Source organism: Tubulanus polymorphus, chromosome 12 (assembly GCF_964204645.1).
Source record: "Tubulanus polymorphus chromosome 12, tnTubPoly1.2, whole genome shotgun sequence".
NCBI lineage: Eukaryota > Metazoa > Nemertea > Palaeonemertea > Tubulaniformes > Tubulanidae > Tubulanus > Tubulanus polymorphus.
This window is the reverse complement of record NC_134036.1, coordinates 3,216,630-3,503,379: the sequence shown is the minus strand read 5'-3', so window position 1 is coordinate 3,503,379 and position 286,750 is coordinate 3,216,630. Positions and strand designations below refer to the sequence as shown.

Below are 286,750 nucleotides of genomic sequence, written 5' to 3'. Positions count from 1 at the left end.
TGAACGCGAACTTCTCGACGAAATCGTTTTCGATGATGAGAACGATGATGGCGACGATGATGATGGCAATTTCTTCTTCTATAATGCATCAATAGACGTATGATGACTTATATGACTTATTTCTGTTTTTCCGTCGGTATTTTCTGGTTTTTAATGGTACATTTCGTTTATGAAATACGCGTAATGCAAGGATGGTATTTTCTGTATGTATACGCGCCCGGCAGCTATAGACAAAACCTGATTTGAAGAATATGCGCTAAATCTGAAGCCGGAACCCTAGTTTGGTCATTCCCGAAAGCAGGGGCTCGTCCACTATGCATTACAATGCTAGTGTAGGGATAGGTACCATTGCAGAGTCTCTCGGTGCCATCAGGTACGAATCCCTGTGAAAGAAGAAGGTGGCAGAGTCTTGCGATGTCATCAGGTACAATTCCTGCGATGGAGGAACATGGCAGAGTCTCATGATGCCATCAGGTAAAATTCCTGCGATGGAGGAACATGGCAGAGTCTCACGATGCCATCAGGTACAATTCCTGCGATGGAGGAACATGGCAGAGTCTGGCGATGCCATCAAGTTCAATTCCTGCGAGGGAGGAACATGGCAGAGTCTCACGATGCCATCAGGTACAATTCCTGCGATGGAGGAACATGGCAGAGTCTGGCGATGCCATCAGGTACAATTCCTGCGAGGGAGGAACGTGGCAGAGTCTCACGATGTCATCAGCTTCAAATCCCTGCAAGAGACGCCACTTAGTCCATCAATCCTTCTCAGAATGAGCGATATTTCTATAATATATTTAAGTGTTCGTTAGATGTTTTGTCGAGTACGTGATGAACTCAGAACATCCCGAAGCAATTCTTAAACGTAATTGACTTGATCAGCGAGAAAGTTCGTTTTCTCAGTTCGTCGCTGAACTGACCGCGGACGAAAAACTTAAATCGCGAATCGGCCGCGAAAAACGTCGGCGCGCGCGATATTGAGCCAATCGCGTTAGACGCGGAGAATTCGTCGTCACGGCGATAGCAGCGGACAGCTCAACAATGCGCGTCTGTCATCGCGCGCGGCCGTCGTCGACAACGGCGACGTGTGAACGGACGGACGGCGGATGGATGACGATTTATACGGAAATTGCGGCACTTATCGAATTACTGGATGAGGGGGAAATTATCTCGGCACGCTCGTCGTCGACGTCGACGACGTCTCGTTCTGTCAACTCATCGTCCGTCTAATAGTCAACACGACGACGCCGGAGACAACATTCTGGCGATCGGTTTCGAGGTGAAGTTAATTACGTAAACACCCGATTATCACCGGCTTCCAATGAGTACCAGTGAGTCTAACATGGGTTACTCAACAGTACCACCAGTAGATTAACGGTTACGAAATGTTATCAGAAAACCGATTAACGGTTAACTGAGATGAACAGTACCGATTTAGGAGGAGTCTACTGTCATAGGGATATGAATGCGGACGCTTCCTAGAAATTTGCAATTTTCTCCTTTGAAAACTCCTAAGGAATGACTGATCTGTAGGCACCCTGCAGGAGGACCTTAGTGGGTTAACAATGGTATCGGGAAACCAGTTCCAATGAGTGCCATTGATTACCACAATTTACCCTTGAGTAGCAGGGGTTACCTAACGGTACTAGTGAGGAGTACTACCAATACTTATGAGTAGTTACTGCTGAGTACTTAACGGTACCACCAGTGACTACTAGTCGAGCGCGAATGAGCAATCGTGGTTACAAGATCCAATAACAGCAGTTTACACGATAACAAATAAGTAAAATGTGCAGGGACGGGATCCAGAGGCCAATTTCGAAGGACTCGTTCAAATCTTTCCAAAGCACTTTGATGTAAAAAAAAGGCGATATTCAGCGTACTCTGGCGCACTGAAATGCATATGTTATCTTTGTTGAAAATATGAAGAACCAAGGGCACTCAAAAATTAGATGGACTCGCAAAAGTCTCTTAAGTGCCTCCAGATCCGCCCCTGATGCGGGTACCAGTAGTAAGCATAAGGAGGCACTACCACTAAACAGTGCCAGCCAGCGATATCTGCCGTAATCTCATAGTTTCATCAAGTTGTTACTTCGCATTCGATATTTTTAACATCGATTTTAATGAATAATGGATGCGACGATCAATTCTCACACGTGTGTCTATAGTAAAGAGATACTCTGATTCGTCGTTACGCAACTCAAATCGAAATTGTTAAAACGTGATCGTCGTAAGATGTTGATAAGGTCGGGCGAAGACGTTAATGGAACATTGATCTCGGTGAAATCGAGGCACGGGGGCGCCTCGCGGCTGGTATGTTTGATAAAAGATACCGGCGTCGTTATCTAACGGCTCGCGTATTCCCCGCTCGTACCAACCCGTCGTCGCTGCGGTCGTCGTACTGCCCGGTAATTAATAGTCGAATTAAGAAGGGTTCGTAGGTGTCGGTAATTAATCGCTAGCTTTTGAGCGTGAGTGTGTGTGTGATCTTGTCACATTGTGTAGCGAGCCTCGAGGCTTCGTCATCGACCACCGCGACTAGAATTGACCCCTTTCATTCTCGGTGCGCGCGTGTGTGTGTTATCTCGGAACCGTCCGAGCTGATCCCCTCCGGCGCGTGTGAGGGCGATCATCGGTCTGGTCGAGATTGCGTGGGACGAATGATAGATTCCTGGGTTACTAACATCTCAAGACGACCGGCTTTTCACTGTTTACTCAATGAGTAGAATCTTTAAGTGATATTTTGAAACCGATCGAAATGTCTTTTCGATATCCGTGTGGTTACAGACCAGTGAAATTTAGTTGAAGATTCCTGATTCATTTTTCGCGAGGGGAAATTAGGGAATTTAGGTTTTTTTTATGTCGAGTAGTTCATGCTGACGAGGGTGGCGCGAGTAACCTCTTGATAAAAAACGGCCTTCATTGCGGATATCTTCTGATATAGTCAGGGAAAATTGGTCGAGGGTCTGGAGAATTTTAGGTAGCTTGATCCTTAGGAACCGCGACATGGACCGGGCTATAAAAGCTTGAAGGAGATATCCAACAAGTGACCGGACTTGCAGCGCTGATCTACTAATAAGAGTTTTAGTATTGAGTGGTAGCAGGCAGTGTCGGTGTCGATGGTTGAAACGTTTCTTCACAGATTAAATCATGCCTCCACCACCGCCGCGGAATGAGGGCAAACATCTGCTGTGTTACCATGGTAACCGGAGCAGCTGCGTAGTGTTTTGCAGCGATAACACACACGGTATCGTCCTCGTCGTCGTCGGCGAGAGGACTGCAAGGATGATGATGATGATGTTGTCTTTCCCGCAGCAGCAGCAGCAGCAGCAGCAGCAGTTCTCGATATCTCCCATCGTTTTTTTTCTCTAATGCATCTGTCGCGATACCTGTGGGTAAAGAGCCAGCTGTATCAACTGGCGTCGATGCGTTCAGTGCGGCTCGGCGAGGCCTGGTTCGCAGGTGTGTGTGATCAGAGTCGTTAGTCACAGCTGTACGATAGTTTATACACGGTGTTTAATATTAATAAATCTGGTTTTTGTACTTCTCGGAACCGGCTGCCGCAATGGGTAATCGGGGATCCCACTTGTGCTGCTGTCGTCGATTCACCAGGTGGCGCTACTAGTTTCCTGGTCTTCCTTCGACTTCTTCTAAATTAGGTTATAAATGTTTATGAATTTGGAACGTTCAATCCTACTGTGCGGCAATCAAGGATTCCGCTCATGGCTATCGAGGATTTTTCACCAGGTGGCGCCATCTGTTTCCGCGGTTTTCCACGCTTCGATTCATTCTTATGCCATTAGTATGAAACGTATGTTCATGAATTTGGAACCTTCAATCCTACTGCGCGCTATCAAAGACTAAACTTGTGGCTGGCTAGTATTTCGGCAAACAAAAATGGCCACCAGTCAGCCATCTTAATTCTGATCGAGCCGATTTTTTGGACAACAGGTGTGAGTTTATGGTTATACTACCAATTATACTACCAATATCAAGGCAATGGATTTTAGCATTTTGATAAATGATGTATTAAAACCTAAAAGAAATGAAAAAGTGCTTATTTTGGCAAACATAAATGGCCACCGTTGATGCTTTCTAAAGCCAATGTTGCAGTTTTCCCCATAACCTTAATTCACCTTTCCCTCACCTTCCCGCGACCACTTCGAGCGAGCGTACAGTTTTTGAAGTGACTTATTCCCCCAGTTAAACTTCGACTCTAATCCGCGTTTGCCTCTACGTCGCGGTAAGTGCTTAACGTTGCTCGGCAACAAATCTCCGGAAATCCCGGTTAATCCGGGCAGCATTTACGCGCGTACTTTTTAGCCGTGTAGGGTTTCGAAAGATGTCCGACTGGATTTAAGTCGCGCTCGTTTAGTTGAAATCTGGTTCGCTATGTCGACTGGCACTGTCGGGATTATAGTACTCAGTTCATGTTGCGCTGTTTAAATGATTTAATGTTGAACCTGTACGAGACGCGAACTTCTTCCACGTCGCTTTGATCCCGACGGATCCGGGGCCATTCATTGGTTAATCCCTACAAATCGTGGCCACTGATAGGTTGATCCGTTCAAATTCCGGCCTTTCATTGGCCGATTACTACGGATTGCAGCCTTTCGTAGACTACGCAGGCTACGATCTGAATGACATCGATGTGGCCTTGTCTCAACGTAGTCATACTTCAGTAGATAGTTCCTAGAAAAAGAAACCACGGACTACGGCCATGGTTTAGATAAAAGACCAGTCTGAGACCATCTAAAGCCCCATCTTAGTCCTCGGGACAATCTAACAAGTTAAGACCTGTCATACAATTTAGGACCACTTGTGAAATCAGTCATTACCGGGGACCTGAGCTAGTTTCCCCAGCCACGGCTTAGATTTAAGACCAGTCTAAGACCATCTATGTTTTAGAGCTGATCTAACGACGAAGCACTGATATGCAGATTTCTTTTGATCTTAATTCGTGACTTTGTATAACTTGGCCCTGATTAGTAGGGCACAGTAGGTTGGTTCCATGCTCGGGGGCCCGGACTGTAGGCTACGCCACCCGTATTAAGAACTCTGCCAGTACGAGAAGGTGTGTGTGTTGTAAACGTGAAACTCTTGATTCGTTACAAATGAATCACTTTGTCTGCGGCTAGCGCGGAGTGAAGCGGCGATGAATTACACACACCGGTTTAAAACTATAGCCAGCTCCTCCGGTAATCAGCGGTAATCTTCCGTTTAGATATTTTACTCGGAGCGGACACCATCGTCTACGTACTCGCTCCATCTCGGAGTAGAGGAGCGATTTCTCTGCGGAGCCGGCGAGCAGAGCGAACGTAGTCGCGATGTCTAGCTAGCCGAACCGTTGTGTTTGCATTCGGAGAAAATTAGAAATGTGAACTCGATGCACAAGTCCAGAAACCGGGGTTGGGTATTAGCTCAACGGGAGGGAGTCAGTCTGATATTACGAGTGAGTTGTGGTGTGGATTATAATTACGGTTGCTGAGATTGAAATTTGAAAAATGGTGCAACAAAAGTTGCGCTTTTAATCCCTAGAATCACTGCAGTCCAACAGGGGTCTGGTTTAGGGAGCGGTGCACCTCCCACAAAATAGGGGCATATTATGAAATTACAAGGGCACTCTGAAAGAAAGCTGATCGGAAAATGTTTACTCGATTTTTGAAAGAACACAGAGGACAAGCTTAAATGAATTTAAACTTCTAGGTACCTTTTATTAGGTATCAGTTTGATATCGGTCATTTCCCCGTAAAGTTTCAGGGCAGCTTGACATTTTTAGGAGGGGGGAACCCGGTACCCTTCTTTTCGCTATCCATAAGAGTCGGAATTAGCTGATCTCTTAGAAACACCGTAATTCAGGGTTGCTGGTCAGAAACGTTTGATCCGATGGGCGAGATTTAATGTCGAAAAAACTGAGGATCTGAGTATAAAAATCCCGTTCGATCTCCCGTGAGGTTAAAGGGTTAGGAAGGAGTAAAGGTGGTGTAATTTAATTGAATACTTGTGGTTTGCCGTTGGATCGGTTTACCGGGGGGGGGGGGGGGTTGGATTAGTCTCATCAGATCTCAGCGAGGGATTCACCGTGTCGACCTCTCTCCTGCTCTTCCCGTATGCCGCTGGTTGCCGACTCGGTGCCGATATATATATATATATACCTGGCTTAAAAAGTTTTTCACCTTCTATAATGAGTCATCGTCGCTCAAACTGCGCGCATAGATCTGCAACCCCTGCCTGCAGTCTGGTATCCTATAGTTTCATGAATTGAAAGAATTCGTCTCGATAACTTCACTGATTCCGTAGATATTGTAAGTTACTAATGATGACCTTCTCACTCTCGATAACTTCAATGATTCAGTAAAATTATGATTAGTCACTAATGACGATCTTCTCATTCTCGATAACTTCAACGATTCAGTAAAATTATGATTAGTTACTAATGACGACCTTCTCATTCTCGATAACTTCAACATTTCAGTAAAATTATGATTAGTTACTAATGACGATCTTCTCATTCTCGATAACTTCAACGATTCAGTAAAATTATGATTAGTTACTAATGACGACCTTCTCATTCTCGATAACTTCAACAATTCAGTAAAATTATGATTAGTTACTAATGACGACCTTCTCATTCTCAACAACTTCAACATTTCAGTAAAATTATGATTAGTTACTCATGACGACCTACTCATTCTCGATAACTTCAACAATGATTCTGTAAAATTATGATTAGTTAGTTATGACGATCTTCTAATTCTCGATAACTTCAAGGATTCAGTAAAATTATGATTAGTTACTAATGACGACCTTCTCATTCTCGATAACTTCAACAATGATTCGGTAAATGATTAAAACTGGGTGGTCGGGATGGTGTCACCTCCATTCATATTCGACTATACTTCGTATAATCATCCGGTTTGTATAATTACGGTTAGTTGACACTGAACAGACCGGCGACGATTACCGGCAGCGCCCCCGGAGACCGATACGCCGTTCTACGCGCAGCGCCGCCGCAGCCGTACGAAACTCGATTAATAAAATTAACGCTCTCGTTAACGACGAACGACGGGCCTCGATTATTGTTTTATTAAATTACTGGTTAATCGGGCAAATCGAATCGTAACGATCATCTCGTCGTCGTCGTCGGTAGAGACTGGGAGAGAAAGTGACATATACCAGACCTGAGTCGTGTACGATTGGAAAATTGAAATAATAAAATGTTTAGTGAACACGCGAGACGTAAATTTATCAAGAGAATTATTACAGTCGGTTCCGATGACATCAAGGCTGACGTACGTTCGATTTGCTCTTTACAAGTTTACGACGAAGAAAGGCTGCTATTTGATGAACCGCAGTTTGAAAATGAACGCGCTCTCGAGTCAAGAAGTCCCGCTATAGAATTTTATATGATGAAATTTATTAAGATGGAACCACAACTTTTCGGCCTGTTTTATCCGCGGGAGGGGGGGGCGTCGGGGGTTACCTCTACCTTCCCAGGGTTACCTTTACCTTCCTGGTGTTACCTATACTTTCCCAGCATTACCTATACCTTCCTGGTATTACCTATACCTTACCAGGGTTACCTTAACCTTCCCAGCATTACCTATACCTATCCTGGGTTACCTATAACTTCCCAGCATTACCTATACCTTACCAGGGTTACCTTAACCTTCCCAGCATTACCTATACCTTCCCTGGGTTACCTATACCTTCCCAGCATTACCTATACCTTACCAGGGTTACCTTAACCTTCCCAGCATTACCTATACCTTCCCTGGGTTACCTATACCTTCCCAGCATTACCTATACCTTACCAGGGTTACCTTAACCTTCCCAGCATTACCTATACCTATCCTGGGTTACCTATAACTTCCTGGTATAACCTATACCTTACCAGGGTTACCTAAACCTTCCCAGCATTACCTATGTCTTCCCAGGGCCTATACCTTTCTGGTACCTATACCTTACCAGGGTTACCTTAACCTTCCCAGCATTACCTATACCATCCCAGGGTTACCTATTCCTTCCCAGGGTTACCTATTCCTTCCCAGGGTTACCTTACCTTCCTGGTATTACCTATACCTTACCAGGGTTACCTTAACCATCCCAGCATTACCTATACCTTTTCAGGGGTTACCTATACCTTTCTGGGGTTATCTAAACCTTCCCAGCATTGCCTATACCTCTTCGGGGTTACCTATATCTCCCTTGGGTTACCTATACCTTCCTGGGGTTACCTATACCTTCGTGTTGGTTGCAGATATACCTCGCTGGTGTTTAAATCGACCTTATAGTACTACGATACTTGTTTGCGCATTCGAGGCGATTATTTTTAATCTCTCTCGCAGTTTAGCCATCCATTTGTCTGCTCTCTAGCAGGCCGTAAAATATAGTGAACTTTTCCGCTCTCTCTCTCTCTCTCTCTCTCTCATACCAGCTATGCTTACCATACACCGCCGAGATAAGCCATACTCTATAGCGCTGCTAGATGATAAACCTGCGGCTATTCGAGGTAAACATAGCTATGACGTGTCTCACGCTCGCTCGGTCTGTACGCTGTGAAGATTTTAAAATTGATGAAGCAAAAAAAAAAAATATTTCGACGCAAATCATTGTAGGAGAATGAATGTATTTATGTATGTATGTATGCATATGAATGTCGAGTTGCAGCTGGTGCGCCGTACTGTACTGTCGTTATAGAATTGAAAATATCATATTTTTCATGAATTAAATGAATAAATTGCCGACAGAATTGAAAATTTGTTTTGGTAGAATTCGCGCGCGTCCTTGGATTCTTCTTGTATATTCCGCGTACTTTTAATTTACCTAAGCTTTTCACTTTTTTGGTGCGAATTTGACTTCACGGAAAAATAAAGCTTGATGTTACCGAGGGTCTTGTTGTTGATTACTGATTAATTTGAACAGAAATATGAAAGATGTTACCGAGGGTCTTGTTTTTGATTACTGATTAATTTGAACAGAAATATGAAAGATGTTACTGAGGGTCTTACTGTTGATTACTGATTAATTTCAACAGAAATAAATATGAAAGATGTTACTGAGGGTCTTACTGTTGATTACTGATTAATCTGAACAGAAATATGAAAGATGTTAGTGAGGGTCTTACTGTTGTTGATTACTGATTCATTTGAACATTTTCTATGAAATGTTACTGAAAAACATTCAGTTAGTTACTGATAGCAGTTTTCGAAGGTTGGCAGCCCTTGTAATGCATAGGGTTGAAAAGAGTGAAAGGGCGATGGACAGAAGAGCAGGGACACTATTAAGAGAGAGAGATATATATATATATATACAGAAGGGAATTGAAAGTGTGGGAGGGAGATTGAGGGGAGAGGAGTTTTGGCAGCCGTTGCACTGACAGTTTGATACCAGTAGTAAAACGGAATGGAGAGAGTTTACTACGTAACACCTGGTCACTATCTGAACATAGTACACACAGACTGCTACTATATAATCCTGAACACTTCAAACGCGCGCACACGCACACATGTTCAACAAGTCTTACTCCACTTGTGGCAGAAGCTGTTTAATAAAAAAAAAAAACCCCAACCTAAACTAAACCTAAGAGCTACTGTTATAAGTGATAAGAAGCAGGTGGTTTAGTGGTAAGCGCATGCCTGGTGAACACACGCCAAGGGCAGCTTGGCGCACAGGTGGTTCATCGATTAGGGTAAGTAGGTTAGTAGGCTGGGCAGGTGGTTGGCAGCAGGTGTATCAGTTCCGCGGCCCGTATGATGGTGTTTTGATTAAACTGGTTCGGATTGTTGCCAACAGATGGCAGCCCTACAGTACCAGCAGATACACTGCTGCTGGCGGTTGATAGCCTACTACTGAACTCAGTCTTTGTACGGGTTCCACGAAATATGTCGCCACTTACTGAATATGATAGTTATTTGCGATGATTTAACAGATCAGGGAAGTTCAGGAAACTTTTCTCTTAAACTCAGGGAATTTGATTTTTTGGTGTCTGGTTGTTGTAGCTAATGACATTAAAAAATCATTTAATAAGAGACAGCCCCCAAGGAGGATTATCTCCTGCATATTCGCGCATTGATATGTCGGCATTGAAAGGGTTAAACGACGGGTGAATTGCTCGCATGGCGGCGCCCCCTGTGAGCGAGCGATGGCGATATCGACGATCCTGTAACTGACACACACACGCACGCGCGCTCGTACCGCTGTATTTACCGAAACAATTACCGACAACATCCGCCGCGGACGTCCGTCCTTCAAAACATCGTTTAAACAATGAACGTCGACGTCGTCGCCGCCGGGGGAGTTCTATTGTCCCTCGCGAACAACAGACACTCGAGAGACTCGCTCGTGAGGAGCAGCAGTAGCGAGGAGCAACGCGGCCCTCGCCAGATAAAACCGTCAATTCAACCGACAATAGGCTAATCTACGGGACGTCGCTAATCGCTTCGCGATCGGAATGTAATTGAAATCATCGGGTTGGAGACGAAATGCACAGAGTTCAACGGTTATTTCAGATCAACGTGAAAATCGAGCAAATGGGGACAATTTTGAGAAATCTGTACAAAACTATGTTGAAAATTTGGAGAAAAATTTTATTCTAAGTTATTCCTAAGTTTTTGTGCACCTGAAAAGAATATGAAAAGTCCTTGGTTTTTTTTTTTCTGGATGTGAATAAGCCAAAAAGCACGAAAAGATTAATTTCAGGTTTCTTCATGGAGGCAGCCATCTTTATGGTAAATGAGCGTATATCTCCTCGGCCATCTCGATCTATAGACGATGATGTCATCTTTTCTAAGAAGGGTCTATAGATCGTTAACGCTAGAGACTATCCTGTTTTACGACGATGCGCCTGATGCTGATTTAATGGTTTCCTGCGTGTGAAGCCTTCTATAGATTAAATCATCGTACAGATATTAGCAGATTATTCTTAATGATAAAGGTTTCTATTTTAAGTTGTGGTCGGTGCGACCTTTGATTTCCCCGACACTCGACCATTCAATTCCCTGTCAAACACAGATATAAGGTGTGGACACAAACTCTCAGTGTCTGTCTATTTGTGTAGTGTGTAGTGTGTGTGGGTGTAGCGTTCGTTCGTAATTCAAGCCATTGTTTCATCATAAATTCAACCCTTTGAAATGCGAGCTCAGTTCGCGCTTCGAATTTCTAGTAATTAATCAAATCGCTCTCGACAAAAAATTGTAGCGTATAATAAATATGTCGCGTTTGCCTATGTTTGAGGTAACCCTAGATTTCGGAGGTATTTATGCATGCTTTTTGAGGTGCTCGAAATTTCTTTAATTATCGAGTGAAATGTCAGTAAATCCTTTTTAAACTACTCCAAGTTTAAGATATAGGCAATTAGAAATGTTTGTAGTTGTAGAGTAGACTACGCCTAAGTACAGTTGGAACCAGGATTTGTTTGAACCCCGATTAGGCGAGTTAAGTCCTGTAAGGGATAAAAATATGCTTACATTACTGACATAAACACTGCCTATTTAGGAGGGGTCTATAGTTATTAGAATAAGAAAGTGATGCAGGCACCTTCTCTCGAAAATTTGAATTATATCCTTGTAAACTCCTTATATCCAGGGATGACTGGTCTGTAGGGAGCCTCTGCAGTGCCACGGGACATAAAATTCGATTTTTGTCTGACAGGACAGTATGTTCCGCTCGCAGGGTAGTTCTATAGCCGGGAGAGGTTCTTTCTAGGGGGTACGGACGTTGATAATGACTGTACTCCGCCGCCGAGATGACTATACTACCGCTTGAGTGCTAGATGAATGCTAGGTTCTCCCCGAGGGTACTTTAACCGCGAGGGGGTCTTTCTCAAGGGCGTCGAAAAGAAGACCCCCCCCCGTGCGAGGGCAGTATACTACCAGCTCGATTCGTAGATGAATCTGATGATAGTTGCGTGCTGTGGCGGCTCGGGGCTTCGGTGAGGAATGATGGTATATATCTGGTTGCTGAAATCTAATAACAATGTTTATATCGGACGCTACTGAGATTCCAGTCGGTTGTTTATAGTGAATGGGAATAACATAGTTTACAGGTTTTACTACACAGGTATAAACATACTGCGCATACGTGTACACGTACATACTACCGGCGATACTTTTACTCAGGGGGCAAAAACTTTTAGTCTCGAAATTCCGGAATTTCTTCCGCTCCCGAAAATATGAAAACTATTGCGTTATTTGAATACCGATCCCCCGACGTCGCGAGTATTTAGTGTGTTCTTAAAGAAAGGGATACAACTTCTGGTCGTACTACGCTGAATAACTGCGTTAGGCGTCATTAGGGGAGAGGTGAGGGGTCAGTGCAATTGCGTACTGTAATGCTCAATGTATTTGAAAGAATGGCCGATTTTTGCTTACGGAGGGGGAGGGGGGTTGGAAAATTCAAATTCTATGCGTACGTAATAAATGAATGATCTCTTAGGGTCCTCTGAGGACTCTGAGATCTGTGCCTAGTAGGAGACCTCTTCAGGAGGGTCCTCTGAGGACTGAGATCTGTGCCTAGTAGGAGACCTCTTCAGGAGGGTCCTCTGAGGACTGAGAACTGTGCCTAGTAGGAGACCTCTACAGGAGGGTCCTCTGAGGACTGAGATCTGTGCCTAGTGGGAGACCTCTTCAGGAGGGTCCTCTAACGACTGAGGTCTGTAGGAGACCGAGGAGACGTGACAAATCGGGGTCAAGGGCGTGTTCGTACGCATCAAAGCATGACCAGTAGAGACTGATATTAATCTCGGGTCAACGAGTAAAACCCACAGTTGATGATTTAACAGTTTGTTTTCTGGCAGTATCTTCGAAGTTTTCACTAAACTTCATCATTAACAGATCATAGCTTAAAAGTGTGGGCTAAATGGAGCCATGGTCCAAGGGGAATGATTGAATCATTATGTTCTGTATGAGGGTTTGGGCTGAAGGGACCCGGGGGCTGGTTCTATATATTGGGTAATCGAAAATCGAGTTGATTCGAGTTAATGATAAAACCGGGCCCCTTAGCTCTCGGTGGTTGTACGAAATCTCGAAATATAAGAATGCGTCACCGATTGCGGGAATTTTTCAATTGCCGATTTTGAATTTTGAATTATTCGTAAACCCTAGCACGTCGCTATTGGTACATCGACTCATGACGCTCCCATTTCGTTTTCGTGAAGCTTGTGTTGTTAGATATTTGCCTAATTTTAGGTCAATTGATTCGCGTTAATGGTACTTCATACTATAACAAATACTTTCCTTTTAGTAGTGTGCGAGACTGCTCTTTTTGCCGTTTTGAGTCTTCTACTTTTTTTCTCTTTCAAATTGGACGTGCCCGCAATCGGCGGTGCATATTCGCACGCTAGTAACTCAACTCGGTTGATCGTTTCATAATCTGATGATATTCAAATTTCGTTTAACGTAGATTTGTCGAGATTGCTAGATCGCTCGCAAAATCGAGCAGTTTCCGTCCATGTCTTGGCTATTTAACTGCGTTAATTGATCGGATTCTTAGCAGATCAAGTCAGGGAAAACAATGTCAGGGAATAGTCAGGGGGAAAAGTGAGTTTCCCTGAGAAACGTCCATCATAGAAATAATTCTCTGATGTCGGAGGCGGGGGCGTAAATACCATATTCTTGCCGTTTTTGAAATTTTAGGGAGTAGTGAGTATATCGTATGAATTTTGACTGACTATGTTAGCGCTCGTAAAGCCCTCTTTAAAAGTCTATTTATCGAATATCGCGGTCAATTCCGTTTCGAGTGTTCGCAAAACCCTTTTGTGACGTGCGCGCGCATTCGCATTTTTCGTATTTCATTTTTTTAAATCATCTCCAAACACAGAAAGAAAGAGGGAGAGAGAGACTGCTCTTTTCAGTGCTATGATTTGTATTATACGGTCACGTATATATATATACGGTGAACTCTATATCGCCTGTTTTCGAGGGCGCTTTAAAACGAGATATGTATTTGTGACAGATTTTTTTTTCCCCTGGTTCGGATCGATTGTCGAACCGTCCTTCGCATGAAATATTTCGAGTCTTTTGTTGTGTTGGCATTGATATTATTATCTGCGTTTTCGATTTCCTGGTAACATTCTAATAATACGTATATATCGTTTAAAAATGCCCGGTTATCAATTGTTTCTTTTTTCGCGTTCGTCGATAAATCTGCGTTTTTGATAAAGGTCGCATGATCGTTAAAAGCATCTGTTCGGTTTTAGCCGCGATTTAGTGAAACTAAAGCCGCGTTCGTGCGAAGGTGGCGCGGGCCCTGGCCGAATTGGCACATTCCAGGCCCGTGCCTAATAAGGTAGTGCGTTCTCACATAAACCACTCGCTCGATACTAGACGGCGCTTTTTCGTAGGACCAAATTCGGCACGGATCCATTTTTTGTTGATAATTCTTCTTTTTTCGAAGAATCGTCACTATCATGATTATATTGTCGATGTAAGGAAGCGACTGTATAGAATTAGTGGTCGTTACCTCGCGAGACGACGGCGACAGAATTGATGTTTCCTTAAACATCGTCGTCTGCTAATCAATTCGCCACGCCGAGTTTACATCCGATGAACAGGTGGCGCTTTCTCACGATCTCGCTCGGTAGCGGCTTGCCTGGCGACGTCGCTTTCCCACCGAGTATTATAGCTTACTTGGTTTGAACGCATTTCCAATCAGTCAGAAATTACACTTTTAAACTTAAGAGGCCTAGGCTTTTTTCGCCATAAACATGTAAGAGTCTGAATTTTACTTATTTCTCGGATAGTCCATTGTCTTGTCATCCCCATTTTACGTTAAGCAGCAGAACACTGTTGCTTGGCTTTATAACCTAAGCACTTCCACCTGAAAAATGAAGCTTACATCGAGAAAAAGCCATGCATTATCAATTTAAACAACACCGTTACAAAATTCTTTTTCGAATAAACTCTGAAGATGGATGGAAAGATTCCACTCGACAAATATAAGAATCCACCGGATGAAATGTAAGAAAAAAGCGAAAAACAGTTTGTTTAAATCGATATTGTGGGTTTCCCCGATGATATTCATCAAAATATATCGAATATTCTCGACTGTTTGCAAGTTGAGTTAAGTTCGTTATGCGTTAAAACTGTTGAATCTACCGTATGAATTCGGTACGGAATGTTTCAGCGGATGATAAACGGACCCCTCGATTCTAGAATTCGACGATTAACTCGCCGACGATTAACGACGAATTAATGAATTGTTAATTATTTCTATCTCTCTCGTTGCAGGAGTCGATAATAATTGGAATACAAACAATGACGCCAACTCGAATTACGACCGAGGGGTAAGTAATAGATAAACTGAACGCGAGCTGAATCGCCGTTCACGTTCAGGTACATACGAGCTCATCCGTTTAAATTCGGACAGACCTTCGATGTTACCAGGGGCCAGTTGCACAGTCGTGACTTGAGTCCAAAAGTGGCCTTTAATCTTAAGACTGGTCTTAAGTTGTTAGATTAGCTATAGAACTAAGTTGGTCTTAGACTGGTCTTAGGTCTAAGCCATGACTATGCAACCGGCCCCAGGGGCAGATCTAGGGGGGATGTCAGTGTGTCCGGACCCCCTCCCCCCCTCAAATTTGAAGTGCCCTCAAAAATGTCACCCCAAAATTTTTTGGACCAAAGTTTCCACCTATGATAATTTTGTCAACGCATGAAATGACAAAATGCACCCCCTAGAATGGTGTAGAAGTATCTGAAGTACCTGGGCTCGGTTTCATAGATGTGGAAGAAAAATAGTCCCTGGGAATATTTTGAAATTCGTCAATTGTAACCATGGTTTCTCATTGTTACTACAGTGGTTGTTACCGAAATTGAGGATTTACCCCTAGGGATAACTTTGATACTGAGTCTATGAAACCGGGCCCTGGTGTTTCGTAAAAAGTGCCTTTTTTTCTCGCTAGCAATCTTTAACCAGCTTTTGACCAACTGGTTCCTGATCGTCCGCACCTTCAACTGAAACGATGAATGTCTGATGGGATCGTTGCGCGCTATAGATACTCCGGCACAAACCATGGCCGACGCATCAGCTCGGTCCGAGTTTGAATATTCTATAAAGCGTCCGTAGCTCATGTGGTCGCGCTGTGTTCTAATTGCCACAGCCGTCCCTAAATTAATGGTAATGTCTGCGATTGTATCGATGACGCTTTGATGAAATCCGGGCGTAATTGTCGGAAGCCGCGCGGCTCGTAGGGGGTTAATTACGTTATTTAACCATTAATCGCCGCGTAATCCAGTTTAAACGTAGCAGGTAGATTATTGGATTAAGAGATTATTGGATTAATAGGTTATATTGGATTAGGCGATTATTGATCTGCTGTCTGGTTGGTGTTGTTGCGCATGCATACCAGTTATCCTCGCCGTTCAAGACCCGGTTCCCCCCCCTCCTCAGGGGAATGATTTTCTCAAATTTCCTATATTTCAGATGTACAATGGCGTCAGCGGCCCACCTCCTCCCAACAGCGGATATCCGGTCAGCGATAACCTGCATCCGTTCGTCACGAACGATATGCCGAATTTAATAAGTAAGTTTTCGAAAAAATGCTTCGTAATTTCTAAATGATGAGGTATGGCGAAATTGAGTAATTCCAAGCAACAAAAAGTAAAAGTTAAAAAAGGGTAGAATTTGTCTAAGATTTTAGATAGATAATTGTTTCAATTGTTTTTTCTTCATAGGTAAAAGTTCCGATCCATTTTCGCGGTCATATCCACATTCGAGAGACGCTCCCATTAATTCACAGGTTAGTTGTTGGTTACAAGTATTACCAGCGAGATACGGTCGTACACAGGCCTTTATCCAGGGGATCTTGCAAGACTTGAACAACAAGTCCGTCAAATTTTTTTTGAGTGCCCTTTTTTGTAGATAATAGGCACACATTTCATTGCCCAGGTAGTGCCCCTAATATTGGCCTTGTAAACATCAAAGTGTCCTTAAGCGATGTGAAAAGTTCTTCAAGTTCGGCCTCTGGATCCGTCTCTGCTTAAAAGTAAGAAGTGTTAACTGTGAAGAGAACTAACAGTTGAATTCCGTGTCCTGGATATCGGGGGGGTATGTTCATCCGTAAAAACGAGAAGCGAGTTTAAAAACGTGTCGTCTTATTGTCGTTTTCCCCCGTCGACCTCGACGTCTCCCGTCTCTTCGTCGTGTGATGTCACGGGGGCCACATCTGCGCGTGAAAATCATCGCCAATTAAAATCGCTCGGTCGTTTTAGCTGCGTTTCGTCGTCGTCGGCTCGAGGCGGTTATAGGGGGCGACGAGTACGCCGGGGTAAATAATTGCTGCTCGCGCGTTAATTAACGTTTTGTTCGTTAAAAGTTTTCCGTCAAAATCGAGAATTTCGGCATCGCGGGGAAAAGTCGCTGCAGATCGAATTCGTTGTACACGGAAGTTATGCGTCTACTGAACTGGTCCTTTCTGAAACTAAGAAAATGAGATGGCTCATTTGGAGAGCATGACGCGGGTTTGAATGCTTCTTTTGGCATCTTTCTCTCGAATTTACCAAATTGTTTCCCTGTTAACCCTTTCAGTTCATCTACACCGCAATGTGGTGTATAAATCAGTAATTACTTATTATCTGTATTGAAAGATGGCAGCACCTGTGAAACATAGTGAAATATTAGTAGCTAACGATACGCCGCACCGCGGTGCGGGCGCATGAATGCGGATTCACATCTCCACCACTTACGAGTATTAATTAGTCAGTACTGAAAGGGTAAAATATGAAATACGATGCAAATATTTTGTCACATCTCACATCGAGTCGAGAGGAGACGGAGTCAGTTGGAACTATGTATCGTATTAGGTTGATATTGAACCCGAGGTGATTTCCACGTGTTTCTGTCTTGGCTCGGATGAAAATAATTTGTACTAATGCATCGACACCAGCTGGGTCCCCTCGCGCGCTCTCTCTCTTCTCTTCTCTCCTCGCTCTCTCCTCGTATTTCACAATCTCTCCGCGAAGTTGTCTTCTCGTCGTCGTCGTCGTCGCCGTCGACTACGATTAAAAACGTCGCAACAATCGGCGTCTCGCCCGGAGCCGTTAACGACGTCGCGTTGATTAATTAATCGTTCCCGCGAGGTTGACGTGGCCGGTGATGTTTACGGTTTTTGGCGACGGACTCGTCTGGACGTGTTGTGCGTGTTCGTCCTCCTGCGTTCACCTGTGCGGTTAAAATGTCAAGGTCTCTGACGGCAGAGGGCTTGCTCCCTTGCTCGAGGATGTTTCTGCTTATCACTATAGGGATTTGGAAATTATGGCGTCGCTAGACTGCCAGGGTATGAACGCATGTCATTTTAGACATATCCTCCCTCGCAAGGATTCGAACCTGATGGCACCAATAGACTCCGTCACGTTCCTCCATCTTTTGGACTCGAACTTGATATCATTGTGAAACTCTGCCACATTCCTACCTCAAAGGGATTTGAACCTGATGGCATAGCGAGACTCTGCCAAGTTCCTCCTTTGAAACTGATGGCATCCCTTGATTCTACCACATTCCTCCATGCTGGAATAAGAACCTGATGGGTTCATGAGACTCTGCCACGTTCCTTCCTCTCAGGGATTGGAACCTGATGGCACCGAAAGACTGCCTCGGTACTAACCTATGCACTATAGTAGACCCATCCTCCCTTATAGAGATTAAGGCAACCTGAAGTTATCAAGAGACATTATAGTTTCAGTTTTTCTGTCAATATTGTCGATAAATCTATTTATTCAAATTATCTCTCTCCTATTTTTCAGCCGCAGAATCTAATAGGAAGCAGCGTGCCGATGTCGCCGGACAGCTTATCACCTGCCGGTAAACCCGGTTCACCGTATTATCATTCATCTTATCCTAACAAACGGCCGGGCGATGAATCGACGCGAGGTAAGTATCATTCACAAATTCGGGCCGGTCGTCAAACGCCACCCTCTAAGGTTTGAATATGTGTGATCATCATAGACTCAGTCCTTGTCAACCTGTTGATCGAACTCCAGGTCCTGGTTGTGAAATGTAAAATCTCACAATAAGAAAGAAAGTTTCCTTGAGCTGATGTTATATTTGACGTTTCGACTAAATCCTATAAGTCATCTTCGGGAAAACTGTTGTTATGCAATGCTTCAGTATTTCTCAGGATGGCTGTAACAGGGCGGCCGCCAACTCGGAAAACCTGGGTAAACTCTCTAGAAGAAATCAGGGAAAACTCTGGGAAGTTGTCAAATTATGGCAAAAAAACCTAGAAAATTCCAGGGCCCGGTTTCATAGAGTGAGTATCAAAGTTATCCCTAGGGGTAAATCTTCAATTTGGGTGACAACCACCATAGTAACTATGAGAAACCATGGTTATTAGTGTTATCACATCGAAAAAATCAGGGAAACTCTGGTTAATAGGCGGAAACTGGCAGGCCTGTTTTAAGATCTAGTCGAAATGTCGAATGAAATACCAGTTCGAGGAAACTGCTTGTCTTTATTATCGTCCGATTTTATATCGATCTCCTCAAGTTGTTGTACCGGCTGTACAACCAGTTAGGTCGACCAGAGAGACTTCCGTCTTCAATCGCACATTCCTCTTCGTTTGCGAAAATATCATTTTATCACAATTGCTTCAATTGTGGGAATATCGTTCAATAGCTGCCTATCACTATACACCCGACTACCAGCCGAACACCGTAACGCGTAGAGCCGCTGCTTCAAATTCATCATCATAGGTCATCTCTATTTCGATGATTCTCCCGATGAATATAGCTATAACTCGCTCTCTGCGCGCTCACTCACTCGTCGGTATAATAGCTTTTCTACCCGCCAGACAAAAACATACCTTCCATCTACCTCCTCCTCGCCGTCATCGTCGTTCTCCTCGTCGTCGTCGTCGTGCCCTGAAGGCATCGAGACGGCTATTTATTTCAATATGAATGATCGTCTCGATCGGTTGCGACGATTGTTCGTGGTTATTTTCGATTTCCGGTTGTTTTCGAAAATAGCGACGAATCGTAGCCTTTACAAATCAGAAGCCTTTTCCGTCGGCGTCGGCGTTGACCTTTCGCAGCGGTCAGCGCTTATACGGGTCAAATCGCGACCGGATGGACAAATGGACCTCGCCTAACCGGGCCAATCGCCCGACCTATTCGACTTCAAGTCAGGGGTCGCATTCATATCCTGACCCAGATTCACGAAAAATGCTATTCACAATTTTTGCCGAGGCGTTGAAGTTATCGAGAATGCGAAGGTCATTATTTGTGACTAATCATAGTTTTACTGAGTCATTATCTGATAATGATTTTATCGAATTGTTGATGTCATTAAGAATGAGAAGGGCGTCATTTGTAACTAGAGGCTCCCTACGATTCCTTGATTCCTTAAAAACTTCAAAACTGAAGCCTGAAACTCCTTCAATTTGAACAAAATGCCCAAAACTCATCTTAAAACTTCAATTTTTAGAAATAGGCAAGTAGAACTTTTTGTGTAGTTTGTAGTTGTACAGACTACGCCTTAATCGACACAGTTGGGACCAGGATTTGTTTTTACCCAATTAGGCGGTACACCGAATTAGAAACCAAGTTTAGGTAGTGTATAGGATAAAAATTTACTTTCAAAATCACTGAATTTAATGGTTTACCAAGATAAACAGTACGGATTTAGGAGGAGTCCACTGTAATTGGGATATGAAAGTGATCTCCAAATTTAAAATTTTCTCCTTGAAAACACTTATATCGAGGAATATCTGTAGGGACTGTGAACTAATAATGATTGAAAATTAACAAAATTTTTTCGAATTTCCAGGTCGCGGAGGAAAATATCAAAGTAGTGCTCCCAAACGGCGGAAAGGCAGTGGTTCGGTAAGACACGGGATAAAAACTACATTTTCTACACATATTGCGATAATGGTGGTGGTGTTGATGTTGTTGCAGTCATCTCTTATAGTTTGTAACTTTACCTTAAAAACTATTAATTCTTAGCTTCGCCGCCAGATGGCGACACTCCGTAGATGAGATGAACAGTTCGTCGTAGTTCCAATCTCTACCGGTAGGTGGCTCTGTCGTCGAGAATTCTGCTGCCACTATGAATACCGACGACGACTTCAAACCTTATCGCTGGGATAAGACCGAATAAGCGTCGATAATCGGCGGCTTACCTGCGAGATTCACGTGGACATTGTTTTCGTTTTCGGATTTTTTTTTCCCTGTTTTACCTTTTTCGCGAGCTGTCTGAAGATTTCGCGTTGAGAGTTTTTTCAGATGGTATTATATAAATACGCGGGCTGTTGTTGGTTTGCGCTCGCGTGAGGCGTTTAGATTTGAGTATGATTTCAGCTGAGTCAATATTATCATTTTAGAGTTGTTTTATACATTCGAGGCTACGGTCGAAAAAAAAAAAGAAGAAAACCGAGAACATTTGAAATAAGAAAAAGCCACGGTTTGACGATCAAAGTTCTGCTCTCCCTCCTCTCCTGTCTCTGTGCTGCTAGTTTCCGAGAAGTACATGACGACCTGTTGATTTTTATACACGCATAATATGATCCAGGGTTTAGGTTTTCCGCTGCTGACTACGTTCGATTTTTGAATACTTGACTTGGTTGGATACGGCAAAATGTTTTTTTTTTCCTTTTTTTTTTAAACTTGATTTCTAAGGGTACGTACTTTCCACATACAGTTCTTATAGTTCGTTTCAACTGATTTTGCTTCAGGTACCAGTTCAACAGTTACAGTGGATTTTTTTCGACAGCTTTGGTGGATTTTTCATCAACCCAGTTCCGCTGTGGCCTGTACTAATTGTATGTGGAGCTTTTTCTAAAGTTTTACTGGATCAGTTTCACGGTTATGTCGATTTAGTTTGACTCTAAACTCCATTCAACAGTTTTGTGGGCCTAATTCGACTCTGAACTCAGTTCCACGGTTGTGTGGGTTTGATTTGACTCCGGACCCAGTTCCACAGTTATGTGGATTCAATTTGATTCTGGTTCCAGTTCGACAGTTGTGTGGGTTTTATGTGGACCCATTTCCACGGGTTTAATTCGACTCTGGACCAAGTTCCGCGGTGAATGTTTATTTGAATTTTACTTTGGTCTAATCTTCTAAACAAGTCGGAAATCTAATTATGGGAATGGAGTTCATATACATTTGGGAATACGTTTTCTCATTGGATCCTGTAAATATACCACTCCATCGATCAGTTCTAACTGGTTTGATCCGTACATTAAGCCGCCGTTGCGAGAGCTGGTAATCGAAAACTCTGCGCTGTATCAAATATTTGAAGTGTTTAGCGAATTTCAAGTGAGTTCAGTCGGTAGAAACGATATCGTATCAAATTTAATAAAGTATCCCCTATCCCTCTCTTGCGCGCTCGCTGGTACGGTTTTACTATTCTCGAGTCAACGCGTAAACATAAGCCTGAAATAATATTCATCGTTTTCGTAAAAATGTTTTCGATATCAATATTTTCGATCGAATTTCTATTTGTTTTTTTTTTTCTAATGAAAATTTTCGTGTTTTTTATATTACGTCATTCCGGGGTGTATTTGTTCATTCGCGAATTCGATCGATAGAATTTGTTCGACGGCGTTTTCTAGAATTCCTTTCTCGTCCCGAGGCCCAGTTCTGCCCTGGCGAACGCGAACTGGTTGAAAGCCACTAAAAACGGTAAATCTCGAAGTACGTAATTGGCAGTGTCGGTTCCCGTTCGTTCAAATCATCTTCTAACCATCCTGAATCGGCAAGTGACTGATTTCCCAATTCTAGCGAAGGGACAGACATTCTGAAAATGTAAACTTTTCGATAATTTTTCCCCGAAGGTAATTCTCGAAATGCGAATGTCAGAATTCTTCATAAGTCGGTGAAATCGAAACCGGGAAATTTTGAGATTTAAAATTCAGACAATCGGCTTACTCGGAAGAGTGTTTCGAAATAAACGGCTCTACCTATAGCTCGGTCGCCATGACGACCGTAGTCGTATAGCTCCGCATTGGTATATATAGAAACAGCTGTCGCCAGTCACTGGGGATGACTGTCGAAGTCATTTGCATAAAATCATCATCGCGCACACGTAGCGTCATAGCTGGCTGCGGTCCCAGTTCGATGGCGTATATACGTCACATACGAGTGTTTTAGGCCGAGCCGAAGTATTTAATCAGGTGTACATAGATTTTAGGAAAAATTATAAATTCAATACAACGTTTAACTGGGTGGCCATTTGGGAAATATCTCTCGTTCGAAAAAAATCAGGGAACAGTCGGGGAATTTTGTTTTTAAAAAAAGCTGAAGATCAGAGAAATGTGTTGAGATCGCGCATAAAATCAAATAGTTTCTGTCTATGTCTTAAGTATTTGACTGCGCGTTAATTGATCGGATTCTGAGCTGATGAAGTCAGGGAAAACGACGTGTGCATACGAGGGAATTGTCAGGGAAATAGCTAGTCAAATAAAAGTGGCCCGTAAGAACCCTGGCATGAACTCTTATAATCTAGATGAGTTTACCGGGCCAGTCCAAGATTTCAGTTGACAAATTCTTTCATTTTCCCGCTAAATGAGTGCTTGCAGTTTTGGTTAAGCGGTATTTTCATAATCTTTACATTTACTCATAAACAGTATTGAAATCATTAGTTTCATCAAGCACTTTATAACTAGAGTTTCAAATATGGCTATTCAATATAGTTTCATAAAGTTCCTTAGTATGATACTTTTAGATAGTGTGAAATGTCCAATGCCATAAAGGCTTTCGATGCAGTGATCCATATAATTTTAAGATTATTTAATATCAAAGAATTAATGTTAGTCCATTCATGCCAGTAGTCATTGTTTTATTTACATTGTTCGAAGATTAGCCCTACAGGCGATATCTGCATTGCTCAATTAAGTTGGTGTCATGTTGTGTGATTTGGGTGGAGTCCCCCAGGGGGTGCATAATGACCTACTGCATTCAGAGGGACTCCCATTCAAAACGGAATCATTGTTTGCTTTGTAGATAATGATTTTAACTGACTGATGAGTCAATATTGTATCAGTTGACTTTCTATTGTTTCTGCTATTAGGAAAAGGAGTGCGCTGAGTGAACAGGCATATCTGCCTGCGGAAGTTGTGCCTCGGAAGACCTGACTTGAGGTTCTAACCAATTTAACTGATCAATCATTTTTCCTAAATCATTTAATTCATCGATAAAAAGAAGGTCCCCATCAAAATAACAAATTATAATTTTACTGAATCTTTGAGGTTATCGAGAATGAGAAGGTCGTCGGGTCTCAATAATAATTTATTGACACCCTGAGCTAATTTTAGCGAGTATGTTTTTCGGTTTTAGCCACGCGCACGCGACGACAACGCGAGTCGAGCTCTCCGCCCGTCCTCAATTAAACAGCTAATATTTATCGAGCAAATAAATTCATCATCGTTTGCGAGAGAAATACACGAAAATTGATCTGAACGTTCGAGTGGAATATCAGCAGTGTGAGAACATATACAGCTGAGAGAGCCATTCAACATAGTCATCGTCGACAAGACAGAACTGTCCTTCTAGCTTCACAGACTCTCTCCCCTCTCTTCTCTCACTCATCTCCCTCTCTACCCCTTCATTCCTTCATTTCCACTTTCCGCCTATTTTCTCTACCTCACTTGTCTTCCTATCGCCCTTATCCGCTTCTTGTACCCTTTGTTTCCCAACGTAAGATTCTTAACGCCGCAACCTTTTTGGATTTCCTAACTTATCTTTCCTATCGTTAACTGGGACTTCGGACTAATTTTGCCACCGGTCCCAGTTAGTCCGTAGTTAATCAAGGCTTACCGTATAAGACAACATAAGCTGATGCTCGGACTATAAGGTCATGCTAATCACACCCATATGACACCGACAATGCAGACTTGAGTGCTGAGATTAAAGACTTCGCGCTATTCTTTAGAAGTTGGATGAAAGTGTTATTTTGTATCATCAGGGAATTCAGGTGCTTTCAGTGAAATCATGAACATTTCTTTTTTACTGGGTCGGTTTTGAGGTCGTATCATCTTTTGACGTCCTTCAAACGATTAATTACTCGCGACTTGTTGATCGAAGTTAACGAAGTCTCTCGTGTGGGGTAAACGCGTAAGGGTGCTGTTTGTGAGGCGTGTGCTCGGCGTAGGGCGCACACAATGCGCACGCCCGATGACAATGCACACTTGTTATATATGTTTGCCTAGCTGTCCAGCTGGTGCACTACGCTATTGTAACGACGGGGCACGTGTCGTGATGACCACCTATCCTCCCTCCCGACGCGTTCGTCGAAGCGATTGGACCGGCCCGCATGTGTTGCACATGCTGCCCGCCCCTGCATCGCGACGAATAGGACTGTCCCCGGCGTTGCGAGTATTGTCGGGGCCTCTATCACTCACGCGCGCGAAGGGCTTATTGTTTATTTGATCGGGACGTTTACGTAGTATAGACTTTTAATCATCTGAATTTTCGTCACGCGAGGGAAGAAGTCTAGATAGATCGCCTTCGAAACGCGAGGAATTTAAATTTCGCACATCCCGAGTTCGAGGACGCGCACGCCGAGCGTTCGTGTTACGAGTATGATTTTACCGTGGGTACGTAAAACCGTTAAAACACTGTTCGCGATAACATGCACCCCTGTTTAACTAGCCGATTACTAGAAGTTGTCGTTGACCAATACTTTTTCGTCGGGTTTTATCATTCGCATCGTCATCAGCAGGTGTTTAAATCATGTTTGATAACAGGTGTTTCTGTTAATCTGAATCGGAAACAACATGTAGCAAATTCGATAATAGGCGTTTAATTGTTCGACAGTTGATTATTGCTCATTTCGTTAGCGTTTTGATATTTTGCTTTCATAGCTTTTGTTCTTTGATTCGGGGATTCGATTTTTTGGTGATGATTTCGTGGTAGTATTCTGTTGGCTCCATTACCGCAGGCCACGGTTATGATGAAGAGTCGGAATATCGAAAATAGCCTCGATTCTAGTCGTACGCAAAATCTAGAACTGTTAAAAACTAGGTTTATATACGGAGCTCTAGGTCCAGGTTTGCTAAAGGGATTAGGCTTAACGTTCCCTGAACTATATCATACCTGTGTACGTATGGGATCTTTCTAGGATTTCTCGGTTTTGGGATGAATTGAGCATGAGTTCATTATCGAGATCGCAAAGCGTTACTGATAGGGTTAGGATTTGTGGACGCAGCGCAGTTGAAACCGGAATCGTTTTCTAAATGGGATTTTTCTGCCTATAACTAACGCACGTTTTAAAACGATTATTTCGCGCGATAAATCATCGGGAAACATTTCCGAAAATCCATGTTAGATTTGTAAAACGAGAGAATCGAATATAGGGGCTGTGTATGCCACGATGATGATGATAAAATCGATGTTGAATATTTTATCAGAATCGTAGTTTGTTAGTGTGTGTTTAATCGGGTCAGATCTAGCGCGGAGTCACGTGTTGTATGTGTATATGTTAGTAGTACTCTAATGTCGATGATTATATCGGACTAAGTAATTCAAAACTGTCGGACTAAGTAATTCAAAACTGTCGAACAGAGATAAAAGAGACAATGAACATTTAAAGGACACTTCATTCGTGAATGTGCCCCTATCTGTTAATTCGGGGCCTTGCTATAATCGCTAAGTGGAAATATTTTAGGGCGGCTGCATATACTATAATGTTGCTTTTATCTCTATTCGGGATGATAGATTTAGATTAAGCAAAGGGTTGGGGTTCATCGAGGATTTTGGAAGAGATTTTGGGTGGTTTTTGGGCGGGATTGGCCGGGTTTAAGGTATCATGAGGGCTGCTACGACTCCTTGATTCCTTAAAAACTCCTTCCTAACGTAAAATGCTTTTCAAGGTGCATGAAACTCTTTTAATTTAAGCGAAATGCTTGAAACTCCTTAAAAACTCCTTTAATTTCGAGAAAGTTTGTCTAGTTTATAGATGTACAGTAGACTAGGCCAAAATCGGTACGGTTAGGAAGGGGATTTTGTTTTTCCCCGATTATGCAGTTTTTTCCTAGAAAACTCCTTATATCCTGGAATAACTGATACGTAGATATCCTGTTACGACAGGGTAGAGGTAGAATAGGATAAAGGGTAAGAATAAAAGAAGTCAAGTTTATTTCATTACGATGAGTCATATTTTATCTGATACGACGATAAATTCTCCTCGATCGTGATTATGTTTTTTTCGTGAGTATATTTGAAATGATATCGCACGGCGGCGTTGCGTGGGACGGACGCTACGGCGTTATTGTAGAATAACTATATTATTATTGATTAATTTATGCGTTCGTTCGTCGTATGCCGTCATATCCAACGACGACGACGCCGCGGCGGACAGCGCTAGATTTTCATTTTCGCGAAATATTACGTTTCGCGGTCGCGATACTGACGACGCGGCGCGGCGCGGAGTCATTTCACTCACTGGTCCGTCGTTATGAAGACTTAGTGTGGTTTTATTGTCAGGACGTAACGTATCAGCGACTGACTGTCAGGTAAATTGTAGATCAGGGATCACTTACTGGAAATCGGGGAATTTTGTAGAAAAGGTTCAAAATCGGGGAAAAGTCTGGGAAATAAGTTGAGATTGCTAGATCGCGGGTATTGTCAAACAGTGCGCGTCTATGTCTTACGTTATTTGACTGTGTTAATCGATCGGATTCTTAGCAGTTCAAGTCAGGGAAAACAAGGTGCATGTCAGGGAATATAGTCAGAGGATAAGCTAGTCTAAAGTGGTCACTCCAATAGATGTAACGTGTTTGTAAATAGCGATACAGTACGTTTTGTGGTTGAAACTTGAGTGTAAACGGTAACTAGTTACATTTGTATTATTCAAACCTGGGTGTAAACAGTTGTTAGGTACAAACCAAAGCTCATGATAGTCGGGGTTAGTTGATATTTTGAGTCAATAGGTATTGGTCAATACTACACTTCAATATAGGCCTGAATCACCTTCATTTAAGAGTAAGAAAAACATTTATCAAATGCTTTCATTTTGTGCGTCATAACTGTATTAGGTAATCAGAGACCTATTTTTATCTATTAGTTTTTTTTTCCCAAAATTTTGTTCACAATCGGAAAATTTGTCTTTTGGACTTTCTAGAAATAAAGGCGACCAAAAAAAAGACGCCGCGCTACTATAGACTTTCTACGTTCGTAGTTGTTGCTATGACGACGCAATTAGTCATCGTCGTCGCGTGAGTCGCGATCGATAACGATCGAAAAATTATATCGAAAATCGACGAGAATATCGGATCAACTATCGATCGCAGCGCCCTCGATCGACCAGTTTGATTCGGACGTTTACCAACGAGTTTCATAAACGGCAATTGTTTTGAGTAAACTCCACCTAGCGGACATATTACGAACTAAAAGTCGATCGTTTCGACTGAAGTCGGAGTGAAACTCCACCTAGCGGACTCGACGCGAACTAATTATGTGCGAAACGCTACACGCTCTGCAGCCGATTGCCATGGCGATGAGATTATCCGAGCCGACCGATAACGACGGCGTGGAGATGGACTACGCCGAACTGAAACCGTTACAGGTAACTACCGGGTCACGTGACGCATAGGCGGGTATTCGATTGGTGGAGGAAATTTTAGCTTTAGTTGGTGGTGGTAGTGTCGGTGATGGTTACGTACCCGGTCCATAGATGGCGTTCTTATTCGAAAAGGTGGCTGCTTCAGTCAGTCAATGAGAGACTCAAGTAATGACTCTTTAGAGAAGTCCTCATCTTTTTCAGTCAAACTGATGACTCCTTCTGTAGTTTCTTAATCTTTTTCTCAGTCAAAGCGATCGCTCTTTCTATAGAGAAGTCTCCGTCTTCCTCGGTTAAAGTAATGACTCTATAGCGAAGTCTACATCTTTCTAAGTCAAGCCGATGACTCTTTATACTGATGACTCTTGCCATAGAGGACTCTTGCCATAGAGAAGTCTTCATCTTCCACAGTCTAAGTGATGACTCTCTCTTAATAGAGAAGTCTTCATCTATCTAGGTTTCATCTACACCTTTCTCTGTATATGACACAGGAACCTCCTGAAATGCTGCAATTTAATGCGGTTTTACCAGTCATTCCAATACTGACATTACAGAGCACCTGTTACTGGTATTCGATATCCGCGTTTTCCTCTAGGGCAAGGACCTCTCAACATGCTCCGGTTTAATGCCTCTATAAGGCCGTTGCTCCTCTGTCAAACAGCCTGGGATCTCGTCGCAAATAGCAAACACCATAAACTGTCTTAAATCAACAAGTACTGAGACAATTTACTGCGTTTATCTCCTCATCCTCCCGGGCACGAACCCTTATAACCCTCGGTTGTTTTTCCGATAGCGAGCGGGAGACTGACTGAGCCTGAAATAGATATTCGGAACGTTAGGGTTTTTTTTCTATAACTCGAAGGACGCTCGACTGCTCTTTTCGCGGGAACCGGAGAGACTGAGACTCATTACCTAATAATAACACGCCGGTGTTTACGTACGTTGATTCGTACCTATTGAGACAGGTGTGTTTCATACGTTTTACCTGTTCGGGTTTCTTCGTTGCCCGTTTCGTGTTTTTCGTTTGCTCTGGCGCGCGTGCGCGTGCGCCCGGGTTTGCGTTACGCCTCGTCGAGTGTCTCGGCGCCCTCGGCGCGGGTGTTTGTTTTGTGAATATCGCGATATTTCTTATGATAACATCTCTTCTTGCGAGAGATCGCGGCGCGCTCGCGAACGAGGGAAGATCCGCTTGAATTAATGTTTTCGTTACGTATAAAACGCGGTGGGCAGACGGAGACGGAAAGGTGGGTTGATTGACAGGTAGGCGGGGTTGTTTTTGTTTTTTTCATCTCTTTGGAATCCTAAGTACCGTATATGAATCTTTATATCATAAACTCTTTCCCGCCCTTCAGATAACTTTGCGTAGATCCTCTTTAGCTTTATTAGAGGGCGAGATATTGTACTGTAGCATCCTCGAGTTAGGACGAGTCTTATTTTGTGCATAGTTTTCTAGCGAGTGCGAATGTGTAAAATGTCATTTGGTTCAAACCCTCATCGAGGTTGTCACTGACCATAAAAGCGAGGAAAACTCAGGAATTCGGAAAAAATCTAGGGAAAAAAAATCAGGGTAATCTCAATTTGATAGATTTTATCATGTACCATCGAAGCATTATCTAAATTCCTTAGACAAAAGCCATCTATGGACCCCAGGACACAGAGGTTAGCGTAACCAATGTGTCAATGCTTTGCTTGTTTGTAGAGATGTAAATTGAACTCGCGGCTTGAAATTTAATTCTTTCATATTCAACAGTTATACTTAACAATGATATTGGCGCACGCGGGAGAGTTTGAGTTGTTCAATACACGTGCGATAAAAGAGAGGGTCGGATATTTGAGACAACTCGCGGTCTGACAACAGGACCGACTGAACGGCTGCCTTGACGGCAAACATCACCCATTCAACGCACACATGTCGCATTCAAAACGATCGCAAATAGTCTAATTTTCGATATAAAAGTTCGGTAAATATCGAAGCTGATTAAACGTCTCTTGTCGTTGACTGAAGCGCCAGGATGATGATGTTATGAGCTCGGAACAAGATCTCGACTTTCTAAAAACGATGCAACTCGGCGCATGTCCGTGGTTTGTTGATTTGGCCCCAATAGTCGGAGCTGCCAACCGTTCCTGATTTTCTCCTGGAAATTATGAGTAAGACGTGATTTGTTTGATGCGTACAGAAATATCAAAGATGTTACTGAGGGTCTTACTGTTGATTACTGATTAATTTGAGCAGAAATATGAAAGATGTCACTGAGGGTCTTACTGTTGATTACTGATTAATTTGAACAGAAATATTAAAGATGTTGCTGAGGGTCTTACTGTTGATTACTGATTAATTTGAACAGAAATATGAAAGATGTTACCGAGGGTCTTACTGTTGATTACTGATTAATTTGAACAGAAATATCAAAGATGTTGCTGAGGGTCTTACTGTTGATTACTGATTAATTTGAACAGAAATATCAAAGACGTTACTAAGGGTATTACTGTTGATTACTGATTAATTTGAACAGAAATATCAAAGATGTTACTGCTGAGGGTCTTACTGTTGATTACTGATTAATTTGAACACTTTCTTTCATATTTCAATGAAATGTTTCTGAAAAAAAATTCAACTTGTTTCTGATATAGTGCTTGAGAATAGTGCTTGAGATTGACTGAAGCATCGGACGATTTTCTGAGAACTCGAATCTAAGAACACCAAAATCGTGTTCCATGTCTGCTTTATGCTTTGAGAAAGTCCATTCATGTGCGGAATTCGATATAGGTTTAGACTAGGCGTAATACGGTTAGCTGCTGCTCAGAAAGACGGGTATGAGACAAGTGTTTAGCAGATTATCGGCCTACAAAAAATTTGATAACGTTATCCTTCGCGATGATCGAGATATCCGGGGTGGAGCACATGTACGACCCACTAACACTGATTACCGATAGATCAAAGTTTAGATGTTGGATTTCATGTTTTTGGACGGTCGAAAATAGATGAAGAAAATATTTTATGCGAATTCCTCCCTTTGCTTCAGGCAAAGATGGCGATTCTGTCAAAATTAATATTATTTTCCTACTGATATCCATTGAAAAATGGGTAAAGTGGTCCGATTGCTGAGGCAACATCCTCACAGGGAAATGGGTTTCGTCAGAAAATTGATAAGGACTCTGAATTGATGACGCTTAAGTGTTTAAAGATTGGCCAGTGTAAACGAGTTGCGCTTGCTTAACCTCGTAAAGCTCGGTAAATTCTGATGCCATTGCCATTTGCTTAAAAGCTTCAATGAATAGACATAGGGTCAATTAATACCAAAATATTACCACGGTATTCGTTCTTGGTTAACTAGAACAATATTTCGCGTGACTCTATCGGATTTTATCCGGTACTGTTTGAATATGCTGGTTGAAATCCGGATTGACATCTGTACCTTCCGGAGATGCTAAGTTGCGAGCGGGTGTGTGCGCGTAATAATTTTTTTCCCCTGCCGGTAAAACGGAACACATGCCATTTCACTATAGACATCTGCGAAGACCCCGAGCAGCGAACAACAGTTACAGGGCCACCACCTGTGCACATGCTCGTGTGTGCTCAAGTTCTCACGGCTAATTAGGCGGATAAATTCGACACCGTTTTTGTCGATTTCCAGGAACTCGTCGAGATACAATTTCTGGGATCATTTCCGGGATTTCGACGCTGGCGAAATTTAAATTCATCGAAATTTGTCTCAAGTTTCGGGAGGATCTTCTCGTTTGGGATACAAGTGTATATTTGCGGATAGATTCATTAGATTCATGGCCGTCTGACCACGAAACTAGTAACAAGTGGAAGAAGACTTTGAGTAAATTCATCTGGATTGTCTGAAAAGTCGGAGAAAAAAAAATTCGATAAATTCACTATTTTGTATGTTAATCATTCGAGTAATTAACTCTGATCCATTGACCATCATCACTAGTAGTCGCGGTAAACGCGGTTTTCACAGCTCGTGAGTTTTGAACAATAGACTACCCGAGCGGGAACATCTGTCCACACGCGCTGGTCGTCACGCTTCCGAAAGCTTCCACAATTGTTCTAAGTACGCACTGGCCGCTGAGGATTAATTATCCTAGCTGTAATTCTATAGAATTGAGTGATACTCTTACATAGGCTATTATAGTTGAGTGTGTAGGCCCCTGTAGAGTAGTCACCGGCATTCCCCGCAGGGCACTCGAGATTTCACTGCAGGTGAATTGAATTGAAGAATTCATCTTTGGGAAAATTTTAGACTTCACAAGTTTACGATCGCCAGAAAATTTGTTATCGCCGTAGAAAGGATTTTTAGGAACTTTTCGAGAGAATTTCGCCGACGAACTTCGAGAATTCTGCTTTCCGCAATCAGGGGAATTAGTGTGGATGCAAAAACTGAAATTTCTGTTGTAAATAAAACTCTGCCATGTTTTATTTCTCGAGACCTCCGCAGTTACAGGTAAACGCGCGACGAATTTTCTAATTCTTTCTAACTGGGCAAAAAAGTCTCTAGATTCTGGTTTACTTTTTTTAAGTCTATTGACTGAATAGGTAAATACTGACCAGGCCATTATCGGATTTTTTCATTCGAGTCTTTCCCACAAATCTGGGGATCTGGTATTGACTTCGAACACCTCAAATTCGCAGTTGACCTCTCGGACTGAATTGTTTTTAATTTTTTCTACTTTGCCCGCTTTGTATAAAATGTACATATTAAAATTATCACTATCAACCGTATGCTTTAAAGACTGAATTGGTATTAACGAGGAATTATGATTTCGTCGCGAATTTGAATATATTTACATAGTTAAAACGACGCAAACAACGGCGACTACTTTCTATAAAAAAATTATGATCCTATTCCAAACCGCCCGACGAGGCGGTAACAGCTTGCCCACTCGCGCCCGTATATACTTCGACGACGGGAATTTCATCTGAAATTTTATTGCCCGCGTCATAAATTCCTCGTAAATATCGCATAAAATGGTAGTATTTTTTTTTTCGTGGAGTTGTGTTTTTCGAATATAGATTTTTTTTTTTTCTTGCGATGTATGACGTGGTGTGTATGTTGTGTGTATCTATTGAAGGGGTACTCTTGTCGTGAACATCCTACTATCACCTGTACCAAGTCAAGTACCTCTTTTTCCCCCATTCATCAACGACCAGATGTTTCCTTTTCAGTTTTCCATATTTTCTGTATATGTGTGTATATATATATATAAATTCACGGAATTTGACAAATTTTACCACAAATCCCTGTATTTCTATTTCTTAATCGATACATTGCCTTGTTGTAAATTGGGAAAGCCGTAAGAGCCCAGGTTATGCGTTTGTTATCATAGTAAAGATATACGTTACACCGGGCACGCATCCTTCAAGAGAGAGACAGGGTTTTTTTACTACGGGGTTCGGGCGTGTTGGTTTAGATCAGCCAACTCGCTACTTAGTCTATTTTCGATCTTTTGAAGTTCTTTAATAACAAATTCAAATGTTTTCCCATCTGCGGCCGATATGGTTTCGTTTCGTCGGTTTCGAGGGCCTACAATAATAATTTATAGGTATGAAAACATCTCGGCTCCGTGGCGGCGCGCACGTGGCCGCGGTATTATCGAAATAAAACGGGTTCCTTCAAAAAACTGGATTAAGATCAGAATGGTGGCCTGTTTAGGTATATCGGTCTTGCGAGTTCTTGTTTTATTGACGCAGGGTCCCGGTGGTAGCAGTCAGTCAGTCAGTCTTTCACTGGTCTCTCATCAATCCAGGGTTCATGCGTTTGGCTCCTGGTGGTAGCAGTCAGTCAGTCAGCCTTTCAGTCTTTCACTGGTTTCTCATTAATCCAAGGTTCATGCGTTTGGCTCCTAGTGGTCAGTCAGTCTTTGGGATCCTGCTTGGCGCCCAGTTCAACAGGCAATGCTTCAGATCAAGTGAGAATCTAGATCTCTCTCAAGCCACAGCAGGGTTCGCGGTGTACACAGCTGATCTCCCGCGCGCACCGGAGGCTCCCGTTGACACTGGCAGCTGAGTAAAAACAGGTGTCGAAATACTCGTAATACAGGTGGTCAAATCAGCCGGGGAATCCCCCCATCGTTCGGGCCATATGTGCCGGCGAAAAACTGGAGGACTTGAACCAGCTGACTAACGAGCGAGATTCTCAGCTGGCAAACCTGCGCGACGAGTTCTCATCTGATTACAGCTGATGTTTTTATTTTTTTTATAGATTTCAATCAAAGTCACAATTTCAGTTCGTAAATAGAATCATTGCCGGTTACGATTTACAAAGCTGGATCCAGTTCCTGGGTCGTGAGTTAGAATCAGTTCGTTTTGAATGAGTGAATTGTCTATACCTGAAGCAGAGCTGCCAACACCGTTCCTGACTTTCACTTTTTGTTACTATTTTTGACGAAAAGTACTGATTCATACAGCAATATGAAAGATGTTTTTACTGAGGGTCTTACTGTTGATTACTGATTAATTTGAAAATTTTAGTTCGTCATATTTCGTTGAAACGGTACTGAAAAAAATTCAACTAGTCACTGACAGCACATTTCAAAGGTTGGCAGCCCGGTAAAAATTTGTGTAGCGACGAGCAGAATATGCCCATCCCAAATATGTTAAATTCGACATATTCAAAATCAGCATTTCTTTCTATAACAAATCGCCACGATGCGCTAAATATAAAATGGCCGACCGCCGATACGTGTTCGAGGCGTCGAGTATAAATGATTTTTCGCTGGCACGGCCGTCGATGTCGACAGAGAACGGGAGAGAGGAGAGAGAGAGAGAGGGGAGGGGAACAAGTTCAGATGATCGATTTTGTTCAATACGTGTGTGTGATATGTATATATATAGAAGAGAGCTTTTCAGTAACAGCTGTTGTATTGTGCATTGTATTGTGCGTCGTTGTATATTGTATTGTGTATTTTACCATAGCATTTTATGTATACCCGCAGTATATATCTATATACTCAGGTTTAAAAACTTGTTGTCGACATCTTTCCGTCGCGAATTGGCAACTTTCGAATCGATGAGAATATTGTATCTAATTTTCAAAGATTCAAAGATGATAGCGGAACGAACTTTAATGAACTCGCATATATGAATTTTAAGGCTAGAAATCCATCCTTTTTTTCTCCTAAAAATAAATTAGTTCCTAAAAATAATTTTCTCCTGCGATAAAATTCAAAATCAGTTCAGTTCAATGGCTGCCCGACCTGTTATGGTTAGCTTAATCGTGAATTTATGTAAAAAAGTTACGTACAGGGTAGATAGGCGTCCGGTCGGGTCAACTTCGACCTCATCATGAAGCAATTTTTTAAGCCTAAGTATAGATTTTCTATCGAAGATGTTCCCTTCAGTTTAGATTTGAACTTAGACGCTTTCAAAAATGATAGCTGACTCTGAAATTGCCCTATGACTTCACTGGATACTGTACCATTGATTTGATATGATAAAAGGAAAATTGAAGCGGAAAGATGTTAATGCTAGAAGGCGATTCGATGATATTGTAAGGGGATTTAAGGGGTAGCCATCATTTATTGAAGGGTCCATCCATCCATCCATGTAGACTGAGGTAAATTCGCTTACATTCCATTCAAATGCAAATCAATCCCGAGCTCCGTCAGAGAGAGAGAGAGCGCGCGCGAGAGCCAAGCCATTGTGCTGTATTAATTTCACTGTATATCGCCTCAACAAAAGGTACGACGTAATTTGCATATTATAATTAGCCGTCTAATAAGTCGAACACTCCCTGGATGTATTTTCGATTTTACGTCGTTTGGAAAATTTTTACGCGACGAAATTTTATTCATCCGATAATGATTTATCTACGAAATGATTTCATGAAGTAGCGATATTGTTATGATCGCTGGGTGTAAAATACGGATTAGTCGATTTGTCTAAAGACTCGAGCGTTGAGGATAAATTAGACAGCCCAGGTGGCTACCCGCTGACAAAAATATATATCGGCAATATTCGATATATTAATGATATTTCGACGCGCGATTACTGCGATATTTCGAAGGATTATCAGTCGTTCGCCCGCGGCCACCTGCCTGTCATAAGAGATACTTCATAACGAATGCGTTGGGATGAAATTGGTTCAGCGTGAGAGCGATGAAGGGGCATGGAATGAATAGGACTCTGATAATGAATGAGGCTGACTATATTCCGTAGGCGTGTAGTGTAGGGTTTCGAAATCATTGCTTCGCCCTGATGGCGGGTTTCTCCAAGGCGACGATATCGCCCCTATCATGTTTTGTAATGTAGAAAAAGTGGTGTTGTTTTTTTCCCTGATGACCTATACGCGCGCGTTTCTTTCCCGCATCCTGGAAATGGCACCTGTGGTGATGCGCTCGGCGCTCGGCTGTGCGTAAATTCCTGGCATTCGAGTCGAGTCACAGGTGCCCCGATCTCGAGGAACAGGTGCCCTTAAACCGGGACTGCTAGGAAACGGTCACAGGTGCCCCGGAGAGGGCGAGAAAAACAGGTGCCCTTTAGAACCCGGTAACGAGTATTCAACAGGTGTCTCTCCTCCCTCTGTTTAGGTTTCTCCTTAATAAAACCAAGCTGTTCTACTTCGCTGCTCTCCTCCCCTCTGGGTCGTGAGAGGAAGATCTTCCGATTGGTGCATACCTCCTCGAAAATCTTCACCCAAATGAATTAAGGATAACTGGGGAGGGAGGACCTTCTTCTGACCAAATTGGAAGGAAGACCTTCGCCCAATGGAAGATTTTCGCCTGGACCAAATTGAGAGTTTGAAAGATCCTGAACAGAATTGAGGAATTCCGACTGATTTGAAGATCTTAGGCGATTCTTCTGACCAAATTGAGGATCAGTCCAGGAAGACATTCACCCAATGGTATTGAGGATTCCTGGGGAAGGTCTTCACCAAATTGAGAGTTTCGACTATCCAGAACAGAATCGAGGAATTCCTGGGAATTCCTAACCGACTGATTTGAAAATCCTAGCCGAAGATCTTCATTCACGAACGCGGACCTCGGTAATAGTTTTTTCGCCGAGCGTTTCATAATCTTCCCCATTCATTACACGACTAATAACCAGCGGAATATTATCGTTAAGAGAGATTACGCTTTTCATCCAGGACATTTATTTCCTTGCGACGTTCCGACCGCGCGATATTAAAACCCCCCTCCTCCCCGCCCTGGATAACGTTAGCGAAGTCGGTGTCGTCGATATATTTAATATTCGACGACCGCGGTTATTATTAAACAAATAATCGCCCGTCGTTAAGTTGCTTTCACCGCGCACACACTCGTCGGTCGTCGAAGACATAATCTTCGTTTATTGAGAGATGTATACGAGCGTTTAATCCGGTCTATACCGGTTGATTGATCGTTGCGTAGGGCGTGGGACGCTCTCTCTTTCTCTCCGTCGAATGATTATTAAATCTCTAATTTCGTCGTCTGTCGGGTAGCTCGTCGGGCGACGACAGAGCAGGAAAAAAAAGAATTCTTTTTCCGCTCAGTTTTGATAGCCGTCATATTTTATTCATATCGTAGAGAACTGTATCATAACCGGGATAGAATGTTTCTACTTTCGACCGCCGTACGAGAGGAGGACGGTGCTGCCATCTGTTGTTTACAGTCGGCACTACGTCGCTCGCAGATGCCTGACATAGGCAGCTGTTCCATCATCCGCACGTTGTAAAGATGATATTATGATTTTATCCGGCTGTGCGAAAATACTCGAGCAGCTGGTCTCAGATCCTCGAAACCCGGCACTGGATTGATAAGAAAAAAATTCGGATTTCCAATCTGTTGATATTATTCAAAAGGGAAAGCTGTCATCTTTCGGCTTCATTAGGCGCTAACCTATTACTGTGTACCCCAGATGCCACGAAACTGGGTCAGAAATTCCACTTGTCCCGATATGTACAAGATGGTTGTCTATTTTTTCAATCAGCTGTGTTAATCAGTAATCAGATCGGTATTGTTGAAGGCATCTGTTAGTTTGTTTGTCGGGCAGCTGTGACTTGCGCGGCGTAATTCCTAGCAGCCCTGATGTTCCCCCTGCAGCAGCAGGGATTTAAAGGCACCTGCTTCGGAATAAAGGCACCTGTGACCGACAAATTCCTGAACTACTAAACCCGGTCGAGAGTACCGCCAGAGGCGACCACCTGCGTTAGTGGCGTGGGGACGTCTGAATCTAGGTCCGGTACATAGCGCGGTATTCTTAATCTTATAACCAGTTTGCCCTTTGGTTTCGATTCACTGGGCTCCGCAGTATCTGAGTAGCATCAGTCTTAGGCATAGCCGGTACTTTTCTAATCAATCCACAAGGTCCTGGAAGTGGCAGTGAGTTTCTTGGTCTTCCTTGACCTCTTCTCCGTCAATTGGCATCCTCCAACCCGGAATGCCCAGAATGGATTATCCAATCTGGAATCCCCAGAGTGGTGCTTGAAACATAATCAATTATCAAAATTCTGTAGACCGGCCCTTGTGTGCCCATGTACCTATTCTACCCCGACAGCATTGCAGCTCTGGTATATTTGCGTGGCATCGGCTGGCACGCGTATATGTAGCACCTTGCAAAACAATCAATTCATAAACTTAATGGCGATATTATTAATAAGTGCCTCGTGCGCCGGGTTTTAGTAGTCAGCTGTACGGCCGATTTAATTACAAATGAAATCGCAATTATTCAAACTATCCACAGCTGGGTTTCATTGATAAATGGGGAAAAAACTACACTGATAACCAGCACACCCAAGCCGCGCGCGCGCGACACATCGGATCAGGACCAGCTGAGGCCTGTGGTGTATATCCTAGAAATACTCGTTGTAGTGTTATCTTTAGCGGCAGCTGGGCCCGGTGGCGGTGGCGGCGGCGGCGGAGGCACGCGCGGAGGAGAATCTTTGACCAGCTGTAGTTGTGTTGTCCGGGTGTCAGTATAGTAGTAGGGGGCAGATGCTATCCTCCGGGGGGGGGGGGGGAAAAAATGAGATCCTAGAAATGCAGCAGGCTGGCGGAGTAGTAGTAGTACTTTTAGCAGTCTTCTGCCATCTGGTTCATGTATTTGAGGACAGGTGACTGCGATGATAATAATCTGACGCTGATCTCTGCGAATAAGTCCGTAATAACCCATATTTGTTATCTATCATCAGTGTAAATAGATAAATACATCGGCATGAAGAAAAAAACATTCCCTATTTTCTTTATTCGTCCTTTAGTATTTGCGGAAGAGCTTGGTAGAGGTCACTTTGGCCTTACTAGAGTACATGCATACCTACTGTTACACATGTGTGTGTCCTGCACTGAGAGTATTAGCTTTTTATCATCTTGCTACATCTTGCAACTTGTCCTGTAGCATGTATGAAGGTTGTACAAGTCTCTTCACTATGCAAGAAGGTGATGTAATAAACAGTTATGGAGATTCTACAAAAGCTGAAATAGGTCACTTTGTCCCCTATAGACATGCACATATCCTTGCTATTTCAAAGGTAAATCTGAGTGTTTAAAAAGCTGATTTCTAGAACTGTTTTTAAGAAACCCGTGCTCACAGACAGTCAGTCACACCATCGGTAACTTCTATTGATGTGATTATTGACTTAGCAAGTTTTGAGGATTCTCCGTGAAGTTTGATTGATCGTGGCAGCTGTAGTAGCGCTGGGTCGATGATCTGTTCAACATACAGTAGCCATAGAAACCTTTCCCCTCACTCTTCCACCCGTAACTTCTTAGTGTAAATAAACAATCTTTCCTAACATTCATTTTCACCCGGCATTTTATGATGAAGAACCGGCTTTGATGACCCGTCTGGTAGGTAATGAGCGCTATTATTACGAAGGAAGTTGTTCTTGATTATTTCATTGCTTGGATTAAGATGGCTGCCTCCATTGATATCCTATTTAGAAGATTATAAAGGCTCTGCAGTGGAAAAAAAATGGCTGCTTCCGTAACTCTCCCAATGACATCATCCAGATTTATACAGGGCATTCCAGAAAAGATGGCTGTCTCGATCGATCGGAATGTCTAATCGATTGGCTATTTTCTAGGGGCAGGACATTTTTTTTTGTGCTCTAGAAATGCGTCTAAAAGCCTCATAAATCACCACGCGTAGCTGCAGCGGCAGCAGCAGCAGCAGCGTGGCTGGAGTTAATTCATAGCAGACGACTTCAACAGTCATTAAACACTAAACACAACAACAACGCATGTTAAATATATTACCGAATCTTTCGATACTAAATAGTTTATAGTTTGCGAACTTCTTTGTGCTTTTTTAATCAAACTCCAGAATATATAGCGATTTTGATAAAGTTTCTTTTCATTGTTGTCAGATATCTATTTTCTATTCTTCACTCTGATCGTTTTAGGTGATGGGTAAATTTTTTTCTTTTCTTTGACTGCAACAGCAACAACAACATCATCATCATCATCATCATCATCATTGTTAATATGTTCTACTTCGCTAAACTTCATTGCGCGTTGTTTTCGTGACGTTTGAATTTAATTCGTCTTATTCGTGATATTTTCAGGTTTATTCACCGAGTCCCGATGAATTCGGACAAGATTCGCCGGGGCGTTACACGTCACCGAAACCTGGTTTATACGGAGAAGCTGCACAATATTTCATGGGTACGTCTAACTACAAATAGAAATCCTGAATTTGAGAGTTCCGGCTCTTGAGAAATGTCTGCCATATCGGAAATGATATTCATCGATATTTTCGTTATGTTCGGTTTTCTAGATGGATCACACGGCGGCCAAGATCCGTGGTCCAGTCAACAAAATGGCGTTCCATCCAATCCACATTATCATCCCCAATCATCGTTCACTAGTTTACATCATTCACAACATGAAATGGTAAGTACTCCACCCGACCTTCAATTCATGAAATCACAGTGACCGTACTGTAGAAGGTATCCTCAGAGCCAAGCGATGCCTTTGGGTTCAAATCCCTGCATTGGAGGATGGGTATACTAGGGTGGTAATCTGAATATTCTCGGAAAACACCTTTATCGACCAGTCGCCACTAAAACTATGATGGTATGTTCTCTTTAGCGAAGACACTATTTGGACAATTGAAAAATCAGCCATGAAATACTTAGCATATTTTGAATTTATCTAATTCTGGGAACTATGTATGAAGTTATTACCTACTCTGGAAAAGTTGGGTGCATTCATCTACTAGTGCAAGGGTTTTAATGAAAGCATTCTACTGCGTTTCGTTCCAAAATGTTTAAACTCATGAAAAGACTTGAAATAATGAATTTTCTTTTTCCATTTTTCTAAATCTAGGGCTACCACTCGACAGTATCCCCCAGTCACGATCCCTCCCTAATGCAGACATCCGGTCTTCCACCTATGAGTTCTTTCCGCGGCCAGCAGATGGTGCCATCGTCTCAGCCGTACCAAACGTCGTCGCCGTCGGTGGTGAACGGCGCCGACATGATCAGTCGGCAGCCGGCACCCCCTGGTGGCGGCGGCGGCGGTGGCGGCACGTCGAATCAGCAGACGGGCGACGCTTTAGGCAAAGCACTCGCGTCTGTAAGTATTTCACAGGTTGAATTATTTCATGTCTTTCAGGTCAATATTCAGGGACAGATCTCAGATTGCTTCAAAGGGCGGGGCTCAAAAAAAGTGCAAGTATCCTTCATGTTCGGCGTTGGTCCGGTGCCCTCCCCCAGAAAATTTAGACTTATTTTTGTGAATTTTCAGGGCATCCGATCTCATTATCTACGTTATAGTAGCCCTTATGAAACAATACATGTATTTGTATTTATAGAAATGAGTATTTAAGAAATTGGGCCAGAAACTGAGGGCACTCGACAAATTGCCCCCTTTGATTTTTCCATATCAAGATGAGGAAATTTTCTTGAAAAAAGAACAGAAATCTTTCGCAGGAATCTTTTTTTGTTTGTCTTATCTCGAAAAATATCATCCGCGATTTTCTTGTTTTTGAATGATCGGTGAGCCGCGCGCCGCGTCAACGAGGAAAAACTGACGAAACTTTACCGCTCGATAACGAACGAAACGACGATGATGATCAGATGGACTGGTTCCCACGCGGTCTCGTCAGATGGACCGGTTCCCATGACTTACACGGCGGCGTCGACGCGAACGCGCGGGATTTCGTCGATCGATCGATCGCGTTTTAATCCGGACTCGCATCCGGAGTTTCTCGAATCCGCTAATTAGCAATTACCTGTATACATTCGCGAGCAGCTGACCAGTTTCCGCGGGATTTGCACGAATTGAAAATGAAAAAAAAAGTTCAAAAATGTTCTTCGCCACCCCGATTTAGGGACAGGAAACGCTTCTGGTTGTAACCGCTTAAAATAAAGGATGCTTCCTCCGAGGACAACATTGATTTAATTTATTAGTATTTTCGGAGATGAAAATTATCAATCTTATAGGATTAATTAGATCAATTAACTAATTATTATTTCAATTAACTCATTTCAGATATACCCTACAGAACATAGTAATAGTTATGGATCAAATCCATCCACGCCTGTTTCATCACCTCCTCCCATGTCAGGTTAGTAATGAATACCTCCCGGTCGTACCTCTTCAGCCTCCTTCCGATTTTTTTCCGAATTCGAAATGTTTTTCTGTCTTTCAGTCGGAGGTCCGATTACTAGTCAATGGTCCCGCCCAAACGTATCATCTCAAACAACTACCTCTTCACAGTTCGAAAGTCATTTACATTCGCTGGTACGTAATTTTCGTCGATTTATGTGTCATGATATTCAAATTATTTCTAGAAAAAATGTCCGAAAACGAGGACGATTCTCTGCCTGTTATATATATATATCATATCTTGCTACATGTCGTGACTGTAATTTTCGCTGGTTTTCTTTTTTCGTTTTTCGTTTTTATTTCGTTGACATTTTTCTGTTTCGATTTTTTCTTGTAGAACATAATGGGGCCATCAAAAGTAAGTTCATTCTCTATCTGTATCTCTCTCAATCACCCGTTGCTAGTGTTAAAAATTTCAATTGTTTTGTTTTTTTTTTTCACTTTTTTTGCTGATCGAAAAAGCTCTTCTTTTTCGTCACTTTTTCTCACAAACTAAAAACCGATCGCCTAGATTTTATTACCCTCACCCTACCTTGAGAATTTTTTTGCAAAATCAGTTTTCTTTTTCCTTTTTATTGCATTGCTTTCAATATTTTTTCATAATTCGCTAATTCTTGTTACAAACTAAATTATTGATAAATTCATGGAGCGTGGACGATTTGAATTTCCTAACATTTCGAGCCTCAGAAAATTAATTTCTATTTATCTCAGGATTTTGCGAGACCCCTAATAGATTTTTGCTATGCAACATGTCTTTTTTTAGAAATATTTTTTACTTAGTCGCATTTTCTTTCTTTACACGCACACAAGTTTTTTTTTCGTTTTTATTTTTTCTTCAATTTGTCCTCGTCAACTTTTTCCCGTATATTCAGTTGTTATTGGACGACGTGGCATGTTTACTTCCGGACGCCGCTCAGGTATTTTAGATTTTAACCGTCCGTACTAAACACCTCCCCCCTACCATACCCCGGGCGATTTTCAGTTTGATAATTTGAAAAAATTCTGGAGGTTTTTCGCTTAATCAAAACCTGGTTTTTCCCGAGGTTCCTGTTAGTGATTTTCAGGCTTCTAAAATCAATTTCCCATATTTATCAACTTTTCAACAAGTTCAATCAATTAATTGAATAATTATTATAATTATGATAATTATTATCATTATCAACAATGTATAAAGCCTGTCATCTGATTCATACTTTCTGCTACCTTGCTGAAAGTGTCCCGAGAAGAAAGGTTTAGAAGCAATGCTTTGCGTAAATAAATATATGTGTTCGAATGAAATATTACGCCATAAAACTATCATACATCAAAGCAGCCTGTCCTTCAGTACCCCGTCGCTCTGAAACCCAGCCGGAAAATGTCAGAGGGAAAGTTCCAAAAATATGTTCATTATGAATTGATTCATAAGTAATTTCACGCGGTGTATAAATTTAGTTTCAATCTAGCGTAACCAATGATCCTCGGTTTGCGGACGCTTTACAAACCGGGTCCCTACTACTCCTTCGTTCCTTAAGAAACTCCTAAACGGGAAATGCTTTCAAAGGTGCTCGAAACTCCTTTGATTTGAGCAAAATGCCAGAAACTCCTTTAAAACTCCTTCAATTTTGAGAAATAGGCAATTAGAAATGTTTGCACGTGTAGTCGTACAGTAGACTACGCCTAAATCGATACAGATGGTACGAGGAATTGTTGCCCAATTAGGCGGTTACCAAAAATTAGAAAGTATTGGAATTCGCTTATAAAACCACTGAGATAAACGGTCCCGACTAAAGAGGAGTCCTAGTAATGGGAAAAATGTCTAGTAAATGCAGACAATTTGAAATCTTTAAAACTCGTTAAATCCAGGAATGACTGCTCCGTAGGGACCCCAGGGACATGGAAATGTTTTAAAAATGGCGGTTATCATTGAATTCGTCGACGTCGTCTCTTTGCAGCAAAGTCGAATGGAAGAAAGACTGGACGACGCGATACACGTATTACGCAACCACGCAGAAGGACAGTTACCCGGTTTACCCGGTCACCTGCAAGGTCTACTACCACCACATTCCAACGGTCTGATGTCATATCCCTCGCATATGGTAAGTTCTTCCGATCAATACGTTCCTATCAATCACTTTTCAGGGTTCGTGCAGGTTTCTGAAAGTTCCGGAAAATGGGAATATTCTTTTCCAGGCCTTGGAAAAGCTATGGAAGTTTTGGTTAATTCTGGTTTCTCTTCTTATCTATAGCTATAGAAAGATGGAAAATCAGAAAATGGTCCCAAAATAAAATGTTCCTTCTATTTTGGATGTTAGGCTATTATGCGTAATTGTCTTACTTACAATTGGCAGTTGTCACTTTTTTGGGCGATTTGTAACTTAGGGCTATCGAAAATTTATAATCTGGGTATAGAAAAGGTATGAAAAAAGAAACCCTGAGTTTATCATTCTGACTTTAGCATTCTTCTAGCAACTTGATTGTCCTGGCTTCAAATGTATTCAGAACTTCACCTGAGACATATCAGAGCTCACTTTCATAAACTGATCATCTACGCTATAATGAATGCGTAAAGGGGCGGTCCCAGGCTGCACGAGATTGATAGCTGTATTTCACGTATAACCACAAAATACCTGCCTCAGTTTGTGTATATTTCGGCGAGGGGAAATTCCTGTCGCAGTGTGGTTTTAAACTCGCGGCTCACCAGGGGGCGGTAGTTAATAAGCATTCACAGCGCTGATGTTCAAATCCTGAACATCTTTGGCGGTTAGAGGAAAATCGTCGCTATTTGCTGGACATATTTTAGTCCAAAGAAAAAAAAAATTTTAAGGAAAAAATTTAGCCGGGTTGGAATGAATTGATGAATAGTTTGCCAGGAATCGGGAATTATCGATATTTGGCAGAATTAAAAATTTGCCGGAAATTGGCGAACTACCGAAATTAAGCGATCAGCGAAAATTAGCTTTGATTAATAGTTCAATGATGATCGGGAGCGACGAAATTAACGGATCGACGAAAATAAAAGTCGTAAACGCAGTTATAAGCAATTTACCAGTAGCGGTAGTAATAGGAAACAGATGTAACTGCAGTTACCGGCGGCAACCTATAACTGTCAGTTACAATTATACCCTCTATTCCTTTCTCTTTTCGGTTTACCCCCTCTCGGAGTGAGTCGGTGAAAACCTTTTGACTGTAGCCGGCGTGTGAGGGGCTCCTCCACTCAATCTTACTCATTGTCGCCATCAGAATCCCTGGTCTAACGATTCACATCATTTGCGATTCATTTGGTTTGTGAGATTGATGAAGATGTATTTAGTTCAAAATCCAAATTTCGGATCGTCCAGATTGTGGATTTTTCGCATGCACATTCAGAGCTTCAACACCGTTATTGTTTTCAGTATTTGTTATTACTTTATAAAGAAAAATACTGATAAATTTTAACAGAAATATGAAAGATGTTACTTAGGGTCTTACTGTTACTGTTGATTACTGATAAATTCTAAAATTTTCTTTCATAATGAAATGTTAGTTAAAAAGTTCAATTAGTTACTGATGGCAACTTTTCAGATGTTGACACAGCCCTGCATATTATCACTTAATACTTATGTAATTGGTCAAATTCACACTTCCTGAACTAGTTTGATATCGCAGGTTTTTCATATCGATAGACCGAATTTCTAGATGGTTGGGATCCAGAAATTACACTGTATATCATCAGTCTTCTTCGGAATGGAATTTTAGTTTTTACGCGCGCGTATTATTTTTTGCGATAATATTTTCAAAAAAAGTTTTCATAGTAAATTTTTGATGGAGATTAAAAAGAAACATCCGAACGCAAGCCGGTTTTTGTCAATGCGCGGGGAGTTTAACTTTTTCCCTGAATGTCCCTTTGTCAATAAAAGCGTCTGTAAGCTAAACCCAAGCCGCAAGCCCCGAAGTACTTGACCCATCTTTACCGGAGGAGTCTGTAGTGTATTCTGTAGTGTATTCGATAGCGATTATAAGTGGCCCTCGGGGCGAAATATTTATGAAAGCTGAAAACCGAAGCCTGTGGCTCTTTGAAAATGAATCACTTCTCCTTGAACGTAGTAGAGAGATTCTCTCTCTCTCTGGGAATAGAAAGAAAATATAGAGAGGAAATATACATATTATTTTTCATTGTCAAAATTAGAGATATTATTTTCGGTTTCGTTATTGTTGAATTGGAAAAGTCGGGTAAAATAAAGCCTCGAAATATTTGAAAGGTTGGAAAATCGAATTGGAGTCAGAAAATGTATGAAAAAGATTCGAGATCAAATTTATCTCTTAATTTTGAGGCCACCGCGGTTCCAATCAAATTTATCTCTTAATTTTGCGGCCACCACGGTTCCTATCAAATTTATCTCTTAATTTTGAGGCCACCGCGGTTCCAATCAAATTTATCTCTTAATTTTGCGGCCACCACGGTTCCTATCAAATTTATCTCTTAATTTTGAGGCCACCGCGGTTCCAATCAAATTTATCGCTTAATTTTGAGGCCACCGCGGTTCCAATCAAATTTATCGCTTAATTTTGAGGCCACCGCGGTTCCAATCAAATTTATCTCTTAATTTTGAAGCCACCACGGTCCCAATATCTTAGCCATTTTCATGCTGAATTTCAAAATGAAATTTGACATGACAGTGTGGGAATTTGCTTCTCCTGAGATCAAGAGAACATTATTCAAACAGTGTATAGATTCTGTTCAATAATTTCGAAAGACCCCCTCGTTCTCTCTCCCTGCCTCTTTCTTTCTGCGTCGGTGTGAAGTGCGCTCTTCAGGGCCCTCGCTCGGCGCACAAAAACCAGGAAGTTCTGTTACAAGTTTTGGATTTTAGAGAGGCACTTGAGAGTCTGGCAGATAAACAAAACGAGCCAATCAGAACGCGCGGTCGGTGTAACTGCACTGCATCTGGCTGTCACATGGTCGAATGATACCTCTCTATCTCTGTACAGTGTATGAGCGAGTGAGTGAAGCTTTCTCTATAGACTCGATAGACTTGAACACAACTGGAAGAGAGTGAGGGAATCTCTTTGACTCATCTACAGATTAGATTAGATAGAACACAACGTGGCGGAAGACAGACAGACGAATTCGGAATTTGTTCAGTTTGAAAAAGTAGTTTTGGATATTGGCGACTGGAATTAATTTCAAAATGTGGCTCGTTGGATAAGTTTTCGGCTAGTCAGGATATAGGGCTAGGCTATATTCGAGCTGAGAGTGTAGATTCATTAGATCGCTGGTTTCGATTTCGGGACACATCATCAGAAATTCTATCGACCGGTTTTTTTTTTGATGCGCGAATTTCGACCGAACGTTGTAAAGGTATTCTGTTCTCTCTAAAGTGAAGTTATTAACCTGGGACGTGGCTTATAAAACTTAGAAAACATTGATCTCTCGTGGATATTTTAACTACAATCGAAATTTCTTTGGAACTGTTGCTGCTGCTGTTGTTGTGCTGTCTATTGTGTTGAATATATCGGTGATGTTCTAATAATCAGTGTGTTCCTGGCAGACATGTGTTAGCCACATATTACACCACACGTTCCTGCACTTAACACATCTGCTGTGCGTATACACCGAAATATATATACATTTTTAACAACGGCGTTTTTTGAAAAGGTCACATATAAATCTCTTAATCAGGAATCAAGCGATATAAACCAGTTCAAACGCGGAGCGAATCGGAGATTTTCACCAAACTGAGAGGTCGCGAAAGTCTCTGAAATATCGGATTTATCTTCGGGAATACTGACTTTTCAAACACGTAGCAAAATTAGAGAAAGATTCTAGTGAATTTAGAAGACACGGAAGAAGACAATTATTTTAGTTTCGAGAATCAGTTTCGTCCGATTCGCCGCGAATCGAATCGTTGAGAATCGCTACGATGTGGTGTACGCAGTGGGGATACAATAACGCCGGTTACCCGATGCAGGACGTCGGAGGTCTGCAGGGTTATAACTACATGATGCCACCAGGTGGCGCCGGCGTCATGGACGCGCCGTATAACCTGTCGACACATTCCAACAACAACAACAATAACGGGCCCGCGTCGTTGTCGCCGTCGACGACGCCCAATCTAACGAACGGTTACACGAATTTAACGAACGGTAACGCGTTCACGTATCAGCATCTGAACGGTCATCCTCACCATCCTCATCAGCAGCAGCATCATCATCATCATCCGGTCAGTTCGCCGGCGGCTTACTACACAACCGGACAGCTTTACGGATCGAACGCCTCGTGGTATTCTTCGCCCTCGGTATGTGTTACGATTACGTGAAAAGTGTGCGTAGATTCTCTCCGGGAATTCTCGATTCGGTCGGTTGGGTAGAGATCTTGTCGGGGAATCCTCATCTGGTTGGGTAAAGGTCTTCCCCGGGAATCCTCAAATCATTTGGACAAGGTCCGACCCACAGGATTCCTCATTCAGTCCTGTGAAGATCTTCCCCGCTGGAATCCTCCATGTGGCCAGGTGAAGATCTCATAATATCCTCGATTCTGCCAGGTGAATGTCTTTCACGGGGATCCTCAATTCGGTCAGCTTAGGATCTCCCCCACAGGATTCCTCGTCCGGCCCCGGGTGAAGATTAGCCCTGTTCTTTAGCAGGGCCTATAAATCAGGTTGAGAATGTAACAGACAGTACTAGCGATGATGTTGAAGGCCCTGCTATAGTGTATTGTAGATGAGAAGGAGCAGAGCGAATTAGAACCTCTGTATTTGTACAAGTGTTATTAGTTAAAGAGTTCACGAGCGGTAGTGATGATATATTACTATAAAAACAATACACCGTTTAGAATGCGCGGCCGCGGGTATCCTTCAGTTTTAAAACTGTAAATTTGGGAGCTAGTTTCAAAACATTGTTGAAAGTTTTTATTGTAAATGTCGGATGCCAGTTTAGTGGAACGGATAGGTATCATGCTTTTGAACTTGTAAGGGTTTAAGAAAAAATTATTAGTTATCAATTCAATGACTGATGTTCTTGCCAATGTATGATAGACTGTCTACCCAGCTTTAGACATAGATATTCAACATGTTAGTAGTAGCCAGCCTTCATTAGGCGAGGGGGTTACCGGTCAGGGAGTTATAGGATTGTTTACTCATCAGAGTTTTCCTGGAAGCCCACGGGTTCTCCTCCTACTGGAAGCCTCTCAGAGGATTATGTCAGTTTTACCTTTGAATGCTGATGATGATGATAAGTCACTGGTGATAAGCAGTAACACATGTGTTTCGATTTAGTAGTCTTACCCTCAACTCTGAACGTGAGTGTGTGTGCATGTTCTATTTAGGGTTCTTACACACACACAGTGTAGTAGGAACTAGTTATCAATTCAATAACCGATGTTCTCGCCTATTGCCTATATGTTATTGTCTAATGAAATCAGCGATTAACCTATAATCAAAACTGCAGTAGACTCAGCTCAAGTCAGATGTATTGAAACTGTAGAAATGTGTCCGATTTGAGTGATATCGGAGTTTGATGTTTTGTATTCAATAAATAGTATTCCAAAAAATATCCCAACAAACATGAGTTGAGTTGAACAGTTGAGTCTACTGTATATTTGCTTTTTCTAAAGCGACATGTATGTGTTCATAGACAGTTCTTTTAAACATGGTTTCAATTCCGATGATGATATGCTGAGCAAAAGAATGTCCCTGAAAATAATCTTCCATCCTCTCCACATGAAAAGGGAGGCCAGAAAATCTTCTTCCTTGTAACTGAAGTAACTTTCTAGTTGTCTATCATCACTCGATTCCTCTGCGTTTATGTTTTTGTTTTTTTCGAAATTTTAACCGCTCGTTTTGATAATCGTTTTCTATTTTCGTTGTCGTTTCAGCCGAATAGTGCTCATCACCTTCCCCCTGACGAGCGGGCGCGGGCGTCAGGAGCCGGTCTAGACCACGTCGATGGCGGGTACATGCCGCCGTCGAGTACGGCCGATAAACATACCGAACAAACCACTGATGGTAGCATTAAGGTACATGTACGTATTTCATACCAGTCGAGAGAAGTCGATCCCGAGTAGAAAACCTTAGCTAACGTGTGATGAGTTTTAACTATGCCCAGGGTCTCGGTGTTCTCAACAACGGGCCACTCCTTTCAATTTTACATCGACACCTCTGAAAATCATCCACCCCTTATAGAATATCTGCTGCTCTTACCAGAAATAGATTTCACCAAAATGGGGCTTTAATTTTCCGTACTTTTTCGGGTATTGAAGGCCTTGCTACTTCAGCAGCCTAGATGTCATACTCCATGATTCCAGCCCCTTTAGAATACCAGCAAAAAATGCATTTGGGTTATAACTGAGTTCACCATTGTTCGATTACGATATATTTTTGATAGTTCCGATTATCTTACGTTCCCCGTTTCATTTGCAGGTCGAAAAAATAGAAAATCATCGCGACGACAACAAGTCGGAAAAAGATGAGAAACCACTTCCAAAAACTCCTTCAACTCCTTCCAATGGTTCGAAACGACCGAGGTTTGTATCAATTCGTAATACGTCTTCGTTCGTTTCATTTGACTCAATCGGAACGTGTTTTCATTGTCTACGCGCGTTTCTTACTTTGCAGGAAAAAGTTTCAAAACACTGAGAACTCCAGCTCAAAGTTTGACGAGGTTTGCCCGACGTCACTAGGAGAAAATTTGCAGCAGATGTTCAGGTAGTTATTTGACAGTTGTGTGGGTCTGATTTGACTGCCCCAGTTGCACAGTTGGGTGGGCTTAATTTGACTCGGGATCCAGTTCCACAGTTGTGTGGGTTTAATTTGACTCTGGATCCAGTTCCTGAGTTGTGGGTATAATTTGACTCTGGATCCAGTTCCTAAGTTGTGTGGGTTTAATTTGACTCTGGATCCAGTTCATAAGTTGTGCGGGTTTAATTTGTCTCTGGATCCAGTTCCACTGTCTTGTCAGTTTTGTTTGAGAAATCTCTGTTGCAGTTTATCGTGAAAATGTATTGAATTAATTTTTTCGTATCATTTCAGGGACGCGGACTCGCTATCAAACCATTCTAGGTCTGTAACCCTAGCAACTCTAAGTCGCGCGTGCAGGTCTGCAATTAACACTATGTGCTCTTCGGAGCCAATGTCGGATAACGAAAATCCTGATGGGTAACTAGACCAAAAAACAAATGAATAAGATACAAAATCATGTTACTGTGATGTGGCACAACGAGAATGCATTTCAGACATTCAAAGAATGTTTCATAATTCGGGGGACCTAAAATGTTTTCGTTTAACTTGAGGGGCAATTAGACCCGGAATTAACTTCGCGTAGAACTTGATTGGTAATCCATCTATTTCGAGATCTCCGAAAAATGGGTTTACTTAACAATTTATTTCGAAGGGTTTGGATGAATTTTACGTAATTTTAGAAACTAAGATTGAAAACAAAAAATATACTTAGGGGTTAACGATATTAGATTGTGTAAAAAGAAATTCTAACAAATTTCATTTTGGGTTTACAATCTCCGGGTCTGAATTAGGGGTGGCTTTCGAAGTTGAACTTGTTCGGGCATGTTTGGTGTACGAGATATTCAAAATTCGGGGAAATAACTAAAAAGATGTCTTTGTTTGATTTGCACCATTGTGAAGCTGACACAAATTGTTACTGAAAAAAAATGCCGTAATCGTTGATGATTAAATGAATGTTGTGAATGTAAATTTAAACTATAGCAATGATTAATGCGTCAATTCTGGATATATTTAGATGATTTTGAGAATATTCTCTGATTCTTCGTGATTCAGGCGAATTGGCCTATGCTGTATACCGAGCGAATAAGACTGAATCCAGGGAATCGGAAATAAAACCTGAAAAAAAAATTTAATTAATACCTGCCTTCTTTTCCAAGCCACAATCCCTGATTTTAGCGCGTTAGTGTTGATTTCGATAAGGGGACTTACTCCTTAGTTGATTACGAAAGGGGAGAGAAAAAATGAAAATTGCAGACTTGCGAGAGTGACTTTTTTGAAAGCAACTTGATTTATTACTCGGTATTTGTTTTGACTGGTGAATGAGAATCTAATCACAGCTAATTAATCTTAAACATCGATCCTAGAAATCATATGAACACCAAACTTTGCGCTCTACAGAGTAGAGCGTAGTAGACTTGAAATTCAGAAACATGTCCACCCTGTTTATTGGACAGAAATATCGATATATTGAGATGCAACTTGAAATTAAGAACTACAACGGATCGATGTTTGGATAGCGAAATTACTAAAGTAGATTTTTGTAGTGGTGGGAATCGGAAACAACTCTGCATGAATATAGAATTCTATAAATGAAACCTCTTCGATCTTTAGCCCCCGTTCTCTCCCTCCCTCCCTGCCTCTCTCTTATACATTTCTATTAAACTTTTCTCCTCTCTGGGTTGTAGTTTTTGCTTTATTCATTGCCTCCGCGCGTCTGCGGAGGTGGGATTTCTTTTTACGGCGGTGTACAGCGATATTTCAAAAAATCCCTTCACCATTAATCGAGGCGAAAGGTCTAAATTGTGGTTTTGAACTAACTTTATAAAAATATCCAGGACGCGAATGGTTTCACAAAAAAGCTGTCAAAAAAGATTTTCCTCTGCGGAAATCCTACTAATTTTTTTTTTTTAATTTCAATATTTTTGTATCCGGTTTTATATCTGGTTTTATAGATTTTGATATTTTGCAAACGCTGAAAATTTGATAAGCATGAACTTAATTTATAAATTGAAGAAGATATTTTTCGAAAGGTTTTTTGTGAAACTGGTAGTGGAACTGGCACAACTTGTTTGTCATTATAAATCGAATACGAATCTATCTATTGTATATCAGCAGTTGATAAAGTGCGTCGATGAAATGTTGTTTGCGTTTGAGCGACGATGAATTCATGTTTTCGTCTTTTCGATTATTTATTCAGAACGGAACCCGACGAGGACGAATCTCCCGAAACGAAGGCCGAACGCGAGAGATTACGACGCCAGGCGAATAACGCCCGTGAAAGGTAAGCACTCGCGCCCACTCTCTCTCTCGTCGTACCTTTCATCCCGAATTCACGATCTTCCCGCCAGCTCTATCCACGCGTAGCACATTCGCGCGCAAAAATTTTATTTCTCGTAAAATCACAATCGATCACAAATTCTATCGAAATTCGTCCTTTTCAAACGATGTTTTGTTTATGTCACGACTTTCTCTGCTCTTCATTCGTGGTTTGTGTCTTTTCCGTTTTTGATTCTCGGCGAAATTTCTAAATCTCAAAATCATTAAGTGAAAAAAAATCTAATCGAATCAAATCCTACGCAAAATAACTCGCCTTATTTCTTGTCGGTCCATTTCGTTACATCGGGGGTCATAGAATACGTTATCTGGTTTAAATTTGTAAATTCTATTTTTTTCTGGATAATCAGTCTTAACTCAATGAGGTTCTTTTATTCGTAATGTTGTGGCTAGAGGTAATTTTTGGGCGTAATGAGTATCAAATTGATTAGTATGCGCAAACACAGTCAGAAACTTGTTTTTCTGCTCAGCATACAACGGGCTGTAGATGCAGTTTTCACTGACACACACTTGAACAATTCAAAAATGAAAAAATGAAACAGGCGCTTCACAAATCTACTGATTAACATGCAAGTTATGCCTGGTTACATGCTAATTTGATAATTAAGGGATGAGGGGTAATAATCTGGGGGTTTGATTTTGAAGGGTTTTTAACCGGGTGGGGGCCGGGACCGGGACCCCGTAGGTTGACAATAATTGGGGAGCACAACGATATTAATTAAACATCATGAATACGTTTTATACACTGCAGAATTCGCGGTCGTGACATAAACAACGCATTAAAGGAACTAGGTCAAATGATAGCCTTACATACGCCCGGCGGGGCCGTCGCCATAGCAACATCGTCGCCGCGGCAACAACCGCATCAGCAACAGGCGCAGCCGTTGACGAAACTGCAAATACTGCAGCAGGCGGTCGCCGTGATTACGCAACTCGAGAATCAAGTTCGAGGTACGTATCTACGACGACTGCTGCGGAGGACGTCTGCGCGCGTCGGGTGTTGCTAGGCGACGAGAACCACCGCTCATATCGGCTACGAATAGTTGAGAAAAAAAAAACCGGGGAAAAACGAAATTTCGCACGGTTTTCGATCGACGGAACGGTATTTTCAAATATTCCTCAATCCTGACGCGTGGATAGAGCCGGGCAGCAACACTCGATCAGCGACGGCGTCTAACCGTTTATGTGTTTTTCGATGTTTGTATCGTTTTCAGGATTCGCGTGCGCGATATTAACGAGTCGTTCAAAGAACTCGGGCACATGGTGACGATTCACACGGGCAGCACGCAGCCGCTGACTAAACTAATGATACTGCAACAAGCCGTCAATATTATCACTCAATTAGAGCAACAAGTGAGAGGTATGTTCCGGTCGGATAAGGTCGGCAACGACGAGACGTGTGGAGAGCGTCCGTAGACGAGTGACTGTCTATTCGATTCGAGTGTGAAGAAAACTGGCTCTTGGAACTGAGCCAAAACATCAATCCTCCTATGTTCTCTACCTATTTGTAAAAGTTGTTCAGGGCGGCCACTGACCTGCAAAACCTGGAAAACGCAGTCAGAAAAATCAGGGAAAGCTCAGGGAACTATGATTATAGTACCTCGTCAATTCGGGGTTCATAGGTTACAATTTGTTTGTCAGTGGTAATGGCTCACTTTTTGGCTTCTTTCTGGGTTTCCCTTTTGAAAGTTGGTTTCAGAGCTAGCGTCATCCTCCCAGCCATGTAGTAACATTGTCGAGAAACGTGAATTAACGATTTTCGATCTTCTTTTTTCTGCAGAGCGAAATCTAAACCCGAAAGCAGCTTGTTTAAAACGTCGGGAGGAAGAGAAGTCAGAAGAATTGCCGGGACGACAGCCGCAGTCGATGAACCCGGATGAATTAGCTCAACACGCTGCCATGGCCGGTATGTTATAGAACAGAGCGATAAATAACTTTCCTAAAAACGAGAGCAACGCTGACGACCGAGTCAGAATTCTCTTGCATGCCGGACTAAGCTACGCAGTGCTGTTTTCGACTCTTAACCCTTTCAATGCATCTACAGGGTTAAAGAGTTTTTGGAAGTTAAGCGAAAATGAATCTATCTCTAATTCTTGGTGAGTTGAATCTCGCAGAACTGTGTAGTTGTGTCCTCCCAGAGTGGAATTGGTCGACGCATAGCATTTATGAGCGACAGGTGAACGAAATTTAGAGAAGTCGTTTGCATGAAATAATAATTCATTAGGAAGTCACAAGAGGGCGCAGTCCTTCAACCCGATAACGGTTTTAGTCGCACCATTTGAATGTCAGATTTGCTCTAGGGATGTGATAGAGGCACGAGAGTTTGATGTAGCTGTAATGTGTAGTTATTTAGTTGCATGTCGAGTTTAACACTAATCGCCTGTTTTTTTCTGCTATTGATCTCTCCGTAGGTTACGATCGGCATTTATTGCATCCTGAATACGATCACCCAGATGTCTATCACGAGAGGTAGGTTAACTATCGTGCGACTTAGGTCGTTGATGGCTTCGGTAGACTCAGCCACTTACCTCCCTCGTCGGGGCTTTGACCCTGATTATATCACTAGACTCGGCCACATTCCTCCCTACCAGAGATCTGAACCTGATGCGTCGCGAGACTCTGCCACGTTCCTCGCAGGGATTAAAACCTGATGGCATCGTGAGATTACACCACGTTCCTCCCTTGCAGAGATCTGAACCTGGTGGCATCACAAGGCTTAGCCACATTCCTCCCTCGCCGGGAATTGAATCTGATGGGCCTATGCCACCACATGTCTTAATTCGTATAGCTAGACTGTAGAGAGAAATGAATGAACTAATGCATCAGTTTTGAATTTAGTTTGTTTTTAACCGCATGGTTTCGCACGTTACTTACCTTCATCAGACGAATTCATTGATTTTTAATGTCATCGCGATCTTCACACGTTTTCTCTCCGTTACTCTTTACAGCCAGTAACAGACGACTCGGAGGCGTAACGCGTCAGATGATGTCTCAATCGATCGACTATCTTCCGGCGGCTGGAATGCCGATGGACATGAGCTCGACCGAGATGCATCCCGGCAATAACGGCGGCGGCCAGACGCCCGGTGGTGGAGACCACCAGTTACCCGTCCACCATCATCACCACCACGCCGATCAGATGTCGATGCACCATACGCAGCACCACCATCACCATCAACCGCCTCATCACCACGCCGAACACTTATCGATGCTCGGTTTGGCGCCGGTTCCACAGCAGCAGCAGCACGGCGCTGGTGACGTAAACGCCAGTGGTATGATGGTGCAGCAGCAGCAGCAGCAGCAGTTAACGAACTCCCCGGGAAGCATCGCCGTCGAACAGACTAATCAGTGATGAAAATAAACTGCGTTCGCGTGAGTCGCATTTTTGGGGGCGAAAAATGTCGGTCGGTAGTTCCGGGATTCGACGATAAATGCCGCGTTTTGAGCTGCATTTTCTGCGGCGTTCAATGGCGTTGGCACGTCGTATTGCGATGGCGGCACCGTTGTACGGGATATTCTACGCGCGTTCAGAGAAAGAGACTCGAGAAACTCCGAGATGACGACCACAATGTGCGCTACACGGCATCGTTGGTCGCCGCGCGTTATCGTCGCATCGGAAGAATTGTGTAAATATATACATATATATATAAATATATATAAATACGAACAGAACCAAAGACTAAAACCGCGGGAAGTCGGACCTCGGCTCGATGACACCTGTGACTCAAAAACGTTTTTAATTTCAAGAATTCTCATTTGTACAAAAAAGATATAGAAAGAAAATGGTTTTAAGCATATAAATATATAAATATATCTATATAGATATATATATATATATATATAGATATAAGACGGGCGTATGGGAAACACGTACATTTTTACTACTAAGAAAACCTCCTGTATTTTTCTCCTCTCCCCCGAGAATCATATCATCATCGTTCGCTCATATCGAGCGCGCTTCATTCTGTGTCATCGAGAAAAATGCAGACGAATATCATATTTTTGTGTTGTATTTTGTTTTTTCCTGAATATATTTCGGGGGCACACGTTTGCACCGGTTCAGTCCGGATCTGTTTAGTTCATTCGGCGCATATCATTCATTCATTCTCATTAATCGGTGAACGCTGGTTGACGATCCAAGATTTTTTGTTTTCGTCTCGTTCGGTCAACGCTCGCGAGATACGAGATAGCTTAAGCCAGTTGCCAAGCGATGTGCCAGTTGCCTGTGCGAGATATCTCGCTAGTTCCAGTGCCACGCCAGTTGCCGCTACGAGATGTTTCGTACATCTCGCGCGGTCGTCACTAGTAAATCTAAGAACTTCTTTAAAAAACGAAATGCTCAATAATATCATGATCCTCTTCGTAGTTGGCAGAGAGCAACACTTTTCACTCGATGGAAAACTGATTATTTTTCGTGCCGACCCAGTTGACAACCTATTACTGTTTACTCTTTTTTTTTTGTAGAAAGCACTTCTTTTATTGCATTTAATGATATATAGATTATAGATTGATAATGAATGGAAATTTTTTTGCTAAGAAAGATAATTAGTTAATGTATATTGTATTAATTTATTTATTTATATTCATGTCGATATTATGTCAGGGGGTTGGGTAGGGGGAGCCACTTGTTTATCTTATCACCCGCAGCTAGGTTTTGGGTTGGAAATCGGCGCGAACTTTCGAGAATTTTTTCGCAAATTTGAAATGTTGGTCTCTAGCGAAAGTAATGAAAACTTGAAATTAAGCCTAACTATTGAAATATCGGATAGTGTACTAAAGTTGCGGGTGATAGGTGTGAAATTGAAGTGGTTCCCCCGTACGAAAAAAAAACGCTTTCATTGTTGTTCTTCCATATTTGATATACTATACAAGAAGTGCTGAGTATAAGTGTTAAAGACCGATCTGTTATATTGTGTTATGGCCAAAAAAGATGATGATGATGATGATGACTTTGATGGTTTATTCTTAGAGAGAGGTACAAGAGATAGCGCTTGTATACAGTGGATGTATGTTTTACAGTCGAAAGGGTTGAAAACAGCGCGTGGGGCAATCTCGTGGAATCACTAGAGGAATATCCTGTTACCGCAGGCATATGAACTGTTAACCTATTTTGTTTCATCCAGTAAGACCATATCCGCAGTTCCTTAGAACCTGGGGGCCAGTAACATAGTTGCGATTTAAGTGCGAAAGCGTTCTTGAATCTTCCAAACTGGTTTGAAGTTGCTCGGTCGGTTTTAGAACTAAGATGGTCTAAGACCGAGTCTCAAATCGAAGCCATTCAGCGACTGGCACCTTGTCTATCGAACTAAATTCATTGATTCGAGACCAGTCCTATATATGAGATTTTACGGTCAGTTTTGGTTGCTGTTGTAGCACGTGGACAAGGTGTTCAAATAAGATGCGCGTCGCTTTCTGAATTTCGACTGTAACGCACCATCCCACTGCGTCTGCTGTTGCTGTATTCGAATTTTGTGGGTTATAAGCGCGCGTGTGCTCGTATGTGCACTATATGAGTTCGTTAGTATTAATTTGTTAGTTCAATGTCTTCCACTGATTTTCGTATGCGGAAAAGAACCTCGTTGAAATCAACTCTCGGGTAGGGGGTAGGGCGGGGAAGCGCGAATATAGATCTGTTTATCAGTCGCTACGCTCATTAGCATATCATTTGCATATATCGCTATAATATTATCATTATTATTATTATGAGCCCCATCATTGTTTCACACACACACACACATATCTGTGCATAATATATCTACATGATAACGCGATAAAGTTATCGTATAAGAAATTATCATTGATGGTGATCGGCCAGTCGACACCGCGTTAAGAGGTCGGACGGATATTTATTTTTTCAAAATAGTAGACTATCATTGGTCGATTTAAACGCTTCGTTTGCATATCACATCAACTCCGGCGGTCGCGATATCGAAGCCAGAATTTTTCGTGTTCGCCTACTCGACGGTGTGGACGCTCGTTTTGTAGGTTTCTACGCGAGGAGAAAAGTTGTCGTATTTTCATTGGGAGGGGGGACTTTATTTTGCGCGCGATTACGAAATAGTTGTTCATAGATTTTATCAAAACGCGGACTGTAAATTTTTCACACTACACACGTGCATGCGAAGAAAAAAAATACCTATAGATTTATAAAATATTATTATTATTAATTATTGATGATTATGATTATTATTATTATTATTATTCGCGTTATCATTATTGACAAACGAATAATGGGATGAAAGTGGATTTTTTTTTGTAATTGTATAGAATTTTTTTGAACGCGCGGCGCACGATGCCCTTCCCTCGGTCACTCTCGTCACGTTTACATATCGTTTTTATTTGATCGATTAAGAGAGAGAGAGAGAGGGAGCATTTTTCGCGTCAGGCGTTTACTACTGTTATTAGCATCATAAGTCGCGCGCGGCAAACGTGCTGCCACCTATCGGTATGGTGGAGGAATTTATTACTATTGACTGTACTAAAGACGATGTGAAAATAATATATATTTTTCAGCTGCCCGAATTACTCGATTCAAACTGATGAAATAAATATGATATAAACGACCGATTCGGTCACAATATCGCCGTCATACGAAGATCGTTCGTATTACGGCCACTAGGGGGCGTCATATTTCATCATCAGGGTAGTTTCAATGTTAAGTTTGTTATGATTTTTTTTTTCTTGTCAAATGAAACTCAATTTAGCGATGAAAATTGGCAATATTTTCGAATATGTCACTGTATTAAATAATGATAATGATTTTGTTCAGCAGTACAAGTATATTGATGATTGAAATCATTATCATTTGAAATTTGAAATCTCATTTTTCGCCGACGTATTGAAAATTTTTGTTAATTTTTTTTCTCACATTTGAAACACCAGTCGGCTGGATTGTAAAGATCTGATACGACGGTTTCTCCCCACGTTGTTATTTTACGTGGTGTACTGTTTAAGGCCCGTATCGCTGCACTGCCCACCCAAAATCTTCAACCATGTTTCTTTCGAGGGCTCGGGTTTTCGCATTAGTTTTGAGTTAACTCGCAAGGTGGAACCCCGTTTATTACGATGATTTCCAGAATGTCCCAACTAAGATATTTACACATGTTTCAATCAAGATTTGGATAATACGAAACCCTTTTAATATGACAAGTTCAGCTACGTCTACGTATTAACGAGGTTCCTCAGTGTATTACTGAAGCTGGTGTTGTAATGTGGTTCCCGTAGTATTGATAGTATTAACACGTGTTCGAAAATCTTTTTATTCGTACCAAAATTTAAATATTGTCAAAGAATTTGCCAAAAGCATTGTCGAATATATGCCGATAGAGTTGGTGCATGCGGTACGGGGCTGACCTCATTAAACTGCCAACCCCTCTACTGAGACCAACAACAACAACAGTAATATTTTTGCACTCATATTTCCTCCTCCTAATCATTGATTGTGTCTGTTGTTTTTTTTCCTTTTGTAAATAGAAACCTGGCATTTATTATTCTGTCATTGTGTAATGTACAGTACATTGTACGTGCCATTCTTAAGATAAATAAACAACAATCATCCATTATACATCGACGGTTTTATTTGTTCATTTTTGTTCTATATTCGAGTGATCTTTCGGACGTATTTGTATATGACGTTCTGGATGGACATCTTGCTTGCCGCAGGAACCCTGTCGGTCGTGATGACGTGCTATATTCGTTGATCGTTCGGTCGTCTTTTCGCGAAGGTATAGATTTTCTTGGTATAAGGTTTTAGAAAAAGAGTTTGTGTGTCTAGACATTACTTTCGAAAATACATACATGGTAACCCCCACATTTCGTAAGCGTATGGTGCTACCTGCATTGAGGATTATCACAAAATGGTCCAATGCACTCGGTACGTCCAAGTGCATTAGACTCTAATACCAATCGAATTCGCGTCTGTGAGGATAGGTCATCGTTCTGGGATTATCGATAGAAATAGATGACCTGTCGGCCCCACACATTCCAACGACACGAGCGGCTTCCTTTGGTCTAATAATTCTATATAGACCGGTATGAATCAATACGAAAATGTAACCCAAATTCAAAGGTGAAATAGGAATATTCAATAGAAGATCGATTTTATATCTAATGCTTACTAGAAGTAGTGGTCATTTCATACATGGAAAGACAGTCCATCAGCAGAGGACATACTCAGCGCGGAGCCGGGCTTCTTCAGCGGGCCAAGGATAAGACTCGCGTCACACACGGACCAAGGATATGGAGAGACTCACCTCACATGGATAAAAGATCACGAGGACATAGTTTTTTAGCATCAAGTAAGTGATACATGTATACTGTATATTTTGTGTAGCAGACTCAGTATGCTTGGAAAAATAGGTGTCTGATTGAGATGATAATGTTTAAGAGAGACGTTTACAACTCTTCGTAATCCATGTACAGTTTAGTTATAAGTCCTTCATTATCATGCCAGCGCTGGGACCCGTTTAAAAACATAGATAACAAAATGATTGGATTTGGGATATATTTTGACAAATATATATTTCCGTGACCAAAACTGATCGCTGCTATTAAAAAAATGACGTTAGATCGGACTTCTAGAATATATGTTTTAACAACTTTTGCCAAATTTGTTGCAACGCCATATTTTTCATGGTCTCAATAGAGGCATTACAAATGACTTTGCTGTGTATAACAAATCGTCACCAGATTATGTTATTAGGGGGATTTGTGTTGTGGCCTAGCCCTGCGGCATGTCTTCCTAGGGTAGATTTGATGCTATAAATAGGGAATTCATTCGGACAGTCGTGTCTTGAAAGTATTACTCGACGTTATAGGCGCCATTCATTACGTAATCTATGGGAATATATTTTTGAAGCCACAGCCACTTTTTCCAGCAGATGGCATGCTAAGCGTTGATCACCTCCTGCGGTTTCTAGCGCGTATCGGCAATTTATCCATCATCTTCCCTGGATCGGCATCGACTAGCGTGAACTGAGAGTGAGTTGCATGCAGCGGTAACAGCAGTAACAGCAGCAGCAGCAGCAGCAGTACAATAACTCACACACACACAACATAGCGGACAAGATGGGATAGAGTACGCACACTGCTCGGGTAGAACAATAGAAGATGATGAAGGATCTAGGATTTTATAAATCAGGGCTATGGAGAATTCTAAAATCCAGCTTCACCCCGGTTTCACTAGCTGAGGAACTTCTTCAATTCGTGCATCTATACGGGAACGATATTAAAAACAAACGATGATTTCCTCATTCGTTTCCTTCTTGGTCTCATCATCCTCGTCGTCGGAACCTAATGGTGCTCATGCCGCTGTTGTTGTTGTTGTTGTTACGGTAGAATGTTGTTACTGGTAGGACAATGTTGACGATTTCGCAGGCGGCATTTTTACGAGGTCGGACCTGCTGTCGATATGCCGTCGCGTTTCAGATCATCATCATTTACACGTTCGGATATTCGTCGTTGTTCGTGAAATCAGGTAAGCATCGTCAAAAATGATAATGAATCGTGAATATTGGCGAGTCTTTGAAGAATTTTAGTCTGTCGGGTATGTAAACGATGGGTCCCAATTACGTTTGGTACGTATGGTCAGAAATGCAAGCAGTGCACATGACCTGTTTGTGTCCTTCGTGTAGGTATCAATGTGCTGCAACCTGGAATCACCTACTTCCTAAAGATAGGTAAAAGACCTTGTGACGATCTGAATCTATTCCCACAGTTCTGACTAAGAAGGTTAACTCTACCTCACAGAGTGGAACTGGATCCAGACAATTTGGTGATCAAAACTCTAAATGTCCGTTGTGGGGTGCATATGGTCCAGGCTGCATAGTGTCTCTCGAGACATTCACTATGGAAATGGTAACCTGCTGAAATGATATCTGTCCTATGCTTTTAAACGCAGTATGATAAAACTTCGTTCAGTGAAAGTTCCGTTGTAACGCCGTCCTTCTCCAAATCCATAGCTCACTTAAATCACAAAATTTTTCGGAGATCTTATTTGCCCGATTGAACTCAAATTTAATGGAATTACCATTCTCAAATTCCAACGGTCCGACAGTGGCATTATAACAGACTTTTACTGTGGGTTTTTTAATGTCGGAGCGAGATTTAATATTTTCTGTCTGTTGTGGTTATTTCCGAAGCGAAACCAACTGCCACAAAGATGTTTGTAACAAGACTATAGTATTTACATATTTTTTAATGTTTTCTATATACGAGTTGTATCAGGTGGGAATTTGTTTGTCTTTCGTTAAGTTAACTCGGGGAAGAGCTCATAAACATCCTTGATATATGCTACAGCGTTCGACGCTTACTTCTTTCTTTACAATCGAATGGTGGTTGCCTCCTTGACTCCTTTAATGGTATTATGAGCGTGTATATTGCTTGTGATTTTCGATACATAACGACGTATCCGATTTCTTACGAAGGCGACACGGATCTGGGGCCTTCTCTGCTCGATCGTCCAGGCTCCGCGTATGTTCCAGACTCCATCGGAGATATCAAACTACAAACACTAGAAATTAAAGTCATTTCGTAATCAGCACACTTTGAAAAAGAATGATCTCTCAATCTTAACGTGTTCATGCGCCTCTTTTTCGGATGGGTGCGAAATTACATAAGGCGAAGCTTATTATTTGACGGCAAAGCCGGCAAAAGCGAGACCCGTAGGTGCGAAGAAAATTGGGATCCCAACGCACCTCCTCCCTCTCTGGGTACGGACCTGGCAGAACTTCACCGAGACATTTATAATCAGCTACAAATACCAGATATTAGACCAGCACGCTTTCAAAAAGTCATCTTAAACAAAGTGTCACACTAAAAGAGAAAATGTCATGAGGTGTTGGTTCCAGGCTACGGATTTTGAGAATGAAATTGCAACAAAGCGTTTGACAGAAGAGATTGCATGAAGAATTAACAACTATACTAAATATGTATCAAGTTGATTCGCTCCACCTACGCGAGGTATTTTACCGATTTCCACAGTTTCGTGCACAATTACATTTAACCCGTGGCATTTCAACTATTTTACGGTCGTCATCGTCGTTCACCGAAAATAAATTTTCGAATTTCGATTTTCGACTCCGGCGACATATGAACGAGAGGCTAGGAATAGTATTGAAGATGATATATACTGTTGGAATCGCTGCCAGCCACGAGTAATGTCAAACGGCGTTCATTTTGTAACGTAAAAAGCTTTTTGATTTTCAAGATCGTATATCGCATGGCATTTTAGGAAATTTAATCGTTTTGACATTTTTCGTAGATGAGGATGGGATTCCCCAAGTCTGTAGAGATGTCGCATCAAGTTCGAGTGCCTTCTAATTCTATGCCTATGAGCTTCTTGCACCATCAGGTTCGAATCTCAGCATGTCACGCCCAATCTTCCTGTTAGTACCATCGGATTCGAGTCCTTTGTCCTTGCAGCTGTACCATCAGAGGTTCTATTACTACGTATATTAATCGGCTTCGAATTCCTGCTTGTCCTCGTATCAATCAGGTATACGCTAGCTCGTATACTCTCTTCCCATCAGGTTCGAATCCCCGTGAGGCAGATGGCTAAGAAAACTAACTATCCGATGTTCGAGCATTTATCGACGGTTTATCGTTAATAATAAGACTTGAGATGCGACTGGTACCTGCATCGACGACGCTTATCTCCTCGTATTGTTACCACGGTTACTGAGCGCATTCTCGACGCGGGTAAAAGGCTGTATTATCGGTGGGGCACGCGCCGCGCGTCTCCGACCGTTACAGTAATAATTGATTGGCTCAGAAAGACCGAGCGATATAGAAGCAACGAAGAGGGAGAGGGAAATTTGAGGAAAGGGGCCAAAAAGAGGGGGAACTTGGATGAAAATGGGGATGGATGGAGGGATAGAAAGAGTGAGGAGAGTGTGGAACAGGGATGGAGTTTAAATCGGTGAATTTTACGAACGTATTTCTATAAGGACAATTAGGTTAATATTCCACTGTCTTAAGGTGGAGTCTACTGTAAACGTGTATTCACTGTCAGTATTGTCGATTACTTTTATCTCCGTGTATGTAACACCCGAAGAATAGCGAAAGGGTGGCATTAGCCTTCAGCTATTAACGAATCGCATGTATTTATCCTTTGAAATAAAGCGTAATTCAGCGGAAAATGTTATAAGCGCCAGCGGTAGATCGTTATTTCGAGTTTAGAAGAGTCATCCTCTGCCAAACTGAGGTGATTATGGCGATGGAATAGTAAGGATTAGAGGAGCTGCTTAGAAGATATTTGATAACAATCTTGATATGATATTAATCACCATAAATCGTTGGTATTTTCCAATTCATGTAATATTCATTCAAGATTGATAAAATGATGTATATATTTCAAACTATGGTATAATGAAGGAATCTCGAGCCTAAATGCTATGCAGAAGATGTGAATGAGAATCTATGATTGATAATGGAGAAATGATGATTGTCCAATGAAAACTATACCGTAGATATCCGAGTAGGAAAATAAACTTATATATGTATGGTGGGATAGCTGGTGATGCGGTTCCCCATTGGTCAACTACAGCATTTCATGTTGATATTGGCAGTCGTCATCAGGTGGACAAAAACTAGGTGTTCATTTCCAGACAGTAAGCCAAGTGATGCGAAGAAACCGCAACACTTAATCCAGGCGATTCGATGAAATAATGAATCTCTTGCGAGTTGAGTCGAGGTGAGGGTACATCTCTTTCCTCTCTCGAATCCGTAATCGTTGCTTTGTTTCCCAGTGTTCACTCGTAAATCAACCCCGATTAAATCTCGGTGCATGGTTTACCTCGATGCAGCCCGATTGCCGACGGTTTTAATCGTTGCCATAAATCGCGAGCGATGCTGCTGATATTGTTGAGGTGTTCGCGGTAAATAAATAAACCGAGGCGCGCGTACTGTCGGGCGCTTGTTGAGTCGGGCGGCAATTAAGTGAAATCTGAATTAAAATACGATCTTGATATTACAGCCTACGAATGCTGAAACTAAACTAATGGGAAATAGTGCAGAGCTCAGCTTTGAGTTTGATAGGGTTTTATTGAAGCCAAACCCAGGGTCTATTGAACGGTCGTATCGAATCGGATTTCAAGAATTTCTGAGATATCTACACAGTCATCTATGTATATTTAGATATAATATGAAAGGCGACCGAGAATATAACCTTGAAGAACCCCGATAGTGATGCCCTCCGATGAATGAATATCGTTAAAACAAAATAGTTTGGGCACGATCAGTCATGTAACTTACGAACCATTTGAGAGGTAAACACCGAATACCATAGTGATCTAATTGATCGAATAAAATCGCGTGGTTAACCGTGTCGAAAGCTTTCTCAAAATCCAGGAAAATGCCTATGCTTGCATATTCTTAGTCAAGGTATAATGTAAGAGGTGTCTGTAACTTTGACAAGAGCCAATGCTGTAATATGATTAGATTGAAAAAACCGAACTGATTTGAAGAAAATGCATTATGTTTATTGAAAAACTAAGGTAGACAATCGGTAAAAGACCAGTTTTTCAAAAATCTACATGACAGTTAAACGGAACGAAACCTGTATAAAAGCTGCAATCAATTAGGGGCATTCATATTGTAGAGGTATACTGATGCCGCCCAACCTTGCACTTTTTTCGGATAGAAATTCCTAACTGCAGATTCAATTTCACAATGATTAGTAGGAAACATAGAAACGTTTTTGCATGATCTTAGTAAAATTCAATCCTAGATATCATTCAAGCAACATGTTTAACAGGTTACCTAAATAGTAGATTAATAGCTCTAGAAGGTTTTAGTTAAAAGTGGCCTACAGAGCATATCAACTTAGTGTTAGACGTCATCCTTATGATAAATACTGGTGTAGCCTATTAACTGTCTACACTTCACATGTTCGTGATCAAATATTCCGTATGCAGATGACTTAGTCATCATCAGGCACTGTCTTGTCTCTTAAGTAAAAACCGAATCCTCAAGCATCTTCGCCATCATCCTTGAAAATCTTCTTAACACGTCGCATACAAATTAAATTACTAGATTCGTGGAGAGAGGCGTGCACTCGTTCTCTGAGTTAAAAGCATCCGAAATCGATTCGGAAAAACAGCAAAACAAAAGGAATACGACCTGCTAGAAGATGTAAACGTATAGCATGTTAAAGTCTTTAATGGCGATGTTGTGGTTGATACACGATTTTCTCGTTCTCAGAAAAGCCTGATCGCTTTAGGGCTAACTATACCTCTCTCTCTCTCTCTCTCTTCCCACTGTCTTCGAATCAATTTATAAGTTCTTCACGGATCATGTTTTCTGTGCAGTTATATCCTTCGTCGTCGTCTGATACTTATCGATTTTCGTAGAAATATCTGATTTCTGATATTTTACTCTCTTTCCCTGTAACCCAACGCGCAAATAATCTAGCATAACTGTGTGTTTGGGTTGGTATGAAATCCAGGATCTGTCTAAGCCTGGACAACGAACGACTAAATGGGTTAGTTGGTAAACATTCCAGCAGTAAGGAGTAAATAAAGATACAGTATCAGGGCTTCAGCGGAAAGTTGGATAAAAGTTTTAAATGTCAAGCAGCTTTAAATAAACCCTTTGTGGTCCTACATTGAAACTTTATGTATCAATTTTTCATGTTTTCCAATTTCTTTCGTTTTCCAACTTTCCTCGCCCATGATTTCCAATATTTGTCCAATAACTCGAACACTTTTGGCCGGAGCCGACTTTCGTCGCAATTTGGTTATCTTTTCTTCCAAGGTATCTTTCATTTTTTGTTCCAAGTCAATACCTTTTTGTACAGGATTGATTTCAGCCACCCTTTTTCCCAAATCGCCAACCTTTTTCTTCCAAGTTCTTTTGTCCATGACCCCAAACTTCTTCAGTGCAGGTCAAGCGTCCATTGGTCAACTTCCTTGAGTCATCGCCACCAACTCGCTGCTCTCCTACCACATCTACGAGTGGATGAAGATCACCAATAGAGTGACTATTCAATGCCCAACTTCCCATCAGTAAGGTCCTACACCAAGGTACCTATGGGTTGCCGAAATGCGTTCTTCGGATTGAAATGACGAGAATGCAGTTCAGCTACTGGAGCTTTGTCGATGCTAATTGTTTTCTAAATATGATTGCTTTTCATCGCGAAGATAACTATAACTTCCTAGACGTGTAGCGACATATATTTAATTGGCAATTACAACGCTCGCATGTCACGCGATTAGTGCCTTAACGTCTCTACTTACAGCTCACTCGCAACACAATATCAGTTTATATATATATATATATATATATATATATATATATATATATATATATATATATATATATATATATATATATATATATATATATATATATATATATATATATATATATATATATATATATATATATATATATATATATATAGACATGTAATAAAAAATAGAAGCAGTCACCGTGGTAACGTCAGGCTCGCGGGGGTGCTGTATTAAAATTATTGTTGTAATTATCGTTAAAAGCGTTTATCGTCGGTTGATTTCGCGCGCGCAACAGTATTTCCTAGTTGAGCGATCAACCGTGTCGCTATTTGCCTCTTCATTAATGGCTTCTGGCTGGTCGTGTCTGTTTCGGTGCCCACGCGCAGTTATTAGCTAGGCCGTGTTGTGTTCTGCGCCCACGTCGTGTATCGATAATTTGCGCCGCACGTCATTGTCTTTTCCTCCCTGTTACGTCACTGCTTCTCTGCGCTCGCTGATTCATTTTAAAAAGATATGACTTATATGCGATATGACATAATGTTTATTTTCAATATATTAAAATTTACAAGTGTTATAATGTAATGTAGGTAATGTGATAATGCTGTGCACAAGAGCCTGGGAGATGATAGGATGATGGCGATGGTTTAGGATAAAGTACATTAAAAACGTTTTAGATTTCTTCCGTTTAATCGGTAAAGCCTTTTAAACTTTTATGCCAGACTCGTCCTGCTCTTTTTATAAGCCTATTTGTCATTCTTAGGCTAAGATAATGTCTATTTTCATTGCTTTCAATTATCGTGCGTGTGTTGTTTTGATATTCTGTTTCTAGTTTGTCTTATCCTCGTCCTATCCTCTACAAGACGTGGTCTCATACAACCTTGTACATGTCCCTTCCTTAATGTAACCTCTAACGCCCACTTCGAGTCTGCTCTCTCCTTATGTAACCCCACCTCCGGTTTGTTATGGCGTGCCCACACGCCGCATGTGTCACGTTCGCGTGATGCCTTGAACAGTTTGTTCCTACTGGGAATTGTCAAATGGTCATCAATACTTTCCTCGTCATCATGTCAGAACCACACGAAGACTTCAAACAGCTGATCGTGACTCTGTTTATAAGCGCTTGTAGTGATAATGCCGCTGATGCTGACTAGCTAGCGCGCGCTAACTCGGTGTAACCGGGGGTGATAGCAATATCAATCAATACGACAATAACCGACGTCAAAGCGAAGGTAGATACTTTAATGGTTTTAATAATATCCGCAACGACAGCGCTAACCATTACCAGGAACTCGAACACGTGTGGGTTTCAATAAATCGACCTGGAAGTTTTCGTAGAAACATATCATCTCGTTTGCCTTGACCTCAACTAACATCTTCGGAGTTTTTTTTCCCCTAGATCGAAACGTGCGGAGGATTCGTGCGGGGGTCTTTAGTCGGAATCGAATTCCGTTCCCCGTAGCGTCGTGAAATCGGGTTTGTAGACGCTCGCCGTCAAAAGCGGAGGAGAAACGACGAACGCGATCGAGTAACTTTCCAAATTAAAAAACTTACGACATAGACGCTTATCGTTTTTGCCAACAGCGATGAATTGGTATTACACAGTTCAAATGGCATTCGCATTTGCGTCATCGTCGCTTTTGCTCATAGCAGAAAAGATCACTGAGCTTATCTTCTTAAATCCCTATAACATCATGAAGTCGTCGATGTAGTTATCTAAGCTATCCGCGCCCATGCCTCTTTAAAGCCTATGAAAATCCATGACATCATGACACAATGTCATGATACTAAGCCCTTCGGGAAAACCCTATAAGTACCTCTATGATGTGATGATGATAATGTTGTGACGATGTATAAGACATTCCGGAAAAGATAGCTGCTTCCGTAAAATCCCGTTTGACGTGAATATCAAATTACCTTCGTGGCCTCTCATTGATTTCAATTATTGGACACGGAAAGATTTTATAGTATCTTGGACTTTTTAGTAAGATTGAAATGAGGTTGAAAACGGCCTGAAACCAGATAATAGCAGGAATGAGGTAGAAAATCAAAATCACGCGAAGACGATTTTGCCATGCTTGTTGCAATTCACTCGCAATAATTTGACCCGTGCTAAAATTTGGCTCGGGCCTGGTCCGGCGTGCTAAGTCGTGCTAAACAGGCACGGGGCCCGTCTGGCACCCGTATGAACGGTTGCTCGTGTGATCGTGGCTGATCACTTACAACGGTAGTCGTAAATGTATCTAATTTAACTTATATGCCCTTTCCCTTTTGTTCGTTTTTTCAGCTCGGCCGCTGAACCACCATGTCCGCCATTACGCCACGCTCGACTACGATCTCACCAACATGCAACGCCAACATCACATAGCAAAACGGTCCACCCAAAAACTCGTCAAACTCGATATAACCGCCCATGGCAAGTGAGTATACCCTAATCAACTTCCGTCATATCACTCTTCGGTGGTTATGTAAAATCATGAGCCAGTTACTAATGACGACCTTCTCATTCTGACTGACTTCAAGAATTTAAATAATTAGCTCCGGGCAATGTGGGGTAAAAGTCGTGACCCGCTGTCCTTAAAATCAGCGCCACGGGCAAATCATGATTAAATGAATCATCTACAAACGAAACCAGAATATCAGCAACTGCGTGTGTATATTAATAAGACGTATCTGACCCCGGGTTAAAATCATGTACAGTTGAAGTCTATTCATACAAACCAGACAATATTTCTAATCTGAAAGTGAATGAATTCTTGATACAATTTGCTAAATTGTATCAGTAAATCATCAGTGTGGGCCGTGTGAGTTTTAGGTAGAGATTGAAAGGCTAGGTCTACTAGAGACTTCGTCAAGTTCCATTTCATGGTAGCATTTTACCATTCAAAACTTCGCCATAACCAAAACTCTTTCATACACTTCATTTGACCATCACACCGCTACAGATCCACTTCAAATTTTATCTTTTTTTGCAGAAAATTTAAGATTCGTTTACGACGTGACGCGCAAATCTTCTCTCCGGATCTGGTAGTGGAAACATCGGACGGACAAATTCACAACTACGACAACAGTCGAGCTTATGTCGGGAATTTGGAAGGTAAGTTGCCGACAATGCTGGAAAATTGCTGACAATAACACCTAAAGATGAAGTGTTACCGACGCCCAAACATGACCTTAACCAAATAATTCTAGAAGGTTTTAGCCACGATTCCCAGTTCCAGACTCAGTCTTCAATCCCCAAAAACATAAAAGAATAATAGCATTACGCAATTTTATTCACAATTTTATTTACAAAGCAACGTTCGTAGCCTATGATAAATCATTTTATTGGAATAGCAAACTTATTAAGACAAATAGTACTTAAAGCTTAATTTCATCTTATTAAAACTTTCGAACTGTCGCTACTAGTACATAGTCGCTTGTTCATATGGTAAATGACTATTTACCTGATGAAGTTACTATGCACACGTAAAATCAGGTTAATATAAGTACTATTTTGTCTTCACGTTTTCTGATTCGACACCACCTCGGGTCCTCCACAACACCGCGTTTTAGCCACGGACTCTCGTTTTCGTGGTTTATCATCACAATTTACAATCAGGTCACGCTCCGCGTTGCTGTGATGTAATGTTCCCTTACAGTTCGGATTTCATAAATATAAACGCTGACAACTAACAACTGACTGCGTTTCCTCGCTCGATCGGTCCCGTCGGATTGCCGCATAACGGCTAAAACATGTAAATGGACTGCCGTTACGTACACGCACGCTGCAACTAATATAATACCAAAACGTCTTACGATGCATATCAATAAACTACGGCGGCATCTGGCGCGAGATCTGGGCGACGGAGACGGTGACACTCGTCAATTAAGTTTCCTCCCATTTTCCCGACAACGACGGCTTGAACGTATAAAATAAGCATCGCGCCCTATTAGCGTCGGCCGTGTAGTCGAACGAGGAGGAACGAGCACTTGTTGCGCAATCGACACCCCGAGTGGTGAGCCAGGCGTTAATGGCGGGGAAAATAACTCAATGCGCTCATTTGTAAGCATTAGATGAGACAAGGTTATTCCGGCGTGCACGACTTGCCATGAATAATGCACCTTTAGACATCAAACAACTCCAATTCCGGCGGCGCAGTTAGCGAGCATGTAATGGCCGAAAGCTCGGTTTACGTTTTAACCGCCGAAGTTTATGGATTCTGGAGAACTGAGATAAATTGGTTACTTATGACAACCTTCTCGTTATCAATGGCTTCGACGATTCAGTAGAAATGATAAGTTAAACGAATGATGACCTTCTCATTCTTATTACCGACGATTCGTTAAAATAATGATTAGTTACTAATGACTACCTTATTCATTACCATATTCTCAATAACTTCAACAACGATGCATTCAGTAAAATTATGATAAGTTACTAATTACGACTTTCTCATTCGCAATTACTTCAACGATGAGTAAAGTAATGATTAGTTAATGTAATGACTACCTTCATATCAACAATGATGCATTCAGTAAAATAATGATTAGTTACTAATGACGACTTTCGCCATTCTCGATAACTTCGACGATTCAGTAAAATATTCCGGCAGTTCCCGTTTTCGTGGACTTCTATTTCTCGGAATTTTCCGTTTCGCTGTAAAACGCAGCTTGAATATTTAAACGGTGTTAATTCAATCATCTTCCATCTTCTCCCGACGGGCTTAAAAACTAAGCGACAAATTGTTTATAAGCCCCCGGGGGTTGGGGGTGATTAGAACCGTGTGGTGGCCTCGTCTGCGCTAATTCGATTTCATGCGGCGTGAAAAATTTGCTCGACAAATTACAGGCGCCGTGAACCGCGTTCAAACAAGTGGTCGATTACGTGCCTTTCGAACTTTGTCGTTTGGAATTCGGTCGGCTGAATAAAAAGCAGAAAGTAACTTTGAAAGTAACGTTGATTTCTTGTACTTTTCTGGCTCAGATCTGTGAAATGAACGTTTTGAACGTTTCATCAGCGATGCTGTCGAAGTCTTGAAGCGTCATCACGAAGTTCAAAGGATTCTTCATCTTCGGAGCTCTATGGCGAGTTTGTGCCACCATCAATTACGAGCATGTTTGCATCGATATAAGGATAGTGTCAGGCCTTCTCCCCAGCTATGTGGGAGGAGAACTCTTTAGATACGTGATTACGCTTCAAGACTTCGACAGCATCACTGATAAAAAAAAGTTCAAAACTTTATTTCCCAGATCGCCGAGGCAGAAAATTGGAAAAATCAACCACGCGACACAAGCCGGTCCAACTGTTACACTGGCAAAGTAAAGAAAACCTCTGCCTTCCTTGTCTAAATATTATACATCTTCTAATTATTACGAATACCAAACGAAACTAACTCAGTTTGTCCTCTGTGATCTGAGTAACCTTATCGTACTGCTCGACCGTGTGCGATGACGATTCGACGATGAAAAGGGAACTCGCGATAGATCGTCGCCTAAACATGTTGATCTACCACTTGTAGTCGCAACTTTCTCTTTGCCGCCAGAACATCGCGTAGTACGGAACTTCATAAGAGTACACTCGCAAAAATGCTCCATCCGTAGATCTTACAAAAAAGCGCAACAGCTAATAATAACCTTCTAAAAGAGAAGCCCGTACAAACACTGTCCAATATTTCAATCAAACGATTCTTAATCTTTGTGATGGTGTTAGTAACGCGGAGGCGGATGTTTGTTTGGGTAAGACGCACATGTTAGGACTATATCGCGATGAAGGTTTTTCCTGCCCTTAATGACTTCCTTTTTTTTCCAATCTGTATCGTTCTGGTAGAACCATTCGATGATGGGTTCGGCTGCGAACGTGAATCATATTCGTTTCAATGCTTAACGTCTGCGCATCGTCAATAATGATGATGATATGATAATTGTTTTTTCCTTCTGCCTGCAAAAATATTCACAACGTTGTCTTTCCGACTTACATAGAATTGCATGTTACGTAAAACTAAACTTGAATAAAAAAACGTTTTCAAAAAACCGATTTATCAAGAACCAAAATCAAAATTTTTTTTAGACGCATTGGAATCTTTCTAGCCGATGGCCTCTAGAGAGATTCCGAAACGTTGCATCTTATTTTCGTTGTTTTAATCTTTTGAATTAGTTATAGCGAATTGTGATATTATTCTTCGCGTCTGAGTGTTCGGTCATTTCTACTCTGACATAACCGCCAGTATTTTCATTGTTATCACCCTTCTGTATTTACGAATTGGAAAATTACAGTCGTCGTCCGTCAGTATAATATCTTCGTCATCAATCATGGTGATCATCTTCGTGTTTCAAGGTTCATGTTTTTTTGTTTCATGTTTAAAAGGGCCACGAAGCGCCGGCGTCGTCGACGGTTGAAAATCAGTTCGCGTCTAGTTTCGCCCCCCCGGGCACTTTATCCAGGATTTGTGCATATCCGCACATATGTCAAGTTACCAGGCAACCAAGCGAAAGCGTGTTCGCGCCGCGGCGTACCTCATATTATCATCTCGCGTTATTTATTAATTTTCCATGTATTTCTGTTTATACGTTTGAATATTTCAATATATACATTATATGTAATGTTTAACATACATATTATCAATACTTAATCAATATGTATTATGTTTAAAAACATACCAACTCTCGATACTCGATATTATATCTAGATACTATAATCAGCGATTCATAAACTCAAGTCGCCTTCACATTGTGCGTTAGATTATTTTGAAACGTTCGGAATTCTGTCCGTTCCGATTAAGAATGGACCAAGCGTTCGTACTAGCGAAATGTTCTTTCTGAATCGGTTTGCTTCTTAGAGAATGGACCGATTTAGGCCTACCAAAAACCGACCCAAGTGGGTTCTAAATTCTAGGACGGACCATTAATTTCCGGTTTATCGCAGTGTTGCGCCTTACCTGGACCAGATAACAGCTTATCTCCGTAAAAACGCGTATGGACGCATTTGTTGATAGTCAGTTCTAAACTGGTCAGTTATCGGTACTGGCCATATGAGAACGGACTTATCGGCTATGGTGTGAATACAGCATTATTGCTAATATGTCCCATATTATTCGGAATGGTGGTTGAGAAATCGTCGAAAAATTGGCATCGTTTATACGGATTCAAAACTGTTACAAAAACAGTTTTAAATGTCAAAACAGCACTTAACTTACATACGCGCCTGGCGTGTAGCCTTGGTGAATATAACATCGAATCGATTCGCGTTTTAAAAATACGATGCGTCAAAAGTGTACTCGTGATATTTAAATTCGATTCGATTTGTGAATGAGCCGCTTAAAAACGAATAGCTGACGTAAATCGCTTTGCTATTGCTTTGATTGTTCAGACGTTTGAGCTTTGAATATTAGAGTGCTATCGAACGAGTCAACGACAAGTCAACGACAAAAAATCTAAGTAATGGAACTTAACAAATCCAATATCGTAGTAATGTCGTGATCGTAGTATTATGAAATACAGATTGGTAAACAAAATGATGTGAGCAAATTTTTATAGTATGGGGATCTCCTAGCACTGCATTGTAAAGTAGGGATTATCATGTAGAGTAGCAGCAATGCTGTCATTTGCATTTGTGAATTTTAGTTATCACAGGGACGTACGTATGTAGAGACTACGTATTCAACACTGCATTGTAAAATGTAGATACGTTTAACAACAATAATTCGACTATTTCAGGGGCGGATCCAAAGAGGGGCTAATTTTGAAGAACTTATCACATCCCAAAAGGGTACATTGATGTCCAAAAAGGCTATATTAGCACTGAGGGGGCTAATGAAACCATTCACCCCAGTCATCTATGACGAAAATGTCACTTACAATAAAACCTAGACGTAGATTTCAAGATGTTTGAACAGGACCTGAACGTGCCAAACTCCAAAAAGACGCTTGGATGTCCAAACAGACAGTATTAAGCGCACTCCCGCGCTGGAATACACCAATTTTTGTTGGCTGACAAAATGAAAAAGGGCATTCCAATGGTGTGATGATGGACTTAGACAAGTCTCAAAAGCCTCCGTGAATCCGTCTCTGTATATTTGAGAGATTAACAAATTCAATACAACAGCAGTGCTTTTAGTTGTATTTGTAAATTCTAATTATCACTGGGGATAGAAGAATAACACTCACTGCTGCGTAACATACACTGGAGAATAACAATGATTTTATTCGTAAAATTCTACAACACGTACAAAATGTATTCATTATTCAAATTTCTTCGTATCCAAACGACATGCAAATTTCCCCATTGAGTGTAGTTTAAACTCGAAACATTGTAAATTAGGTCACCTTGTTTATCCCAGCGTCAAACATACCCAATCGCCTGCGCATTAGTCGATGCATTGACGTCGATGTCCTCGTATCATATACTGACGAAGATTTATTACCGGGGATCACTCGTGGATTAGGCTGGATTAAGTGAATGATCCGGCAATTAATCTTTATGATCTTGAAGGACGATCTACGACACGACGAATGGGGAGACGTCGATGGTTGGTTCGATACGCGGCTGGCAAAGTTTCAAACATCTGCATTTCACATGCGTTTGAACTTAGATCTACATGTAGATTAAATTCATAAATTATACTGGTATGTTTAAATGCGTTGCAAAGGATATTTCCTAAAGTTTAGGACAAAACGTTCCAGTAGAATAGCAATCGTCACTAAGGTCCGCACGCATGGTATGGGCTTTCCCTTCCTCTATGCTATGTCTATAGCAAGGGTTTTTATGATATGGCGCAGATCTTTGCGACAACCACAAAATGAAGACGATTTCAAGGACGTAGAAGAATTCCTTTCTAATCTCTTAGAATTTGATATCCAGCAGTTATTAGAAGCAATGCGATATTCTTTTCGAAATACACGCGCCACGGGATTTCCACGTAGCCGCATAAAACCGCTGAACCAAGCGAGGATAGCAATATGACTCTTATTTCAACTCTACCGAGATCAAAGAGTCGAACGTTTATCGACAGCCGTCAGGTCGTCTTAAAACGAAAGTGATGGAACTGATAGAAGTAGACTTAGTCTATTTATCTATCTATTTGAGGGCGTCTTGTGGTGTAATGATAGCTGAAATAGCTGGTTAGTCAGTTAGTTCGTGGTCTCATCGCGTAGTACCACTTTCCGGTGTCATTGACACTAATGACGACGCTACTGTGAACGCTGTAAGACACATCGCTTTGATTAACATTGTATTTACTGACTCTAGATCCAGCTTTTCTTACGACCGACGACATTTCGTGTCATCAAGACGAAGACACGAAGATATAGATGGTTTAGATAGTGTTTTACGAGAAATAAATCGAGTGATGTTTGTAGCGACGCCGGTACTGAAAGTTTATGATCATCTGGCTCATCACGACTTACTCGGATTATGGGGCAGCGATCTTTCGATTGTTAATCACCTTATCAATTTGGTGATGTCATACTGGATTCATGTCGGTCCCTAGTATCGCATCATTTTTAGGATGTCATAGGGGGATTGATGGAGGCATTCCACCTTTCCTGGATGGGTTTTGTAGAGGCTTCTAGAAGCGTCTATATAGATTATCGACTTAGAGAACACTTGAGTCTTGTTTGTCCTTCACGAGACTCCGGATAATTACCTTCACAAGTATTGATTCGTAGTATGTATTATGTATGTATGCGTACTGTGTTCCTCCAGACACGAGCCCGTATTCTCTTCGCTAATGACATCAGCGGTATTATCATTATTCAGTTCACCATGAGTAAATGCCAACCTGTTCCGCATTTGAAAGCTAGTTTGACCTATGGTGATGTTGTCGATGGAGTTACGAGTTGTCCTTTCATCTAAGGAATGATATGAGTTCAAAGGTTGCATCCACTCTCTGTGGGTCACAATGTAGCTTGTAATATCTGGTGCCATAATATTGTTGTTCTTACACAATTAGGATTTTGGGTCGCTCTTCTGTACGAATTGCTCCAGTGCATCCATCTATTCGTCCTATGATGGGACCATTCTTTTTTTGTAATGTAATACCGTGCACGTTACAAGATGCACATATTTCAACTGGTGTTCATTGATTTCTACTTCCTCCATACCCAGATGCCCCGGCTCGAAATAGTTTGTCTATGCCAACGGGACGTCCCAGGCTAAGAAGAAGAATCAGCTGAGCTCCTTGAGCTCATACCAATCTAAGAAATCAAAACAACTGTCTTTGGATTCGGGAGCACAAGGAGAACGTGCTCCCGTCGCAATTCTCTTGTGCTCTTTTGAAAATACGATTCCGATTTTTTTCAGGGCACTTTTCCCACCCACAACAGCAGTCCGCAGCACAAGATTTAGTTAAAATGTCCCTCAAGTGCCTGGAAATAGTATGAAAATGCACTGAAATTTCAAAATTTTCCAGACCCCGGTTTTGGCTTGGCGCTGGCTCTGTGTGTGCCCTTTTCAGTTCTTAGTGCTCTTGTAAAAGTCCCTCGATTCGCGCCTGGGATTAAAGAATGAAATTGAGTTGGATTGTAAGGGGTTAAACGATTATACACGATCAGACCATGTTTAGGGGCTCTGATCATCGCGTTGTTGGTGAGAAACAATTACCTCGCGGGGGTCACGCGAGGTCGTCGGAAAGCCAGGCTGACGACAATAGAAATCTCGCTGCTGTCAGGATGACAGCTGACAGCAACCTGTAGAGAGACCGCGCAACGAAAGCGAGTAAAACATACGATTCGGTTACTATAGCAACGCAAATTGGACTGGTTCGTCGGCGGCGAAGATGTGACTATTTTACGGAGTGAAGAACGAGTGGGTGATTGCAAAACTGTTCGGCGAGTGCGCGCACGTACCAATCATTTGTAACAACGCGTCCCCAGTGCGCGGGTAACCGGCCTCATCGCGGGGGTCAGCCGTGAAGATTAACGCCTAATGTTTCTCTAGCTATATCTACATATGGCTGTCGAATTACATGTAGCAGAATTAACAGTTTATCTGGTCCACATGTACGTTGGTATCCAAATACACTGGCTTATATTGGATAACCTTTCAGTGCTCCCTTCCATGGTTAACATCATACAACCCACCCATGGTTAAAATTACAAACGTTTTCCGACCACGCGACCGCCGATCACACAAAAACTATATCTGTACTACAATTTCCGACTTCAAAATCAAACCCCCTGCTTCGCGCTCCTGGCAGGTGTGGTGGGTTTGTAAGGGAGGCACCGAATCGAAAAAAAAATCAAACGAAATCTATACCAATCAAATAAGATACGAAGAAGGAAATTACTAAAATCTTTGTATTGATATTTCATCTTTTTCTAAACCTTTCAGTAACTGGTCCCTGAATCGTTGTATACAATCGGCTAATTTTGACAAAAGTTCATAAACAAATACTTTTCTCGTTGCAGATGACCACGAGGTGCGAGTGCACGGAACGTTGAGCAAAGAAGGACACTTCGAAGGTAAAATAATGGGTCGTGGTGAGGTGTACAGCATAGAGAGGGCGCTGCATCATTTCCCCGCTGATGCGGACGAAGATGCGGACGAAAACGGCGGCGGCGGTCGCGCTTATCACAGTGTCATCTACCGGCAGTCCGACGTCGACTTCGATTTGCAGAAAAGTCGCTGTAAGTCGGACGATTTTCACAGACGAATGTTCGAACTACAAAAAACGCAGCCTTTCATTAAAAACGGCAGCTTTTATCGTAAACAGACATTTCCGTCGACGACCGAGTCGACATTGAGCGAAGCCGACATCGACAAAATCTCGGAACTATTTCTGTCGGTGATCGACGACGATACTAGTCCGTTTGTCAGTAGGTCTGACTCGCACCACCGGCGTAAGGATACGGACAATGATGGCGGCGATGAGGTTGAAAAGTTCCTGAACTCAATGACGGCGAGCGGGGATGGCGATTCGACGATAGGTGGCGACACTATAAAAGATTCGAATCCCACGCCTGAACAAAATCGAGATAACAATCCGTCTTTGGAAAAAAATGTAAATAAGATAGATAAAACGCATAATATTAGTAGTGTAAAGGAAATTAACGAAATTGAAGGTGCTTCAAACGTAGATACTTTCCCACCGAATTCCGAATCCGAGTCCGGTGACGGCGCTGACCGGCAGGACGATGATCCGACTATTAGTGTCGATGTTGGACGAGCGGACTCTGAAGGGTATTATAAAAATGATAATCGTACATGGATCTCAAAATCGCCGTCGAAAAATGGCGGCGATAGTGATAACAAAAGAAGTAAAATTTCATCGTCGAAAAGTCAAGACGGTCGACCAAATTTGGTCGGAACAAAATTCGAACGAACTCGAAAAAGTGATAGGATCTTGCACGAGCTGAGGTCGTCGTCGAAAGGTCGGCTACATAGGGGACGCCATCGTCGCCTTTTTCATAATCATCACCAGCGTCGACGGACGTCCCCTGGTGGACGTTATAACAACTATTTCGCAGATTTGTTATTGAAAAAACGCGGTAAATTCAATCTGGATTCTGGGTATTTTTTGCGTAATGGCGGCGGTGGTGCAAGTGGCGCCCCCAACGTCGGGTTGAAGAAGGAGAATAGCAAAATTCGCAATACTGCAGATGGCGATAAAAGTAATGGCGGACGCGATCGCATCTGGTCGCCTAGCGACGATCTTAATATCAAAATAAAAAATCCGAACGAAAAAACGAAAAATTCCGAGAGTGGCGAAAACGAAGCGAAGGGTAAAGGGAAAAAGAAAATGAGCGAAAAGGAACGTCTGGAAGAAGAAAAGCGAAAATATTTCAAACGGGCGAAACGCGAAATCGACCCGACGAAAACGACCTGTTTACTGTACGTCCAAGCCGACCATCTGTTTTACAAAAAGTTTCGCAGCAACGTTGAACTGGTCATCGAGCAATTGACGCAACACGTCCAAGGCGTCAACGCCATCTACCGGATCATAGGTAAGTTAGATGGCCCATTGAGCCATCACTTAGGGTATACCAATGCATTAGCATCAGGTGTAATAGTCTTCTTCTACTGTCCTTTGAACACATAAAATCAAGCACCATATTTTGCCAACGTGTTTACATACTCCAATCAAAATATCTGAATTATTTATCATTTGCTTTTATGGCTGCCACAGTACTAATGGTATGAGGCGGTCCAAACGCAGTATTAAACAGTAGAATGTATGCCTATGCCCGATTTCCATATATGCGCGCTTTGTCCGTCCGCGCACTAGCCGATGCCAAATGACTTTGCCTCTCGAGGGCCAGGTCGATAAACATAATTCAATGAACGGCAAACTCACTTCTTCCACGAATCCAATCTCGAACCGCGCGCAGTCGGGAAATGAGAGATAATCAGCTGACCACCAATCAACCGTTTAATTAATCAGGTACGCGGTCCAGCGGCGCTCGCCGATACCGAGTCCCCTCGACCCCCCCGCGCTATCGCGGCAAATTAATCGGCCATGATTTATCTCTCAGCATCGATCTCGTTGTAGATTTCGACCAGGACGATTTACCGGATACGATTAACTTCATCATCAAGCGAATTAAAGTGCACACGAACCCGGACGTACCCGGCTATAAATTCAAGGGTAATTACGGCGTGGAGAAGTATCTGGAGTTGTTCTCCGAGGAGAACTACGACGATTTCTGTCTGGCGTACATGTTCACCTACCGCGACTTCGAAGGCGGAACGTTAGGCCTGGCGTGGACCGGTGACTTGCAGAACGCAGGCGGGGTTTGTGAGAAAAACGGTGTAAGTAAAATTTTGTAACCAGTGTTTTGGAGAATTCTTAGAATAAATCTTGTTGGAGTTTTAAATCTTCCGGTTTTCTCATTGTGGGTTTGAAACTCTAGTCTTTATTTGCGACATATTGTGTAAATTTCTACCCCTTTGCTGATTTTCAGTTTTTCCGCGGCAGCATGAAAAGTCTCAACTCGGGTATCGTCACTATCCTCAACTACGGCAAAGACGTTCCGTCGACCGTGTCGCACGTCACCCTCGCCCACGAGATCGGGCACAACATGGGCTCGCAGCACGACCCGGAAACGAAAAACTGCGCCCCCGGCGGCGATCTCGGCAACTACATTATGTTCGCTCGTGCCACGTCGGGCGATAAACCGAACAACAACAAATTCTCTCGATGCAGCAAGACGAGCATGGCGCAGGTGATGGCGACAAAAGCTCGCAGTCAAAATGGATGCTTTATGGGTAGGTACGCTGGCAAATCGAAAATGAATGCTTCGATATGGCCAAAAGGCGGCGAAGCAATTTAAGAAACAGGCGGTTACTTTAACTGAAATGCCATGAGTTGTCATTGGGGTAAAGCTTTCCACACGATGGGTGCAAATTTCCCAAATTTACGTCCGCCAAGGCCTTAGTCGATACGATCTAATTGAGAACAGGATATGTGACTTTTGAGCGGAGCGTTCAGAGACTGGTCATGGACTCTAAAATGAATAGAGTCCATGGACTGCTCTTTAAAGGCTAAAGTGTTGAAGGTAACATTGATGATGATGTTCAAGTGGGTCTCGTGTTCTGTTTATAGTTTATACGGGAAGTATCTGCGGTAACGAGATCAAAGAAGATGGAGAGGAATGCGACTGCGGCTGGGAGGGAGATTGCAAAGAAGATTGCTGTTATCCTCAAAAGTCGAATCCGGCGCCGTCGGAAACGCCATGCACGAGAAAGCCGTGGGCAAACTGCAGGTATATACCGTGCATCTGCTGGTAATATTGATGCAAGCTATTGAGATTGAGTTTGTTAACGCATCAGCGAATAAACACAATTTTTGAATCTTGCCCCTTAGGTGGCGTATAGATTTTCGGGTCTATACCGTAAAGCATGTTACGAATTATGGATTGAAAGATGAAAATCTTTTTTTTCAGCCCGAGTGAAGGACCGTGTTGTCGTAAAGACTGTACTCTGGTCGATTTCTGGGAGCGTAAAACCTGCCGCGCTGTAACTAGCTGTACAGATGCCTCATACTGCGAATATCCTTTTTAAAAACCTAGGCATACACGCGCCATCCTCGCACTAACCGTAATAAACTCTAACGTTTACGGGCATTTGTTGGGACTTTAGATCTTTGACTGTATAGCGAAAGACTGATAGGTTACAAAAACCACACGATTATTATGGAAATGTTAGAATGCTTTATGTATATCACGATGATCGCTTTCCCAGTAAATATTTAGGCGATCATTTATCCTTAACCCTCGGCGTTCGTTTACTGGGTACAATGCAGCCTGTCCGGACTCGAGACATAAACCGAACAAAACGAAATGCGAAGACGACTATGTCTGTTACCAAGGTGTAAGTATCCAAGCTAGTGTGCAAGTAAGCCCTTGGTGGTGTACTTATCAGAGGTGGAACTCATGGAGGAACTTTTGCAATGGCGCGACTAGGTGCTCTGTTCGCGTGAGGGGGAGGTTCACCAAAAATTACTAGTTACCAGACATACTAAATGTGCAAGTTCAAATGAGTTAGGCAAATATTTTTGTTTTGAAGGAATGTACGGGCTCAATTTGTCTGGTTTACGGATTGGAATCGTGTCAATGCGAACCAGCCATCGAAGGCGACTGGAAAGACGAACGATTATGTCACCTGTGCTGCAAGGCACCCGGAGAACGAAAACCTTGCAAGTGAGTTGCAATTTGACAAAGTGAATAAAACAAAAGATCGTTTCATTCCTATTTCTTTCGAACATTGTATTAGAACGAGGTGGTAATCCGAAAGATAAGAAGATGCATGACATGGTACACTGAAAGACGATATATCATTGCAGGTCTTCCTCGAGATGGAGACACCCTCCTTATGATGTGCCCAATATGATGGCAAAGCCGGGAATGCCTTGCAATAATTACATGGGATACTGTGACCTCTTCCATAAATGCAGAGAGGTAAAATAGTCCTTTATTGGCATCTCAAAAAACATCGGCTTTCAAAATGCATATGGATAAACTTTAGCGATCAATTTCTATATAAAACAGTCATCCACTTAAGAACATCGTTCCTGTTGCTAAAAGATAAGCGTCGACTTTATTTTGCAGGTCGACCCGACCGGTCCGCTGAGTACGTTACGAAGATATTTCTTCTCCGAAGCTGGAATGGAAGATATGAAGAAATGGGTCTCTAGACACTGGTATATCGTAGCCGGAGTTGCAGCCGGTATCACAGTATTTATGGCAAGTTTAGGGAAACTACTTAGTTATATTCACTTATTACAGGCGCTGCATCTTGCGCATTAGTTCTCCGTGGGAACCTTAATAGCACCAGAGATAAATCGCTAATGCTATGACCCCGGCTTGGTGAGCTCTGCTGAGTGTCGCGAACCAGCCACTTCAGGACTGGGTGAAACGCATTAACGGTGCTAAGGAGGTTCCCGCGTACAAATATATATTAGCATCATAGCATCCTTGACATCGATGACACCTATATGACACATGCACCCCCATGCATATGGCGAATATGGACCCTAACCATGGCTTATGGCATTGCATAAGTCTTCTTAGGATGTCAGGATTGAGTTCCACAATTCCGAGTTAAATTCGTAGTTTCTTTTATTAGGACAATTGCATGCATGTGAATTAGAATATGCAAATCTATGCAAATTTTATCAAGATAATACGTTGCTGTTTTCCAGGTTATGTTTGTTAAGCTGTGCAGCAAGTCGCCGAACCGCGCCGCCGTCCGTCGTCAGCAGCAGGAGTTTCCCGACCCGTTCGCCGACGAGTACTACGATACACCGCCGCCACCGCCCCCTGTCGCGCCTCAACCGGCGCCGTACCGCAACCGAAAACGATGCGCCAAAATGGCTCGCAAACACCACCATCAACAACAACTACAACAACAACAACAACAACAACAACATCGCCCTCATCACGACAGCGGTTGGGTATAACACTACCGGAACGCGTAGTTTCATGAGCCTTTTAGTGAATATAAACGTACAAATAGTTAATGACGTACAGACGAAGCTGGATTGCGTATATTTTTTGTCGAAATGCGTGTCACTCCATGTGCTAACTATTCGAGTATATACGCGCCATCGACAGCGAATTGCATCATAGCACAAACGTCGATGCAAACGCACAATTATCAACTATTCAATGGGTAGATTTTATTCATTTCAACGTTAACGACTTACCCAGTAGATCATGGACTACAGAGTCAAGTTAACTTGTTATGAAACAGATAAAGAGGATGAATATGTGTACTGCGTTACACAAGATTAATGGACGTATGCTTTCAAAATCATGTCGTCATCGATTAAGAATATTTTCCAAACTCAAAAATCTATGGGCGTTATTTTGATCATTCTCATTGGCGTCATTTTAATCAACGTTCTTGGTTATTGATTTGACTGTCGAGTCATCTGCTTGCGCGCGAATCATCTTTTTTACGTATGTGGATATTTTGTCAGGCAACGCACGTATTTTGTAAAAGCCATAGTTCGTATAAGATGGATACGGAATGAAGAAAACGTGCTAGGTTATTAAGTACATCTATGTGCCTATATTTATATATATATATATATATATAACATCATCACTACAAATCACAATTTTGAACATCGATGATTTGTTTATTTTTTGAGATTATCGCGAACGATTGCTGTTGCTGTTGTTGTTAGAGACGTTTTTTAACCATTTTAAACTTCATCCCGTGAAGTCTTATCACTTGAGTTGAGAATTTGTCAACTTTGAACACTTGTTAACGTAATTCATTGCATGGAGTTTTTATCTATATATGTATCATAGCAGGTATCATTTTGCAGCCCTGAACCAGCAGCCTTCAGACAGTCAACATAGTTTGAAGTGTGGATGATCATTGTTTGAAAGTTGGCTGATACAATGTCTAATGTCTGGTGTTTGTAGTTCATTTTCAATAAGATTTGTGAGATCAGGTGTCATCCGGGACACAATCGAAGTCCGGATGATCAAAAATTGGTAGAATAGGGATAACATGCTGGATCCAGGCTGCATATTGATGAATGATATTTTCAAGTGTCAGTGTACCACTGATGTCCACTGATGCTGTCATATTCTTTTGAACAAGTCAACGGGTTTTGTTAAGGTTGGCGCTTTTCTAGAATGGATGGTGTCCTTTGTGAAACTCCTACACTAAAAAAATCATCGACCCGCAAGTGTATGATGTTGCCATAGAAGTTGATTTACGGTGGCAATGGCAGCCATCTTTTCTAGAAAGGTGCCTAGATGTGTTAAGATTTATAGGACTTTTGTTATTGTTTTATTTTCATTTCTCTGTTAGCGTTTATTTGTTTTGCCAGATTTTTTTTTACATATACATGTATAATGTATATACATGTTTGATATATTATTCGATTATGCCTTCATTAAACAATATCGATATCGTATTTACGATAGTTTGTATATATTATTTCTAACGATTAGGTATAATGTGCTAATCATAAATCAAAGATCGAAGAGAAATATATTCCGTAAGTAATAAGAAATGGCGTGAACAGAGAAAATTCTATCAGTGCGTGAACATCATAATTTCCTTAATTTGCATAATCGATCGTAGTAATTTACGATGACTGCGTTTTACTCACTAGATAGAGATGTTTATAATTGAAATAATCGATCAACTGATTAACTTAATTAATTGTTTTATCATTTATCGTCGATAACGATTACGTACACTTATGCATTCCTACGTACTGATAACTTACAAGTATTGAGTATCGTATTTAACCATATTTACTTAACTTTAAGTTGTGATATTTTTATTGTGTTATGAAATTTTTTATCCATCTGATGGAAATTACCTGTATTTGTATCATATCGAAATTCTGGGTAGTGTTAGACCTGTGAAGTTCTGCGTATAATGTATGTTTTACCATGTAGATTTGAGTGCTAAACCGATGATGTATTTCAACGTAGGCCCCGTTATTGCATAGCATCAGCCATGTGATGTATGTAGGTGGCCGCTGAATGATAGCAAACAACATTTCAGTGACTGACCCCCTGTACCTCGGTTTCAAACACTGGTTAACATTAAGCAACCTTTCTCGGTAACTGACCCCTGTACCGCGGTATTTAAACTATCAAACAAACCTCCAACCACTTCTGTAGTTCGTAGACACCAGTATCAAGAGAATGGTCCGATGGTGCAAAATATCATGTTTGTTGAACTAGTTTTAATTATTTTGTTATGTACAGTGAAATACATCTAAGAATTTTATCGATGCCGCTGCGTGCGTTCATCACTGTTTCCTTTGTTTTTGTAAATTTTTTCTAAGACGGAAAACGAACTGCGAGTCTACTAGTTGAAGAGACTCACGCGAATCTGCCGAAGTAAGTTCGGACCGAATTCTGTGCATATGATGATAATGAAACATACATTAACTATATTTAAATAAAAAAATGGATGCTAATGATATTTGTATATTTAATAAATGTGTGAAAATACATCTAAAACACTTATGATCTTTGTTTTCTTCAGTTGAATGGGACCCGATGCTTAATTTCTAAAACGAAGTTCTATTTTTGGTTGATGTAGATATACATTTAAAAAGTTATGCTTTCGGTTAATGTGAATATAACATAATTAGTCCAAACTGTCCCGAAAGTGAGAGAACGGGTTAGAAAGATCCGTTTGTTTAACACGTTAGGTGTCCGGGCCATCGTCAGCGTCCGATCCACGTGTCCGCACGTATTAATAAGAGCGAAATTCTCAAGGTCATTGCGCCACAGTAAAAAAATTGAGAACAAATACGCCGTTTTTGGTGCATTTTGGCGTAAAAGCAACGATGACAACCGTTCTGAAATCTATCTGGTTGAAGAATGAGACGATGGTCATTTGGAGAAACACAATGAAGAGATTTTCAATGACGGCAGATGACGAATTAGCGCGGTTACTGTTGATAAGGTTGGTGGCGCTTTTCATTTCGGCCTCCTCAACTGAAATCCTTGGCTTCGGTTTTCTGTTTAGCCCTCTTAAGCGTACGTACTAACTAGGAAAAGGGAACTTCGGGTAGTGTCGAAAGCATCCTCAATACAGAATTAATACTGGAAAAACAGGTTAAAAAGGTTATGGCAGCTGCTTTCCTTCAGTGGCTCATTCTGGTTAGAACGCTTTCTCATGCTAGTGTGTTGCGAATACAAATTTGCAGTTCACGTAAGTCCAGCGCATATGCATTGGGTCAATTTATGGATGATTTCAATATTACCCAACTTGCGAAAAAGGTTTGGGCGAGCTAAGACTAGGTCATGTTTAGAGTAAGGACGGACCCTGGGTAAGGAAGGTCTATGGTGCATAGATGGTATTGAGCACGTTTGATAAAATGAGGCAAATTATTTTCAGAATTCACAACAAGACGTCCTTCGAAGAATTGGACTTTCTCGTGGCCGCTGTTAAAGATGATACAGCCTTTTCGGAGCTACCTTGCTCTAAAGCATCATCCCATAAATTTTTAGTACCGAACATTCTAGATGAGGGCGCTGTCGACCAGGATGGAAGCGAACAATCTACTACGCCGCCACTTGCAGGCGGAAATGAAAGTACAGATGGCGATGTCGATAAAACGATGGCGGACATTCAACGAAAAATCGTTCATTTAGTGCGAATGAAGAAAACGGAAGATAATGACGACCAGGATGTCCTGGCGAATGATGATGATAACATAACGGGCGAAGAGAATAACGATGATAATAGCGTCGAGAGACAGAGGAAAATCTACCATTGCGACATTTGCGGTAAATTCTCGACTACGCGACGCCGGCGCCTGTCGGAGCACGTCAACGACGAACACGGCGGCGTCACCAAGCGACCGTTCAAGTGCGTCGTCTGCTGGAAGTTGTTCAAGCGTCGCTATCATTTGAATCGACATGTGAAAATACACGAGAAAAACAAACGGCTTTACGACGCGGAGATGAAGCTGAACGCCACGGCGGGACACACGCAGCAACAAGACGCTATAGAAGAAACTGTTATCGGTGAAAAGAATGGCGAATTCTCTGAAGCGGCTTCAGACACAGGTAATATAATTTGATCTTCAGTCCTAGCTTAACACCCTTACATTGCCGACTCATTGATACCTGAAAGTGCTGGAGATAATTTGAAAATTTCTGAAAAGATGAAATTAATCACCTCATAATGTTCTTCCTTGAGGTAATCATTGAATCATTTATTGATTATTGTAAGGTAAATCATACAAGGACGATCCAGATGGGAGCACAAGGAGCCTGTGCTCGCAAATCTGTGTGCCCTTTTGAAAAAAACTATGGGATTATTTTTTGGGGCGCTAATATGCCCTTTTCATTTCTTTGTCAGAGTCGGCCCCTGGATCCGCCCCTGTCATAAATGCAGCTGGGGCCTTAGCCCATTACATTTCATCAGCAAACATTTTTGAAATGAAATGTCATATTATTCTAGTTTTTTCTGATCATCCAATTTCTTGGCTTTGTGAATTACCACATTTATTAGATCCATTAGCAATTGAATTGGATTCTTCATTTTTATTTCAGAAAAAGCATCGGCTACAAACGAATGCGGTGGACTCGATTCGACCTCAGTCGCAGATCATCCTTCCATCGATGTTAAATCATCGGAACGCGTAGCTATTCGACCGTACGTGTGCTGGTTGTGCCGCGAATCGTTTTTCAGCCAAAGCGACTTGTCTCGACATCGAAAATCTGACCACAGCGGCATCAAAGCGTTCCGGTGTGAACTGTGTCAACGGGCGTTCGCTCGTCGTTATCATCTACAACGCCATCTATTGACGCATCAACGTAACAGTTGCCGGCGCGTGCGCCGTCGGTCGAAGCGCAAAGCGTACGATACGTGTGCCTCCGATGAAGAGGGTGATGAAAATGACGGCTCTCCAGGAGGAAAATCGAATCGCTTATCGCAGGATGGTCCGCATACGGTCCATCAGTCGGATGAACCGATGCGTGCAAATCAGCGGGGGGAGGAGCTCGTGATGGAATACCCAACCGAGTTACAACTGAACCCGCATCAGGACCAGTACATCGCAGAACAACCGTTGGATGGTGGATCGATGCAGCACGAGAACCAAAACCGGGCCAAACACCGACCATTGGATGGAGAATCGACACATCCTAGCCCAGACCGGGACACATCGGTAACACCTGCCGATGACTCGGTGTATCGGTGCTATTCGTGCGGTAAAGGTTTCAAATCAACAACGTCGATGCAGAAACACTTGAAACTGCACACGAGTATGGGAACGTTCCTGTGTGATTATTGCGGCAAACCGTTCTTCCAGAAAGGCAACATGTTGAAACACATCACTAAAATACACAACAGGTAATTAATGTATGGTCAAACTGGCTTGAGTAGTCATCGGAAAGTCGTTGCATCACTTAGGTCATTGCCATTTTAAGATCTCGAGATTTGTATTTCTAATCCGATTGACTAAATTGTTGTAAGTCATCATTTGTATACATAATTCAACATATCTATAATGATCATCCCAATTACAATAACTTAGCGAGTTTGATTGAACATGTTTAACTCATCAGTAGGTTTATCTTTTTTCAAACGAACTCAGGGGTTTGCTATGGTTTTGTTAAACAATGTTTAAAAACTGGAAATTTACCTGTGTTTGTATTTTTCAGGTGATGGCTCCATCGGTGCATGTCCTAATCAGGTCAATACATGGCCATGGGATTGAAAAGAGCTGTTTGGGTTAGAACAGACATCAGTTTGTGATCGATCGGATTTGGGCTTCAAAGATGAATATGGAAAAAGCGTGAACCCCCTTTGCCCGTGCGAGTAAGGAGAAGACGTGCGTGGATAGTATTATAGGGTGAGTTGAAAATTTCTTCCCAACCAATTTTCTTTCGACCCACAAGTAGGCAAAAACAACATTGCCTTTTTGGAAAAACCCCTTAGTGGGGAGGAGGTTACGTGATATCTTTATAACCATTAATTCTTTCATTATTTTACAGCACTTGTGAGCACTTGTTGCAGTTTAAAAGAACATTTTCACTGATCTCGAGTTTATTTTTCTTAATCATTCATTTGCATGGTGTGTTTTATAACTCTTAACAATCATCATCACATTTAATAGATGCGATAATATATTGTATTGCTCTTGATTAAATTGTAAAAGAAGGCACGTTTATTTATTGTAAAAACCATTATGATTAACATTCAAATGCACTAATGAAATAAACACTGGTGTTGTTATTTATTTAATTTTGTTTAGGCCATCTAATTTTAATTTTTGACTAATCCATTCTTTTGAACGGCTTCGCAGCGTCAATAATTCAGCGTTGCTCAAGGTCACCCGGATTAGGAATCGTTGATCGAATCGGGGTTCGTTCGCATGAGTTAACTCACCAACTAACCAGGAGAGCCTCCCGTATATAGAACAGTATATACCACCGCCATATTATTACTGGAACTTGGGAGATTTTAGGATTTTGTTTAAAATACATAATAACGACAGTTTTAAAGGAGACAATGACACCAAAATTTGGAACCGGAAACTCCAGTGTCTGAAAGTAAACTGGTTGGTCCAGGCAGGCATGCTGGATTGAAAATGAATTTAAAAGGACCTGTAAAATCGGTGGAGAAGATACCAATATTTGAAAACAATATAGTTCGTCTCGAAGGCAGGAGGACACAGGACACGTCTTGAGACATTAGGAAAACGACTGTAACAAAGGTAAGCTTCCATGATTTCATTTAAGAAGTGCGCCATCGATTGTAGTTAAATTGCTTTCATCATCACTGTCGGTGCAAAAATTGTTTCTTCTGTTATTTGGAATTCGTATAAAGCATACTACAACCTACCTATTTCAAAAAGGCTTTCCAAAAGCCTTGATAAAACCTAGTTTCGTTTTCTGGTTTAGCATCTATCATCTACATCTACTTGGAGGTTATTTTCAATACGTATTTAGAATGAATCATTGGTTGTTAATATATATAACTCTCTGTAATGATAGGTTTGATTTAAAGTTCTCATCGATAGATGTCTGAAACGGCGTACCCAGGGTTCACAGTATCACCAGTCGGCAAAACAGATTGCATCGATTGTGTTAGCTTCATCGTTAAGGCTGAATTTCTTTTTTGAAAGGACATCTAGAATTTAGAATCGAATGGGATGGATTTATTTCCACTGTAACCATTTTATGGTAATATGGAGTAGTTATTCAATTATTAAAAACAGAAAATTGGATATAAAATGCAACCAAACGTTATTTACATGTACACTATTGGAGTGATTGATATACGTAGCGATTTTGGATTTTTTGGCCCGTTTTGTGGCGCCCCTTATCGGAATTATAGTGAACTAATTCGATTTAAAGGAATATTGTTCATCATTCGTTACTATTTTGCAGTTCATATTTTTACGTTCATTTTTTCACCGACTTGAAATTTATTTGATTTATTTTCAACACCACTACAGTGTTTCAGATATAGTACTTCAACTTTTCGCTAAGTTTTCAAACGCCGCATTCAATAGGAAAACGTTTAATCAGTTGATCAGCGCCACTGACGGAATTTCCGTGAACTATCAACATCGAGATTTTTAGTTCACGGGAATTCCGCTAGAGACGATTTTTTACTGAAACTAATGTTTTGACAACATCTAACCACGCGCAAATGTAGCGAAATGTTAGAACACGATTAATTAAGTAACGTGATGCTATTTAAAAGTGTTCATAATGAATTTATAAGGGTAACAAATCTAACATAAGTTATCTACCCGTTCACTACAGAAACGACTGTATGAAATATTCCATTGTACAGGACAGTGGTCACTAGTTGAATGCGTTAGTTTCGTAGTAGATTAAAAAATTAATTTTTCCGCTTATCAACAATAAACACTAGTCGTTAAATGACTTGTACTGCTCATTTATAATACGACTGTATGCAATATGTAATTTATTTTCTCGGCAAACTGTAAAAGCGTTATCGGTTATGATGATAATTTATGCTAGGGGAATTTCTTAGTCGTAAATTTGCCGAGATTTACCAAACTGCATAAAACCACTTCGCCTGTTGGAGAAATGGGACTCGAACCCAAATTCAACGTGTTGCTGGCTTGCGTGTGTTGTCGTTGCCGATTTAAATGGATCCATTCATACCTAAAGAGTTCTATCCATTTACGTCTCAGTTATGGTTCGTTGGTTTGGTATATTCAACTCGTTAATCGCGTTTAGATTATCATTCTATTCAGTTTGCCCGATGCTCTTATTAAATATCTTTTTTTGAAATATATTTCAGATACTTGTTATGATGGACATAGGTATGGCTCTACTATGCTCACGGGGATAGTGGAACTTTTGACTTTGTAACTATGCTCAAGCTTAGTCGCGAAGGAGTGGGACTGATTGAGCAGCTAGCAGGTACTTAGACCACATTTTGTTGTGTACCTGTTGGGTGAATATATGTTTTTTCTTTCCAAATTGTCTTGGCAGGTTACTCACTAACCAGTTGAATGGTCACAGTAATTGGATTCGAAAGGAGAGCGTCATATTAATCTGAGTTTGATTGCTGTGGTCATTGCTGCTCCTAAGATGTGTTTGTCTGAAGGCACGTATGTGATTGCTTGGAAAGGATGCCATAAGTAAGTACAGTAATCTGTTCACAAACCTATCAAATCTGTGCACTTAGACTAGTTTCATCTTATAGGTACTTGAATTACAACTGTTCATCTGGGTCCAGCCTCTTACGAGTTTCATTGGCAATGGCACTGCTTAATTCAATCTTAACTTTTATATTTTTGTGATTGATTACAGAATCTTGGAGACATCGCGAAGAACATCTTAGATATCTTGGACATTTCATGGATGTCGCCTGTACATAGAACTTTGAACTCTAAGTGTGTGTTTACCACCATGACTTGACATACAGGGAATATTCATTGAAGGAAGGGACATACCAAAAAGCCGTCGGTAGGATTCACCTTCTAACAATATGGACCTACGTTATGCTGCGCGATGCTGATAACGAATTAAATCTAAAACGTGTTTCAACTATGAACCCATATGAAGATTTCAGCACTTTTCATTCGAATTCGGTCAAGCAGTCAGGTGAATATAAACTCCTTCCTATTATAGCGTAGTATGTTAACATTGGACCTTCATCATAGTTATATCATAGTTGGCGTCAAAACACCAGTTGCCAGATACTAGATTTTATGCAGTTTTGGTCCTGCAGCCAAAATTCAAATATGACTAAATTGATTTGAACATAAGATGCTGCACTATGTGTTCAGAAATATGATGGAGGTTTCATTGTACATCATAAGCTATTATTATGTATACTTGATTGAACTGGTTATTACTGGATCAGCGTCATACTGATCACAAACATCGAATTCTGTTTCTCAGACTTCGAATCAGAAACAATTAAAGAGATATTGCAGATAGACTCGGTGTAAGTAAATATGATTTCCAAACACTTTCGGTCTATTCGACAAAACATTAGAACAATTCTAAAGAGTACTTTGAGTCAGAAAGGCGTCGATATAATTGCAGATTGCAGATTCAACTCAAATACTGAAATCTAAGTTTGACTGATAACCAGTGGTGTTATAAATTGTGTGCGCTGATACTGTAAAACCTACTTGTATGCAGACAGCAGAACGATTGAACTGACAGATTTTGATTGATATTCTTATCTAAGATAATTTACTCTTTCTGTTGTCTTCGGGGGCTTTGTATCCAAAAACCAACTCCATATTCGTGATCAGCACCCCAAAAAACATGTCAGTACTAAATTTTGATAAAATAGGGCCTAAAATTTTTTTGACTTTGTACCCCATTTTTGGGGTGCATATTTTGGCCGTTAAAACCCTAAATTGGTCATGAAGATGAATTCCGATTCAAAATCTGATTGCAGATCCGGAATCTACACCTCAGAATACATCTTCCTACTAAGTTTCGAAGGAATCGGAGAAAAAAAATTTTTCGCCGAAAAAAAACTCCTGGACTTACACCTTAGATTTTTGCCATTTTTGGCCAAAAAATCGAATCTCTTCGATTTGGTTAAAATTTTAGTCCTTACTATTTTCAGGGGTGCTAATTCCAAATCTGCTATCAGATTTTGAATATCTCGAAAATTCTGGGGTCCAAGGCCTTTCGAAAATTTAGGGGTCCCCCAAAAATTCTAATTTCTCATTTTTGGGGCCCTGGATCCTAAAAATTCTTTCAGATCTGTGATCAGCACCCCAGAATACATGTCTATACTAAACTTCATCGAAATCGGAGACAAAAAATATTTGACCCCTGACCCTCATTTTGGGGGTACCTTAGATACACCGGTAACTAGACTTAACTATAACTCTTGTTTGGTGGCCTCAAATCTATTAAGTTTCATTTATATTTTTTAGGATGTTTGTCATCAATATGGTGGAACTATTGACGTTTGTGTTTGATGATCAGGACCACATCAGATGAACTGGATAAATAAATACGTGTGGGCAGTGTTCGAACTCAGCGAAAGGATAAACAAACAAACGAACAAATATTGGGAGAACTTGACTTCAGTTATAGTGAACTTTATGTCCTAGAGGACCTACTATGTGATGACGTTGCTGCTGATGGGATAAATATGTGTTTGTACTTAAAACTAACTGCTGACAGCATCCTAGATAGAAAACAAGGAAGTTCAGGTGATATGCCATCCTATCCTCTCTCTAAATCTTTCTATCTTCTCTCATCTCTCACTCTCATCTCTCACTCTCATCTCTCATTCTCATCTCTCATTCTCATCTCCTCATCTCTCACTCTCTCCTCTCATTCTCTTCTCATCTCTCCTACCATCTACCGGGTTGAGATAGGAACTAAAGTTCCCGTCTCGCCCGGTAGATGGCATTATTTTTTTAAATGAAATTTGCTTAAGCAATGGATAAATAGGAGTTCCTCTGTGTGCTGTCAGTACGTCCCTATAGCGTAGTTGGTAGGGTGCTGGACTGCTAGTCGAAGGGTTGGTGGTTCAAATCCCATAATTTTATTTTGTTAAATTTACTGGTTGAATTTTATTTTTGATGTTTCAATAAAATGTTGAATTTTACTTTTGCAAACAAACTGTAAGAAATTCCTACTTTGAATTTGGAATAAATGCTTTGATTTGTACTTTGCGTTTCTCCTTTCCTTTTTGACTTTGTCCTTTCCTTGAACGTGAGAAGTTGTAAGCGGAAGAGTCCTTTCCGGGGCAAAGTGCCCGAGACAGAGATTTTAAGTAAAGACGAATAATTTATATATAGACGTTTATTTATTTACACGTTTCTTTATAACATGCGGCAAAACGAAATAAAGACGGAGTGGAGATGGTGCCGTCGTCGGAGTAGAGTCTGCGTCTCGAGGTTTGAAGATGGTGCCGTCGTCGGAGTAGAGTCTGCGTCTCGAGGTTTGAAGATGGTGCCGTAGTCGGAGTAGAGTCTGCGTCTCGAGGTTTGAAGATGGTGCTGTAGTCGGAGTAGAGTCTGCGTCTCGAGGTTTGAAGATGGTGCCGTAGTCGGAGTAGAGTCTGCGTCTCGAGGTTTGAAGATGGTGCCGTCGTCGGAGTAGAGTCTGCGTCTCGAGGTTTGAAGATGGTGCCGTAGTCGGAGTAGAGTCTGCGTCTCGAGGTTTGTTGTAACTCAAATATTGCCGGCTGAAAAAGAAATCGGATGAACTGGAAAACGATTCCGGATGGGTGCAGTTTAATATAATTACCTTATCTTAGTGTAAAGATACCGAAACATGTGGGTTGATGCGGTTCCCAATGCAGCATTAGCAGCATCAAACTATTTCAGAACGTTGCGACAAACAAGTCGTGTACATGTAGTTGTCAGTAGTAGCGAACTGGTTTCGGTTTAACCCTAAAAAGACAATATTCATAATGTATAAAATTGCGACTAATATAATCCAGAGGAAAGCGATTTGAAATATTTCGATTCAAATTAAGCCGAATTAGGTTCAACAATCAAAACGCAATAATTTTCGCAAGATTTGATTCAGAGTTTTGAATTCTATATGAAATTTCTAACCTGATCAAAATGTGTGTAATTTGAAATAGAACATCGGAAATCGGCAACAACAGCAACTCGTCCTCATAAGCAACTGAGTATCCGACATCAACAGCAGCAGCAGCCGTAGCATCAGCAGCAGCAGCAGATCGGGAACTCCTCCGCAATCATCAGCACCAACAGCCGTCAGTCTCATATTGCGTTCTCAATCGCTAGGCGTCACAAATTCCTTCATGTTCCAGTCTCTCCTAACATCATCAGCCGCTAATTAGTAAGTTGTTCGCTTGGAGCCACACGTTCTTCACGCCTTGTTGCAGAGCTCTTATAGATTGACCTTCATCACTGGACATCGGTTCTCGGACTGGCATCGGGAGGCTCGAACCGCGCTTCTAATACCTACGTCGACCAATCAGCGACGGTGCATCATCGATGCGACCGGATTGGATCAATCAGAAAGCTCGATCGCGCATTCCTGTGACAGACCCGAGTACGTGACGCTAATCCTCGAGAACCATTCAATTCGTGCCAAACATTTTCAATGAGGCTTACAGGTCATCGAGTTTAATTCGACTATTCATAGAGACACATATTGTTAAAGATAGAAATATCGAATGCTACGATTTTAGCCTAAAATTGTACGCTGAAATTTTATCTAAACTATCAAACAAACTTTAGTGTAGATTTCCCTTCTATTTACGTCTGGTTTTGAACTATAGTACCGGCTGAATTTTACTATTTTCGAGTTTTGCTTTAGGATATTGAAGTTTGCTTAAGGGTTTGTGCAGTCACGCGGCACTATTGTGTAGTAGAGCGTATGTCAGGTCTCCAGTGAGTTATTCTCTATTTGATAGAGTCGTTTTGAAGCCGATTTTATACAGACGTTCACCAGACATTGCCGCGTGAACATCTACTCTGACTGGAATTTGGTGACGTTTAAAAATCATCGAAATTTTGTCATCAGTTGAGTGATTGATCACCGTCCGCGTTGCATGCAGATACCACCGAATTCTCGCTTGGATTTCTTCAGTTCGAGGAATTAAATAAATATAAAAATTTCCCAAACCCTCACCACTAAACTTAAAATAACAAACTAATATTGTAAAAAAGTCGAAGGTCCCTGGGGGAATTACTCCGCAACCTGGACCGGCATTGTGGGATAAATAAATAATTCAGCCAGAAACGACTGAATTAAACATAATTTACCCCACGCCAGATATTCTGTAGGACTCACGCATTAGCAACCTCATTCCAGGGAGGACAGTACTCTCGACTCGCCCGCTTACCGGAGATCAATTGCCACATCCTGACCCGCCTCCTCCGAGACTCGAACCTGGGCCACAGCGGTGACACGCTAGTCGCCGACCGACTAAGCCATCCGGTCCGCCCGATTGTGACCGGTAAACATTCGAACATATTCGCCGACTATTCGCATTCTCGTAATGACGTCACAATGGTCAATGGCCGATCAACTGAAAAATTCGTCTGTTATTCCCGTTCGATATACGAAAATCTAGAACAAGATATTCAATAATCCAGTGAAACGGATCATTGTTTCAAAGATTCACATTCGGACAAAATACTATGACGTCACGTGTAAACATGAAATTTGAAATTTTTCATTTGATCTCATAAATGAAATGATTAGTTATAACAAGTAAAAACTACCTTCTCATTCTCAATAACTTCGACGATTCAGTAAAATTATGATCAGTTACTAATGACGACCTTCTCATTCCCAATAACTTCAACGCCTAACCCGGCCTCTTTTTGTTCTAAATATTGACAGTATTTTTGTTATCCAAAATGATTATGTATGTGATGATAACGTTTCTACACCCCAGATGCTTCGAGGTTCAATAGCAATGAGGCGGAGTGTTATCCAGAAAATTATTGATTAACATCTCTATCCCCGATTGACGTTCATAGAGTTTCAAAAACTCTATGATGCTAGTGTTACTCAAACATTTATCTATCAATCTTTCTACCGCGCATAGAATTCCGTATAGATGCTTTAACCCTTGCAGTGCAGCTCACATTCGCCATCGCAGTGTGAAATCGACACTTTTTAGTTTCAAGTTTGCTGATAGAAATGTCTAAAATATCTTATGTTTTGAAGTTCATTTTCAATTGATTGTCCTTCAAAATTGTGTGGACGATCCGTTTTTTGTTCACTGGTGAAATGTCTAATTCCGAGGGGTGGTTTTGCAGACTGGTATTACCTTCAACTTAGGGCCTAAATTAATTCATTTTTTCAATTTAGTTTACCCCGGGGTCACAGGTTATACCGGTCTATAAAACAGGGCCCTAGCGCAACACGATAATTTTTACTTTAGAGATATCTTTACTGAAGCAGATGAACATATATGAGGTAGGATATCCCAGTTCTTGTTTATTGGCCAAGTACTGATTTCCTTCGCGTCGTGAGGCCAGTCCTCGAAAGAACAAAGACCTACTTGATATATTGAAAAAGAGAACAGTCAGCGCTGCCTCCTCGCTTAAATGCTTGCCCAACATGGACGATTGTGCAAATATGTATAGATTTCCATAGGTAAAATAAAACGGTGATCAAGCAAAACCATTCTAAGATGTGCGCGTAAAACGTTGCCTATCGAAGCGGTCGTCGTCGAGAAGCTAACGTTTCTGCTTGTGTAGGAAATCGTTAAACCGCGATCGCGTATTAACAGGAACATGCCTAGAACACGGATAATTACTCACAGGTTATTTACATTAGTGCGTGAACGTTTCTAATAGATGGCGTCCTAGTCGCAATTCATACGATCCCGGTAGTGTATCGTAAATGGTATATATCATACATGACTGTAAATAACCTTATTGTGTTATTAAAAATGTCTCAATTTTTATTTCTCGTTCGTAAATATTCATAAACAAAAGATATTTTACCTCCACGCAAGCCATGAAAAAAATGGAAGGAGAATATACCATTCAACCGTCAGGCGGCCGTAAAACCGGTCTCAAATTGTACCTACAACTTGTACCTTGGCAGACGGGTCTGGTCCCTCGGGAATGTTGTAGTCCTGTCATTCATTTCGGGGCCATCTCCATTTTTCTCCATCATCATTGAATCTATTGAAATAAAAAGAAAGCGATTTTCATTTGTTAAAATAAAAAACGATAAAAAACAATATTTCATAAATCCGCTCAAAGTGAAATCATTTGGACCGAATAAATAAGAAATCATCTTTTTCGTAACCCAAGCCATTTCATTGCGTTTACTAAATCAACAAAGAAATCGGGTATTCAGGATTGCGGGGAATAAACTTTAGTGTATATTAACAGATTATGTTAATAAACTATAGATCCGATACCAAACAAACGAGAATTTAATTGCGGGATTGTTTCACGGGATCCTCGGTATTTGATGAAGAAATTGATTATTGAAATTCAAAAGAAAGAAATTTAATAACTGAATTGGATTACACAGGGTTATCTGCTTTTTCTAATAAGTAAGCCGTAGACTACTGAAAATTGAATCGACAATAATGACTAATAGCCTTACACAAGATTATCCGCTGTCTTATAGTATAACTTAACCTCGATAGACCTCGATTACTTAACAGACCAGCGCTAAAGGAATCTATAATTAAACAGCCATTTAAGGCGAAATTCCGTCGAAGCGGGCACCCGAATGGTGCACGGTTAAATACCCCCGAATCGAATCTACACGTACAGAGTGGGGGCGGGTGGCTCAATTCTTTTAAGAAACATACACCATTTGTATATACCTGATATAAAGAAGACTATACATTACTGCAGGCACGGGTTGTAAACCGGGTATGTACACGTTTAAATGACTAAAGCTAGCTAATGACTATAATAGAGAGTATATACATATGGATATTTATTTAGATCTATAAAACGAATGTGAAAATTCGACCCGCAAACCAAACCCGTAAATACGCGCAGAGACGCCAGATACAGAGATAGAGGTGGAATGATATCCGGCGCGGTATAGCGGACTAGCACCCTAAGGTCGGATTGGAGCGAAGAGAGTGAAGGATGCGGAATATGAAATATCGGAGTATATGAAATAAAATCGAGAGAGGCGGAACTGTCGTTGCGCTAATTGGAGAGGAGAAAGTTTAGGGCGGAGAGGGAATCTATTTCGTTCATACCGGAATACAGTTTTACATACATCGCAAAGGGAAAAATTCCGTACAGAAATATTGCACCGATCGCAACAAAAAGTCGGAAAGAAATAGCCGACAGAAGAAGTACGGACGCGAATGATCGTTATCACTGATAGCGGACATGAAGAAAATGGAAAAAGCTTGAAAAATCGAAGATTGAATTCGAACGCTACTTGCGGAGGTATGAAGCAATTTTCCTAACTCTAGAATCGATGTTCTATTAAAACAAATCAGTATTTTTCGCGTCGAATTTCAACTCGAAATATAATCAGCTGAAATTCTACGAACACCCTTTTCAAACTCTACCATTTTCCCCTGTTATTCTATAAGTACTTTAGATTTTTCTGAAGAATTTTGCAAAAGCACGATTTCCAAAAAGATGATCGCTCGAAAATCTTATGAATTCGGGGAAATTTCGATTTTACTATCAACACATTATTATACATTTTACTGCGTGCGTCGATTATATGTTAAAAAAAGTGTTTTCATCATTGAGGTACATACACACATACATCTGTAATACTTTATTATACAAATATTAAATATGTTTGTTATTCAATACTCGAGATATTTGTGTCAAGTGCTGGGATAAAAACCGCATGTTAACAATTCCTATAGAATAGAAATATTGAATGACAAATTCCTGATTGGAATCAATATTTCTATCGCGATTCAACTTAGCTTCCTCCCTGCTCATAGAATTCCACCTGAGTTTGAACGAAAGATTTGTCGTCTCTCGACACAGTTTGGAGCCATTGATAAGAGTGTATCAGTAAACTCTGTCTCTTGCTAGGTAAAGTTGAGATTGGTAAAATTCTACCCCGAATTTGAGTCAAATACTGAGTAAGAGTTTGTGAAATACAGTAGACTCTGTATCTTACTGCCGTAAAGCTGAGACTGGTAAAATTCTACCCCGAGTTGGTGTCAAATACTGAGTAATAGTTTGTGAAATACAGTAGACTCTGTATCTTACTGCCGTAAAGCTGAGACTGGTAAAATTCTACCCCGAGTTGGTGTCAAATACTGAGTAAGAGTTTGTGAAATACAGTAGACTCTGTATCTTACTGCCGTAAAGCTGAGACTGGTAAAATTCTACCCCGAGTTGGTGTCAAATACTGAGTAATAGTTTGTGAAATACAGTAGACTCTGTATCTAACTGCCGTAAAGCTGAGACTTGTCAAATTCTACCCAGAGTTGGTGTCAAATACTGAGTAATAGTTTGTGAAATACAGTAGACTCTGTATCTTACTGCCGTAAAGCTGAGACTGGTAAAATTCTACCCAGAGTTGGTGTCAAATACTGAGTAATAGTTCGAGAAAAACAATGATCTCCGTCTCTGTACTAAACATCAAATGCGGAGTTGAAGATTTCGAGTAGACTCCATATTTTACGCGCAGTAAAATATTTTTAGTTCAGAAGATTTCAGCAGGAAACTAATCACTTTCTATTAACAAAGAGAATTGGCCGCAACTAGGATCAGACTAAGTCCTTCAGTTTGGGTGCTGCAGGCCAAATCCAAATGAGAAATATAATAGTAACATCCACAAAATCAAACCGTTTTGAGTCCAATAATTCTACAATCGTCTAAATATTCATCTTCCACAGAGCGCTGCGGCGATAAGTTCCGAATCTTCCAGTAGCCGGACACTGTAGACGGAAGAATCACCCGGATGTTCGTCGGCCGATCCGGGGACGAGTCGGAAAATGACGGCCGAGGTTTGGAGACAATACCAACCGCGTAAGAACAACCCTCCGCTGTTCAATAACCCGGGGAAATTTTATGAGACCGCCTCGCCCGAGGAGAACCCCGAGGCTTGCGTAGGTAAGCGGTGTTAATCAATTATTTCAGTACCTGTGCCTACCGGAATGGACCCAGTTGCCGAAAAGCTATTTAGAGTTAACTGGCAGACAAATTCTATGATAGCAATGTAATTTTGACTACCAGGAACCAGTTCCACAGTTTTAAGTTAGAGTAGATCAGTTCATTTTCAATGTTTCGAGTTTCAAGTCAAATTTTCACTCAGAACTGTAGAATTGGGTTCAGTATGCCAACTATCCGCTGGTTAATTCAAACTTTTGAGAACTGGCCATCGCGTCCTCCTGACAATAATTTCCCGATTCTTTATTGAAGACATCTTGGCCACTAGAGGGCGTTGGTCGTTGGCGGCGGACGCGTTGATACCGGACTGCGTGACGCCCGAAGAGCTCGAGAATCTCCCGCTTGACAATATCGACGCCTGTTTCGATTCGTACCCGTCGACGAACCAATCGGACCATGAGTCCATCAAAAAGGTGAGAGAAATCAACCACGGTTCCCTACAGCAGCACTATGTTTCAAATCAGGATAGCGCTATGTTTAATCTATACATTAGATTTGTTTATGCATTTGATAATTTTGTCCTTCATTTTTCGATACACTTTGTAATAAATAATGAAATAAAGAACTTCATACTAACAGCGAGGGGACAGTTGCTCAAAAGTTGGTTAGGGTAAACCAGTGAATAGCTGACATAGTGACAATCAAAAGTTTTTATCCGCCGGTTATCTTTAACCAACTTTTGAGCAACTGTAGCCCCTAATAACCTAAAACAGGGATTGGATGCTTCGGTCTCTATGCTCCCTAGCCCACAAAATGGACTGACATCGAAATCTTCAAACGATCATAGCATCTCATGTAGAAAGACATACAATCTGCGGATGTTTCAGTCCCTATGCTCCCACCGAAAGATTCAATATCATCAACGGTTCCTAGAGAGCATCATGTCGAAAGACTGATACGCAACGTGGATCCAAACGGTTCCCAGAGTACCTCGTGAAGACCTTGCAAAAATTACGAATTTTTCATCTACTTTTATCATTCACTTTCAGAGTAAACGATGGAAGAACAAACGTAAAGGTAAAGACGCCGTCGAGGTCGACGATTTCTTCAACATCGCCCTCTCGAACTTACTGGGAACCGATCAGCAGCAGCAACAACAACAACAACAACAGCAACAACATCCTCACCAGCAGGTTTCAGATTTCCTGTCTCGAAGCGCTTCGACGAAAAGCTCTTCCGCGCGTACGAACAGCTTCCGAAGCAGCAGCAATAACCGCGGCACTAGCGGCAACAACACCCGTAGCACTGCCGGGGGTGGAAGCTGTCCGGAGCCGTCAACATCGCAATCCCCGACCGCCGACCCACAATACGAGGTCTGCGAAAGGCGCGTCGAGTTTTCCGACGTTCGTTACGTATCAACTCATATTTATAAACGTAAATCCACAGGAGCAGGAGGAGGAGGGAGCAAACAGCAGGAACGACGCACCAGTCCCGCTAATAGTACCAACACAGGTGCGGCGCCAGCTGCCGCTGCTGGTACAGCACCGAGGCGTTTCCGCACCGCCAGTTCGTTGAACAGGAAAATCAGGAATCGGTTCAAAAAGCCAAAAATGTGTAAAATCAAACTACCGTCGTCATTGAAGATGTGCCCGCGTCGCGCGGTGACCCGTCGCGCCGTCGTCGACAATAACATTCTCTATCAGACGCAGCCGGTATTCGACGCCGCGCCGCAGCATCAACGCCACAACGGAATGGCGGCCGATAATGACGATTTCGATCACGTGTCGATGGTGTCGACCGAACCAATGGGGCTCGCCCGTACACCGGCAACGAGGAGCACACGCTCGCACGCGTCGTCCGCGCAACGGGCTTCCACGAATGCGACCGCGCAAAACTCCGATATGTCGGCTTCCGATTTGGATTTCGATTTGTTCATAGGCACTTCCAGTTACCTGGACAACTTCCCGATGCCGGAAACGAGCAAAGAACAAGAGAACTTCCGGCAAAAACTGAAAACGCTGGCGTACGATCCGAAATTGAACGTGTCGGCCGATTCGTCAACGGATAGCAACGCAACGTTCCGAGGCGTCCAAACCAGGGATAGTAACAACAGGAAAGCTGGCGCCACTAGAGCGACGGTTAAGAAACCCCCGCCGCGACAGACTCTGCCGCAACCGGCGCCGAAAATGATACCGAAAGATATGGTTTTCGACTTCAAAGGAAAACCCGAAGCAGCCGATAACGAATACGAGAATTTCAACAACGGCAACGTTTTAGATTCAACCCCGGAGATCACGTACGCCGATCTATCGTGGAGCCACCGCAACGGCGGAAACGCTGCCCAACAAGCGCTTATACGCGAACTGAAGTTAAATCCTCTAACCAGCAGTAGCGTTGTGTCGTCATCAGCGGCTATCGGTGCGGTCGCGGAAGGCGATGAGATATCGGCTTCCCACGAATTGGCGGCGGTGGCGGCAGGTCGTAAACCGGCGGACGAACTAGATGCCGCGAAAGATACTGTAGATTGGGTCGATGTGTGTCTGGATATAGCTAAAGATATGGCTACGGCGGAACATATCGGGAAAAGGTGAGATAACTGATTTACACATGGCTACAAACACGAAACACCTAATGACGTCACCTAATGCATCTGGTCTTTAATCAGAATATAGCGTCAATAGATTAAAGTGAAATTATACATAATATCGAATAAAAAGACCTTCTTTGAAAGGGCCACATCACCATCTTTTCGGGTATTCCACACCACTTTACACGTACGAATTTGTTTTTTTGATGAAAGTGTACTGTTCTGATTACATACCACTGATGCAAAACAAAAATTGTTTCTCATCTTATCTAAAAATTCAAAGGTCATATCCGTAATTGGTATTCAGTGTATACCATGAGCAAGGGTGGGATGGGGCGTACAAGAACTGGTACTTCGTATTGTTCCAGCATTATCTGTTATCTTATATTCAGGTATAAGAGTATGGTAGGTGACTTACAGACGCTGCTAGATCGTTGTATAACGTTCTCGGAGATGTTGATGTTACCGATGAAAGCGGATCTGTTCGAAATACTGCAGCACCTAAAACAGTCGAACAGCAATACGGCTAGTAATGCAGAAGGGTGAGTGAGTGAGCGGTGGTCAAGTTAAACCGAAATATTTTACGTATAAACTTGAGATATCTCCACCTTTGTAATGCTATACACTTATTTTACTTTCTCCCTTCCATCTCTTAACACCTAGCCTACATCATAATAGTCTTCCTTCCGTCCAACCATCTCTCCAGACATACCTATATCCTAGCTACTATTTCCTGCATAACTTTGTCCACAGCATCGCCCAATATATACCATATCATCCAGTCCCTCTAATCGAGTGGGAGCGCCAAATGGGGGTGGCATAGATAAACAAACTCATGCACCGCTTCTTCTTCGTCGAGAATTGTACCGTTCGTTCCAACCATACTGCTCAAGGCGAATAACTCCACAATTGAATCTACAATTGAATAATTGGAAATTTTGAATCTAGGAAAACTAGATTTTGGTGGTTATGCAAACAAATAAAGGAAAATCGCGTAAATTGGTTGTTCCCAAACAATGTCTAGCTTTTGAACTGACTTTTCAAAATCTGATGTATTGGTATTTTTGCCAAGTTTCGAAATAAAACGTTTTTTCCTTTGCAGGTCGACAAACGAGGAAACGCTTGCGGCCGCCATGAGAAAACTGGAAGCGTTACTCACCTGCCTCAGCTCGGAAACGGCCGAAGGTGAAATCTCCGCCATCAAATTGTCGGCCGGCAAGATGCGCGCCTACCCCGAACCGAGTCTGCTTCCTATAAGCGAACAACAACAGACAGCCGTTAAAAAACTCAGGTAATTATAGTAATGATAATATAAATGATGATATTTGAAGACAGCAGCATGTTCGTGCTCATGATTATAATGATTATGTTAATGATATCATTGATATACTATGTTATGGTAGACTTTGGTGCTATACTAATTGTTATCAAAGATGTTATTGGTTTAAGCATCGATGCTCTTTATCTTGCGCTAGCAGTTTATCTTCTCCATCCTCAATTCTACGGAAACTATTCCCTGATCCCACCTGTCTTTAGTCTCATGCCCGTATCCAGCATGCTATATTTTCTTGGCATATCTCTCTTCAACCGAAGTAAATATGCCTTTCTAATTTTTCTCTCTTTACCATTCCAAGATCAACCTGACTCTCTTCCTGTGATATCCCCGCATCTCTTCCAGCATCAAATTCGTCTCTTTCTTCAACTTCATAAATTTCAACGCATCTTCATCCTCCTCCTTTGCTTCTAAAAATTTCCTTTTTATTGAATGGCAAAATCTCAAACTGCCTTCTTTTCTTCTTCAGGGAATCGTTGCACATCAAAGCGAAACTAGGTCAGCACGTATCGGTGACCTTGCCGCCGTCATTAGAGGACAGATCGGTGCAGACGATTTCACCGATGACGCAATCGATCGCCATCGGGACAGACGTCGACGACTCGCAGACGTCGAAACAAGAACGAGAAACACGAACACCGTCCGCGTTTCGGGAGATGAAACCGGGCGCTTCAGACTCCGTATCGCGCTACAAACGTGACGTTTACTCCACTGCGCAGGTGCTCTGCGCACTACCCGAATCAGTCGCTGGCGCATCGGTATCCGCCGTGCCGATACGCCAAGCTAAATCGGAGAGTAGTACATTGGTCGACGAGGAGCAAGATGCTGCCAGCGGCTGGCAAATAAAAGTCATTTCGAACAATCATAAAGACGTTAGTAAAATGACCGATTCGACGACGACAGTGACGCCATCATCGTCGTCATCGAGAACTAAAAAGCGATCGACGAAATCGGACAGCGGTTTGGAAACTGGCAATCGGGTTTACAACGGGCAGGAGGTAGCTAACAACAGCGCCGATACACAATCAATTAAGAGTAGTGATGAGGTTTTCTTGGCTGCGGATGAATACACGTTACCGTCCGATATCGATAAGAGTAACGAGAAAATGTTCAGGCGCCGTCTAGCGACGGATACGCAAACAACGCCAGCGACTGCTACATCGGACGCGAACGTCGACGCGCGAATGGGTAAAATTCTCGAGAAAGTGAACACTAAATGGAAAGAGATCGAGGTAAAGTACGGAGCCGCGGCCGCTACCGGGAGCACAAGGTCGGATGAGGACTCGTCCGGGTCGCGGGCCGATCAGATATTGTCACCGATACAAGAAGAAGCAGTGAGTCGCGACGCTACTCCGCAGGTACGCGCTTATAGTGGAGCAGGAAAACATGCTGCGAATGACGATGACGGTGATGATGATGATGATGATGATGATGATGATGATGATGATGATGATGATGATGATGATGATGATGATGATGATGATGATGATGATGATGATGATGATGATGATGATGATGATGATGATGATGATGATGATGATGATGATGATGATGATGATGATGATAACAGAAATGAGGTATTTTTCGAAGATGATGACGACGATGAAGGTGAGAGTGAAGATGAAGTGTACGACCTGGATGAAATGAGCTGGGACCACCAGGCGAGAACGAACGCCATTCCTAACGCGTATTATCTGTCCAGCGTTAACGATGACCTGGACAGCGAGGACGACAGCGATATCGAGCGAACCGGTAGAATACCCAACCAGCAGCATCAGAGTCTGAGGAGCTACGCCGAGGATCTCCGTCGCGGTAACATCAACCTCCAACAGGCGATTAACGCGAAAATATCCTCGCGGTCCGGTCCCGGGTCCGCGAACAGCTCTCGTCGTCAGAGCGCCGCGTCGGACACGGCATCAATTAGACATTCGCGTACTGCTTCCGATGCACCGTCTATGAGAGAGTATACGAACTACGAATCGGACAATTCGCAACTCCGATCGACGCGGTTGGGATTCCTGATCATGGAACAGTCCGATCCGGTGCCCGAATTGCGCCCGCGTCCGCGCAATTCCGATAATTCGTCGGAGCCGACCGACGAGTCGAACACCTCGTCGGCGTACATGGTCGACTCCGGTGAACTAGCCGCTCAGGTTAACAATGCCAAGAAGCGTAAAGTTAACCGAAAATATTACATTTCGTCGAACAGCGAAACTAGATCGGCACCACCTTCGATCGTAGCAGCGCGCGAATTCGACCAGGAATCGGCGAGAACCGAAGCCGCAACAACGAAACAGGCGTCATCAGCGCGGAAATATACGCACGTGCGACCAGCAGCAGCAGCGGCCGTCGCTGTCAGTGGTTACAGTTCGGCGACTGTGTCGAGCGGTTACAGTAGCACGTTACCTCCAGCAACCAGACAACAACTCGTCCACCGGCGATCGTTACCCAAGTCGTACGACGTCGGCGCCACCGTCGACGCCTACGACTTCCGTTTGTCGCCGCGGTGTCGAATCGACCCGATGGACGCCGTAGCTACGAAACAGCGTAATAACGCCGGCGGTAGCGTCGTTAACGTCACAGCTGCTATTGCTGCTGGTGTTGGTGGAGCGCAGGATCTATCGAACGCGACCGATAAATCGCCGAAAATGACGTACGGCGTGCCGGGTAATAGTATGGTGACATTCTTCTAGTTGTCGTGAAAGGGATGAAGCCATGGACAAAATGGAATTGAAGATGACACCTTTTCTAATGACCATCCTGCTTGAACATTAATGAATGATAAGCCTACAAATACAAGATAGTTTGGTTAGGATGCATCATTGAAGTAATTGCCATTAACACCTTTGTCGAAAAACGTTGATATAAGCGTAGTACGCGCTTGGTCAAATATACAATGGGTCGCAGGTGACCTCAATTAAATGTGTATCTATGGCGGGGTGATATGTTTAGTAGACTGATTATGGCATTACGTCGGCCAGTGAGCTAGAGGATAAATATCAAGAATACCAAACTTATTATGTGAAGAGCAGGTTGTAGATACCATTACGCTCCTAGAGGAAGCCAAAAATGTAGAAAATACACTTTGATTTGTTAGAAATTCTGTAATCATTGTTGGATGTACTTAAATAGAGATGTATAATATATGGTCGTTGTTTCTATTTTGTTGTAAAGCGAATAAAGATGATTGTTGATCTGAATAGTCGAATGGTCGTCTTTTTTTGTTCTAATTCCATGTAATCTTTTGGAAAGGCGATAGATGGCGCTGGATGTTGTGGAAGAAGAATATAGGCGCACGGCGTTTTCAATGATATGAAAAACCGAAAGTAGATCCAACCGACGTTGACGGAAAGAGGATTTTGTCAAAACCGGGTTAAAACCGATTAGCTGACAATCCTAAGGTATGTGCCTTATTCTCGATGATCAAAACTCTTCCCATCGTCAAATCGATGATTGAATATTCATGTCGAAGGATTTTCAAGGCGTTTAGATGTGAAATAGACCCTGTTGGAAAAACCCTAATCGAAGTTTCGAAATTATACAGGAAACGGTTATTAGCATAGATGGGCGTTTAACAGACGAGACAGATGAAGACTACAGCGTTACTATGGTCCTTTATACCATACGCTCTATTCTTGGCATGCTTGAAGCCTGGAATCGCAGAGTCCTGTAGTGGAGTGAAACATAATCCCGATCATACAGGTAGGAAAATGTACTGCAAAGACAAAGACAAGATTCAACCAAATGTTTCCTTTCCCCCAACATATTTTCTTGCAATCTTTTGTGATGAGGAATTTCATCATGTCCAATTTTTACCAAGGGCTGTTCCAAGATTACCCTACCAAAGGGTAAAAAACATGAGATTCTGGAAGCAGAGATCCCATCTTACCAGTATCGTTTTAAGAATGTACCAACAATGCCGGCTTCAGGATAGGCACCATTTTGATATTGCTATGGGGTACGGACTTGTATTCCTGAATAAACCAATTCTTCATTATTCCAGGAGGAGTTACGATAAAGACGGACCCTTCACCACCGATTCGCCATGGGACATCATTAAGGATACAATGCCAACACCCTGGAATATCCCATTACCCGGCGATGAACGACTTAATTCTGACGCGCGAAACGGAACGAGAATCAATCTTTTTAGCGTCGGGTGGTAAATCAGACCCCAGCACGTGCTGGCTGCGAACGCAATCCGAGGAGAAATCGTTTACTCAGTCAGTGGTTGCTGTCGATGTACAAAAGAACGTAATGACATCACGAGATGCGGGCAAATACAAATGCTGCTATCAGACAGAATGCGACAGTATCGTCGTTGGCATTGGTGCGTAGAGTGATCAGTTTCAGCTTATAGTTTTGGAGACATGACATAGAGGCCATTAGAATTATTTTGAAATGAGAAAGTCGCCAATTACTAATCATAAATTCAACGAATTGTTGAATCTATTGAGAATAAAAGAAGATCTTCGACAATAACTGATCATAATTTCGTTGAATCTTTGAAATCATTAAGAATGAGAAGGTCGACATCAGATACTAATCATTTTGTCACTGAATCGACATTGAGAAGAAGAATGGTCTTTTAGTTATATACAATCACTACTTAATTATATAAAATCACATTTCATTTTATTTTTCCCCAAAGATGTCGTAGAAATCCGAATCCATCCAGAATCCCAGGTGAACCAAGGAAATCCGGTCATTGTAGAATGCTCTTCTGTCTACGACTTCAACAACACAGATCGCGAGACCAACAAATTGAAACAATCTGAAATGATCGTCACCACATCGAACCACCAAATAATAGTAAGCGGCTGCAGCATTGCTCCTCAGTTTGAGAACAGCGTCCAGATTGACAAGTGTTGGAATCGCCCTACTAGAAAGAAAGGAATTCACTTTCGAATCAAGAAGGTGTTTGATTCTATGGAAGTTTGCTGTCAGCTCGGTGATGCTACGAAACAATGCCGCAACATTAGAGTTGCAACTCCAACAAATAGCATGGATAATCCATACGGTACGTTACCAATCATATTAATGAAGGGAAGTTTTCAGTTCTCTTCAATTGGGAAATAAATTCTATCCATGTATATTCACTTTGCCATGTTTCCTTTTCTTTCTGTTCAGATACTCAGAAGAAACAGATCTCAAACAAGGAGGCTGAATACAAATACACCGACAATGGCACAGCGATCGGCGTCTACCTTATCGTCACGATTATCATTATGATCATATCAAATACAGTTCTAGCTATTTGCCGATGAAGTATTACCGAATATGATACATTCCTGTAAAAACTGAATAGTTAAATCTTAGCTTTTGCTATAATGTTTTTTATCAAATCTATATGCTTTGGAATATGTTTGTACGTGTATCAAAGACTCTTTATTCAAACTTGGAGTAATCATTTGTCAAATGATCACTCCAAGATTCAAACGAGTGGATCGACCAGTGGGTGTGTATGTGTAGAAAGTGAACTCCCACAATTAAAACTAGGAGTTAATACTAGACGTACATATTGAATTGCTTCCTTGTTGTTTAGCAATTCCACCCGATATTAGGTAATCATACAAAGGTGTTGTACAAAACAACTTGTGCAGCATTATTAGATTTTATACATGAACCACGTTAGGAAATTCTCTTTAATCATTTATTTATTACATCTATTATATGTGGTCTTCAAACAACTTTCCAAGAAATAAAACACGCGCGAACTACAAGGATGATACTTTCTTTAATTGTTACTTCAATTCCTCCTGATACATCGTATGACATCGACGCTTCCGATTTACGTCTGCCGTCACCACTGCTGTTGCTGCAGCAGTTGATGGTGCGCAGGATCTATCGAACGTGACCGCTAAATCGCCTAATGACGTACGGCGTGCCGAGTAGTAGACGTATGGTGACATTCTCCAAGTTGTTGGGAAAAAGGAGGAAGCTACAGACATAAAGGAATTGGAGACGGCACCATCTCCAATGGCCAACTTGCTCGAACAAATGAATGATGAGTTACACTTGCTCGAACAAATGAATGATGAGTTACAATGCAAAATAGTTTCGTAACGATGCATCATTAAAACTTTTGCCATTCGCAATTCTGACGAAAAACGTTGATAGGCCTATAAGCGCTTGGTCAAAACGTACAATAAATGACCTAAATTTACCGTACACATGTGACTGGACAATATGTCCTAATGGACTGATTATGGTATTACGTTGGCCAATGAGCTCAAGAATGAATCTCGAGAATACCAGGTTCATTATGTGAAGAGCTAGTTGTAGATACCATCACGCTCATAGAGAAAGTTGAAAATATAGAAAACAAAATGATATTTTTGATTCGTTTCGAAATTCTGTAAATATTGGTGGATGTAATTAAAGAAATGTGCTTTTAATGGTCGTTGTTTCTATTGCTCTCGTAAAGCGAAACGATTCTAAATAATCGTTACTCAATTGGATTTGTCGAATGTCCCCATGTCACGCAATCTTTTGGCCATAGATGGAGTACGATACCTATTTGATAACAACAGAGACTTTCGAAGCAAAATATAGATGACGCTGATATTGACCGAAAGTAGTGCTCCATATTTTTAATTTATATTATTGGCAATCAGCATATATATTAGGCATAAATATGTATTAGATATTGCATTGGACAATACGTATGAAGGTTCATAATAAACGCACTCAAACACATCGATTCGGATCAAGCTAGAAACATCATGAAACATGGAAGTAAACACCAACAGCGACAGAGAGGTGCCATAATGAATAATGAAAGGATTTATAAGAAAAAATCGAAAAATGAAATGATAGAAGGCGTATGCTTGAGTGAAGATAGCGCGGGAATTTTGGAAAGTTTCCAGATATTTGGAACTCGTGACGGTAATCTAATTTTTAACGATTTCGACGATCAGACATATATAGATCAGGCTAGAAAAACCAAATGAGGACATTTCGAAACTAAAAGCACTTAGGCAAAACGACGTTCCAAGTTCTCATAAAGGATAAGCTGCATTTAAATGAACGAGTGAATGGTGACTACAATGGCATTATTTTCTAGCATACTATACGTGGTATTTTTTGCATAGTTCGAAGTTGGTGTCAAAGGTTTTTTGACGTTGACATCCAAGAGACTGCTGCAAATAAGATATCATCAATATAGTCAATTTTAAGCAAGCCCCGACGCGGATTCCAACATTTTGATATCACTGGAAAGCAAGATTCGAACTTTTTGGAGTAAAGAGAAATATGGGATTCGATCGAAACCGATGGAAATCGTGATATATCAAAACAGGAAGTGTCCGCCATTTTATATCAGCTCTATACTAGTGTGTTTAAGGGATCAAAAAATCGTTTATAAACTTAAATACGATATTCAATCCATAAATAAAACGACAGAATAAGATTTTAATTGAATTCTTTAATTCTAGATTAATTTTTTGTGTCCTACACAATTCAATAGAATAATATACGCAGATAATTTCATTCATGACAGGTGGCGCTGTTCGAGCCGGCATTCTACTAGCAAAATGGCTATTTCTCGAAGAATCCAAGCTATCATTGTGATTTTTCTCGTAATTCTGAATTCGTCCGAAAGCTCAGTGTCGAATAATAAGAGCGAAAATTACTCAGGTAAGTGTTTTAAGATTCATTTCATACTATAGCAGAATCATTTCTAACATTATCTTTTAGGGGATTACCAGCGCCAACCTGCTTAGCATAATGTCCTCTAGATGCAAGAGGTAAAAATCCTATTTAACGAGATTTTCTCAGTCGAAGACTGGGATGCGTTCTGATGCCAGACTTGTCAGTTAGGTTCACGAGGAAGAGGTGATACTGTATTCTGGTGCTGTATTGTAGCAAAATTGTTCATCAGCATTATTTCTAGGTACTACATGGGTGTCCCTAGGATGGGGGGGGGGGTTCGGCAGTTCGAACGAACCCCCTTTTTGAATTTTCAGACAAAATATGTTCTGGGGAGGACACCCAGACACCTCTATTCCTAAAAACGAACCCTCCAAAAAAAAAAAATCCTTGGGACGCCCATGTACTAGTCAAGCATAGTGTTCCATTCCAGGAAAAATGACAATATCTGCATATCCGGAATCCCCGATTCGTCACGGCGCATCATTCCGAATACGTTGCGATTACCTAGGTGTACCGAATCACCAGGTAGCAAGCCTTCTGCTGCTGCACGAACCCAGTAACACCTTGATCGCATCCGAGAGGCAAGTTGAACAAGGTTGGCGACGATCGGATTCAAAAGAGGGGTGCATAGATGTCACTAAGAACGCCATGATGTTAGGAGATGCAGGTGTCTACACATGCTGTCGTGGACAAGCATGTGCCAGTATTTCTATCAGCATCGGTATGTACAACGTTCCAAGTGGCATCCTTTAGCTTAAGTTTAGAGACAAAGCTCCCCCACCCCATTTTCCTGAAGAATACAATTGCCCACCCCATTTTCCCGAAGAAGACAATTGCCCGTTTAACCTTAAAAACATCATTAAATCTTTCCCCACAGATGTGGTTGATCTCCGAATTCTTCCAATAAGCCAGGTAGGAGATCCAGTGGTAGTCGAGTGCTCAACGATCTACGCGAAGGAAGCAAACGTCATAAAATCAGACATCATCATCGCAGTGAATGGAAAAATGATTGTAAGCGGCTGCCGCAAAGATTCCGATTCAGGTTTTAACATCAACGTCACCGGGTGTCCGAACGAATCGGGCAGACGGGCCATTCGCATGAAAATCGAAGCGTCCGATTCGATGGAAGTTTGCTGTCAGTTCGGTGAAGGAAACAAGCAATGCAGCACAATTACAGCCATTGTGCCAAATGAAGGTACCGTAATATAATCTAATCCTTTTACCAGTGGAAGTTCTCTATTTCCCGAATTCAGACGATCCGGTCGTTGAAATTAGCCTTCAGTTATTAGAATTTTCAGACAGTAATATAAAATATAATTTGACAATGGAAGATTTGTCTTGGAAAACTTTGGATATCTCTATAGTCATGTTTCCTTGTCTTTTTTCAGAAACTCATACAATGATCTCAACAACCAGTAAGGAACCTGCATACACATTCAGTGGTACAGAAACCGATGTTTATTCCATCATCACCATTACGATTGCGATTATATCAATGGCATTTTTGGCTTTTTAATTCACATTCCTGTGACTTAAAATGAGACGACGAATCTTTTTGCTATGTTTTTGATATTTGACATTATTTTTTGACACTAGATAAGGGTATTTACGGTTTCTTACAATGTGATCATATCAAAATAAAAGCATTTTTAGCATTTTTCCGATGAGAGTATTAATAATTCTAACACACATTCCTGTATGATCTGAAATGTATTCGCTGTTTTTACTATTGGTCATTTACATTCGGAACAGATATCTTTTTTTCCGATTAGGGTACCTAATTATGAGCTTGTCAATCAACATTTATCGAGGTCACGAAATCCTGAGTATGCTTCGTAGTATGTGCCTGTAGATGTATTGAAAACGGGCGTGGAAAGCGATCTCCCACGTCAATTAAAGATACGTAGAAAGATGAATAAATTTTGGATGAGAAACTAAACGATACAATTTTCCATAAATATATATTGAACTGTTTCCTTGTTATTCCCACAGCTGAAACAACTTCCGCAGTAGCATTTTAAGGTCGTTGGCACGTTAAGTTTTCGTATATCTATTCAATAGTTTATTACAATCCTGTTGACCTAAACATTCAAAACTATAATTTTATCAAATTCGTTTGGTAACGTGCCTAGATGAAGATTAAGAGCACACTGTGTTTCACTGTGCATAGTGCAGTTAAGTCCCGAGTGGAGTGGTTAACAGTGACTGATTTGATTCACACTAGAGGCGTCTGCTCAATTCAATTCAAAGTGCTAAAACACACGTTGAGGCACCTCCCATTCAGTTTACCGATGCACTGGTGTTTTTCATTGGGCTCATATAGATAAAACGGTACATAACAATCCTCAACATTCACTGAAAGTCCTTCTTAGTTTATATCGTGATCCAATAATGCCATCTTAGGAATGATACATAATATTACGCATGATATGATATTAGAGTTATGCGAATCAAATGACTTCATAAATCGGTGCTGTTTACAGCAGACCACGACGTGTGCAGAAGCAATGCTGATCGTTAGGCCTTCTTTTTCTATTTTCTATATTTACGCTACAATCAATCATTGTATTCACTTCATTCTATCTATTGAGATTATCTATTGAATTCGAAAAAGATTTTTTTCAACGTGCCAATGACCATTGAACTTTATACACGTTAGGAGTTCGCTTTCCTCATATATTGTATTGATATTGATAAAGTTTTTTTTTAACTGGTAACGATATGTGCGCTTGATAGTGCAGTGTGTAACTGTGGATGCATGTGTTTCGACTGTATTATATAATATGCGAAAATAAAGTGCGAACAACGAGTACGATATCAAAATATCAGTTGGCTTTCAAATCGAACAAATTTCATAACGCAAACTTGGTAGGAAAAGAACTGTCGATATTCATGAAACGACTTTCTTCTCGATTGTCCATACTTCACGTGCGTTCCTGCCGGGACATTTTCAAATTCAAAATGAACAGAAGGTGTTCGCCCACACTTTGGCATGCATCTAATGAAATAAAATGACGAAGTGATCGTCGAAACACGACGTGTGTTCTTGAGGATTAAGTTTTTAGTTCGAAACGAAAATGGGAAAAAAAACATGCGCCTCAACCAGTGGTTAGTTTTCCCCGTTTTGAGTTCTTCAAACAACAAAACGATTAAAAAGAAGATCGTACAAGATAATTACGCGGTAAACGACGGTTTTATTTGACGCTGTTGTTGAGATACTGAACGAACAAGTTCGCTATTTTGGGAACGTCGACCGTGTGCACTTTCGTGTAGGTGATGAACTGACGGCGGGATCTCTGCAGTTCGGCCAAAGTGATGACTCGCTGAAAACTGAAGTACGACAGTAAAGGAAAAAAACACGCCATAAACGTTTCGGATATTTCCTAGAATTAAACAGAATCGAGAAAGAAAATTCTCCGAAGCGAGAAAATCTCACAACGAAAACCTACATACCAAGAATTGGTATTAACATTTATATTTAAAGAGCTACTCTTTACTTGATTTATGACTAAAGTCCACAGTAGGGTTAAAGCACTAATATGCGCTAAAACTGCATAAAAATCTACCTCAATTTTCAAACTTTTATTCTTTTTAACTACTGAAAAGTGCCTTTTCATATGTGAACCCCTTTATTCAGCCTGGATCAACTCCTCTAAAGCCATTTTCATCCCTAATAACTTTTCATTTCTATATCTATGCAGGAAGTGTAATGTGTAACTTATTACACTGCCCTGATCTATGATGGTATATTTTTAGAGAGAGGTAAACAATCACCAGGTTCCCTAATTAGGTCAATATTGGTGACAAACATAGTTGAGACCATATGAAACTTGCTACAAATTTTCGGTGACACATATGCGACAGATATATTCACTACCGGTATATTCCTTTCACAAAAAAAATACTACACTTGCACGCACCGTATGGTGTTTTTGTCCACAGTAATGCGACAATCAACCCACAGCCCAGTTCCATAGTCATGGCTTAGACTTAAGACCAATTTAAGACCATTTTAGTTCTATAAACCAATCTAATAACTAAACACCGGTCTTAAAATTTAAGATCATTTTTGGACTTAAGTCTCAACTGAGGAACCAGCCCAAAGACTTAAAACATTTGAGACTTTTTTTTTGAATATTTGATCACCAAGGCTTCGCGTGTATTTTCGTAACATCACCTGAACTACAAACACCAGACAAAAGACATTTCAACTACAAACACCAGACATTAGACATTTTATCTGCGCAATTCACATGTGTTCAGAACTTCACCTGAGATACTTTAAATTCAAAAAACCAGATATATCAGCATTCCAACAACACACTTTCCTAAAAGCGTTCATCTAGATCAGGGTGGCTACTATTATTTGACTCTTGATCTGCACAGTCAGAGATGGAAACTGTTGGATTTTGTGCGCGAATTAGAAATCTCAACTAATTTCCCTAATCTTTCCATGATTTTTAGCTCTCTTTTTTTAAACAAAATTCCTTGACTATTCCCCAACTTTTCCTGATTTCGAGGCAAGTGGCCACGAATTGTAGAGTTCAGGATTTTTATCTCAGCCATTTCTAGACAGCGACTTTAACCGTTCAATTATGTATTTAATGTACTACAGAAGGCCCTTTTTCTGACACAGCTGTGACGCAGTATCAGTCAATTTGGTCGCACATAACCGGTCGGAAAAACACTACATAACAACACAGATTAAATATAGGCCTATTACTCTCTCTACGCATATGAAATATAAACAACTCGCTTACGTGCGTGAGTCCTGGATATGTTTAATCGACTTAATGGAAATAGACTTATGCATAATAAATGATCATATACTACAGATTACTATACGGATAGAAACGGGACAATATGAATCGAACGTGCACGTAAAAAAAAATCAAAATGTGAATTGCGACGTGACGACAAATCGAGGATAAAGGGTTGATGTAAAAGTTAGATTTCATTTCGCGACTAAATGTGACCGTACATGTAAAACTGAGTCAAAGTGATGGGTCCGGAATTTCAAGTATACTCTTAAGCATGACGTAAGCACCTAGTATGACGATAAGATCCTAATTTAGTTTATCAGGGAAACCCAAACGCCATCGTTGACCCGTGCAAGATAAAAGCGACGACAGGAGCGTATTCAATTCATTACGCCTTCAGTCTTCAGTCAAACATAGATCGAACCAACGTTTCTGCGACAAACAGAGGGCTAATTGTGTCGATTTTAACAGGATTTCGCGTAAAAGAAAGCGAATCGTATCAATTTCAGTATTTCGCGTGTTAAACGGATAAACGATAAATGTGATTATTCGACGGCGTCTGGAACAAACTTTCACTTTCTGAAAATTGGTATCGCGGGCTTTAGACGCTTTTAAAAGGTAAGGTACGAAACTTTCATTTAAATAAGGGTAAAAAAGAATTTGCAAAATTTGCGCCTGAAACTACTAGCGATTTCACAGTCGGTAGTTTGATGGTGACGTCATATGGGATTAGGGAATGGTCTAATTAACATCTACGGCCGCCGGTGTTTCATCAGTTGCCTCAATATCCGCCACCGAACAGTTATAAAAATCAAATACATATTTTCACATTATATTATCTTGGAAATTCGCCAACAGATTTTACTCGTCGTCAATCGAATTTGTGTCACACAGTTAGACTCCATGTAAATATGTAACTTCCGTGTGCATATGATTACGTACGCTATCTAAATATAGCCATGACGTCACGGGATTTTCCCCATTCTTGCAAACAAAATCGAACCCACTTCTAATTGTAAGTCTGTTAGGACTCATTGGTCGATTCAAATACTCCATTCAGTACAATTAATAGTACATGTAACTTGGATAATAGGTTTATCGCGATGGATTATAAAACGTTAACATGAAGTCGAGTGGGCGGCCATGTTGCCTTTCGGATCGTAAATTTGCATAAGTTATTCAGAAACGAACACGCGTACTGATCCGGGTATGGCGACGGTGCGCGATTTTCGTGGATAAATTTGCATAAATTACCCATTACCCACTAACGTAGCGTACGAGACGCCACCAAACGATTAAAATTTGTATCGCAGACTGTAAATGATTCACTTCCGTCGATGCAGGTTACCGAGCTGGTCGATGATGAAAAGGGCTTTAACTGAAACAGAAGGCAACATAGTTTCTCCTGATGTTATAGTAGAAATGATCCGGCTTATTTTCGCTTTGATGGCGACTTGTCTCATCGTCTCGACCTGTACACCACGAGCGGTGAACGCCAGAAGTTTGAAAGGTAAGTCAGAATAGACATTGTTTTATTGCAAGAAAACGAAAGAGATCCGTGAGATTTTCCATGCCCGGCATTACATCATGTCACAGGCTTCGAACCACTGCCTTCCAGAGAAGCATCGAATGGACGATCAGAAATTGAGATGAATGGTAATACGTAGAATGAATAAATGAGGAAGTCCCACAATTCGAATTTAATGCGACAGAATTTATCAAAATGAAACCACGGCGTTCGGCTGTTGACTAAAACAGCTATCGACGTCTCTGGCGAAGTACTGCTTTTTAAAAGTGTGCTAATAGAATATCTAATGCGTGCCGGTCGGTAGCGGTATTTTCAATTAAGGCATCCGATGATGAGTTCTAGTACACCAGACATCGTAGATTCCAAACGAAATCACTACTCTGGTTTCAATAATGCTTCACAATTTGGATTCGTATTAGAACGGTTTTCGGCAAACCAATGCCAAAGATTCTACGAGACGTCGATCGCTCCCTTCTCCAGGTTTCCCTCATCATTGACATGAGCATGTCGTAATACCATCATCTCTTCAACAGGTGTGGTGCGATCTCCTAAGATAAACATGTCAGTCACGCCGTCTTCGTTGAGGCTACCGGCGAGCGGGGGTCCGGTGACGATAGCGTGTGGACCGGCTGACGACGATAGAGATTACCAAACGCGATTATGCAAAAAAAATGGCACCGACGATGAATACATCGCAAATGGACGCGATGTCCTTAAATTCAACAAATGGAGTTCGAATCAGATGCAGGACGGTGATCATGCGGTCGTCAATGTAACGAATGATAATTTCACTTTCGCCGATGCTGGTACATACGTTTGCACATATAAAAATTATCCGAGAGAATTCCGGAAGATCGAAGTGGGTAAGTGTTCTAAAAATCAAATTCTACTCGAACCATTCACTTTATACAGGTATCGTCAGTCTGGAAATCCTACTCGCACATCGTTGTCCACCGTCCGAAGGCGCGTGTTGGTGAAATATCTAATTACTGGCGGTAGTTCATGTTTAGTTCTATCAAAAAATGTCTCGGGTGAATTCTTATGAAACTCCAGCACAAGATTCTGATAAGATGGTGCATGTATTTTTTTTGCTGACGTGTTTTAAAATGATCCTGAGTCATCATTGCTGTTAGCAACGTCTTTAATGATTAATAACTACAATAACGGTCTTATCAATGTCAATAGTTTCTTCGATGATCGTTGCTATACTTTCAGATTTACTCGAATTGACCGTGACGCCATCGAGTCCTGTAGCTAACAACACCAGGATGGATGCCACATGTCAGTGGATACACCACGTAGATGACCCGCTCCTGCGCACTCTGAGATTCGAATCTCGGAGCCGCGGGGAAGAAGACGTCATGTTGTCGAACGAATGCACGACGAGCCCCGAATTCCGCGAGTCGCCGTACGAGGGTAAGATCGGGAAAAAGTGCAACAACATCAGCAAAACACCGACGAACCAACCGCTCGAGCATGTACAGTTCACGGTCACCAGAAACATGACAATCTGTTGTTCGATTAACGACTTAAGAAAAGTTTGCCACGACATCGTAGTCTATGAAAAAAGAGGTATTGTTTGTTCGTCATATATGCGTCATGATGACGCCATAAAAAAGGGACTTCCCCGCGATAAGGGCTTCTTGAAGTTTGAACGTTGATTATTGAACTCTTTATGTCCTTTATGTAACAATGGCTTGAGCTTATATGTAATATATAAAACAAATTAATTATATAACTTCTGTTAAATGCAAGTCTAAATTAATATATCCTTTATACATTGATGTAAATTATTCAGAAAATAAATATAATACAAAATTGTGGAACTGGATCTAGAGACGAATTTATCCCACAAAATTGTGAAACTGGATCCAGACTTAAATTAAATCCTAACAACCGTGCAACTGGGACCAGAGACAAATTTATCTCACACAACTGTATCCACACTAGAATTAAACCACAAAAAAACTGTGGAACTGTGGACTGGATCCGTATTCGAATGAGACCCAAACAACTGTGGAACTAGGTCCATAGTTGAATTAAACCCATCAGTTGAACTGGGTATAGACTAAGATTTAGAAAATTAGGTTCAGGAATTTAACCATTTCTAAACTGAATTTTTCCAGGTAAAGATGCGACTACAGAACGCTTGAATCAAACAGTATTAAACAGCACAAGGTCTACAGTCGAGAGTGGAAAGCAGGTATCAAATCCGCTCGACCCCGGTCAAATTGTAGGAGTGGTAGTAGGAGTGGTGTGCGTGGCAGTATTATTCGGGTTGTTGGCTGTTTGTCTCTATCGTCGCAATAAGCCGCGGTCACCGACTTCTGCCAGACATAAAGATCATCAAGAAGAACAATCGCACAGACAAAATGCTTCTGAAGAGATTGAATTAATGGATAATCAAAATTCGAGTGACGGAAATACTTGAACGAATCGAGCAGCCGGTAGCAGCAGCAACAACAGCGGTAAATTTCGAACTTTAGATCTGATAATGACAGTTGGATTTCAGTGTGGAGTCGGGATCGAAAAGAGATGAAGCGCGCAGCTTTTCGGTCGGTGGTGTTACATATCGATAGTTCTTATTCTACAGTGAGAAAAAGAAACAATGCAATAATGCATAAGTCTATGTAAATTAGTCAGCTTTCAGAGAATTCTACTTCATAGATATATATATATATATATACTTAACTATAAACTCACCAGGCGAAATCTGGCCCCGTAAAAGTTAAGCTTTAACCTCTTTAATCAGGGAAAATCCATTTCATATTTTTTGGTAGTCTGAGTCACACTTTTAGCTTGTGATCATGTATATCTATGCGTGAGTCATTCTAAAACTTTAAGTCAATTGTTTTTGCTTTGGATGGGTGGGTTAAATGGGTTTAGCCCTATAGTCCTTACTTATCTTCATGATAACAGCGGCTGGCTGGGCTGTGTACCTTGAAGTAACCATTCGTCAAATGATTTCTCCAAGGTTGTACTATCCATACTCGAAAACTGCGGGCCGTTGTGCAGTAAAGTCTTAGATTTTGTTTAGACCAGTCTTACGACATATGACAACGAACGTTTAGAATTAGTTAAGCCACGACTTTCCGACTTGGCCCCCTTAAGAAAGTCAACGGTAAGGCCAGACAGCGCTAGGAACCAGTTAAACGATGAGATACCTGTGCAAAACTTAAGTTATTACTTCGCAGTGCGAAGGGATGTAAGAATACATGTATCATTTATCTGATTGTATTATCGAACACGACGGACATGTTGAACATGTTTAAACGTGTCCTTGATGAGTATTGAAATCAAGAGAATGAAACATTAGTCGAATCTTTTTTACTATTCGGAGTGTTTTAGAAATATTGCGTTGAGTTGAATTACTTAAACTGTCGGCTTGTTACGTGCATGCCACCACAATCATCCAATCGATTATAGCTGTGAATCGTACTGCTTGATAATCTTTTTATAAAGCTTTCAATTCAGTCATTTCAAGCGATTATTTTGCATTTATAAATAGGCTAGTAATACATTTTTGTACATACTCTTGTCTTAATCGTTCTTTCTTTATCGTTCAATTTGTCTTTATTATTATGAAAACCTAAATGAAAAATCACGCACAGAAACAACCTTCGTGTATGCAACAGGGGTGGATGGAGGAAAATTGGAAGGGGCCGGGTCCAGAAGAAAAGAAAAGACATTTCTCGCATGAAGCAGCCAAGTCAGAGGCCTCTATTACGGTTCCCCACAGTTTCGCCCTTGGTTTTGAATATTTTCGAGGAAATAAATCCGAAAGGTTGCAATTTCCGAGTGGAGGAGTTTCAAATTTACAGGTTTTTAACGATTTCTGTCTTGAAAAGGGTCACATCAATGGGAAGGCAGGTGTCCCGACCCCGAGACCGCCCCCAAAACCCGTCACTGTGTAAGTAGGCATAGAACATTTCCCAGATAGTAGGAAAATTTCCAAACTGGAATAAATCAGTCTCTAAACAAACCTTTTTAGTATAAAATTAGATCTTCACCTGACTACATACCGGTATTATCATATAAAAAGGATATTGAATCGTTGGCTGCAGAAATCTTCAGCTCATCGCCGGGAACGGCTGTTTTTTGACTAGACATTATTTCCTAAACGATAAAAATGTGAACAAATTGTGAACACAATTCACGAAGATCACAGAACAAATGAACAAAACTGTCCAGTTTCACGAGAAGATTCAACTCCTAAATCGATCTAAGATAAACTGGCTCAATGGTTACTTACAACAGGTTGGCGCCATTTTCCGCCAATTTACAAATCCCCTCGAGTTTAATTTTCCCAGATATTTATTTCCATGCGATTACACAATGCGATTTCCATCGAGTGAACGGGAGAAATTTCTAGGTCTAAAATGCTACAATTCATTCATTTTTCATTGAATCGTGTGAATTCATTGATCAATAAACACGAGGTCAGTTTTCCAGGATTTTGGTAAAATTTGTCAAATTCCCCGAGTTTTCCCCGATTTTTTTCTAGATTTTTCAGGTTCCCTAAGTTTTCCAGGTTTCCTAGGTCAGGAGCACCATCCTGTGTAGGTTAATTCAAAATATTTTCCAAGTGGTCAATTTTTTCGTGAAATTGCAGCCTGAACCGTGGAATTCAGATGCGCAGAGATAAAACAGTGAACTCACGCTTATGATTTCTTTCGTAATTCGATCCAACTCGTAAAGGAAATCCGATGACGATAACGGTTGCTGAAACAACAAAAGACAGTTAGATATTTTTTGCAACTATCCCTTCTCGCTGGGAGTGCATGGACCGACCCACTAAATTTGACAATGTCAAAGGGAGGATAACAGAGGCAGCCATCTTTTCTGGAACAGCAATCCTGTCAGTCGATCTAAACAACCCTTTTTTTCAGGTTACATGTGTTGCCCACTTCCATGATGTCATAGGGGGATTTATGAAGCCAGCCATGCATATATGATGGAATCTTAAAGGGACTGCATTGAGTGTTAAGTGTATGACATCAGGGCTGCACCTTTTCAAACCCCCAAAAATACAGAAAATTTAACCTTAATTTTGGTGTAATTTTCTATTTCTGATAGGGGCAGCAGATAGTTTAAAAGGTATGGCTGTTTCTCAGACGGGTGGATATAAAAATGATAGGGGTGGCTGGCCCTCTAGTTTCATAAAAAATGGTCAATAATGAATTTCTTTAACCCTTTCAGTGCGTCTACACCGCAGTGCGGTGTATAAATCAGTGATGGATTTTGCTAGTACACCGCACTGCGATGTATTGATGGAATTAGTAATTTGTAATTATCTCTATTGAAAAATGGCAGCAAGTGTCAAACATAGTGAAATACTAGTAACTAACGATACACCGCACTGCGGTGTAGACGCACTATAGTGGTATTCCCATTGTTCAACACACTAGGGTGGAATTTTTTAGAATTTTCAAATTTTCTCCAGCACTATAGGGTATTAATTAGTCAGCACTGAAAGGGTTAAGGCGTACCGATTGCGTTGATTGATTTGGAGGCGGAGCTTTCTGATTAAACAGGGCGTTACAGATGTCCGCGTACGGCAGCTCGTCGTCGGTTTGTATCGTGAACAGCGGCGAATCCCAACGATTCCGAGAATCGGGACATTCGAATCTCATCAGCAATCCATTCAAACTAACATATAGAGAAAACAATAGAATATATAGAATATTAACTTTAAAAAAAATTGATACCTCATTTCTTGTTTGAGCTTTTAAGAGTTGACCCTATGAACCCTGTACATATCATATTGCAATTCTTAAATCATTATCATTGTCAGACCCGGCAGATATGGAAATGAACTGATTACTAATTTTATTGCAGTTTCACAAAATGACCCAGCTGATTAGGAGAAACGAGGTATTCTTTTTTAGCCTTATTTAATATACACGATTTTCTTTTTAGTCAACAGCAGAAACTTACACATCATGTGAATACTGGTCAGCATCAGGACGACTGCTGTTCCATTGTTTGCATAATTCTTCGCTAATATCACAGAATATCTACACGATTAAAACATCAACAACCATAAACAAGGATTCAGTAAAATTATGTTTAGTTACTGATGACGATCTTCTAATTGTCAATAACTTCAACGATTCAGTAAAATTATGATTAGTTACTAATGACGACCTTCTCATTCTTAATAACTTCAACGATTCCGTAAAATTATGATTAGTTACTGATGACGATCTTCTAATTCTCAGTAACTTCAACAATTCAGTAAAATAATGATAAGTAACTGATGACGACCATCGCATTGTCAATAACTTCAACGATTCAGTAAAATTATGATTATGGTAGTTACTGATGACGACCATCTCATTCTCAGTAACTTCAACAATTCAGTAAAATTATGATTAGTTACTGATGATGATGTTCACATTGTCATTGAATTCAAAACAAGTCAAAAAAATTCTGATTGACTTTTCGACTTTGACTGAAAGCATAACAAGCCCTTATCTAAGGATAAGTGCCTGTTACGTCAGAATACTCTTTATCTACATATATGGTAATACTAAATCCGCTGATCAAGTTACGTCAGAATAATATATAACTACAAGTATGGTATACAACTGATACCAGGCGGGCACAGGTCAACTATTAGTGAAATACATACCACGCATTGAGGAGTTTGTGCTGATTTCGTTACGCAGAAAAGTTCATAACGGAATCCTAGAAAATTGGAAATCGTATTATACAACAGATAATTACTGGTACTTTCTCAGATTTCAGGCATTATCAAACTGAAACGAATGATTTCTACCTTTTATATAATTCAATGAATCCAATATCACGACGTCTTCTTTGGAGATTTTTCTGAAAATTTAAAGAAATCAACATGAAATCATTTTAATTAGTCTTAGATAAACATTCATTACTATTTAACCAGTCAGACTGCAAGGCCTATCACAAATAATGCCATTAAATGATATATCAAAAACATAGATCATGCCATATCAAAAACATAAATCATGCCTCACCTCTGAACTTCTGATTTTAATGTCGCCCTGGTCTCCTTCTCTTTGAGCGAATCTGAAAATAGATATATCAATATTTTACAAAAATATTTGGCTTGGACATTAACCGCTTAAATTGGACTAGCTAATTTGGCCAGACTGGACACTGGCTAGCCTGAACTGGACACTAGTTTAAACGAGACACTGGCTGGTGGCATAACATGACATTAGCTAATTCTGACTGGACATTGGCTAGCTTTGACTGGACATTAGCTAGTTTAACTCGACGCTGGCTGGCAGCATTTCAAGGCATTAGCTAGTTTTGACGGGACACTGACTAGCTTGGACTGGGCCTAGTTGGATATGAGCCATGTTTCGATATTTGATACTGGCTTGAATTGATACCTGGACATTGGCTAGCTTAAACTGGACATTAGGTAGTTTAAATGAGACACTGCTGGCTGGTCGCATTACAGGACATTAGTTAATTCTGACTGGACACTGGCTAGATTGGACTGGGCCTTGTTGGATATTAGCCATATTTTGACATTCGATACAGGCTTGGATCGATGCCTGGACACTGTACGGTTTTCAAGCAAGCCAGGGTCTGGTCCAAACTGTACTTATAGCATCTTATAATCTAGAGTAGACATTGAACTGGACAGCTTATAGTCCGGACACTGGCTGATAAATAAACTTCTCCGGATGGAAATTGGCTAGCTTATAATGGAATTAAATTAGCTTAGTTTATGTCTGATAAGTGTGGGCGAATAAAATCATAATTTGAATTGAGATTGACCGTATCGTACCAATGTAAACAATGTTTTTTCCTAGGTCGGATTCAGTAATAATATGAACCCTGACGCCGCTGCGGTTCTCCTCGATAAAACGCTTCAACTGTTCGGCTCTGGTCGTTTTTCCCGAGCAAGGAAAGCCGCACATCATCACAAACGGCATTTTAAATCGGGCGAAATAGCAAACAAACAAGGGACAGAGGGTTAGTGGCTCTACGACCTTGAGAAAGGTAGACCCAGAAATGTTATTAAATCTCTCGGATTTCGGCGGTTTTTAAACAGTTTCAGGGTCAGATCTTCTACTCAGATCCTCGAATAGGGTCTGTTGATATCGCCGATTTGTTTTGTTAGCATGACATTCAGGATCACGGGAGGGATTCGGGTTCTAACAGCGGCGATGTCTCGGATAACTACGCGATCTCAGTCACCGAGTATCGGCTCCACGCTGACCTTGGCGCGTAGTCACCAACCAGCAGGGCGCGCGAAAATTCGAAAAGCATCAAATTTATCAATGTCAATGAATTCATCACTGGATAAATCGAATCACGAAGAGGAACAGCCGGCGAAAAGAGCTGAAATCATGCCTTCACAAGTGCAAGAACAAACTGATGTAGCAATGGAAGGTAAGCGCATGTGTTTCGTACATTTAAAATGGGAATTTTGTCTGAACAAATTTTCATCCCCACCGCCACACCCGCACCAGCTGGCGAAAAATTGTCGCCTTTTGTTTTGTATGTGAATGGCGAATGCTGCACTGTACTAGAGCTGATCGGTGAAAAATTTTCAAAGCCCTTGCTTTGTACTTTTTGTGATCGTTGTTAGTTATCTTAACTAATTAATCCCTGTTCATTGCGTTGTTTTTGGTTTCAGAGTCTGTGACGACGCCAAACCGGATCAAACTGTTATACCATAAACTGTCGGAGCACGCACTGGCGCCAGTTCGAGGTTCCAAGTTCGCTGCTGGTTTGGATTTGTGCAGGTTCGTTTATAAACGGAAGGTTTTTCCTCCGAAATCTCGCTTTCGCGCGTATCTTGATTTCGCCCCCGAAATGAAGACTTAACGTCATCGCGTGTTTTAACTACGTTTTCAGCGCTCATGATTACACGATCGAAGCGAATGGGAAAGTCTGCGCGATGACCGATATTCAAATCGCGTTACCGGACGGATGCTACGGTCGCGTCGCTCCGAGATCGGGACTCGCCTGGAAACACCACATCGACGTCGGAGGTGCGTTTAAGTATAGTCCTCTGAGCAGCGTTCATTCCCGGGTCCAGATATTTTGTGGCTGAGGCATACCCGGGGGGCGCCACTGATGGCTGGAAAACTTGGAGGATCTGAGAAATCTAGAAAAAACTCAGGGAATTTGACAAATTTTTACCAGAACTTGGGGAATTCAGATAATGCTATTAACCACGTGTTTCTTTATAGTTGATTCAATGAAAAATGAATGAATTTAAGTAGCATTTTAAACATGGAAAAATCACCCTATATCAGGAATATTCTCTAACTTATTCTTATTTCTTAATTCTAGAAATTTCTCTGATCCTACAAGTTGAAGGTGGTGGGGATTTGTAAACGAGCTGAAAGTGGTCGCCCAGAATTTGATGAGAATTTTCCCAATCTCTCGATTGAATTCGTTGTCTAAATATTTCAGCCGGTGTGATAGATCAGGATTATCGCGGCAACGTCGGCGTCGTTCTGTTCAACCACAACTCGAAGTCGTTCTCGATAAAACGCGGCGATCGCGTCGCGCAGCTGATACTCGAACGTATCTATATACCGGACATCGTCGAGTCAGAGGTAACGTGTGCTTTAAACAAACAAATAGGGGGTCATTCATTTATTATGTACGCATTCGGGTGTAATTACGTACTGTAATGCTTAATGTATACGAAAAAATGGCTGATTTTGTGTACAGAGGGGGAGGGGGGGTTGAAAAATTCAAATTTAATGCGTTCGTAATTAATGAATGATTCTTATAGTGGTCACTGACCTGGGTCTACTCGAAAAACTGCACGCTGTCCAACAGGGCGATCACTGACCTAGAAAACTCGGGGGATCGGATAGATCTAGAAAAAAATCATAGAATGAGAAATTTTACCGAAAACCTGGAGGAATTTGAAAGATTTTGCAAAAGAACCAGGAAAACTGAAGGAATTCGGATAATGCTATTGACCATGTGTTTCTCAATCACTTTCTTCATAGGAAAGAATACAGTGAAACATTCTAAACCTAAAATTTCTCTGGTTCACTAAGGGAATTTTCTATTGTATGATTGGAAAAAGTCGAGAATTGTAAATTGGTGGAAAGTGGCCGCCGTGTAACACTGGCACGATTTACGGACTTGTTCATATCTCTACTATACAATTAGTTTTCAAGGTGCACCACCAGATGGCGTGTTTCTAGGTCTTCAAATCGTCTTCAAAACATTATCCTCTTACTCACTTCATCTCCTTCGACGTCACGATGGAAGCTTCTCTCCTTTATCGGTATTTCTAAAAAAACAACGATAAAGTATATTTATTTGAATTTTTCAGACGAAGTTGCCGGAAACGGAGCGCGGAGCCGGAGGATTCGGTTCAACCGGAGGAGTGTCCTGCTCCGGAGACGCCGCTAAGTCGAGCGTATCCGATGATGTAACTGAGAAAACAGCGACTGATGGCGCGGCGAAAAAATCAGGAACCAATGGAACGCCAACGAAATCTTCGTGATTTTTCTAGTTTTTCTGTAAATTACTAGCAATTCTGTTTCTAATTCTCCACCACACTAGTGCAGCTTGCTGATACTTATTATTATCTGAGCATTTAATTCCGATAGGATCATACTGTAAATTACGTATATCTGAAAAATAAATTTCAGTCTATATTACCAAAGAAATTAGCTTTTGTTTTCGTGTATATTTGGTAGAGGAATTGGGATTCTATTTTGCAGAATATATGGAAATTGGTCTATTTCACGATTTAGTGCATGAAGTGCAACTGTTAGGAAAAATTCTAAGGCCCTGTGCCTACTATTCATGAGAAATTTCAACAAGTGTCACATTAGGACTTGAAAGTCATCTAACTAATATTCGTAACAGCCTTCTTAATTTGTGATCAAATAATCAGAAGCCAAGCACACGCATCACCACTTGGCAATAACTAACAAGAAGTACAAACTTCTGTGTTAGTAGAATATTGTTTAATTTAATGGTTTGAAAAACTTCGGGGAATAAAATTTAATTGGCTTTAAATTCTTCCTGTGGCATGTGAAGGCAATAAAACTTAATTTGCTTCCTGTGGCATGTGAATCTGTAGCTTTACGGTATACTAATACAATGAATACATTCGCTGAGAAAAGAGTTCTATCAAAAGTGGCTTGAAAGTTAATTTCAAAAGTAGATTCCCCTTAAATCAAGCTTTCACGTTGGCACAAATATTGATTTAAAGCAAGATAATGTTGAGGGGTGAATGAAATTTGGCTATGAAAAATATCCCTGTGCCTCACATGCCACAGTAGAATATCAGATTTGCATTAGATCTCAACCGTCCAGTGCTGCCGCTAGGAATAACGATAGCGGAATTTCTCTGAACCAAAATTATTGGCAAATATTTACCACGGGTGTATAAATTTCCTTATTACGTACAATACGGGCAACTGTAGTGCCCAATTCTAATAATCTATGACACTATGAATCAGTCCTGAATTATAAATGATGTTTATCACCACGATATTTTCATTTTTTTGGCGACAATTTTATATTCTTATAGCAAAAACTCGACTTTGCTTGTCCAATGCAGATTAGTAAAACACAACACTGATTATTCATTAACATTTTAGAAAGATCATTCATCCAAAACATTGATAAAAATTTCCGTTTTTACCTTTCACGATATATCTTAGTCAGAACTTCATCAACACCAACTCCCGACACCAAACACTATCCCTAAGTAAAAACGATAAAAAATCTCAAAAATATAAATTTCCTAAGCTAAATTTTTCTTGGAAACATGGCCAGTTGAGTAATTTGAATGCTGTTTATTAAGAGGCTGGGGCATAATACGGATGCTCCTTTCTCAGAAACATGCGGTATATCGGGGACTACTAGTTCGACGGTAGCGCAGGGTGCAAGTGGAGTGTTTCAGAGAGAAGACAAATTATTCAGAGAAAAATTCAAAAATCGATTGAATTAAACAAACTGAACTTCCCGAAGAGAACACTGAGAACAACGATCTTCAAGCATTTAATCGTAACAATAAATCTTTATTCATTTATACATATGAAAAGAACCGCGAAAACAAAGAGTTTCGTCCGAACATTAAAAAAAAAATTGCAGTGAACCTTTGCACAATTCCTTGCACCGATCTTTCAAAGAGATTTATTACTTAAAACAAAAAAAGCAATAATTTTTCGAGATTCCAAAGTAGTAAAGTTTTTTAACAGCCGTTTTTGAGATTTTTTCATTTCAAGCGAATAATACATTGTAAATCTGAATATTACGTGATAAAATGTAAAATATATATAATCCCAGTATTCAATGGTGCCATTTTTTATTGTACAGTGCAGGAAAAGATATTTACAAGAAATATTTCTAAATCTACCAAGGGCGAGACTCGAAAAAAAATGATGCGCCTGCATGGCAATAAAAAAATTTGTGAAAAATTCAAGTTTGGAATGAAAAAATTGTCTTTCGAATTCATGTTTTCAATGATCTTTACGTTCCCGCCCTATGTTCAAATTTCGGACTACTCTATACCCTATTTGTAGAGCACAGTATAGTAGACCCCTGTCTAAAACCTAGCACCAGTTGACTCATGGAGGGACAACTGCTCTCAAGACTTAGATTTGACTGAGACTTTCAATTAACTGGATCATCAACTTCTTGGTAAAAATATTCTACTATAGGAGTTATTCTACAGTATAAACGTGATATTCTTACAATCGATATGGTTCAGTTAGAGATATGAATATTCATCGACTAATTTACATAATTGATTATTATTAACATCAGTTAAATTATTACTTACAAATTCAATTAATGGAATAATGCGTTAAAATTATTTCGAATAATGAGTTTAAATCGTTGGTTTAATAAATGGTATTATTGAATACAATGTATATTCATTCATGCATTTAGTTCTGTAATAAATAACTTTCATACAAAATTCGAACTTTTTCATTTTCATGATTTTCAAAAACTCAAAAGAGAAAATTATTTCAAATCAAATGCATTGTATTCCCAACTACATATTCTATGCATTAATAGTTTAACTATCAATTAATGTGAAAAATTTTTAATATAATATCGACAACAATTTTGTCCTCACGAGAAATATCATTTTCTAAATGTTTCTAAGGAGAGCATGCGCCTGGACATAATCTCCTATTTGAGATATGACTGAGACTGTTTTGGGGCCGAGAAACTACGGCGAACAGTGCTTGCAAAGGAACCAATCATCTCAGATTATTACAAACCCTGCGTGGAGGAAATGTCTAATATTTACCAACTCTAATTCATGAGTTGCCGATTGCCTCGGAATTCGAGTATTGTCTCGGTGAAGAAACAGTCTGCTTCAGATTCCAGTCAGTGCATCTACACCGCAGTGCAGTGTATAAATTGGTAATGTATTGATGTAATTGGTAACTAGTTTTTATCTCAAATCGATACACCACACAGCGGTGTAGACGCACTATAGCGGTATACCAGTTTTTCAACACACTGGAGTGGAATTTTCTTAAATTTCAACTTATCTCCAGCACTTTGGGTATTGATTTAAGTCAATGATTCGCGAGTGAAGAGATCAAGTCTCGCATCTGCATTTTGTTTTTGAATGGTTGTTCGCCTGTCTATATTGTGGTTTTAATTGGGTTACCCAGGGTCCCTACGGATCAGTCATTCTTGGATATATACAGAGTTTTAAATAAGAAAATTTGAAATTTCGAGGATGCGCTCGCATCACTTTCATATCCCAATTACTGTAGACACCTCCTAAATCGGTTCTATCTATCTCAGTAAACCGGTTATTCGGTGGTTTTGTAAGCAAAATTTTATCCTATACACTACCTAAACTTGGTTTCTAATTTGGTAACCACCTTAGGGTAAAAAAAAATCCTGGTCCCAACTATGTCAATTGAGGTGTAGTTCATACATTAAACTAGACAAAACTGAGATTTTTAAAGGAGTTCTGGACATTTTGCTCAAAGGAGTTTCAAGCAGCTTTAAAAATATTTTCCGTTTTGAAGGTCATATAGGGACCCTGTGACACCGCGAGAGACTGACCGATGATCACATGATCTCCTCGTCGTTGGTCAGTAGAATGTCGTGGTCGGCGTAACGCAGACGCTGCCGCCGCCAATACACGACAACCGGAATAATTATCACAGCTAATACGATCACCACGGCGATAGAACTGCACGCTATAATTATCGTCCCTGCAAAGAAGAAAGAAATTATTTTATAAATTTCCGAAACAACTCAACGATACAGTAGACTCCTCCTTATTCAATAACAGTTGAATCGGAGAATTCTATCGAGAAAATTTATTTGGTAAAACGTTCAATATCCTCCATTCTCAGATCTGTGAGATATCTATAATCCGAATGGTACCGAATGAGGTTGAGTCTACTATAGTAAAATGATGGACTCAAGCCCCAGTGAAGCCCTGGTTACAAATGTCAGAATCCAGGACTCGCTGGTACACAAATAAAAGTGAAGCCGTCAGTGTTCGCTCAGTGTTAGACATCTCTAGATTGTCTACTGAATATTATATACAGAAAAATATGCAAAAGTATTGCTTTTGGCAAGCATAAATGGCTGCCTATCGGCCATCTTGATTCCAATGATCCCAATTTTTGGGTCACCCATGTGGCTAGGATAGTTACATGTACAAACCAAATATTGAGAAAAGTGATCTAACAATCATAAAAATTTCTCATGAAAACCTAAAAAGTAGGCAATCGTATTGACATTGACAAGCATCAATGGCTGCCAGTCGACCATCTTGATTCTGATCGCCTCAATTTTTGGGCTGCACATGTGGCTAGCATAGTTACACTTACACACCAAAAATCAAGAGAATTGTCTTAAGCATTTTGAAAATTTTACATGAAAACCTGATAAATATGCAAAAGTATTACTTTTGGCAAGCATAAATGGCTGCCAGTCGGCCATCTTGATTCTGATCGCCTCAATCTTTGGGCTGCACATGTGGCTAGCATAGTTACACTTACACACCAAATATTGAGAAAAGTGATGAAACCATTATAAAAATTTCTCATGAAAACCTAAAAAGTATGCAATCGTATTGCTTTTGGCAAGCATAAATGGCTGCCAGTCGGCCATCTTGATTCTGATCACCCCAATTTTTTGGGCTGCACATGTGGCTAGCATAGTTACACTTACACACCAAAAATCAAGAGAATTGTCTTAAGCATTTTGAAAATTTTACATGAAAACCTGATAAATATGCAAAAGTATTACTTTTGGCAAGCATAAATGGCTGCCAGTCGGCCATCTTGATTCTGATCGCCTCAATCTTTGGGCTGCACATGTGGCTAGCATAGTTACACTTACACACCAAATATTGAGAAAAGTGATGAAACCATTATAAAAATTTCTCATGAAAACCTAAAAAGTATGCAATCGTATTGCTTTTGGCAAGCATAAATGGCTGCCAGTCGGCCATCTTGATTCTGATCACCCCAATTTTTTGGGCTGCACATGTGGCTAGGATATTTACACTTACACACCAAAAATTATGAGAATTATTCTAAGCATTTAAAAAATTTCACATGTAAACCTGTTAAATATGCGAAAGCATCGCTTTTGGCAAGCATAAATGGTTGCCAGTCGGCCATCTTGATTCCGATCACCCAAATTTTTGGGCCGCACATGTGGCTACCATAGTTACACGTACAAACCAAATATTGAGAAAAGTGATCCAACCATTAAAAATATATCTCATGAAAACCTGAAAAATATCCAATCGTATTGCTTAAAGCAAGCATAAATGGCTACCAGTCGGTCATCTTGATTCTGATCACCCCAATTTTTGGGCTGTGCATGTGGCTAGCATAGTTACACTTACAAATCAAATATTGTGAAAAGTTACCCAACCATTAGACACATCACCGATAGACACTAAAATATCGGACGGTAATTTTCTCTATTGTTTACCATTGCGAATGAAAAAGTGTGCTAATACAGGACAGCGCACTACTACGCAGTACATAGGGGTTTATTGATCAGCAGAAGACTGTCTGCTTTCAATATAGTTCTTATCCGGCTGAAATAGGTGTCACCGCGTACACGCATCATCAAAAGTAAGGCCATCAGGCCATTAAATTGAAGATTATTCAGTCAAGTATTGAACTCATTACTTACTCTGTTTGTTATCGTTTCCTTGTTGTTGCGCTGTTGCTGGACGGTTAGGTTGAACCGGACTGGGACCGCCGCTGCTGCCACCCCCGCCGCCGTGTTCGTGCGTATGGGTTCCCGGTTGGACGGGTAGGGGGCGATACGGGTTCGTCGACGTGTTACACCGACGGGTACTCGTGTCGTAGACGGCTCTTTCGATACACGAGCAGCGACCGGTGGCGCCACATATCTCGTTAACGCCACACGTCGGGCGCCGCGCTCCGCTTAGACTGTGTTTTTGGCACCGTTTCACTGCAATACAACGAATAGAAAGATGAAAATGGAAAATGTCTGATAAAATGTCTAATGTCTGGTGTTTGTAGTTCATTTTCAATTTCAATTGAAAATGCCTCAGGTGAAGCACTGAACACATGCAAAGTGTGCGGAACAGTTTTTTGAAAGTTCTAATGTTTGGTATTGGTAGTTCATTCGCAATTGAAAATGTCTCGGGTGAAGAACTGATCACATGAAAAATCGATGATCAGTTTTTGAAAGTGTGCCGATAGAATGTCTAATATCTGGTGTTTGTAGTTCATTTTCAATTAGAAATGTCTCAGATGAAGCTACTGAACACATGTGAAGTGTGGACGATCAGTTTTTGAAAGTGCGCTGATAGAATCTAAGGGGAGTGGCGTGCAGGCTATAGAAATCTAGGATACTTACGCGGTAAAGTGGCGTAACACAGATCGGTGCGTGGTTTCAAGTACGTTCCGTTCTTACAAACGCAACGTCCCTTTTTACATTCCTCGTTGATACCGCAATTCAAATCATTTCGACACGCCTTCTTAGTCTTAACTGTTCGGAGAAAATAAAATAGCATCTTCATACATGTATATTTACTAATTGCGTAAAAGATTCTTAAGAATAATTCGATGCCTCAACAGCAAACTGAGTGGCCATCAATGATCAGGGACGGCTCTTTGCCCTTGAATTTCTGTATTTAGTTTTGCGCGCAATTTTCTTTCCACTCATGCGTTCAAAAGAGGCTTGATTGAATACGTTTAACCCTTTCAGAGAATCCTCTATGCATTAAACATTCTAAAGATTCTAGGTCATGCAATGCAACAATCAAAACGTTATTGCAAGTTATCATCCCAGCCCATTCACGGACTCGCAAGTCCATGAAACACACAGAGAAGCGGGCTTTAGGAACCAGGGGCCGGTTCCATAGACAGGGCTTAGATTGGCTATAGAATTAAGTTAGTCTTAGAATGGTCTTAAGTCTAAGCCCTGTCTATGGAACCGGCCCCTGGTTCCTTTACAACTTAAGACCAGTCTTAAGATTTTTGGTCTTAAGTCTCAACTACGGAACCAATTAAACAACAATTAAACAGCTCTTAAATCTCGTTAATATAAACGAACCTTTATCGGAATGTAAATGCCACTTGGTCCACTTGTGGCACGGGGTAACCGGGGTCGGCGTCGTCTTCGCCACTCTCCGCGTACACGCCGGTAATGTCAAGGTCGTATTCGGCACGATAACCTCGTCGTACGCGTGCAGGAATTCGTGCAGCGGTAGAAGTTTGCCAGTCTGGTACGGCTCCATAACCATCTATACTCGCATACAAAATAGAAAAAGTTATTTATCAATTTAGCCGCCCTGTGGCCGTTATGATTCGCATGTACTTTGAGATTTCGGCGGCAGTCTCAGGGTCCCCACAGATTGGTCATTCCTGGATATAAGGAGCTCTGAGGGAGAAAGTTTCATAATTTGAGGAAGCGTCTGCATCTCTTCCACATCCCAGTTACTGTAGACTCCTCCTAAATCGGAATTGTTTATTTCAAGGAAGTTGAGTGGTTTTGTAAGCAAAGTTCTATCCTATCGCGACCTAAACTTGGTTTCTAATTCGGTAGCCGCCTTATTGGGTAAAAAGAAATCCTGGTCCCAAATGAAGCGATTCAGGCGTAGTTTACTGACTGTACAACTACAAATATTTCTTATTGCCTATTTCTTAAAATTGAAGGGGTTTCAAAGGAGTTCGAGGTGTATTGCTCAAATTAAAGTCATTTTAAGCACCTTTAAAAGTATTTCGCGTTAAGAAGGGGTTTTTAAGGAATCAAGGTCGAGGTCCTTGTCGCGATAAAGATACTCACCCCGATTCGAATCCGATCGAGCCCGACAGGTGACGGGCTCAGTCTCTTCACATTCACGGCTAAATACGGCTGAATAAGAATTATAGGCGAAAGTGGAAACTTCAGATCTGTAAAACATGAAGTAACAAACCATCAGATTGGTAATGATACTCGTAATTCAACTCTTTCGGTGCACCCACACCGCCGCGCGGTGTATAAATCAGTGATGGACTTTGCTAGTACACTGCACTGCAGGGTATTCGTAATGAGTTATTTGTTTTTAATCAATCCCTGGGATCTGTCCTTGGACGTTAAAACGCGTAGGTCCTGAAACGTACCTCCAACGGGGAATGCTCGATAACTGGTGTTCACCAGACGATGTTCAGTAGTGTTGTGAGCGTGTACGTACACCTCTAACCCTGGACCGGTTTTCAGACATTGAGCGATCGACAGCTGGAGGCAAAACGGAATTCGACCGACTCGAAACTTGCCGGGAATCTGTGAATAGAAAAGAAATAACGCCGGATCAAGTAAATGTGTGACGACAAGGGGGTAAAAACCAGGCCTAGCTCAGGGTGGATGACTCAATGAATGGTGTTCAATGAATCCAGATGTATTTAGACGTTTATTAAGCAATAATGGAAACACGTAAGTTCCAGGACCCCGGAGCCTTGGTATAATGTATATTATCTCCTACTACTGTATTAACAGGTCAAAACTTTCACCATTAGGACAACACTTTTATTCCTGTTTTGTTTTCAATTTAGTATATAATTCGAAGATCATTGGTGTGCTTCAATATTTTTTTTGTCCCTCCTCCTCAGAGTCAGCACTCTAGGGGTAATGTTTGAGCGAGTTTAATACGTTCACTTACCAGGGCTGGCGCGTATATTCCGTAGCATTTGATGCCGAGACATTGGTTATTGACGGGTGGTAATTTGATGCAGTGTATTTCGATATCGGTTTGATTATTAAGTCTCCAAACAATCCGATCGAACGCCTGACAACTATTCGACTGCACGGCGCAATAACGCACTGCGATAAAATAAAACCATCCGAATATCAGTTTATATATTCGATATCAATCAAGTCTACAGATTCAGATATAGGCCTATCGTCAGCAGATTCTAACCCTTTCATTGCGTCAGTGCGGCCGATAAATCAGCGATAGACTTTGGTAATACACCGCATCACCGCGTATTAACGTTATAAGCTACCGTCAAGTTTTTATGCTTCCTCCTAACCAATCCCATCCTCACTTGCCAGGGGCTTGATTACCTCCCACTGAAGCTCACACCAAAACTAGATTAAATTGGCTTCATACATAGGAACTGCAGCCAGGCCCCAGGGTTTGTGCATGAGCTTCAGCTGGAGGCAATCGAACCCCGGCAAGCGAGGATGAACAAATCCATAATTACAGCGCAATAGCCATTTCACTTTCATATTCATAATATTCAAACAGCTGTCAAAATGTAATAAATTCTTGATTGAATTGAATTCAGTTCAGAAATCAGGATCTAATGCAACTTACGAGCGATAACAGCGAACAGGATGAACGCCTCGATCAACGAATCAAACCGATGTTTCATGATTACTAATTTCAACGTGACAATTCTTGCCGAATAGTCATATTTCGCGTGATTTTTTATTGTTTCTTCGTTGTCGTTTTATTTTGGTTGTGGCGAATTGTTTCACTTCCTGGTTCGGTTAATAATAGGAAACTCTCGGCAGTGAATGAAAAATCCGATTTAATTGATTGCGCCGTTTATTCTTTTAAAAAGTACCCCAAAGCGCTTAAAATTCATCATTTACTTTTATTTTACTTGGATATTTAATCATAAATTGATAATTGTTGATTTCAAATAAAAATTAGATCAGGTGCGCAGTGAATATTTATTGTGGGTTATTAATTGCTCAATGATGACAGCCAAAATAAACAACAGGTTTGACAGTTTCAAATGATCAAAAATACTAGATGAAAACTTTCTAAGATTGTATTCGATGGCCACAACGTTAGATCTAGGCATATCTAATGTGCTGTGTTCATGTAGTGTGCTGTCATTGAAAGATTTTTCTGAAATGATGACTTTGAATTCTACTATGAAATCCTCATGTCATATGAAGAAAAAGCAAGTTTGACATTACTTAAATTCAGGCCCTATGATGCGCTCTTAGACTGGGTCACTTATCCAATAATGTATTTTTCACTTCAAAATGGAAAACAGAAAGACAGAAAGAAATTAGATTTAGATTTTAATTTTCATCTTTCCTTATTTCAACTTTGCGGCCTTTTGATATGGCTTTAGACCGAGCTTGAAAAATAGCGCTCGATATTTTTTCAGATCAGAAAGCTTTGATTCGGAATTCGAGATTTTAGTCGGCGATGAGTTCGAACACGTTCGGTTCCCGCCTCCGAAATCTGACGACCTCAACGGTGACAACAATGATACTGTTGTAACTATGACGACGACTGAAACTAGTCACCGACGACCGGCGCTGACTGCTGAAGAGTTCGCCGAATTCCGCGATGAAGATGGTCGCATCGTCGACGAACACGCCCTGCGGAAGGCTGTATTTAAGGGTAGGTAAAAAACTACGCCAAATTTTATCGCAAATTGTGATATTTTCTGCAGTAATGATATCGTCATTTGCTGCGTACAGGTGGTGTTGATCCGGCAATAAGACGTGAGGTTTGGCAGTTCGTTTTTGGTCTTTACCCATGTACGACTACACTTCGGTAAGTTCGGCCCTGATTAAATGATACCTGAAAGTGCTGGAGGTAATTTTAAATTTTTGGAAAATTCCAGTGTGTTGAATAACAGACATACCACTAATAGTGCATCTACACTGCGGTGCAGTGTATTATTAGTTTCTAATTTCACTGTGTTAGTCTGTAACCAACTTATACACCACTGTGGTGACGATGCACTGAAACGGTTTTTCTGCGATCATCCTATTTTCATTTTTACCTTGGGTGGCTTTTCATAATTTCTTCCCAATTTTTTCAGCGAAAGACAAGTTTTACTGAGCGATTACCAAGCGAAATACAGCGCTTTGAAAAACAGGTGGAAAACCTGGTTAGCCATGACGAGCAATTCAGGTATGTGGCGAGTCCCTCCGAAATTAGTAAACAAACTTATCATTCTAATTGGTTTCATTATCCATTTTCTTTCCTAAGGCGATATGGAAGAGGTCGGTTTGACGGCTCCATATTTACCAGATTTGACAGCAGGTGGTACCGGTAGTCCAGCCGATACCACACCAACCACGAACGTGCAACAGCTTCAGTTTGTCGATATTCAAGCTCAGGTCAGTGAAATTGAAATGTGCCAATTTCGAACTTATGATGCTGGGTAGATGCCACTTCGAGTAGGGATCAAAGACTAAAGGGTTAATGTGTCGCTTTCATTATAGGTATACGCCGGTCGATTGACTATAACCGATATTGATCAGCTTCGAAATTATATACGTATTATCGATAAAGACGTGCCTCGTACCGACCGCAATGTCTTATTCTATCTGTAAGTCAACCGCCATATGGGAGCTAGCACTTTTTCGGGAGTCAGTTTCCGGGAAGTTGGTTAGAAATGAATCTTTAATCGAAAAATGCCACATTGAAGTAAAGAAAAAACCTAACCCTAGTCGATTAAGAGAAACAGGCCGGTGTCAATTTTTTAAAAATAATAATCACTTGTCAGAATCACTTGTCGTTTTGGTTTTTCCTAGCGGTGATAAAAATCCTAATCTGTTGTTATTGCGGGATGTGCTGGTGACGTACGCCACGTTTCACCCGCGAGTCGGTTATACTCAGGGTATGAACGACATTCTCAGTAGATTCCTCTACGTATTTCAAAATGAGGTGAGCGTTCGGATTTATATAGTTCTCCTCGGGGTATGAGACCCCAGGGTCAGTTTGAATTAGGTTTCTAATCAAGAAAATGCAGAAAAGAACAAATTCAAAATGTTCAACTGGTGAAATCAGAGATTTCATGTGTTTGATTTAAAATCTAAGTGTCTCAATGGACATTTTGAATCTATGACTGGTATCCTTGGAAACTGCCAAAATTGATCTCTGCTCCTTCAGACCTGTGTTCAGAATTACTTACTTCAAAAAGCTGCATTACACCCTTTTAAGGCAAAATTTATCTTGACTAAAGTGATATCGAAGTTCCTTTGTGATTAGAATTAGTAATGATTGGATATTTGTAGGTCGAGGCGTATTGGTGTTTTAACAACTATCTCGATAAAATTCAGTCGGAATTCCTTGAAGAGGGAATGGTGCGCAAACTAGGTTAGTGACAAGAAATGTGAAAACTGCGTAATACAGGTGCCTCATCAAAGCTTTTCCTAAGGCATAACATTTTGTCCAAGTTGCGAAATGTTTTGTTCAGTTTTTAGCACATAACAACAACTGCTACACATTTCTTGTTTTCATCTTTTCATGGGCAGAATTACTACAGCAACTGTTGAAAGACCTGGATGAAGATCTGTATAACTACCTCGTGCAAACTGAGGTCGGAGATTTGATGTTCTGTCATCGGTCGGTATACTTCTCAACTCTGCGAGAAACATACAAATTCGAGAAACCGTGTTAACGATTCTGTCCGTCTCTGTTTTTTTTTTTTAATTTTTGTAGATGGCTGATTCTCGGATTCAAACGCGAATTCTCGTACGACGATTCGTTGCGATGTTTCGAGATTCTCAGCAGTCAACATCTGGAACTGTGTTCGATGGAGGCCGAACAAATGCTGAATAAAGAACGCCAGAAAGATTTCCAACAACAAGGTACATAATCAACCCCGGGGAACTGAAGCTGCGGATATGCACGAGCGATTGATTTAGATATACCGGGTAATTGAATCACGGTCTAATGTAGATATCAATCTGCAGCCTTGAAAGAATGCTTCAGGTGAAGCAAGGAACAAATGTGAAATCAGTTTTGATAAGTTTTGAGTGGATAATTACAAATATATAGAATGGCATTGATAAAGCACCATATATCGGCAGAAGGTGCAGGCAGCAGATTATGTCATTACTTTTGAAATGTTATTTCCCCCAAATCTGAGCCAGGTCGACCAAGCGAATATGTTATTTGTTAATATATGGTAGATCATTATTCAACTCGCTTAACTAATCAATGTTGTTTCTTGTTATTGCCGATAGGTGGCAGTATACGTATGGCCGATGCGGTGTTTAATACGGAGTACACGTTCGATCTGTTCATGTGCGTCGGCATTCTCATCGAGTATCGAGATCGTATTTTTAAATGCACCGACTGCGCCGATGTATTTTTCGTCGTGAACAGGTACCAAACCTCTCCAGTCCAGTCTCAGGAGGACGCTTATGATAATGTGTCTAATTTTCATGGGCATTTCGGCATCGCTAAATCATTAAATGATAATGAATGATACGAAGGAAGTCTTGCACCCTCTTGATCCGCACTTGAGTCTTAAGATTTACTCATGGATCATGTTTTACTTTTCAGTTTGAGTTTGAACATGGATTTGGACGTTGTTTTGACAAAGGCCGAAGGCACGTTTCACGCGTATTGTCGCAAATTGGCGAATAACAGTTTCGAGTTTGTAGATTTTCCGGCGACAGGTGCCGCGACGAAACAACACCGACGTTTAACCGTGAAATACATCCCAGACATGACGCCTTTACAGTCGCTGATGTTCGATTGAATTCAAACGTACGTCGATCATCTTTGAACTTTTGATGGATCGCCAGAGAGACTTTTTAAGCGTCCAAAGAGCTCCTTGCATCCGACCATCCCTTTTAATTTTCATGGTCTAGTCAGTGTATCGAAGAAGAGAGAAAGAAAGGCTGTTTGTGAGAAGTCCAGCCCCATAGGATCTTTAATTGTCTCAGACGAGTGTAACTGAATGTTGAGTATAGATGTGCTTAAGTGTATAAAAGAATAAGGAATTTATATATTTGTTAAAAGCATTTATTTGTACAACGTATTTATAACCAGGAACCCATGTCTACTATTAAGTCTTTAAGCTTCTATGCTAGTATTGTACGTCGACTTACGCATATGTCATAGATATGATGATAATGTAGACAATGTACATGTATTGATTATGGGATTTTTAACCGATTTAATGAGAATAATATAGAGTTTTAATCAGATGCAATAAAAAAGATATTTTTAAGATTCAACGGTGTAGATAATTTCTTTCTTTAGCAGAGATTCCAATAAAAAGTATTGACAATGTACTTATATCGGAAGTTCGAACCCGATCTATTGATGCTGATTCCAAGTGGTCCATGTGGCAACCAGGGATGTCCCTGGTTCGAACCCGTTCTACCACAGTAGAATAGATAGATGTTAGAATGGTCCGAATGCAAGAGGATAACCGGAGTTATCCGCAGTTTGAACCAGATCTATTGACACTGATAGTGAGTGGACAGGTGAGGAGACAATATCCAGACTTGAGAAAGTGGTCTCCTACCCGATAAGGACATTGTCCTAGAATTTGTAGAAATAAATTAACATTTGATTGCATTGGTAAGCGGGAACCAGTCTAGTATGTTTCTAGCACGTAGAATGTCGTTCGAAAGTTTAGAGGAATGTTGAAATTCCATCCAAATTCAAATTAGAATATTGATAAATCCAACTGTAAATCATTGATTTATTGTCCTACAGCAAAAGTCGGGCCGATGCGATTTTAGTTGAAACTAGTTATCAATTAGTTGTCACAATTAATTCCTGATATGAAATTGATTAATTCTCGTTAGAAAACCCCCGGACGCAACTAGGAAAAAGTCTCGTTTAGTGAAAAGAATTTCAAAATCTTCTGATCTAGATTGCAAAATTACCGAGAAGCACTATTTATCATAACTCAACAACCCCCCCCCCCCCTTAATCAACAACTATTCGAACACGGGTCAGGATTCATTCTTAATATTTTCATATAATTAACTACTAGTCAAATATCGTACTCAGTCCTCGACCAAACGACGTATCTCAGGTATCTCTTTCTAGTCTTGGCCTCCTGCGGCTCGATTTTACTCGAGGCTTTTTGAGCCATTTTATTTTTACCGACATATATACAAGGTACCGGACCTCATTTCATCGCCTTTTAAACCAAACGAATACAAAAATTCCTTTGGAAACCTACTATGAAACATAATGAATGGAAAACCTCTTACCTACAGTAATTGCGATGCGACGAGCCAGGCGGCACGATTTAATCCTTGATTTATCAGTCTCAATTATCCCCAAAGACTTCGTTCAATTTTCTGCTTGGCAGAATATAATCCAATGAGTTTTCTTCGCGGCGTATCCTTTACGTGTGTTAAATCTACGCGCACGGTGATCGGCTAAGCGGAATCACCAACAACCGCTCCGTCGACTTTTACAAGGGATTACTATAGTATTTTAGGTCACACGGTCTCTTGTTACAGACAGCAGACTTCTACTTGGAGACGCAGGCGCGACCAGGAATCGTCCGCATTCAAGCCCAAAACCCCCTAATTTCTTCGATTTTGACTGAATTAGTTTGGGACATGGAATAAAAACGCTGCCAGATATTTGTTCTCGGGATGATTGTATCTTATGTATACGCATGAAAAGAATTAAATAAATTCTATTTTAAATCCACAGTCGTGCTCAGTGTTTTTCTCCCTAATATTGTGAGTAAAGAAATCAATTTTCTTTAACGAGTTTATTTTTCAGTTGTGTCTACTCCTAAACTGCGCGCTCAGGTAAAATCGACTTTAACAACACTATTTTGTACTAAAAAAGTGGACTAAACCGTCTGAATAGATTTAATGAAAATACCTTTTCAGTTTGTCCCGAAAATCATTCCCGTCAAAAATTATTCGGTACTACCTTTGGTTGAAACAAGCTCAAATCCTTGGAAATCTCATCTGCGGGGTTTTATTTTTAGAAATTTTCGTAGGGGAGGGCCAACATACGCGTGGTAGTGCCTCTTTGTGATAATTAATTATTGCCCTTCTTGTCGGGTGCTACCCCTCAATATAAGCTCTGGATAAGCCTCTGAGTACCCTCAGGCAATCTTATATACAATTTATATACCTGGAATAGTGGTAGGAACTAATAACCGAATGCGCTGACATTCGGTTTCACAGAGTTCGCCTATAATCGACTAACTCAGATAACCGAAGTTGGCCCTAAATGCTATCTAGGACTACCTCTCCGACTGCAGCATGGAATCACTATCCCTCCGAGGCGAGTTGTAGGCTACAAATTTCAGTAAATGTACACGTACCAGGCTGCATGCAGCAGTCACCAGCATCAAGTACCAGACCGTAGGATCTAATTCATCAGCAATGGAGTATGTCGTCTGTGCTATTTTACCAGCTTAGTCATCCTCTAGTGTGCTCGCTCAATGCCCAAGAAGGTCGTTGACAGAATAAGAAGACATTGGGCGATGTTGGAAGTTGAGATTAGTCTTGACATCCAAAATCATTAATATGGGCTTCGGTTATAGATGAAGTAGATGTGGACACGTCGGTTCCTCAGTTGAGTCATTTGCAAACATAAAACACGTTGACAGATCACAAGTTGCTTGAACGAAATTTCACCTACAGAATAATTCCTTACATGTACTGGTGAAGATGAAGAAAAAAAACCTGAAATCAACACGCAAAAATTGAACGATATAGCTATGTACATTTATTTACAAACAAATATAGTTGAACAATCATATTTACACAAACTGAACAAATAAATTCTTCTATTCTGCGTTCTGTGCCATCTCTGCAAGCTGCAAGGCGTCCTGTCGATTGCGCGCCCAACCAGCGCAGAATGAAGCTACACTTCGTCACTTTTACTCGCGCTCTGCATCGTCCCGGATAACGCGACCCCCTTGTCCGCGCCAAGGACGGACGGACGTAATTCGAAGCTGCAAGGAGAAAAGAAAAATTGTAAGATTAAAAATTCCATTACAAAATCAAAAGTACGTGTATTCTAATGTTATCAAAATTAAATAGACAATTAATAAAATTTGATGCATTTTTATGAAACTCATTCCTCTGCAGTGTTCTACCTGTCTTTTGTGTTCTCTCCTCCCACTCCAACAGGGCGACATTCTGCAGACGAAGGGAGAACCTAGCGGTCGTCACGGCGGTGCTTCACGCCTGCTGCTTTTTGAACCCAAGTTTAAACTTGTATCTGGTTTTAAGGATTACTGAAAACTTTGAAAAAGTAAAAACCTCATCGGTTAATACTTTGACCTGTCTCTGGCTCAGGTCCGCAGACGAAGGGAGAACCTGCTGGCCGCTAGATGGGGCTCTCGCGGTCGTCGCAGCGGTGCCTCTGCTCCTGCTCCAGGTGGTGATAGAGGTAGGGGCGGTGCCTGGGCCGAGGAGGCCGCCGAAAGTGCTTAACAAGCTCGGCCAACTCGGCTGACGGACCGCCCTCGCAATCATCCAAAATATCCCCTGGGAAGGTTCTCCCTTGCAGGCAATGGAGAACCTTGGATGGAGAACCTTGGATGGAGAACCTTGAAGCCGCCGGGCCGGGTGTGGTTGCCGTGGTTCTCGCGGCTGTGCTGGCGGCTGTGCTGGTGCCGCTCCTGGTGCTGGAGGTGGTGCCTGGGCCGAGGGGGCCGCCGAAAGTGCTTAACAAGCTCGGCCACCTCGGCTGACGGTCCGCTCTCCATTCTGTCAGGTAATGGTGATAGAAACAACATCAGCATCTAAACTTAAACATAACATGAAATTAATTCTACCGTGCGTTGTTTCGCAGACGAAGGGAGAACCTGCTGGCCGCTGGACGGGGCTGTCGCGGGGTGCTGCTCGTGCTGCTGCTGGTGGAGCAAGTGGTCCCGCTGCTGCTGGTAAACAAGAATATCAAAAAGTGATTGTCCAGGAAGCATGCGAATGGAGCGATTGTGTAGACCAGTGTGAATCCGGTAATTTTTGCCTTTAAAATTTTTTTGTGTTTGAATAAAAATGATTGCCACCAATCTTTGACTTAAATTGTGACATCTTGGCAGCATTAAATACTGATATTCAATAGATTTTGATGCTTACTGCGTATCACCGGGTAAGGCTTTCCCGCGAAGACAGAGGGTAAACTGAGTCGGTGCTGGCTGTGCTGGTGGTGGTGTGGGTGGTACCTGGTTTTTCGGGTTTCCCTTGGCCACCTCGCCTGACGGACTGCCCTCCATCTTCAACCAATAGTGGTGGATATCCTATAAAATAAGGAAAAGTATGAGAGAACATTATTTAATTATGGTATTGTTGTCTTAGTTTGTAAAGGGACACGTGTCTCATTACAGGAAGCACATGTCCCTAAACAGACTAACCACACCTGCCAGGGTCTGATTTTGAATTCGGTAATTGAATACTTCTAGTTCCTAATCATGTACAACAAATGATTTGAAGATTTAAAGAAGTAATATTTTATCCATTATATAACATAAAGGGTGGCCACTTTCCACCCATTTACAGATCCCCTGAGTCAGCGGCCACCCTGTTATATCTCTTAGCAATAATTCTCAGTCACCATTTTCTACATTTTATCCATTAAATAGTGAAAAGAGAATCACGACTTTCGGCTTTTACCGAACAGATGATGAAGGTCAACTTACCATTTGGTACCAATTTCGATGGCCCTGCGCCAGGCCACTAAGCACACGCTCTGGTTATGAGAATCTTCCTAATGTGATCGCTGAAAACATAGAACGAATTTCATTTAGTATCGAAAGAGTCCTTTAAATCAAACTACAGAAAATCGGATCAATCCAGCAAACTTACAGTGGCCAAACTGTGGTTGAAGGATACAATAGGCCTTTGGCACCTAAAAAAAGAAAAAAAAATAACAACAAAAACAATAAACATAAGTAGTATGAAAACTTGATGATGCTGTGGCAGTTATGTTTGTTTTTAAGTCATAAGAATGATGGCTCATTCAAAAGTATCAATTTTTCTCCCAGATGAGTGACTGAAAATACAAGACAAATATCCTGGTTGTGACAACATAGGATTTTGTAGACGAAAATGCAAAACAAATGCTGGAAATGAGAACATAGGATTTGGTAGGGCTGATTGGAATAGGGGGCAGCACTACCTTCGAAAAGCCAAAAGAAATCCAGGAAATGTCAAAATAGGATTTTGAAGAGCAGAATGTAATAGGAGAGGTAAGTGTACTACCCTTCAAAAAAGCAATAAATCCTTTCAATGGGAACAAAGGATTTTGAGTCAAATTGAACAAGGGGCTGTAATCCAATTCGAAAATGCAACAATCCTCAAAATGAAAAACGTTGGATTTTTGAAGAGCAAAATGAACCTTGGGGCAAACATGACAGTCGAAAATGCGAAACAACTCAAGCAAATGGAATCATTGTAGGGCTGAATGGAACTTCCGATTCCAATATTCCAAGTTTCCAATATGAGAGGAATAAGTAGGTGCAGAGGGGAATTCGGTGGCGGGAGGCGTTAGCTGAACTGGATAGATGGAGACAAGAGTTAAGATATGGGTAGTCTGGACTTTTCCTTACAATTGATTCCACAAGTTTTGATTTTTTTTATCTCAAGTATTAGATACAAAACTTGAGAATTTATCTCACCTAGAGAGGTTTTATCAATGTCGTTTACAACAATCTCAAGTATTTCATTAATAATCTACTTGTGGAGATCTTTAGGAAGCAACAGGGAAGAGGACTTTTTTTCTTGCAGCTTAAGATAACATAGTATCAGGAGAGGAAGCAAATCAAATTTAACAGTCAAATAAATAGAAGGGAAATTATCTAATGAAAGATTCGGGGAAAAAATTTCATGTTATGTTTAAGTTTAGATGTTGATGTTGATGTTGTTTCTATCACCATTACTTGACAGAACGGAGGGCGGTCTGTCAGCTGGGGTGACCGAGCTTGTTAAGCACTTTTGGCGACCTCTCGGCCCAGGCCCCACCTCTACCTCCATCACCACCAGGAGCAGGCTAGCACGAACAAAGCATAGTAGAATTAAATTGCGAAAGGAGACACGGAGGGAGCGGGAGGAGAGACGACACAAAAGACAGGCGAAATTATGCAGAGCTGAACACAAATATATTTTACTCTTATATGGACTGATGAAATTTTTATCTCAAGTATTAGATTGGCCATCGGTTGCTAAAGCTATTGAATCATTATATGGCAAACGCACAACACAACGCAACTCCTGTCCAAAAAAGAGGGCGGCGAGAGTCAACAGACAACCATTACTAACAACGGATCGTACTGAGATGCGCAAAAAGCGCTTCGCAAAAAGGCTCGAGCGGTACGCTGTTACACAGAAACAATTCACTAACAACCCTTCTGGCACAATTAAATCCATCATCGATGGAGATGATCTCACCTGTGTAGATGACACTGTACCTTCTACATGTGACATTGAAAAGGTTTATAAGAGGAGGCTTAAGGAACCTTCCACGTATCATGAGCCCGATGACGGGTCTGATACGGAACGTTTTGAAGACGAGGTTTTGTACGGAAGTGTTCTTCCGAAGTCGGTCAAAGCTGCGCTTAAGGAGTAGCACAGCCGCCGGGCCCCGATAGGTATTTGTCTCTTGCCAACTTGAAAAAGATCGGAGCCACTCGTATTAGTGCGATCTTCAACGTTTGGCGTGCCCAAGGGCACATTCCTGCTGAAGTCAAAGTTAACCGGACCATTCTTCTGTACAAGAAAGGGTCGCGAAACGAGGTTGACAATTGGCATCCTATTACTATAGGTTCTCTTTGAAGCCGTGGCAATGGTCGACTGTCCACCGGTCGCATACATGTGCCCATCTGTTGGTGGATTCGAATAGAACTTTAGATTTTCAAGGCTTAATGATAGATCAAGTTAAGATTTGAATTCTTGTATTGAATCTTTTTCCATCATTTCGATCAATGCAGAGAGTATCATAAAAATGTATCATATTGTATTTTATTTGTCTATTCAACTTTGATAAGACTGTAGCCACAGTAACCAATCAGCTTTTATAAATACATTCAAATACAATAAAACATTGAATATTGAGGTTTTATCAATATTGTTTACAACAATCTCGGGTATTCTACTAATTATCTATTTAAATTATCAATGTATTTAAATCGGGTCAAAAAGCCAGTTCCTAAGATAGGACAGTCACTGAGGCGAGAAGATTTGGAGCGGCAGCGGTAGGAGGGCGAGATTCCCGAGGATGAGGGTCGTCTGGACTCTCCTGAGTTTACAACAGTTGTTTATATTGATTACTTATAATGAATTTCAATTGATTTCTATGTTTTCAGTGCTCTCCAGAACAATCAAGCGACGATGATTACAAACAGAAAAGAGAAGTCCCCCCTGGGGTACCGGTCACTCAAAGTTGTTACCCGATTGTATTAAGGGATACTGTAAGAGAGGGCTCTACTTCGGTAGAGTTTATACGGGAATTCTTGTTTGAATTCCGTAAGTATTTATCAATATTTATAATTTTCTTCTGTTTTATATTCTATTCTACGACCAATTATTATCATCGATAATCACCAGTAGGGGTCAGTTTCATATAGGTTTATCCCGGAGCCAAGACATTAACCGTCTTAGATTTGAATCATAGTAATAACCAACAAGGTTTTTTTACTTTTCAAGATTTACGGACATCCTTACAAACCAGATACAGGTTAGACCTGGGCCAGACACAGATTTAACATCAAAGTATTAAGCGATGAGGTTTTTATTTTGTCAAGGTTTTCAGTAATCCTTAAAACCAGATACAAGTTAAACCGGTCACCTAGAGAGGTTTTATTAATATTGTTTACAAAGCAACAGGGAAGAGGACGTTTTTTTCTGGCAGTTAAAAATAACCTCTTTCCAGAAGAGGAAGCATGTCCATGCTACGTGTTTGTGCGGTCAGGAGGGGTGAGTTATTCGCGAGATAGTGTAGAGCGCGAGTAGAAGTGAAGGAGAAGTGAAGGAGAAGTGACGATGATGCAGCAGTGTAGAATGTAACCACAGTAACCAATCAGCTTACAATCAACCATCATAGTATTATTTGACGAGGTTTTTACTTTTTTAGGGTTTTCAGTCATCCTTAAAAGCAGAAACAAGTTAAACCTGGGCCAGAGACAGGTTTTTTAATGTTCTTAGATTCAAAACAGTATTAACCAACAAGGTTTTTACTTATGCAAGGTCTAAGTAAATCTCAAGTATTCTATTAATTATCTATTTAAATTATCAATGTATTTAAATCGGATCAAAAAGCAAGTTCCTAAGATAAGGCAGTCACTAAATTGAAAGGCCTTGAAAAGGAATCAGCCCTTTTAAATGATAACTGCTTTAAACAATTTCATATATAATTATGATTTTGTAATGTTATTTCTAATCTTTTTTACTCTTTATCTCACGTTGTTTTTCCATCATTTCGAACAATGCAGAGAGTATCATAAAAATGTATCATATTGTATTTTATTTGTCTATTCAACTTTGATAAGACTGTAGCCACGGTAACCAATCAGCTTTTATAAATACATTCAAATACAATAAAACATTGAATATTGAGGTTTTATCTATATTGTTTACAACAATCTCAAGTGAGATCTCGAATGAGGATGTGGGTAGTCTGGACTTTCCTTACAATTGATTCCACAAGGAAGGTGTAAGGTAATCCTTTAAACCAGATAGATGTTTTACCTGGAGTATATTCGAGTATATGGTAAACAGGCTGGAGTTTTTCTTTTTTTTTTCTTTTTAGATGCCAAAAGCTAAAAAGAAAACTAGGCATGTGGCGCCACCGACGCGCAGATCGCCACGTTTGGTGTCCGTAAGTTTTACCTGAATTGATCTGATTTTCAAGTGTTTTATTTACACCAGTTGTTTATATTGATTACTAATAATGAATTTCAATTGATTTTTATGTTTCCAGCGCTCTCCAGAACAATCGTTCAGCGATGATGATTATTAAGTGTAAATAAATTTTTCACAAATTATTGAAATAATTGCTATTCGTATTCTTATTGAATGTCCTTCCTATTTTACAGTACAATTACAAGAGGGAAGCCTCCCCTGGGGTACCAGTCGACGGTGCCGGTCACTCCAAGTTGTTCCCAGATTGATTATGGGATACAATAAGAGAGGGCTCTACTTCGGTCGAGGTTATGCGGGAATTCTTGTTTGAATTCCGTAAGTATTTATCAATATCTATAATTTTCTTCTGTTTTATATTCTATTCTACGACCGATTATTATCATCGATAATCACCTGTAGGGGTCAGTTTCATATAGGTTTATCCCGGAGCCAAGACATTAACCTTCTTAGATTTGAATCATAGTAATAACCAACAAGGTTTTTATACTTTTCAAGATTTACGGACATCCTTAGAAACCAGATACAGGTTAGACCTGGGCCAGAACCAGGTTTAACATCAAAGTATTAAGCGTTGAGGTTTTTACTTTTTCAAGGTTTTCAGTAATCCTTAAAAGCAGATACAAGTTAAACCGGTCACCTAGAGAGGTTTTATCAATATTGTTTACAAAGCAACAGGGAAGAGGACGTTTTTTTTCTGGCAGTTAAAAATAACCTCGTTTCAGAAGAGGAAGCATGTCCATGCTACGTGTTTGTGCGGTCAGGAGGGGTGAGTTATTCGCGAGATGGTGTAGAGCGCGAGTAGAAGTGAAGGAGAAGTGACGATGATGCAACGGTTCAGAATGTAGCCACAGTAACCAATCAGCTTACAATCAATATTCATAGTATTATTTGACGAGGTTTTTACTTTTTCAAGGTTTTCAGTCATCCTTTAAACCAGAAACAAGTTAAACCTGGGCCAGAGACAGGTTTATTAAACTTCTTAGATTCAAAACATAGTATTAACCAACAAAGTTTTTACTTATGCGAGGTCTAAGTAAATCTCAAGTATTCTATTAATTATCTATTTAAATTATCAATGTATTTAAATCGGATCAAAAAAGCAAGTTCCTAAGATAGGACAGTCACTAAATTGAAAGAACTTGAAAAGGAACCACCCCTTCAAAATGATAACTGCTTTAAACCAGTTCATATATAATTTGGTAATGTTATTTTTAATCTTTTTTACTCATTATCTGACAACGTTGTTTTTTTTTCTTGCAGATGAGAATAACGTCGTTCCAAAAGAGGAAGCGGGTCCGTGTGTTGCGTTTGCGCGGTGAGGAGGGGCGGGTTATCCGCGAGATAGTCGAAAGCGCGAGTAGTAACGAGAACGAAGTGGATCTGTATTCGACCCTGCAGAGGGCGCGCCATGAACAGGAAGCACAGAAGAGGAGACTGGAGTAGGAGATAGAGCGTGAGAGAGTGGAGGCAGAAATTCGGCGGCGGGAGCTTGCGGAGATCGACAGATGGAGGCGAGAGGAGTTGGAGCGGCAGCGGCAGGAGGGCGAGATTCCGGAGGATGAGGGTTGTCCGGACTCTCCTGAGTTACCACCGATGGAGGATATTTTTTATCCTCCTACCCCGTGAGGCCAGATGTACCATTTCCTCCGCAATCACCTCGAGTCAGTACCAGCACTCTCAATGCAAAGTTGGCGCACCCAACCGCAGGTGCTGGTTCAGAGTTTGAAGCCGTGGCAATGGTCAACAATGGTCGACTGTCCACCGGTCACATACATGTGCCCATCTGTTGGTGGATTTGAATAGAGCTTTAGATTTTCAAGGCTTAATGATAGATCAAGTTAAGATTTGAATTCTTGTATTGAATCTTTTTCCATCATTTCGAACAATGCAGAGAGTATCATAAAAATGTATCATATTGTATTTTATTTGTCTTTTCAACTTTGATAAGACTGTAGCCACAATAACCAATCAGCTTTTATAAATACATTCAAATACAATAAAACATTGAATATTGAGGTTTTACCAATATTGTTTACAACAATCTCAAGTGAGATCTCGAAGGAGGATGTGGGTAGTCTGGATTTTCCTTACAATTGATTCCACAAGGAAGGTGTAAGGTAATCCTTTAAACCAGATAGATGTTTTACCTGGAGTATATTCGAGTATATGGTAAACAGGCTGGAGTTTTTCTTTTTTTTGTCTTTTTAGATGCCAAAAGCTAAAAAAAAAACCAAAAATGTGGCGCCACCGACGCGCAGATCGCCACGTTTGGTGTCCGTAAGTTTTACCTGAATTGATCTGATTTTCAAGTGTTTTATTTACACCAGTTGTTTATATTGATTACTAATAAGGAATTTCAATTGATTTCTATATTTTCAGCGCTTCGAGCGATGATGACAGTACAATTACAAGAGAGAAGTCCCACTGGGCAACCAGTCGACGGCGCAGGGCACTCTAAGTTGTTCCCCGATTGTATTAAGGGATACAATAAGAGAGGGCTCTACTTCGATCGAGTTTATGCGGGAATTCTTGTTTGAATTCCGTAAGTATTTATCAATATTTATAATTTTCTTCTGGTTTATATTCAATTCTTCTATGACCGATTATTATCAGTGATAATCACCTGTAGGGGTCAGTTTCATATAAGTTAATCCCGGAGCCAAGACATTAACCTTCTTAGATTTGAATCATAGGATAAACCAACAAGGTTTTTTTACTTTTCAAGATTTACGGACATCCTTAGAAACCAGATACACGTTAGACCTGGGCCAGAACCAGGTTTAACATCAAAGTATTAAGCGATGAGGTTTTTACTTTTTCAAGGTTTTCAGTAATCCTTAAAACCAGATACAAGTTAAACCGGTCACCTAGAGAGGTTTTATCAATATTGTTTACAAAGCAACAGGGAAGAGGACTTTTTTTCTGGCAGTTAAAAATAACCTCTTTCCAGAAGAGGAAGCATGTCCATGCTACGTGTTTGCGTGGTCAGGAGGGGTGAGTTATTCGCGAGATGGTGTAGAGCGCGAGTAGAAGTGAAGGAGAAGTGACGATGATGCAACAGTTCAGAATGTAACCACAGTAACCAATCAGCTTACAATCAATATTCATAGTATTATTTGACGAGGTTTTTACTTTTTCAAGGTTTTCAGTCATCCTTAAAAGCAGAAACAAGTTAAACCTGGGCCAGAGACAGGTTTATTAAACTTCTTAGATTCAAAACATAGTATTAACCAACAAGGTTTTTACTTATGCAAGGTCTAAGTAAATCTCAAGTATTCTATTAATTATCTATTTAAATTATCAATGTATTTGAATCGGATCAAGAAGCAAGTTCCTAAGATAAGGCAGTCACTAAATTGAAAGGCCTTGAAAAGGAATCAGCCCCTTTAAATGATAACTGCTTTAAACAATTTCATATATAATTATGATTTTGTAATGTTATTTCTAATCTTTTTTACTCTTTATCTCACGTTGTTTTTCCATCATTTCGAACAATGCAGAGAGTATCTTAAAAATGTATCATATTGTATTTTATTTGTCTATTCAACTTTGATAAGACCGTAGCCACGGTAACCAATCAGCTTTTATAAATACATTCAAATACAATAAAACATTGAATATTGAGGTTTTATCTATATTGTTTACAACAATCTCAAGTGAGATCTCGAAGGAGGATGTGGGTAGTCTGGATTTTCCTTACGCTTGATTCCACAAGGAAGGTGTAAGGTAATCCTTTAAACCAGATAGATGTTTTACCTGGAGCATATTCGAGTATGGTAAACAGGCTGGAGTTTTTCTTTTTTTTTCCTTTTAAATGCCAAAAGCTAAAAAGAAAACGCGGCATGTGGCGCCGCCGACGCGCAGATCGCCACGTTTGGCGTCCGTAAGTTTTACCTGAATTGATCTGATTTTCAAGTGTTTTATTTACACCAGTTGTTTATATTGATTACTAATAATGAATTTCAATTGATTTTTATGTTTCCAGCGCTCTCCAGAACAATCGACAAGCGATGATGATTATGAAGTGTAAATAAATTTTTTACAAATTATTGAAATAATTGCTATTCGTATTCTTATTGAATGTCCTTCCTATTTTATAGTACAATTACAAGAGGGAAGCCCCCCCTGGGGTACCGGTCACTCCAAGTTGTTCCCAGATTGATTACGGGATACAATAAGAGAGGGCTCTACTTCGATCCAGTTTATGCGGGAATTCTTGTTTGAATTCCGTAAGTATTTATCAATATTTATAATTTTCTTCTATTCAATTCTACGACCAATTATTATCATCGATAATCACCTGTAGGGGTCAGTTTCATATAGGTTTATCCCGGAGCCAAGACATTAACCTTCTTAGATTCGAATCATAGTAATAACCAACAAGGTTTTTTTACTTTTCAAGATTTACGGACATCCTTACAAACAAGATACAGGTTAGACCTGGGCCAGACACAGATTTAACATCAAAGTATTAAGCGATGAGGTTTTTATTTTTTCAAGGTTTTCAGTAATCCTTAAAACCAGATACAAGTTAAACCTGTCACCTAGAGATGTTTTATTAATATTGTTTACAAAGCAACAGGGAAGAGGACGTTTTTTTCTTGCAGTTAAAAAATAACCTCGTTCCAGAAGAGGAAGCATGTCCATGCCACGTGTTTGCGTGGTCAGGAGGGGTGAGTTATTCGCGAGATAGTGTAGAGCGCGAGTAGAAGTGAAGGAGAAGTGACGATGATGCAGCAGTTCAGAATGTAGCCACAGTAACCAATCAGTTTACAATCAACCATCATAGTATTATTTGATGAGGTTTTTACTTTTTCAGGGTTTTCAGTCATCCTTAAAAGCAGAAACAAGTTAAACCTGGGCCAGAGACAGGTTTTTTAATGTTCTTAGATTCAAAACATAGTATTAACCAACAAGGTTTTTACTTATGCGAGGTCTAAGTAAATCTCAAGTATTCTATTAATTATCTATTTAAATTATCAATGTATTTAAATCGGATCAAAAAGCAAGTTCCTAAGATAAGGCAGTCACTAAATTGAAAGGCCTTGAAAAGGAATCAGCCCTTTTAAATGATAACTGCTTTAAACAATTTCATATATAATTATGATTTTGTAATGTTATTTCTAATCTTTTTTACTCTTTATCTGACGTCAGTTTTTTCTTGCAGATGAGGATTACCTCTTTTCAGAAGAGGAAGCGGGTCCGTGTGTTGTGTTTGCGCGGTGAGGAATGGCGGGTAATCCGCGAGATGCTGTAGAGCGCGAGTAGTAACGAGAACGAAGTGGATCTGTATTCGACCCCGCAGAGGGCGCGCCATGAACAGGACGCACCGAACAGGATACTGGAGCAGGAGATATAGTGTGCGAGAGTGGAGGCTGAAATTCGGCGGCGAGAGCTTGCGGAGCTCGACAGATGGAGGCGAGAGGAGTTGGAGCGGCAGCGGCAGGAGGGCGAGATTCCGGAGGATGAGGGTCGTCCGGACTCTCTGAGTTACCACCGATGGAGGATATTTTTTATCCTCCTACTCCGTGAGGCCAGATGTACCATTTCCTCCGCAATCACCTCGAGTCAGTACCAGCACTCTCAATGCAAAGTTGGTGCACCCAACCGCAGGTGCTGGTTCAGAGTTTGACGCCGTGGCAATGGTCAACAATGGCCGAGTGTCCACCGGTCACATACATGTGCCCATCTGTTGGTGGATTCGAATAGAACTTTAGATTTTCAAGGCTTAATGATAGATCAAGTTTAGATTTGAATTCTTGTATTGAATCTTTTTCCATCATTTCGATCAATGTAGAGAGTATCATAAAAATGTATCATATTGTATTCTATTTGTCTATTCAACTTTGATAAGACTGTAGCCACAGTAACCAATCAGCTTTTATAAATACATTCAAATACAATAAAACATTGAATATTGAGGTTTTATCAATATTGTTTACAACAATCTCAAGTGAGATCTCGAAGGAGGATGTGGGTAGTCTGGATTTTCCTTACAATTGATTCCACAAGGAAGGTGTAAGGTAATCCTTTAAACCAGATAGATGTTTTACCTGGAGCATATTCGAGTATGGTAAACAGGCTGGAGTTTTTCTTTTTTTTTCCTTTTAAATGCCAAAAGCTAAAAAGAAAACGCGGCATGTGGCGCCGCCGACGCGCAGATCGCCACGTTTGGCGTCCGTAAGTTTTACCTGAATTGATCTGATTTTCAAGTGTTTTATTTACACCAGTTGTTTATATTGATTACTAATAATGAATTTCAATTGATTTTTATGTTTCCAGCGCTCTCCAGAACAATCGACAAGCGATGATGATTATGAAGTGTAAATAAATTTTTTACAAATTATTGAAATAATTGCTATTCGTATTCTTATTGAATGTCCTTCCTATTTTATAGTACAATTACAAGAGGGAAGCCCCCCCTGGGGTACCGGTCACTCCAAGTTGTTCCCAGATTGATTACGGGATACAATAAGAGAGGGCTCTACTTCGATCCAGTTTATGCGGGAATTCTTGTTTGAATTCCGTAAGTATTTATCAATATTTATAATTTTCTTCTATTCAATTCTACGACCAATTATTATCATCGATAATCACCTGTAGGGGTCAGTTTCATATAGGTTTATCCCGGAGCCAAGACATTAACCTTCTTAGATTCGAATCATAGTAATAACCAACAAGGTTTTTTTACTTTTCAAGATTTACGGACATCCTTACAAACCAGATACAGGTTAGACCTGGGCCAGACACAGATTTAACATCAAAGTATTAAGCGATGAGGTTTTTACTTTTTCAAGGTTTTCAGTAATCCTTAAAACCAGATACAAGTTAAACCTGTCACCTAGAGATGTTTTATTAATATTGTTTACAAAGCAACAGGGAAGAGGACGTTTTTTTCTTGCAGTTAAAAAATAACCTCGTTCCAGAAGAGGAAGCATGTCCATGCCACGTGTTTGCATGGTCAGGAGGGGTGAGTTATTCGCGAGATGGTGTAGAGCGCGAGTAGAAGTGAAGAAGTGATGATGATGCAGCAGTTCAGAATGTAACCACAGTAACCAATCAGCTTACAATCAACCATCATAGTATTATTTGACGAGGTTTTTACTTTTTCAAGGTTTTCAGTCATCCTTAAAACCAGAAACAAGTTAAACCTGGGCCAGAGACAGGTTTTTTAATGTTCTTAGATTCAAAACATAGTATTAACCAACAAGGTTTTTACTTATGCAAGGTCTAAGTAAATCTCAAGTATTCTATTAATTATCTATTTAACTTACCAATGTATTTAAATCGGATCAAAACGCAAGTTCCTAACATAAGGCAGTCACTAAAATGAAGAGATTAATTCTAAATTCTACAATTGATTCCACAATGAGATTTTTGAAGGATTAGTTGACCACTGATCTTGAAACGTTTTTTCCACTACTGTTAAAAACTAGAATATTTATCAGATTATATCTGTACTTCATGATTTCAAAATCAAATCCCTGTTTTGCTACAGGTGGGTAAAGGAAGGGACACCCTATCAAATTCAACAGTCAAATAGAAGGGACAATATATCTAATGAAACATTTGTTATTTTTAGATGTTTCTTTATTTTACAGTATCTCCATTTTTGGATAATTCTGAGGGTGGTCCGTCAGCCGAGGTGGTCTGTCTTGTTAAGTTCTTTCGGCGGCCTCCTCGGCCCAACCACCAGGACGACCTGGAGCACCACCTGGAGCAGCACCAGGAGCAGCACAGCCGCGCGAACCAAGGCAGCCGCACCCGGCGGCTTCAAGGTTCTCCGTCCGTCTGCAAGGGAGAACCTTCCCAGGGGATATGCACGAGGTAAGCGTTAAAATCTACCGAATATCTTCAAAGGCAAAGGCTGCGAAAAATATTAGTCATTGCCTCGCCAAAACACTCGAAGTGACCACTCGACCTTTTAGCAATAATAATTGGTAAATTGTTGCTTGAGAGGGTGTAAAAAGTTATTCTGTAATCAGGAGCCCTCAAAACATTCACTAAAATCGTGGACAATCATTTTTTGTTGAATGGATTGTCTGATATCTAGTGTTTCACGGCTGAATTAATTCTTATGAAATCGGATCAAAAAGCAAGATAGGACAGTCACTAAATTGAAAGAACTTGAAAAGGAACCACCCCTTTAAAATGATAACTGCTTTAAACCAGTTCATATATAATTATGATTTTGTAATGTTATCTCTAATCTTTTTTACTCTTTATCTGACGTTGTTTTTTTCTTGCAGATGAGGATTACTTCCTTCCAAAAGAGGAAGCGGGTCCATGTATTGCGTTTGCATGGTGAGGAAGGGCGGGTAATCCGCGAGATGCTGTAGAGCGCGAGTAGTAGCGAGAACGAAGTGGATCTGTATTCGACCCCGCAGAGGGCGTGCCATGAACAGGACGCACCGAAGAGGAGACTGGAGCAGGAGATAGAGCGTGCAAGAGTGGAGATCGAAATTCGGCGACGGGAGCTTGCGGAGCTCGACAGATGGAGGCGAGAGGATTTGGAGCGGCAGCGGCAGGAGGGCGAGATTCCTGAGGATGAGGGTCGTCCGGACTCTCTGAGTTACCACCGATGGAGGATATTTTTGATCCTCCTACCCCGTGAGGCCAGATGTACCATTTCCTCCGCAATCACCTCGAGTCAGTACCAGCACTCTCAATGCAAAGTTGGCGCACCCAACCGCAGGTGCTGGTTCAGAGTTTGAAGCCGTGGCAATGGTCAACAATGGTCGACTGTCCACCGGTCACATACATGTGCCCATTTGTTGGTGGATTTGAATAGAGCTTTAGATCTTCAAGGCTTAATGATAGATCAAGTTTAGATTTGAATTCTTGTATTGAATCGTTTTCCATCATTTCGATCAATGCAGAGAGTATCATAAAAATGTATCATATTGTATTCTATTTGTCTATTCAACTTTGATAAGACTGTAGCCACAGTAACCAATCAGCTTTTATAAATACATTCAAATACAATAAAACATTGAATATTGAGGTTTTATCAATATTGTTTACAACAATCTCAAGTGAGATCTCGAAGGAGGATGTGGGTAGTCTGGATTTTCCTTACAATTGATTCCACAAGGAAGGTGTAAGGTAATCCTTTAAACCAGATAGATGTTTTACCTGGAGCATATTCGAGTATGGTAAACAGGCTGGAGTTTTTCTTTTTTTTTTCCTTTTAGATGCCAAAAGCTAAAAAGAAAACTCGGCATGTGGCGCTGCCGACGCGCAGATCGCCACGTTTGGCGTCCGTAAGTTTTACCTGAATTGATCTGATTTTCAAGTGTTTTATTTACACCAGTTGTTTATATTGATTACTAATAATGAATTTCAATTGATTTTTATGTTTCCAGCGCTCTCCAGAACAATCGGTCAGCGATGATGATTATGAAGTGTAAATAAATTTTTTACAAATTATTGAAATAATTGCTATTCGTATTCTTATTGAATGTCCTTCCTATTTTATAGTATAATTACAAGAGGGAAGCCCCCCCTGGGGTACCGGTCACTCCAAGTTGTTCCCAGATTGATTACGGGATACAATAAGAGAGGGCTCTACTTCGGTCGAGGTTATGCGGGAATTCTTGTTTGAATTCCGTAAGTATTTATCAATATTTATAATTTTCTTCTGTTTTATATTCTATTCTACGACCGATTATTATCATCGATAATCACCTGTAGGGGTCAGTTTCATATAGGTTTATCCCGGAGCCAAGACATTAACCTTCTTAGATTCGAATCATAGTAATAACCAACAAGGTTTTTTTACTTTTCAAGATTTACGGACATCCTTAGAAACCAGATACAGGTTAGACCTGGGCCAGAACCAGGTTTAACATCAAAGTATTAAGCGATGAGGTTTTTACTTTTTCAAGGTTTTCAGTAATCCTTAAAACCAGATACAAGTTAAACCGGTCACCTAGAGAGGTTTTATCAATATTGTTTACAAAGCAACAGGACGTTTTTTTCTGGCAGTTAAAAATAACCTCTTTCCAGAAGAGGAAGCATGTCCATGCCACGTGTTTGTGCGGTCAGGAGGGGTGAGTTATTCGCGAGATGGTGTAGAGCGCGAATAGAAGTGAAGGAGAAGTGACGATGATGCAACAGTTCAGAATGTAACCACAGTAACCAATCAGCTTACAATCAATCATCATAGTATTATTTGACGAGGTTTTTACTTTTTCAAGGTTTTCAGTCATCCTTAAAACCAGAAACAAGTTAAACCTGGGCCAGAGACAGGTTTATTAAACTTCTTAGATTCAAAACATAGTATTAACCAACAAGGTTTTTGCTTATGCGAGGTCTAAGTAAATCTCAAGTATTCTATTAATTATCTATTTAAATTATCAATGTATTTGAATCGGATCAAGAAGCAAGTTCCTAAGATAAGGCAGTCACTAAATTGAAAGGCCTTGAAAAGGAACCACCCCTTTAAATGATAACTGCTTTAAACAATTTCATATATAATTATGATTTTGTAATGTTATTTCTAATCTTTTTTACTCTTTATCTGACGTCAGTTTTTTCTTGCAGATGAGGATTACCTCTTTTCAGAAGAGGAAGCGGGTCCGTGTGTTGCGTTTGCGCGGTGAGGAGGGGCGGGTTATCCGCGAGATGCTGTAGAGCGCGAGTAGTAACGAGAACGAAGTGGATCTGTATTCGACCCCGCAGAGGGCGCGCCATGAACAGGACGCACCGAAGAGGAGACTGGAGTAGGAGATAGAGTGTGCAAGAGTGGAGGCAGAAATTCGGCGGCGGGAGCTTGCCGAGCTCGACAGATGAAGGCGAGAGGAGTTGGAGCAGCAGCGGCTGGAGGGCGAGATTCCGGAGGATGAGGGTCGTCCGGACTCTCTGAGTTACCACCGATGGAGGATATTTTTGATCCTCCTACCCCGTGAGGCCAGATGTACCATTTCCTCCGCAATCACCTCGAGTCAGTACCAGCACTCTCAATGCAAAGTTGGCGCACCCAACCGCAGGTGCTGGTTCAGAGTTTGAAGCCGTGGCAATGGTCAACAATGGTCGACTGTCCACCGGTCACATACATGTGCCCATCTGTTGGTGGATTCAAATAGAGCTTTAGATTTTCAAGGCTTAATGATAGATCAAGTTAAGATTTGAATTCTTGTATTGAATCTTTTTCCATCATTTCGAACAATGCAGAGAGTATCATAAAAATGTATCATATTGTATTTTATTTGTCTTTTCAACTTTGATAAGACTGTAGCCACAATAACCAATCAGCTTTTATAAATACATTCAAATACAATAAAACATTGAATATTGAGGTTTTACCAATATTGTTTACAACAATCTCAAGTGAGATCTCGAAGGAGGATGTGGGTAGTCTGGATTTTCCTTACAATTGATTCCACAAGGAAGGTGTAAGGTAATCCTTTAAACCAGATAGATGTTTTACCTGGAGTATATTCGAGTATATGGTAAACAGGCTGGAGTTTTTCTTTTTTTTTTCTTTTTAGATGCCAAAAGCTAAAAAAAAAACCAAGAATGTGGCGCCACCGACGCGCAGATCGCCATGTTTGGTGTCCGTAAGTTTTACCTGAATTGATCTGATTTTCAAGTGTTTTATTTACACCAGTTGTTTATATTGATTACTAATAATGAATTTCAATTGATTTCTATATTTTCAGCGCTTCGAGCGATGATGACAGTACAATTACAAGAGAGAAGTCCCACTGGGCTACCAGTCGACGGCGCAGGGCACTCTAAGTTGTTCCCCGATTGTATTAAGGGATACAATAAGAGAGGGCTCTACTTCGATCGAGTTTATGCGGGAATTCTTGTTTGAATTCCGTAAGTATTTATCAATATTTATAATTTTCTTCTGGTTTATATTCAATTCTTCTACGACCGATTATTATCAGTGATAATCACCTGTAGGGGTCAGTTTCATATAAGTTAATCCCGGAGCCAAGACATTAAACTTCTTAGATTTGAATCATAGTAATAACCAACAAGGTTTTTATACTTTCCAAGATTTACGGACATCCTTACAAACCAGATACAGGTTAGACTTGGGCCAGACACAGGTTTAACATCAAAGTATTAAGCGATGAGGACCACGCGGTAGACGACGCATAGTAGAATTAAATCATGAATGGAGACACCGAGGGAGCGGGAGGAGAGATGGTGCAGAGCAGAACACAAATATATCTAACTCTTATACGGACTGATGAAATTCTTTATTCCAAGTATTAGATACAAAACTTCACCCAGAGAGGTTTTATCAATATTGTTTACAACAATCACAAGTATTTTATCAATTATCTATTTAACTTATCAATGTTTTTAAATCGGATCAAAACGCAAGTTCCTAACATAAGGCAGTCACTAAAATGAAGAGATTAATTCTAAATTCTACAATTGATTCCACAATGAGGTTTTTGAAGGATTAGTTGACCACTGATCTTGAAACGTTTTTTCCACTACTGTTAAAAACTAGAATATTTATCAGATTATATCTGTACTTCATGATTTCAAAATCAAATCCCTGTTTTGCTACAGGTGGGTAAAGGAAGGGACACCCTATCAAATTCAACAGTCAAATAGAAGGGACAATATATCTAATGAAAGATTTTGGGAAAAAATTTCATGTTATTTTTAGATGTTATTTTTCTTTATTTTACAGTATCTCCATAATTGTGAGGGTGGTCCGTCAGCCGAGGTGGTCTGTCTCGTTAAGCTCTTTCGGCGGCCTCCTCGGCCCAACCACCAGGACCACCTGGAGTACCACCTGGAGCAGCAGCTGCAGCGGCACAGCAGCCAGCACAGCCACGAGAACCACGGCAGCCGCACCCGGCGGCTTCAAGGTTCTTCGTCCGTCTGCAAGGGAGAACCTTCCCGGGGGATATGCGCTAGGTAAGCGTTAAAATCTACCGAATATCTTCAAAGGCAAAGGCTGCGAAAAATATTAGTCATTGCCTCGCCAAAACACTCGAAGTGACCACTCGATCTTTTAGCAATAATAATTGGTAAATTGTTGCTTGAGAGGGTGTAAAAAGTTATTCTGTAATCAGGAGCCCTCAAAAAAATTCACTAAAGATTTGAATTCTTGTATTGAATCTTTTTTGATCATTTCAAACAATGCAGAGAGTATCATAAAAATGTATCATATTGTATTTTATTTGTCTATTCAACTTTGATAAGACTGTAGCCACAATAACCAATCAGATTTTATAAATACATTCAAATACAATAAAACATTGAATATTGAGGTTTTACCAATATTGTTTACAACAATCTCAAGTGAGATCTCGAATGAGGATGTGGGTAGTCTGGATTTTCCTTACAATTGATTCCACAAGGAAGGTGTAAGGTAATCCTTTAAACCAGATAGATGTTTTACCTGGAGTATATTCGAGTATATGGTAAACAGGCTGGAGTTTTTCTTTTTTTTTCTTTTTAGATGCCAAAAGCTAAAAACAAAAACAAAGAATGTGGCGCCACCGACGCGCAGATCGCCACGTTTGGCGTCTGTAAGTTTTACCTGAATTGATCTGATTTTCAAGTGTTTTATTTACACCAGTTGTTTATATTGATTACTAATAATGAATTTCAATTGATTTCTATATTTGCAGCGCTTCGAGCGATGATGACAGTACAATTACAAGAGAGAAGTCCCACCGGGCTACCAGTCGACGGCGCAGGGCAGTCGAAGTTGTTCCCCGATTGTATTAAGGGATACAATAAGAGAGGGCTCTACTTCGATCGAGTTTATGCGGGAATTCTTGTTTGAATTCCATAAGTATTTATCAATATTTATAATTTTCTTCTGTTTTATATTATATTCTACGACCGATTATTATCATCGATAATCACCTGTAGGGGTCAGTTTCATATAGGTTTATCCCGGAGCCAAGACATTAACCTTCTTAGATTCGTATCATAGTAATAAGCGACAAGGTTTTTTTACTTTCCAAGATTTACGGACATCCTTAGAAACCAGTTAACATCAAAGTATTAAGCGATGAGGTTTTTAATTTTTCAAGGTTTTCAGTCATCCTTAAAACCAGATACAAGTTAAACCTGTCACCTAGAGATGTTTTATTAATATTGTTAACAAAGCAACAGGGAAGAGGACGTTTTTTTCTGGCAGTTAAAAATAACCTCGTTTCAGAAGAGGAAGCATGTCCATGCCACGTGTTTGCATGGTCAGGAGGGGTGAGTTATTCGCGAGATGGTGTAGAGCGCGAATAGAAGTGAAGGAGAAGTGACGATGATGCAACAGTTCAGAATGTAACCACTGTAACCAATCAGCTTACAATCAATCATCACAGTATTATTTGACAAGGTTTTTACTTTTTCTCAAGGTTTTCAGTCATCCTTAAAACCAGAAACAAGTTAAACCTGGGCCAGAGACAGGTTTATTAAACTTCTTAGATTCAAAACATAGTGTTAACCAACAAGGTTTTTACTTATGCGAGGTCTAAGTAAATCTCAAGTATTCTATTAATTATCTATTTAAATTATCAATGTATTTAAATCGGATCAAAAAGCAAGTTCCTAAGATAGGACAGTCACTAAATTGAAAGAACTTGAAAAGGAACCACACCTTTAAAATGATAACTGCTAACTGATAACTGAAATTCTTTATTCCGAGTATTAGATACAAAATCTTCACCCAGAGAGGTTTTATCAATATTGTTTACAACAATCACAAATATTTTATCAATTATCTATTTAACTTATCAATGTATTTAAATCGGATCAAAACGCAAGTTCCTAACATAAGGCAGTCACTAAAATGAAGAGATTAATTCTAAATTCTACAATTGATTCCACAATGAGATTTTTGAAGGATTAGTTGACCACTGATCTTGAAACGTTTTTTCCACTACTGTTAAAAACTAGAATATTTATCAGATTATATCTGTACTTCATGATTTCGTGGGTAAAGAAAGGGACACCCTATCAAATTCAACAGTCAAATAGAAGGGACAATACATCTAATGAAACATTTGTTATTTTTAGATGTTATTTTTCTTTATTTTACAGTATCTCCATTTTTGGATAATTCTGAGGGTGGTCCGTCAGCCGAGGTGGTCTGTCTTGTTAAGCTCTTTCGGCGGCCTCCTCGGCCCAACCACCAGGACGACCTGGAGCACCAACTGGAGCAGCACCAGGAGCAGCACAGCCGCGAGAACCAAGGCAGCCGCACCCGGCGGCTTCAAGGTTCTCCGTCCGTCTGCAAGGGAGAACCTTTCCGGGGGATATGCACGAGGTAAGCGTTAAAATCTACCGAATATCTTCAAAGGCAAAGGCTGCGAAAAATATTAGTCATTGCCTCGCCAAAACACTCGAAGTGACCACTCGACCTTTTAGCAATAATAATTGGTAAATTGTTGCTTGAGAGGGTGTAAAAAGTTATTCTGTAATCAGGAGCCCTCAAAACATTCACTAAAATCGTGGACAATCATTTTTTGTTGAATGGATTGTCTGATATCTAGTGTTTCACGGCTGAATTAATTCTTATGAAATCGGATCAAAAAGCAAGATAGGACAGTCACTAAATTGAAAGAGTTTGAAAAGGAACCACCCCTTTAAAATGATAACTGCTTTAAACCAGTTCATATATAATTATGATTTTGTTATGTTATCTCTAATCTTTTTTACTCTTTATCTGACGTTGTTTTTTTCTTGCAGATGAGGATTACTTCCTTCCAAAAGAGGAAGCGGGTCCATGTATTGCGTTTGCATGGTGAGAAAGGGCGGGTAATCCGCGAGATGCTGTAGAGCGCGAGTAGTAACGAGAACGAAGTGGATCTGTATTCGACCCCGCAGAGGGCGCGCCATGAACAGGACGCACCGAACAGGATACTGGAGCAGGAGATAGAGCGTGCAAGAGTGGAGATCGAAATTCGGCGACGGGAGCTTGTGGAGCGGCAGCGGCAGGAGGGCGAGATTCCTGAGGATGAGGGTCGTCCGGACTCTCTGAGTTACCACCGATGGAGGATATTTTTGATCCTCCTACCCCGTGAGGCCAGATGTACCATTTCCTCCGCAATCACCTCGAGTCAGTACCAGCACTCTCAATGCAAAGTTGGCGCACCCAACCGCAGGTGCTGGTTCAGAGTTTGAAGCCGTGGCAATGGTCAACAATGGTCGACTGTCCACCGGTCACATACATGTGCCCATTTGTTGGTGGATTTGAATAGAGCTTTAGATCTTCAAGGCTGACTGTAGATCAAGTTAAGATTTGAATTCTTGTATCGAATCTTTTTCCATCATTTCGAACAATGCAGAGAGTATCATAAAAATGTATCATATTGTATTTTATTTGTCTATTCAACTTTGATAAGACTGTAGCCACGGTAACCAATCAGCTTTTATAAATACATTCAAATACAATAAAACATTGAATATTGAGGTTTTATCAATATTGTTTACATCAATCTCAAGTGAGATCTCGATGGAGGATGTGGGTAGTCTGGATTTTCCTTACAATTGATTCGACTAGGAAGGTGTAAGGTAATACTTTAAACCAGATAGATGTTTTACCTGGAGTATATTCGAGTATATGGTAAACAGGCTGGAGTTTCTTTTTTTTTCTTTTTAGATGCCAAAAGCTAAAAAAAAAACGAAGAATGTGGCGCTGCCGACGCGCAGATCGCCATGTTTGGTGTCCGTAAGTTTTACCTGAATTAATCTGATTTTCAAGTGTTTTATTTACACCAGTTGTTTATATTGATTACTAATAATGAATTTCAATTGATTTTTATGTTTCCAGCGCTCTCCAGAACAATCGACAAGCGATGATGATTATTAAGTGTAAATAAATTTTTCACAAATTATTGAAATAATTGCTATTCGTATTCTTATTGAATGTCCTTCCTATTTTACAGTACAATTACAAGAGGGAAGCCTCCCCTGGGGTACCAGTCGACGGTGCCGGTCACTCCAAGTTGTTCCCAGATTGATTATGGGATACAATAAGAGAGGGCTCTACTTCGGTCGAGGTTATGCGGGAATTCTTGTTTGAATTCCGTAAGTATTTATCAATATCTATAATTTTCTTCTGTTTTATATTCTATTCTACGACCGATTATTATCATCGATAATCACCTGTAGGGGTCAGTTTCATATAGGTTTATCCCGGAGCCAAGACATTAACCTTCTTAGATTTGAATCATAGTAATAACCAACAAGGTTTTTTTACTTTTCAAGATTTACGGACATCCTTAGAAACCAGATACACGTTAGACCTGGGCCAGAACCAGGTTTAACATCAAAGTATTAAGCGATGAGGTTTTTACTTTTTCAAGGTTTTCAGTAATCCTTAAAACCAGATACAAGTTAAACCGGTCACCTAGAGAGGTTTTATCAATATTGTTTACAAAGCAACAGGGAAGAGGACGTTTTTTTCTGGCAGTTAAAAATAACCTCCTTCCAGAAGAGGAAGCATGTCCATGCCACGTGTTTGCATGGTCAGGAGGGGTGAGTTATTCGCGAGATAGTGTAGAGCGCGAGTAGAAGGGAAGGAGAAGTGACGATGATGCAACAGTTCAGAATGTAACCACAGTAACCAATCAGCTTACAATCAATCATCACAGTATTATTTGACGAGGTTTTTACTTTTTCAAGGTTTTCAGTCATCCTTAAAAGCAGAAACAAGTTAAACCTGGGCCAGAGACAGGTTTATTAAACTTCTTAGATTCAAAACATAGTATTAACCAACAAGGTTTTTACTTATGCAAGGTCTAAGTAAATCTCAAGTATTCTATTAATTATCTATTTAAATTATCAATGTATTTGAATCGGATCAAAAAGCAAGTTCCTAAGATAAGGCAGTCACTAAATTGAAAGGCCTTGAAAAGGAATCAGCCCCTTTAAATGATAACTGCTTTAAACAATTTCATATATAATTATGATTTTGTAATGTTATTTCTAATCTTTTTTACTCTTTATCTCACGTTGTTTTTCCATCATTTCGAACAATGCAGAGAGTATCATAAAAATGTATCATATTGTATTTTATTTGTCTATTCAACTTTGATAAGACTGTAGCCACAGTAACCAATCAGCTTTTATAAATACATTCAAATACAATAAAACATTGAATATTGAGGTTTTATCAATATTGTTTACAACAATCTCAAGTGAGATCTCGAATGAGGATGTGGGTAGTCTGGATTTTCCTTACAATTGATTCCACAAGGAAGGTGTAAGGTTATCCTTTAAACCAGATAGATGTTTTACCTGGAGTATATTCGAGTATATGGTAAACAGGCTGGAGTTTTTCTTTTTTTTTTCTTTTTAGATGCCAAAAGCTAAAAAGAAAACGAAGAATGTGGCGCTGCCGACGCGCAGATCGCCACGTTTGGCGTCCGTAAGTTATACCTGAATTGATCTGATTTTCAAGTGTTTTATTTACACCAGTTGTTTATATTGATTACTAATAATGAATTTCAATTGATTTTTATGTTTCCAGCGCTCTCCAGAACAATCGACAAGCGATGATGATTATGAAGTGTAAATAAATTTTTTACAAATTATTGAAATAATTGCTATTCGTATTCTTATTGAATGTCCTTCCTATTTTATAGTACAATTACAAGAGGGAAGCCCCCCCTGGGGTACCGGTCACTCCAAGTTGTTCCCAGATTGATTACGGGATACAATAAGAGAGGGCTCTACTTCGGTCGAGGTTATGCGGGAATTCTGGTTTGAATTCCGTAAGTATTTATCAATATTTATAATTTTCTTCTGTTTTATATTCTATTCTACTACCGATTATTATCATCGATAATCACCTGTAGGGGTCAGTTTCATATAGGTTTATCCCGGAGCCAAGACATTAACCTTCTTAGATTCGAATCATAGTAATAACCAACAAGGTTTTTTACTTTTCAAGATTTACGGACATCCTTAGAAACCAGATACAGGTTAGACCTGGGCCAGAACCAGGTTTAACATCAAAGTATTAAGCGATGAGGTTTTTACTTTTTAGATGCCAAAAGCTAAAAAAAAAAACCAAGAATGTGGCGCTGCCGACGCGCAGATCGCCACGTTTGGCGTCCGTAAGTTATACCTGAATTGATCTGATTTTCAAGTGTTTTATTTACACCAGTTGTTTATATTGATTACTAATAATGAATTTCAATTGATTTCTATATTTTCAGCGCTTCGAGCGATGATGACAGTACAATTACAAGAGAGAAGTCCCACTGGGCTACCAGTCGACGGCGCAGGGCACTCGAAGTTGTTCCCCGATTGTATTAAGGGATACAATAAGAGAGGGCTCTACTTCGATCGAGGTTATGCGGGAATTCTTGTTTGAATTCCATAAGTATTTATCAATATTTATAATTTTCTTCTGTTTTATATTCTATTCTACGACCGATTATTATCATCGATAATCACCTGTAGGGGTCAGTTTCATATAGGTTTATCCCGGAGCCAAGACATTAACCTTCTTAGATTCGTATCATAGTAATAAGCGACAAGGTTTTTTTACTTTCCAAGATTTACGGACATCCTTAGAAACCAGTTAACATCAAAGTATTAAGCGATGAGGTTTTTAATTTTTCAAGGTTTTCAGTCATCCTTAAAACCAGATACAAGTTAAACCGGTCACCTAGAGAGGTTTTATCAATATTGTTTACAAAGCAACAGGGAAGAGGACGTTTTTTTCTTGCAGTTAAAAAATAACCTCGTTTCAGAAGAGGAAGCATGTCCATGCCACGTGTTTGCATGGTCAGGAGGGGTGAGTTATTCGCGAGATGGTGTAGAGCGCGAGTAGAAGTGAAGAAGTGATGATGATGCAGCAGTTCAGAATGTAACCACAGTAACCAATCAGCTTACAATCAACCATCATAGTATTATTTGACGAGGTTTTTACTTTTTCAAGGTTTTCAGTCATCCTTAAAAGCAGAAACAAGTTAAACCTGGGCCAGAGACAGGTTTTTTAATGTTCTTAGATTCAAAACATAGTATTAACCAACAAGGTTTTTACTTATGCAAGGTCTAAGTAAATCTCAAGTATTCTATTAATTATCTATTTAACTTACCAATGTATTTAAATCGGATCAAAACGCAAGTTCCTAACATAAGGCAGTCACTAAAATGAAGAGATTAATTCTAAATTCTACAATTGATTCCACAATGAGATTTTTGAAGGATTAGTTGACCACTGATCTTGAAACGTTTTTTCCACTACTGTTAAAAACTAGAATATTTATCAGATTATATCTGTACTTCATGATTTCAAAATCAAATCCCTGTTTTGCTACAGGTGGGTAAAGGAAGGGACACCCTATCAAATTCAACAGTCAAATAGAAGGGACAATATATCTAATGAAACATTTGTTATTTTTAGATGTTTCTTTATTTTACAGTATCTCCATTTTTGGATAATTGTGAGGGTGGTCCGTCAGCCGAGGTGGTCTGTCTTGTTAAGTTCTTTCGGCGGCCTCCTCGGCCCAACCACCAGGACGACCTGGAGCACCACCTGGAGCAGCACCAGGAGCAGCACAGCCGCGCGAACCAAGGCAGCCGCACCCGGCGGCTTCAAGGTTCTCCGTCCGTCTGCAAGGGAGAACCTTCCCAGGGGATATGCACGAGGTAAGCGTTAAAATCTACCGAATATCTTCAAAGGCAAAGGCTGCGAAAAATATTAGTCATTGCCTCGCCAAAACACTCGAAGTGACCACTCGACCTTTTAGCAATAATAATTGGTAAATTGTTGCTTGAGAGGGTGTAAAAAGTTATTCTGTAATCAGGAGCCCTCAAAACATTCACTAAAATCGTGGACAATCATTTTTTGTTGAATGGATTGTCTGATATCTAGTGTTTCACGGCTGAATTAATTCTTATGAAATCGGATCAAAAAGCAAGATAGGACAGTCACTAAATTGAAAGAACTTGAAAAGGAACCACCCCTTTAAAATGATAACTGCTTTAAACCAGTTCATATATAATTATGATTTTGTAATGTTATCTCTAATCTTTTTTACTCTTTATCTGACGTTGTTTTTTTCTTGCAGATGAGGATTACTTCCTTCCAAAAGAGGAAGCGGGTCCATGTATTGCGTTTGCATGGTGAGGAAGGGCGGGTAATCCGCGAGATGCTGTAGAGCGCGAGTAGTAGCGAGAACGAAGTGGATCTGTATTCGACCCCGCAGAGGGCGCGCCATGAACAGGACGCACCGAAGAGGAGACTGGAGCAGGAGATAGAGCGTGCAAGAGTGGAGATCGAAATTCGGCGACGGGAGCTTGCGGAGCTCGACAGATGGAGGCGAGAGGATTTGGAGCGGCAGCGGCAGGAGGGCGAGATTCCTGAGGATGAGGGTCGTCCGGACTCTCTGAGTTACCACCGATGGAGGATATTTTTGATCCTCCTACCCCGTGAGGCCAGATGTACCATTTCCTCCGCAATCACCTCGAGTCAGTACCAGCACTCTCAATGCAAAGTTGGCGCACCCAACCGCAGGTGCTGGTTCAGAGTTTGAAGCCGTGGCAATGGTCAACAATGGTCGACTGTCCACCGGTCACATACATGTGCCCATCTGTTGGTGGATTCGAATAGAGCTTTAGATTTTCAAGGCTTAATGATAGATCAAGTTAAGATTTGAATTCTTGTATTGAATCTTTTTCCATCATTTCGAACAATGCAGAGAGTATCATAAAAATGTATAATATTGTATTTTATTTGTCTTTTCAACTTTGATAAGACTGTAGCCACAATAACCAATCAGCTTTTATAAATACATTCAAATACAATAAAACATTGAATATTGAGGTTTTACCAATATTGTTTACAACAATCTCAAGTGAGATCTCGAATGAGGATGTGGGTAGTCTGGATTTTCCTTACAATTGATTCCACAAGGAAGGTGTAAGGTAATCCTTTAAACCAGATAGATGTTTTACCTGGAGTATATTCGAGTATATGGTAAACAGGCTGGAGTTTTTCTTTTTTTTTCTTTTTAGATGCCAAAAGCTAAAAACAAAAACAAAGAATGTGGCGCCACCGACGCGCAGATCGCCACGTTTGGCGTCTGTAAGTTTTACCTGAATTGATCTGATTTTCAAGTGTTTTATTTACACCAGTTGTTTATATTGATTACTAATAATGAATTTCAATTGATTTCTATATTTGCAGCGCTTCGAGCGATGATGACAGTACAATTACAAGAGAGAAGTCCCACCGGGCTACCAGTCGACGGCGCAGGGCAGTCGAAGTTGTTCCCCGATTGTATTAAGGGATACAATAAGAGAGGGCTCTACTTCGATCGAGTTTATGCGGGAATTCTTGTTTGAATTCCATAAGTATTTATCAATATTTATAATTTTCTTCTGTTTTATATTATATTCTACGACCGATTATTATCATCGATAATCACCTGTAGGGGTCAGTTTCATATAGGTTTATCCCGGAGCCAAGACATTAACCTTCTTAGATTCGTATCATAGTAATAAGCGACAAGGTTTTTTTACTTTCCAAGATTTACGGACATCCTTAGAAACCAGATACAGGTTAGACCTGGGCCAGACACAGATTTAACATCAAAGTATTAAGCGATGAGGTTTTTATTTTTTCAAGGTTTTCAGTAATCCTTAAAACCAGATACAAGTTAAACCTGTCACCTAGAGAGGTTTTATTAATATTGTTTACAAAGCAACAGGGAAGAGGACGTTTTTTTCTTGCAGTTAAAAAATAACCTCGTTCCAGAAGAGGAAGCATGTCCATGCCACGTGTTTGTGCGGTCAGGAGGGGTGAGTTATTCGCGAGATAGTGTAGAGCGCGAGTAGAAGTGAAGGAGAAGTGACGATGATGCAGCAGTTCAGAATGTAGCCACAGTAACCAATCAGCTTACAATCAACCATCATAGTATTATTTGACGAGGTTTTTACTTTTTCAGGGTTTTCAGTCATCCTTAAAAGCAGAAACAAGTTAAACCTGGGCCAGAGACAGGTTTTTTAATGTTCTTAGATTCAAAACATAGTATTAACCAACAAGGTTTTTACTTATGCGAGGTCTAAGTAAATCTCAAGTATTCTATTAATTATCTATTTAAATTATCAATGTATTTAAATCGGATCAAAAAGCAAGTTCCTAAGATAAGGCAGTCACTTAATTGAAAGGCCTTGAAAAGGAATCAGCCCTTTTAAATGATAACTGCTTTAAACAATTTCATATATAATTATGATTTTGTAATATTATTTCTAATCTTTTTTACTCTTTATCTCACGTCAGTTTTTTCTTGCAGATGAGGATTACCTCTTTTCAGAAGAGGAAGCGGGTCCGTGTGTTGTGTTTGCGCGGTGAGGAATGGCGGGTAATCCGCGAGATGCTGTAGAGCGCGAGTAGTAACGAGAACGAAGTGGATCTGTATTCGACCCCGCAGAGGGCGCGCCATGAACAGGACGCACCGAACAGGATACTGGAGCAGGAGATATAGTGTGCGAGAGTGGAGGCTGAAATTCGGCGGCGAGAGCTTGCGGAGCTCGACAGATGGAGGCGAGAGGAGTTGGAGCAGCAGCGGCAGGAGGGCGAGATTCCCGAGGATGAGGGTTGTCCGGACTCTCCTGAGTTACCACCGATGGAGGATATTTTTTATCCTCCTACCCCGTGAGGCCAGATGTACCATTTCCTCCGCAATCACCTCGAGTCAGTACCAGCACTCTCAATGCAAAGTTGGCGCACCCAACCGCAGGTGCTGGTTCAGAGTTTGACGCCGTGGCAATGGTCAACAATGGCCGAGTGTCCACCGGTCACATACATGTGCCCATCTGTTGGTGGATTCGAATAGAACTTTAGATTTTCAAGGCTTAATGATAGATCAAGTTTAGATTTGAATTCTTGTATTGAATCTTTTTCCATCATTTCGATCAATGCAGAGAGTATCATAAAAATGTATCATATTGTATTCTATTTGTCTATTCAACTTTGATAAGACTGTAGCCACAGTAACCAATCAGCTTTTATAAATACATTCAAATACAATAAAACATTGAATATTGAGGTTTTATCAATATTGTTTACAACAATCTCAAGTGAGATCTCGAAGGAGGATGTGGGTAGTCTGGATTTTCCTTACAATTGATTCCACAAGGAAGGTGTAAGGTAATCCTTTAAACCAGATAGATGTTTTACCTGGAGCATATTCGAGTATGGTAAACAGGCTGGAGTTTTTCTTTTTTTTTTCCTTTTAGATGCCAAAAGCTAAAAAGAAAACGAGGCATGTGGCGCTGCCGACGCGCAGATCGCCACGTTTGGCGTCCGTAAGTTTTACCTGAATTAATCTGATTTTCAAGTGTTTTATTTACACCAGTTGTTTATATTGATTACTAATAATGAATTTCAATTGATTTTTATGTTTTCAGCGCTCTCCAGAACAATCGACAAGCGATGATGATTATGAAGTGTAAATAAATTTTTTACAAATTATTGAAATAATTGCTATTCGTATTCTTATTGAATGTCCTTCCTATTTTACAGTACAATTACAAGAGGGAAGCCCCCCCTGGGGTACCAGTCGACGGTACCGGTCACTCCAAGTTGTTCCCAGATTGATTACGGGATGCAATAAGAGAGGGCTCTACTTCGGTCGAGGTTATGCGGGAATTCTTGTTTGAATTCCGTAAGTATTAATCAATATTTATAATTTTCTTCTGTTTTATATTCTATTCTACGACCGATTATTATCATCGATAATCACCTGTAGGGGTCAGTTTCATATAGGTTTATCCCGGAGCCAAGACAGTAACCTTCTTAGATTTGAATCATAGTAATAACCAACAAGGTTTTTTTACTTTTCAAGATTTACGGACATCCTTAGAAACCAGATACAGGTTAGACCTGGGCCAGAACCAGGTTTACATCAAAGTATTAAGCGATGAGGTTTTTACTTTTTAGATGCCAAAAGCTAAAAAAAAAAAACCAAGAATGTGGCGCTGCCGACGTGCAGATCGCCACGTTTGGCGTCCGTAAGTTATACCTGAATTGATCTGATTTTCAAGTGTTTTATTTACACCAGTTGTTTATATTGATTACTAATAATGAATTTCAATTGATTTCTATGTTTTCAGCGCTTCGAGCGATGATGACAGTACAATTACAAGAGAGAAGTCCCACTGGGCTACCAGTCGACGGCGCAGGGCACTCGAAGTTGTTCCCCGATTGTATTAAGGGATACAATAAGAGAGGGCTCTACTTCGATCGAGTTTATGCGGGAATTCTTGTTTGAATTCCTTAAGTATTTATCAATATTTATAATTTTCTTCTGTTTTATATTCAATTCTACAACAAATTATTATCATCGATAATCACCTGTAGGGGTCAGTTTCATATAGGTTTATCCCGGAGCCAAGACATTAACCTTCTTAGATTCGAATCATAGTAATAACCGACAAGGTTTTTTTACTTTCCAAGATTTACGGACATCCTTAGAAACCAGTTAACATCAAAGTATTAAGCGATGAGGTTTTTAATTTTTCAAGGTTTTCAGTCATCCTTAAAACCAGATACAAGTTAAACCTGTCACCTAGAGAGGTTTTATTAATATTGTTTACAAAGCAACAGGGAAGAGGACGTTTTTTTCTTGCAGTTAAAAATTAACCTCGTTCCAGAAGAGGAAGCATGTCCATGCCACGTGTTTGTGCGGTCAGGAGGGGTGAGTTATTCGCGAGATGGTGTAGAGCGCGAGTAGAAGTGAAGAAGTGACGATGATGCAGCAGTTCAGAATGTAACCACAGTAACCAATCAGCTTACAATCAACCATCATAGTATTATTTGACGAGGTTTTTACTTTTTCAGGGTTTTCAGTCATCCTTAAAAGCAGAAACAAGTTAAACCTGGGCCAGAGACAGGTTTTTTAATGTTCTTAGATTCGAAACATAGTATTAACCAACAAGGTTTTTACTTATGCAAGGTCTAAGTAAATCTCAAGTATTCTATTAATTATCTATTTAACTTACCAATGTATTTAAATCGGATCAAAACGCAAGTTCCTAACATAAGGCAGTCACTAAAATGAAGAGATTAATTCTAAATTCTACAATTGATTCCACAATGAGATTTTTGAAGGATTAGTTGACCACTGATCTTGAAACGTTTTTTCCACTACTGTTAAAAACTAGAATATTTATCAGATTATATCTGTACTTCATGATTTCAAAATCAAATCCCTGTTTTGCTACAGGTGGGTAAAGGAAGGGACACCCTATCAAATTCAACAGTCAAATAGAAGGGACAATATATCTAATGAAACATTTGTTATTTTTAGATGTTATTTTTCTTTATTTTACAGTATCTCCATTTTTGGATAATTGTGAGGGTGGTCCGTCAGCCGAGGTGGTCTGTCTTGTTAAGCTCTTTCGGCGGCCTCCTCGGCCCAACCACCAGGACCACCTGGAGCACCACCTGGAGCAGCACCAGGAGCAGCACAGCCACGTGAACCAAGGCAGCCGCACCCGGCGGCTTCAAGGTTCTCCGTCCGTCTGCAAGGGAGAACCTTTCCGGGGGATATGCACGAGGTAAGCGTTAAAATCTACCGAATATCTTCAAAGGCAAAGGCTGCGAAAAATATTAGTCATTGCCTCGCCAAAACACTCGAAGTGACCACTCGACCTTTTAGCAATAATAATTGGTAAATTGTTGCTTGAGAGGGTGTAAAAAGTTATTCTGTAATCAGGAGCCCTCAAAACATTCACTAAAATCGTGGACAATCATTTTTTGTTGAATGGATTGTCTGATATCTAGTGTTTCACGGCTGAATTAATTCTTATGAAATCGGATCAAAAAGCAAGATAGGACAGTCACTAAATTGAAAGAACTTGAAAAGGAACCACCCCTTTAAAATGATAACTGCTTTAAACCAGTTCATATATAATTATGATTTTGTAATGTTATCTCTAATCTTTTTTACTCTTTATCTGACGTTGTTTTTTTCTTGCAGATGAGGATTACTTCCTTCCAAAAGAGGAAGCGGGTCCATGTATTGCGTTTGCATGGTGACGAAGGGCGGGTAATCCGCGAGATGCTGTAGAGCGCGAGTAGTAGCGAGAACGAAGTGGATCTGTATTCGACCCCGCAGAGGGCGCGCCATGAACAGGACGCACCGAAGAGGAGACTGGAGCAGGAGATAGAGCGTGCAAGAGTGGAGATCGAAATTCGGCGACGGGAGCTTGCGGAGCTCGACAGATGGAGGCGAGAGGATTTGGAGCGGCAGCGGCAGGAGGGCGAGATTCCTGAGGATGAGGTCGTCCGGACTCTCTGAGTTACCACCGATGGAGGATATTTTTGATCCTCCTACCCCGTGAGGCCAGATGTACCATTTCCTCCGCAATCACCTCGAGTCAGTACCAGCACTCTCAATGCAAAGTTGGCGCACCCAACCGCAGGTGCTGGTTCAGAGTTTGAAGCCGTGGCAATGGTCAACAATGGTCGACTGTCCACCGGTCACATACATGTGCCCATTTGTTGGTGGATTTGAATAGAGCTTTAGATCTTCAAGGCTGACTGTAGATCAAGTTAAGATTTGAATTCTTGTATCGAATCTTTTTCCATCATTTCGAACAATGCAGAGAGTATCATAAAAATGTATCATATTGTATTTTATTTGTCTATTCAACTTTGATAAGACTGTAGCCACGGTAACCAATCAGCTTTTATAAATACATTCAAATACAATAAAACATTGAATATTGAGGTTTTATCAATATTGTTTACAACAATCTCAAGTGAGATCTCGAAGGAGGATGTGGGTAGTCTGGATTTTCCTTACAATTGATTCCACTAGGAAGGTGTAAGGTAATCCTTTAAACCAGATAGATGTTTTACCTGGAGCATATTCGAGTATATGGTAAACAGGCTGGAGTTTCTTTTTTTTTTCCTTTTAGATGCCAAAAGCTAAAAAGAAAACGCGGCATGTGGCGCTGCCGACGCGCAGATCGCCACGTTTGGCGTCCGTAAGTTTTACCTGAATTGATCTGATTTTCAAGTGTTTTATTTACACCAGTTGTTTATATTGATTACTAATAATGAATTTCAATTGATTTCTATATTTTCAGCGCTTCGAGCGATGATGATTATTAAGTGTAAATAAATTTTTCACAAATTATTGAAATAATTGCTATTCGTATTCTTATTGAATGTCCTTCCTATTTTAGTCCTTCCTATTTTACAGTACAATTACAAGAGGGAAGCCTCCCCTGGGCTACCAGTCGACGGTGCCGGTCACTCCAAGTTGTTCCCAGATTGATTATGGGATACAATAAGAGAGGGCTCTACTTCGGTCGAGGTTATGCGGGAATTCTTGTTTGAATTCCGTAAGTATTTATCAATATCTATAATTTTCTTCTGTTTTATATTCTATTCTACGACCGATTATTATCATCGATAATCACCTGTAGGGGTCAGTTTCATATAGGTTTATCCCGGAGCCAAGACATTAACCTTCTTAGATTTGAATCATAGTAATAACCAACAAGGTTTTTTTACTTTTCAAGATTTACGGACATCCTTAGAAACCAGATACACGTTAGACCTGGGCCAGAACCAGGTTTAACATCAAAGTATTAAGCGATGAGGTTTTTACTTTTTCAAGGTTTTCAGTAATCCTTAAAACCAGATACAAGTTAAACCGGTCACCTAGAGAGGTTTTATCAATATTGTTTACAAAGCAACAGGGAAGAGGACGTTTTTTTCTGGCAGTTAAAAATAACCTCCTTCCAGAAGAGGAAGCATGTCCATGCCACGTGTTTGCATGGTCAGGAGGGGTGAGTTATTCGCGAGATAGTGTAGAGCGCGAGTAGAAGGGAAGGAGAAGTGACGATGATGCAACAGTTCAGAATGTAACCACAGTAACCAATCAGCTTACAATCAATCATCACAGTATTATTTGACGAGGTTTTTACTTTTTCAAGGTTTTCAGTCATCCTTAAAAGCAGAAACAAGTTAAACCTGGGCCAGAGACAGGTTTATTAAACTTCTTAGATTCAAAACATAGTATTAACCAACAAGGTTTTTACTTATGCAAGGTCTAAGTAAATCTCAAGTATTCTATTAATTATCTATTTAAATTATCAATGTATTTGAATCGGATCAAAAAGCAAGTTCCTAAGATAAGGCAGTCACTAAATTGAAAGGCCTTGAAAAGGAATCAGCCCCTTTAAATGATAACTGCTTTAAACAATTTCATATATAATTATGATTTTGTAATGTTATTTCTAATCTTTTTTACTCTTTATCTCACGTTGTTTTTCCATCATTTCGAACAATGCAGAGAGTATCATAAAAATGTATCATATTGTATTTTATTTGTCTATTCAACTTTGATAAGACTGTAGCCACAGTAACCAATCAGCTTTTATAAATACATTCAAATACAATAAAACATTGAATATTGAGGTTTTATCAATATTGTTTACAACAATCTCAAGTGAGATCTCGAATGAGGATGTGGGTAGTCTGGATTTTCCTTACAATTGATTCCACAAGGAAGGTGTAAGGTTATCCTTTAAACCAGATAGATGTTTTACCTGGAGTATATTCGAGTATATGGTAAACAGGCTGGAGTTTTTCTTTTTTTTTTCTTTTTAGATGCCAAAAGCTAAAAAGAAAACGAAGAATGTGGCGCTGCCGACGCGCAGATCGCCACGTTTGGCGTCCGTAAGTTATACCTGAATTGATCTGATTTTCAAGTGTTTTATTTACACCAGTTGTTTATATTGATTACTAATAATGAATTTCAATTGATTTTTATGTTTCCAGCGCTCTCCAGAACAATCGACAAGCGATGATGATTATGAAGTGTAAATAAATTTTTTACAAATTATTGAAATAATTGCTATTCGTATTCTTATTGAATGTCCTTCCTATTTTATAGTACAATTACAAGAGGGAAGCCCCCCCTGGGGTACCGGTCACTCCAAGTTGTTCCCAGATTGATTACGGGATACAATAAGAGAGGGCTCTACTTCGGTCGAGGTTATGCGGGAATTCTGGTTTGAATTCCGTAAGTATTTATCAATATTTATAATTTTCTTCTGTTTTATATTCTATTCTACTACCGATTATTATCATCGATAATCACCTGTAGGGGTCAGTTTCATATAGGTTTATCCCGGAGCCAAGACATTAACCTTCTTAGATTCGAATCATAGTAATAACCAACAAGGTTTTTTACTTTTCAAGATTTACGGACATCCTTAGAAACCAGATACAGGTTAGACCTGGGCCAGAACCAGGTTTAACATCAAAGTATTAAGCGATGAGGTTTTTACTTTTTAGATGCCAAAAGCTAAAAAAAAAAACCAAGAATGTGGCGCTGCCGACGCGCAGATCGCCACGTTTGGCGTCCGTAAGTTATACCTGAATTGATCTGATTTTCAAGTGTTTTATTTACACCAGTTGTTTATATTGATTACTAATAATGAATTTCAATTGATTTCTATATTTTCAGCGCTTCGAGCGATGATGACAGTACAATTACAAGAGAGAAGTCCCACTGGGCTACCAGTCGACGGCGCAGGGCACTCGAAGTTGTTCCCCGATTGTATTAAGGGATACAATAAGAGAGGGCTCTACTTCGATCGAGGTTATGCGGGAATTCTTGTTTGAATTCCATAAGTATTTATCAATATTTATAATTTTCTTCTGTTTTATATTCTATTCTACGACCGATTATTATCATCGATAATCACCTGTAGGGGTCAGTTTCATATAGGTTTATCCCGGAGCCAAGACATTAACCTTCTTAGATTCGAATCATAGTAATAACCGACAAGGTTTTTTTACTTTCCAAGATTTACGGACATCCTTAGAAACCAGTTAACATCAAAGTATTAAGCGATGAGGTTTTTAATTTTTCAAGGTTTTCAGTCATCCTTAAAACCAGATACAAGTTAAACCGGTCACCTAGAGAGGTTTTATCAATATTGTTTACAAAGCAACAGGGAAGAGGACGTTTTTTTCTTGCAGTTAAAAAATAACCTCGTTTCAGAAGAGGAAGCATGTCCATGCCACGTGTTTGCATGGTCAGGAGGGGTGAGTTATTCGCGAGATGGTGTAGAGCGCGAGTAGAAGTGAAGAAGTGATGATGATGCAGCAGTTCAGAATGTAACCACAGTAACCAATCAGCTTACAATCAACCATCATAGTATTATTTGACGAGGTTTTTACTTTTTCAAGGTTTTCAGTCATCCTTAAAAGCAGAAACAAGTTAAACCTGGGCCAGAGACAGGTTTTTTAATGTTCTTAGATTCAAAACATAGTATTAACCAACAAGGTTTTTACTTATGCAAGGTCTAAGTAAATCTCAAGTATTCTATTAATTATCTATTTAACTTACCAATGTATTTAAATCGGATCAAAACGCAAGTTCCTAACATAAGGCAGTCACTAAAATGAAGAGATTAATTCTAAATTCTACAATTGATTCCACAATGAGATTTTTGAAGGATTAGTTGACCACTGATCTTGAAACGTTTTTTCCACTACTGTTAAAAACTAGAATATTTATCAGATTATATCTGTACTTCATGATTTCAAAATCAAATCCCTGTTTTGCTACAGGTGGGTAAAGGAAGGGACACCCTATCAAATTCAACAGTCAAATAGAAGGGACAATATATCTAATGAAACATTTGTTATTTTTAGATGTTTCTTTATTTTACAGTATCTCCATTTTTGGATAATTGTGAGGGTGGTCCGTCAGCCGAGGTGGTCTGTCTTGTTAAGTTCTTTCGGCGGCCTCCTCGGCCCAACCACCAGGACGACCTGGAGCACCACCTGGAGCAGCACCAGGAGCAGCACAGCCGCGCGAACCAAGGCAGCCGCACCCGGCGGCTTCAAGGTTCTCCGTCCGTCTGCAAGGGAGAACCTTCCCAGGGGATATGCACGAGGTAAGCGTTAAAATCTACCGAATATCTTCAAAGGCAAAGGCTGCGAAAAATATTAGTCATTGCCTCGCCAAAACACTCGAAGTGACCACTCGACCTTTTAGCAATAATAATTGGTAAATTGTTGCTTGAGAGGGTGTAAAAAGTTATTCTGTAATCAGGAGCCCTCAAAACATTCACTAAAATCGTGGACAATCATTTTTTGTTGAATGGATTGTCTGATATCTAGTGTTTCACGGCTGAATTAATTCTTATGAAATCGGATCAAAAAGCAAGATAGGACAGTCACTAAATTGAAAGAACTTGAAAAGGAACCACCCCTTTAAAATGATAACTGCTTTAAACCAGTTCATATATAATTATGATTTTGTAATGTTATCTCTAATCTTTTTTACTCTTTATCTGACGTTGTTTTTTTCTTGCAGATGAGGATTACTTCCTTCCAAAAGAGGAAGCGGGTCCATGTATTGCGTTTGCATGGTGAGGAAGGGCGGGTAATCCGCGAGATGCTGTAGAGCGCGAGTAGTAGCGAGAACGAAGTGGATCTGTATTCGACCCCGCAGAGGGCGCGCCATGAACAGGACGCACCGAAGAGGAGACTGGAGCAGGAGATAGAGCGTGCAAGAGTGGAGATCGAAATTCGGCGACGGGAGCTTGCGGAGCTCGACAGATGGAGGCGAGAGGATTTGGAGCGGCAGCGGCAGGAGGGCGAGATTCCTGAGGATGAGGGTCGTCCGGACTCTCTGAGTTACCACCGATGGAGGATATTTTTGATCCTCCTACCCCGTGAGGCCAGATGTACCATTTCCTCCGCAATCACCTCGAGTCAGTACCAGCACTCTCAATGCAAAGTTGGCGCACCCAACCGCAGGTGCTGGTTCAGAGTTTGAAGCCGTGGCAATGGTCAACAATGGTCGACTGTCCACCGGTCACATACATGTGCCCATCTGTTGGTGGATTCGAATAGAGCTTTAGATTTTCAAGGCTTAATGATAGATCAAGTTAAGATTTGAATTCTTGTATTGAATCTTTTTCCATCATTTCGAACAATGCAGAGAGTATCATAAAAATGTATAATATTGTATTTTATTTGTCTTTTCAACTTTGATAAGACTGTAGCCACAATAACCAATCAGCTTTTATAAATACATTCAAATACAATAAAACATTGAATATTGAGGTTTTACCAATATTGTTTACAACAATCTCAAGTGAGATCTCGAATGAGGATGTGGGTAGTCTGGATTTTCCTTACAATTGATTCCACAAGGAAGGTGTAAGGTAATCCTTTAAACCAGATAGATGTTTTACCTGGAGTATATTCGAGTATATGGTAAACAGGCTGGAGTTTTTCTTTTTTTTTCTTTTTAGATGCCAAAAGCTAAAAACAAAAACAAAGAATGTGGCGCCACCGACGCGCAGATCGCCACGTTTGGCGTCTGTAAGTTTTACCTGAATTGATCTGATTTTCAAGTGTTTTATTTACACCAGTTGTTTATATTGATTACTAATAATGAATTTCAATTGATTTCTATATTTGCAGCGCTTCGAGCGATGATGACAGTACAATTACAAGAGAGAAGTCCCACCGGGCTACCAGTCGACGGCGCAGGGCAGTCGAAGTTGTTCCCCGATTGTATTAAGGGATACAATAAGAGAGGGCTCTACTTCGATCGAGTTTATGCGGGAATTCTTGTTTGAATTCCATAAGTATTTATCAATATTTATAATTTTCTTCTGTTTTATATTATATTCTACGACCGATTATTATCATCGATAATCACCTGTAGGGGTCAGTTTCATATAGGTTTATCCCGGAGCCAAGACATTAACCTTCTTAGATTCGTATCATAGTAATAAGCGACAAGGTTTTTTTACTTTCCAAGATTTACGGACATCCTTAGAAACCAGATACAGGTTAGACCTGGGCCAGACACAGATTTAACATCAAAGTATTAAGCGATGAGGTTTTTATTTTTTCAAGGTTTTCAGTAATCCTTAAAACCAGATACAAGTTAAACCTGTCACCTAGAGAGGTTTTATTAATATTGTTTACAAAGCAACAGGGAAGAGGACGTTTTTTTCTTGCAGTTAAAAAATAACCTCGTTCCAGAAGAGGAAGCATGTCCATGCCACGTGTTTGTGCGGTCAGGAGGGGTGAGTTATTCGCGAGATAGTGTAGAGCGCGAGTAGAAGTGAAGGAGAAGTGACGATGATGCAGCAGTTCAGAATGTAGCCACAGTAACCAATCAGCTTACAATCAACCATCATAGTATTATTTGACGAGGTTTTTACTTTTTCAGGGTTTTCAGTCATCCTTAAAAGCAGAAACAAGTTAAACCTGGGCCAGAGACAGGTTTTTTAATGTTCTTAGATTCAAAACATAGTATTAACCAACAAGGTTTTTACTTATGCGAGGTCTAAGTAAATCTCAAGTATTCTATTAATTATCTATTTAAATTATCAATGTATTTAAATCGGATCAAAAAGCAAGTTCCTAAGATAAGGCAGTCACTTAATTGAAAGGCCTTGAAAAGGAATCAGCCCTTTTAAATGATAACTGCTTTAAACAATTTCATATATAATTATGATTTTGTAATATTATTTCTAATCTTTTTTACTCTTTATCTCACGTCAGTTTTTTCTTGCAGATGAGGATTACCTCTTTTCAGAAGAGGAAGCGGGTCCGTGTGTTGTGTTTGCGCGGTGAGGAATGGCGGGTAATCCGCGAGATGCTGTAGAGCGCGAGTAGTAACGAGAACGAAGTGGATCTGTATTCGACCCCGCAGAGGGCGCGCCATGAACAGGACGCACCGAACAGGATACTGGAGCAGGAGATATAGTGTGCGAGAGTGGAGGCTGAAATTCGGCGGCGAGAGCTTGCGGAGCTCGACAGATGGAGGCGAGAGGAGTTGGAGCAGCAGCGGCAGGAGGGCGAGATTCCCGAGGATGAGGGTTGTCCGGACTCTCCTGAGTTACCACCGATGGAGGATATTTTTTATCCTCCTACCCCGTGAGGCCAGATGTACCATTTCCTCCGCAATCACCTCGAGTCAGTACCAGCACTCTCAATGCAAAGTTGGCGCACCCAACCGCAGGTGCTGGTTCAGAGTTTGACGCCGTGGCAATGGTCAACAATGGTCGACTGTCCACCGGTCACATACATGTGCCCATCTGTTGGTGGATTCGAATAGAACTTTAGATTTTCAAGGCTTAATGATAGATCAAGTTTAGATTTGAATTCTTGTATTGAATCTTTTTCCATCATTTCGATCAATGCAGAGAGTATCATAAAAATGTATCATATTGTATTCTATTTGTCTATTCAACTTTGATAAGACTGTAGCCACAGTAACCAATCAGCTTTTATAAATACATTCAAATACAATAAAACATTGAATATTGAGGTTTTATCAATATTGTTTACAACAATCTCAAGTGAGATCTCGAAGGAGGATGTGGGTAGTCTGGATTTTCCTTACAATTGATTCCACAAGGAAGGTGTAAGGTAATCCTTTAAACCAGATAGATGTTTTACCTGGAGCATATTCGAGTATGGTAAACAGGCTGGAGTTTTTCTTTTTTTTTTCCTTTTAGATGCCAAAAGCTAAAAAGAAAACGAGGCATGTGGCGCTGCCGACGCGCAGATCGCCACGTTTGGCGTCCGTAAGTTTTACCTGAATTGATCTGATTTTCAAGTGTTTTATTTACACCAGTTGTTTATATTGATTACTAATAATGAATTTCAATTGATTTTTATGTTTTCAGCGCTCTCCAGAACAATCGACAAGCGATGATGATTATGAAGTGTAAATAAATTTTTTACAAATTATTGAAATAATTGCTATTCGTATTCTTATTGAATGTCCTTCCTATTTTACAGTACAATTACAAGAGGGAAGCCCCCCCTGGGGTACCAGTCGACGGTACCGGTCACTCCAAGTTGTTCCCAGATTGATTACGGGATGCAATAAGAGAGGGCTCTACTTCGGTCGAGGTTATGCGGGAATTCTTGTTTGAATTCCGTAAGTATTAATCAATATTTATAATTTTCTTCTGTTTTATATTCTATTCTACGACCGATTATTATCATCGATAATCACCTGTAGGGGTCAGTTTCATATAGGTTTATCCCGGAGCCAAGACAGTAACCTTCTTAGATTTGAATCATAGTAATAACCAACAAGGTTTTTTTACTTTTCAAGATTTACGGACATCCTTAGAAACCAGATACAGGTTAGACCTGGGCCAGAACCAGGTTTACATCAAAGTATTAAGCGATGAGGTTTTTACTTTTTAGATGCCAAAAGCTAAAAAAAAAAAACCAAGAATGTGGCGCTGCCGACGTGCAGATCGCCACGTTTGGCGTCCGTAAGTTATACCTGAATTGATCTGATTTTCAAGTGTTTTATTTACACCAGTTGTTTATATTGATTACTAATAATGAATTTCAATTGATTTCTATGTTTTCAGCGCTTCGAGCGATGATGACAGTACAATTACAAGAGAGAAGTCCCACTGGGCTACCAGTCGACGGCGCAGGGCACTCGAAGTTGTTCCCCGATTGTATTAAGGGATACAATAAGAGAGGGCTCTACTTCGATCGAGTTTATGCGGGAATTCTTGTTTGAATTCCTTAAGTATTTATCAATATTTATAATTTTCTTCTGTTTTATATTCAATTCTACAACAAATTATTATCATCGATAATCACCTGTAGGGGTCAGTTTCATATAGGTTTATCCCGGAGCCAAGACATTAACCTTCTTAGATTCGAATCATAGTAATAACCGACAAGGTTTTTTTACTTTCCAAGATTTACGGACATCCTTAGAAACCAGTTAACATCAAAGTATTAAGCGATGAGGTTTTTAATTTTTCAAGGTTTTCAGTCATCCTTAAAACCAGATACAAGTTAAACCTGTCACCTAGAGAGGTTTTATTAATATTGTTTACAAAGCAACAGGGAAGAGGACGTTTTTTTCTTGCAGTTAAAAATTAACCTCGTTCCAGAAGAGGAAGCATGTCCATGCCACGTGTTTGTGCGGTCAGGAGGGGTGAGTTATTCGCGAGATGGTGTAGAGCGCGAGTAGAAGTGAAGAAGTGACGATGATGCAGCAGTTCAGAATGTAACCACAGTAACCAATCAGCTTACAATCAACCATCATAGTATTATTTGACGAGGTTTTTACTTTTTCAGGGTTTTCAGTCATCCTTAAAAGCAGAAACAAGTTAAACCTGGGCCAGAGACAGGTTTTTTAATGTTCTTAGATTCGAAACATAGTATTAACCAACAAGGTTTTTACTTATGCAAGGTCTAAGTAAATCTCAAGTATTCTATTAATTATCTATTTAACTTACCAATGTATTTAAATCGGATCAAAACGCAAGTTCCTAACATAAGGCAGTCACTAAAATGAAGAGATTAATTCTAAATTCTACAATTGATTCCACAATGAGATTTTTGAAGGATTAGTTGACCACTGATCTTGAAACGTTTTTTCCACTACTGTTAAAAACTAGAATATTTATCAGATTATATCTGTACTTCATGATTTCAAAATCAAATCCCTGTTTTGCTACAGGTGGGTAAAGGAAGGGACACCCTATCAAATTCAACAGTCAAATAGAAGGGACAATATATCTAATGAAACATTTGTTATTTTTAGATGTTATTTTTCTTTATTTTACAGTATCTCCATTTTTGGATAATTGTGAGGGTGGTCCGTCAGCCGAGGTGGTCTGTCTTGTTAAGCTCTTTCGGCGGCCTCCTCGGCCCAACCACCAGGACCACCTGGAGCACCACCTGGAGCAGCACCAGGAGCAGCACAGCCACGTGAACCAAGGCAGCCGCACCCGGCGGCTTCAAGGTTCTCCGTCCGTCTGCAAGGGAGAACCTTTCCGGGGGATATGCACGAGGTAAGCGTTAAAATCTACCGAATATCTTCAAAGGCAAAGGCTGCGAAAAATATTAGTCATTGCCTCGCCAAAACACTCGAAGTGACCACTCGACCTTTTAGCAATAATAATTGGTAAATTGTTGCTTGAGAGGGTGTAAAAAGTTATTCTGTAATCAGGAGCCCTCAAAACATTCACTAAAATCGTGGACAATCATTTTTTGTTGAATGGATTGTCTGATATCTAGTGTTTCACGGCTGAATTAATTCTTATGAAATCGGATCAAAAAGCAAGATAGGACAGTCACTAAATTGAAAGAACTTGAAAAGGAACCACCCCTTTAAAATGATAACTGCTTTAAACCAGTTCATATATAATTATGATTTTGTAATGTTATCTCTAATCTTTTTTACTCTTTATCTGACGTTGTTTTTTTCTTGCAGATGAGGATTACTTCCTTCCAAAAGAGGAAGCGGGTCCATGTATTGCGTTTGCATGGTGACGAAGGGCGGGTAATCCGCGAGATGCTGTAGAGCGCGAGTAGTAGCGAGAACGAAGTGGATCTGTATTCGACCCCGCAGAGGGCGCGCCATGAACAGGACGCACCGAAGAGGAGACTGGAGCAGGAGATAGAGCGTGCAAGAGTGGAGATCGAAATTCGGCGACGGGAGCTTGCGGAGCTCGACAGATGGAGGCGAGAGGATTTGGAGCGGCAGCGGCAGGAGGGCGAGATTCCTGAGGATGAGGTCGTCCGGACTCTCTGAGTTACCACCGATGGAGGATATTTTTGATCCTCCTACCCCGTGAGGCCAGATGTACCATTTCCTCCGCAATCACCTCGAGTCAGTACCAGCACTCTCAATGCAAAGTTGGCGCACCCAACCGCAGGTGCTGGTTCAGAGTTTGAAGCCGTGGCAATGGTCAACAATGGTCGACTGTCCACCGGTCACATACATGTGCCCATTTGTTGGTGGATTTGAATAGAGCTTTAGATCTTCAAGGCTGACTGTAGATCAAGTTAAGATTTGAATTCTTGTATCGAATCTTTTTCCATCATTTCGAACAATGCAGAGAGTATCATAAAAATGTATCATATTGTATTTTATTTGTCTATTCAACTTTGATAAGACTGTAGCCACGGTAACCAATCAGCTTTTATAAATACATTCAAATACAATAAAACATTGAATATTGAGGTTTTATCAATATTGTTTACAACAATCTCAAGTGAGATCTCGAAGGAGGATGTGGGTAGTCTGGATTTTCCTTACAATTGATTCCACTAGGAAGGTGTAAGGTAATCCTTTAAACCAGATAGATGTTTTACCTGGAGCATATTCGAGTATATGGTAAACAGGCTGGAGTTTCTTTTTTTTTTCCTTTTAGATGCCAAAAGCTAAAAAGAAAACGCGGCATGTGGCGCTGCCGACGCGCAGATCGCCACGTTTGGCGTCCGTAAGTTTTACCTGAATTGATCTGATTTTCAAGTGTTTTATTTACACCAGTTGTTTATATTGATTACTAATAATGAATTTCAATTGATTTCTATATTTTCAGCGCTTCGAGCGATGATGATTATTAAGTGTAAATAAATTTTTCACAAATTATTGAAATAATTGCTATTCGTATTCTTATTGAATGTCCTTCCTATTTTAGTCCTTCCTATTTTACAGTACAATTACAAGAGGGAAGCCTCCCCTGGGCTACCAGTCGACGGTGCCGGTCACTCCAAGTTGTTCCCAGATTGATTATGGGATACAATAAGAGAGGGCTCTACTTCGGTCAAGGTTATGCGGGAATTCTTGTTTGAATTCCGTAAGTATTTATCAATATCTATAATTTTCTTCTGTTTTATATTCTATTCTACGACCGATTATTATCATCGATAATCACCTGTAGGGGTCAGTTTCATATAGGTTTATCCCGGAGCCAAGACATTAACCTTCTTAGATTTGAATCATAGTAATAACCAACAAGGTTTTTTTACTTTTCAAGATTTACGGACATCCTTAGAAACCAGATACACGTTAGACCTGGGCCAGAACCAGGTTTAACATCAAAGTATTAAGCGATGAGGTTTTTACTTTTTCAAGGTTTTCAGTAATCCTTAAAACCAGATACAAGTTAAACCGGTCACCTAGAGAGGTTTTATCAATATTGTTTACAAAGCAACAGGGAAGAGGACGTTTTTTTCTGGCAGTTAAAAATAACCTCCTTCCAGAAGAGGAAGCATGTCCATGCCACGTGTTTGCATGGTCAGGAGGGGTGAGTTATTCGCGAGATAGTGTAGAGCGCGAGTAGAAGGGAAGGAGAAGTGACGATGATGCAACAGTTCAGAATGTAACCACAGTAACCAATCAGCTTACAATCAATCATCACAGTATTATTTGACGAGGTTTTTACTTTTTCAAGGTTTTCAGTCATCCTTAAAAGCAGAAACAAGTTAAACCTGGGCCAGAGACAGGTTTATTAAACTTCTTAGATTCAAAACATAGTATTAACCAACAAGGTTTTTACTTATGCAAGGTCTAAGTAAATCTCAAGTATTCTATTAATTATCTATTTAAATTATCAATGTATTTGAATCGGATCAAAAAGCAAGTTCCTAAGATAAGGCAGTCACTAAATTGAAAGGCCTTGAAAAGGAATCAGCCCCTTTAAATGATAACTGCTTTAAACAATTTCATATATAATTATGATTTTGTAATGTTATTTCTAATCTTTTTTACTCTTTATCTCACGTTGTTTTTCCATCATTTCGAACAATGCAGAGAGTATCATAAAAATGTATCATATTGTATTTTATTTGTCTATTCAACTTTGATAAGACTGTAGCCACAGTAACCAATCAGCTTTTATAAATACATTCAAATACAATAAAACATTGAATATTGAGGTTTTATCAATATTGTTTACAACAATCTCAAGTGAGATCTCGAATGAGGATGTGGGTAGTCTGGATTTTCCTTACAATTGATTCCACAAGGAAGGTGTAAGGTTATCCTTTAAACCAGATAGATGTTTTACCTGGAGTATATTCGAGTATATGGTAAACAGGCTGGAGTTTTTCTTTTTTTTTTCTTTTTAGATGCCAAAAGCTAAAAAGAAAACGAAGAATGTGGCGCTGCCGACGCGCAGATCGCCACGTTTGGCGTCCGTAAGTTATACCTGAATTGATCTGATTTTCAAGTGTTTTATTTACACCAGTTGTTTATATTGATTACTAATAATGAATTTCAATTGATTTTTATGTTTCCAGCGCTCTCCAGAACAATCGACAAGCGATGATGATTATGAAGTGTAAATAAATTTTTTACAAATTATTGAAATAATTGCTATTCGTATTCTTATTGAATGTCCTTCCTATTTTATAGTACAATTACAAGAGGGAAGCCCCCCCTGGGGTACCGGTCACTCCAAGTTGTTCCCAGATTGATTACGGGATACAATAAGAGAGGGCTCTACTTCGGTCGAGGTTATGCGGGAATTCTGGTTTGAATTCCGTAAGTATTTATCAATATTTATAATTTTCTTCTGTTTTATATTCTATTCTACTACCGATTATTATCATCGATAATCACCTGTAGGGGTCAGTTTCATATAGGTTTATCCCGGAGCCAAGACATTAACCTTCTTAGATTCGAATCATAGTAATAACCAACAAGGTTTTTTACTTTTCAAGATTTACGGACATCCTTAGAAACCAGATACAGGTTAGACCTGGGCCAGAACCAGGTTTAACATCAAAGTATTAAGCGATGAGGTTTTTACTTTTTAGATGCCAAAAGCTAAAAAAAAAAACCAAGAATGTGGCGCTGCCGACGCGCAGATCGCCACGTTTGGCGTCCGTAAGTTATACCTGAATTGATCTGATTTTCAAGTGTTTTATTTACACCAGTTGTTTATATTGATTACTAATAATGAATTTCAATTGATTTCTATATTTTCAGCGCTTCGAGCGATGATGACAGTACAATTACAAGAGAGAAGTCCCACTGGGCTACCAGTCGACGGCGCAGGGCACTCGAAGTTGTTCCCCGATTGTATTAAGGGATACAATAAGAGAGGGCTCTACTTCGATCGAGGTTATGCGGGAATTCTTGTTTGAATTCCATAAGTATTTATCAATATTTATAATTTTCTTCTGTTTTATATTCTATTCTACGACCGATTATTATCATCGATAATCACCTGTAGGGGTCAGTTTCATATAGGTTTATCCCGGAGCCAAGACATTAACCTTCTTAGATTCGAATCATAGTAATAACCGACAAGGTTTTTTTACTTTCCAAGATTTACGGACATCCTTAGAAACCAGTTAACATCAAAGTATTAAGCGATGAGGTTTTTAATTTTTCAAGGTTTTCAGTCATCCTTAAAACCAGATACAAGTTAAACCGGTCACCTAGAGAGGTTTTATCAATATTGTTTACAAAGCAACAGGGAAGAGGACGTTTTTTTCTTGCAGTTAAAAAATAACCTCGTTTCAGAAGAGGAAGCATGTCCATGCCACGTGTTTGCATGGTCAGGAGGGGTGAGTTATTCGCGAGATGGTGTAGAGCGCGAGTAGAAGTGAAGAAGTGATGATGATGCAGCAGTTCAGAATGTAACCACAGTAACCAATCAGCTTACAATCAACCATCATAGTATTATTTGACGAGGTTTTTACTTTTTCAAGGTTTTCAGTCATCCTTAAAAGCAGAAACAAGTTAAACCTGGGCCAGAGACAGGTTTTTTAATGTTCTTAGATTCAAAACATAGTATTAACCAACAAGGTTTTTACTTATGCAAGGTCTAAGTAAATCTCAAGTATTCTATTAATTATCTATTTAACTTACCAATGTATTTAAATCGGATCAAAACGCAAGTTCCTAACATAAGGCAGTCACTAAAATGAAGAGATTAATTCTAAATTCTACAATTGATTCCACAATGAGATTTTTGAAGGATTAGTTGACCACTGATCTTGAAACGTTTTTTCCACTACTGTTAAAAACTAGAATATTTATCAGATTATATCTGTACTTCATGATTTCAAAATCAAATCCCTGTTTTGCTACAGGTGGGTAAAGGAAGGGACACCCTATCAAATTCAACAGTCAAATAGAAGGGACAATATATCTAATGAAACATTTGTTATTTTTAGATGTTTCTTTATTTTACAGTATCTCCATTTTTGGATAATTGTGAGGGTGGTCCGTCAGCCGAGGTGGTCTGTCTTGTTAAGTTCTTTCGGCGGCCTCCTCGGCCCAACCACCAGGACGACCTGGAGCACCACCTGGAGCAGCACCAGGAGCAGCACAGCCGCGCGAACCAAGGCAGCCGCACCCGGCGGCTTCAAGGTTCTCCGTCCGTCTGCAAGGGAGAACCTTCCCAGGGGATATGCACGAGGTAAGCGTTAAAATCTACCGAATATCTTCAAAGGCAAAGGCTGCGAAAAATATTAGTCATTGCCTCGCCAAAACACTCGAAGTGACCACTCGACCTTTTAGCAATAATAATTGGTAAATTGTTGCTTGAGAGGGTGTAAAAAGTTATTCTGTAATCAGGAGCCCTCAAAACATTCACTAAAATCGTGGACAATCATTTTTTGTTGAATGGATTGTCTGATATCTAGTGTTTCACGGCTGAATTAATTCTTATGAAATCGGATCAAAAAGCAAGATAGGACAGTCACTAAATTGAAAGAACTTGAAAAGGAACCACCCCTTTAAAATGATAACTGCTTTAAACCAGTTCATATATAATTATGATTTTGTAATGTTATCTCTAATCTTTTTTACTCTTTATCTGACGTTGTTTTTTTCTTGCAGATGAGGATTACTTCCTTCCAAAAGAGGAAGCGGGTCCATGTATTGCGTTTGCATGGTGAGGAAGGGCGGGTAATCCGCGAGATGCTGTAGAGCGCGAGTAGTAGCGAGAACGAAGTGGATCTGTATTCGACCCCGCAGAGGGCGCGCCATGAACAGGACGCACCGAAGAGGAGACTGGAGCAGGAGATAGAGCGTGCAAGAGTGGAGATCGAAATTCGGCGACGGGAGCTTGCGGAGCTCGACAGATGGAGGCGAGAGGATTTGGAGCGGCAGCGGCAGGAGGGCGAGATTCCTGAGGATGAGGGTCGTCCGGACTCTCTGAGTTACCACCGATGGAGGATATTTTTGATCCTCCTACCCCGTGAGGCCAGATGTACCATTTCCTCCGCAATCACCTCGAGTCAGTACCAGCACTCTCAATGCAAAGTTGGCGCACCCAACCGCAGGTGCTGGTTCAGAGTTTGAAGCCGTGGCAATGGTCAACAATGGTCGACTGTCCACCGGTCACATACATGTGCCCATCTGTTGGTGGATTCGAATAGAGCTTTAGATTTTCAAGGCTTAATGATAGATCAAGTTAAGATTTGAATTCTTGTATTGAATCTTTTTCCATCATTTCGAACAATGCAGAGAGTATCATAAAAATGTATAATATTGTATTTTATTTGTCTTTTCAACTTTGATAAGACTGTAGCCACAATAACCAATCAGCTTTTATAAATACATTCAAATACAATAAAACATTGAATATTGAGGTTTTACCAATATTGTTTACAACAATCTCAAGTGAGATCTCGAATGAGGATGTGGGTAGTCTGGATTTTCCTTACAATTGATTCCACAAGGAAGGTGTAAGGTAATCCTTTAAACCAGATAGATGTTTTACCTGGAGTATATTCGAGTATATGGTAAACAGGCTGGAGTTTTTCTTTTTTTTTCTTTTTAGATGCCAAAAGCTAAAAACAAAAACAAAGAATGTGGCGCCACCGACGCGCAGATCGCCACGTTTGGCGTCTGTAAGTTTTACCTGAATTGATCTGATTTTCAAGTGTTTTATTTACACCAGTTGTTTATATTGATTACTAATAATGAATTTCAATTGATTTCTATATTTGCAGCGCTTCGAGCGATGATGACAGTACAATTACAAGAGAGAAGTCCCACCGGGCTACCAGTCGACGGCGCAGGGCAGTCGAAGTTGTTCCCCGATTGTATTAAGGGATACAATAAGAGAGGGCTCTACTTCGATCGAGTTTATGCGGGAATTCTTGTTTGAATTCCATAAGTATTTATCAATATTTATAATTTTCTTCTGTTTTATATTATATTCTACGACCGATTATTATCATCGATAATCACCTGTAGGGGTCAGTTTCATATAGGTTTATCCCGGAGCCAAGACATTAACCTTCTTAGATTCGTATCATAGTAATAAGCGACAAGGTTTTTTTACTTTCCAAGATTTACGGACATCCTTAGAAACCAGATACAGGTTAGACCTGGGCCAGACACAGATTTAACATCAAAGTATTAAGCGATGAGGTTTTTATTTTTTCAAGGTTTTCAGTAATCCTTAAAACCAGATACAAGTTAAACCTGTCACCTAGAGAGGTTTTATTAATATTGTTTACAAAGCAACAGGGAAGAGGACGTTTTTTTCTTGCAGTTAAAAAATAACCTCGTTCCAGAAGAGGAAGCATGTCCATGCCACGTGTTTGTGCGGTCAGGAGGGGTGAGTTATTCGCGAGATAGTGTAGAGCGCGAGTAGAAGTGAAGGAGAAGTGACGATGATGCAGCAGTTCAGAATGTAGCCACAGTAACCAATCAGCTTACAATCAACCATCATAGTATTATTTGACGAGGTTTTTACTTTTTCAGGGTTTTCAGTCATCCTTAAAAGCAGAAACAAGTTAAACCTGGGCCAGAGACAGGTTTTTTAATGTTCTTAGATTCAAAACATAGTATTAACCAACAAGGTTTTTACTTATGCGAGGTCTAAGTAAATCTCAAGTATTCTATTAATTATCTATTTAAATTATCAATGTATTTAAATCGGATCAAAAAGCAAGTTCCTAAGATAAGGCAGTCACTTAATTGAAAGGCCTTGAAAAGGAATCAGCCCTTTTAAATGATAACTGCTTTAAACAATTTCATATATAATTATGATTTTGTAATATTATTTCTAATCTTTTTTACTCTTTATCTCACGTCAGTTTTTTCTTGCAGATGAGGATTACCTCTTTTCAGAAGAGGAAGCGGGTCCGTGTGTTGTGTTTGCGCGGTGAGGAATGGCGGGTAATCCGCGAGATGCTGTAGAGCGCGAGTAGTAACGAGAACGAAGTGGATCTGTATTCGACCCCGCAGAGGGCGCGCCATGAACAGGACGCACCGAACAGGATACTGGAGCAGGAGATATAGTGTGCGAGAGTGGAGGCTGAAATTCGGCGGCGAGAGCTTGCGGAGCTCGACAGATGGAGGCGAGAGGAGTTGGAGCAGCAGCGGCAGGAGGGCGAGATTCCCGAGGATGAGGGTTGTCCGGACTCTCCTGAGTTACCACCGATGGAGGATATTTTTTATCCTCCTACCCCGTGAGGCCAGATGTACCATTTCCTCCGCAATCACCTCGAGTCAGTACCAGCACTCTCAATGCAAAGTTGGCGCACCCAACCGCAGGTGCTGGTTCAGAGTTTGACGCCGTGGCAATGGTCAACAATGGCCGAGTGTCCACCGGTCACATACATGTGCCCATCTGTTGGTGGATTCGAATAGAACTTTAGATTTTCAAGGCTTAATGATAGATCAAGTTTAGATTTGAATTCTTGTATTGAATCTTTTTCCATCATTTCGATCAATGCAGAGAGTATCATAAAAATGTATCATATTGTATTCTATTTGTCTATTCAACTTTGATAAGACTGTAGCCACAGTAACCAATCAGCTTTTATAAATACATTCAAATACAATAAAACATTGAATATTGAGGTTTTATCAATATTGTTTACAACAATCTCAAGTGAGATCTCGAAGGAGGATGTGGGTAGTCTGGATTTTCCTTACAATTGATTCCACAAGGAAGGTGTAAGGTAATCCTTTAAACCAGATAGATGTTTTACCTGGAGCATATTCGAGTATGGTAAACAGGCTGGAGTTTTTCTTTTTTTTTTCCTTTTAGATGCCAAAAGCTAAAAAGAAAACGAGGCATGTGGCGCTGCCGACGCGCAGATCGCCACGTTTGGCGTCCGTAAGTTTTACCTGAATTGATCTGATTTTCAAGTGTTTTATTTACACCAGTTGTTTATATTGATTACTAATAATGAATTTCAATTGATTTTTATGTTTTCAGCGCTCTCCAGAACAATCGACAAGCGATGATGATTATGAAGTGTAAATAAATTTTTTACAAATTATTGAAATAATTGCTATTCGTATTCTTATTGAATGTCCTTCCTATTTTACAGTACAATTACAAGAGGGAAGCCCCCCCTGGGGTACCAGTCGACGGTACCGGTCACTCCAAGTTGTTCCCAGATTGATTACGGGATGCAATAAGAGAGGGCTCTACTTCGGTCGAGGTTATGCGGGAATTCTTGTTTGAATTCCGTAAGTATTAATCAATATTTATAATTTTCTTCTGTTTTATATTCTATTCTACGACCGATTATTATCATCGATAATCACCTGTAGGGGTCAGTTTCATATAGGTTTATCCCGGAGCCAAGACAGTAACCTTCTTAGATTTGAATCATAGTAATAACCAACAAGGTTTTTTTACTTTTCAAGATTTACGGACATCCTTAGAAACCAGATACAGGTTAGACCTGGGCCAGAACCAGGTTTACATCAAAGTATTAAGCGATGAGGTTTTTACTTTTTAGATGCCAAAAGCTAAAAAAAAAAAACCAAGAATGTGGCGCTGCCGACGTGCAGATCGCCACGTTTGGCGTCCGTAAGTTATACCTGAATTGATCTGATTTTCAAGTGTTTTATTTACACCAGTTGTTTATATTGATTACTAATAATGAATTTCAATTGATTTCTATGTTTTCAGCGCTTCGAGCGATGATGACAGTACAATTACAAGAGAGAAGTCCCACTGGGCTACCAGTCGACGGCGCAGGGCACTCGAAGTTGTTCCCCGATTGTATTAAGGGATACAATAAGAGAGGGCTCTACTTCGATCGAGTTTATGCGGGAATTCTTGTTTGAATTCCTTAAGTATTTATCAATATTTATAATTTTCTTCTGTTTTATATTCAATTCTACAACAAATTATTATCATCGATAATCACCTGTAGGGGTCAGTTTCATATAGGTTTATCCCGGAGCCAAGACATTAACCTTCTTAGATTCGAATCATAGTAATAACCGACAAGGTTTTTTTACTTTCCAAGATTTACGGACATCCTTAGAAACCAGTTAACATCAAAGTATTAAGCGATGAGGTTTTTAATTTTTCAAGGTTTTCAGTCATCCTTAAAACCAGATACAAGTTAAACCTGTCACCTAGAGAGGTTTTATTAATATTGTTTACAAAGCAACAGGGAAGAGGACGTTTTTTTCTTGCAGTTAAAAATTAACCTCGTTCCAGAAGAGGAAGCATGTCCATGCCACGTGTTTGTGCGGTCAGGAGGGGTGAGTTATTCGCGAGATGGTGTAGAGCGCGAGTAGAAGTGAAGAAGTGACGATGATGCAGCAGTTCAGAATGTAACCACAGTAACCAATCAGCTTACAATCAACCATCATAGTATTATTTGACGAGGTTTTTACTTTTTCAGGGTTTTCAGTCATCCTTAAAAGCAGAAACAAGTTAAACCTGGGCCAGAGACAGGTTTTTTAATGTTCTTAGATTCGAAACATAGTATTAACCAACAAGGTTTTTACTTATGCAAGGTCTAAGTAAATCTCAAGTATTCTATTAATTATCTATTTAACTTACCAATGTATTTAAATCGGATCAAAACGCAAGTTCCTAACATAAGGCAGTCACTAAAATGAAGAGATTAATTCTAAATTCTACAATTGATTCCACAATGAGATTTTTGAAGGATTAGTTGACCACTGATCTTGAAACGTTTTTTCCACTACTGTTAAAAACTAGAATATTTATCAGATTATATCTGTACTTCATGATTTCAAAATCAAATCCCTGTTTTGCTACAGGTGGGTAAAGGAAGGGACACCCTATCAAATTCAACAGTCAAATAGAAGGGACAATATATCTAATGAAACATTTGTTATTTTTAGATGTTATTTTTCTTTATTTTACAGTATCTCCATTTTTGGATAATTGTGAGGGTGGTCCGTCAGCCGAGGTGGTCTGTCTTGTTAAGCTCTTTCGGCGGCCTCCTCGGCCCAACCACCAGGACCACCTGGAGCACCACCTGGAGCAGCACCAGGAGCAGCACAGCCACGTGAACCAAGGCAGCCGCACCCGGCGGCTTCAAGGTTCTCCGTCCGTCTGCAAGGGAGAACCTTTCCGGGGGATATGCACGAGGTAAGCGTTAAAATCTACCGAATATCTTCAAAGGCAAAGGCTGCGAAAAATATTAGTCATTGCCTCGCCAAAACACTCGAAGTGACCACTCGACCTTTTAGCAATAATAATTGGTAAATTGTTGCTTGAGAGGGTGTAAAAAGTTATTCTGTAATCAGGAGCCCTCAAAACATTCACTAAAATCGTGGACAATCATTTTTTGTTGAATGGATTGTCTGATATCTAGTGTTTCACGGCTGAATTAATTCTTATGAAATCGGATCAAAAAGCAAGATAGGACAGTCACTAAATTGAAAGAACTTGAAAAGGAACCACCCCTTTAAAATGATAACTGCTTTAAACCAGTTCATATATAATTATGATTTTGTAATGTTATCTCTAATCTTTTTTACTCTTTATCTGACGTTGTTTTTTTCTTGCAGATGAGGATTACTTCCTTCCAAAAGAGGAAGCGGGTCCATGTATTGCGTTTGCATGGTGACGAAGGGCGGGTAATCCGCGAGATGCTGTAGAGCGCGAGTAGTAGCGAGAACGAAGTGGATCTGTATTCGACCCCGCAGAGGGCGCGCCATGAACAGGACGCACCGAAGAGGAGACTGGAGCAGGAGATAGAGCGTGCAAGAGTGGAGATCGAAATTCGGCGACGGGAGCTTGCGGAGCTCGACAGATGGAGGCGAGAGGATTTGGAGCGGCAGCGGCAGGAGGGCGAGATTCCTGAGGATGAGGTCGTCCGGACTCTCTGAGTTACCACCGATGGAGGATATTTTTGATCCTCCTACCCCGTGAGGCCAGATGTACCATTTCCTCCGCAATCACCTCGAGTCAGTACCAGCACTCTCAATGCAAAGTTGGCGCACCCAACCGCAGGTGCTGGTTCAGAGTTTGAAGCCGTGGCAATGGTCAACAATGGTCGACTGTCCACCGGTCACATACATGTGCCCATTTGTTGGTGGATTTGAATAGAGCTTTAGATCTTCAAGGCTGACTGTAGATCAAGTTAAGATTTGAATTCTTGTATCGAATCTTTTTCCATCATTTCGAACAATGCAGAGAGTATCATAAAAATGTATCATATTGTATTTTATTTGTCTATTCAACTTTGATAAGACTGTAGCCACGGTAACCAATCAGCTTTTATAAATACATTCAAATACAATAAAACATTGAATATTGAGGTTTTATCAATATTGTTTACAACAATCTCAAGTGAGATCTCGAAGGAGGATGTGGGTAGTCTGGATTTTCCTTACAATTGATTCCACTAGGAAGGTGTAAGGTAATCCTTTAAACCAGATAGATGTTTTACCTGGAGCATATTCGAGTATATGGTAAACAGGCTGGAGTTTCTTTTTTTTTTCCTTTTAGATGCCAAAAGCTAAAAAGAAAACGCGGCATGTGGCGCTGCCGACGCGCAGATCGCCACGTTTGGCGTCCGTAAGTTTTACCTGAATTGATCTGATTTTCAAGTGTTTTATTTACACCAGTTGTTTATATTGATTACTAATAATGAATTTCAATTGATTTCTATATTTTCAGCGCTTCGAGCGATGATGATTATTAAGTGTAAATAAATTTTTCACAAATTATTGAAATAATTGCTATTCGTATTCTTATTGAATGTCCTTCCTATTTTAGTCCTTCCTATTTTACAGTACAATTACAAGAGGGAAGCCTCCCCTGGGCTACCAGTCGACGGTGCCGGTCACTCCAAGTTGTTCCCAGATTGATTATGGGATACAATAAGAGAGGGCTTCCGTAAGTATTTATCAATATTTATAATTTTCTTCTGTTTTATATTCTATCCTACGACCGATTATTATCATCGATAATCACCTGTAGGGGTCAGTTTCATATAGGTTTATCCCGGAGCCAAGACATTAACCTTCTTAGATTTGAATCATAGTAATAACCAACAAGGTTTTTTTACTTTTCAAGATTTACGGACATCCTTAGAAACCAGATACACGTTAGACCTGGGCCAGAACCAGGTTTAACATCAAAGTATTAAGCGATGAGGTTTTTACTTTTTCAAGGTTTTCAGTAATCCTTAAAACCAGATACAAGTTAAACCGGTCACCTAGAGAGGTTTTATCAATATTGTTTACAAAGCAACAGGGAAGAGGACGTTTTTTTCTGGCAGTTAAAAATAACCTCTTTCCAGAAGAGGAAGCATGTCCATGCCACGTGTTTGTGCGGTCAGGAGGGGTGAGTTATTCGCGAGATGGTGTAGAGCGCGAGTAGAAGTGAAGGAGAAGTGACGATGATGCAGCAGTTCAGAATGTAGCCACAGTAACCAATCAGCTTACAATCAACCATCATAGTATTATTTGACGAGGTTTTTACTTTTTCAGGGTTTTCAGTCATCCTTAAAAGCAGAAACAAGTTAAACCTGGGCCAGAGACAGGTTTTTTAATGTTCTTAGATTCAAAACATAGTATTAACCAACAAGGTTTTTACTTATGCAAGGTCTAAGTAAATCTCAAGTATTCTATTAATTATCTATTTAAATTATCAATGTATTTAAATCGGATCAAAAAGCAAGTTCCTAAGATAAGGCAGTCACTAAATTGAAAGGCCTTGAAAAGGAATCAGCCCCTTTAAATGATAACTGCTTTAAACAATTTCATATATAATTATGATTTTGTAATGTTATTTCTAATCTTTTTTACTCTTTATCTCACGTTGTTTTTTTTTCTTGCAGATGAGGATTACTTCCTTTCAGAAGAGGAAGCGGGTCCATGTATTGCGTTTGCATGGTGAGGAAGGGCGGGTAATCCGCGAGATGCTGTAGAGCGCGAGTAGCGAGTAGCGAGAACGAAGTGGATCTGTATTCGACCCCGCAGAGGGCGCGCCATGAACAGGACGCACCGAAGAGGATACTGGAGCAGGAGATAGAGTGTGCGAGAGTGGAGGCTGAAATTCGGCGGCAAGAGCTTGCGGAGCTCGACAGATGGAGGCGAGATGGAGGAGAGGAGTTGGAGCGGCAGCGGCAGGAGGGCGAGATTCCCGAGGATGAGGGTTGTCCGGACTCTCCTGAGTTACCACCGATGGAGGATATTTTTGATCCTCCTACCCCGTGAGGCCAGATGTACCATTTCCTCCGCAATCACCTCGAGTCAGTACCAGCACTCTCAATGCAAAGTTGGCGCACCCAACCGCAGGTGCTGGTTCAGAGTTTGACGCCGTGGCAATGGTCAACAATGGCCGAGTGTCCTCCCATCTGTTGGTGGATTCGAATAGAACTTTAGGTTTTCAAGGCTTAATGATAGATCAAGTTAAGATTTGAATTCTTGTATTGAATCTTTTTCCATCATTTCGATCAATGCAGAGAGTATCATAAAAATGTATCATATTGTATTTTATTTGTCTATTCAACTTTGATAAGACTGTAGCCACAGTAACCAATCAGCTTTTATAAATACATTCAAATACAATAAAACATTGAATATTGAGGTTTTATCAATATTGTTTACAACAATCTCAAATGACGCGAAGGAGGATGTGGGTAGTCTGGATTTTCCTTACAATTGATTCCACAAGGTAGATGTAAGGTAATCCTTTAAACCAGATAGATGTTTTACCTGGAGCATATTCGAGTATGGTAAAGAGGCTGGAGTTTTTCTTTTTTTTTCTTTTTAGATGCCAAAAGCTAAAAAAACAAAGAATGTGGCGCCACCGACGCGCAGATCGCCACGTTTGGCGTCCGTAAATTTTACCTGAATTGATCTGATTTTCAAGTGTTTTATTTACACCAGTTGTTTATATTGATTACTAATAATGAATTTCAATTGATTTCTATATTTTCAGCGCTTCGAGCGATGATGACAGTACAATTACAAGAGAGAAGTCCCACTGGGCTACCAGTCGACGGCGCAGGGCACTCGAAGTTGTTCCCCGATTGTATTAAGGAATACAATAAGAGAGGGCTCTACTTCGATCGAGTTTATGCGGGAATTCTTGTTTGAATTCCGTAAGTATTTATCAATATTTATAATTTTCTTCTGGTTTATATTCAATTCTTCTACGACCGATTATTATCAGTGATAATCACCTGTAGGGGTCAGTTTCATATAAGTTAATCCCGGAGCCAAGACATTAAACTTCTTAGATTTGAATCATAGTAATAACCAACAAGGTTTTTATACTTTCCAAGATTTACGGACATCCTTACAAACCAGATACAGGTTAGACTTGGGCCAGACACAGGTTTAACATCAAAGTATTAAGCGATGAGGACCACGCGGTAGACGACGCATAGTAGAATTAAATCATGAATGGAGACACCGAGGGAGCGGGAGGAGAGATGGTGCAGAGCAGAACACAAATATATCTAACTCTTATACGGACTGATGAAATTCTTTATTCCAAGTATTAGATACAAAACCTCACCCAGAGAGGTTTTATCAATATTGTTTACAACAATCACAAGTATTTTATCAATTATCTATTTAACTTATCAATGTTTTTAAATCGGATCAAAACGCAAGTTCCTAACATAAGGCAGTCACTAAAATGAAGAGATTAATTCTAAATTCTACAATTGATTCCACAATGAGGTTTTTGAAGGATTAGTTGACCACTGATCTTGAAACGTTTTTTCCACTACTGTTAAAAACTAGAATATTTATCAGATTATATCTGTACTTCATGATTTCAAAATCAAATCCCTGTTTTGCTACAGGTGGGTAAAGAAAGGGACACCCTATCAAATTCAACAGTCAAATAGAAGGGACAATATATCTAATGAAAGATTTTGGGAAAAAATTTCATGTTATTTTTAGATGTTATTTTTCTTTATTTTACAGTATCTCCATTTTTGGATAATTGTGAGGGTGGTCCGTCAGCCGAGGTGGTCTGTCTCGTTAAGCTCTTTCGGCGGCCTCCTCGGCCCAACCACCAGGACCACCTGGAGTACCACCTGGAGCAGCACCAGGAGCAGCACAGCCGCGTAAACCAAGGCAGCCGCACCCGGCGGCTTCAAGGTTCTTCGTCCGTCTGCAAGGGAGAACCTTCCCGGGGGATATGCGCTAGGTAAGCGTTAAAATCTACCGAATATCTTCAAAGGCAAAGGCTGTGAAAAATATTAGTTTATACTCGCCAAAACACTTGAAGTGACCACTCGACCTTTTAATAATTTGTAAATTGTTGCTTGAGAGGGTGTAAAAAGTTATTCTGTAATCAGGAGCCCTCAAAACATTCACTAAAATCATGGACAATCATTTTTTGTTGAATGGATTGTCTGATATCTAGTGTTTCACGGCTGAATTAATTCTTGTGAAATCGGATCAAAAAAGCAAGTTCCTTAGATAGGACAGTCACTAAATTGAAAGAACTTGAAAATGAACCACCCCTTTAAAGTGATAACTGCTTTAAACCAGTTCATATATAATTTGGTAATGTTATTTCTAATCTTTTTTACTCATTATCTGACAACGTTGTTTTTTTTTCTTGCAGATGAGAATAACGTCGTTCCAAAAGAGGAAGCGGGTCCGTGTGTTGCGTTTGCGCGGTGAGGAGGGGCGGGTTATCCGCGAGATAGTCGAGAGCGCGAGTAGTAAGAATGAAGTAGATCTGTATTCGGCCCCGTAGAGGGTGCGCAATCGACAGGACGCACCGAAGCGAGGCAGAGGGCAGCGTGGGAGCAGTTCGAAGGAATATGGGTTAGACATGGAGCTGTGACAGGTTCAACAACAAAGTATTAACCGACAAGGTTTTTATTTTTTAAAGGTTTTCAGTAATCCTTAAAACCAGATACAAGTTAAACCTGGGCCAGAAACAGGCGGCATAACAGACACTGGAAAGTCAGCATGGTCAACTGCTGAGGGTAGAGTTGAAACTAAAGAATCCAGTGTCCATATATCCAGTGTCTTTACAATCACAATGGCCAGCACTGCAAGTATATTAGGCTCGAAGTCCTTATACGGGTTTTGAAAAATATGGATCAAAGATTCTCTGAAAATCAAAGATTCAAAGAATGACAATGAATAGTCCTTGGGAGAGGCTTCACAATTGCTATATAACAATACCTCTGGTGACATACATGCACCTATAGAATATATTGAATGGGATGTCTGCCCTACTTCTATTGGTCGACAATTGAATTTTCAAAGCGACACAATTGAATTGTGCGAAGAAAGTAAGTAAGAAAGTAAGACACAAATTCAAATGATGCGTTTTCTGCACCACTGACAGTTTGTGAAGTAACTCTTTAACGAAACAGTTACCAAAAAATTGGTTAAATATATCCTTTAAAATTTGCTAACCTATGCTTTGGAATGTACACACGTATCAAAAAATCTTTCAATATGGGATGATTGGATATCTAATGGAGAATATCGTTTGAATATCAAGCTACTTAAGAGCCTGGGCCCAGTTGCACAGTCGCGACTTAAGTCCAAAAGTTGTCTAAAATCTTGGGACTTTAATTGTTAGGTAGGCTTAAGAACTATAAGTTGGTCTTAGAGACTGGTCTTAAGTCTAAGCCATGACTATGCAACTGGCCTCTGGTAGACTTGTCAAATTAATCGTTTTATAGAGTTTTCCACCTTAATCGCTGGATATTCTACTCTTAACAAATTAACCCACTGTTAACCCGGAATAAAAAATCCCTCGAGTTCCGTAATTCAGTCACCATAAAAACAAGCTGATTTCTGAGGTCCTGGGGCCAGTTGCATAGTCGTGACTTAAGTCCAAAAGTCGTCTTAAATCTTAAGACTGGTCTTAAATTGTTAGATTAGTTATAGAACTAAGTTGGTCTTAGACTGGTCTTAAGTCTAAGCCATGACTATGCAACTGGCCCCTGATGATTGTCATGTATTATGTATATATAACTAATTATGAATTTATATTTGTTCTCTGATAATCATCAAATCAATGAATCGATCAAATTCTAATGAACATGACCAATGTCAGCAAAGTAAAACATCCCATTATTTTAGGATTTTAACAATTTTGTGGCAAAGTTCAATAGAATTCAGACGAAAATATAACTTTGGAATATCTAACAATAGACTACAATTTTCGGAGTACCCTGGATGCCAAAAATTCCGCGTCGAAAGGGAAAAAAAATATCGAGTAAAATAGACATCTAAATGTCTCGATTGGTGTCTCGATTTCAAATTTAACTTAAGAAAATTTGATTAAAATGTCTATACTGTTATTCTACTAAATTTTACCACCCAGTAACTATCATCATTACGTATTTTACTGAATAAGGCATCTAATATAGTAAATAATGATAATGCCCATTTATGTCGAAACTTTCTCTTTGTGATCTCAAAATGACGCGCGCATTTTCTTATTTTCTCAATAAATAATTGAAACCTTTTTTTATCACTCGGGTTTTGGAAACACACGGGGGTTTTCAGGGGGAAGAAAACAACAACATTTTACAATAAATATATATTTATTTCATAATTGAAACTAGAGAGAGAGAGAACGAAAATCCTTTTTCAGAAAAAACCTCAAGAATTTACGAAAAATACATATTTTTATTTTGTTTAAAATCGAAGAAACGACGAGAATGATTTCAGTGAAAATGAATATTTTATTTTGTCAAATAAAGGAATTGATGAATTATGCAGTATTTCAACACCAGCCGTCCAGACAGCGTCGCCCATGCACCATCTATCCACCAGATGGCGTTTTACCAGTAATGTGGCGAGTCTCAATGCCAACAGGTTCGAATCCTTCCAACAGAAGAATGCGATAATTACTGAAAAGAATAAAAAAATAAGAGAAGGCCAATTTAATAGAAATAACTAGACAGCGAAATTAACTTGCCAGTTAAAGAATGGTTTAAACTGGCAACGAATTTAGGCCCAGTTTTAAGTAAGGTGTTCAATCATATCAAAAATGGAACACTGACCTATTTGTAAGATAAAAAAATATTTTCATCAAATTTCAAAAATTTCGAAATCGAAGAAAAAAGTTGTGTCAAACGTACCTTCGAGATGACATTGTTGCAATTATGTGATCGTCATGGCGATGAATCAAATCACAAAGAGAAAACCGTGCGTCTGAATCCAACATTTCGTTCTACCCCGAATCGCTTATTGAATTCGAAGTCTGAATCAAACATTTCATTAAATCCCACTGGGGGGTGCGGTGAGTATAGCGTCAAGTCATATGCGATGTACCCGGTATCTAAAATTTTTCCATTTATAAGCGGGCCTTTTTAATCCAATGTTTCAGCCAGCTTTTTGATAGCTATGGTAATTAAGCGTGACTCCATTATTTAGGCCTATAAATTTGAAATAATAGGGATGGGATTAACAGGCCCGAGCCAAGGGGGAAGGGCTTCAGGCTAGTGAATGAACCCCCTAAAATTTTCAAAGAGCCCTTCAAAAGGTTGGTTTAAAAAAATTTGGGTCCAGATTTTTTAAAATTTGAATAGGGCCTACAGTTTTCTAACAGTTTTCATTTTTTTTGGGGGGGGGAATGAAAGGAATTGTCAAATGATTCATACAGGTATCCCTTTTTTCAATAAGAAAATGCCCCTTTTTACGGTGAAAAAAAAGGCCCCGGCTCAGAAAAGCTTGGCACGGGCCGGGGTTATTAGGCCTGAATAATTTTAGAGATGAGAATAGTTAGTAAGTAAAAACTTACCTTTTTATCGTGTCGTGCCACGTGCCACACACTCCACTCCACTCCACTCATTCGGGACTCCAATCTTCTCGTCTCTGCTCGGCTCGGCTCGGCTCGGCTCGGCTCGGCTCGGCTCGGCTCGGCTCGGCTCGGCTCTGTCTCGGTCTTCCTCCACCCTCTTCACTTCACTCCTTTCCCGGTTGGGTTGGAAGCCGCGAAAGAATTTGTCAGTGATTTGCGGCGCCGGTCGCGAGGAAACCTTCAATCACCGATCCATGAAGTATCCGGTGCCAATGAGCTGACCAGTCTATAGGGGCACATTTTATGTGTCCAATAAGCTGACCAGACCGTTTACGATGCCGATATCCGCTGTCCAATCCAGAACAGGTGCTATTCAATCAGCAGCCATTGTTATTTTAAACAGCCCGATATGATTGACACCGCGTGGTCAGCTGATTGCAAATCAAATAAAAAACCCGCCCGCTGTAATTAATTAATCCGCAAAAAAAATCAGAAAACCGATAAACATAATTTTAAGAGTATTCAAATTGGTTTTAACGTTTACAGTAAAGTTTTCTAGGCTCATTTTTTATCCGGAGACCTACTGCGGCAATTGAGGGTTCACTAAAACGCGTTCATAATTCAGAATATTGTCTCTGTCCGTATTTTAATGCGCGAAGCACTCAGTTCAATGCTTTTAAATAGTAAAACTTTTTTTCATCATACCTACTGTACTAAGTATTAGTAGATGGCGATTGGGGTTAAATATTGCGTCGGACCCGTGTGTAAAGGAGCCTTGTAGGGGTTAACAAAAAGGGCACTTGATCTTATGAAGGTTCCCGCCGGTACGAAGAATAAGAGATTATCATTCGAGACTGGAATTTTCAATTTCCATTAAAAACATCAAAATTTTAGAAAAATCTTGACCCAAATTTGTTGACACTGACTTGATGGCCAGGCGGTAGCCCGAAACCTGGAGTCGGACTAACGATTTTTTCCAGGAGGGAGAAAATGTTAAGGTTAAACCGCCGAAGTATGTCTCTGGCCTACGGCATATTGTTTGGCAAACAAATATAAGATGATATCACCGATTTTAATTGCTGCTGATCCAGAGAATCTCGAATCACGAGAGACCGATCGAGTTCAGACAAAACCGCAGTCAGTCGGGTTACTTACTAAAACTTCCAGGTGTGGATCCAGAGGGGGGTTCAGCAGGGGTCGTGACCCCCCTCCCCCTGCTCAACCAAAGAAAGTTTTTAATCGTTCTCTTGAAGGAATGTAGTCAAGACAAATGCGGACAGTACCATAATTATCTCGAACGAGGCGAAACGCCTCAAAGATAACACCAGAAGGATTTCCAGCCACAAGGTAGGTTTTCCACCACAAGTTGGTGATATTAGATGAGTTTAATGAGGAAGACAGATTTTTTAATGCTAATGAAAATATGATATATTTTATGTTAATTGTTATTATTACAATTAGCATTAAATTATTGTAGATAATTTTTCCTATTTGACTCAAAATATTTTTCCAGCATTAATACATGTGGTTGACTGTATATTTCATGTAAAAAGAGTCTGTTTGTGGACTGGTTCTTATAAATTTCGACCCATTCACTTCAACTGACATGTGCTGCCATCTGTGAGCATCAGCTGATACTAGGCTCATTACAGCAGTTATTTCCGAACTCATTCAGTTGGTACCTGTTGTTCCTTTATCCGTGCGGCTAATGATTTTAATAACAATTTCCGAGTTCTTGCCAAAACTAACGATCAAAGAATGACCAACCTTCGGATCCAATAAATAAAAATTTTTAAAACCACCAATCGACTTAGGGCTATAAATGTATGGGTATATTTATAAGGCTTTCGATATTTAGCCTAAGTGTGCCTTGGTGTGAAGCTTGCTTTAGGGGAGCGAAGGAGAATCGTTCCCTTGGGAAGGTCTGAGACTGAAGCCACTCGACCCTCTAGACGGGGGCTGCTGTAACACGCGGGCAGGTCACTAGAAACAACTCTGCGGCTCACCGAGCATGAGATGCGCTGCTGCGGCGGCGTTGATGCGTCTGAGGTAGCCGATAGATTGAAAGCGGCCTGTGGTTAGCCATTGGAGTGCAATTCGCAAGATGGCCAGTATTTGGACCATAACCCAATTCAGACTACTCTCTCGCCAAGATAATTTTTTGCGATTTTCTGAGAAAATTCATAGCCTAGTTAGTACTTAATGCGGCTTGTCGATTAATAGTTAAAATACTGAAAAAGTGATAATCTGTTAATCCCTGCGTCTAAAATAAGTTATTTAATAAATACATTTAGGATTAATAGATTAACAACTCCTATACGAGCCCCTGTGGTATTCAACTATATGGACCTTTTGCATTGAGATGACCATACTCTCTTCACCATACTCTCTTGACCATAATCTCTCTCCTCTAAGTGATGAAAACAAGAATAGGACCGACCTCAATAATTATGAACCCACAAAAGAATGTGAAACACATTGATCTATTTCCAAGAGACAGAATTTTATTTCCGATAGAATATATATGCTTTTGTTGTATATAAAAATGTGTCACAATAAACACGTGTAGCAATAGTGTCGATAAAACAAAGCGATATGTATTCACACAGCTAGAAATAAATACCCTCGGCAAAAATACCGAGAAATACATTTCAAAGTTTAAAGATCATTTCAAGTGAGAAATATATATTTCAAAATAGAATATTTAATATGATTAGCTATTGAAGATTTCGAACCTTCAACAGCGTATTTGGAAAATTTGTATGGACAATGATGATAATTTAGGACGGTACTTTCACGTATGGTTTGCATATGGTTCATTTCAGCGCGCGCTTAAAAATGACTCAACGAAATTTCAGACTTTCGAACGAACAACAAACGTATAATCGTCTTTTCGGTAAGTCTTACTTAATCCTGATTCGATTCACAATAAAATATCGATCATCCATTCATTAAAGGCTGAATCGCATTAAATTACTTTAGCTTGACATGATAGTAAATAGAATCTTCAATCAAACTTCGCTGGATCATATCCCTTTTGTTTTCGGCGAGACAGCAATTTTTTTCTGGAGGGTTTTATAGTAAATATTTTCAGCATTTTTACAACGATCAGTATATTAGTGTAGTAGTTTGTTGTTTAAAGCAGAACTGTATCAAATACTGCAAAATAAACAATCTTTAAATATTTTTCGACCATTTAAATAACAGCAGTTCGTCTCAGCCGACGATTCATTCGTTGAGTTTAATAATCCGGCACCGGGGTCATCATTGTCTTTATCAGATCTATGTACTTCACTTTGCCGCCAGGTGGCACTCCGGCTTCTTTCAGCATCGAGTCGACTGCAACAAAAAAAAAATGTGAACAACATTATTTTGAGGCCGGCATTTCATTTACCAAACTTCTCAAATTCCTCATCTTATTCGTAAAAATGCCCCACCATTCAGCATAAAACCCCAAGCTTTTAACTCTGCAGTCGTAATTTTTTTACTACCCTTCACTACTAGTAGCTTGATTTCTAATAAAATCTAGTTTAAACCTACACAGTTTCTACTAGTCTTCGACAACAGGGGCTGCAGTTGGTAAGAGTTGGCTAGTAGATAGTTGACGCATAGAGACAATGAAAACTTTATTGCTATGGTTTAAAGTGGGTTCACCATTGGATAGTTGACATACAGTAAACCCCCGATATACCGCCCACAACCATTTTGGCGGTTTAGAGTATGGCGGTATATGGGAGGGGGGTGTTTGACTGGATTTGTATAAAGATGTACATTGAGAAAACCTGGTGGTAAGCGGAGGTGGCGGTATATGGGAGGGCGGTATGTCTGGGGTTGACTGTAGTGAAAAGTTCATTGTTAATGCGGTGTTTATCCATCTGGTATTTTTTACCAACTCCTAAACAATTGATCCCAACACACTCATCTACAACTCGTTTTAATTTGCTTCGAAAAAATGTACCTTCTTTTTTGGTCAGTTTTTCTCCGAAACTGGTGAGTATATGTCTGAACTCGGATGACGTCACGTATCCGCGTTTGGCGGTGTCCGTCGCTTCGAACGCGGCTACGATCTCTTTCTCGGCGCTCTCAATTTTCGAGTGTTCGTACAGCAGTTCGAGGAATGTGGCGAAGTCAATTTTACCGTCTGAAATTTTACGGAGAATTCGAAGCAAATATTAAAGCAATTCGAGGAAGTATGGCTATCATATAAAGATCTTTTTTCAAAAGCGTCCTGTATTCTGAATCTAGATGATAACGGAAGGATACATTTTGTTGTGAAGAAAGAACTAAAAAAAACTAATAATTCTATAAACATTCTGTATTCGAATGAGAAATAGATCAGCGCATGGTACAGTTCGAATGACACTTTCAACTAAAAGTCATCCGTCTGTTCAACTAGTCATCTTTCCATTCACAAAATCAGATTATTCTAGAAAGCCTCTAAAATGTAAATGGTTAAGAGAAGTTAGTTTTCCGAGGATAAGTAACTATCTAATTCAATTGAAGAAAAAAATCTCGACAGTACCAATGGAAGATTTTGACGTTTCAGCTCAATAAAATCCCAAACATTAAAATCCTCTGTCAATCTTAACTTCATAATGCAGGTTTTTCAGGGCTTTCTAATTCTATGTCTTGTCCTTATCGCTGACCTTTGCTATATTTTGTGTAGTATCTCTCGGTTTCCTCAGCAGTGACGCTGAATCCTAGCGAACGCGTTATCAGCGACAACTCGGCATCGTCCACCACATACCCGCGACGAGCGTACAGGAAAAAACATTCTTTGAATTCTGCAAAAAACAAAAATTCACTAAAAGTTACACATAGTGTTATATAAAATAACATACATCATAGACATTGGATTAACAGATTATCGTTTTTGCATTAATCTACAACTCTGATACGCGCCCCTGTGGTTTTGTGGATCTCACAGGGACTTGTTACAATTGATAGTAAATGAATAAAACCAGTATCAATAACCAACTCCCAGTATCCCTGTATTATAAAAAAAGGGATACTGGAGTTGTTCATAGATACTGGTTTTATTCATTTAAAATCAATTGACAATTGTGATAAATCCCTGTGGTGGATCCAGTATCAAGAAGTAATGTTTTTCAAGAATGTCATTCTGTCCTGACAGAGAAACCCGGAAACCAAACCCGGAAGTGAATTCTACGAACACTCTATACCCGATTTAAACTTACCATCGATATCTTTCTGACTGAAAAACCGCGCCTGAAACATGAAAATAAAATCACTCGAAAGGCTGATGTTGAAATACACGCGATAAACCGAACGAAAAACGAGCATTTCAACGAGGAAAGACGGAAATTTACACTTAGCAAAACTCACCATTCTGACGGAAGTTCCCGAAAAACGACTCCGCGGCGAATTTTAAAAACATCTTTTTACTGAAAAATAGTTATTTGCTAATTTTATCAACCGATAGGTATAGAATTATTGATAAAACTATCAAGAATTAACTTCTATAGGTTAAAAAGCCCTAGTTTTCCTGGTTTGGTACAATTTTTCGAAAGTGCTGCAGATTTGTTCCATTTTTGACAGCACTTCCGTTTCTCTAGATTCGCCGTCGGAGTAATTACTAATTTAAGAGGTTTATAGTAATTAATCAATGCCTGATCGTCACACAGTGTTTCGTTAATTGTTAAAGGTATTCTCGTTGAATCAAATCGGTTGAACCGTGAAATCAATCGCTTGTTATTCGTGAAATGATAGAAACTACGTTCAATGTAGTCTGTGTCTAAATCGTTCACCTACCTGACCTACCTATGGCTTTTTTAGTAGTCTAGCATTCAAAATTGGCCATTGTGGATCGTGACAACTGAGTTCAAGCCCAGCTATCACTCCTCGAAATACAATTCCTTTGAACTAGATGCTTCATCTTGTCTAGACATCGCTTTGCTTCTGTTTTTAACGAGGACAGTATAGGCCTAGCCCCTTTAATTGGCTAAATCCAAGAGAGCTATTTGATTTGACGCGAGTCTGATTTGTTTTTTCAATTCATCAGCTCCCCGTTCAATGATTGGTCCAGGTTGACATGTCATCGCCCCCGACCAGATTAAGAAGGCGTGTTACTGAACTAGGGCTATTTGAAATTGCACCTATCTTTTAGGTCGTCGTGAAACTTAAAGTTAAAAGGCATTTGATTCATCAATTTGTCAGGATTACTCATTAAAATGTCCATGCAATATCTTCTCTTCTCACCAGGTGGCGTCATGTGATGTGAATCATCATCTTTACACTTAACTCAGTCCAGTTCGACCGACTGCGGTATTAGTTCTCATGGTGGCCGCTAGGGAGCGTATCATGGGGGTTGATAAGATCGGCGGGTCGTGCGACGCGCCGGCCGGGGCCAAGAATCTACAAATCATAGTCGCTGAAAAAGACGAACACAAACTGAATCAGAGGGTAAAAAACATACCATTTTTCGCTGTATTATTTCTAGTGATTGATATTTAACGGTGCTATTAGTGCTCAGTGATGTTTATGATTTTCTAAAACCCTCTTTTAACACCTTTCCATAATTAGAATGTGTAGAATCCCCTGATTTTGTAGTCTGCACGATTAATATTTGATTGAATATTGTCTAATGCTTTCATTGATCTCGTGTTAAAACATAGGCTCTACAGTCACAAAACCAACAGCGGATGATTTAACAGTTTGTTCGGACAGTTTTTCAAATTTTTAACTTCATCATCAGAGAAAAAGGTCATTAAACATTTTGATTCCCCGATGTTGAAGTATGGTGAAAACTCACCTCAAACTAAACCTCATCTTCAGACGAACAAAAAATACATATTTTTTGTTCCTCTGAAGATGAGGTTTAGTTTTAACCTCGAAACTGTAAAGAAATAAACTGTTTCTACAGATCTAACTGTGGGTTGTGTTCATTAACTAAGATTAACATGAGTGTCTACCAGCCACCGTATAGTGTGGTGTTTCCTTAGAAATCATCCAGCTATACCACCAGGAGCCAATTTTGTGAATGTCGGCATCTTGTGTTTAATGGAGGGTGCCTGTCATCTTTGGGTCGATGGGTCGTATCCGTTCAAGCATCGGTGTTGGATTGACAGAACGCACCGTCCGGGAGGGTTGGCGAAGGGTTAGATATTGAGTTGGTTCATTCAGCACTGTTTACCGGCTGAGAGCATGATAGAAATGATAGTTGTGTGTATTTTTGTGTGGTGTAGGTGCCGTCATTTATCATTGATACCGGTCACGCTGACGTCGACCATCATTCCGGAGCAACGGCTACAGTCGGCTCTCACAAGGTAATCTAGATAATTCACGAGCCGTTGATACTCAGTTTCAGAGCACGCTTACTCCTTGTATCTCTGATCTCTCTCGAGCTTAAACAGGCTGACTTTAGTAGCAAATGAGCTTTTAGAAGTTTATTGGTTTACTCGAAGTGCTTCCTATACTGATTAAGAGTTTGAGGCGACTGTTTAGTTGACTCTGTCTCTTTCTGCTTTTAAGTAGAAACTGATACAATTCTGCCCGAGTTGGTGTCAAATACGGAGTAAGAGTTTGTGAAATACAGTAGACTCTGTCTCTTACTGCGGTAAAGTAGAGACCGGTAGAATTCTACCCCGAATTGGTGTCAAATGCTGAGTAAGAGTTTTTGAAATACAATAGACTCTGTCTCTTACCGCGGTAAAGTTGAGACTGGTAAAATTCTACCCCGATTTGGTGTCAAATACGGAGTAAGAGTTTGTGAAATACAGTAGACTCAGTCTCTTACTGCGGTAAAGTTGAGACTGGTAAAATTCTACCCCGAATTGATGTCAAATACTGAGTAAGAGTTTGTGATATACAGCAGACTCTGTCTCTTACTGCGGTAAAGTTGAGACCGGTAGAATTCTACCCCGAATTGGTGTCAAATGCTGAGTAAGAGTTTTTGAAATACAATAGACTTTGTCTCTTACCGCGGTAAAGTTGAGACTGGTAAAATTCTGCCCCGATTTGGTGTCAAATACGGAGTAAGAGTTTGTGAAATACAGTAGACTCAGTCTCTTACTGCGGTAAAGTTGAGACCGGTAAAATTCTACCCCGAGTTGGTGCCAAATACTGAGTAACAGTTTGTGAAATACAGCAGACTCTGTCTCTTACTGCGGTAAAATTGAGACCGGTAAAATTTTACCCTGAGTTCGAAACATACCAAAATGAAGAATTTCAAGTTTTCGAGTTTTATTTGTGGATGGATCTGGTTTAATAAATCCAGGGCAAACATAGACGAAGGTTTAAGCGAGCTCATTATTAAACCCTTCATTTCATCCGGAACGTTTTCATTTCCTCCAATCTTCAGATCTGGTTCCCATAAATCTCTTCACTAATCGTACCTGCTTCACGCCGCACCTGCGTATAATCGCGTCTCGTCTCTTCATTCTTCAGGTGCCAAATCATTACAAAGTGCTAACGTCGTTGACTGCCGGCGCCATCGCCGGCGCGGTGGCAAAAACCGTCATCGCTCCGTTGGATCGGACGAAAATTAACTTTCAAAGTAAGTGTTCGGGTTGTTCTCTGCCCCACGTGACAGAAATAGGAAACAGGGTGAACACTCGAGCGACCAGGGAAAATTCAGGGATTTTTTTTTGTTCTATTTAGAAAAGTCAAGCAATTGTCAGGGAGATAGTTAGATCATGCGTATAACCAAACAGTTTCCGTCTGTAAGTCCTAGGCTATGGTCTGTTTGTTGGACATATCCCATATTTTTGTTGAGGTTTTTGGGTGTTAGTATGCTGGTATAGCTCATACTATAGGCCTATGTATTAAATATAAGTGGCATGGTTCCCACAGAACAGGGAAATTGGGAAGAACTTGGGAATTTGGTTTGGAAATATTTGGGAATTTGAGAAATTTTTCTCAAATCAGGGAAATATTTGGGAAATTCATTATATTTCACGTATTGCATTTGCCTAGGGCATCTTTCTTCAGCGATTTCCCCTTGAAAATCACCTTTATCAACCAGTCACCACTAAAATGATGACTATAGCATAATGATATGTGTTCATTTCCATTTGGGAAAATTGAAAAAACACCCATGAAATACTTGGAAAAACCTGGGAAATTTGAATTCATATAACTGTGGGAACCATGATTTGTGGCCACCCTGAAAAAATTGTTCAAAAAAGCGAAATTCGCTTAACATTGTTGTTTTAACGTTGCAGCGACGAAGACACCGTTCTCGTACGTCGCGGCGCTGAGGTTCATCGTGAACACCTACCGTACGGATGGTTTCGTCATGTTGTGGCGCGGTAACACGGCGACGATGGCGCGTATCGTACCGTACGCCTCGATACAATACGCCGCGCACGAACAATGGAAACGATTGCTGAATCCGACCAACCAGAGGTACGAACATCGGACGATCGCGCCCGGCCTCCTCTATTCCGTCGAGTTAGATTGGTTTATTCTGATACCCTTGTTTACTCGCGTGCTGCATCAGGGGAAATCAGAGAATTCTGACTCTTCTAGAAATTCAAGAGAAAAGTCAAGGGATTTGAAATCATGGGGCCAGATGCTCTTAAGTTGGTTAAAAGATAACTAGTGGATATATACCAAAGTTACGGTGCAATTTGAATTGTCACTATATCAACTATTAACGTAACTCTAACACAACTGGCCCCTGGTGCATTTGGTGGCACAATGAACTTCTACATGTTGAAGCATCCTCCTTCGGGATATCTGATCATTTGATCGGGGAATTTTTGGTCGCGGGTCAGGGAAATTGAGCGTAATTGTGTAAAAAACCTGATCGTCACTCTCCCCATAGTGGCTTTTGGACATACCACATACTTGAACTTAGGCATCTTTGGATTTGGAGACAGCATCTTCTGGCTTACGAATATCACTTCTTTTGGTGAACGTAAACTTCAATTTTAATACCCCACAACTATCTGATAAACACCAATATTCATAAACACTTTTGAATGACTCTCAGTTTGAAAGATTCGTCTGTTGTATTTTGTTGTTGTAGAGTATTAGCGCCACTGCCGAGGTTTATAGCCGGCAGTCTGGCCGGTGTTACTGCTGTATCTTGTACCTATCCGTTGGACATGGTTCGAGCTCGAATGGCCGTCACCGAACGAAAAAAGTAAGTCTCAATATTTCAGTTATCCACAGAAATAAAACTGTGAGGCTAGTTTAACAGTTACAGCGGCTATCATAGACAGTGACCGCTAACCTGGGCTGGGTTTCATGGATGTGCAAGCAAAATAGTCCCTGGGAACATCTTGAAATTTCTCAGTTATAGCCATGGTTTCTCATTGTTATTATGGTGGTTGTTAACCAGATTTAGGAGTTATCCCTAGGGATAACTTTGATACCGGTCTATGAAACTGGAAATCAGTGGGAAAGTCAGGAAAATATCTTTCCTTAAAAAAGTTGGGGAATTTTGTTAAATGCTAAAAATCTGGGAAATATGTTAAGATTGCTATATCGCGCTTTATATCAAACGGTTTCTGTCAATGTCTACATATTTGACTGTGTTAGTTTAATTGATTGGATTCTTAGTAGATCTAGTCAGGGAAAACAACGTGCATGTCCGGAAATATTTAGGGAAAACTGTTGAGAAAGTTATATCGCGCATGTAATCAAACCATTTCTGTCTACGTATTTGACTGTGTTAATTATTGAGTCCTTTGTTTTCGGTTACTGTAGGTATTACAGTTTACGCAGCGTGTTCCGGAAAACTTACCGCGAGGAAGGCATCTGGAAACTGTATCGCGGATTCACTCCGACGTTGCTCGGAGTCGTCCCTTACTCCGGCGTCAGTTTCTTCACGTACGAATCGTTGAAAAAGTTTCACTGGGGTGAGTTGTAGTCATCAAACATCTGTTGAAAGTCGCTGATGTCTAATTCAGCTTCTCTGAAGATGGCATAAAGACCATCAACAAACACCGCAGTGCAGTGTTGGATTTTGCTAGAACACCCCATCATAGTGCATTGATGTTATAAGTAATTAGTTTTATCTCCATTGAAAGATGGCAGCACCTGTCAAACATAGTGAAATATAACTGACTAACAATACACTGCTTTGCTTTGCTGTGTAAATGTATTGTAGCAGTTATTTTCAACGCACTGCAATGGAATTAACAAAATTATAGCCAGTTAATTAATTATCTAATGAATTAGTCAGCGCTGAAAGGGTTTTAACTCGTCTTGTCGATGTCTGATGGAATTGTTGCGCATTATTTTCGTTGTAGAGTATTATAAAAATAAAGACCCGTCCGCGTTGCATCGGTTGTGTTTCGGAGCGATCGCCGGATTGTTGGGGCAGACGTCTTCGTATCCGTTGGATATCGTGCGACGACGCATGCAAACAGCTGGTGAGTCTCAGAGTCCGCTGACCTCGATTTCTATCCTCTTCGGAGGAAGGGTTCTTCTTACTGATCAGGAGAAATCAATTATTTCCGTCTGCAGTGAAAATCAGAGAATTCTGACTTTTCTTGGAATTCAATTTTTTTGGAAGTCAGGGAGAAGTCAGGGAATTTGAATTTCTTTTTTCTTGCATTTGACGAGTGGCGTATGGAATATCTAATCTTAAAAAGAGGATATCTTATGATTTAATCGGGGAATTTATGGACAGGGGTCATAGGGAAATATCCGTACAATATCAGAATTTTGGATTCAAACTCGAACAAAATCAAAATAAAACGTTTACACGTTGTTGTATATTTCAGGTGTATTCGGTAACGAGTCTGTTTACACGACGATCTCAGGAACGTTATTACGCGTCGCGTCGACCGAAGGAATCCGACGCGGACTTTACAAAGGACTGACGATGAATTTCATCAAAGGCCCGGTCGCCGTCGGCATTTCGTTCATGACGTTCGACACGATACAGAAATGGCTGCGGCGCGTGCCGTTCTTCCACGAGTAGTTGTCGCCGAAAAGCGGCGCCACCCGGTGCACGCGCTAGACTCCATTCGTTGCCAAAAAATGCCTTCGATCTTTAAATTATGACTTGTTTTAAACGAGCCGACGCTCGTGCTATGCTGAAGTTTTTCGGTTCGGCCTGAGTTAAGATAGGCGCTGACTAGATATGAGCTGTAGTTCAGCTGAGTTTAGAGCTGTAGTTTTTGAAGTGTCGTATGTTTTTTTTTTAGAGAAAAAGACAGAAGTTCTTCCAATGTTTTCGAAACGCTTTGCTGACAGACGCTAACGTGCTTTACTTTTATAGAAAAATCATTAAGATGAAAAAGCCGTGTTTTAGGGAATAAATGACGTTAGAGGTGGAATTTAGAGGAAAATTCCTTGTGTTGAAAAACGATGCAAGCATTTTTCTGTGATAGTTTTAAGTACACGGCGAAGCATTTTGTTTAACGATTACCAGATTGGCGTTTGTCTCTGCTATCTCTCTCAGGTGGGTGGCTAAAACCTGAAGCCGTCTAGTCGAACTAGTCAATTTTATAGTCATCATCTTAACTCGCTGTGCACACATATGAATAAATGATATCCTCGGTAAAGCTCGTCGTTGCCCCATAGAGTGAGTGAATATCAAAAGCAAGTTCTTTAATACATGTATTGTACTTTCTGCATTATAACGCGTGGGACCAGTACTGCCTTCGTTATTGGAAAATATCGGTGAAAGATTAAGACGTTATACGTGTATATTTATATGATTATTATGTGTTTGCGGTTCTATTACCTTCAGTGACAGTTACCGTATCGGTGGGTCTTATGGCGGTTTTGTGTCATCGACTTTCAAAATTCATTTACTTCAATGTAACATCGAAATTGCTCCAGTCTTTGATGCCTATTTAATTATTACTCAGTACAGTGGCCTCAGCCTATAGAGCTACTGCTATAGGCGGATTCTACTGCAGTTTTTCATTCCTTGTTTGTTATCGAATGAAATATATTATTGAATACATGAAAGAATAGATTTTAATAATTTTCAATATTATACAAAGGTGACGCGTAATTTGTACTTGTAGGATTTATAGAATTGTTGAAGAATAGTTTTGCGTATTATACATATGTAATTATGTATCATAGAAAAATGATGGAAAAATTTGTTAATTGAAAATATTAAAACCATGACAGTTGATATTTAAAATAAGTCGATGTATATCTTTATTCGTGGTCCCGTTATTCTTTCTGATCAATTTTGTATTTTCCTCGAGTTAGGGTTGAATATCCTTACTCCGACTGCCCAAGAATTGTGTACCTCCTCGGAGAGAATTTATTGGTAGATACGACAGGTCGACAAAAAGTTGCAAATCTAATTTCACAAGAAATGCCAAATTTTCTTCTCTACACATGTGCCCCAGTTGACATGTGTTCATCCAAAAAAAATCTCGAAAATCCGCAGGCTAACATCACAAAAACGAATCTGAATTTCAATTCATGTTTATTATACATTCATATGTACAAATATTCTTTGGGTTTTTTTTTGTTGTATTTTGTATAAAACATATTTAAATGCTAGATATTTTTGCCAGCACAGCGATAGCAACCCCTTGATCTCATTACGAAGATTTCTAAGACCGAATTCTCTACTATTATTAGGGGCTCTTTATGTTATCAATTATAATCCTGCTCAAATACACAGAGGGCACAAAGTTTCGTTTTCGGTAGTTATTTCGAGATCATTACGCTCCGTTCCGCAAAACTTTTTAAATTGTCCTCGGAGAATTCCGATGTCGTATTTTAACTCATTCCTGATTGATGAACGGGTTTTGTATCGCTTCCATTCCGTCGGACGGACAAATCAAAACTACCGACGTGCCGCGACATACGACTAATCCTAGGGGGCGCGTGTGCTGCGTTAGTTTGTACGGGTCATCGGGATCTGAAATTTTAAACAAAGAAATTCAAATTAAGAATATGATTACGGGTAGTAATAACAGGATCTTTACGACTCCTTGATTCCTTAAAAGCTCATAACTAAATAAGAAATGCTCTTAAGAAGACAGGGTGTAGCTTTGAAATGTTTGTAATTGTTTCGAAAGTACATCACTGATTAAAAAACCTTATAGAGCCAGGCAATATTTCTCTGATTTTCTCCTTAGTGTTAAGTTTCAATACCAGATGGCAGCACATATAGGAATGCATTGACATTTGAAAACCAAATAGCTGATTTATCAACAATGACCCCATAATCGGCTAGGTGGTTTGTAAACTTTTAGCACAGGGGACATTGGGTCCCCCACTGGTCCTGAAAAGGTTTCAATCTCGCGGAAACTTAGAACCTACCTCGGAGAAACTCGACTGTGTCGTCCAATACAAGATTCAACAATGGGTCGAAACCTTTCAAGAGTCCACCGGCTGAAAATACAAATATCATTCACTTCGATTAATCGTTAATTAATTGAAGATTAATTCAAGTCGACGTCATTAGATGATGAAAAAATTTTTGAACTATTTTTCTTCGCACCTTCTCGTCCTCCACTGAATTTTACTCGTATATTTTTATCCATATACTTCGACAGATCGAGGATCGTCTCTTTTTTCTTCTTTTCCTGTTGAGGCTGAAAAACAAAAAAAATGTCAGTTTTACTTCGACCTTCCTTTTTCGCTTCGAATCGAGCCAGTCCGGCCCTCCGGGCTCCGCTCCACCTCCAGCTCGACTGACTTGTCTAAAATTAGACAGTTCTACCTCCCCCATCCCAAAAAATACTATTCCCATTACCCCCACTTTTCTTCTGTCCTTGTCACACTCATTTTATTAACCCGCCCAAAAGCTGCACAACGCCGCGATTAAACGATTTATGTTTACCTCTCGATCGCCTTTTCCATCTCTTACGTGCGCCATGTTGGATGCTCCACACTATTCGTAAATCGCGCAGCGCGCCGATCAGCCGTAGCGAGTTTCTCCGCCGGCCTAGAACACCGACTGAAACGGAAAATCGAACAATTCAAATCCGTCGAACAAAAGTAACACGTAAAAGGAGTAAATTCTTATTTTTAAGGATTCGCGTTAGAGCAGGTAATACTGGAATAAGCGAAAATCGTGACCGAGTCTTTCAACAAATTTTAATTTTAATTTACTCGCGCACGGATGCTGCAGAAGATTAATGGCGTCTCAACTCGAATGAAAGGTACGATTCAGTGGAATTTGTGACGATTTAACCGCTTTTATTGGAGTGAATCTCCGGTATTAAGCCCGTGTCGAATTAGAATTTTCGTATTGAAAATTTTTGTAATATTTCTAATCGTCAGAACCGGTCGAAATCCGAGTAAATCGCTTCGAAAATACGTTTTCATTTCGTTTTAACAACAGTCCTCACCTCACTTGCCAGGGCAGAAATTAAAGGCTCAGTCTATCTCAGAAATAAGTATTTAAACCAGTCTCACTGTCAAAAATGGGTTAGGCCTATTCTTTTCGAAGTAATTCAAGTAAAAGTATCATTAATGGTTATGTGCCAAACCTAATCCATCAGTTCAATAGACTAGGCTAGCGCCACAATATTTTACCACATATAAAACAGTGTCGTGGTTTTACCGACCTATTTATGTACCTAGGCCTATCCATCCCATGACTGACTGACAAGTAGGTTCAAGTCCTACTGGCTGCTTACACTACAGTATGGGGGTGACACTTCAAAGGCTGTGGTCCAGTCTTCAGGTTAAATCAACAATCCAATGGGACGAATGTTGGGAAACAATGATCCAAATGATGTAAAGCTTGTTAACACATGAATAAGTAGTTAACAGCGCGTTTTCCTTTTTTTTCACCAACAGGTCGAGAATCATAATCATAAGAAAGACAACTAAAAACTAGAACAAAAGAACTAAAGATGTCTCTGTCGCGGAAAGATTTGGACGTTTTGAAACCGGAGGTGAATCGAGCCGTACAGAAATTCCTCGGATTCAGCGAGACGACGTTGGTTACCGCGGCGATCAACTGCGTCGATAAGGGATACGATAAACGGAAGACCCGAGGTGAGGAGAGGTGGAATGATTCGGGCCCAGTAACTCTAAAAACATCGAATGCGATTGCAATTTGCATTGTTTTATTTCACGCCTTATCCTTTACTGCGGTGTACAAATCAGTGATAGATTTTGCCAGTACACAGCATTGCTGTGTATTGATGTAATTAGTAATAAGATTTTATCTCTATCGGAAGATGGAAGCAACTGTCAAACATTGGAAAATATTAGTAACTAATGATACACCGCACTGCGCTGTAGACTCACCAAAGCAGTATGCCAGTTATTTAACACTCTGAGGTGGAATTTTTTTAAATTATTAATTATCTCCAGGGGCCGGTTGCATAGTCATGGCTTAGACTTAAGACCAGTCTAAGACCAACTAAGTTCTATAGCCAATCTAACAATTTAAGACCGGTCTTATGATTTAAGACCACTTTTAGACTTAAGTCACGACTGTGCAACTGGGCCCTGGGCCGGTTACATGGCGTAGACTTAAGACCAACTAAGTTCTATAGCCAATCTAACAACTTAAGACCAGTCTTAAGATTTAAGACCAATTTTTGACTTAAGTCACAACTGAGCAACTGGCCCCAGCACTTTCGGGTATTAATTAGTCAGCTCTGAAATTGTCAATCATTTATCAAAAATTTTGATTTTCGAGTCAGTCTTGTATTGCTACAAATACAGAACAAATGATACACTGGCCCACAGCGTTAGACGCACTCTAGCAGTATGCCAGTTATTTAACACTGGGGTGAAATTTTTATTTTGATTATCAATTATCTCCAGGTTTTTCAGGTATTAATTAGTCAGCACTGAAATTGTTAATCATTGATTTTGAAAAATAAGTGTATCCGTTAAATTTTTGATTTTCGAGTCAGTCGCGTATTGCTACAAATACAGAACCCTGATTGTCGTGTTATTTCAGATAAACTATCGGCGATACTCGACGAGAAACAAGCCGCCAAATTCACCGATAAACTCTTCGACGTCGTCGACGATTTCAGTTCGTCCAGTAGGAAAAAATCGCGAAAGCGTAAAGTGCGTAGAAATCATACGTCGATTTATCCGTTGTTAACCGCTCATTTCTACTACTGATTTCCATTGGAAATCAATATTTGAAATTTAGAAAATTGTTTTTTTTTTTCACTCGTCCGTTTCAGGAAGAACGCGGTTTCACCGACGACGATGCTTCGTCCGACACGAAAAAGAAGCGGAAATTCGAGGACAGCGCTCCGGTGACGATTCCCGAACCGGGACAGCCGAGTCCCGGACAACTGACCGCTGATAAGGTAACTACTCTAATGATGGCGTAATTCATGAATAATTGAGAAAGAGAACGCGCGTTGCCTGATGCAATTTTTTCTCACTTTACGTAGATTAAGGAAATGATGGCGAACGCACAGAAAATGATTCAAGAACGAAAAGCTCAAATTCAGGTGAGTCTTTCGTAAATGGATGAATATGAACCGGCATAGTACGTACAGAAAACTCAAGGAAATTGGATAATGTTATTGATTTCGTGTTTCTTTATTAATACGTGATTCGCTGAAAAATGAATGAATTGTAACATTTTAAATCTAGAAATTTCTCTGAATCACTCGGAGGGGGGGGGGGAATTTTGTATAATCACATATCGCAAACTCAAGAAATTTGTAAACAGGTGGAAAGTTTGTGTATATGACTTCTTTGTGTCTGCCTTGCAGGCGACGATACCGCAGATCCGTGCGGCGACCTTGTCCGTGCCCCCGGGCGCGTCGTCGACTTTGGCCGATACAATGGCGAGGACGGCGAGACTACAACAACAAATCGCCTCGGCGACGCAAGAAATGCAACTACGAAACGCTATTCCGTAAGTGTATGGAAAAATGTTGATTCAATTGAGCCCATCTTGTTGACAAAGTTTGGCACAGATGCCGGCCAGAAAATGAGAACATCGATTTCAAAGATTCGCTCATTGGTGACGCTTTCATTTGTTTTCTTCTTCAAAATGAGCACTTGCTTCCAAACTTACTTGACTTGAGGCGAAATTGTAGGAAAAAGAAGCAAAATTTTCACCCAAAATACGCTAGAAGTTGGGGATGTTGGAAAATTGTTTCTCTTTGGTATCAAATTATTCAAAGTTCCACTTTCATGGTGATAATCAAACCTCGTTCCATAAACATCACCGGCTACAGTCGAGTTATTGTAGATTTCCACGTTTTTAAATGCAATGAAATAATTTGTGGTTTGGTTTTTGTTTTCAGGAAAGTGGTGACAGCTACTTCTAAGTAAGTGTTAATTATATGCATTTAATGAAACAGTTGACTCCGCCTTATTCAAATGTCAGTCATGGCCAAAATGGGGGAGAAGTCAATGAAATATGCCGATCAGTGCCTGTGTTCGTTTTATAAAAAGTGCGAATGAAAGTTTCTGAATTTTCAGACCAGCTCCTGTTATTTTGGACGATGAAGGACGAACGATCGATGCTTCGACTGGTGAAGCTATTACTCTAGCGCATCATATGCCTACGCTTAAAGTAAGTAAGATTGAAATCAGGCAGCGTTCAATGCTTTATTGGCGTTCGCGTATTATTGTAAGTGGTTGATTTCGAACTTCAGGCGAATATCCGGGCGAAACGTCGCGAAGAATTCAAGCAGAATCTCGCCGAGAAATTGCCGGAAGAAGTGACGGCCGAGGCTCAGTTCTTCGACAACAGAGTCAGGTAGGGTCAATTTCAAACATTTTATTCAGTCAGAAAATGCTCGCGAGTTCTGTTAGTGTGACTATGGTAATCAGGGAATTATTCCAGATTTAATTTTACCTGCTGGGATAATCAGGGAACTCTTACTATTTTCTTGAAAATCATGGAATTTGAATATTTGGGGCACGGGTCACGGCATAATCGGGGACTTCGAATTTTTAGTGTCTCTTTGTTTTCTTGCCAGTGACAAGGAAGATATAATTGTAAGAACAAATTGAATTTGTTTAAACAAATAGGTCATGAAAAAAATCAAAAAGGTCTTCTTTCGATTACAGTTTGAAAAGCGCAACGCGCACGCGTCGTTTATTCAAGTTCCACGACGCCGGTAAATTCCAGCAGGTGGCGCAGCGCATGCGCACGAAGGCGCAACTCGAGAAGCTGCAGCAGGACATCGCGCAGGCGGCGAAGAAAACAGGAATCGCGTCGGCGGCGAAACTGGCGACGATTCAACCGAAACACGAGATACACGAGGGTGAAATACCAGATGTTGAGTGGTGGGATAGTGTTATCATGAGAGGGGTCAGGTATGTATGTCTACTGTTCATGCATGATACGTTTGTACCCGTATTTGATATGATTTTCCATCAGCATTTGTCCGTATGTGCGATTCAGCTGCCTGCAAACACCCTTTTCAGACATTAGCCCTGGGAGTTTAAAGCCATGGACGATCGGGTTTTGAAAGCATTCTTTAAGATTATCTAATGTCTGGTGTTTTTAGTTCCTTTCTAATGAAAAAATGTCTCAGATGAAGTGCTGAACACATGTTAAGTATGGACGATCAGTTCTTGAAAGTCAGCTGATGAAATCTCCGTCTGTTGTTTGTAGTTCTTTTCAATTACATAATTGTCTGGCGAAACACTGAACACTTGTGAAGTCTAGACAATCAAAGATTGGACAAGTGTTGATGAAATTTCCAATGTCTTGGGGCATGTAAGATTGAGGTTTCCGATTGATACTGTATAGATATGAGGAGTGAGAAAGTCAATAGTGGAATTCTTTGATAATAGGTCCATGGCATCCATGTTTGAAAGCAACTAACCCTAAACGTTTTGATATTTTACAGTTATAATGACATGTACAATGATGAAGCTGAAATATTAGTCGATAAACTGGAAGGCATCACGTTCCTAGTGGAACATCCTGCTCAGATGAAACCACCCGGTGAGTTGACCGTAACTGCTGCCAGTTGAATGTCGTTAGTCGGCATTTGAGAGTTATCAATCATGCAAGTTGCTTGGAAAGTTGATTGGACAAATACCATTGTAATAATGCAATTCCAATTGTCACTATGGCATTTAACTACAGTCAACCCCTGATATAACGCCTTCCCGGCCTACCGCCAGGTTTTCTCGATGTACATCTCTATACAAATACATAGTAAAACAACCAATGTTGGTGGTATATAGGGGGTTGACTGTACTGCTTAACTCTAACCTCTAATTGACCCCTATATTTGAAATGGCATCTTTTAGATCTCGAGTATTATGCGTGTGTACTACATTGCGTTTGATTTTCTGTTTTCAGCCGAACCCGAAAAAGTCGTTCCTATTCCCGTCATCCTGACGAAACAAGAACGCAAAAAGTTACGCCGTCAAAATCGTACGGAAGCGCAAAAAGATGTGACAGAGAAAATACGCCTCGGACTGATGCCTCCTCCCGAACCGAAAGGTATCTCACACTTGACTACAATCGAAGATTAGTTTCTATTCTTTAAAACCCTTTCAGAGCTGACTTATTAATACCCAAAAGTGCTGGAGATGGTTTCGAAAAAATTCCACCCCAGTGTGTTGAATAACGGGCACACTGGTTGCCTCTACACCGCGGAGTCCATCAGCACTGATTTATACACTGCACTGAACGGGTTCGATGCTCAAATTCTCCCAGGAATATCAAAATCAGCATAATTTCTTACTCGTTTTCTATCAAACTACTTATTTTCGATACGTCAAATAACTCGTATATGGTCAAATTTACTAAGGATAAAGATCATAGGCGTGGAATGAGATCTGTGGTTGATAGATATCCTATAACATAAGGCATGTTGAACAGTTTTACCTGTCAATGTGTAAGAGATATAGGTAGATAAAAGTTTGGGCAAGCTTTGCTGCACCGGTTCAGATATTGTCTCTATCGGCGTAGTTGCTTATCGTCCAAGCCACATAATTATTGAAAAACTGCCTGATTTGTTCCCGGCGAGTGTGGTGCGTTTGTAAGGGACACCAAATCAACACATATCAGACCAAATCATCCAAACGAATGAATAACAGGGAGAATCCCTATTTAAAGATGAAACTAGATAACAAGCTAAGATGATATGGTTAACTTAATGTTTGCCCTTATTTCAGTGCGAATGGCTAATTTGATGCGAGTGTTGGGCACCGAAGCCGTACAAGATCCGACCAAGATAGAAGCGCACGTACGAGCGCAGATGGCAAAACGTCAAAAGTCAGTTTCCTTTCATATTTTCAGTGCCCTCAAATGCTGGTACTTGTAGTGTAGGGATATTGGGCTAATCATGTTCATGGTTACTATGGTTAGGATAGTTTATGAATGATCTATTACTTGGGGGCAACTCATATTGTTTCTGTGTTTTAGTTATCACGGTAAGCCTGTTGTTATAGGTTATCATCATGTTTATCCTGATAATGGGTGTCGTCATTTTTAAACTGACTTTATAAGGGTGGCCACTTACCAGGAAATCAGGGTAAAGGCGTGGAATTTTCTAAAAGTTGGGGAGTATTCTGACAATTTTGTAAAAAAAGCTAAAAAGGCAAGTCACGGATAATTTGTTCACTAAAGTAGTCAAATTGTGCATATAATCAAACAGTTTCCATTTGCGTATTTTGACTGTGTTAATTGATTGGATTCTTCGTAGATCAATAAAGGAAAAACAACATCCATGTCAGGGAATAGTCAGAGATATAAGCCAAGATATAAGTTAGGGAAAAAGCCAATCAAATAATCACTTTGATTATGTATCAATAATTTAGTAGTCATTTTGACCATCAAACATGAAATCGAAATATCCCGTGTGTTCAGACGTGACGTATACTATGGGTATTATCTGTATTTCGTAGACTACATGAAGAAACGAACGCGGCGCGTAAACTGACCCCTGATCAACGCCGCGAGAAAAAACTGAAGAAAATCCGCGAGGACACGTCATTAGGGATAGATGTAGCAGTTTACAGGTGAGAGACAGCAACATGCTTTTCCAAAAAATATCCTTTTAAAGATAATTTCTATCTTCGTGTATCTAATATGTATTTGACAGGATCAAGAATCTAAGTCACCCGTCGAAGAAGTTTAAAGTCGAACAGAATTGCATTCAGTTGTTAATGACCGGATTCGTCGTGTTGTACAAAGATTGTAACGTAGTAGCCGTCGAAGGAGGTATGTTTGTTTTTAGATGTAGAACATAAACTGAACCCTCTTCTCCCGTGTTATTGTCAACCACTTCATCTGCTCGTCAGAATCAGCGGAAACATCTTTCATCCCCTTCTGAAACTTGGCTTGACACTTCGTAAAATCAGAATGATCTCTTTACCTTCTAACCATGTCTTCTTCACAGTGAAATATAACTGCTAGGAAACTTCTCAGAATCGGTGGCATTTCTTTTGTTATTTATTTCTTAGGCTAAACAAAAATGATACCTTGTTTCTCATAATCAACTGGGTCATCTGTAATCTGCAATCAAATTTGTAATCAGTTCATTTCTATGACTGCTGATTCCGTTATTGTTAGCTTTATCATGATTTGAAAGAAAAGTAATATACAGGGTAGATACAGTAATGTACAGGCCTGGTCATCTTATAATAAGCTCAGCAGAAATGAGAAAAAAAAAATAAAGTCCTAATTTGATGTTGTGAGAAAAATTCCTCTGCAACTTTTCTTTCGGTAAGACAATCAATTTATTGTGTCTTTTAACCACTGATTGAAAAGAAACTTCATTGCAACTTTCCTCAAAATCAGTAGTTGTCTCTTGTCTTTCAACAAATTTTTGTGCTCGATTTAGGTCCGAAACAACAGAAGAAATTTCGTCGTTTGATGATGCACCGAATCAAATGGGAAGAGGACAAAGCAAATAAAGGTAAGAAATAAACGAATTTTAAATGATAATCAAATTTAACTTTCGAAAAATGGGGAAATGACGACCCTCTTGCACTTTGCCGTTTTAAAATGTTTGATTTATAATGTTTTCACTTGTTTGTAGATGACGTATCCGATGACGAGGATGATGATGATTCTGACAAACGGAATAAATGTCACCTAGTTTGGACGGTTCGTATTTTAAAAATCTAATCTAAAAAAATTGTTCGAAAAATATCTTTAAGTTCTTGCACACCTAAGCCAACTGTTTACATGTAGTTTCTACCATTTTGAAGTCGAGCTCATCTTGAAAATTAAGATGATTTTTAAGTTCATTTTCAAGTAAACTACAAGTGACTGTGGTAGAGACTAATCTCATTCAGAGTTAATGAACAAAACCCACAGTTGATGATGCAACAATTTATTCCAACAGTTTCGAAGTTTTGACTAAAGTTCATCATCAGAGAAGCGTGATGATATATCTCACACCTGACGATGATCTCTAGTGTGAGATCGAAACGTCGTGTTCTTATATTTTAGATTGTTTCAATAAATAAATTCTCGATTTTAGATTTCTTTTAATTTGTAAATAGTGGGTTTTTATCTTATCATCTGTTCACCACGTTTGAGTGTGGTTATCGTACCAAGCGTGATGAAGTTCATTCAACTATGGGTTTTGCTCATTATACTAAAACTATTATTTTCGATGAAAAATTATTTCCAGGCTAGGTGAAATCTTCTCCAATTAAAGATATCAGGTTAAGTCGGAATCAAAGGTTTCTAGATCAGTCGCTTTCTTGTCTTTGCAGGGTCAAGTGAAACATCGTTCATTCGGCGACATAAAGTTCAAAGCGTGCCCGACCGAAACGTTCGCTCGGGAACAGTTTAAAAAACACGGCGTTCAACACTACTGGGATCTGGCGTTCAGCGGCGCTATATTAGAAGCAGCCGGAGAAGAGGTCATCTAAAGAAAAAAAACTAGTGAAACAAAAGAAGTGTTTTAGAATTCTGAAATCTAATCGTGTTATCATTGATAATTTTGTAATTAATGGGAATGAAACAAACATTACCTCCTCCTGCTCCTCGTAAAATCTAATATTTATATCGTTGATGTATGAATGTTGTTGCCGATTTAAAGTAAAAAAAAGACGTTCGGGTGAAAGTTTTGGAAAATAAATGTACATAAACATTGTATAGAATAACAGTTCATGGCGTCGTTGTTTATTCGAAGGAAATTCTTTATCTTCATCGACGTACATTTTTCTCGGCCTGATGTAGCGGTTCTGTTGTATTAGTTTTTCGTATCCTGAATCTAATCGCGGGTGGAATGTTTACCATTGATATGTGGCCATAGTCAAAGGGGGCTGTATTGATGATCGTTTGCCCGTTTAGGCTGGCCTTCCGGCTACCCGGCTTTAACGTCGGTCCAGAAGCAGCGCACAAAACCAATTCTCTTCTGCCGTTTTATTCGTTGCTCAGATGAGGCAATCTCCGAATGAAGACAGAATTGACATCGTTCCGCATCGTCGAATTAGTGTAAAAATAATGCATTAAACGATAACAAAACATGTGCCTCAACTGTTTATTAAAAGGAAAACGTAGACGGAAATCGAGGTAACTTACAAAGAGTGCGTTCACAACGCGAAAGTGTTTTAGAGGGAAAAGGTTTGTTTGAAGTTGGAAGACAAGCGATATAATGTAAGGAAATCCAGCTAGAAAGCTTTATTGTAATGTAGGTGTACGAATCTAGTAAAGCTGCACTGAAACCTAATGCAATGAAGGGTTAAAACTTTACCTATACCATCTCCCCTTTCAGTTTCACAAAATGTGTATACATGTACATGTGCTCTAAAGGACGGAATATCCATATCACGCAACAGATAGATCACGAGCAGTGATAATTGATAAGTGGAATATAATATATGTAGATGTATTACGAAAAATTAGATTCGAAATTTGAAAGTTTTTATACATTGTCAAAGTCACAGTGTAGTTCTTTGAATTTAATTGCGTTATTCCAAAACAAGTTCCACGGTATTTTCAGTTTGTTCAATTCACCAGTTTTGACATAAACGTTATTTAAAGTGTCTATCTCCTCATAGTAAGTAACTGATACGCCGCTCCTAAATGTCCAAGTTCAAAAATATTTTTCCTTTGTTCATTTCACCAGTTTCACGTATAAAATGATATCTAAAAGCTCTTCATAGTAATTGATACGCTGCTCCCAATGTCCAAGCCGTTTCGATGCCTTTGATTTTCTTTTCGAGCGAAAACTGAGTTCGCTCTTCGAAACGCCATCCGTCGCGCAGTAGCGCGGTGATGTACGAGAGATCCATGCACAAAAACGGGCGTTTCGCGTCGTGATTGGCGCAAAGTTTCGCGGCCGCTTTCGAGAAATCTTCCAGCGTCAAATGACCGCCTTTCTCTTCGTCGATCAAGCCGGCATCGGCGGCCTTGTCGAAAAAATATGAGATCAAATTGAAAGGCCGATCTTTTCTAATCTCCACCGGCGAGAATACTTTGTGCTTCACGACGACCGCCCGGGCGGCTTTATAACACAACTCGAAACTGTTAGAATCGTCTGTTCCGCGAACTGTGAATTTGTTTCCTTGGAATTCCCATTCGGTTTCGATGGCCGGAGCGATACACGGACTATGCAGTTCGTTAGACGTCGACTGGGTCGGGCTTTTCGCGTCGGGATCGCGCCCGAATATTTGCATACGAGCCGACATCAGACCCAGTCCTAGGTAGCTGTGCGTATAAAGGTCCACGTCGCGTTTCATGACAGGTACCCGATGCAGATGCGATTTCGGGGCGGTTTTCTTCGTGTCCGATCCCTCGCGAGGTATGAAGGTTACCTGCACCGATCCGCCGCCCAGGTCGATGACGCCGGCGGTCGTCGCGATATTCGCCAGGTGACCTTTCAAAAAATTTATCGTGAACCAACTGTAAACTCCTTCGTCAGTACCGCCCATGATTTCGACGACGTTTTCCACCGATTGAAACGGTTGACGGCGCATGAAATCGCGTACTTCGTTCAAGATGTTGTCGGCTTTGTGTTTCTCTAACAATCTCAAACCGGCCGTGGCTTTCAGCGCTTGCGGGGTCGATGCCCACTGGTCTTGCGGGATGTATTTCTTCGCCTTTTCCACCAGCGTTCGTAAGCTTTCGGCACCCGCCTTGGCATCGTCGGCATAGGACGACAGCCCAGGCTTGACGTGTTCGAATAATTCGTCCTTCAAATCGATCTTGTTGTTCACGTTGTCCTTCACGAATTCGTAAGCGTGAATTCGACTGCCAGTGCTTCCCGCGTCGAACATGATGACGTACATCGTTCTGGTGGCGTTGGCCACGCCTACGGGCATCGAAGCGTCCAAACTGACCTTAACGGGATCGTAAGGTCCGCTGCCGCGTACCATGTAGTAACCGACGATCACCAGAAACCCGAGAGAAACGACCAAAACGAACCTGGAATTCTTCACGAAATCCATGATACCTCCTTTCTTATTCGTAAATGAACTGTAGACATGAAATGTCGGTTTCGTGTAGTTTTTGAACATTGAATGAAATACAACAGATTATTAAGAATCTAAGATATCGTTATCTACTATTCAAAATACACATCCCGAACACAGTTATGACCTAGAAACAAAATGTGTACGAAACAAGTTTCGATGTGTAGTTTATTATCGAACGGTGCACCGTCTAGCGGTAATTCGCGCACCGTCGGTCGGAATTTCCAAATACGGTGATCAATAAAGTGAATTGGAATTCGTTTTCAGGTTTTCGGGATTCGAACCTAGTATCGACAGCGCTGAAATGAACGCAACTAAAGCAACATTTTATTGATGAATATAGCCTCAAGCTGTTCCTCCCTGGGTCAGCCTCCGCCTTACTGACGACGATGCTGCAGCGACGGAAGCGTGTCAGCCTTCGTCTTTGAATCTAGTTGAAAGTTAGGTAAGTCGGTTAACTCCTGATTGCCTCGGATTGTTTCCAGTTTTACGATAAATGCGTTTAAAATGAAGAAAGAAGATGTTTGAATTAAAAGATGATGAAAAAAATCAATTCAGACCGCGTTCGTTGATTGATCGATCGAATCGGATCAATTCGATATTTGCTAGCTCGATCCTGGAATAGACCTCGTCGGGTCTTTAAGCAAAACAACCCCTCTCTTTCTTGATTATCAAACTTCCCTTCTTTTTTTAGTTGTTTGTTGATTTCTGAATAGGATTCGCTAAGCAAGGAACTCCATCATCATGGGCGACCTGTTGATAAGTAAGTATGCTTTTACATGAAATCGCTCTCTTGCCCCAGGGGAGGGGGTATTTTAGTGATCCCCAGCCTGCCTTAGTATTATTGATTTTCAGTTTTTTTCGAAGTTGTTCTTGAGATGATCGAGCTGCGTCTAAAAAAACATTCAGAATCAGAGTTGCCTGACGCAAAAGGTTGATAACCCCATAATCTTACTATAGGTACAATACGAAGAAAAAACAACCGGTGTCATAAACTTTTTTTTCCCGGCCCTGTCAGAAAATAGTGGAACTTCAGTATATATTTTGAGTCCGAGAGCTCGTTGTCAGAAACGGCTTTTCTGTTTGATATGAGTGACAAAAAATGTCACCTATAAAACTGATGGGGGTTTATGGTTTCGGAATCAGTTTTTATATTTAATGAAATTATCACCTATAAAACTGATCAGGGTGTATACTTTGGGAATCAGTTTTATTGGTGAAAAAAATTTTCACCTATAAAACTGATAGGGGGTGTATGGTTTCAGAATCCGAATTTAAAAATTTTGACTCAGTTGTATAAACATTTCCTGCTGCTTCCATTAGTTGTTTTGCGAGTACTGCAGAATGCGAGCCTATCTGCTCAGTCGATGTATGTTTTAGGTGCAGTTTTGACATAATTTCAGGAATTCCTTATCGTTCGCTGAAAGAGTCCGTCCATGAGAACGAGCAAGTTTCCGCGTTGCTGTTAGAAGAACTGATGTTACAACTGAACGCGAGAAGTTTCGTGGACATCATCGAAAAATACAGATTCAAAAACAACGTCGATTTCAACTTCCAAGGTAAGAAGCGACAGAGAGATGCGTGGTTTCGATGACTACTGAAAAATCATTATCAACCCATTAGCACTCAAGCTGCCCATATAAACCCTGCCTATTACTCCTCAAGCTGCCTGTATCCTCCCTGCTATTATTCCTCAAAGCGCCTAAAATATGCAACATCTTCCCATTTGAAATTCTTCAGTATTTGGAGTATGAACATGACAGATCTGAGCGGTCACTTCAAATCAAAAGAAGTCTGGATGGATTTCGGGGGTCAAAAGGACACGATTTCGGTGGCCCACCTCATCAAATCTTATATCATATGAAAGCCTTGACTATTTACTACAAGATAACACAAACTTCAAGTTTGTGTATAACAAGTCTTGTAATACATGAAAATAAAGTGGCTGCGTTGTCCACCATTGCATCATTGCCTGTATCTTGAAAACCAGCATCATGACTGCACAAAAGACTCCACGTGTACCGTATATTTGTTAATTATCCTTTTCGTCTTTAATTTATTCCATTTCGTTTTATTCGACAGAATTTGACGATCTGTTGCTCGAACTGTACCGAAAGAGTACGCTGAAAAATCTCGGCGGCGAAAACGTCGAATTATCGCGACAAAATTTTGCCGTTTTATCGCCGCGCTCCAGATTCGCGAGCGCTCCGGCGGAAGCGATTCCTCCGGATCCGATTCCGGTCAGAGATAACCAGCGCCTGAGCGCGACGAGCGAAACTGAATCGGCGACGCATACGACGGAAAACTCGATTATTCCGACCGAAACGATAGTAATCTCACCGGATGAAACACCGGTTACCGAAAAAACCGCTAGGAGAAAAAAATCGAAGAAATCGAAATCGCAGCGCAAAGATAACGATTCGGTCGATTTGAATCGGGCGACCAAACGAGATGTCAACTCGTCGACTGAACAGACGCAACAGGTCGATGTCAACTCGTCGACTGAACAGACGCAACATGTCGATGTCAACTCGTCAACTGAACAGACGCAGAAATTCATCGTAATAGACGGTGTTCTTCACTTATTGAAAGCGAACGACAAGCAAGTCGCGGCTACTGATGAAAAAGTGGAAATGGACACGGGAACATGCGGTGGTTCTTATTCATCAGAAGCGACAGCAACTGACACATCGGTTGACCGAGCCAGCCGAGGCAATACCAAAACAGCACTTCAGGTATGCATCGAGAAAAATATGCCAGTGTCAGGGTTCCTGCGTCCCATAAAATCCCTAAAAAAAACATGGATATATGTTGAAATTGCTGGATCTTGCGCAAAATCACACAGTTTCTGTCAGTTTATGTTTTACGTATTTCACAGGTAAATTTATTGGCAGATCAGGGATAAGTCGGGGATATTTATTGAGAATGCTAGTTCGCATGTAAAATCAAACAGTTTCCGTCTAGTGTCTTATGTATTTGACTGTGTTAATTGATCGGATTTTTAGCAGATCAAGTCAGGGAAAACAACGTGTGCATATCATGCAATAGTCAGGGAAAATAAAGTCAAATAAAAGAGCCCACCCTTCTTAGTCATTCGTTAATGAATGTAATGTGTTTTATTGTTTGTTTCAGCGCAAGCCAAGAAACCTGAGTCAGACGCCGGCTGCGTCTGGGATCGACGTATGCAAGAGTGTGTCGACTGCGATTGCAGATGAACCTGCGGCGAAAACCGATAATGGACAGACTTCAGCCGAATCGAAACAGAACGACGCTCCGCCAACTAAACCGGACAGAAAAAGAGAAAAGCGCGATGAATCAACAAAGCAGAGAGACATCGAACAGAAGACCGTTTCACAGGATGAGGACACACGGAATACAACAGACGAGTCACGGAACAAAGCGTCGAGGGGGAGGAAAACGAAAGCGTCGCGAAAGCAAAAGCTCGTCGCGCGCTCCGACGATGAACAAGCGTCTGCTAAGAGAAAAATCATCGAAAGCGACAACAACGAGGAAGAGAAAGCGGCAGATAATAGTAGAAAATCGAAAAAAGTGAAGGTAATTTCAATTCAAAACCACCTGTACGGTAGAACTTGATCAATCCGGATTTTCACTTAATTTGGATGAAATATTTTTCCATTTTATTTGGAACCATGTGTAAACTATTATTCATAATTGGCTTTGTTGAATACAATGTACTGATTTAGAGTTGCTGTGAACTAAATATGTTTGACTTCGGATAAAATTCGTAAACTCGAGTTTAGGTAGAGACTTTATTATAGGCAAAATAAACATTCAGTCAATGCATTCTTTCAATTTCTAGCGTGATTTCAGAAAATCACCGGAAAAATTTTAATTGAAAATGATCTATAAACACCAGATATTAGACATTTTATCAACGCATTTTTCTTAAATGATTGTCGATCGTTCGCTCTTAGTGAATCCAGGTTACAGAATGATACCTGTAATAACGCTCTCGGATGATATTTATTTGAATTTTGTTGATTTGTTTTCGCACAGCGTCATCATTCTGCTACAAGCGATACTCCTGATGTAAATCCTGTTGTCGATCTCAACTGTAATGAAGCGATGGAAGAAGATACGTCATCAATTATGCAGAAAACTCAGACAAAGTCCGGTACGTTCGATTTCTACAAGTGCGCAGAGTTATCGCAAAGCGTGTGTTTTCTTGATGATATTTCGTTGAATTTTCAGACACAAAAATATCGAATAGGAAAAAGAGGGCATCGACCAGAAAATCACGCGCCATCGACCAAATGAAAACTACTACGACCGCCGTCGAGATTTCCGATAAGAACGACCGTCAGAAACGAACGCGTCGTAAAAGTTGTTGCGTTTGTCGCGAGATGTTCGCCAACGAATCGAAATGTCTGCGCCACGCGGCGTCGGCGCACGCGAACGAGTGTCCGTACGTGTGCTACGCGTGCGGTTACGCGTTCCGCGCGTTGTCGACGCTCGACAAACACGTCGCCGACAATCACTGGCAGCTCGTTTACGAACACGAGTGCACGATCTGCCCGCCGAAGAGTCGACGCGTTTACGCCGTCGAGAGCCACGCGCTCCGACACGGGCTCGACGTGCACCGCAGCGGAGCGGTGTACACGACGCGCATACGCTGTCACACGTGCCCGCGGTATTTCCCGGACGCGGTAGCCGCGCGCGAGCACGCCGCTGACGCGCACCCGATCGAGCGACGCGTGCCGATTTACGCGTGTAATTTGTGCAAGCAGCGTTTCGTCGACGTAGACGAGTTGAAGATTCACGATTGCGGCGCCGTCGTAACCGCCAACCCAAAGGTCTACCTGTGCGATGCTTGTTCGTGGGCTGGTTTAAGCGAGTGCGAATGCGAGCAGCACATCTTCGCCGCGCACGGCCGGACGTGCAAGGGCTGCGGGGCGTCGTATCGTAAGAAACACGCGTACGACAAACACGTCGGTAGCTGCCTCGCCAGATGCGGCATCGCGCACGATTCGAGGCTACGCATGGTGCAAGCTCAGCTGCAGACGGAAACCGAGGACGATACTGCGTCCCGGGTCGGCGCCAAACGAGATCACGTAATCTGCCCACTGTGCAAAGCATCGATGAAAATGGCGTCGTTGCGGCGTCACCTGGTGCATCATTCGTCCAATCAGCAGCCGTGCAAGTGCGCTATTTGCTCGACGATTTTCGACCACGTTAACGCCGCCATTCCGCACTTCCGTCACGAGCATCCAGGTGTACCGATGAAAATTATTACGATGGAAGATGAGAATGAAGATGATGATGAAGTTAATGATGGGAAACTAGATTCTGAAGTCGCAGCAGCAGAGAAATCGAGTGAGCCTCAACGGACGCTAACCACGCCACCTAATGAGACCATGCAGACAATATCTCCTAGTGAGCCTCATCAGACAAAAACAACGCTGCCCAGCGAGACCCTGCAGACTCAGCCTGCCACGAAATCAACACCCCCTAGTGAGACCCTGCAGACTCTGCCTACCACAAAACTAACACCCCCTAGTGAGACCCTGCAGACTCAGCCTGCCACAAAAACAACAACTACTGGTGAGACCGCGCAGACTCGGCCTGCCACAAAAACAACAACTACTAGTGAGACCGCGCAGACTCGGCCTGCCTCAAAAACAACAACTTCTAGTGAGACCGCGCAGACTCGGCCTGCCAGGAAGACAACACCCCCTAGTGAGACCCTGCAGACTCAGCCTGCCACAAAAACAACAACTACTAGTGAGACCGCGCAGACTCGGCCTGCCTCAAAAACAACAACTACTAGTGAGACCGCGCAGACTCGGCCTGCCAGAAAGACAACACCCTCTAGTGAGACCCTGCAGACTCAGCCTGCCTCAAAAACAACAACTACTAGTGAGACTGTGCAGACTCCGCCTGCCTCAAAGACAACACCCCCTAGTGAGCCTCATCAGAATCAGGTATCGGCTAAAATAAAAATGTCGCCTCCTTGTGAACCCCCTGAAGCTCGTAAGAAATCAACATCATCTCAGACTAGCAGTAGCAGCAGCAACAGCAAGACTCGCCAAACATCAGCCGTTGCTAAAGCTACCTTAAAACCATCGATCGGAAAGCAATATCGATGCGAAGTTTGCGAGAAGCGATTCACGCTGCATCGTTTAGCGCAGGCACATAAGAGATCGCATACGAGCAGCTTTGAAGCAGCGTCGTTCAAGTGTACGCTCTGTAGCCGTCGATTCGTCAACCGCGATTCGTTGATTCTGCATAAACACCGGCGACACGGAATCGCGCGCAGACACTTCGCGTGCCACCTGTGCACGGCGAGTCGTCCGTCATTCGCGTCGTGGTCGCGGCTGAATTCGCACAAACGCCGACACCATCTGTCGAATCGCGCGTTCGCGTGTTCAATCTGCGAACGGAGGTTCGCGTCGCGCGTTCTCCTGTTGACGCACGTCGCGCAGCACACAACCCAACGCGACTACTGGTGCGAGGCGTGCGCGTGTTCGTTCCACTTGAAGAAGCTTTACAAGATGCACATGCGTATGCACCGGAAACCGTATCCGTGCGTACGATGCGACCGCGGGTTCACCGATAAAACGTACCTGCGACGGCACCTGGCGACCGTGCATCCGTCCTCGAAGCGATGTCGACATTGCGCGCGAGCGTTCCCGTCGCTTGCGGAATTGAAACAGCATTTCGTTCAATGCCATGACTACCGAAAATGCGCATCGTGTGATTGGGGCGTATTTGAGTCGCGGTCGCTGCTATCCGAACATGAGAAATCAGTCCATTCTTCTCAGTCCGGACTAGAGAATCGCGACAAGACCGATCACTCCTCGTCAGTTACATCTCCTGCATCCAATGTTGGTGAAAATACACAGTTGAAGTCAACCTCTTCTGCAATCGGTAAAGATGATTCGCCTTCGAAAGTTTCATTAAGCCAAAATTCATCGTCATCATCATCGCTAGAGTCTTCAGGAAGCGCAACATCATCGAAGATTGCATCACCACCACTAGGGGGCGATAGTCGCGCGAAGACTTCGACAACGGGTACTACGACTCGCGATGAACTGCAGAAGCGTATCATACAGAAGATGCAAGCATTGCAGAAACGACTGCCGCCCGAGCGCAACAAGTGTTCCGTCTGCGGAATGAACTTCCAACACACGTACGAATTGGTGCGACACGTTTCCAAACACGCCGTCGCTGAGAAACCCGTCTCCGCCAGTAACAGCATTGAACCGGCCGCTGGCGCCACTGTCGTTCCAGACGAAAAACTAATGCGTAAACCGGTGGTCGCTTTGAAGCGTTGCGATTCGGAGATCGTCGAAAGAGTTGCGAAAATACCGGCCGCCAAACCAAAAATCCTGCCGAGCGAAGAACGCGAGAAAATTACGTCAGAAGCTTCTGACGACGTCGCCGAGTCAACCGATCATTGTCCGACTTGTCAGCGGAGCGTGGAATCTCGTGTCGAACTGGACAAACATTTTCATGCCGATCACGAAACGACCGTCGCTACGAAAGCGTGCTTGTCTTGCGGGCGAAGCTCGCAAGCATCCGCCGGCAGCCACGGATGTCCGACCGAATCATACAAATCGAAGAGGATATCTCATAGCAAAATAGTTCTGTCGAAAATTGAAACGACGAAGCGCAATCAGCACAAGAAATCGCATCATGAAAAAGATCAGGAAGATGTTGCAAAATCGAAGATTGATAAATCGAAAAGTTCTCCCGAAGTTCTGTCAAAAGGAGAAGAGATCGTCGACGAAATGAAACGCAAAGCAGAACCTGTCACATCCAAAAGTTCCCAGGGAAAAGATTCGATGGTCGGAGAAAAAGCAAATAGTGAAATTAAAGGGATTGGATTGGAAACGAAACGGGCGGCTGAAGGAAAGACGAGGCTCCCGGAGACGGAGATTCCGCCCAAGAAGCAGAAACCACGACCAGCACTAATTAGCTCGTCGAGGAAACGACTGAGCTTCGAAGAAATGCTTGATTACGACCATGAAACTATCGCGAAATCAAAACCATTGTCAAAACGTGATTCAAAACCACGAGCTTCGAAATCCACACCTGGATTGGATGCTGCTGCTGCTGCTGCTAAAAACAATGTCGGGGTTATATCTGAGGAAAAATCGAAACCGTCCTCGGAGGTTAGACGTAGTCTACGTGAGGAATTTACTCCTCTTGTGAAGAACAGTGAATCGGCGGAGTTGAAATCTACTGGTGATGATGATTGCGGCGATGTTCGAGTTGAACAGAGTAGCGGTGAAGAGTTGAACAGCGATGTTACTGAAACCGCTTCAACTAACTTAAGAGAACGCGAGAAAAGTGAAGTGCCAGAGGTTAGCGAGGCTACTGAGGTCAAAGTAGTGGCTCCTGGTCCTGTTGTGTTAGAAAAACCTGTTTTCGCGTTGAAATTAGATGAAAATGAGTCTGAAGAAAGAAAACCAGGAGAGGATGCGAATGATGTTGTGATCCGGAACGAAGATAGAAATGATGGTGACGATGATGAAAAGATGGACGAAGATAGCTGCGAAAAAATGGACGAAATCGCAGAGAGCCTTCAGTCGAAAATACAACAGCAAGATCTGGCGGAAGAAATCGAAGAGAAGATGGACGAATTGGAGCGAATGAAATCGGAATTGTTGGAGAAACTAGATGAACTGGAGGAAGAGCAAGAAGGAATATGCGGCAATGATGAGGATGATGATGACATGAATACAGAGGACGAGGTCGATATAGGAGACGCGATAGAAGCTGTCGGCGAATCGGTTGACGCGATGTTGACAGCTGACATGGATTGCGACGATAATAGTCCATTCGTGTTGAAACTCGATAGTTCCATGAATTCGACCCCGAACTCGGACAGAGAAAGTACGTTCGTACTCGCGGCTGCGGAGGTGTCCGTCGAGGCGGTTACAGCGGACGATGAACGATGCCAGCAGTCGCCGCGATGCTGCTCATCGCCGCGTCCGCAGGACTCCGACAAATTCCCGTGTGGCGAAATATCGCCGCCGGATCTAGAAGAGAAAGCGATGCCCGTACCGAGGAATGATTTTAGGGTAAAGAACGTTCTGCTTTCCGACGCTGCGAATACTGGTGCGATTTCCAAAGAAGAAATTCAGCACGATAACAGTTTCACGATACAAACCGACGTCGAAACTGAACATTCCGGACAGTTAGACGACGAAAGCAGCGGCGCCGACTACTCGTGCGAAATCGAGCATTTCGACGGCAAAAATCTGTTCGATAGTTTCTTGGAATCCGTCGATCCTTGCCTTAATGATAGCGATATTCCGATGGTCGCGGGTTTAATCGGTGACACGGAGAATCAACAAAACGAAGATCCAAAAATTTTATCTGATCGCGATGAGAAAGACGGCGAGATACGAGCTGAGTTTGGACATGACAACAATCGCGACACCACTTCTGCGATTCGAGGCGAAATATCCGATCAGACCACCGCGGGTCCTGATGTCGACGATCTTTCGACAGAATCTGTCGAAGCGGATAAAGATTAATTACGTTGTGCAATTGATACGATTCTTAGTAATCAATGCTGAAGATAGCATTTATTAGAAATGTAGCCTGGGTTTTCCCAGCAACCCCAGCCCGCTGTCAACGGGGATTCCAGGGTATCGCATCAGCCCTTTGATAGTACATGTACATACAGTAGAACTCAGTTGATTCGGATGACTTGAGACTGCCCAGATTTCTCGGAATTAAGTCAAATCCGAATTGTGAATAGTATTTTACATTTTCTAGGTTTAACGGATTAAATATTTCGGCCGAATTAAACGAAAACCCTGATTAAAAGTCTGGATTCAGCGAGTTCTACTGTAGTCAAAGCCTCCATGGATGCACTTCCAAATGCCAAGTTTAAACCTACTTTGCGTCAGTAAGGCTGAATAGAAATTACGGCGCAAGGAAGTGATTAAAATATAGGCTTTAATATTAATGTACAGGCATTTTTAAGTTGATTTATGTACAGTATTTGAAGACATGTTTTTTGTAGTTTCACTATCAAATTTAATCGATGCGGATATATATGTACTTATTGTTTGTATATTAAGAAAAACTGTTGTTTTTATCTTGTAGTTAATTTTTTTGTCATTCACTCTATAGTTTTCTTTAGAAAAGTTTAATAAGGACCAGTGACTTAACAGATATTTTTGTTTTGTTTCGTTAATTACAATTTGATAATCAATTGTGACGTTTCATTAAGTATTAAATCGAATTAGTATTAAAAAGATTAATATTCAATCACACTTGTGTGCAAAGTTTTGATTTAGTCGTCTCAGTTTAATAATGTGTTATTGAAGAATAAATAGTCTCATTTATATCGAAAAGTAACGGCATTGTTTTAGAATTCTTGGATTTTTTCAACTTATTAAACTGCATAATTATCTTTTATTATCCAAGGAAATTTCTAAGTTTCTTAAAAGAGGGAAATGAATTGGCAGTTACAGTTAAGGTGACTTGAACAACAAGAGTTGACGTATGGTGTTCCAGATACATATGAAGAAATTGGTGTTTAGATTTTTCCATTCGGTCCCAGGAAAAATCCTTTGATGAATCCTTTGGGAAGTGTGATGAGTCTCATCACTTCCATGAATAAACAAAGCCAATTCAAAAGCTAAATGACTCGGGGCAGGTCCATAGAAGCCAAATTCGCTTCTCGGGGCAGGTGGTTCGTTATATGCAGAAGATGAAATGCGCCTCTCAGGACAGGTCGCTATCTGCAGAAGATGAAATGCGCCTCTCAGGACAGGTCGCTATCTGCAGAAGATGAAATGCGCCTCTCAGGACAGGTCGCTATCTGCAGAAGCTAAATTCGCCTCTTGGTGATAATTCTCTCAGAATTCTACCTCGGAAAAGCGCACCCTCAGAACACTTTTTAAAAGAATATAACAAAAATATCGCATTACGTCAGAAATTCGGAACACCCGAGACGCGATTGCTGGGGGTCTTATAGGCTTATCAAATAGATCATAGGTAATGCCTGGTGCAATGGGACGTTACTTACAAATTCTACATCTTGAATAGTTTTTTAGGACACGAGCAAAAGATGGCTTTACGTTCACAAAAAAACGAATCAGTCGATAATGAATTAGATGATTATCTGATATTTTACTTGAAATAACTGAATCAATCAATCGACAGTAACTTGTTTGTTTACGGCTATAGTAATCTTCGCACTTTACACGAAACCACAAAATTATTTGAAATACCATTGCAATACAAGAACATAAAAACAAACTGTAAGAGACATTATTCAACGGTAAAAGCTTTCCTAAAAATGTTTTGAAGTTGGCGTTTAAAAGCATCGACAGATTCCCGAATACGGTAAATATTCCATCTCTGCGATCGTTATCAAAAAGTAAGCCGGCATCTTCAGAAATCTACCAAATGCGTTCATCATTTGACTAGAAATTTACGTTCAATGAAGTTGGTTGATGTTTTTTTTTTGTATTTTATTACGCGTACAACCGTCGTAAATGATAAACAGACATCGATGCAACCAAGAGAGTCTGAAAACGATCAGGGTATTCAAATTGTTTGCTTTAATCATTAGTTTTTTCGATCAAGTTCAATACTCCATATGCCGGGTGTATAGAGGTGACGTCGCCTCAGTGTTTTATCATGCGGTCACTTCGACAATTCGAATGTTCAGAGTTATTTCTATAGATCAATATTCAATGGTACCCGTGTGCCCGGTCTATATGCTGGATGTATACAGAGGTGACGTCACGATCGCCCCATGTGTGCAACAGCGGAACGGTCTTCACACTTCAATGTAAACGCTTTCAACTACTAGAGACAACAGCGCGGCTGCCTATTGGTCAGGATTGAAATACGCCACCAGTCGACAGTGAGTAGAATCACTAAGCCGGTCATTCATCTCTTGATCTTCACACTGTGTAGACCTGATTTCGAATATGGCGTTCATCCCGGCGATCATCCTGGCGATCATCCCGGCGATCATCCTGGCTATCATCCTCGCGATTACGCTGCGCTCTACTAGCTGGTTCTTTCCATATAAAGAACGATGTCTTTATGTTTTATGTGTTACTGTCCGTCCGTGTACTGTCGTGTACTGTTCGGTGTTTATCAACCCGTTCTATTTTTCAGGATCTAATCCGTTTTATTTTTCAGGGCCGATTTATCCGTCGATTTTCAACGTTCTATGGAACAAAACTAATGTCCGAAAGCGTCGGCTCCTTCGCCGGTCATGTGCAGGGGATGTCAGAAAAAGAGTCGGTCAGGAAATGCTGCCCTCTACACGCCTTCATACGGAACACGAAAACCAGGACGACAACTGCTTCACGTTCGTTATCTAACTGCAGAGTGTGCTTGGCGACGTCAATGACGGGCACATCTGTCGGATTGTTCGCGGTAAAAATGGAGCGGTTATACTGGACTGTCACGCCACTAGTATCCATTGGTCCTTGTGACCGCTCGGATGAGGGATGATTCTACTGTCACGCCTTTGATTTCTGGTATTCATTGAGTCGGCTGAGGGATGATTCTACTGTCTCGCCCTTTGATTTCTAGTTTGAGTGCTAGATTTCATTGTGTCCTTGTGACAACCCGGTCAGTGGATGAAGTCTCTTGTCGGCTTGTGAGTGCTAGATTCATTGTGTCCTTGTGACCACCCGGTCAGTGGATGAAGTCTCTTGTCACGCTTTTGGTGCTAGTTGAGATCCTGAATCTCAATCCGGTCAATCTGGTTGTACTGCGCTATTTTTGCCTTGAACAATCGCACAGGTTTGTCAGTTACTAACGTAGCCCAGTACACCCTGTGGTTAGATGGTGTACGTGGGGAGTTGTCATTCAGGTTTTCGCATTCTGTGTGAGGGCGTGTAGAGGGCAGCGAATTCCTGGCCGACTCTTTTTCTGGTATCCTCCACTCATGAACGGCGAAGGAGAGCCGACGCTTTCGGCCATTAGTTTTGTTCCGTACCAGGTTTTCATCTCTGTTCTTTTTTTCATTTCAGGACTCCCACAGAAGACAACGACGCCCCAAGAGGACAGAAGATGGCGATGCTACAACAAGATGATACTGAACTCGGCATTCTTGAGAAAGTTAAGTTGATAAACATGTAAATTACAATTAATCGAAGAATTGTAACTACAGAATGTCTTTCTTTTACTCATTTTAGGTACACTTAATCTGAACACGCCCATCATGATTAAGAAGATGACGGAGACACCATAGGACGATGAAAAAAGGATGCTCGGCAATCTTGAGAAAGTTAAGTTGATTAACATGTAAATCACAATTAATCAAAGAATTGTTTGACTACAGAATGTCTTTCTTTTACTCATTTTAGGTAGACTTAATCTGAACACGCCCACCACGATTAAGAAGATGACGGAGACACCATAGGACGATGCAAAAAGGATGCTCAGCAATCTTAAGAAAGTTAAGTTGATACACATGTCAATTACAATTAATCAATTCTGTGACTACAGAATGTCATTCTTTTACTCATTGCAGCTTAACATGAATCTGAAAAGGCCCAGCATGAGATACATCAGCCATCTAGAACCTACCGACCAGAAGTCACCACAGAAAACTCCAGCTTGCATTAAACTCGTCAACAAAACACCGAGAGACCTTTCGAAACGGAACCTGGCAGTCTTGATAAAAAGCTAAGTTGATTTTTCATTTCTGGTTTAGCATCAATGGCAGGATGCGTAGCACTGAAGAGAACAGAGGCGCTGGTGAAGTTCTCAATATTCTAAATTTTACTATTTACTGATTGAAGATTGAAGCTCTGTAGCCGGTATATGGTTATCAGTGAGTTGAAATCTATGACAATCATTGCTCTAAATAGTACTCGTTAGGTCTCATATGAATATTCTTGGCTGAGTAATGAAGTGTAGATAGGTCAGTTATTAATCAACAGATTTAACTTAAGTGTTACTAGGATATAGGCAGTCAAATTACCAAAACAAACTATAGCTAAAATTATAGCTATATAGCTTAATAATTAACTGATTGTTTAGATATCTAAAATAAAGATGAATTTAAATGATCTGAAATTCTTCTAGTATAGACATTTCAGACCTCTATATTGTTAAATTTACATGTGACGGTCTGCACGGCTGATCTTATATCCAGCCTCATATTCTGTTGTCACTAGTCTTAAACAGTGATGTATCAATGCTGCTGAACTACTATTAGTTATGGTCTTAAGCCGCAATCAATTTCGATCAATCTTTCCGCTGCAAAAAAACATGGCAATTTCAGCTGAACTCTATCCTGGAAATAATGGTCTTCGATTGGTAAATGACAACCAAAAGTAGATGACTACTGATGCCGATGAAAACTGCAGACGTCCAGATGAGAAGTTGTAGAGCCAGCAGCAGCGAGTTATCGCCCAACGATGGATTTCTTCAACGAATGATGGTGGATCTCTACCAACACCGATTCAGGAGCAGCAGTAGCGGATCCCATCAACACTCGAGGAGCAGCATGGACAATAGCGCGTCTTATAAACACTGATCCAGGAGGAGCAGAGACAATAGTGTATCTTATAAACACTGACTGAGGAGTAGCTAGTGCATCTTATAAACACTGACTGAGGAGCAGCTAGTGCATCTTATAAGCACTGACTGAGGAGCTGTCAGTGCATCTTATAAACACTGACTCAGGAGCAGCTAGTGCATCTTATAAACACTGACTCAGGAGCAGCTAGTGCATCTTAGAAACACTTGAGGAGCGGCTAGTGCATCTTATAAACACTTGAGGAGCAGCTTGTGCATCTTATGAACACTCGAGGAGCAACAGAGACAATAATTGACTTCAAAGTAATGTAAAGTACTGATTTATTTTTACACTTGTACAAACTGGTCTAGTCAGAAATGTAGGTTCACAAAATTTACCAGATTACAGTCTACTTGTAATGAATTATTCAATGAAATTGAAGTTAGGTTAATTAGGGTTCTGTGGCCTGAGAAGGAACTATCTACGTTTGAATATTGCAATAAAATCGCATCCTTATACTTTAAATTAATTGGGCGAACTGTTTTCGAAAAGACTAATGAATTTATAAACAGGAGTCATTCTGTTTTGTAATCTTTACTGAAAGTTCCTTCTTAGAGTCTCAAAAAATCTACGCTGTGTGATTTTGACCTTTGCTCCCAGATAGATTTGTTAAGTTAGGTTAGATTAGTTAAGTTAGGTTTGTGACGCTGTTTTAATGATCACGTCCACTGCCTAGGTGCGACTCATAGAATGGTTGAGTTGCGCGTAAACTGAGATATACCGGTAGAATCAACATGATATTGTGAACTTAAGTTCAGATAATTTTCATACTTAGTTAAGCTTAACTTTGAATGATTTGAAACCTGTTCTCCGTATCAGCCTGCCATGATTGGATGAATGGTCTATCAATCTAAGAAATAGTGGTTCATTTTATATTTCCTTGGATGAAAATAATGTGCTTTGCCTAAACGTTTAAGTAGCCAGGATTTTAAAAAGTTGTATGTGCGAAAATATGTCGACATAAATTTTTAGACTTAACTTTTAGACATAATAAAGAAGACATGCGTAATATTCTGTTTTTGGATTTCAATGTTTAAAAAATCATCACTTGGCCAAAAAGTGTGGGGCCGCAACTACATTTCTGTACATACTCGCTTTTTAACATTTGCTTGGAAACAAATTTCTGCGATTGGAAATCATTTAAATGTATCAAGATTTTTATGGACGACTGACTTACACGAATGTTAAAACAGCCATGAACTTAAATTACTGATATTACTGATGTTGATTATTTATTCAAAGTATAATCATTTAATGTTTTCTAAAGCTGGAAGAAATATGTCAGTGAAGTAATAACGTCTTAAAATCTCAATTGAGACAATGTAAGTAGGTAGAAATATAGTTTTCTAATAAAAATGTCAACGAAAATGAAATTATTGATTGATTTGTTTATCTTAGGCTGTCCTGGGTGAATTCGTAGGTTTTACCTTGAATATTTATTTCAAGGGAATTTATTATGTTTGAAAATCCTTAAGATGAGACGAGAAAAAGTTTGCAAAATTCTAGTTTTCTAATAAAAATAATGTTAATTCAAATGAAATTAAAGATTGATTTATTAATCTTAAGCTTTTTAGAGTGAATTCATAGGTTTTATCTCTAGTTTAATGCTTTTATGTTGAACTGTTTTCGCAATACAGTTCACGTGTTTGTTCACTAGGAACTTATGTTATATATTCATTAGGATCTTACATGATGAATCCTTGAGTATAATACCTGTCATTTAACAAGGTATAATTGTTGTCATAAGAATAAAACTACACACATGTTCATCCACTTCGATTGTTTAGTTTAGTTTAGTTTATAGCAACTTTTTCAATGTTGTGGTTTTCAGTGGTTCATAAAATACTGATTTAATTAAGGTCCTGTCGAAAAAAGAGGATAAATGATCCTTGATAAATGAGGAATATATGAACAATTAGTAAATTGTCCCATGGTTGGACTGTTTTTGAAATAGAACCCAAATGTTAGGAACTTGCCTTGAGCACTCGCCTGACATTTTGTATTAATTGTTTAATGGGTAATCTGGGGAATAAAATCTGATTGATACAATTTACACGAACGTAAAAACGTTATAAACATAAATTATCGATATCATTGTTGATTTGTTATTGATAGTATAATTATTTTGATATTTTTCATTTCAAAGCTGGAAGAAAAAACGTCTGAATACTTATTTCAAGCAATTTATTATGTTTGAAAATCTTTAAGTTAAGACGAGGCAAAGTTTGCAAATTTATATTTTTCTAATAAAAATAATTGTCAATCAACATGAAATTAAAGATGGGTTTGTTTATCTTAAGCTTTTTTAGAGTGAATTCGTACTTTTATCTCTCGTTTAATACTTTTAATTATGTTATGTTGAACTCTTTTTGCTATACAGTTCACGTGTTTGTTAATGAGAAACTTATATGATAAATTCCTTGAGTATGATACCTGTCATTTAGCAATGTAAAATAGTTGTCATAAGAATAAAACGACACACATGTTCTTCATCATGAACTCTTCATAACTCTTCAATTGTTTAGTTTATAGCAACTTTTTCACCTTGTAGTTTTCAGTTGTTCGTGTGATTTTATTAAGGGGAAATAGAGTTGAGTTTCTTGATAAATGAGGATATTAGCAAATTGTCCTAGTTTATAGTTTATACGTCAACTGTGGTTGGACTGATTTTGAAATAGTACAGTCAACGTGTTTGAGGAACTTACATTAATAATTCCTCAAGCACGTAATCTGGCATTTTCTATAATTGATGTAAATTATAAAAATAAATATGATTCACGTTAAAACCTTCCAATCGTTTCATGAGGTTTTAGCAACAATCAAAGGTTGATTCAAATGAAACCCTTGGGCTTGGTCCTGCTTTGTTTATTTCATCGTTGTTTCTACCATGAGTTTTCTTCGAATAAATAATATTGATTTATATCCGTGACTATAATTGTTCCTGGACGAGGCATGAATTGAAATGCTCTCAAACTTTCTTTATTTCTGTGTTATGGAATGAAAATGTGCTGATATTTTTTCAAAATAGAAGTACATGTTTTGTTCGTTCGTTTGTTTATTTTTGTTTATTCGCTCATTGTTGGTTTCCCTAATTGTGGCTAATTCAGCCATGGTTCGTAATAGTTTTCGGAGTAATCCGTACGACTATCCTTCGGAGTATTCCGTGCGAATAGCCAATAATGAATAAATACAATTCTTTTCTACAATATTTTATTATTTCACATATATGAACAGTGCTAGTTACAAAGAAAATAAAAATTCACTGGGCAACGCTGTATTATTTTTTTCATTCTCTCAGGAGCGCGCCGAGTTTGCCACGCCGTTTCATCTGAATTAAGGCAAGTTTGACATTTATACTGCTCAGTTAGACCATTCGCCTCTCAGGGCAGGTCTGCGGATTTTTAAGAATGGCCATACTCGGCAAATTTGGGACTCGAGCCTGACCGTCTACGATCAGTCAACGCAAGCGAAGTAAATCAAAATTTATTGTGAAGGTGAGTGTCAATGAAATTAACTCTAAATCACGTTTGATTATCAGCTATCAATGATAATTAATGGTACACATTTTGAGGTTCCATTTACTTAAACTATTTTAACGAAGCAGGTGTCTCTTATTTTGATCATTTTAGGCCTATGGGTTGGTATTAATTAGAGGTACAAATTACAATTCAATTCGGTAAATTCAATCTCTATTTTATTTGCTTGCTACCTTCTTCATTTGCAGGTCTCATTCGCTAAATTCTCATCGACCAGGAATGTTGGGCGTGCTTGTGAAGTGAGTACATTTGATTCACACCTATCGAATATGCAATGATGTAATAAAATTTCTAATGACATTCTCTGTCTGAAACAAGGCCCTCCTGATCCTGAGACAGTGATATTTAATGTAATTGATCTGCACTTTTTTTTAACCAATTTCTGCAGTTTTTCATTTTGACACGGAGTAGAACATTATTTGGATTTCTCGAGACGTCTCTAAAACATCGCTGCTTTCTCGATAAAAACTGGCAATTTAACTTTGCTTAACATTTATTTCCCCTTCTTGCTACATTCACAGGTGGACTGCCAAATTTGGCATCGTTGGCGGGGCCGTGTATGTGACGGTGAAAGAAGGTATCTGGGATTCCAGTCACAACGGGTATCGCGCTTTGACCAAAGTTCGTACGACCGTCCTTCCTACAGCAAACGAATATTTCATGAAGGTATATAAATTGTTTGTTTAAGTCCACGGCATCCTATATTATAGGATGTCATTGACAATCCGGTGTCTGGTACTCAAGAAGGATCATTATATTCTTAGTTGATAATGTTATTGTAGGATTAGACAAGTGGATATAGTCCAGGATCCAGTTTGACAGTCAGGAGTTATAGAGTTAACTCTGAGTTAGAATTAGTTCAGTTTTGATGAGTTACCTCTGAGTCAAATCTTAACTCACAATTGTGGAACTAGGTCCAGTCGTTTCATTTAGAATAGAACTAAAACTTTCTTATTTTTGTCTTTCAGATTCCTTCGGTTAATGACTCGTCGCAGAAAGTGGCCATATATTGGAACTGTGGTAAATATAATACGAATTTTTGATATCTTGATTTCTCTGAAATCACCTGCTTAATTCATCGATCTATATTTCTAGGAGTTGAAACGACGTTTAAAGCTATCGAAGAATCGCCCAAAACAATCAAACATTACACCAACAAAGGAGTGGACTATGTGAAGAAAAATTTCATTTCGTCAAAATGAACCTCTTAATAGTATGAAATGATTTAGATACATGTTTTAAATGATAGTAAATTTCCATCGGGCGATGCAAAAACAAATATATTGTTAATGTACCATACATAATATCCAGTGAATGCTGTACTTTTTTCTGGTACTAGTACACTAGTGAATTGGAAACAGTAACTAATTTGAATGTATGTATAAACTATATTATGTAAAGATAAACTTTGGTTGATTTGTACATCATATGAATGCTAACTCTAAACAATGCAGTGTATGATCGCAGAGTTTCAAGTTTTATACAGCTCAATTAGTTCTTCTAGAATGTCATCAGATGGCGCATGTGAATGTCAAACTCAATCTTGTTGTTTACATGTTGTAATAAGTACTTTAATTAATTAACAATTTGTTTTTGCGAAGAGATGAAATAAAGTTTCGAGTGTTAAGTTTTAGAATAAATGTTTTCTTGTATTTTCGTGAATTGGGGATCTGACTGAGGACAAGGTCAAGTCTTTCTCATCCCAATGAAAGTGTATAACCACAATGAGAATAAAACTTTGCTAGCGGAAATGATTTCGCTGAGTTGACGTGAAATTGGGAACAAAAATGGAAGTCTAAAAAATCAATATCATAATCGATCTACGGACTGACCCTTCCGGTCAAGCTCAAAACAAATATTGATCGTACATATTTGATATTATCAGCTAGCGATCGTTTTAAACTGGCTTTCGTTCATCCGCCAAATTCATCGGGATTACAACGATATTGAAATTTGAAAATTTTAGAGCATTTTAAACTCTCAACTGCGCGTTCGGTGCCCCTTTATTAATTATAGCGGAATAGTCCATTGCGGTGCCGAATTGTCTGAGAACGTGCTCTCCCTGCGCAGTGTGTGAATGATGGCACAGGCCACAGAGCAGTTTACATTCGAGTACTACACACACACTCACAACACGCATAGCGAACTACAGCTCGTCAAAACTACTGAATGATAGATATTTCAGAATCCGCGCGGATTAACAACTCGAATTTCGGCCGTGTCAATTCGGTGCCGATGTCGATCTAGGATTTGCACGAATATCAGTCGCTGTCCGGAGCGTTTATTTTCACCGACGAGAAAGCTGGTAATATTAACGGAGAAAGGACGTGTGTGGATGTAGTTCTAGTTCTAGTGTGTGGTGTATCATAGGAGGCTAGCCACAGCGGAGCCGCATCTCTCTCTCAATCCTCTCTTCATTTTATTTATTTAAAGAGCCACCGTGCTCACCCGGTTTCAAAGTAGTTAAATAGCGGATTTATTTGCGGGTTCATAAACCCAGGAATTATCTTGTGCGGTTTCTATTACTACTACTCTACTAAATCTGTGCGGCATCTCTAGAAGAAAAAAGGATTTACGCCGGTATTCATCTTCTACACTGAATAGTTGTTGAATTTGCAACTTGAGAGAAAAGGAGGTATATTTTTGCGATTGTAGAAGCAGCCAACGGTAAATAACAACATTGATATATTCATATATAGCGCGGTAATTCAGTGTCATTTTCGTATAATTAAGGGTCATATTTATATTCAGGGTCATTTTCGTAAGCTTTAGTAGCATCGTCGTCATTGAAATAGCGATTTGTGATGCGCTTCGATAATCGGCGACATTGCTGGTGTATTTTTCAAAAGTTACGACGGCCGCGTTTGACATACTGAGGAGAGCAGCCTGCAGCAGCCCTGGCCGGAGCAGAGTCATCGTCGAATCGTCATCGTCCTCTTCAGCTTCATCATCCGTAGTAATAATACCATCACCAGTCGGCACAGGCGGTCGAACCGCGACACCAACGACTACTACGAACTCCAGTCTCGCTGCTGTGGTCACCGCTTCCAACTCCAACTCCTCCTGCTCCGAAATACGACGTGATCATCCTCCGAGTAGTAAAGATACCACGGATGAAGAAAATTATCACCTATCCATCAATACAGCGGCAGCAGCAGCAGCAGCAGCAACCACGTCCACGGATGCTGGCAGTTGCAGTCTGTGCATGTTTAGGTATGTAATTGGGAGCATTTAATTCACGTATATTTTTAGCGATTATGACAATGTTTTTCTTGTGAAAAGTTCGTTGACTTTTCTTAGTAAGTCGCTCGGTGCTGACTGAAGTGTATCGTTTATCATCAATGGTTAACCCTTTTATCGCTAAGGCCTACTCGAATACTGATTTGTTCTTGATGTTGGACAGGGAGGGCTAATTTTCGTATATTATACCTTGGCTCAGCTTATCTGAACTGTTCTCTGCTGCTACAACAGTTATGGGTTTTCTAGTTTTATTACACTGTTGAAGGTGTCAGCTTTGTTTTGTCTAGATTTAGTCAGCGAAGTCAATTTCAATGCTGTCCATTTCAATAAGAGTCTATTATACCACAACTATGAGGAATTAAGAAGATGCATTGTCTTCACCTCCCTGATACAATGTAACATACTCGCTGTGTGAATCTATATAAGGTCAATTAATTCCTCGCCCATAGAAATAAGCCGGAGCGCTCGCTTTGTGTCAGATTGTTGAACGTTTGTAGATTGTAGTAGTCAATGCTTAATCTTTATGATGGAATTGAGCCTAGAGCTTGCTAGAAAAAAATTGACCGAGGACTCGTCCATTGGCAATTGCGATCGACATTTGGTGAACACATATTTTTTTAAGTTGAATTAAATCAACCCTATAGATACCTAGTACGCGTTATATAAGGCTGATGTGTACTTGTCATCAATATCGGCGTTTCAAAATAACAATTTGCCATCGTGAATTTTAGTTTATATCTTGTGTTTCAATATTTCATAACTCTTAGTTTATATTCAATAAATTCTGATAATAATTTATTATCTTATTATCGACAATAATAAGCAATATATTTGTTATTTTTCAACGTTTCTTGTTTTTTTCTGTTTCAGGAATAAAAGGTCTGCGCTGATAAAACGTATTTGGAAAAATCGCGCGGTTTCTTCGTCGTCTTTAAAACATGAAACCGCGGGTTCGTCTGAAACGCCGACGACTGAACTCGAATCGACTTTACACGCTTTACTGAAACGTCTGAAAGAATCGCAACTCGAATCGTTGGCGCAGTGCCTCGAATCGCGCGGCGGCGAAATGGGCGTCTGCGTACCGCTGCCCGACGCGCCCGTACGCGTCGGAACCGCGTCTCGCGCCGCGGCGACGACGCGACCCGTCGATTTGTTGCTGTGTCAGGTGTTCCGATGGCCGGAGCTCGCCGCGAAGTTCGAACGTAAAAAACTGCCGTGTTGCGCGCACAACGAATCAGGATTTATCTGCTGTAATCCTTATCATTATAGTATACTCATCGTACCCGGTAAGTTCTGATTTTGTCTTCTAATTTTTGAGGGGTTTTCAGTGGGTTCTCCATCATTCTCCGTAAGCTGGGGCCGGTTGCATAGTCATGACTTAGAGTCTAAGACCAAATTAGTTCTATAGCTAATCTAACAACTTAAGACCAGTCTGAACATTTAAGACCACTTTTGGACTTAAGTCACGACTATGCAACTGGCCCCTGGAATTTTATGTGGGCTGCATTCATTGCCAAGTCTATGATATCGTGGCTGCCTAACTAGCGCAGCTTTCGATCTCCCAAAAACCACAGAAGATCAAGTTTAATTTTGTTGTAATCTTCTATTGCTGGTAGGGGCAGCAGATATTTTATGAGGGATAGCTATACTCAGATGTAGAAAATGATAGAGGTGGCCGTGACCCCGAAACCCGCTGTGGAGAACACTGGTTCTCTACTACTTTTGATGGGTGTATTTGTATTTCCTTTTCCTTCCATCCTTTTCATCTATGGTATCAGCCCGCATCTTCTCCGACGGTATCGACTACATTCATTCATAAGTGGTACAACCAGTGGACCATCATTTTCTTCGTCAGCACGAAGAGCTTCTTTTTCTCCTGACATATCACTGTCCTATCGGCCTAAAGTGGTATTGACTGCGCGCGGTGCTAAAGCCCATCATTTTCTTCAGTGGCGCCGAGATCATCCGTTTATCGGTGCTATCAGCTCAACCATCTTCAGTGGTCGCGAAGTTGTCTTCTTTACTGGGTATCGACATCGATTCAAACCTCCATCCTTAGCACTGAAACAAAAGATTTTTTGTGAGACAAGGTTACGTATTAATTTCAAGCCTCGATCCAAGCAAATCAACTGCAATTTTGGAAAAAAAAACTCGTTAATCCCTGAAGTTTATTTCTAATATTGTTATATTTTGTACATTATTCGGCTTCGAACGTACTAATTTCCGGTTTAACTACTCGCGCATCGATTTCATTCGATTTTTCTTTTCGAGATTTTTCTCGTTCGGCAAAAAATACCTCGCGCAAAGAGTTGCGTCGTCGCGCGCGCGTTCGGCGTTACCGCGAAACAACAATGGCAAACTTTGCTTTTGTAAGAATATAGTAACTGAAAAATATCAACTGACACGATTTTGAACGCTTGTAAATTTTTTTCGCGTTATGTCGTCGTTGAAACACATTTGAGGTCAAGTGTAATATCTACTCGCTTGTTGACTACGTGAAAGAGGACGACATTCTCATCGGCGCTCACAAACTCTTATCCGGTTTTAACTGTCCTCTCCTGTCGTAGTCGGCGTAGTTATATAGATGCTGCACGTATTAATGATATGCATGTACCGCTAAAAAATTCCCGAAGTTTTCATTATTCGGTTCGAAATCTCCTCTATTAACGGGGTGGCGCCACCGACTTGGAAAACCTGGAGATCCTAGAAATCTCAGGGAATTAGGAAATTCTAGTAAAATTCTTGGAAAACTGCGGGTAATTTGAGACAGATTTTACCGAAAACTCAGGGAATTCAGATTATGCTATTGACCACGCGTTTCTTTATCGGTACATGATTCAGTATAAAATGATGTCTTGCAATGTTGACTGGCATCCGAGGAATATCTGGGAATTTCGGATTCCAAATTCTACGCAGGGAAATCAGTGAATGCGGGCATTTCCCGCGGAAATCGGGAAATTACCTTCAAAATTCTGATGTAGAAGATTCTTCGTCTTGAACCGGTCAATTTCGTGCATATAGGTCTTGTGATATATATCAAAAACAAAGGCATTGAGCATGTTACATGACTAGCTTGACCTCTCTATTGTCTCCCTGCCTCCCCCTCTCTCTCTTTCTTGATCTATTTTTCTGGTTGGATTAAAGTTTTAACCACCCGAATATTGTGTCAAAATGTATTGAAATCGTTAGTGTATGCACGCGCGCAATCGTCGTTCTGGGAACCCTGTGTGAATCTGCGCGCACGAGCGTTCAGTCCAACTATTACAGCTCCATGCCATGAAATATTCGTTTTTGACAAAACCTAAATTTCCGCACACACGGCGGGTGGCGCCGATTTTAAAAACCTCGTAATCATAGTCAATAGCGAAGTGGAAACCCCTCTCGTGACGACTACGAGACACACACACACACACACACTAGGGTATTAGACGAACTGGAGAGCCCTTCGGGAGCCTCGTTCACTAGTAAAGCGCTCCTCACTTATAATTGCATGGTGTACAGACATTGGCGCCAGTGAAATAATTATTGTATACCAGTGCTGGCTGCCTGCCTGGCTGCCTGTCTCCCATACAACGCCAACTTCAATCCATAATATATATATATATATATATATATATATATATATATATATATATATATATATATATATATATCTGCGTACATTACATGACAATTGAGTCTTTAGTTTTGTAGTATTGTGTTGTGTATTCGTTCGGCAATTAACTTTATATATGTTTGTACCCTTTTAACTTTTATGTTTCTACGTTTTTCCCGCTAAACGGCGGTTAAACGGCCAGATACAACATCGTCGCATATTTCAGGCGAAAATAAAATGATACCTCGTTTCTCATAGTCGGCCGGGTCAATATCATAAACTGAAATAAAATTAGTAATCAGTTCATTCATATAGCTGCCGGGTCTGTTAGTTAGCTTGATCATGATTTAAAAGAAATACAAGTAATTTAGTGGGTAGATATAGCGGCTGGTCGGGTCAGAGTCAGCAGAAATGAGAAACGGGTTATCAACTTTTTAGCTTTACCTTTTTCGTTTTCGCAAAAATATGCATTAAGCATCGCTGGATGAGTTCATGGTGGTCCTTTAACTTGTGGTTTTAGATTCTACTTCGGTCGTAGGCGAACAACCACTCAAATCCTGGACTACTGATACAACGTTTCAAAAGCCAGCCGACGTTAGACGTTAGACGACGCTAAGTCTGCGCGCGATTATGATTCGCCACTGTCTCAAATATCGGGCCCTCTGATAATTGAAATCAAGATCGCTTTTATGTCTTACTCATGATTTGTAGCTGTCAGATATCAGTTTTCTATATTTGGATTGAAGAGAACTCCTCGTTTCAACGTTTCAACGCTCGGTTATTGCTGTACAACTCGTAGGTCAAATTTCCGTCTATTCGTCTCGTAATTAGTACGTGTTATCTTTTTCAGAGGTACCCCGACATGAAGATATCTGTGATATAAAAAAGCTCAGCTCATCTTGGAAAGGTATGTGTAACTCAAAAGGGTTTATAATATATCGCGTTGATGGCCAGTTTGGGTCCACAGTATTCTCAGTATTTTACTCGTCTCAACTTGGGACTGAGTCTAATCACAAACTCTTACTCAGTATTTGATACCAACTCGGGGTGGAATTCTACCGGTCTCAACTTCACCGCAGTGAGAGACAGAGTCTACTGTATTTCACAAACTCTTACTCAGTATTTGACACCAACTCGGGGTGGAATTCTACCGGTCTCAACTTCACCGCAGTGAGAGACAGAGTCTACTGTATTTCACAAACTCTTACTCCGTATTTGGCTTCGACGCGGGATAGAATTTCGTCGGTAACAATTTCTATCAAGATAAAGAGATGCAGAAAATGATATTATCTCTTTTCCCTTCATTCTCCACTCACCGCTGAGTTAAACACACAATACATAAAGCGCCATTAGTCTCGAGCGGTTGTTTCTTTCTAAGTATTTTTTCTACCCTCTCTCACTCTTTCTCTCTCTCACTCTCTCTCTCTCTCTCTTCTCTGTATTTTTCCTCCCCTCTCACTCTAAAGCGAGCAAGTCTATTAACCGTGTTTAAAGAAATAAAAGCCTGAGCAGTTTAGAGCGTGTATGTATAAATTAGCAACTGACAGCGGCTCCTTGCCTCACTGCGCAGCACTCCATTGCTCTGCGCCACTGTGAGTACAGTGTATGTGTGCGAATGCCGCGTACTCTGTATACAAACAGCGTTTTGAAGGTTGTTTTAGTTGTAACTGATGTGCAGTTCGGGTTGCAAAGTTGTGAAGGTTTGATTACACAACAGCCACCACGGCGGCTCCTACTCACTCGCGCGCCGCGCTGGAAGAGAGAAGTTCGGCTTTTCAATTAAGATACCCTCGTCGAATGGCGCCGTCATGGAAAGATTTTTACAAGTCTGGTCCTAAGTTCGGGTGTAGATTGGGTACAGAGCCAAGAGGGGCCGAGTCTAGGATTTAATTTGTTAGATTTGGTATACTGAGACTGGTCCTAGGTTGTTGGAATGGCTATAGAACCAGAATGGGCTTAGTCTGGTTTATTGGATTGGGTAAATGCTATAGAATTAAGATCGGTTTATATCTGTAGTTGTTAGGTCACGGAGGCAAGATGGGCTTCGCTCTTTTTCGTTCTATGGCAAAACGAGAAAACTTAAGAACAGTCTGAACTCACTTTAGTTCTGTAAGAAATCTAATAACAGGATTTTCGGAGAATGGGGATTGTCCAGGCCCTTGAAAAGCTGTGGTAATCTTAACTATGGTTTTTCCCAGTGGCTACGGACCTTAAAATCTTAATCGTTGTCAAGTAATAAGGCAAGTCTTGAGCCTTTAAGACCATTTTAAGGTTTAATTCACAACCGAAATCAGAATTATAGTTGTATTATGTTTTTGATGTTAATGATGATGGTGATGAACTGTGTTTAATAAATTAGTTACGTTTCAATTGTTGTATTTTGTAGATACTCCTCCGAGCGATCCTGTCTCCACGGAAACCGGCGGAGATCCTTCCTATTTACGTGCTGGTAAGATCTGCCGCCTCCTCGTCGGCGTCGTAGAGACGGTTTTTAAACGATTTTTGCAAACGTCGTCGTCATTGTATATCGAATATTCAATCAATTTGAGGAATTCCATTTCAAATTTTCCTCCCTTTACCCAATGGTTTTTATGCCTAGCTCACACAGGGCCTCTACGATTCCTTGATTCATTTAAAAACTCCTAAACGAAAAATGTTTCTTTAAGATTCTTGAAACTCCTTGACTTCGAGCAAAATGCCTGAAGAAACTGCTTTAAAACTCCTTTGATTTTGAGAAATAGGCAACTAGAAAATCTTTATTAGATTACACCTATATTGGTAGTGTTGGGACCAGGATTTATTTTTACCCAATTAGGCGGTTACCGAATTAGAAACCGAAGTTGGTTAGTCTAAAGAATAAGCATCTGCTAACAAAACCGCTGAATTAATGGTTTACCGAGATGAACAGTACCAATTTAGGAGGAGTCTACTTGTAAAGCGATGCAGGCGCAAATTAGGAATTTTCTCCTTTGAAACTCCTTATATCCAGTAATGATCTGTAGCCCCGGACCCTGTTAGATTCCTTCTGAATTCTACATTGTTTCCCACTGCGCCTGCTGAAAGTGTCTTTTTTTCAAAAAATGTTGCTTATTGAGAAAAGTCTTTTTAAAATAAACGGAGATGTTTTTGTATTGTGTAATACTTCCTGTGGCGAGGCGGACAGAAACTGTATCATATTCGTGTATACAATATTGGTTCAACTCTTTCTCTTTCTCTCTCTCTCCCTGCTCCTCTCTCTCTCTCTCCATCTCTCGCTGGTTACTTTTAACTCTGGCTCCAGTCTGCTCTGGCAATGTGTGTGTGCAAAGCTACTTTGGTGCCACGGTTCTTATCACGCGGCATTCCGTAGTCTTACTGGCTGTTTACCTTGTATATCATCAGGAATCCCTACATTGCCAGTGTCAGTTTCACACAGCGGCGGCGGCGGCCGGCCGAGATCTTCGCTCGCTTGCCAGGGCATGTTTTCGCTCGACGGTCGATGAGGGGCTGCTTACCGGGGCTGCTTACCGGGATCCCGCTTGGCTTACTGACATACCAGCGCTTGTTTCAATGAATGTCCTCTCTTTCATTACCCTTCTGACATTTTTACGAGAATCCATAAATTAGATTCTATACATCCTGCGTTCTGGGTTTAGGGGCGACGTCGTTGAAGGAGCGAGGCGTTTGACCCCCCCCAACGAATACAGAAAATCTATGCTTGATTTTGGTTCAATCGTCTATTTTTCACATTAGCTTAATATATTTCAATAATCAGCATTGATAGAATATTGACATCCACTCTGGTAGGGACAGCAGATATTTTATAAGGGATGGCTGTAGAAATAAAAGGGGTGGCCGCCTCTCTAAAACCTGTTATCGTAAAAGTATTTTGATGCGAGTTATGCATTTTACGCGATCTTCAAATTTTTGAACAGACGGACGAATATTCATTCTATCAATCGACGATCCCCTCGTCCGATAACGCCGGCCGGCCGCCGAAATTATCCGCACAAACGCCGCAATTACGCGCGGATCAGGTTTCCGTTCGACGGCTCCGCGCGACCTACAATTTCGTGGTCGACGAAATTTCCTCGACCTCGCGGGGGTCGTATTGTCCGTCGTAGAGGACAATACTCGCGGTGAACGAGGAACCGAACGAACGACATACGGTTGACCGAGTCGAGTGAATACCTCGTCGCTGCTGCAGTCCAATTCCACTCTTCACTCGAGTTGTATGAATATAAATCTGAGGGGGGGGCGATAACCGAAATGTTCGCGCGGAGCTATTAACCTTCCCGGATTCCGTATACAATCTGTACTTATTGGATTTTGATCTTAAAATACGGATTGTCACTATAATTCATTTGATTGGTAGATTTCGCGTGATTTGTTTATGATTTGATGTCCCTTACGAACCCACCGCACTTGCCAGTATTGAAACGGGAGGTTTATTGGATTTTTAGTTGAAAATTCAATCTGTGATAGTGGATTTTTCGAATTTATGATCGTCCACACTTCACATGTGTTCAGTACTTCACCTGAGACATTTCTAATTGAAAATGAACTACAAAAACCAGATATTGGACATTTTATCGGCACTATTTCAAAAACTGATCGTCCACACTTCACATGTGTTCAGTACTTCACCTGAGACATTTTTTTTTTGAAAATGAACTACAAACACCAGATATTAGACATTCCATGATTCAGATCTGTTCAGGTCCTCGCCTGGAAGATTTTTTATCTTCGTTTTACTGGTCAGTTGCAGCAAATACTTTGAAAAGTCTCCGAATCAGTTTTCTCCAGTGTAAAGTGCGTACATCGTGAATAGTACATCCATCGTCTTTACATTGAATACTAGATACATTGTATTATTCTACATCGCCTGGTTCTAAATAGCCACCAACTATTCTATAAAAGCAGCCGCATCCACCCTCCCCTCGCCTCCCTGCCCCAACTACGAGAACAAAGCCTCTCTTGTACTCCCAGTTGAAGAAGTAGCCCCTGGCATGCTAGTAGGTCTATCTACCGTGTATCTCTTAATCGCTACACAACACAATTGCCCTACATAGAAAGCCCCTGAGGTCAAGTATTTTTGCTTCGCGCGTTGTGACATATAATTATTTCAAGTAAAAGGTCGCATGGCTTCAAAAGTGTAGAAGGATTTTAGGGCCGTGTTTTATTGATATGCGAAAAGGGGTCGGCGTTAGGTTAGATTGAAGAGGGCTGACTGTATGCGCGTAGAGTGTACATTCAGTGGCCACAGAGGGAATATTTTAGATTTAGAAATTACGTCCAAGTTCCACAGTTGTGTGGGTTTAATTTGTCTCTGGACCCAGCCCCACAGTTGTGTGGGTTTAATTTGTCTCTGGACCCAGTTCCACAGTTGTGTGGGTTTAATTTGTCTCTGGACCCAGTTCCACAGCTGTGCGGGTTTAATTTGTCTCTAGACACAGTTCCACAGTTGTTTCTCTGGGTCCAAACCTCAGTTTCAAAGGTTGCATAAATTTTCTTAGCTCATAAGCTCATTTCGTGTTTATTTTACTACGAGGTGGTAATAAGATTGAATAAAATAATATCTAGCATCTACCATGCCGAACTACCGAACTGGACTCTAACATCAGCTGTAGAGTTCGGCCGCGGTTTTTAAGGTTTGCACTATAGCGAGGCGTGTGTAGAATGCGGCGACTGTGGCGAGTGAGTGATTGAGCCAGCGCTCGCTGAGAGAGAAGGAGAGAACAGCGAGTGGGATGTAAAGAATGAAGAATGCTGCCTATTAAGAGTTGATGAGGCAGGAATTCTACTTGAATAAACATCGTTTATACCTTCACCTTCTCGGCTATAAACTGATAGTTAACCATTTCATTTCCGTTCCGTCGATAACCGACAGTTTTTCACGCTTCGCGAAAATTAAGCGGCTTCGATGCGTTCAGTGAATTTATTTTGCATTTCAAAATTACATGGCATAAAAAGAGGAACAATTCACAATTCATTATGAGACGTTTAGTAAAAGTTTTAGAACGTTTAGGAAAAAACGTATTGAATTCATGAAGATAAACCGTCGTTGTTTAACTGTGTTAACGCTTAGTTTATTCAGTGGAAGCCAGTTGAAATTTGATAGAATTGAATTCGCTTCTATCCGAGCGGCATCGGAAACAGCATCATAAAAACTAATTGTTTCATTCTTTAGTGTTGAATTCACGAACGGAATCAGTTGTTGCAATGCGGTAGCTTCATATATGAAATTCACTTGCAATGTTTATTTACACAGATTTTATAACATTCTTATTCCGTTAGAAGTATATGCATAAATTTAAGGAAAAAAAATCAGGGAAATGTCAGGGAATCTTCTTTTCTTTAAAAAGTCTGGGAATAATCAGGGAATTGTGTTAAAAACAGCTAAAGATCAAGGAAAAGTCATGGAAATTTGTTGAGATTGCTAGATTACACGTAACATGAAGCAGTTTCCGTCTATGTCTTACGTATTTGACTATGTTTATGTTAATGTCTATGTTTTACGTATTTGACTGTGCGTCAATCGATCGATCGGATTCTTAGCTGATCAAGTCAGGGAAAACAACGCGCATGTCAGGGAATAGTGTGGGGAACATAGCGAGTCAAATAAAAGCGGCCACCCTGATGAAGTTAGCCCCTGGGTTAAAGGTAATAATACCAGTCTATAAAGCCGGTCACGGAAGTTCAGATAAGACAAGGTGTCAGGAGGAATCAGGTCGCCTTAGAGATACGCAGATTGTTGTTGGAGACAGATCGATGTTATGACTAAGTGTTAAGGATGATTCAGTTTCATGAAGCAACAAATTGATAAAATTCATTGTAATGTATGTAATGATAATACATATATACATGTTGTATTCACTAAAGTTATGAATGACAGCGACAGACACGACGACTATCAGCGATGGCGTCTCGACGGAGCCTCGGTCGGCTCGCTCGTTCGATTCAAATGTATCGACTCGGTCGTCATCGTCGTCGACGACGTTTCTTATCGCGTCGACGATCGACAAGACGACGCGTAGACGCCTGTGTTTGATCGGCTCGGCGGCCGCGTCGCGCCGTCGCCCGGACGCCGCCGCCGCCGTGCCGTAGATCGCTATCTCGGTGTTCGGCGGGTTTTGTTGTTGTTGTCACCGGTGCTCGCTCGCGTTATCAGATGCCGAGATCAGCGTCGTCGACGACGACGAGGTATATTGTCATTGTTAATCGGATAAAGACTCGTCTCTCGCGTGATTATCACCCGACTGTTCGGTGTAATTTATTAGTCGTACATGTTCGTACGTACCTATGAATATATCTTGGAAATTAATCAGCGAGTTACTCTCCGTTTGGTTTTTTTTTTTCTGGAGGCCTAGTTTTATTTAGCTGTCATGTCTTCCATGTCTTGAAAGAATTCAGCGTAAGAATAGAATCGGCCAGGGTTAACCTTGATATATTGAACTTTAAAAACTGGACAAAAATTTTCGATTGATGATCCACAGTGACGCTTAGATTGACATTGAATTTGTCTAATTTCTTGGATCAGGTGCTGCAGTTGCTCAAAAGTTGCTTGAAGATAACCAGCGGATAAATGCCATAGTTGCAATGAACTTTTAATATTGTCACTACATCAACTATCTACTTAGTTAACTCAGAAAACTTCCAAAGCTTTAACAAACTTCAGAGCAACTGCGGCCCCTCGTTTGTAAGAAAAGCTGTACTTGAAACGTAGGTACCATAGACCTTGCATTCAATAGATAGGGCACAGGGTACCACAGGTAACCAGCTTTCATTGGCTCTAGGGTAGGCTGGGCCCTCAGTTTGACTTTGGTGGTATTCTTCTGCAAAGCTTAATGCTAAATCAATAATTGTGAAAAAATGTTGTAAGTTTTAGTTTAGTTTATCAAGTTGACACTAACATTGATTCCGATACATTGTATATTAAATCATTTATTTCATAGCTTCAGCAAAGTGCTTCTTGCCTTCTTTTGGATCTATCTGAAAATTAAATGGAAAATACCTTCAAATATCTTTTTTAAAATACCTTTGATATACATGTATATATCATAAGACTAAAAGTGAATCTTTTAAAGTCTTCTTTAAGTTTTATCTCCTGCCTGCGTGGAAGCTAACAGACTTGAGCAACAACATCCCATAAACAAAGACAGAGAGGACATACTGAATAATTACTTTACATTGACATGACTTACAAATACAACAAGTTGCTATAATGAGAGAAAATTGATGAAGAAATTATTTTCGAGAAGCAGGGATGTAAAGTTGAGGCGGTCGGTGTGGGAGAGTTTTACATTGAACCTTTATCGGAACTAACAATAATGCCGGTGACCACCATTCGCAGATTATATCAAAGCAATAGGTGGGACAGGTTTAAGGTTTTTAAACGAAATATCTATTCGGAAAGAAAAACATGAAACTTATATTACAGAATATGTGTATAAGTATATATGAATTGAAGAAAGGGTTTTGAAGCCTATGAGTTTATACATATGTATATACGCGTTCAGCCTTGGTGGTGAGCGGTGGCAGTGGTGGTATAGCTCTGCTCTATTGTAAGAACAGACTTAGAGGCACCACACTTGCTGATCAGCATAATACCAGCTCCGAGCGGACTGGAGCCGAGCCGTGAATAAACCGGCGTTCAAAAACTATTCCGCGATTAGACAAACAACTCAATTATACACAGCGACTCCAATTATCCCCCGAACCGTCGGTGGCGGCGACGACATCGCCGAGCAGAACCGAACACTGTCTCCTGTTAACCCTCTATACTCATTAGTCGATAGATTAGACTCGTCTCGTGCAAAAAAAAGTTCGCTTTTATCAGAGGCAGATTTTGGGGGTCGGTCTCGACAGCCTTGTTGTCCCATCGAGGTTGTCCTATTCGTCAAGACAGGATTGGGTGAAAACCTGACTGTTAATTTGGCACTCATCGTCTTTGAAATTGCATCTTTTCGCGTTTATTTCTTCAAAAGTATCTAACACCACAGAGGCCATGGCTGCTATATCGTAGCAATGCCCTTTCTTTTTTTCTGGAACTCGGCGCCTTCCAATTTTTCCAGATCGTCCCCTGTTTATGCGAATAGTAAATTTTTATCTAAACAGTAGAATTCTAATGTAGAAAAGCCACATAATAATGGCCGATTTAAACGATCGCATCTGCTGAGCGCTGCGAGTTGTGAAAAAGTATCAGTGTTAGTTTGTTTTATGAAAAATAACAAACTTGACTCGGTTTCTACATATGTTAATAGACTATAAGAGGGAAATTTAAAAATGAAACCGGTTGTTTCGTGTTTTGCTCTCCTCTCGGTCATGTGGTTCCCATCCTCTCTTAAAGCGATACATTTGACGATGAGGATATTTCGTGAGAATGCCACTGGTAAAGTATTCCTGTCATATGAACTCGAGCTGTAAGGATACTCAAGGTCTCTACGAATCCCTGATTCCTCGAAAATGCCAAAGAATACTTTGATGTCCAATTAAATGAACTTCCACACACAGAGGGGCCAATACTAACTTAGATGTGCAAATAGGCAATACCAGGGCCTCTACCTCACTGAAATGGACCAATTATCTTTTGTTGATATGGGCACTCAAAAAAGTTTTATAGACTTATGCAAGTCTCTCAAGTCCCCCTGGATCCACCCCTGACTTAGGTATCTCTCGCTATTATCTTTTCTTGAATACGATTTTTCTTTTCATTGATACTCGATTCTATCTCCCACATTCTACAATATGTAGATATATATATATCATCACTCTTATCACGCTGATGCTGTTAGATTAACTAAGATTAACCGCCATCATTGACACGTCTCGTAAGGAGGCAGTATAGATGACGATCAACTCTCTTAAGCAGCTACAAAAATGAGGCGTCGACCTCGATCCCAGTCCTTAATCCACAACATACAGTTGAAACAAATAACTCGTTAATCAAAAGAGCCTCGCGACGTGTATTCATTCCTCCGCTCTAAAGAATCAGCATCGCTTTTGGCATTGTAGAATTTTCTATGTTCTTTCTTTTAGAAAATCTTAGCGAAAGATGATGGGTTCAGCTGGATTTTCATTTCGATACAGTCTTTAAGCATGGTGTGGTGCTTTCAAAGTCTTTGCAAAAGAGCGTTTTTTGGCTGGATTGATCATGGCCATGTCGCCAAGTTCTCAATGCATCCGAATGCATTTTAACTTCCTCTTGTTGATTTTTATCTAAATGCTTTTCGATGTTGTCTTCGTGTTTCTGTCATTGTTCCATCTCTTCTTCTTCGAGAAAAGTTTTGTATGTTGATGATGATAATAAGTTATTAGTAAAAAGTGCATTACATTCGAACAATCTCGAAGCTCTTCACAATATATATTTCAATTTACCAACGTTGATTTTGCCTGAGCAAGCAGTGTGGGCGAGTGGCCAGGAAGCCGTGGGTTCGAACCCTGTACGTTACCCGTACTCGTCCCTGGGCAAAGCGCTTATCCTCATTGCCTCTCTCCACCCAGGAGTAAACAGGTACCTGGCCTGATAGATGACTCCTGAGCACCTAGCAAACTTTTCCCCGGGTAGAGATGACTGATAAATGGCTAGAGTTATAGGACGGGGTTATAATACTGATTTAATAGAAAACAACGTTGAACATAGTATCACAGTAAAAAGGGCGCAAGAGAAATTACTATTGCACTATCACTATTACTATTGAAAATAAACTGCTATAATGTATGCATCATTGGAAATATGATATTTGTACGAAAAAAAGTGATTAATTAATATTTGTGCTGTATGTATTTTTCAGGTGAAAGTCAATCTCAGGACGGAACTTATCGACGGTTCTGGTGTAATGTGGCTTACTGGGAGAATCGACAGCGCGTCGGTCGTCTGTACACGGTTACCGAACAGAGCGTCAACATATTTCAACAGTTGCCGCGCGGCGACGGTATGTGCCTGGCCGTTTTACAGGACTCGGAGTCGTCGGGCGGCTCCTGTGGTGGTGGCGCCACCGGTCGATGCTCGGTCGCCGACGTCGGCGTCGTCAACAGTCCGGCGACGCTCGAAAATATCAAACGAACTCGCGAGAAAATCGGACACGGGTTAGTACTGAGTAAAGAGACAGATGGCGTGTGGGTTTATAATCGGTCGGCGCACGCCGTGTTCGTTAATTCGCCGACGATGGAACCGACGGCGCCGCCTAGCGCTCGGACGTTCACCGTTCACAAAGTCGCCGCCGGCCACGCGGTGAAGGTGTTCGACTACGAGATGGCGCTGTTGTTGGAATGCGCGCGCGACCCGCGTTCGCTCGACGGCCCGTACGACGGCTACGCGGTGCGCGTCAGTTTCGCAAAGGGTTGGGGCTCGACGTACTCGCGACAGTTTATAATGTCGTGTCCGTGTTGGATCGAGATTCTACTGCACGTGCAGAGGTGATACGACGAATCAGCGCAGCTGCGGAGAGCGTCGCAATCGTTTTTATTTATTTATGATTGGCTCGGGTGAATGTGTCTAGAGGGTTTGAGTCTAGAGAGCCCAATTGCTCGAAGGTTGATTTCTGCGAGGGACTGGGCCTTAAACATCAATTTTATCGGAGTTACATTCTTACTCACGTGGCACTGTTTTTAGAACGGGTTATTCGGAGTAAACCTCGGTTGAACGAGGGAATGTCGGTTGACGTAGAATGAGGGTAATTTTCGAGTGAACCCTTTAACGTTGGTGGCCAATGCATTTAAAAGAAATACGTGTAGACGAAAAACGGATTTACCGAAATCGCGACTGACGCAAAAATGTGTGAAATAATGTGGATTGTGTAATAGATAATTAATGAAAAAACTGTTTTCAATTTTTCGATTAACCCGCCACCAGGCGGCGCCTGCGCAAGGGTTAGCTCGGTGCGCGGGTTGATCTGGATACTTTTTATTTCTGTTGTAAATATAACTGACGACGACGATGATGTCTATATTGTGTAATTCTCTCAGGGTTTATAAAAACAAAAATACAGCGTAATACAAATCCCACCTCAAATAATAAACAATCGGGGAAATCGATTATTAATTAATTAGTGTTTTTACTAACGATGATTGCAACGAAGAAACAAAGTTCATCTTTGATTTTGATGAATCTAATGGTGTACCGGCAATGCTACTGTGGCAAGCGAGGATTCAGGGATAATCCGCCAGGTGGTGCTAGTGGCACTGGGTTTTCCTTCTACATTTCAATTAAACTCAATTTTCAGCTTTGTAAAACACTGAGTGAAAAGTGAATCTTATATCTATCCAATGACTCGTTTGATAGTTTTCAAATTTGGAAGCCTAACGTTAAAAATAAAGTTAAAAGTTCATCGAAGGACCCAGTGTTAAGTGGCGCCACCGGTGAGTGCCGGTACCCCATTATGAATTGCGCTAGTTTGTGGTTGGATGGGGAGGTCAGATTTCGTTTTTGCTCGAGGTACTGCTATATAAGTTCAAATTTTATATTTTGGAAACTTGTTCAATATCGTGTGAAAATCTTCTTCCTACAGTTTACTTGGAAATTTCTAGTTTGAAATGGTTATATCAAGTTATCAAATGCTTATACAAATTCTGTCCTCAAATTTTGAATTATTCTGTTTCCACAAGCATCAAAATCTGTACACAGCAAGCGTTTGGTGTTAAGCTGCAGATGGCGATACCATACACATGAAAGTACCTTTCGCCTGAACGAGGTGACTTGTTTCCTCGCTGTCCAACAGATGGCAGCATGCACCAGAGCGCATCTATCAATAGAAAAATGTTCGATGGTTGATGATTGACTAATGATAGCGAATAATATTTAAAATGCATTTCTTCAATTTTCTGAAGTGTAAATATGTAAATCTTGAATGGAAAAAATTTTTCTTTTTTGTAGAAATTAAGTCGATGTAGATAGAATTTGTTAAGTTCAATCGAGGCGCATTACAGTAATTTTAATATAATTGAAATCGAGTCGGTTTAAAGGAATTGGCGCAAAAAGTAAGAAAAATTATGTTCGAGTTAAGTTTAATTCGATAGTATTTTCCATAAGTCCAATGGCCGAAATCTTAAATGACTTTAATTTCACTCATTGCGCCTATCGTAAATATTTAATTCAATTAATGGTAATTTTATGCGCTACGGAATTATCTAAAAACAATACGGTGCTGGTTACCATTACACCACTTAATAAATGACTTAAAAATTGCAAGGTATTTGTAGATAACAACTTTAGGAGCCCAGTTCTCTTCGTAGTAGGTGTACATTTGTAAATTTCAGCGAGAGATATTTGGGGTATAGAATATCGATTGTACATTTGAATCAGGTTTTAGTCAGACGGTGACCAAAATTATCGGCCATCGATTCATAGGTAAACAGTGTTTGTTTTTAACTAAGGCAAAAATAAATTCGGACAATCATCATTTTTCTAGTTCATCTACAAAATATTTCAGAGGCGGATCTGGGGAAAAAAGAACGCCGGGGGTCCAGATAAAGAGAAAAGGCATTTTTTGGATAAAGCAGTCCGAGGGTCCCACCCTCGGTGTTAAGATATTTTTGAAGAAATACATCCTTAAAGATGCACATTTTGAGAGAGTGTCAAATTTGCAGTTTTAACGTAAAGGGCAACCTCAATGGAAAGGCAGTGGTCCAGACCCCCAAGACCACCCCCTAAATCCGCCCCTGGATTTTCCCTCTGCCTTGAGAATCGAGAGGTTGGTCATACATGATGCATATGTCAAAATAGAATGAATTATAAACGGTTTTCATTGTTTTCTGAAAAGGCGGCATTTACTCATGTGGGCAGCATACATGTATTGACCGGTTCTGAACGTATGGCTGCCTTCATGAATTCCCCTGTGACATAACTTATTACCATACAGGGGCGCAGAGTTAGGATCTGATTCAGGGAGGGTGCACCCTCAAAATATAATTATCATATAATTACAAGGCCACCTGATCAACTGGAAACATTACCTTGAAAAGTACTGAGTTCATTTTTGAAACAGTTGATATTCTATAGTTAATGTTTTTCATTTTCCCATAAAATTTGAGGGCAATTTGACATCTTAGGGGTATGTGCACCTCCCCTTGCCATGCCACTATTTTCCTTATGACATTAAATTGAATTCTGTACTGTAATTTTATTTTCAATGATGTCATCGGAAGAATCATAGAGGCAGCCATTTTTATTGGTTTGTGCCATTTTGTATCGTTGCGTGCGTTTTAAGTTCTGGCAGCAGTCCATCATAACTATTTGTTTTATAAATCGATTAGTGGTTTCCGTTCGGGCAATAAGGAAAACTGTTTACTGATTTTAGCGGGTATAGGGGGCGATGAAAACCCTTGAATTTCCTTAAGAACATGTTTTTAAAAAGTTGGTCGGTGATGTGTATATATTCTGGAATCAAGTTGCTGTATTGTCAAGCACTTCGTCCCGCATGTTGTGAACTACATCGGTCAACTTAATCAATTTGCGTCGTGATGGCCAGTAAAGAGTGGCATATGTGCTATGTATCATTATTATTATTATTATTATTATTATTATTATTATCATAATTATAATTATTATTTTTATTAATTATTATTCAAAATGATGATATGGATGAAAAGTCGATTAATTCTGTTCTCATAAAAAACGATTTCAACCTGAAAATAAAAAGAAACATTTTTCCTGTAAAATTTCCTGCTTATTTTACTTATGCTACTTCTCGTTTCGGAGAATATCGCTGATTCTCTATTCTTGGCAATTCTGCAATCATTTTTGAATCAAGCATGGATTCTACTATATGAAGGATTCTGAACTAAACCTCTTATGGTTTAAAGAAGCAAATCCCAAATCGCTATTTGAAGGACATATTCTTTTCATTAAGAAGCCTGGGGCCGGTTTTATAGACTGGTATAACCTTTAACCCGGGGGCTAACTCAATTCATTGTCAATTGAGTTAGCCCCCGGGTTAAAGGTTATACCAGTCTATAAAACCGGCCCTGGTGTTTATGGCCTGAAATTGTAGGAGAAAACGATTTTGTTGTGACCCACGCCACTCTTCTCCACCCACCAGCCAATGCGCAGTATAGTTTAAGATTTTGGCAAAATTGGGGACAGTGCCTCGATCAGGAGAAAGGTCTACTACATGTAGTTCCCGAACCCGAAACGATAGATCTAGTGCAATATCTCGTAAAATATTCGATAGATGGCGAATTGGTGCGCGAAACCATTTTCTAATTGAATGGTTGCCAGCAATTAACCATCGAAGCTGCCAAGCAAAGCAGATGGCGCAAAGGTTTCAACCGGACCATTTCCAACATGGCTGCGTCCATTAGCCACGTATTCTCCGTCCGCCGAAAATACGCAATGAAAAAGACGCTATTGCTGCTGATTCTGGTGTTGACAGCGACGCTAACTCATTCTCAGGAGGAGCCGACGTCAGAGGAACTAAATCCAGAGGTTAGAACATTTCTCAATTCATTATTTTCACAAAAATTTCGATACTTTTAATCGTGCTTGGCCGGTGCTAGTTTGAGGCTAGACTGCAAATTTCAATAATATATTGATTCGAATAGAATTATGTAAATTCTTCTATCCAAGTTTCTCTATGTGATTGAACCATTTAGATTTATTTCCACTCATGGATAATATATAATAAATAGCTTGACTTAGTTGAACAAGTCTAGAGAACTAGATGAACGCGTCAGTAGGTAGGTCAAGCTATAATACATCCAGAGAAAATAAGTTTAAATGGTTCGCATATACGATTTATTTAGATCACGATGCATCGTTCTTCCGTTTGCATTTCAAATTGAATGTTGTGTGAATTAGGGACGGACCGGAACGGAGCCAAAACTATGCCGTTTTATATCCGGTTTTCCCCCTCATTTTACGGGTAGTCTACACGTAACGTATTTCTTAAAAGAAACGAATTTTTGATGGTAGTTTGTATGGGATTCTATTTTAATTGTAACATAATTGGATTGATAATTCTTCACTATGATACGTTGCTTGTATTCTATATAAACATTGGCTATCAATAATTTGACACAAAAGCAATAGCCACTTGCTATAAACTCAAGAGCGTACTTGTTGAGGTTGACATCTGGCCATTCGAAATGAAAATATACAGGGTTTATCGAATCGTTCATTGATATTGTCGAGAAATGTATTTATTGATTGTGAGTCAAACCGATAAATGTGAGATTCGAATTAAACAATTCTACTGTACATATGTATATATGTACACGCATTATACACGATGCTGATCCAGTTTTTCGATATGTGGAATTCTCAATGAAGATGGCTGTGTCTGGTTAATTTCATGCCCAGTGGCCATTCTCTCAGTCACTACTGATCAGTAGAAGACCTTGTCCTGGTCGAACTTTACTTGGTCCATTTATTACAAAATTCCTATAACGCTTACTAATAACTTCTCCCATGCGATATGATGGAGACAAAAACGAGAAAAACATCTTACGATATTTATAGATATTTGATTAGATGAAGATAATTTTCCTCCACATATCGCTTTTTTCAAATGGGTGCAATAATCTATGTCAAAGTGCAAGAAAAACTCAAAGATGAGGACCAAATTTTTATGATATTCAAAAGTCATTCATAACGCCACTGTCCAGTGAAAAACATGGCGTTAAAAAGAATTTAACAGCGTTATAAAGAATGACATTTTCATTGAATGTGAGTTAGATTGAGCAAATTGTACTCGGAAAAATTGTGGCCTTAAGTGAGTAGTGCCATTACAAACGATGGCGTTATAACGGACTTTCACTGCATAGCCAACATTTAAATTTTCTCTGGAATCGATTTTAAAAAACGGCTGTAAACGGCTCTCATCACCAAATCTTTCATTTGGCGTCCCTTTAAATTTAACCAGGACGAGTATTACCCTGCAAGTGAAGAAGAGGAGCCCTCGTCATTTGAAGAACAAGAATTACATGAAGCAGACCCCGGTGAAGAGGGAACTACTGCATCACCACCAATCGTCGAGCCTAGTACTGCAAGCCAAGAACAACCTGTCGTCCAAGAAACCACCCATCAACCACCGGTTGTCCAGGAAACTACAGAACAACCTCCCGTGGTCCAGCAAGCCACTGAACAGCCTCCAAAGGTACCAGAAACCACACAGCAGCCGCCTGTTGTTACTCCCGAACGACCGCGGCCAAGATTACCAGAAATTAAATCCGAAGATTTGGAACAGTTGGTCTCCCAGACTCCATTGGTGCTAGTCCTGTTAGGTAAATAGAATAACGGAGTCAAACTGGGCTCAACTCAGGTGAAGGAGTCCTCCTCAAGGGAACTTGCTACTCATGCAAAAACTGAGATTATGTTAACGATGATAGAGCTTTTTTTACAGGTAACACAAAATGTAGCCAAGAATGTATTCGCGCTTCTGAAGTTCTAGTGGACATTGCTGAGAATACCGACCTCGAAGGTAAAGGATTCATTCATAGATTCATCAAATTTCATATCAATAAATTCAAATTACAAAGATGTTGTCAAATAATTGACGATATTGAAATCATCACAAGGTTGGCTTGTAATGTGCAGTAGACATTTCATGGCATTGTCACCGACATACAGAGACCAACCTGTGTACTACTGCTTAATCGATTTTACTTTATGTAAATGAGATTTTTTTCAAGTCACAACCTATTCATATATCAAATAATCTAGACTATGAATCATGTAGAAACAATCCATACGTTTTTATTGTTTGCAAGAAGTCATCTATTATTGCCATATGTTCGTGTTATAGATGCAAACACATTGCTATATATTCTGGAAATAATGAAATAATGGTCGTGGTGGCATCTGCTTCAACAACGGCCTGCGGGCTACATGCGGCAATCCATTAAATTCACAATGATTATGATCAATGAATAATATTGATGATGATGATCATTCATAGAATTGTTAGTTTCATCAATGCGCCACATTGCTCTAATAATTTTAACTCACTCTGTACAAAGTTTAGAAGATTTAGAAGCGAATTAGCGAGAGTTCGAAACGTCGTTTCTTTTGGCTTTAATTTTGAATAAATCATACAAATTTTGGGTATATTAGGTTTTAAACTTATTATATATTTTCAGAGTGTCCGGGCTTTTCTACTGCTACATTGCTCTATTTGATTTTATTTGTCTGAGGGCAGATGCCTTCACTGAAGCGCTAACTTCCTGTAGTGGCCATTGTTCATCTATTCTTTTGTGGTCTCTACTTTTTTTGCACATTTCGATTAAGCCGCAATAATATCCTGGACTGGGTTTCATAGATATGGAAGAAAAAGAGTCCCTGGGAACATTTTGAAATTTGTCAGTTATAACCATGGTTTCTCATTGTTACTATGGTGGTTGTTAACCAGATTGAGGATTTATCCCTAGGGATAACTTAGATACTCAGTCTATGAAACCGGGCCCTGCTGTTTAGTATATGTTAATTGTTAGCGCATCTATGAAGATATCATTGAACTGTTTTATAGATAGACAATATTGACCATAATCAATACTATGTCAAACTTGAAATCATTCAATTCATCCTGATGTTATGTTTTTTGGCAGATTTTCGGGCTGTTCACGTTACTGACGATGCACTTCACCAAAACGTGGCGTTACGATTGAGCGTAAACTTTGTTGTTTTGTTGTACAGAAAAAACACAACGCCAGTCTATATAAATCGTAAGTACATTTACTTAGGGAAATTATTTGAATCATAATCCACCCCTTGTTGATCGTCATGAACGCACTTACTGAAAGTATCATCAATAGGATGCCACTTCTATAGTTTTGAGAGGAGAGTAGCTTTCCATATGAGCCACAAACCATTTATTGATCATCGTTAATGCCCTTTCATTCATTAAACCAAACGCACACGGCAAAACCGTTGTCTCATAAACGCAAAAAATACTTTTTTTAACGATACGTTTTTAGTTAAGATTTTACCCACAAACGATAAAAATGTTCAAATCGAACATCTGTGCTGTGTGCGTTGGACTTTACTTAACGTATTTTTTCATTCACCTGTACTCGTCAACATGATCTCCGTCTTTTCTCAGCTCATTTGACTATGAAACCACAAGCAATTCTAAACCATCTAGAAGATGTAGCCAGACATGAACCGCAATTGAAATCGCTGAACGACGATTCGTTCGAACATGAAACACAAGCGGCTACCGGAGCAACCACCGGCGACTGGCTTGTTATCTTGTAAGTTATCATCTCCAAGCACAGCTGGTCATTTGCTCTTTTGCAGAACTTATTGCAACGATTCTGTTCATTGGTTATTGCGAAACATGCGTGTCCTTCCAGTTCATTGCTCTTCCACCATAGCTGCATGATGTCTGGTTATCCCAATCACTATGCCCCACCCTTAGTCTGAAGATGGCCTTAAAAACTAATTCAGAGGATAATTTCGTTTGCACCTATCAGAAGAGTATTTTCAACATTGTCTTTGATTTTTTGCAGCCACGATGGTGAGTGTTTAAAGGAAAACATGAAGATAACATTTGAAACATTGGCCACTCAGTAAGTTGATAGCAAATGGAGGACGAAATTTTTGATAATTCAAAAAAGTGCCCGAGAAATACAGTCGTCTTTTTTCTCAGGTCATTCAGAATTATCCCTTTACTGACTTCCTCCTCATTTATTGCAGGTTCTCGCATGAATATGTAAACACGGCTATGGTCAATACAAAAACTAATACCAGATTGAAGAAACGCTTCGGCGTAAAAAAATGCCCAGAAATCTACCTGTAAGTATATCAGTTGTTCATCGCTATTGATGTATGCTAGTTTTATGGTCATTATTAGAATAAAATGCAGCTGTATTCTATTATCGATTGCAGGTTTAGGAAAGGCAAACAATACTTGTTTCCGATGCCCAGTCGGACGATTACTTTTACCGATTTGGAAGCTTTCCCTAAAAATACGTATAAATATTCAAAGAACGGCCCAGTTGCCGTGGAGCCAACTCCTTTGTAAGTTTCATTACAGTATTCAACCAGATAATGAAAGATTATCAAATTGCCGAATTTTTCGTTCGTCGTTAAGTTAGATTTCTAATCGAAAATACATAAGTACTGATTCACATGAGAAATACTAAGAATAAAAGTACGGCTATATTTTCTATCGAAGGTCGCGCTTCACGGAAGACAAAAGCTTGTTAATATGACGTGAAAATTGAATGACAATACTTCATTACACTTCTATCTCATTTGGCTTGTTCCCTGTGATATTGCTATAAGTTTAGTATAATTCTTTGGCTCAACCCCAAGTTTGTTAGTAGAGTATCATAACAATTTTCAATTTTCTGTTTCAGTGATGAATTTACGAGTCAAATAGCATTGAAAATAAAGGTAATTTAGCATTTTGGAATCTTCTCATGATTACCCTTTAAAGAACTCGTTGACTATGAATTCTAAAAAAATCTCAAAACCTTGAAAAATGATCAAAATGTTTTTGCTCTTCTCAACAGGAGTTTATGTCCGGTTCTACGTCCGCGAATGTCCGGTACTCAGTCATTGGAGGTATAAGTGCCGCAATCGTGTCGTTAATGTTGCTGATTTGTTGTTGTTGTTGCTGTAAGTCTAAAACTGAACCCGGTCTGCCGCACACTAAACATGACTAACCATTCTGCATTCCACATCTGATCATGCTGTACATCGCTGCAGGCCTTCAAGGCTGCAAGTTTCTACCATAAAACAAATTGTGATTAGTTACCATAATGACGGCTTTCTCATTCCCGACATTATCGTGATTAAATTACACGTACATCTACATGCACATGTATGACAAAATTAAATTGAATATTCGGATAATCAAAACGATGTTGTTTTTCCTTGTGGGGAATTGGAAGTTGTCATAAATCAATATTCCAATGAAAAAGAATTTTTGCTCGTAGCTATATTTATCCTACCGCCTGCATTTTCACGCGCTGGTATGCTTGGTATTTTCTTTAGTTGCCCGGAAACTTGGAGTAGTTATCGTGCCAAGATAATAATTCCAAGCTGAAACTAACAAGAGTCTATTTCATAATCTTTCTCAACCAGTTCCACAGTTGGTTTCATCTTGACAATCGTGCAGTAAACAATCATGGTCAAATCTAAGCCTCTCAGCTGTGGAGCTGGACGATTTCATTTCATCATTTTCCACTCGACATTACTAGAACGTATTTGAGGTGGTTAAATCATAAAGAGAAGATTACGAATGTTGTTGATGTAAAGAAAAAGTTGTTTATTTTGTGTGTTACGATATTTTGTTCATTCTTTATCTTCTACTGTGAACAACTACAAAAAAGATATTTCAATCAAATTAGTATCAAAAAACTTCCTAACTGTGTTATTTTCTTTTATTCCTATAACAATATTAATGTGTAACTTGCAATTTCATTTTTGTTGAAATAATTTCTAACGATTTAAAGCGCATTCCACACGCTTTTTCATCTTCAGTTTTGTTTCCTTTGCTAATAATTTACATTAAGGATTCAGTTCCACAGTTCTGGATGGTAATACATTAAAAACTCGGAACTGCTAGGCCCTTATGCAGAAAGAAATTGCTGAACAGTGAGGAAACAAATTCAACTCCTTCATTCCGAAGATGTTATTTTGTAAGGCACTATAGTTTTCTGCATATGGGCCATGGCTCCTAACAAGGCTTTGGGAAACTGCCATTTCATCTGTTTTTGTAGCCATTTTATCTGTATAACGATGATAATATATTTAATAAAGACTTTATTGAGATAACAACTTGCACCTCTTCTTTTACTGTTCTTAATCAAAGGCACATAACCTTCCACAAATGACGGCAACCCCGATGAATCCTCCGAACATACTGTGGATGATGAAATTGATATAGTGACGAAGATTGTTCATAGAAAAAGGAAACTCCTTTAATCCCTCTATGGCCTCATCATCCATATGATTAATGGATCTTTAATGGGGAATCCCGAACATCAGCTATCCCACCACATGGCGTGACGAACGTTGTCAAAGCCAGTATATTTTCAGTGAATGTTTAGACTCCCGAATCCATATAATATATTATCACAGGTCCTACCGAATGTACAATAAATTCGTTTTCTACTCGGATATCGTTATAGCTTTCATTAATAATTCATTCGGTTTTGATTGGAATGTAGAAGAAATCGAACGCGGACGACCGAGTAAAAACTACCGAGCCTGGTGGATCCTCGCCTGCCATACGTGGAATCCTCGATTGCGACTGTTGCTCTCCGTGTACCCCACTAGCATTCTCCCCTCTGGCAAAACCGATTTCCAAGCCGAAAGGGACATAAAGAATGCCATTGTAGGATAATTCTCCTCTACTGCTTTCAAGATGACTATTCGTCACAGAAGTTATCAACCGAGGTCTCCAGTTCCGAGATAAATTGCCTGATGATGGCTATCATAAATTTCAGGTGGTGTCGTTGCTTATGGTATTTGATGGAGTAAAAGACGAGGAAACTCATCGAGAATATTCATTCTGTGTGGCTGAAATGGTTTGACAATCGATGGAACTGTTGTTGAATGGAGAGAAGGTTTTTAAAAGGTAAGGACGATATTTTCATTGTAAATTGAGGACAACTGTCACTTCCATGCCACATCGTCTTTTCCTACTTGGTGAAACTATGATCATTACTTGGATAAGAATTCATTTTGTGTCACTTGGCACCCGCGTGAACAGTTGTTCCGGGAAAATCGTGTAATCGTGAAACCTGCGGCGATGGAATACGTGTACATCTTACGGCAGTGGCGGATCCAGGGGGTGTTCATGTGGTCCGGACACCTGGAAATTCCATCCTTAAATATTCCGGAATGAATATTTTTTGAATAATGATCAAAATTATCACTGGACAACTGAAAAAATACCAAAATTATGTTTTGGCAATTACGGCTGTTTTACTA

General features: G+C 40.4%; 21 protein-coding genes across 32 annotated transcripts in view; 15 read left to right on the top strand and 6 right to left on the bottom strand.

Annotated features, from left to right (window-relative positions):
- LOC141913896 (transcription factor 12-like) overlaps positions 1-57,136 on the top strand; it is a 78,160-nt gene extending 21,024 nt beyond the window's left edge. The window contains exons 5-26 of one of the 3 annotated variants that reach the window (XM_074805083.1): positions 15,228-15,283; positions 16,423-16,522; positions 16,674-16,738; positions 18,747-18,867; positions 20,761-20,816; positions 40,977-41,076; positions 41,189-41,304; positions 41,740-41,988; positions 42,907-42,982; positions 43,067-43,158; positions 43,361-43,381; positions 43,896-43,940; positions 44,955-45,098; positions 50,855-51,001; positions 51,399-51,502; positions 51,594-51,683; positions 52,008-52,037; positions 53,914-53,997; positions 55,265-55,410; positions 55,831-55,956; positions 56,462-56,519; positions 56,999-57,136. In XM_074805083.1, the coding sequence (XP_074661184.1) occupies positions 15,228-15,283; positions 16,423-16,522; positions 16,674-16,738; positions 18,747-18,867; positions 20,761-20,816; positions 40,977-41,076; positions 41,189-41,304; positions 41,740-41,988; positions 42,907-42,982; positions 43,067-43,158; positions 43,361-43,381; positions 43,896-43,940; positions 44,955-45,098; positions 50,855-51,001; positions 51,399-51,502; positions 51,594-51,683; positions 52,008-52,037; positions 53,914-53,997; positions 55,265-55,410; positions 55,831-55,956; positions 56,462-56,519; positions 56,999-57,005 (2,033 nt within the window). In that variant the 3' untranslated portion in view covers positions 57,006-57,136. Of the gene's footprint in view, positions 1-15,227; positions 15,284-16,422; positions 16,523-16,673; positions 16,739-18,746; positions 18,868-20,760; positions 20,817-25,328; positions 25,529-28,435; positions 28,498-40,976; positions 41,077-41,188; positions 41,305-41,739; positions 41,989-42,906; positions 42,983-43,066; positions 43,159-43,360; positions 43,382-43,895; positions 43,941-44,954; positions 45,099-50,854; positions 51,002-51,398; positions 51,503-51,593; positions 51,684-52,007; positions 52,134-53,913; positions 53,998-54,801; positions 55,002-55,264; positions 55,411-55,830; positions 55,957-56,461; positions 56,520-56,998 lie in introns of those variants that run through there. The other 2 variants (XM_074805085.1, XM_074805084.1) reach the window with 2 other exon arrangements.
- Positions 57,137-63,407: 6,271 nt separating this feature from the next.
- Positions 63,408-86,151, top strand: LOC141914190 (uncharacterized). Its single transcript, XM_074805457.1, has 13 exons — positions 63,408-63,525; positions 71,565-71,697; positions 72,253-72,374; positions 80,663-82,198; positions 82,744-83,003; positions 83,156-83,459; positions 83,797-83,956; positions 84,137-84,241; positions 84,482-84,563; positions 84,759-84,892; positions 85,036-85,150; positions 85,301-85,435; positions 85,894-86,151. Exons 1-13 carry the CDS (start codon positions 63,408-63,410, stop codon positions 86,149-86,151), a joined length of 3,462 nt encoding a protein of 1,153 aa, XP_074661558.1.
- Positions 86,152-89,007: 2,856 nt separating this feature from the next.
- On the top strand, positions 89,008-92,350 carry LOC141914105 (uncharacterized). The gene is made up of 5 exons (XM_074805378.1): positions 89,008-89,144; positions 89,580-90,253; positions 90,743-91,544; positions 91,856-92,046; positions 92,189-92,350. The coding sequence occupies exons 1-4, from the start codon at positions 89,026-89,028 to the stop codon at positions 91,857-91,859; spliced, it is 1,599 nt and encodes a 532-aa protein (XP_074661479.1). The 5' UTR covers positions 89,008-89,025; the 3' UTR covers positions 91,860-92,046; positions 92,189-92,350.
- An 8,895-nt stretch (positions 92,351-101,245) lies between these two features.
- Positions 101,246-129,964, bottom strand: LOC141914286 (protein KTI12 homolog). Its single transcript, XM_074805570.1, has 13 exons — positions 129,817-129,964; positions 129,032-129,083; positions 128,815-128,867; positions 128,668-128,723; positions 127,971-128,050; positions 127,523-127,682; positions 126,693-126,755; positions 126,081-126,149; positions 118,924-119,080; positions 107,919-108,010; positions 107,472-107,674; positions 107,178-107,260; positions 101,246-101,289 (listed from the first exon to the last, which is right to left on the bottom strand). Exons 1-9 carry the CDS (start codon positions 129,962-129,964, stop codon positions 118,940-118,942), a joined length of 822 nt encoding a protein of 273 aa, XP_074661671.1. The 3' UTR covers positions 101,246-101,289; positions 107,178-107,260; positions 107,472-107,674; positions 107,919-108,010; positions 118,924-118,939.
- On the top strand, positions 102,100-111,265 carry LOC141914189 (uncharacterized). Its single transcript, XM_074805455.1, has 7 exons — positions 102,100-102,534; positions 103,959-104,175; positions 104,485-104,645; positions 105,222-106,759; positions 107,152-107,301; positions 107,862-108,050; positions 108,562-111,265. Exons 2-7 carry the CDS (start codon positions 104,058-104,060, stop codon positions 110,783-110,785), a joined length of 4,380 nt encoding a protein of 1,459 aa, XP_074661556.1. The 5' UTR covers positions 102,100-102,534; positions 103,959-104,057; the 3' UTR covers positions 110,786-111,265.
- On the top strand, positions 111,366-114,397 carry LOC141914014 (uncharacterized). The gene is made up of 5 exons (XM_074805259.1): positions 111,366-111,493; positions 111,637-111,794; positions 112,096-112,422; positions 112,744-113,112; positions 113,223-114,397. Exons 2-5 carry the CDS (start codon positions 111,680-111,682, stop codon positions 113,357-113,359), a joined length of 948 nt encoding a protein of 315 aa, XP_074661360.1. The 5' UTR covers positions 111,366-111,493; positions 111,637-111,679; the 3' UTR covers positions 113,360-114,397.
- LOC141914241 (uncharacterized) lies at positions 114,742-118,607 on the top strand. Of its 3 annotated transcripts, none has more exons than XM_074805508.1 (5): positions 114,742-114,980; positions 115,594-115,730; positions 116,176-116,466; positions 116,623-116,940; positions 117,134-118,607. In XM_074805508.1, the coding sequence occupies exons 2-5, from the start codon at positions 115,628-115,630 to the stop codon at positions 117,259-117,261; spliced, it is 840 nt and encodes a 279-aa protein (XP_074661609.1). In that variant the 5' UTR covers positions 114,742-114,980; positions 115,594-115,627; the 3' UTR covers positions 117,262-118,607. The 3 variants fall into 3 exon arrangements, with proteins under 3 accessions (XP_074661609.1, XP_074661608.1, XP_074661610.1); XM_074805507.1 differs by having other exon boundaries at positions 114,742-115,392; positions 115,595-115,730; XM_074805509.1 differs by lacking the exon at positions 114,742-114,980 and adding an exon at positions 115,407-115,426.
- On the top strand, positions 120,871-125,572 carry LOC141914284 (uncharacterized). 2 transcript variants are annotated; one of them, XM_074805568.1, is made up of 5 exons: positions 120,871-121,128; positions 121,849-122,015; positions 122,567-122,896; positions 123,249-123,605; positions 124,160-125,572. In XM_074805568.1, exons 2-5 carry the CDS (start codon positions 121,865-121,867, stop codon positions 124,462-124,464), a joined length of 1,143 nt encoding a protein of 380 aa, XP_074661669.1. In that variant the 5' UTR covers positions 120,871-121,128; positions 121,849-121,864; the 3' UTR covers positions 124,465-125,572. The 2 variants fall into 2 exon arrangements, with proteins under 2 accessions (XP_074661669.1, XP_074661668.1); XM_074805567.1 differs by having other exon boundaries at positions 120,872-121,123.
- A 189-nt stretch (positions 129,965-130,153) lies between the features above and the next one.
- LOC141914285 (uncharacterized) lies at positions 130,154-132,631 on the top strand. Its single transcript, XM_074805569.1, has 5 exons — positions 130,154-130,424; positions 130,672-130,780; positions 130,893-131,029; positions 131,457-131,602; positions 132,340-132,631. The coding sequence occupies exons 1-5, from the start codon at positions 130,154-130,156 to the stop codon at positions 132,511-132,513; spliced, it is 837 nt and encodes a 278-aa protein (XP_074661670.1). The 3' UTR covers positions 132,514-132,631.
- A 1,403-nt stretch (positions 132,632-134,034) lies between these two features.
- On the bottom strand, positions 134,035-141,965 carry LOC141914131 (uncharacterized). The gene is made up of 8 exons (XM_074805398.1): positions 141,802-141,965; positions 141,145-141,305; positions 140,609-140,768; positions 140,292-140,398; positions 139,560-139,749; positions 138,861-138,992; positions 138,165-138,449; positions 134,035-136,213 (listed from the first exon to the last, which is right to left on the bottom strand). Exons 1-8 carry the CDS (start codon positions 141,857-141,859, stop codon positions 136,068-136,070), a joined length of 1,239 nt encoding a protein of 412 aa, XP_074661499.1. The 5' UTR covers positions 141,860-141,965; the 3' UTR covers positions 134,035-136,067.
- A 206-nt stretch (positions 141,966-142,171) lies between these two features.
- Positions 142,172-146,412, top strand: LOC141913992 (TBC1 domain family member 15-like). The gene is made up of 12 exons (XM_074805235.1): positions 142,172-142,213; positions 142,613-142,851; positions 142,932-143,007; positions 143,279-143,370; positions 143,449-143,579; positions 143,685-143,791; positions 143,997-144,129; positions 144,480-144,561; positions 144,720-144,810; positions 144,907-145,055; positions 145,434-145,575; positions 145,756-146,412. The coding sequence occupies exons 1-12, from the start codon at positions 142,188-142,190 to the stop codon at positions 145,952-145,954; spliced, it is 1,467 nt and encodes a 488-aa protein (XP_074661336.1). The 5' UTR covers positions 142,172-142,187; the 3' UTR covers positions 145,955-146,412.
- Positions 146,413-148,915: 2,503 nt separating this feature from the next.
- On the bottom strand, positions 148,916-212,913 carry LOC141914176 (uncharacterized). Of its 5 annotated transcripts, none has more exons than XR_012620735.1 (6): positions 212,742-212,913; positions 151,005-151,047; positions 150,839-150,918; positions 150,279-150,439; positions 149,291-149,438; positions 148,916-149,146 (listed from the first exon to the last, which is right to left on the bottom strand). XR_012620735.1 is itself a non-coding variant. In XM_074805443.1 (6 exons), exons 3-6 carry the CDS (start codon positions 150,839-150,841, stop codon positions 149,056-149,058), a joined length of 360 nt encoding a protein of 119 aa, XP_074661544.1. In that variant the 5' UTR covers positions 150,842-150,918; positions 151,005-151,047; positions 212,742-212,913; the 3' UTR covers positions 148,916-149,055. The 5 variants fall into 5 exon arrangements, 1 of the variants encoding a protein (XP_074661544.1); XR_012620734.1 differs by having other exon boundaries at positions 149,291-149,431; XM_074805443.1 differs by lacking the exon at positions 149,291-149,438 and adding an exon at positions 149,975-150,079.
- A 2,328-nt stretch (positions 212,914-215,241) lies between these two features.
- On the bottom strand, positions 215,242-218,145 carry LOC141914049 (calmodulin-like protein 4). The gene is made up of 5 exons (XM_074805310.1): positions 218,088-218,145; positions 217,940-217,970; positions 217,388-217,525; positions 216,700-216,882; positions 215,242-216,080 (listed from the first exon to the last, which is right to left on the bottom strand). The coding sequence occupies exons 1-5, from the start codon at positions 218,088-218,090 to the stop codon at positions 215,983-215,985; spliced, it is 453 nt and encodes a 150-aa protein (XP_074661411.1). The 5' UTR covers positions 218,091-218,145; the 3' UTR covers positions 215,242-215,982.
- Positions 218,146-218,290: 145 nt separating this feature from the next.
- LOC141913949 (mitochondrial coenzyme A transporter SLC25A42-like) lies at positions 218,291-225,798 on the top strand. 2 transcript variants are annotated; one of them, XM_074805176.1, is made up of 9 exons: positions 218,291-218,406; positions 218,964-219,164; positions 219,947-220,027; positions 221,148-221,256; positions 221,924-222,107; positions 222,733-222,849; positions 223,416-223,567; positions 223,961-224,083; positions 224,438-225,798. In XM_074805176.1, the coding sequence occupies exons 2-9, from the start codon at positions 219,039-219,041 to the stop codon at positions 224,635-224,637; spliced, it is 1,092 nt and encodes a 363-aa protein (XP_074661277.1). In that variant the 5' UTR covers positions 218,291-218,406; positions 218,964-219,038; the 3' UTR covers positions 224,638-225,798. The 2 variants fall into 2 exon arrangements, with proteins under 2 accessions (XP_074661277.1, XP_074661278.1); XM_074805177.1 differs by lacking the exon at positions 219,947-220,027.
- A 324-nt stretch (positions 225,799-226,122) lies between these two features.
- LOC141913995 (U6 snRNA-associated Sm-like protein LSm7) lies at positions 226,123-227,546 on the bottom strand. The gene is made up of 4 exons (XM_074805237.1): positions 227,479-227,546; positions 227,137-227,230; positions 226,956-227,027; positions 226,123-226,551 (listed from the first exon to the last, which is right to left on the bottom strand). Exons 1-4 carry the CDS (start codon positions 227,512-227,514, stop codon positions 226,415-226,417), a joined length of 339 nt encoding a protein of 112 aa, XP_074661338.1. The 5' UTR covers positions 227,515-227,546; the 3' UTR covers positions 226,123-226,414.
- Positions 227,547-227,694: 148 nt separating this feature from the next.
- Positions 227,695-236,669, top strand: LOC141913994 (U4/U6 small nuclear ribonucleoprotein Prp3-like). The gene is made up of 18 exons (XM_074805236.1): positions 227,695-227,800; positions 228,444-228,644; positions 229,564-229,676; positions 229,799-229,927; positions 230,015-230,074; positions 230,342-230,487; positions 230,882-230,905; positions 231,060-231,153; positions 231,236-231,339; positions 231,654-231,902; positions 232,442-232,539; positions 232,903-233,046; positions 233,724-233,823; positions 234,456-234,569; positions 234,653-234,771; positions 235,394-235,468; positions 235,592-235,659; positions 236,277-236,669. Exons 2-18 carry the CDS (start codon positions 228,500-228,502, stop codon positions 236,433-236,435), a joined length of 1,941 nt encoding a protein of 646 aa, XP_074661337.1. The 5' UTR covers positions 227,695-227,800; positions 228,444-228,499; the 3' UTR covers positions 236,436-236,669.
- A 376-nt stretch (positions 236,670-237,045) lies between these two features.
- LOC141913892 (ectonucleoside triphosphate diphosphohydrolase 5-like) lies at positions 237,046-239,158 on the bottom strand. Its single transcript, XM_074805069.1, has one exon. The coding sequence runs from the start codon at positions 239,025-239,027 to the stop codon at positions 237,669-237,671; it is 1,359 nt and encodes a 452-aa protein (XP_074661170.1). The 5' UTR covers positions 239,028-239,158; the 3' UTR covers positions 237,046-237,668.
- A 155-nt stretch (positions 239,159-239,313) lies between these two features.
- Positions 239,314-249,266, top strand: LOC141914188 (uncharacterized). The gene is made up of 7 exons (XM_074805454.1): positions 239,314-239,427; positions 239,677-239,745; positions 240,386-240,541; positions 241,065-241,717; positions 242,115-242,537; positions 243,000-243,117; positions 243,195-249,266. Exons 2-7 carry the CDS (start codon positions 239,727-239,729, stop codon positions 248,486-248,488), a joined length of 6,663 nt encoding a protein of 2,220 aa, XP_074661555.1. The 5' UTR covers positions 239,314-239,427; positions 239,677-239,726; the 3' UTR covers positions 248,489-249,266.
- Positions 249,267-256,919: 7,653 nt separating this feature from the next.
- On the top strand, positions 256,920-258,673 carry LOC141914085 (MICOS complex subunit MIC13-like). Of its 2 annotated transcripts, none has more exons than XM_074805363.1 (5): positions 256,920-257,015; positions 257,246-257,296; positions 257,579-257,723; positions 258,026-258,077; positions 258,153-258,673. In XM_074805363.1, the coding sequence occupies exons 2-5, from the start codon at positions 257,277-257,279 to the stop codon at positions 258,257-258,259; spliced, it is 324 nt and encodes a 107-aa protein (XP_074661464.1). In that variant the 5' UTR covers positions 256,920-257,015; positions 257,246-257,276; the 3' UTR covers positions 258,260-258,673. The 2 variants fall into 2 exon arrangements, with proteins under 2 accessions (XP_074661464.1, XP_074661465.1); XM_074805364.1 differs by lacking the exon at positions 256,920-257,015 and adding an exon at positions 257,049-257,078.
- On the top strand, positions 258,563-275,293 carry LOC141914187 (mothers against decapentaplegic homolog 6-like). The gene is made up of 6 exons (XM_074805453.1): positions 258,563-258,616; positions 259,305-259,384; positions 261,168-261,583; positions 264,743-264,799; positions 266,279-266,341; positions 274,665-275,293. Exons 1-6 carry the CDS (start codon positions 258,563-258,565, stop codon positions 275,291-275,293), a joined length of 1,299 nt encoding a protein of 432 aa, XP_074661554.1.
- A 3,870-nt stretch (positions 275,294-279,163) lies between these two features.
- LOC141913977 (uncharacterized) lies at positions 279,164-285,581 on the top strand. Its single transcript, XM_074805209.1, has 10 exons — positions 279,164-279,295; positions 280,731-281,091; positions 281,211-281,288; positions 282,412-282,528; positions 282,906-283,056; positions 283,315-283,374; positions 283,502-283,600; positions 283,694-283,825; positions 284,167-284,203; positions 284,323-285,581. The coding sequence occupies exons 1-10, from the start codon at positions 279,203-279,205 to the stop codon at positions 284,473-284,475; spliced, it is 1,281 nt and encodes a 426-aa protein (XP_074661310.1). The 5' UTR covers positions 279,164-279,202; the 3' UTR covers positions 284,476-285,581.
- Positions 285,582-286,750: the final 1,169 nt, after the last annotated feature.

Coding starts and splice junctions, on each gene's coding strand:
- LOC141914190 (XM_074805457.1), top strand. CDS start 63,408: ATGTTGACGATTTCGCAGGCGGCATTTTTACGAGGTCGGACCTGCTGT. Junction 63,526..71,564: donor GTCGTTGTTCGTGAAATCAG/GTAAGCATCGTC, acceptor TCGTTTTTTCAG/CTCGGCCGCTGAACCACCAT. Junction 84,242..84,481: donor ACAGATGCCTCATACTGCGA/ATATCCTTTTTA, acceptor GCGTTCGTTTAC/TGGGTACAATGCAGCCTGTC.
- LOC141914105 (XM_074805378.1), top strand. CDS start 89,026: ATGACAACCGTTCTGAAATCTATCTGGTTGAAGAATGAGACGATGGTC. Junction 89,145..89,579: donor GCGCGGTTACTGTTGATAAG/GTTGGTGGCGCT, acceptor AATTATTTTCAG/AATTCACAACAAGACGTCCT. Junction 90,254..90,742: donor TGAAGCGGCTTCAGACACAG/GTAATATAATTT, acceptor TTTTTATTTCAG/AAAAAGCATCGGCTACAAAC.
- LOC141914189 (XM_074805455.1), top strand. CDS start 104,058: ATGACGGCCGAGGTTTGGAGACAATACCAACCGCGTAAGAACAACCCT. Junction 104,646..105,221: donor ACCATGAGTCCATCAAAAAG/GTGAGAGAAATC, acceptor ATTCACTTTCAG/AGTAAACGATGGAAGAACAA. Junction 107,302..107,861: donor ACGGCTAGTAATGCAGAAGG/GTGAGTGAGTGA, acceptor TTTCCTTTGCAG/GTCGACAAACGAGGAAACGC.
- LOC141914014 (XM_074805259.1), top strand. CDS start 111,680: ATGAAGACTACAGCGTTACTATGGTCCTTTATACCATACGCTCTATTC. Junction 112,423..112,743: donor CAGTATCGTCGTTGGCATTG/GTGCGTAGAGTG, acceptor TTTTCCCCAAAG/ATGTCGTAGAAATCCGAATC. Junction 113,113..113,222: donor TAGCATGGATAATCCATACG/GTACGTTACCAA, acceptor CTTTCTGTTCAG/ATACTCAGAAGAAACAGATC.
- LOC141914241 (XM_074805508.1), top strand. CDS start 115,628: ATGGCTATTTCTCGAAGAATCCAAGCTATCATTGTGATTTTTCTCGTA. Junction 115,731..116,175: donor TAAGAGCGAAAATTACTCAG/GTAAGTGTTTTA, acceptor GTTCCATTCCAG/GAAAAATGACAATATCTGCA. Junction 116,941..117,133: donor AGCCATTGTGCCAAATGAAG/GTACCGTAATAT, acceptor GTCTTTTTTCAG/AAACTCATACAATGATCTCA.
- LOC141914284 (XM_074805568.1), top strand. CDS start 121,865: ATGATGAAAAGGGCTTTAACTGAAACAGAAGGCAACATAGTTTCTCCT. Junction 122,897..123,248: donor ATTCCGGAAGATCGAAGTGG/GTAAGTGTTCTA, acceptor CTATACTTTCAG/ATTTACTCGAATTGACCGTG. Junction 123,606..124,159: donor CGTAGTCTATGAAAAAAGAG/GTATTGTTTGTT, acceptor GAATTTTTCCAG/GTAAAGATGCGACTACAGAA.
- LOC141914286 (XM_074805570.1), bottom strand. CDS start 129,964: ATGCCGTTTGTGATGATGTGCGGCTTTCCTTGCTCGGGAAAAACGACC. Junction 128,868..129,031: donor TTAAAATCAGAAGTTCAGAG/GTGAGGCATGAT, acceptor TTAAATTTTCAG/AAAAATCTCCAAAGAAGACG. Junction 119,081..126,080: donor TTTCTGCAGCCAACGATTCA/ATATCCTTTTTA, acceptor TTACTGTCGTAC/TTCAGTTTTCAGCGAGTCAT.
- LOC141914285 (XM_074805569.1), top strand. CDS start 130,154: ATGACATTCAGGATCACGGGAGGGATTCGGGTTCTAACAGCGGCGATG. Junction 130,781..130,892: donor GCTGGTTTGGATTTGTGCAG/GTTCGTTTATAA, acceptor CTACGTTTTCAG/CGCTCATGATTACACGATCG. Junction 131,030..131,456: donor ACACCACATCGACGTCGGAG/GTGCGTTTAAGT, acceptor TAAATATTTCAG/CCGGTGTGATAGATCAGGAT.
- LOC141914131 (XM_074805398.1), bottom strand. CDS start 141,859: ATGAAACATCGGTTTGATTCGTTGATCGAGGCGTTCATCCTGTTCGCT. Junction 141,306..141,801: donor CCTGTTCGCTGTTATCGCTC/GTAAGTTGCATT, acceptor ATTTTATCGCAG/TGCGTTATTGCGCCGTGCAG. Junction 136,214..138,164: donor AGGAAACGATAACAAACAGA/GTAAGTAATGAG, acceptor TCTTCTTTGCAG/GGACGATAATTATAGCGTGC.
- LOC141913992 (XM_074805235.1), top strand. CDS start 142,188: ATGATGACAGCCAAAATAAACAACAG. Junction 143,580..143,684: donor TTGTCGATATTCAAGCTCAG/GTCAGTGAAATT, acceptor CTTTCATTATAG/GTATACGCCGGTCGATTGAC. Junction 144,130..144,479: donor TCTACGTATTTCAAAATGAG/GTGAGCGTTCGG, acceptor GGATATTTGTAG/GTCGAGGCGTATTGGTGTTT.
- LOC141914176 (XM_074805443.1), bottom strand. Junction 150,080..150,278: donor GCCTTACCCGGTGATACGCA/GTAAGCATCAAA, acceptor CTTGTTTACCAG/CAGCAGCGGGACCACTTGCT. Junction 149,147..149,974: donor CGTCTGCGAAACAACGCACG/GTAGAATTAATT, acceptor TTCTCCTTGCAG/CTTCGAATTACGTCCGTCCG.
- LOC141914049 (XM_074805310.1), bottom strand. Junction 216,883..217,387: donor CTACACAAAATATAGCAAAG/GTCAGCGATAAG, acceptor GTAAAATTTCAG/ACGGTAAAATTGACTTCGCC. Junction 216,081..216,699: donor AAAACTGACCAAAAAAGAAG/GTACATTTTTTC, acceptor TTTTTGTTGCAG/TCGACTCGATGCTGAAAGAA.
- LOC141913949 (XM_074805176.1), top strand. CDS start 219,039: ATGGTGGCCGCTAGGGAGCGTATCATGGGGGTTGATAAGATCGGCGGG. Junction 220,028..221,147: donor CTACAGTCGGCTCTCACAAG/GTAATCTAGATA, acceptor TTCATTCTTCAG/GTGCCAAATCATTACAAAGT. Junction 223,568..223,960: donor GTTGAAAAAGTTTCACTGGG/GTGAGTTGTAGT, acceptor TTTTCGTTGTAG/AGTATTATAAAAATAAAGAC.
- LOC141913995 (XM_074805237.1), bottom strand. CDS start 227,514: ATGGCGCACGTAAGAGATGGAAAAGGCGATCGAGAG. Junction 227,231..227,478: donor ATGGAAAAGGCGATCGAGAG/GTAAACATAAAT, acceptor TTTGTTTTTCAG/CCTCAACAGGAAAAGAAGAA. Junction 227,028..227,136: donor ATTCAGTGGAGGACGAGAAG/GTGCGAAGAAAA, acceptor TTGTATTTTCAG/CCGGTGGACTCTTGAAAGGT.
- LOC141913994 (XM_074805236.1), top strand. CDS start 228,500: ATGTCTCTGTCGCGGAAAGATTTGGACGTTTTGAAACCGGAGGTGAAT. Junction 230,075..230,341: donor AACGAAAAGCTCAAATTCAG/GTGAGTCTTTCG, acceptor TCTGCCTTGCAG/GCGACGATACCGCAGATCCG. Junction 235,660..236,276: donor AATGTCACCTAGTTTGGACG/GTTCGTATTTTA, acceptor TTGTCTTTGCAG/GGTCAAGTGAAACATCGTTC.
- LOC141913892 (XM_074805069.1), bottom strand. CDS start 239,027: ATGTTCAAAAACTACACGAAACCGACATTTCATGTCTACAGTTCATTT.
- LOC141914188 (XM_074805454.1), top strand. Junction 240,542..241,064: donor CGTCGATTTCAACTTCCAAG/GTAAGAAGCGAC, acceptor TTTATTCGACAG/AATTTGACGATCTGTTGCTC. Junction 241,718..242,114: donor ATACCAAAACAGCACTTCAG/GTATGCATCGAG, acceptor TGTTTGTTTCAG/CGCAAGCCAAGAAACCTGAG.
- LOC141914085 (XM_074805363.1), top strand. CDS start 257,277: ATGTTGGGCGTGCTTGTGAA. Junction 257,297..257,578: donor ATGTTGGGCGTGCTTGTGAA/GTGAGTACATTT, acceptor CTACATTCACAG/GTGGACTGCCAAATTTGGCA. Junction 258,078..258,152: donor GGCCATATATTGGAACTGTG/GTAAATATAATA, acceptor CTATATTTCTAG/GAGTTGAAACGACGTTTAAA.
- LOC141914187 (XM_074805453.1), top strand. CDS start 258,563: ATGTCATCAGATGGCGCATGTGAATGTCAAACTCAATCTTGTTGTTTA. Junction 258,617..259,304: donor AATCTTGTTGTTTACATGTT/GTAATAAGTACT, acceptor ATGTCGATCTAG/GATTTGCACGAATATCAGTC. Junction 261,584..264,742: donor TAGTATACTCATCGTACCCG/GTAAGTTCTGAT, acceptor TATCTTTTTCAG/AGGTACCCCGACATGAAGAT.
- LOC141913977 (XM_074805209.1), top strand. CDS start 279,203: ATGAAAAAGACGCTATTGCTGCTGATTCTGGTGTTGACAGCGACGCTA. Junction 281,289..282,411: donor TGAGAATACCGACCTCGAAG/GTAAAGGATTCA, acceptor GTTTTTTGGCAG/ATTTTCGGGCTGTTCACGTT. Junction 282,529..282,905: donor AACGCCAGTCTATATAAATC/GTAAGTACATTT, acceptor GTCTTTTCTCAG/CTCATTTGACTATGAAACCA.